Below are 204,313 nucleotides of genomic sequence, written 5' to 3' on the forward strand. Positions count from 1 at the left end.
TCCTTGCCCCATTATTATTTAGCTTCTATTTTAACTGTATTATTCAGGCTCTGTCAAATGATGTGTTTCATCCTCCAGAGTGGCACACAGACTTATCCTTATACTATATGCTGCTGTTGCTGTCTAGTGGTATCAGTTAGGCAGAAGAGCTTCCAAATAATTAGCTTCTGTCACCATGAAAAACTTACAATCAGTTATTTGAAACTAAAGGGAGTCCTGTTTTCTAAAAGCCTTCCAAATGCCTTCATAATTGGCAAATCAGTGGTACCCAAATAGAACTTTAGGTATCACCTTTCATTCATCTTCTACATGGAAGCAACAAACTGGCAAAATCTCATCATCTGCACAGTTACTCAAATGTAATAACCAAATATAATCAAACACAAAGGCAAAAATTCTGTCCCAGAAGCCATTAAGTGGTTTCTAGCTAACGTAATCTCACTTTTACTCTGTGGTGCACAATTTGGCGTTACAAAGTTATAACATCCCTAGAAATAATTCAATCTATATTTATGAGAACCATTATCCACACTTCCTGATTCATCTCTAATGCTTTATTAGGACTTAAACTACGATTTCCTATAGTCAACCACATGTGAATTTGCCTCCTGAAATACTGATTGAAAATTCAATTTGGGGAGCAATTATTTAGCTTATTCTTGTATAGAAATTCAGCCTGTATTTCCTGGAAGAAACCAATAGCAAATGATATTTCTTTTTGTGGCTTACCAACCCAAGCACTAAGAAGTGGGTCTGGAGCAAGTTATTTCTATGGTAAAGCAACACATTTTAGATCTTGATTTGCACATTGACAGATGCAAAGTCCTATACTATATTTTAGGGAATGTTTACCTCAACTCTTTTGCTATTCTCAACTGTTTTTAAGGTACTTTCCCCCTCACATAGAAAGACATTCTCATTAGCAAGATACGTACAGTATAATGCCATACCACTGAAAGTTAAAGAAGGGTGTTTAATAATTTTCCTTATTTAAGATTGCCACTGCATATGCTCAGAAGTATCAATAGAATTAATGGTTCACTTTCTGCCACACTCCCCATTAACTGTATCAGGGTTGGCTACCAGTTCTGATATATCCTCTTCTCACTAGGTGTGTGGGCTGACCCAAGACTAAGACAGTACACTTTTTATTAGCAGACGTCTCCACTGAAATTTCTAACGAAGTTGCTAAATTTTGCTCAACTGCAATTGCAGTCAGAAGCCAATGGGTTTTAATTTGTTTGGGCCTGGAGTGCCTGGATATCTGGGAGTCTATAGAAGTAGCTCTCAGATGTTATTTATTATTTACTGTTGCTGTATATATAAATATAAAAGCACATGCAGTGTTTACCTTCCTGTGTGTCATGTTTTACTCAAAGTGTCAGATTCAGTATGTCTTTCCACCTCTGAAAAGATGCCATCATGGATCCCTTTAGTCGGCCTGAGTGCATTCAGTTAAAAATTATCTTGCATGTGCTCTCCCTAAATTTCTTCCTTGGTGTGTCATACAAACATGCGCTACTGTTAAGCACAGTGTGTGAACCAGATTGTATACTTTGAAACCCATGGTGAAAAATATCTATAAGCCCTTCTGAATCTCTTTTTAAGTCATTTTAAAGACTTCTTCTTCTAACCTTTAATGCAATTATGTTGGGCTTTGTATTTTAGCCTTTGTTTTCCAAATATGTGTTAGGCTTTCCTTAATTTTCACTGTAGTTTAATGTCCACATATTGTTGTTTTCTTGTGGATTTTTTTTTAATCAGCCGCATAGATTCAATGTACTTATCAACTGTACATGCATCAAAAGGAATACCCCCACATTAGTTGGCACTTTTAGCAAGGCATGCCCCAGACCAGCCAAACGTGCACTTCTGCATGGAACTAATAATAGCATTTAAACCAAAAGTATATTAAAAAAAAAAAACCAACTTCCATGTAAATCAGATTAAAACCCAAATAGAGAATTCAGTGACAATATTTGCCTTTCAGTAAAGAGAGTGATTTGGTTTCTACTTTTTTTCTGCATTGGTTTGAAAAACTGCCATTCAGTTGAAGCAAATGGTGCCACTAAAGTTGCAGGAGTCCTTTTTTTCCCCTTCATGGCTGATGGTGGCATATATTACATTGGAGGATACAGGACAATGACACTCCACTTTCTCAGGCACTGGGTGGGAGGCCCATACTTGCATACAGACAACCTCCCAACCTGAAGCAGATTCTCACAAGCAGCAAAAGGACAATGATGCTGACATGGGAACCAGACCCTGCAACAAACCAAATGTCTACTTTGCTCCCACGTCTATAACAACAGCACCACCACAGGCCCCAACAAGTACACACACAAATCAAATCAAATCAAACCATTACAACCATAAGGCCAGAAATTAGCAATATAAAACCTACAAAGTACAGGTAGTCCTTCCTTACTGACTACTTGTTCAGTGACTGAAGTTTCAGCAACTGTTCAAAATTGCGAGGGTGCTGAATGAATGGTACTTATGACTGGTCCTCTAAGTTCTGGCTGTCCTGGCGTGTCTCCGTGGTCACGTGATCACGATTCGGGCTCTTGGCAACCAGTTCGCACTTAAAATAGTTGCAGTGTCCTGCGGTCATGTGATTGCCATCTGCAGCCTTCCCTGCTGGCTTCCCACAAGCAAAGTCAATGGGGAAGCCAGCAGGGAATGTCACTCTGATAAGTCCCCGCCCAGCCTCCCTGAACTCGGAAGTTCCCAGGCCCTCCTTCCCTTGGCCACCGCACCACAGCACCCCCTCTCCCAATTCACGTGTGGCCTGCACTGGGCCTCCCAGAGCCTCCCCAACTCACCTGTGGCACCCCTGTGCTGCTTAACTGGGACTCCTGCTGCTTCTGGCTTAACAACCCATGTGTCTTGGGGTTACGATGGCAACCAGGACTGCCTGGATGCTGTTGCGCTTTATGACTGCATCACTTAGTGCAGCAATCCCTGTCCCAATTGCCATTGTAACCCAAGGACTACGTGTGTGTGTGTGTGGGCGTGCGTGTGTGCTTTTAAACATGTGTAAATACAAATATAAGGTATATAATGAAGAATACAAATAATATAAAAAAATCAAGATAAGGAATACAATAATGGTAAAATAGAATAACATATAATACAAGTAAATAGATCCAAATCTTTAGCTACAGGTAAGGTGAATAGAACAAATAGAGGCACAGAACTGGGCGACTTGGGAGGATATACTTATGAGACAGGAGGAACAGCAAATAGAACTCATGCTTTCTGTCCAGAAACTTCTTCAAAGTGGGGTAGATGAGAGTCATCCGAGAGTCCCTGCAAAGGGAATAACAAAGCAGCATATGACTCAGAGACTCTACTCAACTGCCTCCACACAGGCATGGGTACTGGTGCATAGGGGCATCTTTATAGCATCCAAAGAGGACTGCTGAGTGCAGTATGTTGAGCCTGGCTATGGTCAAGGGTCTTCAAAAGTTCATTGTTGTCATGGTTGATAGATAGGAAGCTAGCGCAAAACCTTTTGAAAGAATCCCCCAAATTATAGGACTAGACTAAGGTTAGATTGGTTTGAAGGTCAATGTCCTAGATGTGTCACTTGACAGCACTTCTGACATTTTTGAAATCAGTGAGTTGTCAGTAGTACTAGGTAGATCAGATCAAGGTATCAACTCCACAGGGAGGCTAAAACTACTTGTATTGAGATTGGCTAAAATAACAAAATCTTGCATGACTGAGTATAAGATGGGGGTACCCACTTCCCCATCTTATACTCCAGCAAATTAGGAGGTATCTCTCTGAGTCACTTATCTGCATATTGTGGATTTAGAAAATGTTTTACCCCTTGTTGCCTTGGCAACAAACTTGCATATCTCCATCAAGGTCATCTTCCTTACTCTCTACATCAGCAGAGACTCTCCACTGAGAAATGCAGTGAATGGATTTTGTCAATAGCTTTCTTAAACCATGTTGATTTAATGTGGTCTTTAAGGACCAAGGGGGCCAAACCCATGGGAAGAAAATTAATTTTAACTAAAAATTGATGAGTGGGACCCAAGCATTAGCATCCACAGAAACCAAACTCATCTCCAAACATAAGATGGCATTCTTAATACTTTTTGGGACTGCAAGAATGGCTCTAATAAACTTAGTTTGAACTTTAAGAATATTGAACTTGGTAAGAGAACAGATTTGAGTACCATAAAGAAGGTGAGGGACAGCCTTGGCTAAGAAAACCTTACAGGCTACAGGGGTATAATGAGCTAATTTTTAAATGAAAAAAAATTCATAATAGCTGTGGAGCTACACTGAGCAACACTAGCCCAGTAGGAAAGATGTGCGCTCCAAGATAAAGAGGTGTGGAACAGCACACCAAGGCATTTATAGGTACACACCTGCTCAATAGGAGTCCTGTTAATTTGTCATTTCTGAATATTGCAACAGGGTTAAACAAATACTAGAACTTTGGTTTTCTGATAGTTTATTAATAATCTTTCTTCTAAACCAAAAAAGGCCAGTGCCCTTATTGTCCTTCTCATTTCTACCTGTGAAATAGACATGATAATTACATCATCTGCATATAAAAGTGCCGGAATCTCTTGTTTTGTTAGAACTGGAGGGTGGTGAGCAGGTGAGGGTGGTGCCTAAATTATTGGATTTACACAGAGATTAAAAAGTAAGGAAGCTAGTATACAATCTTGCCTTACTCCACTATAAGTTGAAAGAGCTTCAGAAAGATGAACCTGAGGGAACATCTAACTCTCCAAGAGGTGTTAGAGTAGAAAGATTGGATAAGTAGAAGCAGCCTTTTGTCAATGGTGGATCACCTTAATTTGTCCCACAGTCTCTCCTTTGGAATTAAGTCCAAAGTTGATTTAAAGTCAACAAAGTTTGCAAAAAGGGAGCCTTGGCGGGAGCAGAGTATTTTTCAGCCAAGTTTAGAGGTGCCTTCACATGCTGTACCTCTAATGTGATATTTGCCAACAACTTACATCCAGACAAATGGGACAAACTTTGAGCAAAGGAATAAGTGGACACAAGTTTGACATCAGGACCAAAAACAAGGACAAAGTTATATCAGCATTTCAGCCTTCCAGAATACTCTGTTGCAGATCCCAAAGTGACTATTTTGGAAAACTGAAACTCTAACAGCAACATTGGGCAAGAGATCGCTGAACCCACACCAAATCAAAAGGTTTCAGGCCATCTCAAAAGGTCTCAACAAACACAATGGGGTTTTAACTGATTACAATTGTTAATTGATAAGATATTTTAATCTGTTTCATTTGTAACCTGCATCTTCATAACCAAGCTATCTTTCCCTCCCTTACCCTCCCCCAACTTAATTTAAATCCTACATCAGTCCAGCCACTCTATGCCTCTGATGAAGTGAGCTGCAGCTCACAAGAGCTTCTGCCTTTTAATAAAATTTGTTAGCCAGAAAACGTGCTACCAGACCCATCCTAGTGTATTTTGTGTAATTAGTATTTTATTATCTCTTAAGGTAGTTTTAGCTTTCCTGTGGAGGTGATTTCATGGTCTGGTCTACCTGGTGGGGCTGATACTTCTGATATGATGCTGAACTAGATAAAAATTGTTTTCCTCTCCTTATTAACATCAATATTTTAAATCATAGTTAATACTGATATAATACCTTTTCTTTTTTTCTTTTCTATCTTTGAAGTCTAAGTTATCTAAACATTAGAGTGTTAATAATCTTTAGTCAACACTGTATAAATACCACTGTATAAAAATAATATCATGTATTACATATGTCTTATAACAATATAATTAAATAATTAAAAAATATTTTATTAGATATCATCCTGGAGTGATTGATTGAATGACTGCATGAAATAAGAGTGCTAATTAATTTCTTTCCTGCTGTAAAGATACTCTTTGGCAGCTGGATGTGATGATGCTGTTCTCCAGGAAATTACCTGAGATAACTGTTTTGTACATCAAAGATATTGTTATTTCAATCTCTCCGTACATTCGTGCTTAGAGTCCAGCTCACAATTTGGACAGTATTGCAAAAGTTGGACTTTGAAGAAGCAGGATAGAAAGAGCATTGACATTTTTGAACTTTGGTGTTGGAGAACACAAGCTAAGAAAACAAACAAATGGATCATTGAATAAATCAAAATAGTGATGTTAGAGGTACAGTATGTTGGTCAGGATGTGAATGTGCATATATTTTTATATGCAGAGAATCTGCAGCAAATGTTAGATAGATTATATGATACAGTGAGCATTATGGAACTGAAAAACAATCTGTTATAGAGGAAGGGAGAATGGAGTGACTGATAGGAAGTTATATGTATAAATGGTGAAAGACTAGAAAATGTAGATGAATTTGTGTACTTGGTGGAAAGTTTACTAATGATTTACTAATTTTTAGTAGCTAATCTATTTACTTAAGTGCACCAAGACATTTTAAGGTGTGCCACTGGTGGTACAAATGCAATGGATAGTAGCAGTAGTCGGTTGAGAAGAATTAATGTTTGTTGAAAGCAGTAAAAATATATTTAAGAACCTGCTACTGTCCATTTTGTTATATGGAAAGAGTTCAGTATATCAGAAAAAACACAGAAGCAAGTTGGACACTGTATAAATGGAATACTTAAGATTTATGTGTGAGTAATAGAAGAAATAATAAGGTCAAGAATGAATGGGTGCTGAATGAATTAGGATTGAATACAAATGTATGTTGAAAAGAGTGAATGAACAGGGACACATTGCAAAACAATTATAAGAAGGAAGAATGGATAGGTCAGGAGGAAGAGGAAGACAGGAGAGTTGTGGTTGGGTGGACTTGATGAAATCCTCAAAAAGAGAGAGGTGAGAAATGTAAACAAAAGGCAATGTACGTGGTGGTATACAGACATGGTGGAAGCAAGGCTGCAAGGTTAGAAAGATATGGAAAGGTATATAGAATGATGTTGTTATAAACTATATTTTCATCTTTTTCTTCCTTACCTTTCTATGGATTACTATTTCTTACTCCTTTTCTGCACTTTGCATAACATTGCTTACCCTGAAAATGGGTAGCATGATGAGTATGAATATATCTATGTATGTATGAATGTATACAGAAGCTACGTACACTTGCCATACAGAAGGTATTGAACTACAACTCCCATCAGCCCTACTCTGCATGGCCAATGATGAAGGATGATGGGAGTATGGTCCACAAACATCTGGAGGGCTTCATATTATCCACCCATGATTTAGTTTAAAAAAAAAACAATTTCCTCATGAACTTAATATTAAGCTAAAATACTTTTTGCTTATCTTTGAATTGGCATGATGTTTAACCCAACTATTCTAGTTTGTTCAATAGAATATTGTTTAAAGTATATCCTGGCTTAGTGTTATGCATGCATTCAGCCAGTGACTATATTGAAAAGTTCTCTCTGCTTAGTCAGCACTGCTCAAATATGTTGAGCCTAGTCTTTATATATTCTAGTATCTTTGGTGCCTTTCTGATCTTGGAACCAATTAATATATTGAGATTCTTCTGCATGGCCACAGAACAAAACATTTTGAATTTTTAAAATTTATTTTTAAAAACCCATACTGAAAACTCCTCAGTTTTGGCTGATAACTCAGGAGGTTCCCCCCCCAACTTTCTCAAATTTAATGATTTTTTTCTACTGCCCTGTGATCTTGGTAGAGATGAGGGGGTGATTGATTGATTTGATTGATTATGTGCTATCAAGTCATCGTCGACTCTTAGTGACCACATAGGTAGATTTTCTCCATGATGATCTGCCCCTAACCTGGTTCTTCAGATCTTCTAATAATGCACCCATTGCCACTGTAATCAAGTCCATCCACCTTTCTGTTGGTCGTTGTCTTTTTCTCTTTCTTTCCACCTTTCCCAGCATTATAGGCTTCTCTCAAGAGAACTTTGAATAATGTGTCCAAAATATGATAATTTGAGCCCGGTGATTTGTGCCTTCAGTGAAAATGGGTTGATTTGTTTGGTAGTTGATTTGTTTGTTTTCTTGGCTGTCTTTGGTATTCTCAAGAATCTTGTCCAACATCAATCTTCAGAAGTGTCAATACTCTTTCTATTTTGCTTCTTCAAAATTCAACTTTTGCTTCCATAAAATATTACAGGGAAAATCACTGCCTCCATGATTCTGATCTTCGTAGATATAGACACATAACAACATCTGAGTATCTTTTACAAGGCCTTCATTGCTACTCTACCAAGAGCTAGTCTGTGGCATATTTCTTGACTGTTGTCCCCTTTCTGGTTGATCCTAAAAGGCAGAAGCTATCTCCTGCTTCAGCCTCTTCATCATCGAGTCAAATGCTGATTGCTGTACTTGTTGTCATTAGTTTGTTCTTTACATTTAATCGTAGTCTCATTTTTTTCACTGTGCTCCTTAGCTTCCATTACTAATTTACAGATAATTTTCAGCTCTCAGAGTAGTATCCTCAGCATAGCACAGGTTATTAACATTTCTTCCTTAAATTTTAAATCTACACTTATCATTTTCTAATCCAACTTCCCTCAGAATATAGTCAACATATAGATTTTCTAAAATACTTGTTCCAGAATTCTCTTACTTCAGTTTGATTCCAAATCATTCCATCGCTTTTATTTTTAATTCCATTCACTCTGCTGGAAGTTCTTTATTTAGCATTTTTAACACTTTCTCCCCTCAAGCCTGCTTTGCATTTTCTCTGCCTCTTTCCTTGGAGCTTTTTCTCCCATTATATAATACCTTTCTCCCTAATTTTTTGCAGCAGCCATTCTCTTACATGTATTTTTTCTTATCCACAGCCTCTTTCACTTCATCATTCCTCCAAGCATATTTCTCTTCAACGTAACTCCATGTGCTTCTATGGCACTTAGTAACATTCTTTTCATTTTATTCCAAGCAGCTGCCATGTTTTCTTTCCTTATATCCAGTTTCTCTTTATTCTGTTAGGATTTTAAATTATATTCTAATATTATTTCCTATAGGACTTTCACTCTTGTATTCATTAATTGTCTCAAATTTCATCAGAAACAATAAACTCATTCATTCCTTTTCCATATGTATATATGAATACTCATGCTTTAATTATGTATTCAAAACAAACATATCTTTTTCTAAGCATATTCTCCTTAATCACCATTGTCTTTCATTCCTGGGCCTCCAAATGGTCCAATAACATTTTCTGTACTCACTTATCCTGTTTCCACCTATCCATTCCTTTTACCTAACAATTGTTTTTCCTGTGGATTGCATTCACTAAATTTTTTTTCCAGTATCCAACTCTGGTTCTTCCTTTTCACCACTCGTTGGAGCATAACATACAACTACCGTCAACTTGTAGATTCCTACGTATGCATCCACAACAACCTAGATGACACCAATCCATACTTCCCAACATACATTTTAGCTCATTCATTCATAATTAAACCTACATCTTCACTTCCATTTCATAACCTACTATATTTTGTATAAATGACTTTCATATTTCATTTTACTTGTCCATACAGAGTACACCTATAGGCAATCCACTCATAGGTGGCAAGCACGATCAGGTCTTTAATCTACTGAGTGAAGGGGCCATACATTTATATTTCCAATGCCACAATATCACTCTTTTGGCCATAATAAGGGCATGGAGAATCCACTTACATTGTCCAGTTGTCAATTTCCATGTAATAGGTGTGTAATTCAAAAGAATATTATCTTCTGAAAATTTTAGTTTTTGTCACACAGTCATATTTATGTAATCCAGTACTTTCTTTTTCAGATCTGAGTTATCTGTCCCACATTTAACCTGCATCTGCAAAACCACCCTGTCTTCTCCTCCTTGTGTTGGTGTTGTCCAGTTTTTCATAGATTATGCGTTCATGATTTTGATCAGGAAAATATTAAAGTGCAAACGCTAATATTGTGTGTTACTATGTTTTAATTTTTTGTATATGCATTTGTTTTTGTTTACTTTTCATACTATTAGCCACCCAGAGACATGTATTTGAGATGGGCGGCCATATAAATCCAATAAATAAATAAATAAGCAGAGAAGTAAACACTTTTATGCAATGATATTTATTTTGCTGCTGCCTTTTTTGTATAGCTTTTGTATATTGTTATTAGCTACTTAGGTACTATTTATGGAAAGATGGTAAATGTATCTTTGAATAAAAAATAAATAGTATTCTCCCTATATTGCTGAAAATGTAGATAGATCGATAGATCGATAGATAGATAGATAGTTGTTTGGTTTCAAAGAAGACATGCTGTTGTGCAGTTCATCTGTGGACACGGAGGTGACTCTGCATTCCCAGTCTGGAAGCACAGAGTCTATCACAATGGGGGCACTGGAACTCCTTTATTGTAATAACTGTGGGTGCTGTTCTGTGATGCCACTCATGGTTTTCTATCAGTTTTTGGCAGTGCCTGTCTTCAAAGCTGGTGGAAGCTTCATAGCACAGGGCTTGCCAGTGGGTTTTGTCAGCAGCCGCAGCTTCTAGTTCCCTTGGCTGGATGTCATAGTGGCATTGGGTTTCCTTCACAGTGCTTTGAGGTCTCTTCCCAGTCTCCAGTACACTGTAGAGCAACTGGCGAGGCATACGGTGGTTGTCCATTCTGATGATGTGTCCCACCCACCACATTTGGGCTCTGATAATCAGGGACTCAATGCTGGTGGACTTTTTGTGATCCAAGACCTCCAGGTTGGAGACATGGTTTTGCCAATGAATGCTGAGGATGGAGCGGAGAGTGTGTATGTGAAATTTCTCCAGTTCTTTGATGTGTCTTCGGTACAGAGTCCAGGACTCACATCCATATAGGAGAGAAGGGATAACCGCAGCTCTGTAGACTTTCAGCTTTGTGGAGATATGGATGTTGTGTTGATTGAACGCTCTAGTACACAGCCACCGCAGGGCCTGGCTGGCCTTGCTGATCCTGGAGTCAATTTCTTTGTCCAAAGACCCATCGCTCGAGATGGTGCTTCCCAAGTATTTGAAGCTGTTTACATTTGTCATCTGGGTGTCATCAACAGTGACATTTGGTTCTATGGGGTTGGTATTTGGCATGGGCTGGTAAAGTACTTCAGTCTTATTCAGGCTGACAGGCCAAAGAGCATAGCAGCATCTGAGAATTTGTTCAGCATCAACTGTAGATCACTGTCTTTGTGTGCCAGGAGTGCACAGTTATCAGCAAAGAGGATTTTTTGAATGACTGTATGGAAGCACTTCATCCCAGCGTTCAAGTGGTGAAAGTCAAGGAGACAGCGGTCCAATCAGTACTTGATATACACTCTCTCCTTTATACCCTGGACAGCAGATGACAACATGCAAGTGAAGAATAGATTGAACAGGACTGGGGCTAGCACACAATCCTGCTTCACCCCATTGGAAACGGCAAATGCAGCTGACATATCACCATAATGTCTCAGGATGGTTCAGAGAGCCTCCCTGTTTACAGTGTCAAATGCCTTTGTCAGGTCAATGAAGACAGAATAAAGAGGTTTGTTCTGCTTGATGCACTTTTCCTGGGCTTGCCTCATGGCAAATATCAAGTCTGCTGTACTCGGTTCTGGCTGAAAGCCACACTGCATCTCTGGGAGGTTCCTTTCTGAGACAGTAACAGGTCTGTTCAGGAGAATGTGGGCAAAAATCTTGCCTGTGATGGGTAGCAGTAAGATATCCCTGTAGTTTCCACAGTCTGATTTACTTCCCTTATTTTTGTAGGGATCTTAAATGAGGGCATCATGGAAGTCATCAGGCATCTCCTCTGTGGACCAAATGTCTTGCAAGATGTCTTGGAATGCCTGTAAGGCGTTTGGGTCTAGTGCTTTGTAGATCTCAGCAGGAATGCCATCCTGCCCTGTTGCTTTATTTGAGTTCATCTGCAGGATTGCTTTCTTGAACTCATCAGTAGAGTGAGGCAGTCTAAGGGATCCAAGACTGGCAGCTGAGGAATCTGCTGTAAGATATCAGGATCAACTGTAGATGGCCTATTGAGTAGGTATCCAGTATGCTTCAGACTGGAAGGATTATTCCTTCATGCAAATGAAAGGTATGCTATAGAGTTTGGGCTGCTGCGTGGCTTATACGTCCTTACTTTGATAATTTTCCCATCATATAAAATTAAAAAAAAACAACACTATCTCAGATTATTAACAATCTAAGTTGAATTAACTTCCAATTTGCATATGTAAATATTTACTATTTTCTCCAGTATTAAAATGTGATCTATTTGAAGCACTTTTCTTTACTCAGTATTAAATAGCCATGATTAATATTTATTTTGCACATTCAACTTTTATTCAACTGACATCTGAATCTAGAACCCTGAAGCATGGACTGTATGACTACTCAGACTGTATTTGGAATAAATATGTTAACAATCCATCATACAAATATGTTAGCAATGCATTTATTGATATTATCAAATATGATTGTATTTAAGAGGCAATTTAGCCAACAGTTGATAAGTTTAGGCATGTTGTTTATGGTGCCATTTTTTTTTTTTTTGATCACAGAAAGTAACTCTTCTACATGTGGACCAAAGAATGAATCATGCATGTCAGAACTTTGGGAAAGTAGACAGATATGGCCAGAGTTGGTAAGATGTAATGGCAATTGGGAGGTAAAAAAACAATGTATCCATAGTAGATGAATGTCTGAGTTCAAATATTAACCATGACTTGATTAACCATGATTTATTGAATTAACCACGACTGATAACCAAACAAACCACATTATAGTTTAGGATCAGCTCTGACTCCAGGGAGAAATAGTGGGGAGGAGTTACCTCTGAAAGATCAGGGTACTGATGGCCTTGGCACTGTCACTAAAGATATAAGCATTTTTGATTATGCTTCAGTTAATCACAATGTAGGTAGCCAATTGACTATTCTGCAATACATATACATATTGAATACTTTCTAACCAAATCTTTTTAAAAGATAGTATTAAATACCTCTGAACATGGAACAATCATTCCATGCTTTTAGTGATATTTAATGTAGCTTGTGCATGTTGTTTCTACAATGGAGCCTTCATTTTATTCTAATTTATTTATTATAGGATTTATATTCCATCTTTCTGCTTATTCCAACACTCAAGGCAGCTTACAATAAAAAATATAGACTATAAAACATAAAATTAATGCAATTAAAATCAAAGCTAAAATTCAAGTCAATAATTACAAGCTTGGCAAGAGAGGTATTTTTTCCATTCTCCTAAATACTGGGGATTGAGAGCCAAACGCACTTCCTTAGAGAGTACATTCCATAGCCAGATAGCTACAGAGAAGGCTCACTGTTGTGTAACTGACATTGAATGGTAAGAATCAATGAAGCAACTCTGTAACTGTAGCCATAATATTTTGTTCTGTCCCAACTTGATTGCTTAGAATGGTTTACCAGTATCATTGCCAGACTCCCCATCAATTCAATATTTTATTATGGTCACAGACCAGAATTAGACTCCCCATCTAGTAACATTACATTAAGCTCAGGAACCAGTGCCTGATTTCAGGGGATGAGCAAAGCAAAAGTTACTCAATAGCTTATGCATGCAATTTGGAAGTTGCAGATTGAATATAAATAGCTTATTCAAGTAAGATTGTAAAATATTCAATTCTGGCTTCTAAAAATCCTATTCCTCTCCTAATAGCACATGCAAGGCTCAGGCTGAGAAAGCAATGAGGATTATATTTTGCATTAACTCATAATGTGGTTTGTTTTTGACTTTGCACGTGAACCTAACATTTGGGGTATGTAGAAACCAATTCTTCCCCTAGCGTGTTGTTTGAACCTAGCCAGTTGCAGGTTATGTAACAGACTGTCTTTACAGTAGGGATAGGAAGCATCACTAATTCACACCAGCAAAATCTAGCAGAAAAGTAACCAATTTGTAGTAGTGCCATTTTGCCCCATTTTTCAGGTTTCAAGAGGTTCTGGAAGAAGATGATGACAAAGATATATCTGTGAAGTCATCAGGAGTTGAGCTGGCCTTTTTCTTCTTTTTCTTTTTTTGTGCCTTTGAGTCAGTGTTGACTCCTGGCAACTGCCTGGACAAGTCCCTCCAGTTTTCTTGGCAAGATATCAGAAGTGGGTTGCCCTTGCCTCCTTTCCAGGATTGAGAGAGAGGGACTGGCCCAAGGTTACCTAGCTGGCTTCGTGCCTCAGTTGGGGCTAGAACCGCCGGTCCCCTGGTTTCTAGCCTGGTGCCTTCGCCACTAAACCAGACTGGCTCTCAAGCTTGTCTTAAGATGATTTTATTATCTTCAATTTAACAGACATTCTGCTTTCATGAATAGAATTCCTTTGTATGTTACTTGAAGTGTGGATGGAATTGGCTGGTCCCAGAACATATCCTGGTATAGACCTTTTATTATTACTTATAGACAGTAACACTCCAGAATAGTTGAGACAGTCTGTTATTATACTGTTATATATTATATATTATACTGTTGATTAGTTGAACATCAGATGTGTATATGAGCCATAGGATCCACATTGCAGACTTGGAAATAATGTCTGAATCAGTATGTTCTATACTGTTGCACTATGCATCAGACTATACCAGTTCTCTTACAGAACAGATGGTAGTATCTTATTTGAATGTATTTGTGTAATCCGTATTTGGTTCACTGAAATAATTCACACACAGGCACGCACATCAATTAAAAACAGCTTAAAGAGATTTAATCCTAAGGGCTTAACTTTCCGGCAATACCATTTTCATATGGTGATGGATTCCAGGATAGAGGGGAGGGGAATCTGCTCTGCAACGAAAATAGGTTATTGTATTCTTTTGTACTTTCACCCCATTAGCAGAAAATATTGAATAACTGTTTTTCATTTTTTTCCCCATTCATTGTTGCTGTCCTTTGGCTTCTTTTTGTACTGAAGTTCCATACTTGAGGTCCAGGCATAAACTTGTCCTGCCTTGATTTGAATCCTTTAATTTTATCATATGATGATATCATTTGTCATTTTTTAAAATCAGCTTTGGATTCTTACTATCTAAAAATACATATTTTGACATAGACAATACTGTACACGCACATCTTTTCAGGGCATCACATATATCTATATAAATTCTAAAGTTTTTTTTCCCCAGAATATGGACTGATAAATGCAATCCAGATAGAAATGATCTGTTCAAAAAAACAGAGAGATACTGAAATCTATCTGTAAATATATTTATATTTCTGTGTGGTTCTTAGTTTTATAAAATACAGGTACAAGTACATTTAAAACTATGTTTCTGTCTTTCAGATATGCTCAGAAGTGCATTTAAATGGCACTTGAGAAAACTCCCCTCTTATATACTATATTCCTACTTGCCATACAACAATTCTTGCCATAAAAATAAACTGTGTGCTATATAGCATATAGGCTCAAGTGGTATCCACAGCAAACCATGATGATGTCAAAATAACATAAGCATGTCATCACATAAATGCTGTAATTATGTATTGTATCCCTTTGTCTGATGCAAGTAAGCTGTGGCATTTGCATGATGTCATCATCACACACATTTTGTCACTTGCCCTTTTTGCCACCCTCCCCAAAGCACCTTCATTTTCTGGGATTAAATGATGCAGTAATAAGGCAGAGAGTTTGAAAAGAAAGACAATTATATGGCTTGTTCTATGCTTCTGAATGTGGTTTTTACCCTACAAGTGGAATAAAATGTTCTGGAGGTCCTGACGTTGACTGGATTCATATATTGTACTAAGCCAGGGTGTGTTTGATCTTGATTTATGGAATATGCCCCTATTTAGTTAAGTTCAGCCAACATGCCACACTGTCAAAAGGACCCTCAATCTTTTTAGGCTGGTAGGCACATTTGGAAATGTTGAGAACATGGGCTGCTGGAAGAACTTGGCCATTAATAAAATGATTGCCGTGGGGGACAGAAGCTATTATATCGCAACTGAGTTTAGCAGAGCACTACTTGACACCCTCTCTAGTCACCCTCCCACCCTCCAGCATTTGCTCCTAGACACCTCTGCAAAACTCCCTGGTGAGCTGCAGCTACCTTATCTTATGAGAAAGTTATGGGGCTCATTTAGGCAAGAAGTCAAGATAATGTTGGAAGTTCATGCTTTGCTTGGCAGGATGCTAGCTAGGCAACACAGTGGGGCAGAGAGCTTGGTGGCCACCAGTGGAAGTGCCCATGGATACACTGGCGCTTTGCAATGCCACGTTCAGGACCCCAGCCATAACCCCCATTTTACAAATCACACCCCATGCTAAATTACAAACCACCAAACCACCTTTTGGCTCAAGGGGACTGATGAGCCCAGCGACTGTTGTCTTATATTGATGATGCTCAGCAGCAAAATAAGCGTTGAAGAGGGAAAGGGGAAATAGCTGCTCCACCAGGTCCATTCGCTGGCAGAGAAGCACCGAGGCCTGGGAAGGTTTTCCGGCGGCTGAAGGGGGCGCGGCTCGGCGCGTGCGAGGTTGGGCAGGGAGGGAGAGCCCCGCGGCCAGGGAGGCGCAGCTGGAATTACCCACAATTCTTTGTCCAGCCCCTGCAAAGAGGTGGAGGTTAGGGTTAGCTTTACACACACACGCACACAGCAAGGGGGGGGGGGCGGGCAGAAAGGTAAGAGAAAAAGGATGGAAAGGAGGCGCGGATGAAAGACGAACACGCTCTTTATCTTTGGCAGAAGGTGAACCGTGCCCTTTTCATTTTAACCCACATTTCTTGTAACGTCGGTCCGTTTGGCAGTAAATGACCCTCTGCTTGGCGCTGCAAAGCCCGCCCCTACTATTTCTTCCCCACCGCCCCCAAGAGCAAACGCCGCGCGCGCCGCCGCCGCCGCCTCCCTTGCCCCCGCCTCCTTTCCCGGGACTGGCTTGAGTGAACGATGGCAACTCGCCGCGTTTGCTTTTCGCTGTTGACTCAAGCCTGCGAGGGACCGGGGAGCAGGAGGCGAAGAGGAGGGTTGAAGGGACGCCGTCCCTCCGCCTCTTGAGCAGGCTCGCTTTCCCAGCTTCCTCTCTTTTTTGGAGGAAAAGGTGCCAGCGCCCAGCAGCCGGGGCAGGCAAAGGGGAAACCGAAGTGAGCGCTGTTAGGAGCGAGCGGGCAGGAGGAGAAGGCGCCGCTGGCCGAGGAGGGAGGGAAGCGCCCTGCGGGTTAAAGCGGAAGGGGGTCGCAGCGGATTAGCAGCCCCCGCCGCCAGGAGGAGCTGGATTCTGCAAGGACTTCGGGCAGCTGCGCCGCCTCTCTCTCGCCAACTCCGGTCCTCCTTCAGCATCCTCCAGAGACGCCGCTGAAGAGGGAGGGAGGCAGGGAGGCGCTGCAGCAGCGTGGTGCATGGAGGAGCGCGCGGGGGCCAGGAAGCCTCGCCCGCCGGAGCGCAGACCCGGAGGAAACCCCCTGCCGCACCTGTCCCTTGCCCGCCCTCTTTAGCCTCCCGGGGCCGGCTGCGGACTGCGTGGCTGCTGGTGAGTCCGAGGGGAGTCACCGCGTTTGGGGGGCGGGGGAGGCTCTTGTTATGCTGGTATTTTGGATCCTCTCTGCTGCTGCGCTGGTCGCGGGTGGGGGGGGGAGGGGAGGAGGGAGGGAGAAGCCGCTTTGTTTGCGTGGGCTGCCGGATGGTTGGAGTAGCTCTGGCAGTCGCCCCCATCCTTTCTCCCTACACCACAGCATCCTTGGGAGGGTAAGAACAAGAAGCGAATGAGTCAGTCGCATGTGTGCGTGCAGCTCTAATGGCTATGGGAACATTATTATGTCATTTCCTAGGCTTAGCATCCTTTTTGTATCCGAGGGGAAGAGGTGGATGAGGTGGTTCACGATCCGAAGTCAGCTAGAACTGCAGGCTTATCTGTTTACATTTTCCGTGTGAAGCGTAATGGCAGATGTGTCAGAAGGTGCCTTGATTCGTCTGTGGCTCTCCTCGCAAATTCATCTGAGGTGCTGATGTGTACATGTACGCACAGAGGGCATTACAAAAGGATTTCCGTATTAAAGACCAGTCATGTTCACTCTGCTGGGATTTATAATTACCATGTGAAAACAGCAACCAACTAATAAAATTGTTCTTTGGACATGAAGTTTGAGCAATCGGACTGAGTCAATGGAAACCTTGGCTTTAAAGATTTCCTTTGGCAAAGAATTAGATTCAGGGGTGGGGGTGGGGGGAATCGTAAGAAAAGCGAGAAACTGTTTAAGTGAATGTACGTAGTGCCAACAGTTCTCAGAAAGTATCTGAACACATTGTATTGGATATAAACTGTCTTATATAATCTTTTATTTATAGTTATTTAGTTCAGTGGTCATCTATCTGACATCAGGCTTTATTATTGATTATACTGATTATTTTATTCATTGCGAGGCCTAGATTTTTATACAGGAGCTTGTATTGTAAGCAGGGAAGGGTTCCCTTTTGGTTATTTTGAACTACTAATGAGAAATATTCATATTTTGGAGATTTTACTTGCTTTGTATGAGGGGTTTTTTTCCCAGCCTCTCTTTAAGAAATTGCACTGTTTAATTCTTTTAAGAAATTGCACTAAAATCAGGAGACATAGGACGCTGTTACAGGCTGTTATTAAAATATATAGACAAATTGATAATTCTTCCTATGCCTGAAAATGTAGGGATGCTGCTGCTTGTCTGGGCCACCCACACCCACACCCACACCCACACCCACACCCACACCCACACCCACAAATGCACATACACCCATACTGTACCATATGTATTGCTTTGGTTGATTTTTTAATCTGTTTTTACATGTATAAACTCTTTAACTATTCCCATGAACTAATTTCAGGGGATTTTTAGTGTTGTGAAGTTTTCATAGAAAAAAAAAATAAACAAATTGACTGTTGGCCTGAAATGCTTATAAAAATCTTTAATTAATGCTTTTGCTGTTTGTTTTTAAAAATGATAATTTACGACTTAAATTCTGAGAAAGAAAATGTTAACTGAAAAGCTTCAGTTGATCTGCTTTGTTCATCCAATGTTTTCATCTTTTCTTTTAAAACAGAAAGTGCAGCCTGCCCAATTTAGAGGTGATTCTTATATCCTATTAAACTCTTGACCTAAACAGAAGAACATGACTTAACTTTATGTTTCTTTAGAATTTTGTTATTCATTTTTTCATGGTAATTATGTTATAATTCACTTTTTTAAATTCAGTGCAATTTTGTCCCAGGTTGCCTTAAGTTTGCCTTACTTGTATTATTAATGGGAAAAAGTTTTTCCTTGCTATCATAACAATGTGATCTATATGATCTTGAGGCTTCTTAATATCAGTAAGAAAATTGCATACTATGTATGCTCCTCCCTAGAATGCAAGTACTTAAAACAAGTAATGATTTTGTCCTGAGAAAAGGAAGTCAATGTTGAGTCAATACTTTTATTAAGTTAACTCAAGCTTTTCAAAATAGAATACAGGCTTCTGAGTTTCTAAGAATGTTTTATCTGGCAAGTTGGTATGATATTGTAGATACTGAAATACTGAATTCTTAAATGTGGTTAAAAATGTCATGAAATAGTTTATGTAACATGTCTGCTTTCACCACTCTGTTGAGTCAAATATAGTTCAAGGTTGGCAGAGGTTGACAATTAAAAAGGAAGTTCTCAGATATACAATTGAATTGTATTATAAAAGCTTCATTTGTGAGGACAGATATGAAATACATGCAGTGGGTCATTTATCCTTAAACAGAAGAATAGTCCTTGAATATAATCATCACAGGAAAATTGAAGGAATGGCAGTGATGAGTAAAGAAGCAGCTGCATTCAAGAAACTACCATTACTGTTGAGAATAAGTTTCATACAGTGAAACAACAATACACTTTTTTCCAAATGGTATAGGTATGAGCAATTACAGGACAAAAGTAGTACCTCTTGTGATATAAACTGTTTAGTGTAAGTATTCAGAAATCAAGAGCTGAAATCCTCTGATAAGATATTCATGTTCAACCAATAGTTTGTTGCCCAATTTTGATACTATCATTTTGTGTGTGAACTTTGCTCAGCAAACTTTTTTTTAATGCATAGGACAAAATTACATCCTTGGATTGTACACGTACTAAAAAAAGATTGTAAACAACACCTCTTCAAAATGGTTAAATAACTTTTGCAATATAGCGAAACTCAAATACAGAAGAATTGAGCTTTATAATTGCCATGATGTATAGCATCTCACCTTGTAAAACATAAATTTCTATAAACTTGTTCAAAAATTATGGAAAAGAATTGAGCTCTGTTATTAAAAAATTAAAAAAATTAAACAGATTTGCTAAGGTACTGAACTTAACTATTAATTATTATTGCAACTCACCAACAATGAATTATATACGTACATTTGGAAACAAACCCTACTGAATTCAGTCAGATTTTTATCCAGGTATGTGTATATAAGACTCAAGCTTACTTTCTTTTCAGAACAGATGCTTTGAAAAACATTAGATTTACTAGCTTACATTAAATTCTGCAAATACAATAGAAGCATGTAGATATCACTTGGGTAGAATAATCAAATAATTTGCCTGAATGAGTGAACAGTGATGACTTTATAAAAAGCATTCGTTAACTTATTCTGTTTTTATGGAGATTAGTCAGGAGGCTAAGCATTGCAGATACATTTTCCCAGTATAATGACCTGCATGTAGCTAGAAAATCTTTTTGGACTGGGCTGTACAACATTTTTGCAGCTGAATGGTGCATTTAGCCTTTGAGTAGCATATCAGGGGCTTTACTCCAAAAAATAATTGAGCCCATTCTAAAGAAGTATATACTGTACCAAATTTAAACTTAATTTACATTTTGTCAGTCAGCTAAATACAATTAATATGACTACTCTCTGTGGATTTCATATTTTTTTTCCTTTGCATATTAAAAGTGATAATTTGGTAGCTAATTTTGAAAGGTTTCTGGAGGCTGAAATCAAACTTTTTGGGTGCTGTGTGTGCCCTTCATCCTTACTTTAGATACCATGCCTTTTCCAAATGGGCTTATGAAAATATGTAATAAGGCTGAGGTAGGTTTTGTAGGCAATTTAGGTCATTTCTGTGGTAATGACTTATGGCATTTTCATTGCATTGCCCAGGCATCGTTGTAGTGATATAAAACTTGTCTGCGCTGCTTTTATTTTGGCACAACGATGGTTGGGAGGACTCTAGAAGACACTATAAATTGCTAGTGTGGAAATAATGTTAGTGAAAGGGCTTGTCATTCCTAAAGAGACCTATGGGTGGCTTGGTTTTGGGGCCAGTTTGAAAGCAGCTTCAGGCCTCTATATTTCCATAATATCAGCAGTATTGAAGACTTGAATTCATATATTTCTGCCTCAGCTGAAACTGCTGTGAAACAGTTTCTGGGCTTTTTTGAGACGCTGTGGCTTCATTTCGCTTCGGAGGGAATTCTTCCCTCAACCCTTCCCAGAGCTTCAGATGCTTTAAGGGAAGTGCCAGCTTGATGGCTTTGTACTTAGGCCTTGTCAAAGTCCAGACAAAGCTAAGAGGCATGAAATTGACAAGTATTTTGTCACTTTCTCCTTTCTGTCAGCACTGGACCTTTTACTTTATTTCCCTTTCCTTGGAGTGGGAGATGAAGGTATTTTTGTCTCTGCAGCACACTCTGCAGGGGGTCAATGACTTTCAACTGTTGTCAGCATTTCAGATTGGCAGAAGTGAACGCTACAATGGGCTGATGTCCCCACTGGAGAAATTAGACAATTAAAACAGCTAAAACACACCCTTTTAGGGAGGTTATGTTAAAATATGGTGTCTTATGGATAACAAGATTTTACTGAGAAGTAAATCCCACTGAATTCAAAGGAGATTCTTCCAAAATCTGTTGCCACCATATCATTTTAAAAAATGCCTTTTGGTGCCTTTGAGTCAATGTTGACTCCTGGCGACTGCCTGGACAAGTCCCTGCAGTTTTCTTGACCAGATTTCAGAAGTGGTTTGCCCTTGCCTTCTGCCTAGGGCTGAGAGAGAAGGACTGGCCCAAGGTTATCCAGCTGGCTTCGTGCCTCAGGCAGGACTAGAACTCCTGGTCTCCTGCTTTTTAACCTGGTGCCTTCACCACTACACCACACTGGGTCTCTTCTCTCTAGATTACTGCTTAGAATATAAGTTGCAGCTGACCATTTCCCTAACAGGCAATCTATGGGTTCATATCTCACAGTAAGCCATAATTTAGGTTGTTTTGTTATATATCAGCAAAATGTATCAATCCAACCACTGGGGATTGGAAACAATGAATTATTGCTTAGCTTGCTGTATGATAAATTGTGATTTATTTAACAAGCTATGGTTAAGCAAACAGTGGCTTAGTGCAATATGTGAATTAAATTGATGGGGAGTGTAATAACTAATACATAAGAAAAATAACATAAGGATATAACTATTACTGGATATTGCTGTTTCCTTTGTGTACTCTGCTTATTGGGTGAAGAAGGAGGGTGGGCAGTACTTCATAGTAACCCTGACTATAGAATTTCTCTGCTGTTTGTGCTGAATGAAGGGCTATGTCTTTAAGTTAACCATTTTTGATCTGGTTATGGTTTGGAGCCTGCTAGATGGTTATACTGATTGTGATTTGCACTTGCCTGTTTTTTATGTTTTCTGGTTTTAATTAGGGTTTTTTTTTCATTTGGTTTTAAGGGTTATTGTGTTGTTCTTACAGTATTTTGCTGCATTTTGTTTATGGGTTGTGTTACTTGGTTGCTTTTAACCGTGTGAGCTGCGCAGAGTCGCAAAGGGGCCACTATACAAATCAAAGAACTAAATAAATGAATTTTTCAATAGGAATGTGTAAGAGAAAAAGTATGCATCAGAACATTTGTTTGTGTGCACAGAGTGCGTCCTTACTCATGGTGATGAATTCAGACGAACAGCTGTAGTAGTGTAACTGCTCAAGCATGTATACATGCATGTGATATTGGGGAAGCCCCATGTATACCCACCTCTGAATTACGTGGCTCTGCCTCTGCCTCTATCTCTCTATGGCTGAGCTCTTTTTGTGCCATAATGTACCTTCATAAGTAGTCAAGCAATACTATAATGTGCCTATGGTGTAGCTCTGAGCAATAATCCACAGTGAAATTGCAAACTCTGCGACTGTTATCTGAGATATCTTTTGCTTGGTTTCAGCATGTCTGAAACACTGTGGTTTAGCTGTTTGAGAAGTATAATCCATCTATAATATTCAATAGTATTGTTGCACTGTGGCTCTTTCCCAAGCTGCTTGATAATAACATTTCTTAGTGATACTATAGAAACCCTTTTTAGTTTCCTTGAGATGAGTTACTTACATACATACATACATATATATTTGAATCATAGTACTTTTGTGGCTTACTTATACAGTAATAGAATCATAGAACTTAAGAATTGGGTGGCATTTTGGAAATCATCTAATCTACCCCCTTGAGACTAGCCTTAAAATGGCATTAATTTTATGTTTTAATTTTGGCTGAGGTGGTTGAAAGATGTGGCAAAATTTGCAGAGTGTTAAGTTTCTGTAGGTGTGTGTGCAATGCAGTTGAATATTTTATATACTTTCTGTTAGAGTATTTACATCTCTTCAAATTGAGGCCCAACCCTTTCTTTTCATGAAACACCTGGATTACCTTCAAAGGTGAGAGCAGTTAAACTTTGCAAGGCGTTGATTATTAAGTTCATCTCTAGAAATTATAAACTGCCCTAGGAAAGCTTGAGTTTGAAAAGGCAATATACACAAAAACTAGAATGGCTCAGTTTATTTATCTATACCTGTAATTTTGCTTATTTTATTGGTTATTTTGTTGAACATGTAATATTTTAATTCTTTATTGAGTTACATTTTGCACTTGGCTTGAGTGGCCTACTATAATGAAACTCAGGCATTCACTATTCCCACACTCTTGAAAACTGCAGCACAACTGGTATAAAAACGTGGTGTACTCTTTCCAGTACAGCTATGAAGAAGCTGTGTTGTAGCAGTGCCTAAGGTGCTGAAAGTAACATGACAAATGTATATACGCTGATTTAAGAAGACAAAAAGAAGAAGACATTTAAAAGACTTTTAAAATGGGCATGGTTTACTTTTGACTATTCCTTCTAAGGACAGATGAAAATTAAAACAATTGCATGCTTCTTGCTTACCTGTTCAGTTTCATGGAGTACCCTTTAAGATTATTTGGTGCTTTCCGAAATTTAACATGTATACTGATTTCACACAAGAACATTATAATGTAAAACAAAATATTTCTAATTATAACTCGTATGATGAATATCTAATGAGGCCCAGAATTGGGATTGCTGTTGTGAAAGCACTTTGATTTAGAAACTCTCTTCTCTTGTTTTTCACAGTTTGGGGCATGCCATGGGGTAAACTTAAAGAGAGAGGAAAACCACATGTCTGGAAGAAAGGAAAAATAGTAGTTCACACTTTATTTGAAGAACCTAACACTATCTGGTTAATTTTATAGTAACTGTAGTTCAGCAACCACTGAAATTTTGAAGAATGGGTTGCTAATAATATGAAAGAGGTGTATCCTGATCAGTTTTTTTTATTCTGCTCAGAGCATTGCTAGTTTAATTTTAACCCCTGAGGAATCTTTTACTTTGTTTTTATATGTGTTTTTCATAATCCAAAGGGGGCAGAGATGTGTGTGTGTGAGAGAGACAGAAAAGCACAAATGGAAACTTTTTACTTGCCTAACCAGTCCAGATCTGGATATGGTGCTTTTCTGAATCCTCTATTCAGTGGGCCTTGGGGATGCAAAATTGGTTAGAACAATTCATACTTTATGTACCTGAATGTAGAGGAAGCACAGTGGGCTCATGGGCGTGCTGCAGAAGTCCTCCCTGCAGACATTGCTACTAAGTATTTGCACACAGTTTTCTACCTTTTATTTATCTCATTTGCTCCCAGTCTCAGAGTGACATGGATACATTCATTAACATTTCTTCAAAGTAGAAATGTCAGCAAGAGGAGACTGAAGGAATCAAGGAGAGTGATGAAAATGGTAACCATTCACGCTGATTCTCTTCATTCCATTGTGCCATTTCCTATTCAGATATAGAGTAGAGAAGTGTTAAAACTAATTATTGAGCCTCTGCTACCCCTGAGTAATAGATATTTGTGTGGAATAAATTAAACAAATTGAAAAAACTTGTCTCTGTCAATATTTTTTGGAAAAATCAAGTAATACTTGTTAAAAGTCAGTAGATACAACTGGCAGCTAATTAAACCCATATTTTTAGCATAGATAGTTCAGGTATGTGGTTACTGAGGATGTTATATAATTATTCCTTGTGTCTCTATTGGAAATAGCAAATTAATATGGGCATTAGATAGGACTGTGTACAGTGTAAGATTTGTGAGCTGATTCTATGGTCTTGTACCTGTTTGTAGATTTTCCCCCCTATCTCATAATAGAAATATCTGCAGCATACAGGGGGTGCAAATGATGGGGATTTATTGGCTTGGATTTAGAGGTTTGCAGCCATACTGTCTGGTGTATCTCTCCTGGTACTATGTCTATACATCAGTTGGTGGGGGGAACGAAAGCCGCCTTTGATGTTGCTTTCCACAAGAAACAAGATGATGCACTAGACAGTGAAGGATAGACAAGGAACAAAAGAAATCAGGGAAGCAAAAAGTCAGTGCAGACGTCTGTGATACAATGAACATTGCAATATGGGGACCTCGTATCTCAGTGCTCATAATGCGGGGAAAAAGAGGGAAAACTATATGATCGGCATCACAGGACTGAGCTGCTCAGATACCATAACATTATTGGAAAAAAGGCAAAGCCAAGCAGTCTGTCAGGAGTAGTAAAGGTACGGAACAATTAACAACATGGCAAATGATTTCCAGTGTTAAATAATTGTAAAATGTTATTGGAACAAAGTGTATGCAACTGTTTATCCTTGAAGAAGCAGGAATAAGATTTGAGGTTGAGATGAAATAATGTCCTGAAACATCAACTTGGGGCGTGTTAGTTATAGAAAGAAATACATTCCATGTTTGAAATGGTAAAAACGACATTTACAATGAAATAGTAGCATATTTCTCTAGTAGCTATAGAAGTTTATCTGCCGGCAGACTTGGGATACTGTATGTGATTCTAGTTATTGTAGCTCAGATGGGGAGAGAGGTAACATATATGCTGAAATTATGAATTGTGTATAAAAAGTGGATAGACATTTTTCTGCCTCCATTCCTAAAAGTGGGAGTTGCTCATTAAAAATGATTGGAAAAAGGTTAAAAAAAAGGGGGGGGGAGTGCTTCTTTGCTTGAGATGTAGTTATTGTGTGGGTAAATTGTACCACATTACAAGATGTGGTAATTGCTACGAGTTTAGCTGTACAGTATTTAAAATGGGGAGTAGGCATGTTGATGGAGAAAAAGAGCCCTATGAGTGGCAAGCTAAATTAAAACTCTGATGTACAGAGGCAGTTGATATCTGAACACTGAATGTTGGAGAATAGAGCAAGGACTAATTCTGCACCAATTTCTCAAAATCAGGACTCTCTCCTAGTGAAGACAGTCACAACATTATCGATCAGACCTCAACCCTTGATGTCTTTGCATGGGATTCAATGAAGCAAGGAAGTTTTTCTTTTAGACTTTTTTTTTAATCCCACCTTTATTATTTTTATAAATAATTCAAGGTGGCAAACATACCTAATACTCCTTCCTCCTCCTATTTTCCCCACAACAACCCTGTGAGGTGAGTTGGGCTGAGAGAGTGACTGGCCGAAAGTCACCCAGCTGGCTTTTTTTCTCAAGTTGAGACTACTGGAGAGATGGCTGCATAGTGAAAGATAGGGCATTCACACATGGTCCTTAGCCCCCCTCATAACCAAGTCCAAGAACATCATGCTATAAATATTTCTCTCAGTTTTTTGGAAAAAAATAATAATGAGAATTGGTAGGAAAAAAATCAGGACAATTCCTCTACTCAGCAGTAATCTCAGTGCTCTCAGATTATCTGAGTCTGATTTGTTGCTTCAAACACAGCCATTCTCACTGTATTGTTCTGGATTTGTACATTATCAGTCATTCGTTCAGCCTCTCTTGATTAGATGATTGAGACTGAGAGACTTCCCATCTAGACAGAGAGTGCAAATACTCCAAATGAGTTGTTTCCAAGGATCGTGCTACAATGCTGCTAAGCCATATACTGTACAGTGTTAGTTGAAATAGTTTTGCCACTGATTAGATGATTTTAAGAGGGGATCAGATTGGCTAAGGCCATTATGATTCTTACCCTGGAGAATAATGTTTAAACTAAAACAATGTGCATACAGGATTTGCAGTCTATGCTGACAACAAGCAACACTGTGCCCAGAAGAAGGGACAGTGCTAAAACAATGGCTGTAGGGAGTGCATCAACACCCATCATAAGAAAAGAAAATAATGGGAGTAGGGGGTTCCAGCAGAAAGAATCCATTGAGAATCCTAGATATTTGATTGAGCATTCTGTTGAAGCAAAAGTTGGACTTCAAAGAAGCAGGATAGGAAGAGTATTGACGCTTTTGAACTTTGGTGCTGGAGAAGACTCCTAAGAATACTGTGGATGGCCAAGAAAACAAACCAATGGATCATTGAACAAATCAACCCAGAGTTTTCACTTGATGCACAAATGACCAGATTCAAATTATCCTACTTTGGACACATTACGCGAAGACCTAACTCTTTGGAAAAGGCTCTAATGGTGGGAAAGGTGGAAGGAAAGAGAAGAAGAGGACAAGCAGCAGCAAGGTGGATGGACTCAGTTATAGTGGCGATGAGTGCACCATTGGAAGACCTGAAAGACCAAGTTGGGGATAGTTTGTCGTGGAGAAAATCTATCTTATGTGGTCACTGAGCATCAAAAACAACTTGATGGTACAAAATTAGCAATTACGTTTTTTTCTTTCTTTTTTTTAATGTCACAAAATCAGGAAATGCAGTAAGATTTTAAGCAATTCAATTTTAATTTCTAAAAGACAATTTTAAGCTTAGGAATTTGCAGTATTTATGTCTTGGTACTAAAATAAAATATTATAATTATGGTTGAGTTCTATTGCTATGGCAGCTTGACACTGTCATATTAGTTGCTCCTTCTTTCCCACACATTTGGTTTCATTCTTTGTATCTTGTGTACACAACTAAGAATTATGAGTTTGCCCTTTGTCTCTTGTAACCACAGAAAGGCTTTTATGATTTTTTTTTTTATTATTTAGGGCTCTGAAAATGGAAGGATCTCTGTGAAAAAAAGGAGGAAAAAGAGTATGAGAGAAAGGTATGGATAAGTAGTTGCTCAGGGCCACACAAATGAGGTGACATTCTTAGATTTGGCAATTTCATGAATGCATTTTAAAAAGCCAAATAACAGTTATAGGTTCCTTAATGTAGGATATAGGATGGGTTTCAGAGCTAGCCCTGCCATTAGGCAGAGAGAGGCAGCAGATTTGGATATCAGCAGATTGTTAATCATTTACTTCATTTTTTAAGTTTTCAACCTGGGTGAAGGAAAGATTCTTGTGGGTTTTTCCCCCCCTCTTCTGCTGCCAAATAATTTTACTAGCTTTGAGTTCTGTGTACCTTGATTTGGTTAGTAGGCGGTAACACTTGTTCTACTTTCTCAGGTGGCACATTTTTTTTTTAACACAACATGTAATTAAACTTTGGAATTTGCTGCTATGAGGTGTGGTGCTAGCTACCCATTTGCCTGGCTTCAAAAAAGGGTTGGACCCATTCACAGAAGTCATGGAGACTGATAGCTATGAGCCTTGATGATAGTCTGAAAGCCATCTGCTGGGAGACTAGCAGGCTTCCTTGAGCAGTTGGTTGGCTGCTGTGAGAACAGACTGCTGGACTAGATGGGCCGGGGATCCAACCCAGCAGGGCACAGCTTGTGTTCTTATGCTTATATTCGCACATAGTATGATAAGCTTGAACTCTGCTTCCTTCCTCAGCCACCACTGCACTTCTGATCTGGATAGCATCCTCTGGCCTGATCTGTATTTCTTAATGCCATTCATACAGTTTCTTAATAAACAAATGGTATCTATTCTGAATATGAATATAGATACAGATATAGAGAAAGCAATAGGAAATAAAAGAATAAAAAGTGAAAGATTAAAAGGGATGAAAAAAGATTTTTGGGGGAGTTTACGTTCAGACCTGCTGACCTGTCCCCATGTTGACTCCTCCCATATTCTGGTTTTATTCATAAATATTAAGGAATAAGATAGTGTTTGAAGCCAGGATGCAAATGAAGTGTCAAAGAACTTGTGTAAGAGACAGTAAATGCAAAAATGGGGGGTTGAATCTCCACTGATAGTTATTAGTAGCCTGATTTGATACTGACTGACTTTCTAACTTTTAGAGTGGTCTAAAGAGGAGAATGAAGTGATTCTTCTAAGTGTTCCAAGTGGTACTGAAGTTGGGTCTCCCAAGAAAAAAATATTTGAAACTGAAATACTGAGTAGAATCTCCAATTTGGGAGATATTCTATTAAAACTGTATCAAAACAAAATCAAATTGAAATGGAATTCTCAAAACTCTGATGCTATAGTAAGCTAACAACAGCCACCACTTGTAACAAAATAGAGTAAATAAATGCATATTCCTAATCCTATTCATTTAGCCACTGTTATTATTAACAAGAAGGATTTACTACCAGTATATGAGCTCATGCATCTTCCCCATGAAATAATTTGAGCTACATATTTTTTATTATAAGAAAGGCTATAATTTTAATTCAGATTTGGATACCAACTGGACCCTTTTTTGACCTTTCACATGATGAAAAATATTTCCATTGTTTGCTATTTCCCTGGCTAATTGAAGCTTCTGTACTTAATTAAAATGGCAAGTAGCCCTTTGCCACCTGCCACAACTTTTTTGCAGGGTGAGGTGGAAAAGGCTTTTAAATTATCAGCCACTTCTCTTTGAACAAAAATAAGTAGATAAAATATAAAATAATAAAAATAAAACAATACTGTAAGTTGCAAGGAATGCGGCAGCTTGTAAGTTTTATTATGAAAGGAACAAACTTAGTGTCCTTCCAGAATCTCAAACACTCTCTTCCTGAATTTACAAGATTACAATTTACAAGCTCCTGTCTTTTACTAATGCCATCTTATGTTATTCAAAGCTGAGAAGTGGTGGTAAATCTTAATTGGAATGTGTTTGGAGATTATTTCGAAGAAACTGTAGGTAAAATGAACTGTAGACTGACAGCTGTGATGACATGGCAAGCTGTGGTTAATAAAAAATTAAGCACAAGCTTGCAAGGTCCTTTTCACAAATTAGAGGAGGAAGGGGGAAGACAAGTAAGGAGCGGACTAGACTGATTCCCATCAGAATATCCATGACACGGTCTCTATGATTCGGGTTTTTAAAAGGGCTGTTTGGCACCTCTATAAATAGCATTTTTTTCACAGGCAAATAAGAGAAACAGTCTGGACTTTTGCCTACTTCTTACTGGAGTTTATCTATACCAGTGTGATCTTTGTAACTCCAGGATATTTTTATATTTGCAAAGATAAGTCATCCTAATTTTGTTTAGCATAGCAGAGGATGATTTTAAGCCACTTAAAATAGGTTTGGATGGACTGAGCTGTGAAGAATTTGCTGGAGAAGGGTGGCTCTTGAAAGAAATAGGGATTACAATTCTCAGATACCATCTAAGAGTGACATCCCCTATTAGTTCTCAATCCACTCAGTGTGATGGAGGAGCTTATCCATGCTGTCTGAAAGGATCCTTGGGGACAAGGAGATTAGTCTCCAAAGATGTTCGATTCCTCTTCAGCCCAGTGGCTTGTGCAGATCCAAGGCTAGCTCATTCACATTCTTTGTGTCAGCTGTCTACCATACGGTGTTCCTTGGTGGCAAGAGGGTGCATGTCCAACTCCCACCCAGGTCCACTTCACAGGGGGAGAAGCATTGTCCCAAGACTTGTTAACAAAAGCAGGATAGAATGGGAGCAAATTGGGTGTGGGGGCAGAAGCAATGAAAAACAAGATTGAGTTCAAAAATGGGGCAGATCCAGTGGCATCCTAGTAAAAGTTTAACCACAGGTTTTGCTGGCTGCATTTCCACCACTGCACCGTGCTGTTAGCCGCTGAACAGCTGATCAGCGCACTAGACATCATGGCTCAGCTGTGCTCTCCACTGACTCACAAAATTCCAGAAAATTTAACAATAGGCTCTCATGAGCCAGTATAAGCTGGCTGCAGGACACCACTGGGCAGATCCAATTGGCGGCTGTGGAGGAAAAAAAAGAATGAAAAATGTCCACAGTGCATCACTGTGGGAGAGGCAGGTGGCAGTGGCTTGAACTGATACCACCTATTCCATTCTAAGCACTTCCTTCCTGGTCACATGACCCAGACTGGAGAGTATGCAACCAGCCCTATACTTCCCAGTGCACGCATACACACAAACACAGACAGATGCAAGGCAGGGGAGAGCAGAGCCCAAACACACACACACACAAACTCAACACATACACATCTGTCCTGAATGAATGAATGGTTTATTATAGTCACAGGCCAGCATAAGCAAATTCCAAATAGAAATGCAATTCCTGAATCCAAACAGGTTAATAAAAATAAATAAAAATGCATATAAACATGATGCATAAACATAGATAGTCAGCTGGATAAACAACTACAATTAAGATGGGTAATCCACAAAACCAAATGAGAAATATCTAAGAGCTACTTATACAAAGATTGTGGCATATTGTACAGACAGTAGAGCAACATTTAGCGACATTCAGCAGAGTCAGATTGATCTGATAATAACAACTGGAGGTGAGAAGAATCAAAGTGACCAGGGTGCTTGACTAAAAATGGAGATAACAACTCCTGCCAAGTGTCAGGATAAAACGAGCAATATGATACAACATGATCCAGCATTTCAGTTCCTCCTACACCACCAGAACAGAGTCTCCACTCAAATGAGATGTTCCCATATCTCCCCTCAGTAACAGCTGTTGGGAAGGCATTAAATCTAGCCAGAAATAAAGCCCTTCTGAATTTGGGGATTTCTGTGCAGCTAAGGTACCTAGCAGGGTGGAATAGATGAATAGTTTCTGGGCAAGACTGACAGGTCCATTTGTATCTCCATGTCCATAGCACATTGCTTAAGAGTGGCTAACACATGTCCACAGTCCATCTGGGAGATTGCGGCCCATGAAAAGCCAAGAGATTTTAATTTCTCATGAAGTGCCTGGCTCTAGAAAGAATTAAAATTGTCAACCAAGATTAGAAGAGCCAGACCATCTTGGAGAAAAAGTAGCATAAGCCAGTAGGAAAATATGTGAGTCCAGGGAGATGCTTTGATTTTAAGTGACTGGACTTCATGGTGCAACACCACATTAGGAATGTGGTGGGGAGCTTGGAAGATGGATCTTAAAAATTGGGATTGTACCTTTTCAAGGGGAAGGAATTCATCCATAAAGTCCCAATTCAGTTCCAAAGAATAAGTGCTACAGTTACAAACTCTGCTCTTTTGGAGAAGTAGAAAAGTTGTAGAAATGAGACTGATTTCCATGTGTTTAGGATAGTTTAATCAGCATGGGCTTTATGATTACCACTGATGCGAAAAACAATACCTGATTACTTGACTCATTCTATCAGGTGATTATTTAGTTGCCACACATGTAATGTAGGATCCTTAGCAAGCACTATAACCTTGGTTTTGGAGTAGTTGATTTCAGGCATTTTTTTCTTGTAAAACATCCACCTCAGGACAATCTGAATCTGCAAAAGCAGTAAAGCTTCATCTGCATAGAGGAGGATAGAAAGGTCTGTTTACCAATTTGGTGGGGAGAGAGCTGGATTTTTCAGTTTGTCTACAAGAAGATTGATAAATAAATTGAAAAGAAGATGGGTGGGCAAAATATAAACTTGTCTAATGCTTCTTTTGACAGTAATTTCTATGATGTAATTTCTATGCACATTATACTGTAATTTCATTTGGGAATTCTCATAGAATTTATGGATAAGGAAAAATGACCTTCTATCCTTTGAAAAGTTCCTCAGTTTCTTCTGTAATTTGGGTCTGGAGACAAGATTGAAGGGACATTTAAGATCAATAATAGCTGCACAAAGTGCTGAACAAACTCTAGCAAAGTATTTCTCAACTAAATGTTGAAGAGTTAGAGAATGATCAAGAAGAGATTGACTTTCTCTGAAGCCCACCTGCTTCTCAGCCATGATGTTCTCCGTTATGATCCAGTCCAAAAGTTCATTATACAAATGTCTGGCATAAAGTTTATTGACTGTACTAAGAGAGGTGATGGGATGGTAATTGGTGGGTCTCTACTTCCTTTTTTATAAAGAGGGATCACTATGGCTAGACCCTGCCTTGAATATATCCTCATACTCATATGTGTGCATGAGTACACACAGGGTATGCACATGTACACACAAAGGGAACATATTTGTGCATACCCTGATTAATTCCTGGGGAGAAAGTATATGTGCACACACAGACACATTAGTTTGGTATACAGAAGACAATATAGATGCCTCCTGTAGTCAATGCTGGTAAAGGATTGGAAAGAATTCCAGAAGCCATGCTCCACATGCTTGCTTTATTTTCTTTTCCAACTCTTTCTCTCCATTTTATGGCTGCTGAGTGTGCCCAGTCCTCATTAGTCAATGTTTGTTTCTTTACATTTTTTTTAAAGCAGTGGGGAAATTTCTGTCAATGTTGGAGTTGCCCTAAGCATGCAATTGGCTACATTCCTACTAATATGTCAATAGGATTTGCTTTTAGAAAGGATTTGATGAAATTCTGTGCTTCAGAGACATCCATGGGGTGGGATGGAATGGTCAAGGGGGGCAAATTGTGCCATCTTCTTGCATGTATGAAAGGGGCAGAGCTTATGCACAACACTGCTTTTGTCATTTTTGATAAGAGTTCTGGATCCTGCAGACATTTCTGCTGCTCAGAACCAGAACCTTGACTAAACAATAGTCTCTCTTGTCTGATATGTGATGGAATAATGAGATTTGTCCTTTTTACCATGCCTTCTGGATATGTTGAGAATACCTAACATAACCTGAAGATGCAAGGTTTTAAATAAACATACGTGCATAAAATTTAACACGTATAGTTCTAGAGAGTGAAACTGCCATCCCATTAATGATCAGGAAATCAAATTATAATTTAGATCCTGAGGCACCAAGAATCATAACATATAGTCCTGAAACAGTGTTGCTGACTATTAATTTGTTTCTGGACATAATCCGGGTGGGGCATTTTTCATGGTATTTTGGTTAAAAATTAAAGGGTTGACTTATCTGTGGATGGGCTTATCCACAAATATATCTATTATGACATTTTTATTCTACCCTTCCTGTAAAAGCTCTTCTTATTTTATTCTTACAACATCATTCCTGTAAGGGAGGTTGGGCTGAGTGATACTGTTTCATGAGTGAATCTAGATTTTCCCAATCCCAGTTGACAGCTTTTCCACTATATCCCAATAGCTCTCACTGGTGACATCCCATGTCCTTGCTAGTTTCGGTTCTTAAATTATCTCTGTTTGTTGTTTCTTTCAATGACTAATTACCCATAATTATACTTTTTAATTGTACATAGTATTCCTGTGCTCTGGAAGAACAGAATTTAGGCAAGTAAGATGAAGAAATGTCTTGGCAATCAGTGAGGAGGGGGGGGGAGGGACTTTCAGGCTTTGCAAGCAGTGAGCTTGGCATGCCCGAGAGTCAAACGTAATGCATTTGCAGTCTCAATGAATATGTGGGTTGTGGATTTGAAAGCTGTCTCCAATACTATAGCAAAATGTAAAGGAGAAACTAAATAAGTATGCAAAGATCATTGATGGTTACAAATGGTGAAGCAAAATGAGGCTGTGTATTCTGAAATTGGCCCACAGTGCAACAGTATAAAATGCCAATGAGATTTTATAGGCTGAGGAGGAAAGGCAAATTTTCATGTCTATGAAGAATCTAATAGGGCCTGAAGGTGTATTGCAGAAGCAACCTGGCAGTGTTATAATTCTGAGTTTTTGGTTATCCACTTTCTGAGTTTCTTTAGGAGAAGATTGGCTTGTTTCCCAACAAGCCATATCTGGGGCACTGATGGCATCTGCTTGTAAAATGCCTTCCTTTTCTACAAGTTTTAGTTAGCTGCTGTCTCAGAAAAGAGGAGTTTAGCAAAGCAATTTTGTGCAAAGTGGTTGAAGCACCACAATGTTAACTTGGACCAGGTGTCTATTGTCTCTGCTTCTCTATAGCCAATAGTGGAGCTTTGCTGGTTCTCAGCTACATAGGTTTAACATCTGGCGGATGGGGAGAGAGGAAGAGGGAATTACAGAGAGTAGTACTGTAGTGTTTCTTCTTCACCTGTGTAATCTGCCATAATTTCTTGAGTCTTCCAAGATTTCTAGGGTGACTTGTCAAATTAACTCATCCTGTATTTCATTGGGTACTCCTTCTTTAAATTGGTCAATTAAGACATTCATTCCAGCCTGCATCTTGAACAAACAATTGAAAGTCAGCCAGATATGCCTGTATGTGATGCTCACTTAGTCATAAGCATGGATCTCATGGCTGGCTGTTGTTTATTTGGTGGGATCATGAAAGACTGGCAAGCAGTTGTCTATCTTTGAACCATTCTGTTGCCAAAAAGGGGTTGCCCATTTTGCAGCTCCTCTGATCAAATGACCTGGCATGCTGCTTGGTGAACACACATCAGGCAGGAGGCAGATTCTCAGAAGTCTACGCTGCAACAGCCCTGACACTATGGAACCAAATCCTGCCTTGCCAGAGCCTTCCGCTTCAGGATCTCCTCAGCCTGGACCAAGTGATCCAGATACTGATTTGGAAGTTAGAGCTCCCAGCCCTCGAGGAAGACATAGGGTACAAGGTCAGAAGCCTGCACAGCGCAGAAGTCCTAGGCTGGCTCAGAAGGTTATAAGTTCTGGCAGGAGAGCAGATGAACAGCTGCAGGTAGGCTGATGACTTTCTGCTGAATAGGTTCCTTGTGGAGTATTCAAACCTCCTTTACATGCACCAGATTCTTGGAAATAACTCTTTTGCCCTGGCTGCCTGCTTTGCCACAGCTTATGGTATTCCTGTAGACTCATGGCCTGTTGTTTGATTGTGTTTCTGGACTTCCCCACTAGTTTGGTGTTTTGGCTCAGCTTGCTGTGGCTTCTGCTGCAGCATATGATTGCCTAATGTATCTGAAAACTATCACAAGTGTTTCCCATTGCTTCCTGCTGCTTTTTCTCCACTTGCTATTGCTCTCCTCTTTATGTGCAGTTGAGGAGTTTTATAGCTTGTCTTGGCTAAGGAATTTATAGCTGGGTAAGTAGTCTCCACAGCCAGGCTATAGAAGAGCCAGGAAAAAGCCAATGATAAACTCTACTGGAGAGTGATCAAGGAGATGGGTTAGTCTAGGAAACTCAAAGTCATGTTTATGTCCTGTAAAAATTGGCCTAAGAACTGTTGGATTTGCCACCAGGTTTTTCTCCGTTTGATATTAGAACTACAAGGAGTTGACAACTGTGCATTGATATTGTCATGGACTAGTTTGGTCTTGGATTCTTGGCTTCTGACCTTGTGTAGTCTAGCCTTTACACAAGGGCAGATAGATGAGATGAGAAAATGGGATCTGCAGCTTTTCCCCATACTATTTGGGTAACTTGTTGACTTAATTTCTATTAGAATAATTCCAGCTCTTTTTCATGTACAGTAAATATGAATGGCATTATTTTCTTAATATTAAATAAAGTAGAGCCTTAATTTAACAGACCTCCCATTTATTGGACATCAGATACAATGGATCACATTTCTGTCTAGGCACTGCCCCCCCAAATCATGGGCAAAGCCATTGCATCTGAAATAGTCTGGTCAAGAAAGCTAATCTTACATTAATTTTACATAATTTACAGAAATTTACACCATTTACATAATATTAGATTAATAGCTCAAATTTCCACAAATGACTTAATTTGTGATTTAATGAAATAACAGAGATCCTAACTGTTGAATTAAATTGAAGTCTCACTATACTGCAGTTCATTTTCTTCCAGCTGCATAAGCATTTATACTTTTGCAGTCAATCTCTCTATTTTGTGGTCTGAAATACAAAAGTAATAGAATAAATGGACAATTCTGGCTAATTTTCATGGGAGGACAGTATATTTGCATATTTCCACAAATTAAATAACTCTAATAATGACGATTTGTGGATAGCTTGCCATTGCATAACACTTCAATAACTATTGCTCTCTTCACATGGCCCATTCTGTTATAGCTGCCACAGTGCTATGGAGAATATGTTGAGGATATGAAAAGGCAACGTCATGGTATTTCCCATGTACGGAATAACAGGCTTGACTCAATCGGAAGATGGTTTTTAAAGAGTGTTCATTACAGAGGCTAATTTTGGCTGAGTTGCTCTATGAATGAAATACAGACACTTAAATTGTCTCACGAACCAGGAAGTATTTGGGTTGGAGAATGCATAAAGAATACCCAATCATCTCCACTTTTTCCCACTGAAGCTAAAAATAAAAACACCATTTCATTGCTAACTTTAAAATATGCGTATCTAGTTTTTTACTTATTGAATGCATAAGCAATACTTAAATTCCCACCCGGTCCTAAATAAAGCTTGGGAGGCTGTTTCCATTGTAAAACTTAATGTTCTGTAAGAAACAAATTAAAAATATGCTGCCTGTGGTGGGGCTTATGCTGATGATGGTGACTAAGATAAGAATAGTTGGCACCCTTTTTCTGGTTGATCTAATAAGCACTTCATTTTGCTAGGAAGTAGAATATTAATCCTTGGATTTTATCCAAAAACGCATCCTTAAAAGATTTGATTTGTTCAGCTTGTTTACTGTTTATGCAGCTCAGTAAACATGAATGAGAAGCCTTTTTTCAATACCCTTTTCTTTTCAGTTACATTTTTCTTGGAAAAAAATAAAATATTGTGTAGCCTAGTGGTCATCTTCTCTACTCCTTCGTATGTTTCTAAAATATGATTTAGAATAGTTATAATTTTAGCCTGCTTAATGCATCCTTGAGCATGATTGTACAAATGTTTAATTTTAGATAAGCCTCATTGGTTTCTTTCTAAAGGTTTTAAACAATGACAGGTTTTCAACAGTGAAAAACTAGTTTTATTAGAAGACTTAATTATTAAGCAATAAATGACTAGACAATTATTTTAGGTGAATTCTATGGATGCATAGAAAATGCCAGTTTGGTGCAGTGGTTAAGGCGTCACACTAGAAATCAGGAGAGTGTGAGTTCTAGTCCTGCCTTAGGCACGAAACCAGCTGGGTGTCCTTAAGCCAGTTGTTTCTCTGTCAGCCCTAAGAAGGAGGCAAGGGCAAACCACATCCAAAAATCTTGCCAAGAAAACTGCAGGGACTAGTCCAGGCAGTTGCCAGGAGTCAACACTGACTGGAAGCCATGCATGCATAAATAAACAATAATATATAGAAGAATAACCTGTCACAATTTTTTGAGGAAAATAATGTTTACTTACTTTAAACAGTAAAACATTGCCTAATTCAATGATTCTAGAATAGGTATGTCTGAATTGCTATAGGCATTCTATCCTTAGTATTTCTTCTGAATTAAAATATTGCATCAGCAAAGCTTTGGAGCAAATTTTGGCGGGGGGAGCAGCAGCTTTCAAGAAACACAGCAGACCTGTGCAATAGTATTAAATTCTATGTACACAGTAATGTTACATATGTAACATTATCAGCCCAAATCAGTCCACTGAAGGATGATGGCTTCTTTGTGGAAGGTTATGCACTGTTATCTGCCATGCTGACCAAGAGAGATGCTTTTTGACTTTCCAGTGTAGGATTGAGAAAGCCTGACTGGCGCAAAGTCACCCAGCCAGCTTCTGTGCCTATGGGAGGATTGGAACCTGGGTCTCCCATCTTAACCACTACACTACGCTAGCTTCTACACACACACACACACACACACACACACACTATAAATGGTTGTAAGCAATTTTTTTTTGTACAGTGCATATTAAATGAAATCCTCCAAGGGCATGATTAAAAAATATAACAGAGGGCTGTAGCCAAAAATAAAATTCTATATTAGTCTTTTCCACATGGTTTTTAGGTATTCTTATAAGAGTTTTTCTTCTGTTCTCCTTATAGCAGTGATGGAAATAGGCAAATACATGCAGTGATATAACACTTTTACATATGGGATTATTCTTTTTTTCCCCCTTTTAAATGCAATTCCATTATGAGTATAAAGATTAGCTTCTTCCATACTTCGTTAACAGAAGAAAATATTAAACATTTGATATTAAAAATATTAGAGATTAGAAAATATTTTAATATCCGCAGCATTAACAGGTAATTTAAGACATCATAATAGAAAACAATATAGTTATTTCAAGATCCTTATTTTTTTCATTTTTTTCATTTTATCTTTTTAATTTCATTCTCTTATGTAACCAGTTCTCTGGTTGGGGCATAGATTGGTACAAGAGGCAATTATTACAATTTGGTCCTCTGAAACAAGGATGTTTATGCTAGTGGTGGGTAGGTATGAACACCAAAGAGCAGAAGAGTTTCTGGAAGCCTGGGGCACAAATAAAGGAGCCCGAATTGGATGTGATTTACTGTCTAGTCAGACACCAGATTCAAACCATACACAACAGACTGACAAGACAGACCAGTCAGACTAGAGCTAGCACCATTCCTAGCCACCAATCAATGGATACTTGTCTCCGATGACTTGGAAAACTTCAAAATCTTTCCAAAGGACTTCCAAAACAGCGTGAGAACGGGGCACGCCTGCCATTCTCCAAATAGCATGCTCCGTTCTTGTGCTGCTTTGGAAAGCCTTTGGAAAGATTCTGAGGTCTTCCAAGGCATCGGAGACAACTACTAGAACTGCTGTTGCTAAGCGGTGCGGTGACGTGATGTTTCGCCTAACAACCGCATCGCTTAACAATGGAAGTTCTGGTCCCAATTGTGGTCGTAAGTTGAGGGCTACCTGTATGCAGTTGTTCCTAAAATTATTTAAATTAGGGCTGCTTAGTTTTAAACCTTTTAATTGATACATCAAGCAGCTAAATCTTGGGTAACAATTTAATTGGTGTTACTATAAAGTGAGGCATGCTTTAATAGGCTATTTATGAATTTTGCTATGATAAGTATTACAGAAAATGAGACATAATACCAAACAGTCTGAAGCACATGAAAACTACAGTAGGGATCACCTGTCCTGCTGAAAGCCTTGAGTCCTTTTCTCCTCAGAGACCTTCCTGAGGTTGCTGCCAAATTATGTTTTTTAATTTGGCAGAGTAGGACAATTATTCAGTATAGGGGAGTTCCTATATTATCTGTATTTAATTAGATTAATTTAATGATATTTAAAATTCAATTCGATTTAGTTTTTTGTCCCAGCCCCACCTCATTTGGTGTTTAGCCCCAAATATGGCTCGTGACAAAAAAGTTTGTCAGTTGCTGCTCTACAGGGAAATAGACTATGCTCACTATTTCTATAATTTCAAATTTAAGACCATGAATAGAATTAAGAGTTAGAACTTTGTCCTAAATAATTTAATTGAATTTTTTAATGTGTGTGATGGATCTGTATTACAAAAACAAATGAACAAATCATGGCAGACCTCTGCTACGTGAGATCTTCACACACTCCAAAGGATTTTTATGCCTTAAAATCTGAAGTGCTGCACAATCCTAATATTTTGCACCTTTTGATGAATTTTGAGATAATTATATGGCCCCATCCTGAAAGCTAATGATCATGGAAGTTGATATATCCTCTCCTCTCCTTTCACACCTAGGGTTACCAGATATCCAGCCAAAGGAGGACATGCCCTCCTTTTTGTCCTTATGTCCTCTGCCTGGCAGGCAAAGCCTTACAATCAAATATTGTCCCTTTTTTTGAATATCTAACTGAGCAGGTTTTCTCTGGCCCAGTGCTTCCCTAACAAATGCTAACAGCAAGTTACAAGCTCTGCCTGAAATTGACAAGATCTTATCCAGTTACACGGTGAAGGCTTTTACCTCCTAACCTAACATGTGCATTCTAGGCAAACAGCCAGCACTAGCATATTCCTCTCAGTTGTGTGCCTGTTGGTAATCCCTTCCTTTCCAATGAGTGTAAATACAAATATTAAGCAATTAAGGGTAGCCCTCATTTAATGAAGATAATTGGAATCGGCAACTCCATCACTAAGCGACATGGTTGTAAAGTGCACCATCACGTGACCGTGCCAACTTACGATGGCAGTTGCGGCAGTCCCAGTTGCCATTGTTAGGTGATCACCACTTGTGACCTTCTACTGGCTTCTGCATTGTCTTTGCTTGTTGGAAGCCAGCAGTGAAGGTCATAAATGGTGATCACATGAGTGCAGGATGCTGTGATGTTGTAATTGCAAACCAGCTGCCAAGTGCCCAAATTGCAATCACGTGACTACAGGGATGCTGTGATGGCTGGAACTATGAGGACCCAGTGTAAGTCCCCTGTATCTGGTGCTGTTGTAACTTCAAACAGTTGCTGAATGAGTGGTCATTCAATAAGGACTACCTGTAGTGTGTCCTCCTTTTCCCCCATTTGTTCTCCTTTACAATTTTCTGTGTTCTTTTCCTGTTCAGATATCTGGTAACTCTACTCACCCCCCAAAGCAATGTACAGTAGACATCTCATAGCAGCGTGCAACAAATTCATGCAATTTGTTAAAGAGTTTAAAAGTTTAATAATATCAAATGCACAAATTTACACACATTTTCAAACAGGGACAGCCTTGCCATTAACAGGCACCACATTGGTACTTCCTAAATACTGGAGAGAGCATTCTAAAGGGTGAATACTTCCTTAGAGAAGATCTAGTTTTGTGCCATAGCCAGATCACAGTCTACAGATCACAGTCACAATGCAACGAACAAGGTTCCACCAACATTTTTAGTGACTGCTCAGTTCCTGAAATGGGAAAGGTGTCCTGACTGGCACCCCGATTCCACTTTTTCAGGGCTTTAGATGCCAAAAGGAAAAATTTAAATATGTCTTACTAGCTAATAGCAACCAATTCAATAGCTTCTATATACTTCTATATATACTTCTATACTTCTATTGAGTATTCCTTATTTTGGGGTAAGAAGGAATTTTAATTACTTAACTAATAATTTTCATGGCAGTCATCAGTTTCTAACAGTTGAGAAACAAAGAAATAACAGTCTACTAATCCAAGAGGGCACTATCACCTCTTAAAATAGAGTACAGTAACTTATTCTCTCTACAATAAAAAGAGAATGAGGCACTAAATAGATTATAAACGTAGTCAATCAGACCTAATATGTAATATGTTAAAATCCACAACTGGCCATGTTATTGTGCTCCTACTTTCCAGATCCAAAAAAACCTCTCTTGTCCAAACAAAAGCTTAATCCATCTTTCAACGTTGCACAGTTGTATATATACGGCTTGCTATCCTCACACTAATGATTACTGCCTGGGGATCTCTCCCTATGCAAACTGTAATTATAAGTCTATATTTGGTGATCATTTTGTTCTATTCTTAAACCAGAGATCAAATATTTTCCATAGAATAAATTTGGAAAGTAAGCATAACGGTTAAATTGATCATACTGAATGTTGCCTAAAAACCTATATCTGTCACTACAGGGAGGATGTTAACATTTACATAGGTATCATTAAGAATTTGTCACATCCTCAAACTCTCAAGAGAAATTTCTAAAGGTCAGACAACTCATGGATTCTTTTTGTGTTTGGTCATTTTTAAAGGATTTGTTACTTAAGATAAAGGAAGTTGACATTTTAATACAATCTCCCCATACCACACTGTGAAGTCTATTTGCTTTGTTCCAAGTTGTCACCTTGGGAGAATAATTAAACTGACCTCTCAACTAAATGTAATCTATATTTACTGAACAGTAAAAGGTAAGCAATCTAAGCAATATTTTTAAACTTAAGAAAAATCTATTCAACATTATGTTGATTAAACTATCGGTCTATTTTCAAGAAAAAGAGCTGGGCACATTCAAAATCACATGCCTTCGCTTTAATGTTCTCCCAGTTGTTTATATAAATTAATCCATATAGAAATTCATTTCCTAAGCCAACAAATGGGCTGCTCCAGATATTATGTTATTTTGTGTGCTGATACTGACTGCCAGTTTGGGGGGGGGGGTTGCAATCTTTTTCTTCTTTGTTCTTAAATTATGCAGCTTTCTCCTGCTATAGTAAATCATTCATAAGTCTGCATTACTGAATAAGAAATAAATTATTAGTAACAAAAGCTTCAGTGCAGTGGATATGAAACATTTTGCAGAACAGTGGTTAAGGTCATGTACCTTTTCAGATTTAATATATGTACACAGAGAATGATAAGAAACAAAACTATCTTAAAGAAGAATTTGTATTGATAACCAGTGGACAGACATAATTCTTCCTACTCATGACTTCTGAATTAAACATAGAATAAATGTACACACGAAATCTGATCTTGAAAGTTAAATTAAATGCAATTAAATCAAAGGACATTTAATTTTGTAATATCTATATTCTAAAATGTCTATAATTTTGTAAGATAAATACTTTTCATAGCTGATCTTGAACTTGGGACTTTGGTTCAGGCATAATAAGATTCAGACAAACAGCCTGAGCTACTTAGGAGGGGCAGTATAGAAATGAAATGAAATGAAGAAAATAAGAAAACATACATTAATGCTCTGTGTGCAAAGGCTAATTAAAGTTTGAGGTTCCTTCTCCATTCATCACCTAATTCAACTTTTTAAAAGCGTTCCCAGGCATGTCATTTGGGAACTACCTGTTGCTTTTGGGGTTCAGATAGGAAGTGCAGCTCTGGCTACACCAGTGTTAAAGTGCAGGTGTTGGAAGAAAAAACACTTTCTCTTTCAAACCGAGTGAATGCAAGTCACATCTGACATTGATTTTAAATTATGATGACTTCCCTTTTCGCAGAACATGCTTTAAGGCATTTTGTGCCAGCCTCCCTGACCGGGAAAGCAGTGCTACATGATTCTATTATTTCAATTAACTCTGGAAACAATTTTCTTTCTCTCTCTTTTTTTTCCAGGAGGGAAATAGTAGTTTGATACTCATGAATATGTATCTTTTGGATTTGCAAAAATGATGTTTTTTGTTTGCTCTGTCATAATAATTACAGTGAGACTTGGAAAGGGGGGGGGGGAATGAAAGGGGTAGATTCAAAGAGGTTAAGGCTATTTTAATTTTGTCTGTTATTTAGATGTTATTGTAAATACAACCAAGTAGTCCTTTCCTAATGCTTGTTTACATTTATAGTGCAATCCTATGCTTTCTTTTAGTAAATTAATTCAGAGGAGTTCTAAGGATGTGCATTTGGGAACATGGGCTATTTCATGGGTACCTAAGCACATTTTCTTATCCAAACATATACACAGTAGAAATGCTGCTTTCTGCTTCAGAGAGTATATTCACAATAGAAAAATGTGAAATAAGTCACTTGAATTCATGAAATAATGGAGCAGCAAAGAGGACCACTGGGATGGGTACATCATAGTTCAGAAATTGGGGAAGCATCTCCTTAACTCTTGAGGAGGTGATGAATACAGAAATGAATTAGTGCTCCATAATATGAAAATGTTTGGGGAAGAAACTAACTATAGCATAATACTAACCCTAACCCTAACTCTTTATAATTAATTCCAAAATCTTATTGTAAAAGTTTCTATATTCCAAATTTATCTGGACCTTTAGTCCATTTATAACTTTCTAAGATCAAAATCTTATTTAGCTTTTCCTCTTTATTTCAGATTCTTTAAATTCTTAAGCTTATGATGTTTGGTGTTTTCAGACTTGTTGTTCCGAAGGCCTCTAATAACTTAAAAGTAGTTAATAAGCAATTTCTGAAAGTGATTAGAAAGTGAGGTTAGTGAACTTAGTGTCTTTTAAAAGGGGCTGACTGTGGTTGTGAGCAAGATGGCTTTCCCCATCATCTCCCAGCATTCATACCCGTGGGAGTCCTGCAGTTTCCATGCAGAGAACAGCTGTCGAGAGCACATTTGGACAATCTCCCATCATCTCCTTATCAGGAGAGGTTCCAAGGAACCTGTCTACTCATTGGTTCCTTGGTCTTTGCCATAGTCATCGGTTACGCTTTTGCAGAGATGTCTTCAGTCTACCATTCCTCCCCCGGAAGGCGAAAATGCTTTTAATTAATATTGACAGAGAAAATGATGTAAAGTCATCTAAGATAGTGGATGCATTATGGGCTATTATAGAAGAGAAGTAAGTCAGATTTGGTGATCATTAATTAACATTAGTTGCAGGGACTATTACAGATTATATGTACTCTAGTATTATTCATAGTGTTTCATCTGAAAAAAAAATCCTTGAAAATATAATTGATTACCTTAAAAATAAATAGGACAATGAAGATTAACAAAGTTAAATGTAAAGTGCAAAAATTTTCTAAAGACATTACACAAACCTGGTTAAGATATTCAGAGGCCAATAGCATACTGAGTGGAAGAATTTTAGAAAACATTTATGAAGAGTTCATAGCCTCCTAAAATCTCACTTCAAATTACACATTTTCAAAGCCTGCTGATCCAGATTGTAGCCATTTGAATTTAAAACTTCCAACAGTTATTGCCTTTCAATGTCTATACATTTCTACTGCATCTGTGCTATGGATTGTTGTAGGCTGCCCCAGAATACTTCAGTAATTCATAGATCAGTTCTGGAAGATCTTACAAGTTCAGTGCTTTCAGTTTTGAGTGTATAGTAATGACCAGGCACAACTTGGACAATCAGAGATTCTCTAGTGGCAGGTCCCATTTGGATCATTGGTTTATACTTTTGCCTGGCTGCAGTGTACTTATATACATGTGAATGGTATGCATTTCAACTTGTATGCATGTCTGAGAGTGCACACATAATGTTTAATCATTCCTCTGCTTTGATCTTTCATGGGATTCTTGAGGATTCCTTGAAAGTCCTATGCTGTATATTTTCCTCTAATTTCCTGCTATGATACCTGACATTTTCTTCTTTGGGGAATCTAAACGAATCTAAACATCTCCCCATTTCTAATGTTATGAAGTTGGCCACCTTCATAATTGTGCTGAATTTAGCAGAAGACCATGTTTCATTTGAATGATAATTAAAAATAGTAGCAGGATCACATGATGGGGACCTAAGCTGGAATGAGGGTTTCATTTCCTCTCTTTATGTCACATTTCTGGTAAGACACTGACAAGAAAAAGATGCTGTCTTCTTCTGTCCTTGGTAATTTAACAGTGGCACTGCAACTAGCCAAAGACAAATGAGACGAGGTGCCCAAATGCTGTGCTCTTCCAGACCCCTGCAGTGTGCTTGCCTCCAGAGGATTGGAAGCCTTATTCTAAATGTGTTATCATAGACATAGTGCCCAGTTTTTATCATATGTTTTCAGCTTCTTAAATTAGATAAATCTGTAGCTTGAGGGTTTAAAGGAATTAGATACAATATTATTATGCAGGGCCATCTAATAAATAGCATTCATATAACTGGGTTGGGTAATCTATTTATAGACAAATGTGGATCAAAAACTTCAGGAAGTTGCATACTTTTGCAGCTGATTGATAAAGGTCTGGTGTGTGGGGACTTCATATTTTCAGGATATTTTTATTTGCTCTAACATATGTTTGTATTGTTATGAGGATTCTTGTTTTGTTTTGATTGGTGTACATAAACCATACATTATATATCACAGGCAATGGGGCATATTTTAAAATGAAAAAGTGAACTCTAATCATCAACTATTCTTTTAACAAAGCTTCAGGACGTTGTGTAGCATTGCAAGCTGGCGATTCACTGTGCTGCATAGCAGTCTTACAGTCAGCTAAATAAATAAATAAAGAACTTTTTTAAAAAAACTGCAGACATTGGTGAGGAAGAAGCTTGGTGGCTACCAAAAGGACTTTCTCTGGAGAGGTTGGTGCCCATAGGAACCACACTGGGGGTCAGTGCCTAAGAGAATGCAAAATAAAATTAGTCCAACATTACCTAAGTAGTGGAATTACATTTTGAGTCTGATTTCCATGGCATTGTCTTTAGTTCTATCTGTAAGGGTCATAATCCTCATCTGTGCTAAGAGAAGCCTCATATTTATTGACAGACAGGTCAGTTTTGTTGCCAAAATATAACTGCATTTGCTTTTAACCAGCCAGTTTTAAGAATGGATTGGATTTTCTTCCTTCTTCAGAATGGGCCTCAGCTTCATGAATTCTCTAGATAACAGACATTGCTACATAATAAGTGTCATGCTTTGTGAACTCATCTGGCTTTAACGCCCACTAGCTTGACCCTAGAACAGTGTTCCATCTCATTGGAAGGACCTCTAATTGACCCATTATCAGTGTTATCTACAGCTGCACCAGCTTAATTCTGTATCAACCTTCATGAGAAGGCCTAACTATCATCAAGATGCATAGGGCCAGGAGAAACTGTCTCCTAAAGAACACTGTAACTAGACTGTACATTTGGCTGGCTGGAGAAACTGTTAGCTGTGAATGACATGCATCTTGGCTGGAGGAAAAGCAGGAATTCATCATTGCAATCTGGAACAATGTGGGCCTAATTTAACCCATGACTATAGTCTAGCTTGACAAAGATGACACCAAGAATAACATTAGGTGTCATCTTTATTACTGTGTTGAAGCCCGCTAAAGAGAAACAATTTTGAAACCTGAATTTTACAATTTTCCTTACTTTGTGCTGCCACTTAGATAAACATGTACCGTGGTGCTTAAAAATTTGTGAACCCTTTGAATTTTCAATATTTCTGCATAAATATGACCTAAAATGTGATCTGTTCTCCACACAAGTCCTAAAACTAGATAAAGAGAACCCAGTTAAACAAATGAGTCAAAAACATTATACTTGTTCATTTATTCATTGAGGAAGATGATCCAAAGCTACATACTGGTGTGTGGCAAAAGTTTGTGAACCTCTAGGATTATCAGTTCATTTGAAGGGAACGTAGAGTCAGATGTTTCAATCAATAGGATGATAATCAGATATGAATGTGGGAGGTCCTGACTTATTTAAAGAACAGAATTCTGGATATTCATTATCAAAGCCTGATCTTCACAACACAAGTATGTGGAAGTGTATCATGGCTTGAGCAAAAGAGATTTCTGAGGACCTCCAAAAACAGTTGTTGATGCTCAACAGGCTGGAAAAGATTACGAAACTATTTCCAAAGAGTTTGCACTCCACCAGTCCACTGTCAGGCAATTCTAGTAAATCAGGGAGATGTCTGTTGCTTCAGAATATTACCTTGATTCTCAGAGCTTAAAAAACATTTCAGCCCTTTTGCCTAGGTAATGGTTCTTGCAAATTTCCATCAAGGTAATCTTCCTTACTCTCTATAATGGCTTCCATAGATGTGGGATGTCTTCTGAAGAAACCCTGTGCAATTTATCCATGTGTGGGCTTTTTCCCCATGATCTATAATTTGCATTTTTCAGGATTCAAAACCTATCCCTAATTTTGGATGCGTCTGACGTTTGTGGGGGGAAAAAAAAAGCCCCACCAGATCTGCAGTTCTCAAAGGCAAAACTAGTATGCTTGAGCAGTTGGTTATTGAGTTTCACATTATATCTCAAAAACAGTTAGCCAGAGCATTTTATCCTTCAGTGGGAACTAGGTGTGTCTGTGCAGACAGTACCAGATCTGTGGTCTGATAGATAAAGTGGATGATCAAGGAGTGCAAATACTGTTGTACTCACTACCTTAAATGAGACACAACAAAATTCACTGGATTGTTCAAGAAGGCAGTTCAGGCAGAGTAAGATAAAGCAAATGTATGAGCTATTACCCTGTCTTAATGGCAAATGTGATACTCATTCCAAAATAAAATTGGCTGAGGCTCCTTTCTGATGCTTACAGTGTTAAAGGTAAAATTACAGCTACCTTTGCAATCTTTCATGGATAGCTTAGAAGACAGCCAGTAAATCTTATTAGGAGACTCCTATTAGGTTGTGCTGGGAAACTTAAGCATGATCTCAAATTAAATGTACTTAAAAGAGTAGTTATCAGATATTATGTACTTTAGACTTTAAAATCTGTCATGATGCTTATAAATCACATTTTACCCGGCTTGTTTTTATTGTGTCACACTTCTTTATATAAAGGCTTTAAAATATTGTACCTAATCTTCTTGAAGAAAAAAGACATCAACCCAGACAATTTTTGCATGCATCTTCTTCTCATTATCTGATGTGTTGTTCCTGAGTTTAAATTAGGTTGCTGTGCATAGCAAGCTAATGCAAAACTTCTCAGAAGGAGGTCTGGAATGTATTATGTTAAAAATAGGGCTACTGTATCTGGGCTGCAAAAATCCAGATGATTGGCAAAGAGGTCCTGAAAATTAACTCTTTGCTTCCATCAGCTGGTTCTCTGGACTTTTGCAATTGTAATATAGTAGCCTTTGAGAAAAACAATTTTAATGTGCAGGAAAAGTAAAATATCCAAAATGCTAACACTGTAATATTAACTAGGCTTAATAATAGCAAACTGAAATATACTGGAAAACAGCAATTATTCCATCTGAGCAACATGTATTGTGTATGATATCTGTTTTGATCCCTTAACACTGAGGGAGGAAAGATAGGGACAGTATTTAATCACAAGTACTCAAACCCAGTTCTGCATGGCTATGTCATCTGATCTTAAGCTCTTGGTTTTTTTTTTCCTCCTTTGTTTTTATGAATGCTACTAACTACTGAAATGTGATCCTAAAACCAAATGCTCAGATAAAGACTCAAGTTGTTCTTCAGAAGTATATTTTATTGGCGTAAGGAGAATGTACTTTCAAGTAAAAAAAAAAAAGGTTGACCAACCCAACTTTGACTTTTTGTTTGATTTCATTTGTTTAATTTAAGCTGAAAGCACCTTCCCCTTGCTTTCAGACAACCCCTAGTTTTTTATGCTAGGCCAATATCATGCCATGACATTTGAAAGAAATTTGAGATGGGAAATGCTTTCCATTCCCAGCAACAAGTTGCATATATTGGATGAGTCAGAACTTCTGGGATGTTAAAACATTGATTATATCCAAAAAATGATTAAAGAAGGTTTTTCCATGTGAATCTTAAAAGGGCTTGTGCTTGAATCAGTTTATACTGTTACTGCAAACCTATCTTGTCTAGAATAAGCATTCAATTACTCTTCCACAATGTCACAATGGATTGATGACATTTACAAAGGGTACAAATTGATTCTTTTATTTGTCTTAGCTTTCTCCTGTTTTGCGTGTACGTGTTTCATGGGACTGCGGATGGTTTGGGCTTTATATATATATATATTTGTCTGGGATATCTGTTTTGGTTTTAAAGTCATATTTAAATAAGCCAAATAATAAGCCAGTCAGCTTTATATCCTGGGTTGTTCCGAAGTTGTTAGACATGACTTTCTAATATGAGCAAACCAGAAAAGTACCATTTATTTATTGTTTATTTTGCAGCATTTATATGCACCCCAATTAATAGACTCTGGGTGGTGTACAAAATATAAACTGAACAAAACTCTAACCACAACCACATTTAAAAACAGATCAGTAACATTACACTGGACAAAACATTTATAAGATAAAAGTCTCCTTTGAGCAGAGCTATACCTCCCGTTGACCACATCTAGACTCTCCATGTGGTGTTTTGGCAACAGTGTGGAATTAATCTGCCACTGCCTTCTTCTGGAGGTTCTTTCAATCTCCCAGTCTGGCCTACAGCCCTGGCCTTGCCAAGTGGTCTCACGATGAAGCTTAGCTTCTGAGCCCAAAGAAGGTTGGCCAGGGGCTGCACTGCTGAGATACTATGTTTGGTTGTATGAAATGAAAACTGAAGGGAACCAAGATGTGTGAGCTCATTGTTTGTCTAATAAAACTGAGGATGCAGTAATCTGAATATGGCCATTGCGTTGTGTGAAAGATGGGAAATAATGTGTGGAAAACTGTTGGTATTTCTGAGTATTTAAAACCCATCATATTTATGGTGACATTTATTACATAGTGAAAAAGCTCAGTTGCCTAATAAATAGAGCCAGTATGTTCAGATCACTGCTTGTGGGATCATTAAGTGGTTTTTAGTGAGTTGCTAAATTTGAGACACATTTTCAGAACTGTATCCTCAGTGTACAGCTTTTTAAATACTAAAATCACTGAACTTAATCCAAGTTTACCCATCTAGTCTAGTAAATGAAGTGGAATAATATAATTGTGCAGGCTCTGAGCTGTACGGCCCCATGGTGAATTTTCTAAGTATTTACAAGTTTTTAAAAGTAATCATGTAAAGTGAGTCACCCTCAACTTTTGGAGCTCATTTCTGAGTAAAAGATGCAAGTACTATTGGGGGAAAATAGAAGAGAAGGTGTTCCATAGCACCAAAAATCTCAGTTTTAATACATGTTTAATGAATTAAAACTTAATTAAGGTTTAAATATATGATAATTCTCTTATGTGGGAGAATGAACATCCATGAAAATATTAATAGCCAATTATCTGTGGTTTTCAGTTTTTATCTGTTAACGTATACCTACACACTGCTTATGTTGACAAACTTTTATTTTTTACCATCTGGATGGAACATGGAGAAACAGACCGGCTCCAGGTTTGCAAGGTTGTGGGACAAGGTTTTACACTTTCTCCTTATTTATTCAATCTGTATGCTGAATATATATTGAGGGAAGCTGGATTGGAAGATGATGAACGTGATTTTAAAATTAAAGAAAGAAATATCAATGATCTGTGCTATGCTGACACTACTCTGATTGATGAAAATGTACGTGATCTGCAAATTCTGTAGTAGTACTAATTTTCAATTACAGTGGTATCTCGGGTCACAAACTTAATTCGTTCCGCGACTCTGGTCGCAACCCGAATTGGTCGTGACCCGAATCAAATTTTCCCATAAGGTTCAATGTAAATACGGTTAATCCGTTCTGACCCCTCCGAATTTGGTTGCCAACCGATTTTGTTTGCGACCCGAATCAAATTTTCCCATAAGGTTCCATGTAAATATGGTTAATCCGTTCTGAACCATATGTATTTTTTTAAAAAATCACAAAAATATGACACAAAGTACAGTACAGTACAGTACGAAGAGAGAGAACACTAACCTTGCTTGAGGCGACTTCTGGCATGGAGGACAGGAAGGCGGGTGGGGAGGCGGTTATTGCTTGGGGGGAGAGTCCCCCTGCCTACAGGAAGCCACGGCCACGTGTCACGGCAGGGAAAATGGCCACGGATCCTGTTTGTCACCTGATGCGGAGTTCACAAACGGAAGCAAAATTTTGCAAACGGTGCTGTTCGTGACCCAAATTGTTCGTGAACAGAAGCGTTCGTGACCCGAGGTACCACTGTAGTAATAAAAATCAAGGAGCACCGTGAAAATACAGGACTACAATTAAATATAAAGACCAAACTAATGACAAGTACAGTAACTAGCCTTAGAACTGACAATGAAGATACTGAAGTGTAGATAGCTTCTGCCTTTTAAGAGTAATGATCAACAGCAAAGGAACAAGCGGTCAAGAAATACACCACAGATTAGCACTTAAAAGTAGCAATGAAGTCCTTGGAAAATAATGCAGGTGCTAGGATGTATCTATATCTACAAGGATCAGAATGGTGCAAGCCACGGTATTCCCTGTGACACTCCATGGAAGTGAAAGTTGGACTTTGAAGAAGCAGGATAGGAAGAGTATTGACACTGCTGAACTTTGTTATTGGAGGAGGCTTCTGAGAATAACATTGATAACCAAGAAAGCAAACAAATGGATCATCAAATAGAACAACCCAGAGTGTTCACTCGAGGCACAAATCACCTGGCTCAAATTATTGTGTTTTGGACACATCATGCAAAGATCTAGCTCTCTGGAGATGTCTATAATTCTGGGAAAGGTGGCAGGAAAGAGAAGAAAAGGACCACCAACACCAATGTGGATGGACTCAATTACAGCAGCAACGGATGCACTGTTGGAAGACCCGAGGGGCCACGTTGAGGATATATCATCCTGGAGAAGGTCTGTTTATGGGGTTGCTAAGAGTTGACAGGGAATTTATGGCACGTAGTCAGTCAAATTTGCTAATTAGAATTTGTTTATCAGGGATAATTTTACTTGATATCTGAATTGTGAAAATTTGGCTAAAGAAGTAAATAAAATAAAAGTGTACTTTAAAATGTATGTACAGTATATTAAAAGAAAATAAATTTGGAATGCATTATTAAGGATAAAATATGCTTTAGGGACATTTGAGTGTTTATGTAAATGTGAATATTCATGCAGATGTCTGTGTGGAAATTGGACCGAAAATATTATGGAATAACACATTCAAAAGTGGTGGACTGAAAATTGATTCATCCCCACTAAATTGAACTACATCATAGAATTAGTTAATAATGATCATTTTAACTAGTAATTTCTGTTTGTTTGATAGTTCTGTTGGCATTTTATTTTGAGCTGCCTTAAGAATCAGAATTTTGTAGAGTCATTTATAGTATCCATATAAATATAAATACAGGGAGGTGGAAGCAGATCCCACCCATTCTGTAATGGTCATAAAACATGTGCATTGTCCAATTGTCATGATCAGAGCAGCAGTAAATCTTATATTTTAATGTTTTATAACAGCAATGGGAATAATGAAATATTCTGAAATTTTTAGATGCAATATTCTTAAGCTGTATAAACTTGAGCTGTTTTCAATTGCTACTTTTTGGCACTTTTTAATTCATGCAGCAAAAGTTAAAAGAACTTTAACTTTTAAAAGTTAAAAGTAATGTTTTCTTTTAATTGTTGTATGCCACCCTGAATCAGTTTTATGTGAGATGAGCAGCTATATAAATACAATGAATAAATAAATATTTTCGAAAAAGCAATTCAAAATAATAGAATCTGCCTTTTTTACAGGTATGACTGTTAATTTGCAGTACTTGTAACTGAGGAAAACAAATGGGAGATATTGCATAATTGAGGGCAACTATAGTTGAAGAAGCAGTGAACATCAAGCAAAGTCAGGGTGGGGCAAGGGCAGAATTAACAATTTAAGTTTTTGCAAAATATTTGCTTCTTATTGATTATTATTTACCAAGTATCTGTGATGGAATGGAATTATGAAGGCCAGGCTCAGAGAAATAAACATTTTCTTAGCTCCCCAGAAGAGCGTGGGAGGAACAGGAGGATGAGACTGGCACCTCCCTGAGGAATTCACACTGTTGTTGCTGGCTGACTTTGGGATCTGGGGTTTCAGCCTGGGAAGATTCTTGCTAGAGATTGTAGCTAATAAACATAACTGGACTGAATTTGCACTGTCTCTTGGAGTTCCTTGGGCTAGGCCTGACATCAATCTTCCCAGACTCAAACCCCAGATCCCAAAGTCAGCCAGCCACAACAGTGTGAATTCCTCAGGGAGGTGACAGTCTCATCCTCTTGTTCCTCCCACGCTCTTCTGGGGAGCTAAGAAAATGTTTATCTTCCTGAGCCTGGGCTTCATAATTCCATTCCATCACAGTATCCTTGCCTTTTGGGGGTAAAATAATGTTGCATTTATATGTCTTCTGTGCTAAATTCATTCCTCTTACTGATAATACTTTAGAATATTTTATAGTTTCCATTGCATAATTCCATTTTGAAATGTTATATGGCAACAGTGGTGTTCCTGAATACGAACGTTGCATATTTATTCCTGATTTTATAAGAATCTAATTCAGCCAATTTTTTTTTTTTAGCTTGACCTAGTTCCTTTCTTGAAACAAGAAATAAAGTAATAAGCAAGAACTGTTACAGAATGGAGATGGGTGACTTTCCTCGTAGTCTCCTCTGTTCTCTAGAGTCTGAGCTGGTTTGACAGTCGTGACCAGTGGTGCTGGTAAGGTTGAGCAAGCCTAGCCTGTATGCCCTTCTGGCCGACATCACCATCTGTCCCGCTCACTGTTCTGTTTTAGAGATGTAAACATGACATCTGTGTTCTCTTCTCTCCTCAGCTGTTTCCCATCAGTTTCTGTCTCCCCTCAAGTGTGGAAACATAATCCTATTTTTTCTCCTTGTATTCATTCTTGTTTATTTTGTTTTCACTTGTCTGAATGCAAAACTGAGGCTGAAAAGTAAGATATGGGGTATGGGAGTACTGCATGGATTCACATGTTATCCCACGTTAAGCAATGAGACTTCAATTTGTTAGTATGTTTTTTTGTTCTCAAGTCAAACTTCTAAGCTCCAATTTGGAACATCATAAATGTATTTAAAAAATAAACATTTTCCTCATCATGACTCTTAAATTGTCAAGCATTTTTCTGGCTTGATGTATTTTAACTAGAACAGTTAGGGAGGTTACAATTCCTTAACTCTTGGATGAATTTATGGGGGAAGAATCCATGTCTTGCTCCGCTGGATTATTAACCAGTGTTTTCAAATAGATCGCTCTCCGTGGTCTGTGGGCTATCGCCCCTCGTGCGAGCGGTGGAAGACGGGGCTCCTCTGCCTGCACTGCCGCCCTACCTCCTCTGCTAGCTCCATCCCACTGCCTCTTCCCTGGCCAAGCCCAGTGAGCTTCCTTCGGCAGACGGGGGTCTGCTGCCCAGTGCCTGGATCTCGGGATCAGCAGGAGGAAGAAGACTGTGAAGGTCAGCTGGGGGTGGCAGCGAGGAATGGCAGGGGTAGGCAGTGGAGCGCAGGGCAGCCAAAAGGGCAGAGACAGGGGGAGATAGGCAAGTGGGGGGAGTTGAAGCACAGGTAGTTCACGCAGGGCAGGAGAACGTGTCTGGGGGATGCTGCAACAGTCATAAATGTGGGCCAGTCATCAAACGCCCAAATTTTGATCATGTGATCATGGGGTGCTGCAATGGCCAGAACATCTAGGACCAGTCGTAACTACCATTCATTCAACGCTGTCATAACTTTGAACAGTTGCTAAACAAATGGTAGTAACCTGAGGACTACCTGTAAAATGTAAACTGAATTCAGGGGAAATGAGGTTCTTAAGAAATATGGTTTAACAAGAAGGAATAGAGTCACAAATAAATGGACAATGTTTGAACATGGATAGAATTAAAAAATGAGTGATGAAGAAAGTATTTCAGATGGCTTGGTCATATACACAGAATGAATAAGAATTAAATCACAACACAAATAACATGAAGAAATAGTGAGTGGGATGGGAAGAACGGGAAGACTGAGAAAGTCATGGTTGCATGGAATTGATAACTCATTGAAAGAACCAAGAGTAGTATATGAAGAGGTGTAGGGATATGATGGGAAAGTATGCAGATACTTTCCTGTACCTACCTGGATGTTGCTGGACTGCATTTTCCACTTTCCTAGCATAGCTAGGTACAAATATAGTCAAATAACATCAGGGCTATCACAAAGGGGTAAGGTAAAAATAGTTTCAGATGATGAGTAGCTGTCCCCTACCCATCCAACAGGATGCCTCCTGTTACACAGATTACCTTCACTCTTGGTAGTCAGCTGGGAATACTTCCAAACCAAGCACTGTGTTGTAGCCACCTAGCACTTTTATTTTCCAAGGAAGCTTTTGTGGCCCAGAGGCAATTTCTGGAAATACAGACGATGAAGATTTGTACCTTGCTTCCTATTAAAATATCTTTTGACATCACAATTTAGACCTGATGAACCAGCAGATTCTGAAATCTTAAACGGAAGTTGTTTTGGAAAATTCCTAACCCAGTGTTTATTTTTACAAATAATTGAAGATATGATCAAGATAAATACTGTACTAGTAATTTGGAATAAAGAGTTAGAATATGCTGTTTAACAAGTCAATGGTCTCATGTTTTAAGAATGTTAAATAGGTTTCTTATGAATCTAAAATAAGACTAATTCATCAAAGGATTATTTTTCAAGTGTACTGGCTACTCAGTGCATTTTAAGAAGGGTTGAGTGTCAAGTTCTTTATGTTGCAAATATAATATATTTGAGGAAAGTTTGTCCTATATGATTTGGAGCTTTTCTATAGCTGTCCCTTTTTGGTTTAATATTCACATTATTATTAATTTGATTTTGGATAGAGAAATATGGTTTAAATATGTTATTGTTACATTGAATTACATACAAAAAACTTGTAATTAATTTTTATGAAGAAATTTGGACTTACCAAGCATGGAAAGTAGGTCAAAATTATTTGCTGGAAAGATACTGCTATTCCAGACTTAAAATCCTGGACTGAAGCTATGTGTTCAATTTCTGCCTTTGAATGAATATGTATGTACATATAATCTTCTACACTGTGGTAGCTCCTCCCTTTTTTATATCAATAAAAATAGAGCATGCCATTTTCAGCTTCTTAAATAAAACAATGTATTAAAAGTGTTAAATATCAAGTGGGAAAAAAATCCTGGTGGATAAAAGGGAGATTTTTATAGATGCATTTTATAGGTGCACCAAGTCCTTTTTTCATCTTGAGGTACAGCTCTTCATTTTAATCCTTAAAAGGATCTTTTCATACACTTCTCCAGCATTGTGCATTCACCATTGCAAATAACCCTGCCAGGCTGAACACAGAATTCCAGTGTACTAGTGGGAGGGCAAGGGTGAGTCAAATTTGAAACCTGGAAAAATTGTACCAAGTTATGTTACTACAGAAGACAAAAAAGATCTTCTCTGGCATTAAAAATAAAGTAATAACAAATTAAATATCTAACAATTAGATGCCTTTTAGGTCATCATAAATGAGCAGCATGAGACCTTGTTTTATCTAACAGCACGGCCGGTCCCGGCTGTTGATGACCTTAATTCACCTTATAGGAACCAGCGGACTTGCTGCTGTCCATAACAATAGAGTCTCATCATTTTTGTAGGATAACTGACCAGTTAAAGAAACTAAGGCTTCCCAATGAGAGTTTTTGTAAATTGGCTAGGTCTGTATTGTGAACAGTATTTATTTATTTAGAGAAGGTTTTGTGTATTTTAGGATGAAAATCTATTTTTAAGGGCTTTGGATTTTTTTTTTTTTTTTTAGCATTCTTAACCAAGTTTCATAATTTGGTCTGATGTGAGAATTTGTTCCTAATGTTTGTATTTTGTTCTTTACAGATTTGTAAGTGAAGCAGTTTCTCTAAGATAAAGAAAGATCAGGATGACCAGCTCTGCCCGAGAACATCTCCATTTTGCGCGACGGCGTAATCCGCAATTGCGTTACACTTTGAGTCCAGAGAACCTTCAAAGCCTTGCATCTCAGGGCACTGTTGCTGAGAACATGAACTTGCAGCGTGCCAACAGTGACACTGATCTAGTGACCTCTGAGAGCCGCTCTAGTTTGACTGCAAGCATGTATGAATATACCCTAGGACAATCTCAGAACCTCATCATTTTCTGGGATATTAAAGAAGAAGTGGATCCCACAGACTGGATTGGACTATACCATATTGGTAAGTAATAGATTTGTCTCCTCCCCATGTAGCTAATATTTATTTTCCTAATAAATAGAAAGTTCAGGTAAAAGACAGGAAATATTACTATGTTTCCTTTACCAAGGCAAGATGCAAAACAAAACAAAAATCCAGTAATTAAAATCAATCCAATAAAATTAGTTCAGTACCCAAGAAACAAATATTAATGCTAAAGGAATCAAAGGAACAATACATATGAAAGACATCCTGGGACAGAACTGAATGTATATACATTCATAATAATTTAAAACAGGTGTTAACTTGGAACCGGCAGTTAAATAAGGGCAGGATAAAATAACCAGACCCTACAGTAACTCACTAATCAAATAAAAAGGTCTTTAACCACCTTCCAAAGGCCATCCTATTAGCCCAAAGATGAAAGGAAGAAGGGAGCTACATCCTTGAAGGCCTGGAACTTGGAGACCCAAACAAGTCTCTGCTCAGAGGAATATTAAGAATGAGTAGGATTGGAGGGAGAAATAAGGGCAGAATGATACTGGGAAATTTATGACCAAAGAGTTTTAAACATATGTACCAGTAGTTTGAACTGGACTCTGGCTTGAATAGGGAACTGGCACTGAGACATGAGAATAGTGTGGAAGATCCTGAACAACCCAAATGGCACTTAGTTTCTGGACTAAGATCTGAGGATGCAGAACAGAATTGGGAATGTCTGTCAGGAGACAATTAGAATATTCTAGATGTGAGACAACCAGGGAACACATGCGGCAGTCTCCCTTGTCAGAAACTCCCAGATCCTATGAATATTCATCAAGTGAAAATCAGCATCTTAGCTGTAAAAACAGTAAATGGGCACAAAGTCAGCTGATCTACAATGAGGGAATGTAAGATTTTCTTGAACTGTTCTCTTCAGTAATTTTCATTAACAATGAATGAGGTTTGTCTTGATCTCCTTTCTCTTTTCATACTATATAAAACAAGATGCCCTGTTTTAACTTTCTTGCATAATCTTTAATTTGATACCATTTGTGGAAGGAGCACTGAATTAATTTCAAAACCACAGGAATGCTTTTTTGATCATCTTTGTTCATACTAGTATACTACATATGAAAGTCTGGCAATGTGCTTATATCCTTGTTTTGTAACTTATTTCTATGTTATACATAGACTTTTGCTTCTGGTTGCATACTAAAATGTACATAATTGAAGGTATAATTCTGAATTCAAAGATGCAGATGAAGATCCACTAAAATCAGTGGAAATTCTGCTATTAACCTAGGAATAACTGGCATTAGCTAAACAAACACTAATTCTCTGCAAAAGGTCTGTTCATTAATTAATTTACTTATTTGTTGATACAGTAGGACAAAGAGATAGGGTGATAACTTCTCTATATAAGCTATTTTTACCCTAGTTAATTGTATAATTTTGCATCAATGTGACGTTTTTCCTTGAGATTGTCTATTTTCCTTCCTATTGCAAGCTTGCTTAAAACTGGGTGTACTATTCTTGGGTCTTAGGAAATAAATCCCACAGCAGAGTGATCCTTTGATATAACTAATGTGGTTTGCAGTCTTGGTTATTTCTACCTTAACATAATAGGTAACGCATGTGAGTTGAGATGTTTCTTGTTTGAAATGGACTTGATATAATATATAGTCATCATGGCCAACAATTATATTTAGGTGGTGAAAAAGTACAATAAGAAACCACATTGCACAACACATGGAAATTCTTTAAAGAATTTGACCTGCCATCAAATTAAGTCATTCCTGTCCTTTTCTTTTTGCAAGTGGCATAGATTACATGCACTTTAGATTTTATGCAGTTAGTCTTATGCATAAGAAGGATCTTTGGTCTGCTGCCAGAGTAATGCAGCACTTCAGTTACAGTTTTCCCCTTCAAACACTGGAGAACTGTTTGACAGAGAAGCATTTCGATAAAGTATGACTTTGTAAAAGATGAGCATAAAGTCTGTTTTCCCCCCTTTTCTTGTCTTCCTGACTGGCTAGGCATTGATATCATTTCATGAAAGAGATTTATTTGAAGTGACTGGATTTGTTTTTAAAAAGTTGCTTCTCTCTGTAAGAAAGTGAAGAATTTAATTTCCTAGTTAACTGTATGAATATTAATATGTGTATCTTAAATGTGGCCAGTTAAGTACAATAAATTTGTTTCACTCTGACTTTTTAAAAAGTTTTTGTTACTGTATTACATTATTAATATAACTGGACTTATTTTTCACCAGTTCATCCAATCACTATGGGAATTATTGATTGATTGATTGATTATGTGCCATCTAGTTGGTGTCAACTTTTAGCAACTACATAGATAGATTTTCTCCCAGTACTAGAGCCTTCTCCAGAGAGTTAGGTCTTTGCATAATGTGTCCAAAATAGGATAATTTGAGCCTGGTCCCAATTTTTTTCATTAGGTATGCCAATTAAAATCCCAAGTAACTGATTGTTCATAGTAACGTAAGCTGGCTTATAGAATGGAAAGCTGTTCATATTAACAGTTTTACTGTATTTGTAATTAATATTAAATATTGAATTTGATTAGAAATGCAGAATATAAATGGACTAAAATAGTTGAAAAGGATAATCTAATAGTCTGTTTTTTGTTTATTTGTTTTTATGATAAACTTTGATGAATCCATCAGTATTTACTTTGCACAGACCAATTTAAAGTAGCCAAAAGGGGGAAAGTGTAATATGGGAAAAGCCTAGATAAATAGGAATGTTTGTGATCTGAGCAAACTGTTTCTATTATCTGGATTTACCTGCTCTGCATGTACAAACTTTCATAAATTTCACTTTATGCCATGCTTGTATCCCATAAGTTATTTAACTTACTTACATATTTCTATTCAGCTGTTTAAGGTGAGGATTCACAAAAAGTTTGTAATTATTGCTTTAAACAAGAACAATCTTTATAAAAGCAATCTAACTATATTGCAAAATATTTATGTAAAATTACAATATTACAAAAATAAAGCATCAATACTTACAATGAAAATAGCATACAACTTAAATAAACTAAAGCAATAAAAATAGAAAACTGTAAAAATCCAAAACAGAATTTTAATTAATATATTGGAACAGATAAATTTCAAAGCTTATTTAAAAGATACTAAACAATGAAAGATTTTCAAGAGTTTTCATTCTAGTAACTCTTAAAGTTTCATCAGGATCCATCTCCTGTCTTGCCAAGCTTGGACACATGGCAGTTGCCCCTGTTCTTTTTGAGGAAGGTGTGATACTGTCATCTGTGCTCAGAATACCTATATCCCCTTCTCTGCAATGAAATGTATCATATGATAGGAAGAACATTAATAAATCGCTGATGTCTTGGTTATTTAAATATTTTCTTTCAATGAAGAGTTACTAGAGATGGAGAAAGATCAAAAGATAATGATTTCACATGGTACTGTAGTTTAATGCTATGCACACGTTTCCCATGGAGGGAAATAAGAAGTGGTATCCCTTAAAGATTTGTTTTTGCTTTGGTGCCTTCTAAATTGTTTGTAAATTATTATGATTTCTTGTGATACATTCCCTTACCAACACTGGTGATATAACGTAGTGGTTAAGATCTTTAACACAGATAAGGTTTGGACATAAGTTTGTTCAGACCATTTTGAAGCTAGAAGTGAAAGCTTCTACCTCATGTGACTTATAAAATGGTAAAAACTCTAGGCTTATTTTTTAACAAAAATCTGGAAAATACTCAGGAAAAGAAATGTATGTATGTATGTACGCATGTATGTTTCTTTTGGATTTCAATCCAGCAACCTTCTCTATGTTAAGCGAAGATCTTAACCATGATGCTATTTCAGCAGTTCTGGTAAAGGAGTATGAAAACATGAGCGTACTTGCTGGAACATTAGAGGCAACATTGTTGTGCCTGGATGTACTGCATTTTGATAACCTCGTATATCTGCATTTAACACCTTTTTGCATATATAGATGTTTGTTTGTAATTTAACAACTTTTTGTGTATGTATAGATACATGTATTTTATATGCACTCCCATGCGTATAAAAGTATATATGTCCAGGAAGACCTGCCCACTGGAGGAAAAACAACTGCTGTCCTGGAACAGAAAGGTGGGAGGTATAATAGCTGAGCAATTCTTCAATGGAAGGACATAGTAACCTGTAGGCCAGACTGAATACCTTTAAACTCTTGTAAAAATGTCTCAGTCTGGACAGGATTTTCTTAAGCCATCTTAGAGTCAAGCTGCCATGAGCGTAGGACAAGAGCAGCTTAAATGGAAGTACAGATACACCTTTAGGGTAAGCAGGGAACTGGCATAATTTGTAAGTGATATTCAGGATAGTAATGTTCCAAAAAGATCCTGTTCAGCAGAATAAATGTTCAGTCAAGAAGCAAATGCAGTTCAGTTTAAATAAGTGTAAAGTGATGCATTTGGAGCAAGCAAGCAAACAACCTGACTTCACTTATGCAAAGAAAATGTTGTGGGCTTCTATTGAGCAGCTCAGTAGAGAAGAAGCAAGCATGCGGCAACTATGAAAAAAAATCTGTGCTGGGGAATCACTAAGAAAAAGACTGAAAATAAAATTGCCTTATACAAATCTGTGTATGTCTGGTACAGTGTACAGTTCTGGTCATCACATCTGAAAAAGGATAGAACAGAGATGAAAAAAGTGCATAGGGAAAAAATTAAAATGACCAGGAGACTTGAACATTTTTCTTATGAGAAAAGGCAACAAAGGGAGAAATAATCAAAGTGTATACAATCATGCTTGGAGAAAATGCTCTCTCTCAACATTGTGATGGCCAGTAAGTTTGGATGGCTTTAAAAAGGGATTGGGTAAATTCAGGGAGGACAGGTCAATTGAGGGCTGTTTGTTTTGAGATTCAGTGTAACTTCCAGGTTGGGAGTGGCATGCCTCCAAATACTAGTTGTAGGAGAATAACAGATATCTCTCTATCTCCTGCTTGTGAGGACATCAGAGGCATCTGTGAGAAACAAATCACTGGACTAACATGGACCTTGATCAGATCTGTCGGGGTTATTCCTATATTCTTATGTTCTTCTCAGGTTTATTTATGGATTAGTCAGTCTTGCTATATTGTTGTGGAATAAAATTGAGAAAGAACTGTAGGTTCAGCAGCACATCTTATCAGCAGTCAGCCTTATTTTTAAAAAATGCAGACATGATAGCACACTGGAAACTTGCAAAAAGGCCAGAAAGCAACTGGATGTTCAATACCAGTGCTGTCATGGTACATCTGATACCCTTCCAGAAACTCTTTCTGATTAAGCCAAGTTATTTCTAATCTTATATATCTTGATATTGGCAGGTGTGAGATAACTTTTTATGAAGTGATGCATTTAGTTTCTTTTCTTTCAGTGGGAACATTTCCTTAATTGAGTTCTGCTGAGAAATCGCCGAGATGGGGCAAAATTAATTTTTCTTCTTTCCCCAGCCTCCCTGTTCCTCCTTCCATGCTGGATTGAAGGAGTATAGAGGATTAGAAAGGTGGGGGGAGCAGGGAGCTGATGACTATTGCCCCTTGATAGCATAATCCAAACTTCTGGTATCTCATTTGGAATGGGAAGTAATCCTTGACATATATTGTCTACCATATTTAATGAATTTAGGAATTTTGAGGAGTAGTAGTAGTAGTAATTGTAAGGCTTTAAGAATGTGGCTCATCTGGCCATTTTATGAGACTGCTTAGCAGTATTATATTTTAATCTTTTTCTATGTTTTGCATTTCCCAATGTGGGGTTTTAATTTCATTTGTTCCCTTGTGGGTTTTTAAAAAATTATATATTTTGTGTGTTTGATTCAACCATTTGTATGCCATTTAACTTTCATTAGACAGACAGGCATACTTACAAAAAAAAGAGTGCAGCCACCCATTATTGTCAAAGAGTGCCCCATGGTCTGTGTAGGGGTCAGAGGTATTTATGGAACTACAGGTTATGTGTGAAGCTGGCTTTTCCTTCACAACATGCCACCTTCTCATTTGCCATTAAAAAAAAAAATTAAAAGGAGAAAGAGTCTAGCAGAAACTAAGGCATTTCATGGGTGTAATGCTAGACTTTCAGGACATGTCATAATGCTTCAAAATGTTGTGGGAATGATAGTTTTACAGTGCATTCGGAAAGTATTCAGACCCCCTTCACTTTTTTCAATTTTGTTATGTTGCAGCCCGATACTACAATCGTTCAAATTCATTTTTTTTCTCATTAATCTACACTCAGTACCCCATAATGACAAAGTGAAAACAGAATTTTAGAAATATCTGTAAATTTATTAAAAAGGAAAAAACTGAAATATCACATTGGCAGAAGTATTCAGACACTTTGCAACAACACCTGAAATTTAGCTCAGGTGCTTCTTGATCATTGCTGAGTTGTTTCTACGCCTTGACTGGAGTCCATCTGTGGTAAATTAAATTGATTGGACATGATTTGGAAAGGCACACACCTCTCTATAGAAGGCCTCACAGCTGACAATGCATACTGTATCAGAGCAAAAGCCATGAGGTTAAAGGAACTGCCTGCAGAGCTCAGAGACAGGATTATTGCAAGGCACAGATCTGGGGAAGGCTACAAAAAAAAATTTCTGCTGCACTGAAGGTTCCCAAGAGCACAGTGGTCTCCATAATTCTCAAATGGAAGATGTTTGGCACAACCAGGACTCTTCCAAGAGCTGGTCACTTGGCCAAACTGAGCAATCGGGGGAGAAGAGCCATAGTAAGAGAGGGGACCAAGAACCTGATGGTTACTCTGACTGAGCTCCAGAGATCCTGTGTGGAGATGGGACAAAGTTCCAGAAGGACAACCATCACTGCAGCCCTCCACCAATCTGGGTTTTATGGCAGAATAGCTAGACAGAAGCCTCTCCTCAGTGCAAAACACATGAAAGCCTGCTTGAAGTTTACCAAAAAGCACCCGAAGGACTCTCAGACTGTGAGGAACAAGATTCTCTGGTCTGATGAAACCAAGATTGAACTGTTTGGCCTCAATTCTAACCATTCTGTCTGGAGGAAACCAGGCACCTCTCATCACCTGCCCAATACCATCCCAACAGTGAAGCATGGTGGTGGCAGCATCATGCTATGGGGTGTTTTTCAGCAGCAGGGACTGGGAGACTGGTCAGGGTTGAGGGAAAGCTGAATGGAGCGAAGGACAGAGATATCCTCAATGAAAACCTGTTCCACAGCGCTCAGGACCTCAGACTGGGCCAAAGGTTCACCTTCCAACATGACAACGATCCTAAGCACGCAGCCAAGACAACACAGGAATGGCTTAGGTGTCAGGTTCGGTCAGCACGAGGTTTCAGGGAAGCACGGGGCTGCAGGGAAGCTCGCAACCAGACCACGCGGAATCCACCGGCGGTAGCTAGCGGGGAAAAGAGGAACCGAAAGCGCCGCTAATTAACGAGCCACCTGCGGCCAGCTAAACAGGAAAACCGCAGCGGAAGCTTTTAATTACGAACTGATAACGGCGCGAGCAAGCAAGGAACGGGGCCGCAGGGCAGCGAAACAAGATCGCAACGCAGCACAGAACCCGCGGGTCTGCACGTAGCAGGGAGGGGCCAACCCAGCCGGAGGGGGACTGGCAATCAAGGACAATGGACTCTGACCGACCCTGCCATCATGAACGATCAGGGGGACATTGGGGGGCCTAATAGCCCACAGCCGCAACGCGATCACGAGGCGGGAAAAAGCGCGGGAAGGGGGAATATAACAAGTGATGCAATTGTACCAAGCCAGTCCTGGCTTTGCTTGTGACTACTACGTTACGCATGAGTAAACCTTCTTTGTGAACCACACGTGTCACGAGAGTTTCTCTGTCGAACGGGGCAAATCTCACATAAAGCCAGGACTCACCGTCAGCGCTACCCGGTACCACCGAGGAGCGTTTTCTTTCTCAATACAGGCATGACCAGCGACGAGGAATCCGTGGGTCAGCTGGAGCGCGAGGGATCCAGGCTCGCGGAAGGGCGGTCGGAGCCGCCCGGGAGCGACGGGGCAGCGGCCAGGGCCGGGCGCACTCCATCCGAGCGGTGGTCGATGGGCGTGAATCAAGGACCAGACGATTCGGGCGTTACGATGACCCGGGGTTCGGGGTTCCGGGACCGTGAGTGGAGCGAGAAATTCGCCCGACTAGAGGAGAGAGTCGAGCGACGCCTAGACGCCGTGGAGGCGATGCTCCAGACCCTACTGCAGAGAGTGGGGCCACCGGCGGTGAACGAGGAGGCGAGTGACAGGGGGGGCGGTCCGACACCCCCGCCGGCACCACCCACGGCGCCCCGGTCGGAGGACCAACGGGCGGCAGACGCCCTGAGACTTCGAGGTATCACTGGGAAGTTCTCAGGGGACCCCGAACAGCTGCCGCACTTTCTGACGCACGTCAGGGGGTTCATGCAGAGGGGTGGTCACCTGTTCGCTAGAGACGAGGACAGGGTATCCTACGTGGCCGAGCTGCTAGATGGCCAAGCCGCCAGCTGGGTGATCGGGCTGTACGATGCCAACGCGGCGGAACTACGGAGTTTCCCGGACTTCATGCAGGCGCTCCGGGACAGATTCGAGGACACATTGAGCGCCAAGCGGGCGGAGGACGACATCCTACAATTCAGGCAGCGGGGCAAATCGGTATCGGAATATGCCCTGGAGTTCCGGAGGTTGGCCGAGAAGCTCGCGGACTGGCCGGAGTCCCTGAAGGTGAAGTATTTTAAGAGGGGACTCAACCCAGAGATCCTGGAACGGGCACTGGGGCGGGACGACCCGGCCACAGTGAAGGATTGGATCTGGCTGGCCGGAACGGCGGAATCGGCGTGGCGGCAGATCCAACAGAGCACAAGACGACGGGACCAGGCGAGGGACCGGCCGAGGGAGAGGACCCCGAGGAGAGACGGAGCGGTCGACGGCAGTCCACCGGGAGGCGAGAGGCGACCAGAGCCCCGAATCTGTGTTTCCGATGCGGAGGCAGAGGCCACCGAGCGGCGCAGTGCCCGACGGAGCGGGAAGGCGCCCCACCACGGCCCGAAGTCAAAACCCCGCGTGCGAACGGGAAAAGGACCGGTGACCGACCGCGGAAGGGGGCAGTGGCGGCGGTGACCGAGAAAGGACGCGGGGGTGGTCGACCCCGGAGACAGCATCCTCCGGAGAGGACTCGGAGCCGGCGGGAAACGAGGCGCGCTCGCACTGAACGGCGTCCCAGTGCGAGCAGGGGAGTCGAGGCGCGCGGACCCAATAGGAGACGAGGACTGCCCACCGTTCCGGGTGAGGATACACGTCCGGGGGTGAGATCCGGAGGGGAGGCGCAGCTACGGGCGCTACTGGACTCGGGCTGCACCCACTGCTTGATGCACCCAGCGGTGGTCTCGGGGCTCGGGCTACAGCTGAGGCGCCTCCGGGAGCCCATTTCATTCAGCCAGTTAGATGGCACGCTGGCAGGGGGGGGGCCAGCTCAGTATTACACCGAGCCGGTCCAGATGACGATCGGGAGTCACCGGGAAGAACTGAGGTTCGTGGTGGTCCCGGTGGCCGACTACGCGGTGGTACTCGGCTTGGCGTGGCTGCGGCGGCGGAACCCACGAGTCGACTGGACGGCGGAGGCAGTGCGGTTCGGGGTCGACAGACCGGCGAGGGGCGAGAGCAGAGGGGACCGAGCCGTGGAGACGGAGGCAGCCGCAACCACCGGCGGACAAGCGGAGGGTCCGGGACACCGGGAGACGGGGCGAGAGCAGATGGGGCCCGAGACCCGGGCGGCAACAGCAACAGCAGCAGCAGCAGCAGCAGCGCCGGGACCCCGGAGACCTGCCACGATCCCGAGGCGAGGGGAGGCAGCGGCGACTGGCGAGGCAACCGCAAAGCGAGGGGCCGGACCCGGGGAACCCCCGACGGGCGGCGGAATCCCGAGGCAGTATCGAGACCTGGCGGCAGCGTTCGGGGAGAAGGAGTCTGACCAGCTCCCACCACACCGGCCCAGTGATTGCGCCATCGAGCTAGAGCCGGGAGCGACCCTGCCTAAGCCAAAAATGTACTCCCTGTCGAGGAGGGAGATGGGAGCCCTGCGCGAGTTCATAGACAAGAACCTAGCACGGGGATTCATCCAACCCGCGAAGTCACCATTAGCGGCCCCGGTGTTATTCCGGGAGAAGAAGGACGGCTCGCTCCGTATGTGCGTAGACTACCGGGGGCTGAACGCAATCAGCACGGAGTACAAATACCCCCTCCCCCTGATGAAGGACTTGATGTCGCATCTGTCGAAGGGGAGGGTGTTCACAAAACTGGACTTGCGCGAAGCCTACTTCAGAGTTAGGATCCGCGCAAAAGATGAGTGGAAGACGGCGTTCAACACCCCGCTCGGAAGCTACCAGTTTTCCGTGATGCCGTTCGGATTAAAAGGGGCCCCGGGGTATTTATGCAGCTAATTAATGAGGTGCTGCACGACCTACTCTACCGGGGCGTCCTGGTCTACCTGGACGACATCCTCATCTACACCGAGACCCTGGCGGAGCACGTGAGCCTGGTGCGCACGGTGCTCCAGAGACTGCTGAAGGCACAGCTGTACGCAAAGCTCTCGAAATGCGAGTTCCATCGAGAGCAACTAGACTACCTCGGCTACCGAATATCCAGCCGGGGAATTGAGATGGACCCGGCGAAAGTAAGGGATGTCCTGGGCTGGGAAGCGCCGCGAACCCGGAGGCAACTCCAAAGCTTCCTAGGGTTTGCGAACTTCTATCGTCAGTTCATCCCGAACTTCGCCCAAATCGCCCTTCCCCTAACCGACCTGCTAAAAACCAAGGGCACTGGGAAACCCCCAAGCCCAGCATGGCACTCGCGTGGACTGCAGAATGCCAGGGGGCGTTTGAGGAACTAAAACAGCGGTTCACCGCGGAGCCGATCCTGCGCCATCCCGACCCAGACCGGCGGTTTATAATCCAAGTGGATGCATCAGACGTGGCAACGGGAGCAGTCCTGCTCCAACCCAGCCCGGAGGGGCCATCCACCCGTGCGCCTACGCCTCCCGCAAATTCACCGAGACGGAGAGGAGGTGGATGGTGTGGGAGAAAGAGGCGTACGCGGTCAAGTGGGCGCTGGCCACGTGGAGGCATCTACTGGAGGGGGCAACTGAACCGTTCGAGGTGTGGACGGACCATAAGAACCTCGAGGCCCTGAAGACCCCGCGTAAGCTATCCCCCAAACAGGCACGGTGGTCCCAATACTTCGGGAGGTTCAGGTTCACACTGAAACACATCCCCGGGAAGCGCAACTTCTTAGCGGATGGACTGTCTCGCATGCCCCAACACGCCAGCCTACGGGAGGAGATCGTGGACTCCGTCATCCCTGCCAGCAGGCTGGCTGCAAAGGCGGTGACCCGAAGCCAGACCAAGGGGGAGCGACGGGACGCGGCGTCTGAAGTAAGGCAAGGGTTCGCGGAGGCAGCGGAGCGGGACGGTTGGCTCAAGCAGAACCGAGAGGCGCTAACCGGCCAAGAGGGGTTGTGGTGGCACGAAGGAAAGCTGTACGTGCCCGAGGGTTGCCGACGGGAGGTCATGGAGAGAGCCCACGACAGCCGGAGCGCGGGGCATTACGGCTTCGTAAAGACACTCCACTTAATCCGGCGGCAGTTTTGGTGGCCCACGCTCCGGAAGGACGTGGAGGCGTACTCGGGGGGTTGCCCGGTGTGCGCAACGGCGAAAGGAGCCAAAGGCAAACCTAGAGGCCTACTCCAGCCGGTAGCGGAACCCGACGGCCCTTGGCAAGAGGTCGCCATGGACTTCATAGTGGAGCTCCCGGAGAGTAAGGGGAAGACCGCCATTTGGGTGGTCACGGACTTATTCTCCAAACAAGCGCACTTTGTAGCGTGCCGGCGAGTCCCCACGGCCGAGGGGCTGGCGAAACTGTTCGTGCAACATGTCTACCGACTCCACGGCGCACCTCGACGTATCGTCAGCGATCGGGGCGGCAACTTCATCGCACGGTTCTGGCGGGAGTTCCTGAAGCGGGTGGGGACGAAACAAGCCCTATCCTCCGCGGCGCACCCGCAGACGGACGGAGCCACGGAACGCCTGAACGGGGGCTCGAACAGTACCTGCGCTGCTACGTGGGGCACCAACAGGACGATTGGGCGGAGCTACTACCATTCGCGGAGGTGGCATACAACAACGCCGTCCACAAGAGCACCGGGTTCTCTCCGTTCAAAGTAGCCACCGGGAGAGAATTCGTCCCCATGCCGGAGCTGCCTCAGCCGGAATCCCAGATCAACTCCCTGGACGCCTGGTTCGCCCAAATCGACGAGACCCGGCGAGCGGCGCACGCGGCATTGCAAAGAGCCAAAGCCGACTACAAGAAGCACGCGGACCGCAAGAGGCTCCCCGAGGAAAAGTGGAAAGTGGGGGACCAGGTGTATCTGTCAACCAAAAACCTAAAGACGCACCAGGCATCGAAAACTCAGCCCGAGGTTTGTGGGGCCGTTCCCCATTTCGGAGATCATCAATCCGGTGACCGTCAGGCTGACGCTCCCGAAAAGCCTCGGGAAGATCCACCCGGTGTTCCATTGCAGCCTGCTAAAGTTGCACCAGCCGGGGAACGCCTGGCACAAGGCGGAGGGAGTACCACCACCCATCATGGTCGGGGGGGAGCAGCATTTCGAAATCAACCGGATACTGGACGCCCGGAGGCACAAGGGGCAGACCCAGCTCCTAGTGCAATGGAAACATTTCCCCAAGTCCCACAGCGAATGGGTGAGTAAAACCCACATAAGGGCGCCGGACCTAGTGCGGGACTTTTACAGTAAATACCCCGGGAAGCCGAAATAGGACCGAGGGGGAGTTGTCGTCAGGGGGGCGGCATGTCAGGTTCGGTCAGCACGAGGTTTCAGGGAAGCACGGGGCTGCAGGGAAGCTCGCAACCAGACCACGCGGAATCCACCGGCGGTAGCTAGCGGGGAAAAGAGGAACCGAAAGCGCCGCTAATTAACGAGCCACCTGCGGCCAGCTAAACAGGAAAACCGCAGCGGAAGCTTTTAATTACGAACTGATAACGGCGCGAGCAAGCAAGGAACGGGGCCGCAGGGCAGCGAAACAAGATCGCAACGCAGCACAGAACCCGCGGGTCTGCACGTAGCAGGGAGGGGCCAACCCAGCCGGAGGGGGACTGGCAATCAAGGACAATGGACTCTGACCGACCCTGCCATCATGAACGATCAGGGGGGACATTGGGGGGCCTAATAGCCCACAGCCGCAACGCGATCACGAGGCGGGAAAAAGCGCGGGAAGGGGGGAATATAACAAGTGATGCAATTGTACCAAGCCAGTCCTGGCTTTGCTTGTGACTACTACGTTACGCATGAGTAAACCTTCTTTGTGAACCACACGTGTCACGAGAGTTTCTCTGTCGAACGGGGCAAATCTCACATTAGGGACAACTCTGTGAATGTCCTAGAGTGGCCCAGTCAGAGCCCTGACTTGAATCCTATTGAGCATCTCTGGAGAGACCTGGAAATGGCTGTCTACCAATGGTCCCCATCCAACCTGATTTTGCTTGAGAGGATTTGCAAAGAAGAATGGCAAGAAAATCCCCCAATCCAGGTGTGCAAAGCTTGTTGCATCATACCGAAAAAGACTTGAGGCTGTAATTGCTGCCAAAGGTGCTTCAACAAAGTACGTACTCAGTAAAGGGTCGGAAAACTTAAGTACATGCGATATTTCAGTTTTTTTCTTTTTAATAAATTTACAGACATTTCTAAAATTCTGTTTTCACTTTGTCATTATGGGGTACTGAGTATAGATTAATGAGGAAAAAAAATGAATTTAAACGACTGTAGTCTCAGGCTGCAACATAACAAACTTGAAAAAAGTGAAGGGGGTCTGAATACCTTCCGAATGCACTGTATGTACTGGCTGAGCAGCTTTTGCTATTGATACTGTTTTGGGAAAGGCTGAGATGGAATCATTTATTATGTATTTTCCCTATAGGCACATAATTATTAGGCACTGCAGGTAAAAAGTAAGAAAAAAAGAAGATACTTTAGTATTTGGGTTGTCTGTACATTTTGTCGGCTAAACAGCAGTACATTTTTGTGGGTATTTTCTGTGAATTGAGAGTAGCAGAGAATGGGCCACTGATGTGAAATGGGTGGCACTGCATAGTGTTAATGGGTCGGACCTACATTGCTCAGGGTTTGGGAGGAGCTTTCTGAGGTTGAGGAAAGTGGCTTGTTATCCAGAATTCAGAGGGCTAAGTTATCCCCAAAGCGGGTGGCCTCCAAAGCCTTTTCTAGTGGCCACATGACCCCTTTAACTATATCATCAAAGGGCTGCAGCTTCCCAACATTCTGAAGGGGGAAATACAAAAATTATAGCATAATGCAACAATGGGAAACCCCCCGGATCTTTCCCCCTCACCCCTGAAATGGGGGGGGAGGATATTGCATGCAAGTCATGGTCCTGCTTGTTGCAGCCTCCCCATTTACACCCATTTTATACAGTGAGTTAAAGATTTGCCTGCTGTAGAGCTTGGCTGCATCCTGTGACATTTGTAGCATTTTTCTCCTGTGCCATATGTCAAAGTTAATTTGAAACTGAGTTTTCTATAACCCTTTTGCTAAGGGGGGAAAATATTTATTTTTACTGAGTGTCCCAGTACTTCTTTCTGGCTATCTTTTTTCTTTCCATGGGGAGAGGGCAACTACCATAGGAGAATATTCAGCAACCCGGTGGCTTCCAGATGTGTTGGGACTGTAATTCCCAGAACCTCTAGTCAGCATGGCAAAGCAAACCTAAAAAGTAAACATTTCAATCTTGGAGGAAAATAAAGTGTTTTGGAATTAGAATTTCGTTTGTGATGCTGGTGATTTCTTTTTTTAATTTGATGAGGCAATTAAACTCTAGAGAAGTAGATACACACTGTATTTCTTTGTTTAATGAAAAAAATACATCCACAGTAGCATATTTCATTTTGTACCTTTCTGTGTTGTAAACTATTTTTTTTATGGTTGGGGAAGGTTAAACATGAGAGTTTGGCAGTTTTGTTTTTCAAGCTTCCTTAATATCTGTAGTTTCAGATGTGTCTATTCTCCCCTGAATCTGACAAATGTTACCTTTGCAATGAGAGCTGCTGTAGAATTGCTTACTTTCCACTATGTATTGTGTCAGTATATTTCCAGGATAATTTTAGGGGAAAGTGCATTTTACTAAGACAAGGAAATGCCTCCCTCCACCTAAAAGAGAGAGAGAGAGAAAGAGAGAGAGATTGCAGTGCCATTAGCAGGAGGAAAACTAAATTTAGTCAAATGGTAAACCATGTTTGAGGATATTTATGGAAACTCCTTTTTCTGTAACTAGGTACCTATCTACTGTTCAGATCTTGCGAGTTTTGCTCACTGATGAGTCGTCTGTTAGAGCAGAACACACATTCTCTGCAGTTGCAGCCAAAATTCTTCTCTAGACCAGAGGGAGTTTACCAGCTTATTTAATTGTACTTTTTGTCTGCGATTGGATAACATATTGAAACAGGAAATCTCTAGTACTTAATATAGGAAGAGACCGTGCTTTGACATTGTTCCCTCTGAAACAAAGGGCATGCAATCCCATTGGGGTTTTCTTTGTAGAGTTTACTGTTTATATCTGTTTTGTAACTTTAACTATTTCCTTCTGAATTCCTATAATTGTCCATAATATTCCACAGTGCTTGGCTGCTGCCACTACTAGTTGAGTTTATTATTATTCTATTTAGGGCCTTCCTAGAAAAATGGTTAAATACTGTTTTTTTCCATTTTAAAGTGAATCCCATAAGACTCTTACAATTGCAGTTTGGGTGAAGAGGTGCCTGATTAATGGATAACGAAAATGTAAAATGAAACTGGAGATATGTTTTGGATAATTTTATAATATTTAGAATAATGAAGGTTTTATGAGATTGCCTAGTGGTGGGAAAGACTTACAGATAGATTGTATAGTAAAAGATTTCAGGTGTTGTATTAATGGGGTGCTTACTCTCTTGAGTGGAATCTAGAGCAGAGAAGGGATCGCACACATACATAGAGTCCTGGTTTGGTTCAAATTAGAGTTTTCAAACAAGGCCACGTCTAGGTTTTGAGCCCCATCCTCACTTTGTTGCTGCCCATTTTCATGCCTCATTCATTGGGCTCAATACTACTACCCAGGGCAATCAAAAATATAAAAGAAATGCTGCATTTTCTTGTTTCTTTCAGGGCTTGCTTTCTTAGAGAGGAAAGCAATAATAATGTAAGCATAGGGTTGGGAGGGTCCAGTAATTAGGAAGTGTCTCCCCACAGCTTTGGGGATCCCCAACATGTGCCTGTTGATACATAAATGCTCTGTCTTACTGGTTAAGTTACACACAGACAGCTTCTGATAACAATCTCAAGATACTTAATGCAGTCACAAGTCTTTTGCCACAGTAACACAAAGCCTGCTGCAGATTCAAAGCTTTCTGCACAGAAATCAGGCACAAACAGTTACCTTGGGCAAAAGAACCCAGAGAGACAAATACTAAGTTCTGGAAGATCCAAGAACAGTCAGTTTCCAGTTCAAGGTTCCAGGTAATCTAACAACAGAAAACCAGTCACAAAAGCCATTTCGTTTGTGTAGCCCTGACTGTCAGCTTGAGTAATTAATTGGCTGAATCACATTTCTTTCAGGTAGATGGCTTGACTTCCTTTGCTCTTCCCTTTGTAATTTGTGATATGTTGCTGGGCTTATCACCTTGCCTAGTTCAGGTACTGATTCAGTTACTCAGCCTGTACCTGTGTATCTTCAGGTGTGTTCTCTTCAGGTAATTCTTTTAGTGCAGGCTGAGGCTCAGACAGTAAGGAATTTTGACCACATGTTAATGCTGTTTTGCAAAATGGCTGCTAGCGGGATGTGATTGCCATTTACAGGATGGCTTCCACAGGAACATAGACAGATACAAACCACTGATTTGTCAGAATGTTGCATATTTCCTCTTGTTAGATCAATAATAACATTAAACTTTCCCACCCATCCCTGTCCCATTGGCTAAGAAAATGCTGTACTATTTCTCCTTACCTTTGTTAATACCATAAGCTTAATAAGTGTTAATAAAAATGTGTAGCCTTGTAACATTTGTAAAATGTTAATTTCAGAGATTTTTACACAGGAACTATTCCAGAAATAAATTGCAATAAGCAGGTTGCAGTTCAATGTTTAATCTGAATGCACACATTCTAATTGAATTGCAAATATTGTGACATATATATATGTGTGTGTGTGATTTTTCCATTGGTAGAACAAATCATTTTGGAGTCTAAATTAAATATATCATTTATTTTTGCTCATTATATTTTAATATATTTATGATACTTAGTGTTGTTTGAAGCAATGGTGAAAGACGAATCTCCTTACTTAGATGTCTGGATTTTAATGTGAATTACAAACGAAAGTGAACTTTGGATTTTGAACCTATGTGCAACTGACCATCTTAATCATTAATGTATAAGATGTTATTAAAGTATAAAATATTTAGCATTAAAGTGCCTTATAGGAAAAATACAATGAGAAAACCAATGATGTAGTTTTTGAGTACTTGAAGTTTTTTAAAAAAGGGCAAGTAATACAGCTCAGTGTATGGGATGGACTCTAGGTGAAGTAAACACATTTAACCCATTCAGATCAAAAGGGATTAGAGCTTGCACTTAAATATTTAAGAGCTGTTTAATATAAAGAGTGAGTGCTGAGTTCATCTCAAACGGTACCACCTCACCTATGCCTATGATGTTTGGAAACACTCCTACTATGAAATATTCCTGACGTGAAAGTGACGTGAAATATTCCTGACGTGCTCAGTCATCCAGAAGAGGATGGCACGGGTGTATAAGGAATCACAATTGTTATCCTAACCTCCATGTGTTGATGAAGCACTACTGTTGGAGTATTTTCAAGATTGATGTTTGATGCTGCTGCATTGTATAATGTTTCAGATTGTCTATAGTTTCAGATTTCTGTGCTATACTGAACTTCTGAGGGTTTGGAGATACAACCTAGCTTCCCAACTCTCTGGAGAGCCACCAGGGTGTAGCTGAATTTTTTTGTCCATTTTTTTGTGTGTGTGTGGTTTTGGTAGGTTTAAATGCAGGGTTGGAGTGAAGGTCAATGGGAGACTAATCACTTCCATTCTCATCCATAAAGGCCCCCAAACCAGCCAGTGTAAGGACTATTTGAGGCATCTATTGCATATAAACTACTCCAATCTGCTCTGAGCTGGACTCCGGCTGTGCAGATCTCATGCAGGTGACTGAGGCACAGTCTGACTTAGTTATGTGAGAAGAGGTTCAGCTGGTTGGTCCTGAAGAAGTGGATAGAGTCCCTGGGGATGTAAATGCAGCCACTTGTGGATTACAGCATGTTCCTCCTGCTGGTCAGGGCCTCCTGGGAAGCATTGTCTGGTTGAATCCAGGCTGTGATAAATTCATTCTTAGGGGGCAGGGGATTCTGCTGGCTTTTAAAGAACTGGTGATCTTCCTCCTCAAGGAACTTTTTGCCTGTTTTCAACCTTTCCTTTTGATGGGAGAGTTGTTGAGTCAGGTTGCCATTTCAGAGGACCCTATAAGAAATGGATGATCTGGATCCTTTTCAGTCCAGTTTCAAACTGGGATATAGTACTGAGTTGGTATTGATTGATTTGTTGATAATTTTTGGCAGGACTGGGATGAGTGTGGTGCATCCATCCTGGCCCATGATCTCTCCGCAACCTTCAATACCATCAATCATAGTAACCTTCTGGATCAGCTTAAAGGGTTAGGAGTTGGGGGCATGGGGTTGTAATGATTCTCCTCTTTCCTTCAGGGCTGATTCCAGTTGGTGATGGGGGGAGCGGGGAGAGGTCTAGCCTTAGCTTCCTGCTTTGTGGGGTTCTTCAGGGCTCTGCTTTCTCCCTACTCCTGTTAAACATCTACATGAATCCTCTGGGTAAGGTTGTCCATTGGCATGGTGTTATGTATCATGAATATGCTAATGATGGTCAGTTTACATCTCTATCCCTGGCTGACATGGTTTCTGGAAGCTGTAGGGTCTGGATGGGGAAGAACAGGCTTTGGCTTAACTCTAGCAAGACAAAATGACTATGGGCTCTAGGACTCCCAGATCTTGCATTTATTCTGGATGGGGTAGCAGTTCTCCAGACAGAACCAGTCACAGTTTGGGGGTTATCCTGAACTCAATTTGAGTTCAGAGCTGTGGCCATGAGGGCCTTTGGACAAATCCATCTTAGGTGCCAATTGTGCCCATTATTACATCGGGAGGCCCTGCTCATGGTCACTTATGCCTTGATCACCTCTCATCTGGGTGTTCTGAAATGCGGTCTACGTGGGGGTGTCCTTAAACACCATTTGGAAGCTGCAATTGGTCCAGAATGCAGTGGTGTGGGTAGTTACAAGTACATCATGGTACACCCACTTAACATTACTACTCTGAAAGTTGCAGAAGCTCCCAGCAGACTTCCAGGTACAATTCAAAGTGTTGGTTAAAGCCCTTTGTAGCATGGGGCTGGGTTGTTTGCAGGACCACCTATTTCTTTTTATTTCCATTCATTACACAAAATCCAACAGGGTTGGCAAGCTCCAGTTCCTTTCTTAAAAAAATACTGCCATCTGATGGGACCCAGGAGGCATGCCTTCTTTGTTGCAGCCCATGCCCTGGGAAACAAACATACCCTCCTGAGATTTAGACAGCCCCAACCCCACTGGCCTTCTGCAAGGTGTTGAAAACCTGACTTTTCCCCTTGGGCATTAGGCTAGGGTGCTAGATGAGCCTGTGCAGTAAGGGTGAAGAGAGTGATTGTGGTAGGCCTTGTATGTCTTTATTTCTCTCCTTATTTTTTAATTTTATAATATTTTGTTACTTGTTTTTCATTCAACGTTAGCTACCCAGAGTCCCAATTGCTAGTTGGGCAGCCATGTAAATCAGTCAAGCAAACAAAACTCCTTGTTCAAGGAGGCCAGAATGGTTAACTGAAAAGGATGCAAATATATTTTTAATATGGAAACAAGTGAAATAGCATCCCATTTTTTTCTGAATTATTACTAGCAAGACTTTCCTTCAATATACTTAGATGCTCTGGAATTACGATGTATTGCTTTAGCATACTTAGGACTTTTTGAGAAAGGACAATGGGAACTACTGCCTATTGAGATCTCTTGGCTGAGTCTTCAGGAAGTACTGCCTTCCACCAATCAGCTTCACTATTGAGTATACAAGGTTAGCCTAATGCTTAGAAAAAGCTCCATTCTATTTATTATGTGGGAAATTCAATGGGGGGAATGTCATGCTTATCTGCCAATATTGATTTTTTTCCATTATGGAGTTTTATATAATCCCCACATAATTCCAGAGCTCACCACAACAGTTTGAAAACTATCTCTATAAGCCAGTTTCTAATTGGTCAATGAGTACCACCTGATTTCATTTTTATTATTTTGTTTTATTTCTATAAGCAGAGAACTAATATGCTAAGGTAATGCTACAGTGTTTATATTCTGTCTGGGTTGATTTGTCTGAGCATTTCTGTAAACCAGAAAATTCTTTTTGAATCATTAAAATACGTAGGCTTTCTCAAAGACCTTTAGAGTTAGTCTTCCCACCATTCTATTGTCTCTCCACAAGATATCTGATAAACACAAGTTTCTGTTTATTGGCCATGTCTGGACTAAATCCTAGAAAGTCTTGATCACCTGCTGAGTCCTCTGTTTCTTGCTAATGTTTGATGTACCGTTCCATGTAGTAAAAAGAAACCACGGTTGACAGATAGCAGTTAGCTTGCTGCACGACAATCAATTTTTATTTCCAAGAAAATGCAAGAAGTAACCTTTTTATTTTTATATAACTCATAGGACAATTTTAAGGCTTAATTTGTGTATGAATCACATGCTAGGTAACATTCCCAAGGCTTGGTTTAGAAGTTCTGCTTATATTAGAAGTGGAGTATAGATTTTCTTTGGGACCTTTCTGATCTCTAATCAAACATTCTCTTGGTTAGGCAAGAGAAAATTCATATGGTTTGTATAGAAAATGTGTATTATATGTAATGTATATACATTTTTATATTTTATTGGTTTTGTAACATGAAACGATACGGTATTTCAGTTTCTTACAGATTGAAAATGTGAATAAAACAGTAGGGAAGTTCTTTATTTTATATGGAGTTAAATTCGGTATGTTCGCAGGGATCCAGGTAAAATTATCATCTGTGTCTGGCTCATGGATTACCAGCAGACTATACTGTTAATGCCTTTTTAATATGTCATTTTAGAGAAAAACAACTTTGTTAAGGAAATAACTGTTAAAGCAAAGTGACAGAGCTTATGTGCTGGTGATAATACTATAACTTGTTGACAGAAATACTTTATAGTAATAATGTAAGTGTAGTTGGGAAAGGCATAACTTAGTGGCAGAACATATGCTCCTTTGCCTCCTGTTAAAACTGCATTAGTCTGGCTGGAAAAGATATTGACCTAAGACATCTTCCCAATACAGTGCCTTCCAGATGTGTATTCTATTATTCCAATTATCCATGGTGGTCAATGGCCATCTTAGAGAAGCCTATCCATGGAGGTGCATTTGCTGGGCTAAGACTCTTGAAATACACCTCAAGTAAATAATGGATAAAAATACTCCTGTAATGTTATTGAAAAACAAAATAAAACACTGATTAGAACTAACCCAAATTCTAATTATTTAAAACAGTTAAGCGTGATCTGCAGGATGAAACTAACCCATGAATAATAAAAGGTACTTTTTACTTATATCTTTATTTCACTCCTTTCTTTTCTTAACATTTCTGTAGTAAATTCAGAAGAAAAAAGATAGTATTGCTGCCTTGTTAAACTTGGAAAAGCAGGAGAAATGGAGAGTATGAGCATGAGGGGGTTTTGTGTGTATTTTCTGCTTGGGGATTTCAGTTTTTGTACCGGTATATGTGTGGTGGACATCAGCAAGTGAGAGCAATCACTCTGATATTGTAGGTTCACATGAATAGTTTTGTGCTTAAGTTTTTTTTTTCTCCTAGAAGAGCTAGGACCAAGTTATCTTTCATGACCCCTGCCTGATTTTCCTCCAGGATGTGTTGAGTTATTTCCTTGAATACTTTGTTTTATATATACCCATGACAGATAACAAAGGAAGTAAGTTTTGAAATAAATCATGTGGCAGACTTTAGATTAGGTTAGGTTAAAGCAGAACATATTTTTGGATTGACCTCCTACAATTGAACCTTCTGATTTCTTAAAAAGACCTGGAGAATTACTGTATTTCAGAAGGTAAAATCACTTCTTAAAAAAAATATCCTATACAGTATTATAAATTCTGTTCCAAGTAATTCCATATCCTTCTTGAGATAATGAATCAAGCAGGAAGCAACTGCTAAAAAAGAATCCAGAATGTTAAGAATGAAGTGATTGTTGCATTGAATTTAGGATATTTGATTGCTATCATGCAAATTAATTCACTTGATCTCTGACATTTTTTGTTCTTATAATACATACAGTATGTAATACAAAATATTAAAGCTTCTTAATAACTTCATAGAATTAGAAAGCAAGGTACCAGTTCCGGTTTATCAAACAAATGTAATGTCCAAATTCTATTCTAAGGCAAGCAAGAACAGAATTTTAATATTTTGGTAATTCTTGGAACCTGCAAATTTACATAATATTAACTCTTGGTGGAGCTGCCTGGATTCTTGTTGCATAGAATATGGATGAATCAATTTATTTTTATTTTATTAAAACTTTACTTTTTCTCTATTAGGCTTTAGCTTTATTCAAGCTTTTCACACTTAATTGAACTTAAAAATATATTTTCCTAAATAAATTCAACTCTTAAACCCCCCCAAAAAAATCACAAAAGAACACCAATGTTTATTAATATATATCATGATATTTGCAAGTAAAGTGTTTATGCCTTGCTGGATGTTTAGACAAATTCTACATAATTTGTGAAACAGGATTTTGAATATTTTAAATTGTAAAACTAGAAATAGTGTACAAGAACCCCTATAAATGCAAATTACATTTGTTTGTTTTTATTCCTAAACCACCAAGTAACAAACAGCGTACTTCCAAATCAGCATTTTTCTTATTTTTTATAGTAATTTTATTAAAGATTACAATTTATAATAATAAAAACTAATACAAACAAAAAAAAGAGAAAAAAGAAAAAATGGAAGATGCAAAAAAGAAAAAAGAAAAGAAATAAAAAATAAGAATATAGTAAAGAAAAAGAAAAGAAATATATAAAGAAGTGAATTCCTCCTTCATCACAACAGGTATAAACAATTTTAGTAACTTATCACTTTCTTTTAAAATCCAATTAATGATCTCTTCTTCCCATATCCCATCTCTTATCTATAAACAAATCTGTAAAGGATCCTCATTTCAGTCCTGATGTCAGCAAAAGTCCATTAAGGGTTACCAGAGATAACAACATATCTATTTTAACTTTGATCAAATAAACCTTTATATTCCTTTTACTTCTAACAATCTTTATCCTTCAAATAATGTCCTAGAACTTAATTTCTTTTCATTTTTTCTTTGTCCTTTCTCACAAAATTCTTCAAAGCTTTAACAATCCTCATTTGTAAATCCAATATAGGAAAATTATCCAGATCACTCTCTTGGTTTGTTATTTGTATATTCCTTTTAGACATCAGCCATTTCTTTTGTATGTCCAATGTAACATCTTTTTCCATGTCATTCTTGTAGCCTGTAATTTTTAAATCCAGGTTTGAATCAGTCTCAATCATGTCAGGTAATACTTGTTCCTCTTCCATAGCATCTTTTAAACACAGTCTGTCTATAGAGGCAGGCAGTCTTAAAATTAATTTCCGGGTCCATTGTTCAAAAATATCCTTCAGTATATCCAATGTTAAAATATTTTGCTTCATTCATTCATTTATTCATTTGCTTCACATTAGTAAGTCGAGTTTAAGTGTTCTTTTCCTCTGATTGTAATCTTTAGGTCCTTCTAATTCCCTCCAGGTTCCAATGTTTAAATGTTTATTATGCTTTTTTTTAAAGAATTCAAAACAAAAGCATTTTCCCATGGGAAAGATTCTTTATAATTAATTCCAAAATTTTATTTCAAATTTATCTGGACCCTTAGTCCATTTATAGCTTTCTAAAATCAAAGTTTTAATCATGTTTTTGCTGTTTATTAATTTTTTTTAAGTCCTCAAACTTGTATTTAAAACTTCTTTCACTAAAAATTGACATAAACTCACTGATCTACTTACTGGTTCCTTGATATTTGTCACAGTCATCAGCTCTGCTTTTGCAGAGCTGTCTTCAGTTTACTATATCTCCCCGAGAAGTCTCCATGTAACCAAATGTGACCTGGTATCAATTTACAATTTGCACTGAATTGAATATTGCATTATTCGAACTTGCATTGCATCACAACTTACCTGTAGTCTTCAACTATATGAAAGGATACCGTAGAGCAGTGTTTCTCAACCTTGGCCATGTTAAACTCTGTGGACTTCAACTCCCAGAATTCCCTAGTCAGCATTTTCCTGGCTGGGGAATTCTGGGAGTTGAAGTCCATTCAGCTTAAAGTTGCCAAGGTTGAGAAACACTGCCGTAGAGAATAGTGCCAAGATCTGTTCTCTATTGTTCCAAGCGCAAGTTATGCTTTTCCCCCTAAAATATTAAGCATAGAAGTAATGTGGAAATTGTGTCTTTTAAATTGCCATTCTTCTTTATTGAAATATGCACAGAATAGTTCAAAAGATATTGAGAAGAACAACAACTATTTGAAACAATTATTTCTTTTAAGAGTTACATTTTAAAATTTCTGTTTATTACTCTAGTTTTCAGACTAAGCTTTTTTATATTGTAGGTATGCTGATCTATGATTGTAATAAAGATTGATTTAGATTTGGATTTGGTATTGTAAGTGTTTTCTAGGAGAAATGGAGTTCTACTGAAAGATTGCCTCCAAGCAGTGATTTCAAGGTGGGGAATAGGGGAAACTGTGGAGGAAGTCTGATTTGAGGAGCTTCCCAATGAGGGATAGTGGAAAGGAGCAGAAAGGACTCTTTTAAACCTTGCCTTGTGTACCATGTTTGGGCTATACAATTCTGGACAGCCACCTGAGCGTAACAGATACCGAACTCTAACCCTTCTGTTGCCATCTAGTGGTCATCCAGATATGCATAGTGCAGATCTGGTAGCTTATAACTGTTGCCTTGCAGGTAGATTTGAAAGCCCCTCAGGCTGAAGGTTCCCTACCCTTGAAATAGAATAAAATGAAACTGCTCTAAGTTAAAAATACTGACTTACCTTTGGGAATTGAATGCTTTCTCCTGGTTCATAAGTAATAGTGAGAAGGGCAAGCTTCCCTCTGGGAGGTTTGGCACTAGCACTTAGAATATACAAAATAAATTTAGGAATAAAAGATACAATTGTTATCAACCTAATAATTGGGATCTAATCTTAGTGTATATCTACTTATCTAATCTAAATTCAGCACATTTCATTGATCTCTGGCTTGGACCATTGCCATTGCAACACAACCACTTCAAGAATGACAGCTAATATTGATAGGAAGTTTTTCATGCCAGAATAATTTATGGCCACGGAGGTCTTAGTCATTCCAGGAAGGCTGTTTCCAGTATTCTCCTTTCTAGGTTCATAATAGGTATTTCAGCTCTCAGAGAGATCAGCATGATTCCTTTGAACATGTTTTCTGACTTATAATTGTGTGTTGTAGGACAATTTATGTGGATTCACATATAACTTCTACTGACAAATTTAGGATTACTGTATGATCTAATCTGATTTCATTTGGTATTTTTCTAATGCATATTATAAGTGAATCTATTGATGGAGTATAGTCAAACCTTCTTCTCTTAGTTTTGGCTACTACACAAATAAGTTTTATGTTTATTTTGGCTAGAGTTCACACATTGAAGCAACACTAAAGACGTGATGCTGCATTGTTAGTACAATACATTTTTTTTTAAATCTGAAAATCCATTAATTTCAGTAGAATTTATTTTGAAGCTGTGCTTATGTTTGAACCCAGCACCTCGGAAATCAGAGGCAGCCATTATCCTCTAAGTAAAAATGGCATTCTAAAAGAAGGCATATGTAGTAATGTCTCATTTAAAATAAGTATCTGGCAATAACAAAATCAATTAATCCATAAAAAACAAATTAATTGTCAGCTATTCTAGTTGTCAATTTTCAGCAGGTGGTTTAAAGCATAAGGAACCTAATTTTGTTAAAACCACCTCTGCTGATAATATTTCCCGATTTTTTAAAAAAAAAACTTTTGTGTGTGTGTGTGTGCTTTCAAGCCAGTTTTAACTCCTGGCAACTGCCTATAGTTTGCTTGGCAAGGTTTTTCAGAAGTGGTTTGCCCTTGCCTCCTTCCTAGGGCTGAGAGAGAGGGACTGGCCCAAGGTCACCCAGCTGGCTTTGTGCCTAAGACGGGACTAGAACTCCCAGTCCCCCAGTTTCTACTTTGGTACCTTTAAGCCATACATCAAACTTTCTGTCTGTCTCTTTTTTTAAACTATACCTCTCAGCTAATTACTGAAAGGAGGCGAGAGAAGCGAGAAGGAGGGAGGAAGAACACTGTCAACATCTTATGTCACAATCCAGACTGAAAACTGCATAGAGGCAGGAAATAGAATTGAATGTAGATCTGCCCTTGCTTTTTAGGCAGCTAAGAATGGTGTGAAATATAAACCCTGGAAATGCTGAGGAAGCTAGGGGGTATAATTACGGTGTGGTATCCAGTTACAGCATTTTAGTGAATTGGTGTAAAGAATGGTATATATTGTCTACCAGCATATTTTAAAATGTAATGTTAACACAGGTATAACATTTCAAAGAGTGCAGCTATTTAGTTGGAAGGAGGACAAAAATTGTCCTCAAAAATGCCAAGATTTGCTCATCTGTTGTGTGTCCAGGTTAAACAAAAAACAAAAACAGCAGAATAAGTTTTATAATTTCTGAAGTGAAATAATATTGTAAGCGTGTAATATAGCACAAGACCAATTTTGGTATAACTTAGGGCAGATCAGTTACACTTTGTCTTGCTGGAAGGCAAGATATGATAAGGGATAATTTATGTATTAAATTGCATACGTTAATGTATGTGTTATGTCTTTCTCCATCTTCCTTGAAGGAGGAAGTTTTGTCAGAAAGGTAGTGACAGCTTTGCTAAGTTCGTCATTTCTACAAAATAGATCCTAGTTAAATGATTTGTTCAGATCACTTCTGTTGAAAAGGATTAAACTTGGGAAACAAAATGATTAAAGTTAAGGACCAAAATGAAATCTGGTCGAGAATAATTTTTTCAAAGGTTGTGTAATCAGATCAACCAGCCTGCTGAAACTTTGTTAACATCAAATTCTATACTTTTTCCATCGCATATTGTATGTCCTTGTTCTGGATGACTCAGTTTGTTCTAAGGTGTAAATCTTTCTAGAAAAGAATTCCGTGAACTGTAATAGACAATAGCAATTTTGCATCTTAACTGATAATAGAACCTTACCTATAAAAGAGGGGAGTAGAGTCTTCTTTGATTTATTAATTATTACATCTGGATCTGCTTCTAAATCTGCAGAGCACTTTCTTCCAAAACACAATTGCAGACTTTTGTGAAGTGTGGAGTCAACGTCTCTTAAAAATGCTTATAAAATCCCCCCTTCCCCCCAGGTGTGTTTTTCTTTTAAAAGAGCTGTTCGGATTTCTGAATGATCTATTACCTCATTTAAAATCTATGTTGCGTAAGGGCTTTAGGTGAATTTTATTGAGATCTGATTGTATCTGATGAGGAGCAAGTATGTTTGTAGTATTTTAATGAAAAGTTTGATTAATGTTCGGAAAAGTGTTAACTGTTTAGGTTTTTTAAAGTTTTGTTTGTACAAAAAGAAAAAGGAAGAATTTACATAAATACTCCTCACATAGGTAATTCATTTAGTCTTACATATATATTTATCATATTATACAATTAATTTGTTAAAATCAATTGTCTGACATTAAAAGAAAAAAGATGAAAGATTAAATATAGAGAGTAATATAAGCCAACAAAAGTTCCAAATAGCCTTCAATCGAGACTCCTAATGATGGACTGAGAGCCACTTTGCTGTAATAGTTAAAAGCACCAATCTAAAAACCAGGAGACCGTGAGTTCTAGTCCTGCCTTTGGTGTAAAGCCCGCTGATTGACCTTGGACCAGTTACTCCTTCTCGGCCTTAGCAAGAAGTCAAGACCAAACCACTTCTATAAATGCTGCCAAGAAAACTACATGGACTCGTCCATGTGGTCAGCAGGAGTCAAGAGTGACTCAAACACAAAAGAGAAGAAAAAGGCGATTGCTTGTTTAAATACAGAAAGTGAAGTAAATTTTTCAGACTCTTATATAACTAACTCAGCGTCCACTTTCTTCTTTTGTTAGTCTTTACACCATTGGTATATAGCTCCAAAGAACATGAGCATCAACAACAATAACAAGAAATCTTCTCAAGTGAAAGTACAAAGAATAAAACAATCGTGATAATGTTACGTTAATTCTTAATACTAAAATGTGGATTGCATTGCCTTCTCTTTTTCAAAGCCAGTACCTGAATTTTGGATCCAGGTTACCAACTGAGAGCCAGGTTGGTGTAATGGTGAAGGCACCAGGCTAGAAAGCAGGAAACAGTGAGTTCTAGTCCCGCCTTAGGCATAAAAGCCGGCTGGGTGACTTTGGCCCAGTCACTCTCCCTCAATCCAACCCATCCCACAGGGTGGTTGTTATGGGGAAAATAGGAGGAGGAAGAAGGAGTATTAGGTATGTTTGCCGCCTTGAATTACTTATAAAAGTAATAAAGATGGGATAATTTTTTTTTAAAACCCCTCATAATATTAAGCATTAACATGTGTGGTGGAATTAGGAGTAGAAGTCATCTCCAGTGCCTGTAATCTTTTTGCTTAATTGCAGAGCTCACTGTATTATTGGAATTCATCATTGGTGTGTGTTGAGCCTCTAGTTATGCTATTTCTTATAGGATAGTAATTTTAGAGGTTTTCTAAAAAATCAACAAAATCAACAAATCAAAAAAAGCGGAATCACCGTCTCTTCCGTGCCTTTATTGTCATCCAAACTATAGGAAAGGGCATATGATTGGTAAGACTTATGTGGAAGAAAGAGACTGATTGCCACAAGAATAAAGATGGTTTTAATCTCTGAACTCGATTTGACAAGTCAAAGGTGATGCTGATTAGCGGGTGGTCTGATAGCATGCAAGTACGGTCTTACAACATTTTATCCAAACTCAGCACCTTTGACACTACTATACAATCTAGATAGAAGTAAGCAGGAGGAGTTCTTTAGAAAGAATAAAATATAATCCTTTATTGTGAAATGATACTTTCTCATTTAAAATTATAGGCACATAGCCTGCAGACCACAGACTGCATGTGGTTCATTGGGGAAGTATAGGTCCCAAAGACTGAACTGCTGAGGCCCATATTCCTCTGCTGCCATCCTAGCATTGTCCCTGCTTGTGCCTGCCACCACTTCCCAGTGCCCTAGTCTGCTGTTCCAGTGCTCCTTCTAAACTGTAGTGCAAGCCGCCTGCTGCCCAGTCTTTCACCATCCAGACCATTCAGACACCATCCATGCCTGCTCATTGGTGCCATTAATGCTTCCCTCATCTTGGAAGTCCTGTTCTCTTGCTTCTGCTGCTCAGTGATAAGAAAATGTTCTGGTGGATCTCTCAACACAGCCATTTCATGAAAAAGGCAGCCTTGGAGATTTTAGATGAACAATCCTCTAGAAGTAGAAGTCTTTGGAACACTGCTTCCCAAGCCATGTTTTTCTAAGAAAATTAGGAAGTTTTGGATTTTGAGGTGTTTCTGCAAAGTAATAGAATCAGAGAAATGCCTTTTTGTGCCCTTTTAGGTGGGAACCAGTATCAACAGTTAGAAGATCTGGATTCCAAATATAAATAACTAGGGTTTTGCTCTTACCTCAGAGCAAAGCTGGAATTTTGCTGAATCAAGACAGACTTTTACCATTAGTTGGTCTACCAAAGTTAGGCATAAGCAAAGTGACTGGAGGTTTCATCTTAACCCCTAAACCCTCTGGCTAGTAATGTACAAATTATATGACTATCACTTGTACCAACAGACCTGTGCAAAACAGCCACAAATAAAACAAAACAAGTCAACAATAGCATACTTGGAAGGCTGAATATGCCTAACCCTCTTGGATATATAAACCAAAGATAAAATATATTTTATTTACAATTTCAATTAAAGCTCTGGGATATTATTTAAATCAGAGTTACTCTAATTGAGTTATTTAGAGGCAAAGATGTAGAAATATGTCCTTCCACTTTTTAACGAGTAATATGACATAACCAATAGTGGTCCTTAAGCAATTGCCGATTCATATCCACCTGCCAGGCAAGCTACCAAGACTCAGCCTGCATGCAGTGTTATTTCTCTTGTTCTGATAAAGGCATTTTTTTTCCCTGGTGCTGAACAGTAGAACATTTTGTACTGGGGTTGCTGCGTCTCCATCCAGCTAGTCTTGTTCTATGCTAGGTTTTGGAGATGGAATTTCTTAAGAAGTTCCGTAGCTTCATCACTACTTGCTGCAACTCGGAATCTCCCACTAAATTTTACTGGAAGCTTAAAGAAGTAAGACACTGGATTCCTTCCTTCAAAATTGGTCTGAATATGGTTTAGAATTTGAAAAACTTTAATTTTGAGGCTTTGGAAAGAAATTATTAGTAGCATAGAATTTCAATATATGAAATACTTTTTCTTAGAACTGGAAGTTATAAAGACCAATATACCTAATTCTTGTGATGGGTTAAGGCGAGGAAATTTTTAACTAAATAGCAAGAATAAACATTTGCTAAAGTGAATGTTTATTAAAAGAAGCAAAAATGCATGTATATAACAGCATGTGTCCATCCACTTTGCTGCACGGAAGAGAGAATCAGGGATGTCAGGAAGAGTATAAAAACTGACTGCAGTGAAAGTGGGTTACTAAAGAAGTGTCTGTGGTAAAGCAAGGAGAGATTATGGTTAGCTGAAACGTTGGTTTGTCTAAATAAACTGATTTTATTTCACGGTTTTTGATCCTGCCTGGTTTCTAAAGATATGACTTTAGTCTTCTTTTCAGACAGAGACCAATTATGTTTTTTTTTTTTTTGGTAAACTAGAAGGCAGATGCTGTCAAACCCATGCTCTGGTGTCTGCACTTGAGGAGAAGAGAAGAAGAAGCAGGCTTTTGCAAATCATGCTAAGCAATTATTTATGATTAAATCAGAATTAGGGCTCATTATTGCATATGCACTGTACACGCGATGATCAGATTAAGACGTTATGTAACATTTTGAAATAAAATTTTAAAAATTGTGAGGAAGAAGCAAATATATGTCTTTAAAACATTTCCTGGAATTCTGTTGTAGTTCTCTAAAAAATTAGATTATTTTTCCTATGCAATTGTTAGATGTCAAAGTGGACTTGATATGAAAGATTCCTTTTTAAATAACTTTCAGGAAAGGAGATCATTTCATGAGGCCATTTCTTTCCTGTTAGCCTACACTTTAATAATAATAATTCTTAATTTTCTCCTTGAAAACCTTGAATACAGGGGATCCCTGAGAAGTGATACCCCTCTTGGTTTATTCTGCTGGTCAGTCCCCAGCTTTTCTAGGGAGAAATGCTTTTCTTCTTTCTTTGGCTGCCTAGAATTTAAGAGGAAAAAATAACAATAGTACCACCACCACCACCCCTCCCTTCAGCAGGTAAAATAATTAAGGAGCAAGTTGGGGCCTGATGTATGTTACAATTAGACATTTCTCGGTTTTAACAGTAAACAGAAATGATAATAACACGGTACGTTCTCTTTTAATAATACAGTTAAAAAAGATTATTTCCTCCAGAGTGCTTCCAGCAGAGAGCTTCCAATATTACCAATCCAAATGCATTATACAGTTCCTTTGGTTTATTTTATTTTTTTGGTCTCTGTGGTTAAAAAAAAAAAAAAGTAATAGGAAGACACATGAGGGTCATAAACGAAGGAGACAGTTTTGATTCACATAGCTTTCTCTGGATGATGCAGAATGAGTGCATGCTCTAAGTCACCCAAAATCAAATTTGAATTGCCAACTACGTTTTAATGTTATGATCTTACTCCCTATTAAGAGCTTTTTGGAACCCCAGGACAGTGGGTGTTATCTGTATCTCTGGGGGGACGTTGTTCCGGGGGGGGGAGCATGACAGAGAATGCATGCTTCCAAGGTCCCACAAGAAGCAACCTGGACAGTACCCACTCTGCCTGAATGTGCTGGGCAGGCAGAAACAAGAATGATTGAAAATCCTGATTGGTGGGCATCTGTATTAGCCCCCCGTTTACTGCCATTAAAAACTCTTTATTGGTCCCCAAAGAGTGGCTTAATTCTAGCACTCTTCCAATATACAAGAGAGGTGATGGGCAAAATCCTGACAAACTACCACCCAATTAGCTTATTGTCAATGATTACCAAAATCTATGCCCACTTTCTGTATCATTAATTTTTAGACTGGATGTATTACCTTGACTCCCAAACAAGCAAGTTTTAGATCACAGTATCCCACCATAGATCAACATGCAATTTTACACCATTTAATACTCTAGCCCTAGCAAGGGCACCCTTTATGTTGCCTTTATTGATTTAAGCCTTCAACTCAATTCCTCATGAGAGACTATGAGGAAATTAGTCGCAGTATCCATTGATCATTGCCGTCTCAGGTCAATCATTTTGTACATGCAGATTAGAGCCAATTTTAATGGTGATCTCACCACCCCCATCCTTATCCTCAAGCAGGATAGGGGCTGTATTCTTGCCTCATGATTGTTTAACTTTTATATAAATGACATCATTGTGGCTCTTTCTAAACCAGAATTTCTCCCTCCAACACTCGCCTATAGTCCTATTTCGATTGTCTCATATGTTGATGATGCAGCCATTTTATCTGTAACCAAGTGGACCTTCAAAGATGCCTAGATGTTTTACCTTGACTTGAATTGGCACATTACTTATTATGAAAACCATAGACAAAGATACTGGTCCCTAGCACAATAACTGAATGTGTGCCTGGTCACATACAGAGGTTGGGTCAGTAATCCATATACGACCCATGGTGTCTGGCAGTCATAAACCCAATTGTCAAAAAAAAATTAGCTGTCTGTTTGATCAAGAAATTACAATATTCCTTCTACAAGACCTAACTTGGACAACCTCTATAAAGTTTCTAGCAACAGCTATGGCTCGCAGAATCCAACTGATACCCTTTTCTCATCATTAATTGTTTCATGTTTGGTTTTTCCACACCTTAAATTTTGTAGTTGTGTTTTATTAGTCTGGGATTGTAAATAAATATGTTCAGTTTCAAAGACACTTGATCTGATTCTCAATGGCAATCTCTAGCCTGTCCTTTTCTCGTTATATTAAGAGCTTGTAGGATGCTAGGCAAGGACTGACAAACATATTCTGAGACAAAATGTAGCCCATAGTAAAATGTAGGCAGAGGAAAGCACCAAGATGATATGCACAATGTAAGTCAAAATCACACAGCACATGTTGTGTTTGGCAGACCACAATGCATTGGGTGATGAGTGCTGACTGCCAAAGTATCCCTGAACAACTTGTGAGCTGGTATTTTTTTTTAAGGAGCAAGGCTCAAGGCGCTGCAAGTTGACAGTTATTTATCAATTAAACATGCTTCTATGCCACCACAATCAAAAAGACTCTTGGCTTAACATAGAAAGTGTACTAATTAAAACATCTACAATACAGAGATAAAAACAACAATGCAAAGTGAAACCATACAAAATAAAAATAAGAATAAATGAGGATAAAGATGGCAACATTAAATCAGAGGAAGACTGTCTGGAACAGTCTTCAAAAGTTTCTGAATGACAAAGAGGGAGTCGGCCTGAACTTCACAGAGAGGCTGTTCCACAGTGTTGGCACTGCTGCAGAGAAGCAGCACCTCTTCATCTTAGCGCCCCCCCCGCAAACCTCCCAAAAATGTGGGATTTGTAACAGTTTCTCCCTGGTAGATCTAATTGGTCAGACTGATGAGTTTTGCCAACTGGCCTGCAGCTGTTAATCTCCCAATTGGTCTACAAGAAAAAAATCTGGGTCATTTTTTGGCTGGTGGGTTAGGGGAACAGAAGATTCACACTCTTTGCTTTCTTCTTTAAAACACTTCCAGTGAAATGACATTGATGGAACTTTTGAGTATTTTAGGGCCCTTAATGATCACCAGATGTTGCAGAAATTACAGATCCATTTCTCTTCTTTTCTACGGTAGCCAAAATGGATATCTTTGAAACAGAAAATGTGTGTGGCTCATAATGCCTTTTGCCTTGGCAGGACTTTACTTCAGTTAGTCAGTGTCAGCATGTATAGGCCAAGACCTTGGTAAAGTAAAGACATTCTATTTGCTAATCTGTTTCCATGCCTCTGCACTACAACTGTTGAGAAATTTTACAGCCAGCAAAATCAGAATTACATTACGTCTCTAACATCAAAGCAGTGATGCAATAAATATAAAAGATGGATGGCTCATTTGTTGCTTTCTGTGACTAATGCAGTTATCATTTCTGTTTGTTTTAAAAAAATCCTGTTTATTAATTGTTCTGAACTCTTCCATGGAAAACAGTAAAGGAAGGAAGTTGAGGGAGGATGGAGACTTTGCATCCTGTATCCTTCAAAGGGGAGTGGCTACAAATAATCTGAAGGACAAAATACTTCATCTATACTTTAGAGCACAAAAAGCAGTTAGCACTGTAGGTACGGCAGCTGCTAAAAGTAGCAATGACTCTTTAGTATGCCAAAAGGCTTCTTTAGGAGCTCCCAAGCTAACCACCAAAGGAAGATGACAAATGCAGAAGTGCTTCTCCAGTGAACTCCTCATGATGCCAGTGATGGCTCAGCACAGTAACAACGAGTTTCCTTTTTCAAGAAGTCAGCTGTATTTAAAATGGAGAAAAGAACTGTCCTATGGATAACAGAAACTCTAGAGAACTCTATCATCTCCAGATAATTAACCTGACATGAAACTGAACAAAGGTGTTGGCGTACAAAATCCCCAACACAGGTAAGACAGAAAAAAAGCAGTGAAGGATGCTTTAAAAGAAACTTAACAGCATAGTCCTACGCAAGCCTATTCAGAAGACTTTTGGAGTTTCTGGGACTTATTTATAGATAAGGATAAAGTAGGGCTGTGGAGCAGATTTGAAAGGGAAAGAAGTACTTCTGTTCATGTTTGAATAGTGCCTGTTGGCAGCTCCTTAAATCAAATGTGTCTTTTCTTAGGATTGCCCACCAGCTGTAGTAGAAGACAGGAGCCACTCAGGAAAACCAAATTCAGCTGCTTTAAGGCGCTGTCAGGCACTGCTGTGTGCATGCCTCCATGTACTCTGACCTTTGATCTCCGGAGTGATCAACTATTCACTTAAAATGGGTTTTCTTTAAAAAGCATAGGATAAATGAAAAAACCTTGCCAAGCAAACTATAGGGACTTGTCCAGGCAGTTGCCAGAAGTCAAGACTGGCTCGAAAGCACACAAACACACACAAAAGTTTAAACAAAAAAAATCCAGGGAAATATTAGCAGCAGAGGTGGTTTTAGCAAAATTAGGTTCCTTATACTTTAAACCAGCTGCTGAAAACTGACAACTAGAATAGCTGATAATTAATTTGTTTCTTATGGATTAATTGATTTTGTTATTGCCAGATACTTATTTTAAATGAGACATTACTACATATGCCTTCTTTTAGAATGCCATTTTTATCTAGAGGATAATGACTGCCTCTGATTTCCGAGGTGCTGGGTTCAAACATAAGCGCAACTTCAAAATAAATTCTACTGAAATTAATGGATTTTCAGATTAAAGAAAAATGTATTGTACCAACAATGCAGCATCGCTTGTCTTTCCATTAGAGCTATAGGAAGCCAATCAGTGTGTGCACACGTGTAAGAAGGTACTGATTAATGAGATTGAAATGGGTTTGTGTAGGTAGGTGCTGTGAAAGCGATGGCAACTTCTCTAGCTTTCTTTTATTACCCTTCATGACCTGTCCTGTGCTAGCTCACTTATCTAGTTCATTCCAATAAAGATTCTTGGAAAAGTGCTGGAAAAATACTTTATATGATAAAGGAACAAGTTCCTATGGTGATCCAAAAGAGTGTTGTTTATACATGATGTAGTTTATGTCTCAGTATAGTTTGCAAAGCCCAAAACTGAACCCTCTGGAAATATTGTATAGGTAATATAGAAAGGAGGATTTAAATGAAAAATAATAAATTTAAGGTATCAGTGGGGCAACTATAAAGAAACATTTTGCAAGACAGATATGGAACATAATTAAAATAATGCAATAATACTTGGCTTCCCTGTACTTTTTGTTATAAGTTACTCTAGAAGGAGAACATGCAAGCATGTGTGTATTCAGTTCAACTTATGTGTGTTATTTAACTGCTGTAGGTATGGCAATTGAATCTCAGAATTCTCTCTCTTATGGTATTTGCCATTTGAAGATCCCATTTAAAACTATATTTTAGTTGGCACTGAAATGCTTTTTTAATTGAAAGGCTGACATGACATCATAATAGCTAGACTTCCAATAATAACCTGATAATTCAATAATGCTAATTTTTAAAAAATGATTACAGTAGCGTTTGTGACATCAACATTTTAGCAACATGTTCAGCAGTAGTTACTAGACAGATTTGTTTTTCAAATTAATATTATTGCATTATGATTTTATAGTGGTATCTTTAAAATATGCACTACAAGATATGCTGAACTGTGATAAATTGATTTTGACAATTGTTTTAAGATATAAAAATCATACTATGGGTACTCTGCTGTTATGCTAAAATGCTTTTTCTGTAAACTGAAAAAAGATGAAAGAAATCCAGAAACAAATACAGGATAGCAATTATTGGATGATGGAGTCCTGGAGCTCCCCCATAAAAATTAAGAAATAAAATATCTCATGGTGAAAGTGAGCATCAGAATTCTAAAACCTCACAGCTCCATTCCAGGTCCAATTTCATTCATTTGTAATTATTATTTTTGTTTGTCTTGCCTACTTTGCTTTAACAGGGGCAGACATATATTTAATAAGGTTAGGCTATATTTCACTGGCTCTTACTTTGGTGTAAATTCTACCTTATTTCTGAATATGGAATGATGCTATGAAAATATTTTTAACTTTCATTTATAGATGTAATAAGAATGAATCCAAATGTAAAAATAATGTAATTTCACTTAATGAAATTATGATTCAATGAATGTGGTAGGTAGGTGATAGTATTTGCCTTGAAGAAGAAGTAAGAATCTGTATGGAGAATACTTTTCAAGAATAGTGGAACACTTTTCTCTTAGGAGTTGATTAATTATGCATTCATTCATCTTATAGCCATAACGTAGCAGCTGTATAGCTAAAAAGCAGAGTGGAACTGTGATATAAGACTGATTGTTTCCTTTTCCTGTCCCTTGATGCTTATGTGGGTTAAAGTTAAAAGAGTCTAATTCCTAATTATTTTTTTCTATAGCAAAATAAATGAAGTTTTCTCCCCCAGATTCATTATTCCATTGGGAACAGAAATGGTCCTTTGTCCTGTCCATCTTATTCACAGCATCAGTCTTAATAGCAGTGGAGATAATGACTGGAAGGAGGAAATCAAATTAATTAGTGTTTAATCCTAGTTTGAGACTACATAAATTGCAAGAGAGGTATAACTTCAAAAGGCTATTTATGCTGGAGCCAAAATGTTGTACAGAAGTTCTTACTGCTGTGAAAAATAATAGTCTGTATGGATTGAATCAAAATTTAATTCCTGGGGATGCTTGCTGGTCAACTGGCCTACCCAATTATAATTGCATATTGAACATGTTTTTTTCTTAATTTATTATGGTATATGGTGATTTCACAGATGCCACAAAACTATTGGCTGTAATTCAGAGGTTACACATGCTACAATTATATTCTCAAATTTCAAATAGCTTTATTTGATAGACAAACAATTCTTAGCCATTATAAGAAAAACCCAGCAATTAGATCTCTTATGATATGACATATTGTGTGCATCAGCTATTATTTTTCTTCATAGGAACATAAAAAGGAAACTACAGATTCATGTTTAAATTATGCAAAGTCAGCTTTTACTTATTCTTTACAACACAGATAATATGAGCCAAAGATCATCATTTAAAAGAAATGAGAGATTACCTACAGATTGCTTATTTGTTTAGTGCACATATACTCCATCTTTTCAGTTGACTGACTGATTATGTGCCATCAAGTTGGTGTCAACTCTTAGCACTACTTAGATAGATTTTTTTTCCCCAGGTAGATCTATTCGCAAACTGGCCCTTCAGGTCTTCCAATGATGCACCCACTGCTACTGTAATTGAGCCCATCCACCTTGCTGTTAGCTGCCTTCTTTTTCCTTCCACCTTTCCAGCATTATAGACTTCCCCAGAGAGCTAGGTTTTCACATAATGTGTCTGAAGTAGGATAATTTAAGCCTGGTTATTTGAGTTTCCAGTGAGAACTCTGGGCTGATTTGTTTGATGATCCATTGATTTGTTTCTTTGGCTGTCCATGATATTCTCAGGAGTCTTCTGCAACACAGAGTTCAAAAGCATCACTACCCTTTTTCCATCCTGCTTTTTCAAACTCCAACTTTTGTTTCCATATAGTAGGAACAACACAGGGAAAACCATTGCCTGTATGGTTCTGATCTTTGTAGGTATAGAGACATCACAGCATCTGACTATCTTCTCTGGTATTCTACCAAGTGCTAATCTGCAGTGTATTTATTGACTGTTGGTTCCTTTGGTGTTGATGGTTGATCCTACAGAGGCTACCCACCACTTCTATATCTTCTTGTCAGTTCTAAGTTAGTAGCTGTCATTAGCTTGCTCTTTGTACTTAATCTTAGTCCCATTTTTTCACTGTGCTCCTTGATTTTCATTACTAGAGTTTGCAGATCCTTTGCATTTCTAGAGCATGCAGATCCTTTGCATTTTCAACAGAGAAGTGTCATCAGCATAGCACAAGTTATTGATGTTTCTTCCAATTTTAAAACCATGCGCAACTTCCTCCAATCCAATATATATATATTGTACAGAGTATAAAAACTTGTCTTACTACCTTGCTAACCTGAAGCCAGTCTGTTTTGCCATGTCCCTTTCAGGCTGAGGCTTCTGATCTGTGCATAGGCTTTGCATGAGGACTTGAGAATTTAGAATTTAGAATTGAGAAGTTCGGAGAATCCCATTTTCCTAAGCATATTCCACAGGTTGACATGGTTAACACGCTCAAAAGCCTTTCTATAACCAATGAGGCACGTACTGATTTCTTTTTGGTATTCTTTGGCTTTCTTAATTATCCAACATGCACCAGCCATAATATTTAGAAAAGGCCCTTCCCTAAAATCAGCCATTTCCCCGGCTGCCATCTGCCATCTCCCTTTCCAATCTTTTCACTAGAGGTGATAAAATATAATAGAAGATTGTTCTAACTAAAAAAAAATGAAAAGATAATTAATGCATATCAGTAAAAGAAAACAAAGGCAGTCAAGCCATCTTAAAAGACAAATATTTCCTTGAGCAAGACAGTCTTTACAAGCCAGCACGAAGACAGCAAGGAGTAGATTAACCTAACTCCCCTGGCAGGGAATTCCAAAGTCTCACATGAGATTAGTTAATTTAACCTCAACTGCTGGGTTTGAGGATTACAGTATGTTATTCCGTTTTGCACCCCATTTGTAATGATCATAGATTTGTTTCTCTTTTATTTTTGATAGTCACTTGAAATGTGAACGCTTTTAGGGAATTTCTTTCCCATTAGCAAAATGAGCCTGCTAAGTTAATAAATTCTGCGGCTGTTTCCACCATGAGTAATTGCTAATAGATGGAATAGATCTAATGGTTCTTGTTACTGCATTTGATTTCATGACTTTAAGGCTCTTTTATTAAATTACTAGCTTTGGACAGTATTTAATGCTTTAAATGTTTGGGTGTCTGTTGTAATTGGCACAAGCTTCAAATTCAGATCCCAGTTTATCATTTCACTAGTTACAGGAAAAAAGAGCCAACCACGCTGCTGAAATGTACAGGTGCTTCTTGATAGACAGCATAGGTACTTTGAAAAGGGCTTCAGAAGAGCTCCCCCTTCATGGAAGGATGAAATCGTGGCTTTATAAAAGGCAGGAGAACTTTCGCTTTCACTTATTAGAAGCCAGCTATGGGAGGGCACCGTGGGAGGAAGGAGTATGTTCCTCACTCAGCCACCTGGCTTTAGAAATGACTGGCACAAAGCTATGTCTTTGGTCATGATAAATAATTTTGCCCTCCTATCATATACTGATTAGTGGCTAGTGTGAGTTAATTATTAAAATATCCAAAGAGCTAGCTGCTTGATTTACCAATGAATCATATTTTTATTTTATTTTTTTCTGGCCAAGTCACTCCAAAGCTAAAGGGAATGTTTCCATAACTGCCCTAATGGTGTGATTGTAACTTTTGAAGTGTAGGGACTCATTATAGTAACTACCATAGCGATCCATCTGCTTTGGTTTGCTTGATGCACATGTTGGTGCACATTCTAGGTAAGGCTTTCGTCATAAAGCTCAGTTATCTAAAATAAGGCAGGTATCCAGTGCAGTTTCTGGGAATAATCTCTGGTGAACTTTACTTCTGTCTGTATTAGGTGCAGATTTTAAAATTCAGTAAACGTTAATAAAACACCTTCAGAGAACCCAAATACAATGTTTAGTTTTTAAAATAAACATGTGCTAATATTTATACCCATCAAAGAGAAGGAAACACGTATAGAGCCTCTACTGTGTTATTTTCCCCATTCTCTGACTTCCTGAATGCCCGTCTGCCACAGTAAGAGAAAAACTTGAAAGGCTCATCTCATCCGCTTTCTGGAGATCGATCCATCATCAGGCATTTTGGCAGATAATGATATCGTTGTTCCTGCCTGATAAAGTCCGTGTATTAAAATCTTTGAACTTCAATACAGTTCATAAAAATAGTATGGCAGGTATGATGAAAATGCTGAAGATTGGGACAGACAGATATGGTTTCCAAGCGTACTCAGTAAACAATCTCTTCCTATCTTCCTTAGGGAAAAGCAGTAGAAAAGACTTTTTTTTCCAAAGTTTCAATGGTTGGGACAATTTAATCTTTTAATCAACACATTTATGATTATTAGGAAACACATATGTGGACTAGCAGGGAGTTCCCATCTTCAAAGGAACACATAGTCAGTTTTTAATGACTAAGTGTGCATTCTTCTGGAGTTTCAGCTAAGGAAACAGTTTAGGCAACCTAGTTGTATAGAAATTTGTATGTAAAAAACCCAAAGATTAAATCTGAGTATCTAAGAATTCTTAATTGTTTGATAAAAGTATGCTTTAGGTGGATGCCTTATTGGATTGCTTAAAATGTATAGTTACTGTTGCTGACGCTTATATATGTATGTTGGGGGAGAGGCATTTACAGTCTAATACTGAAGTGCAATTATGCCTTTAGTGAAACATTTCTCAAGCTAATGCTTTGCCATATCCAAGGAGCAGGTTTTCCTGCCCTGCTCAGAACCATTGTGACATTCAGGGGTCTTCTTGGACTCATGCCTCTTGTTGAGGAGCAGGTGGCAGCTGTGGCCAGGAAGGCCTTTGCACAACTTCAACTGGTGTGCTAATTGCACCTATTCCTGGACCAGAAGGTTTTGCTTGTGATCACCCACCTTATTCACCTCCCAGTTGGATCACAGCAATGTGTGCTCTAAGGGGTGCCCTTGAAGACCACTCAGAAGCTGTAATCGGTCCAGAAAGCATGTCATGGGTAGTTATGAGCATACTGTGGTATGGCCATGTAACATCACTGCTTTGCAAGCTGCACTAGCTTCTAATAGGCTTACAGGTATAATTCAGGGTTCTGGTTATTATCTATAAAGCCTTATGGCCCTACATGGCACAAGACTGGGTTATTTGCAGGATTGTCTATCTCCAATTATATAGTCCTGTCCCACAGGCTGGGCATGCTCCAGTCCGTTCATTGTGCCAATGTCATGTCTATATCTAAGAAGTCTAATTTGGAAAAGGCAGTACCTACCGTCTGAAATGATCCCCACCAAGATTTTATTGGCCCCAAAACCTGCTGGCCTTTCAGAAAGCATTAAAAACCTGGTTTTTAATTTGGGTTGGGATGCTAGGTGTGCCTTTCTTGGGGATGGATGATGTAGCTGGCCAGAATATATTTTGCTTTTTATTTTTAATTTTGTTGATTATTGTTTTTAAAGTGTTGTTAGTCACTCAGAGTCACTATGGTAAGTGAACAGCCAATAAACTAATTACATAAATTAAAAAATAAATATTTCCTTGGAGATCATCTCTCTCTGTCTACAAACTGAAGGAATTCCATTATATTTGTTACATTATTCATTCTGAGCTTTGTCAAAGGGAAATTCTGTGCAATGAATTTTGTCAGGTTAGAAACAGTGATTTCATTTGCCCAAATGCCTGATAATGAGCAGACGTGCTGTAGAAGAGGACTGAGGTGGTTAAATCTTAATTGTGACCTTACCTGTTGTCTCTTCAAGAGAGAGAGAAAAGCACTCAGTAACATCCTTGAAATGCAGAAACCTATATTTATCATGCGTGTATATCTAGATATTAATTTTGCTACTTTAATCCTTTAGGGAAGTTTCTATGGGAGGTGTTAATTTATCCATTGCAATCTGTGGCTAATATGACTGGAGTTTCAGACTATTAGTTGTGTTACATGAGTTAATTTCCCTAGCAATAAGATATAGATGTCATATTTTAATAGATTTTCCCCCCCTTTCAGATGAGAACTCACCAGCAAATTTCTGGGATTCCAAAAATCGTGGTGTGACTGGAACACAGAAAGGGCAGATCATATGGCGAATTGAACCTGGTCCCTATTTCATGGAACGTAAGTGTTCTAGTTAACACAAAATGTATATGTGAATAGCTCATTTCTAGAAGAATGCTTTGCATCTTTGCAATGAGTTTCTGAAATATTTTAGTCTACTATAGAATTTGAACCCTCTCAAAATCTTATCAGGAAGAAGACAATGGCACTATAAAATCTATTGATTCAGGAATATTAGTAAGTAAACAATGAATTCCTACATATATACATACTTATCACATTATTCACTTTTGAGGCAAGTAGCGTTATTCAAGCAGCAGGAAAAAAGTAAGAAGTAGTAAGCAGAAAGAACTGGATGTAGCCGATGAGAGAAGACAAGAGAAAAGGAAATAAAAGTAAGCCTAGTTTATGCCATGTGCTTCAACTCTCCAAACCTTGATATTCTTGCTAACTATCCTGCCTTCTGTCATGTCTACCAATTCATACGTTACCTTTTGTTCTTTAAACTGCTTACATTTCCTGTTTTAGGGTCTTATCAGCTGAATGTGAAAAAAGCAAGAAATCTGAAAACAAATGTTTGGAAACTTTTTTGTTCAGGTTTTTACGCTACTTGTTTTACAGATCTTGTTAACTTTCCTACAGCTTGAGCAAATGTGGACCGTCAGAGCAAATTATATTATTATTATGTGTGGGTAAATCTACAGTTATTCACAGTCTAAGACTGGTGGAAACTTAATAATTCAAGTCCTAACCAAGTACCTAAGAATGATTAAGGTAGCTTCTAAGAATATAGGCAGTTCCAAGCAGGGTGTTTTTTTTTGTAAAATTAGGGTGTTCAGGTCTGATAAATTCAGTATTTCCAGATATTGAGGGAGTCCTTTAGGTATTGCTCCGAGGGCTCCAATCAATATGGGTATAACAATGGATTTTTTTTCTGTAGGTATTCAACTTCGATATGCGAGTCCCGATATTTTGTAATTTTGTTCAATTGTTTTTCCTCCACCCTAGTATCACCTAGTATAGCAACATCAATGAACCAGACTTTCTTCTTTTCAATAACTGTTGTATCAGGCATGTTGTAAACAAGATGCCTGTCTGTCTGGATCTTAAAGTCCCATAAGATCTTAACCTGCTCATTTTCCAAAGCCTTTTCAACTTGATGGTCCCAGTAGTTTTTACTACCTTTGAATCTAAACCTCTGGCAAAGTTTCCAATGAATAATCTTGGCAACTCAGTCATGATGCTGTTTGTAGTCAGTTTGTGAAATGTTGCTGTAGCCACTGATCGAATGGTCAGTTGTTTCATCCTTTTTACTACAAAGGTGACATTACGGTTGGTCGCACAGTCAGCCAGATGTTTAGGCTGGATTTGGCATTTTTATCCACCTATCCTTCCCAAGGACCTGGGATAGGCAGATGTTGTGTTTGGTGGTGTTAAAGGTATTGTCACAGGATGTAAGCTGTTCCAAGTAAAGCTGCCTTTTGCAATTGACTGATGGTGATTTTGTCAATGCCGATGGTCTTCAAGTGGTGCTCCGGATGTTTTGGGATTGCACGCAAGTCACCTATTACTATTGGTACTGTCTTTCTTTTGCTTCTATTTCTACTTCTATTTGCAGGTCTTCATACTTTGTGATTTTCTCCAGTTCTTTCTCTTCTATTCTGCTGTCTCCAGGTATTGCAGTCTCCACTATCCAGACTTTTTTATCTTTCTTATCAACAATTGTTAAGTCTGGGGTGTTGTGTGGCAGGTGCTTGTCTGTTTGAATTCTAACATCCCAGAGCACTTAGCTTCTTCATTTTCTATTATTTTGTCTATTTTCTTTGTTCTTGCTTGCAGGCAAATGGTATTTCTTGCAGATATTCCAATGCACCATTGTTGCTACTTTGTCATGCCATTGTTTGTAGTCAGTCTATACGATCTTCTTGCAGCAGCTAACTAGGTGGTCCACTGTTTCTTCAGCTTCTCTGCAGAGGCAGTATTTGCTCTCTATTGGTGTCTTCTCAATTCTGGCTTTATATGCATTTTTTTTTAAGGCTTGGCCTTGTGCAGCCAGAATTAGCCCCTCTGACTCTTTCTTCAACTTCCTTGCTCTTAGCAAGGTCTTCTTGTTATCTGCTTTGCCTGCTAGTTTTTGTTTGTTTGTTTGTTTGTTTGTTTACTGGCCATGTAATACTTTGCCTTGCCAAGTCTCTTTTCTGTTCTTCATTTGGTCTTATAGGCCAGTTTAGTTTCTTTGGTATTCAGCAAGCCTTCATGGTATACTAGCTTCAGTGCATCTTCTTCACTGTCCTTCAGATATTCTTCTAATGCCCTTTTTTCTTCTTTGACTGTCTGATGTACTTGCAACATTCCACCCCCACCAATGCTCCTTGTTAAGTAGAGTCTGTCAACATCGCTGCATGGATGAAGGGCATGATTCTTTGGCATTATTTTTCAGGTCTTCCTATCCAGGGCTTCTAGTTCCGCTTGAGTCCAGTCCACTATTCCAGCTGTATATCTAATGACTGGAATTACCCAGGTGCTAATCTCCTTGATGGTATTTCCGCCACTGGGTTTGGACTTTAAGATCTTCTTCACTCTTCTGATGTATTCACTACTAACCTTCTTCTTGACTTCAGTGTGCTTGATGTTGTCAGCCTGAAGGATGCCCAGGTATTTGTAGTGAGCTTCTTCACCCGGACTCTTCATGTTCTTTCTCTTGGGCATTTTGATTCCTTCAGGTTTCACTATTTTTGCCCTGTTGATGGTCAGGGTGGCACATTTATCCGGTCTGAACTCCACTGCAATATCTTGGCTGTATATTTGGACACTACAAAGGCGACATTTGCTGTTGCTTGTTACATGTTGTAACAAAGGTGAATTATCATTATGGTTGGTCATACAGCCAGCCAGATGTTTAGACTGGATTTGGCATTTTTATCCACCTATCAAGTCCTTCCCAAGGACTTGGGATAGGCAAATGTTGTTTGATGGTGTTAAAGATATTGTTACAGGAATTATTATTATTATTATTATTATTATTATTATTATTATTATTATTATTTCTTATGTTCCCTTTATGGTAAGCCAGGCCTGTTGCATTTGGGCCCTTCTACTCATTCTGCTTGGTTGGACCCCGATGCTTTGTGTGCAAACTCAAGAACAGAGCTGCTTAGTTAAGATCAGCCCTACTAGGAAGCAAAATTTTACATGTACAAGTTCCCTTTTCCTTTAATTCGCATTATCTCTTTTGTCATAAGGATTTTAAAGGTCATCTGCCCCAATTCTTTAGTATTTTGTAATGGGAATTAAGAGGTGGGTTAGGAAGAAGTCTAATAATGCTGCAGATAAACAGCCTTCTTAAAAGTATTATTTCTTATCCAGAAACTAGTTATCATAGACTTTGCTCTCTGAGAATACACAGATGCTATCAGTGGCATGAGCAGTTGTGTACTAAAGGTATAAAGATTCCTACAGGCTTGACTGTGACTCAGAATGAGGCATGCATAGCATGGGGGAGAGATCTCCAGGGACAAGAATTCTTTAAGACTGCCTGTCTGCTCTAGCGTGTATTAGGATATGCATGACCTTAGAGTCAAAGTAGAAAAGCCACTCAGAATGTGCAGGGATGGATATACAGCATCTGTTGGAAACACGTCTTTTCTTGGGTCATGCAGCAAGTACAGAGCACAGCTGTGTGAGGCCAGGTAAAGATACAGCTGTCTTGTGGGCATATCTTCATATTCTCCAAGTTACATTTCTCCCTTTGAATCTGAAGTGCTACACGCATAGACCTAGTGGGTACTAGGATGAATCTCCTTTTTTTTACTTAATTTATCACCAGTGCATTTGACTTAATTTATCACCAGTGCATTTAAAATCTATTCATCAGCCTATCTGTCAGGTTCAATTTTTCCCACCTACTCCTTCAGCCTTACCCAGTCACAAATAATTGCCAGCCAAATCCTTTTGATCCTCTGATTTATGAAGTTACAGAAAATGGATATAATTCTAGGAGAAGGGTTAGGCATTTTTCCTTCCAAAGAACCAAGAAAGCAAAATGTTATAAGTTTGCCAGAACATTTAAATACAAATATAATATATTAAAAGCATCAGCAGTGGCTCTCTGTTTCCTGTAATGCAATGAAGTAAATGAAACATTTGCATCTTTTCTGAAAAATATTTTTAAAAGTATATATTGAGATGGCAGGAAAAAGACACCAGTGTAGAATCCAAACACAGGAATGTGGTGCTCACATTGTATAACTCAGGAGAGAACACGAAGAGGAGTAAGAGGAAGGAGGAATGATACAGCTGTCAAATGTGATGCTTTGATCATCATTGTAATAAGCTTTTGCTCTCAGGCTATCATCGGTTAAAAAGACAGGCTGAATTTGTATTGCAGCATTAATGCCATCAGAGGAGCTGAGAAGTGTGACCCTTCCCAGACTCTGGAGGAAAGAATAAAAAAAGGCAATATCCAGTTGAAATGCTTGTGGCTTGGCAGTGTCTGTTGAACAAAGAAGAACTCCTTTCCCCCACAGGAAAGCTGGAGGAGTTCCACTATTTGCTGCATGATAATAATGTGGCAAATTGCTCTTTTGGACTACCATTGCTCTTCCTATTATATTTTAGTAGGCAGCGGCCATCTTTTCTTCCTATCTTCTCTGGATGATAAGATGGTAATCTAAAGCTCAGTAATATGTCTTGCTTCCCAGTGTGATTAAAAGCGTTGTGCTCTGATTTTGTTTCATTTCTAGAACACCTTAAATAAATAAGTAAAACATCCAACTTCTATTCTAGCTACACTGTCTGTATTGGAATGAGTAGCCTGCCGTCCCAAGGCTACATGTACCCTCCCAAACTGTTTTGAAAGTCCTTGGAGGTCTCTTGAATGGTCTCCGGGGTATGATAATCAAAGAGCTGGTATTGTAATTAACAGTTCTATTGGGAAATATCACTAATGGCTCACCTCAAATGGGAGAAAAAAAATAAAAGGAAATTCCTGGTCCCACCACCTTGCATTGCACAGTCCACTCATTTTATAACACTCCATCCACTTTGGACAACATTTTCACAGACATATGGGTGCAGTATATAACTTCAAATGGCTATTTCATTGAATTGTCATGATATTATAACCCTGACCTGTAGTCTTCCTAAGATGTTCTTTTTGTAGAACAATACTACTGTTTGTCTCTCTTAAATACTTGCATACTCCTCCAGAAAGTCATCTCTTATTCAGATATCTGAGATAAAGCCCATCAAATTCCCCTAGCAACAATCAAGGCCCAGAGAAGAACAGCAAATGAACAACACCCTCTGACCTTAGGTTAATAAGGTTTATTATTAAAAAGGTGATAATACAAGAACTCCAGCAAATAACGTGGAACTTATTTATTGGCAACTCAAAGCCATTGGATTCTGGCTTTCTCCTGTACTTTTGGTTTAATGGAAAGAAAGCCAGTATAAGAAGGTAGGCCAGCTTGCCCTTGGGCTTTGTTTATATAATGATTGCTAGCCACAATATCAGTGTGAGAATCCTCTCCTACAGAGCCCGGTGAAGAAATGAATACTTACTGATAGTCATCAGGGAATTCACACAACCCATTCTTCCTCCCCCATATTAGCGCTATATGAGTGAAGGAATGGTTGGATGGCCGCACTTGAGGAGATAAGCATTCCCACGCTCCTGTTGAGGGCTAAGGGAATGCTTATCTCCTCGAACGTGGCCTTCATCCAACCATTCCTTCACAATACGCTAGGATTTGGTTTAATGCCTCTGTGCTGGCCTGGAGAGGAAAGAGCAGCTGTAGCACCTTAGTGAATGCATACTATTGATGGAGTGGGACTCCTGCGAAAAAATTTAGCTTCAGCCCAGGCGCTCAACTTGTATGAATAAATTTAGGTGACTGTTGAAGAACCTTACTTAGAAGGAACTGATAGCACTTCATTTCTTCTGTCATGTTTTAGCTTAGTCTGATAACAGTTGAGATACACAAAATGACCGTATATTTTTATATTCATATTGATTTAGTTAACATTTTCTGTTTGGAAGTCGAATCAAAGCCCAAAGTTTTCAAAGCACCATTAGTTTCAACTAAGGAAATATCCAAAGATGATTACAAGCCTAGACTTCTTAATTTTGTATTCTTCTGACTATAAGGCATAGTATAATAGTTGAGGTATAATAACATCTTGTGCCTGAGAAAGGAAAACAAATCTATTTTTATCTTGTGCTGCAATCCTGAATTAATATTTTGGCTAGATGCTTAAGTACATTTTTCAATTTCTGCATATCCCTTGCTGTGATTCATTAAAGTTATGAGTCAATAAAAATGGCAAGACTCTTGTCTTCCCTCTGAGGAAAATCAGTTGACAGAATTAATTCTTATAATGAAAGTAATAGTGGGAAACCTTGTGGGAACATGCTTTTAGTATTTTTATGGGAACTGGCCATAAAGTTGAATGGCCTCTGTCTCTGGTTCTAAGCCATAGATATGTATTTGCAGCAGCTCATCACCTGTATTGCTGTTTCCACAAGGAGAATTTGCATGAATGGAGCCAAAGAGAACATTTTGGTGCCTGTGTAATGTTGATACAGTTCCTTCTGCCTGCATGATGTTCTTCCCTATTCCCCTTTTCTGCCTTGTGCTCTCTTTGATCAATTTCTGTTCCAAACTATATTTGAGTGGTACAATCTCTTACACCAGTTGGGGTGAACATTTTGCTTTCTTGGTAGGAAGTGTAGAAGAACAAGTGAAGTGCTAAAAAAGTATCCTGTACAGATTCTTCATTCTCAAGTTCCAATTTTGGATACTGAATTGTAGACCTTAAATAACAAGCATAACAACAATAATAATACTAATTATATATTAAAGTTGTATGCCACCCGGCTCTTAACGGCTCTGGGAAGATATTACTGCTGATAATTGCTTAGTCTAGAACTGAGATTCTCTTAGTTTTTGGACTGGTGAGCACATCTGGAATTTTGAGAGCGTATTATGGGTGCTCACACAAAACAGGAGGGTTAACTATTCCTAAAATGCCTGTCACAAAGTGCCAATTTAACAGGGTGAATGGGTGGGAATGTGCCCTGCTACTCTCTAGCCCAGTGTTTCTCAACCTCAACAACTTTAAGATGTGTGGACTTCAACTCCCAGAATTCCCCAGCCCGCCAGTTCTGGGCATTGAAGTCCAAACATCTTAAAGGTGTAGAGGTTGAAAAACACTGGGCTAGCCCCTCAGGATCCTTATTATCAGCTTGCCAACTTTCCTTTGTCTTTTTGAATGGCAAGTATCATATTTACAAGTGGTTGGGCTGCAGCTTCCCACCATTTTCATTTGCTAGGAATGGCCTTCAGAGTTGTGACAGATGCTTCTGATTTACTGGCTCAGAAAGGGATAATGTATTACAGTAACACAGGTGCAATTTTGGATAACCCTAACCCTAAGGTCCAGGAAAAATGACAGGTGCAGGCTCCTGCAGTTCCTTAAAAAACAAACTTGGGGGAAAAAAATAGATGTAGAAGGCAAAGGAGGGAAAAGCTGAAATCATCTCCTCAGTTGGGCTGCTTAATTTGCAGTGGCATCTATATAGTTTCAACAGCTTAATAATATGTATGTTGTTGCCAAGGGTTTCAAGGGCATCTCTTTTGGAGAAACAATTATTAGACTAATGATCTCATTGTTTAATCAAACTGCTACATTTTAAGTAATATGGTCTCAGTGAACGGTGGCTTCTGTTACTACAAAAGCAGTTGTTCCATTGACTATCTCCACTCACTATGAATTGTGCATGAATTCTTATACTTCTTTCCCTTTTGTTTTTCTTTTTAAGCTGAAATAAAAATCTGCTTTAAATACTACCATGGCATAAGTGGAGCCCAGCGTGCAACAACTCCATGTATCACTGTGAAAAACCCTGCTGTGATGGTAAGTATACATATTGCTGACAATGGATCAATCTATTTAACACTAACATTAAACCTGTTAATTTAGGTTAACAAATAGTATTTTCCAGTAAATTATCTGATTTAATGAGGATGTCAACATAAAGATGTGATGAGTGATATCTTGCTGCTAAAGGGCATTTCGGTTACATTTCATTTATTCTTACTGTCTGATTTTAATGTATCTTGGATTTTATCATTTTATTTTATCTGTGAAAGTTGTTTGGGTTAGCTTAGTGGCTTCCCAAAACCTGGGCATGGTTTATCACATGCCATCTCTGCTGTCCTACTTGAATAGTCAGATGTCATAATTATGCCTCCTTGCCTTTTGCTAGCCTGCTTTTCTTTAGGCTGAGTAAAAGTAAATATGTCCCTGAATAGAACTTGATTCCAGCTGACAATCTGGAGTGAGCCCTGAATGCCCTTGTGGGATGTCCCATCCAAGTGCTAACCAGAAATAAATCCCCTTAACTTTGGGGCATAAACAAAGTTGGTCACCTTAGGCTGAGTAGATTACCATAAAACATGTTTTCCTCCTCTTTATTTCCCTCTCTCTGCCTGATTCACTTTTATTCATGAAAATAATACTGTGGTAGCTTAACAACCTTGTAGAGTCAGTGCGATGTGGTGGTTAAGGTGCCAGGCTAGAAACAGAAGATTGTGAGTTCTAGTCCTGCCTTAGTCATGAAGCCAGCTGGGTGACCTTGGGCCAGTTGCTCTCTCTCAGCCCTGGGAAGAAGCAGGCAAGGGCAAACCACTTCTGAAAAGCCTTGCCAAGGAAATTGCAGGAACATGTCCAGGCAGTCACCAGGAGTCAACACTGACTCAGGCACAAATATGTATTAACAACCTTGGTAATGAAAAAACAAAAGTATCTTCCAAGTATCTTACTGAATACTCCAGGCAAGTTAATTTCACGGTCGCATTTATTCCTTATTCTGTCCGATTCATAAAACAAACATACTATATATTATATATATTTGATCACAGTTTGTTGTAGGATGGAAAATGCAGGTGGAGCCCAACTGCAATTGTGTTCAATTTGGATAATTACAACATGAGTTTTAGAAATGTATGTTATCTCTTGTACCAGTCTTCCCTATGCTTGCTAGAGATGCAGTAGGCTTGCCCTATTATTTGGAGGCATTATTGTGTATTGTATACATTCAATTTAGACAAAGAAAATATTAAAAATTGACTTTTTTCTTAATGAATGATGAGAAAAAAATCTGTTGGTCCCTTGCTGATAACTCAGCCAGTGTTTGGTGGCAAACACAAAAAGAGCAGTGCAATTTGCTACTCTCTGCAAAATAGGTAAAATAGATGCATTAAGCCTCCACTAAACCTGAAACTCAAGATTCCAGCTCTGCTTTCTCGGGTGATGACATTACTGTCCCTGGCAGCCCTAGATCACTGAAAAAGTTGATTAAAAAAGTGCTGCCATTGGCCGGCAAATAATTGTGCACCCTTGAAATAAACAATGGCATAATAGTTAAGATGGGCCAGTCAGTATTATTCAGGTTAACGCCAGAGGGTTGTTATGAAATTAAGAGATATCCCTGCATAAATCACCTTCAGCTCCTGGAGGAAGGTGGGATAGACATCTGATAAGTAAAGGAAATGATAATATCAATTTATGATAGAACATATGAACATGAATATTGATGGTAAGAATAATTAATGGTAACAACAATAATGTAACCTATATGTGAGATTGTATACATAGTTCCATAGATAAAAAGATTCACCATCTTCTGTGTAAATTTGTCAGTAACCAGGAAGAGCAACAGTGTATTTTTCTGTGTGCAACAGCAATTTGGAGAAAATAAAACTTACCAGAATAAAGTATAACAATGACCCTGCACTCTTATTAGACCTTCAGATCCACTAAGGCAGATCTCTATAATTGTACTTTTAGCTGTCACTTCCTCAATAGTCTGCTCTTTCTAACCCCAGCCTTGAGGTTAAATAAAACAGGCTTATTTAAATAATAGTTAATCTCTAAATATCAGTATCCCAAAAATATAGACCATAAGTGGAATCTGGAACAAGATATAGTCCTATTCAGAACTGAACCAGGAAGAAGACTCGAGAAGGCCAATTCACCATTCCCAAGCCAAATTTTTCCTGTTCTGTTTTCAGTTTGATGATCAAAATTCCATAATTTGTAGAAACCAATGAGTATGCTTACCTGCTGTGATCTTTTTCATTTTAATACGTTTTTATTTTTTTATATTTCAAATTTAGCACATCTTGGATTTCATCCAACCATGCTGATAATTCCTCTTATTTTTCATGACCCTGTTTTGGTTCTTTACTCAACTGAGTTTGCTGTAAGAGGGAAAGACTGATTTTTCTCTCTCAAACTGTTCATTCCATGCTGGACCAGAACAATAACTAGAACTATATTCATGACGGACATGTTATTTATAATAGCAAATCAATAAGGGGGTTGCAAAAACCAAAATGGAATTTTGAAATAAAAAAGGCATACACTGATATTTGATAAAGCCCACCTCTTTTCTTATTAGCAATTCTGTCTTAATGGCTTGCACATGGAGGATATTTTACTGATCTTCCTATTGTGCACTTATGTTAGCTGATTCCTATGTAGAAAGTATTTTAAACATTTAATAGGTAAGTCACTTTCTTTAATATTTAGAGGGTTTTTTTTTCCAGAAATTTCTTATAATTCAAACTACAAAAATTAAGGTAAATATTCTCCATCTTTTAGATGGGGGCAGAAGGCACTGACGGTGCTTCTACAGGCCAGCACTGCCGAAAATTAGTTAGTTTTACACTCTCAGGTAAGTTTTGCTTATTTTTTCTCCCTTTGTTTTATTTTAAATCAGAGCATTATGACTTCTTTATAGGGAATTTTGCAGAGTGCGTACAAATCAAACAAATTTGATTGTACAATTTTAAATGGAAATTTAACTGAAATTTAAGTGGAAATTCTGTTGAAAACAATGGATTGGGTCCAGATTGCTTGGTAGAGTCAGGAGACTAGAACATGGAAATGCAAATAATGCCTTGTTGTGGCTGAGTACTTGAATGATTTGCCATGATTGTTAGGTACATTGTTTGTTGCATCAAGGAATAAAGATCTAAAATTAATATATCAAAGACCAAGGTAATTGTGTTTGACAAAGTGAACAATTGCAAATTATACATAAATGGTAAAAAAAAAAAACTAAAGGAAATAGATGAATTAATGTAGAATGTTATCTGAAGATGGGGATATAGATGGATAAAATTTAAGATATGCAAATAACAGTAGAAAGATCACGTGTAATATGTAGTCTTGTATGAGAAATGAAAGTTTGTTGAAAAAAGTGAAAATGCTGTGTATAAGTACATGCTTTTTTTACTTTGTTTTGTTCAAGTAAGAAATGTTTGTCAGCAGAAACAGGAGTGAGCTGAATGTAATGGGGAATCTGTTACTTATGAAATGTATATGGTAAAACAAGAAGAAATTGGGTCAAGAATGAATGAGTGATGAATGAACATGGATTGAATATAAAAATGAGCGACCAGTGTGAAAGAAATAATTTGAGGTAGCTCAGTTTTATAGAGAGAATGAATGAGGATCAAATTGTAAAACAGATATATGAAGGAAAAGTAAATGGATTGAGAGGAAGGAAGACTGAGTGTGCTGGCTGATAAGATTCATGAAAAAAAGAGGGATGAACAGTTTAAACAACAAAAAGTCAAGGTATGAACCAGTGTATGTCTATGTTGGAAACCAGGAGTGTTTGCAAGGACAGAAAAGTATGGAGAGATACAGTGAATAGTGTTGATGTAAACTAGATATACATTTTCTTTTTTTTTCCCTCTTAACATTTATCTTTAATTTATTTTGCTTACTGTGGTTGTTCTTCTGGGCTTTGCATAACATTGCTTACCACATGAGAGAATAGCATGATCTGTCTAATTTTTTAACACCACATTAAATGTCATTCACTTGACAGCAGGATGTGACCTAAATGAATCACAAGTGCCCTCTGTGCTGAAAAATAAGATATACATAAATAGCAATAGTAATACTTAGCAGATATAACGTAGCAGATAAAGGATACAGAAGGCATTGCCTAATTTTGCCACTTAATCATCGTTTCAAGACTGCAGTGTCGAAATAACCTTCTGCCCTCTGCATTAAAAAGTAAAATTCCAAATTGACATAAAAATCATTTTGTATACAAACCAAGCATATTTATGTCAAAGTTATATTTAGTTTTTCTTCAAATTAAGCTAATTGGTCACTCAGAAACATGGACTGGAATCTGTGGAATGCTACTAATATAAATGTAGGCCTTGTTGATATTTATTTTATTTTATTTATTAGTGAGATTTCTGTGCTGCTTCATTCTAGACTGGCTTTGAATAGTTAATTGACTCCTACGTCCCAACTTTGATGGGATTCAAACTTTGGAAACTGAACACTACAACAAATCTAGGTGTATGTGTGATTGGCTTAATAGTACAACCAATCTGCTCCTTTTTCATCTCTTTTAATATATAAAAATCTTTAATACATAAAGATTTTTAATTACAATAATAAAAACTAATGCAAACTAAATTCAGAAAGAGAAAGGAAAGTAAAAAGAGAATAAAAAGTGCAAAGAAAGAAAAAGAAAAGAAATATATAAAGAAGTGACTTCCAGTCTTCATCACAAGTACAAACAAGTTTGGTAGCTCTTCACTCCCTATAAGGTTAAAACTTTGTATTCCTTCCTTTTACTTCTGAAAATCTTCATCTTTAGTTCATTCAAATATTGTCATAGGATTTGATCTCTCTCCAATTCTTCTTTGTCCCATCGCATACGCTTCTTTGAGACTAACAAGCTTCTTTTGTAAATCCAATAAAAATACATTATACAAGTCATTCTCTTGATTTGTCATTTGCATTTCCCATTTAATTTCTAAAACTTCAGCCAGCTTCTTTTATATATCCAGTAAAGAGTCCTTATCCAGGTCATTTTCTTGGCCTGTCACTTGAATATCCACTTTAAATGCCTTTTCTGTCTTGTAATCCACACTTATTTAAAAATCCAATATTCCTGATTCCACTATTTCTGCATCAAGCAAGATTTGTTTCACATCTGTCGTTCCTTCATTAACATCCTTTAATCATTCATTCATTCATTCATTCATTCATTCATTCATTCATTCATTCATTCATTCATTCATTTAAGCAATTTACATGGCTGCCCAACTCATGGTGACTCTGGGCAGTTTACATAGGTTATCTATCCATAGAAGCAGACATCATTACTGATATTGTTGATATTGTGGCTACTAATTTCTGGCCCCATTTTTTGAAGATCTCCTTTAATATTTCAAATGTTATAGTATTTTGTGTCATTTTGTAAATCCCAGTCCTAATCAAAAACAAAGGCAGGTTTTTTTTCTTTTTGCTTGGAATCTTTAGTCCCATCTAGTGTCCAATTTAAATCATAAGATCTCTAATCTCTGTTATGACTTACAGTAGACAAAATAATTCTGGTTCCCATGAAAAGCTATTTATTTTATATAATTAGTTCCAAAATCTTAGAGTAAAAGTTTCAATATTCCAAATTTGTCTGGACCCTTAATTCATTTATAACTTTCTTGGTTAAAAATCCTATTTAGCTTTTTGCCACTTATTTCAAATTCTTTAAGTTCTTAAACTCATAGTTAATTTTTCTTTTGCTCAGAAATGAAGATAGACTCACAAGGTGGCTTTTCAAACTTGTCATTCTAAAGATCTCTATTAGCTTTAAGATGGTTAGATGAGCAATTTCTAAAAGTGATTAGAAGTGAGGCTAGCAAATTTAGTGTCCTTTAAAAAGTTCCACTGTGGCTGTGAGCCTGATGATTAATCCCTTCTGCTCCTGGCACTCAGACCCACAGGAGACCACTGTCCTGTGGTCAGCTTACAAGGAGCAGCCATCTGGTGCACATGTGGGCAATCTCCCATCCTCTCCGTATAAGGAGAGGTTCTGAAGGACTGGTCTACTGATTGGTTCTTCAGACTTTGCTATGGTGGTCATCTCTGTTCTCCACAGAGATGTGTTTAGTTCACCATGCCTCCACCAGAAGTCCTCTTTTACCTAATTTCTAATAAGTTCAAGCTGCTAACAGAAAAACTGCAAAAGCCTGCTGTTGTTAGATGTCTAATTTTAATTGTTCTTCTGGAATCATTCAAAATAGTTTTGGGGTTTGTGACAGCTTGGCTTAGAGTCTGAAACTTGATTGGGATTCATAGATCACCAAAGTTGATGTTTTTGAATTAAAACTGCTACTGTCTATCTTGTTATATTTAAAAGGCTTGTAAAAGTAAACATTAGCATGATCATGAAAAAGTAATTCTTGCAGTAAAATCTTGTGTAAAATCTATGTTATTTATGTATAATATGTGTGTGTCTGTGTGTATACAAATACTGCACTAATGGCAATGTGTCTGTGGATGACAATTAGTACAGATACTCCATGGGTAACATAAAACTTGAATTGCATAAATTCAACTTCATGAAAATGTTTCCATAAGCCACATCTAGAGTGTGTAACACTTTGCATTACATGTGGAATATAAAGTTGTGCAGCTCATGAATGGATACAGTGTACCCAACTTATGCAAAATTTGATTACACAAGGTTTCCCAAATAGAAAGGTCATATAAGTTGGGGAGGACCTGCATATGACATCTCCTGCACTTCTTTTGTCTCAAATCTCTAGTTCCAGCTGTTTTTTTTTTTCCTTAGAAGAGTTATTTTTGGTCTAAACGTTCCATTGAATAAACAGTTTTTGACAAATAACATTTTAGGAAAAAAGTGTTCTGGGAAAATATTTTTGGCCTTCAAAGCCCTGCCTCTTCTGTAATTAACTTTTCAGCTTCTCTTGCTATGATACTGGCCACAGCTTAGTTTTGCTTCACTGATCTGTTCCAATCACATCTAACAATCTTATTGAACAACTGTTAAAGTCACATCTAATATCCAAATGAATGCACAAGATATTTCTTTCCATAAATATGAAAGTGACTTACATGGTAAAATGTGATGCTATTTCAATTCTGTAGATTTCCTCAATATCTATATCTATATATCTATACCTTTTAAGGAAAGAATGTAATTATGGTTATGTATTTAAATTCAGAACACATCTATATTAAGTTCCAGATACATCTTTTAGGAGTTCAGTCTAGTGATCTGAAAAGTGAAAGGCAATTGCAAATTTAGAGACGCTAACATTATGCCACAGTTACTTTATACATGAAAAAAATAGGATGGATTTTAAACCTAAAGCTATTAACAAAATTCAAAATACCTCATGGTTCATTTTATGATATAGTAAGTCAAAGTTTATGTTGGTGTGGAAAGCTGATAAAAGGTAAGTTTACAAGTTAAATTGAGAAACCAGCTGTAAAAAGATATGGTCGGATATGTATATCTGCCTTCATTTTGAGAAATTATTTACTCAGAAACATTTGATTCAGATCTCAAGGAAGTAATTTTTGTCTAAAATACCTCTTTCTCAAAGCAGACTGGTGCCTTTAGCTTTGCATAAAATAGAGATGTCTTTGGACCCACAAATGAGGAGGCCCATATGTCAGTTTAGTTCACCAGCACCTGCACCTTCACTAAGACGAAGCAGAAAATCCTTGTCTATGTGTTTTGTAGAAGGGTGAATGCTTTGTATGTCACTGGAAAAATTGGAAGAAGGAAGCTTCCCTCTCCTTCTCATTTCATAGCAAGGTGTTTTAGAGAAGTTAAATTAAAGAAATTAAAGAAAAGAAAAAAGTAGTAACAGCTGGGAAGGAGAAACAATAGAGATGCCATTGCAAATTCTGACACATCTTTCCAGTGCCCACTATGAGCAGAGCTGAGGATCTCTCACCTACTTTTATCTGCCCTCCCCAGCCCCTCTTGTCCCCCAGATTCTGCTCTGAAGTTCCCTCCAATGAAGCAGCTGTTAAGGACATGTGAAAAGTTGCTGCAAAGGGAAGGAACTGCTCTTCCCTCCCTAGTACAAGGGAGCAATTTATCAGCAAGAAAACTTAGTTGGATATCACCCAAAGTTGTCTCGGCTGACTTTTTCACCCCATTCCTTTCCCCCCCCCCCCAGCATGGATAATGTTTTCCAAGGCCAGCAGCCTTATGCCACATTGATGTGATATTATATAATCAGACAACCCTGAAGGTATGAACCTCAGCAGCCTTTCTGAGATGGTGAGCCAGAATGCTGCTGTTGCTTAGGCTTTTGGACAAATGGCCACCTTGCTCCAAAACATTTCCACTATAGTAATTTGTTCAAAATAAAGATGGCAACTTTAAAATTAAGGACAGAACAAAACAAAACAAAACAAAAACTGGATACCTTAATACTGTACGATGTACAATGCACAGGTATAATGGCATAGCCCCACTCAGAACTTGAAAAACAGCCAGTGAAATGGTTGATTTGTATAGAGAATAGTGATTAAATCACAATGCTGCAGGCATTCTCAAATTGGAAATAGTGGGTATTTAAGTTAAATAAGTTAAATATTTTAAATTAACAAATGCCATATGTACATGGCACTTTTTGCTCCTCTTAATCATGTGTATCTGTTTCTATATTGCCTTTGCAAATAATACGTCGTTTTGAAAGTTTCAGCACAGGGGTGCATATACAATTAAAAAAAATTCTTCCCCCAGTTTTTAAACACGTTGAAAGATGAATGAGAAGATTAATGTTTCATATACATTTAAAATAATGCTGTAATTTTTTCTTTAAACTTGTTTTTTACATTTTTAACGGACAATTTGTTTCTCCTGGCAAGCGTCTCTAGAGAGAGGCTCCATTTATCCACTGTTAGATTCTCATTTCAGTGTAATGAATTACTTCTAGCCACCGCAGCACAGCTGGTATCAATATACATATAAACATCTTTTATAAACAGAAGTTAGGGCTGAAAATGTCATTGGCACTTCCCTGAGAAAACTGATTGGATGCATACTTTCTAAATTATTAATTCTGAATTACTGGTTTAACAGGAAATCTTTTGTATATGGCATTGCTTGATGAAGAAATAAATCTGCTATAGGATCTCCAAGATTTTACATCTCCATCTATGTTTTATTTCATAGTAATGCAGAATTATATCAACAGCGTACAGAGTTGGTGAGACGTAATACTGTCTTATACTAACAAGTTCTCAGTTTTATGTAGCTTCTGGCTATTACCTTACAAAATGATACAAACTTTCTAACAACAGAGATAGCTTTGCTGTTATGTTCTGAAAGAGATTGCCTTGCTACTTTGGGTTTATGAGTTCAGTTTATTAGAGCTAAAATCTCTCATGTAATTTTGGGTGGTCAAGATGGATTTCCATTCCTGCTTTAATCTCCGGCAAGATTTTTCATCCTGGACCAATAGATAGTTATGCTTTTCCCTAGTTTTCTTTTGTTAACATCTACAACCTGTTAACTATAACTTATTGAAGCTTCAAGGAACTATGGGTATTATCTAGAATTGTATTGCAAAACTCATGCACACAGCTCGTGCATAATGATTCCAATCATTTTTTAAAATACTTTAACACAGTCAAAGTTTATCTTTGACTGATAGCTCTCCTTATTCTTTTGCTGCTGTTCTGCAAATTTAGCTTCTTCCCCACTGTGGAAAATTATGTATCAACACACATTACTAAGAACTAATGAGCACAGCCCAGTTTGGGGCTTGTTTTCAAACTAGAGTGTCATAGAGGCTGGTTCATCATTTTGAATGGCTTTGGCATACATGTAGAACACTAGTATGTCCATGAAATGGTTCATTTTTTAATCACCACCTCACTAGTATAAACAAATTGAATGTGAGCTATGAATTTTATGTAGCAGCATTACCCAACATTATGTCCTCCAGCTATCTATTCAGCTTTCACAATTCCCTGCTAGTGTGACCAGTAAAGTCTATATAAAAGCAAAGTGTTATGTTGTTGGAACACTTAGTGGTAAATTGGAAAAATAATTTTTAACAAGTATGCTTGATGTATTTGTTTTATTATTGTTCTTTTTCCTCTTCTGTCCTTTAAAGATATTAGAGCCATTGGACTTAAAAAAGGAATGTTCTTCAATCCTGATCCTTACTTAAAGATGTCCATTCAGCCTGGAAAAAAGAAAACATTTCCTACATTTGCACACCATGGGCAGGAAAGGCGGTCCAATATTATCAGTAATACGACTAATCCTATTTGGCATAGAGAGGTAATAAATGGTTTTGAAGAAAACTTTAAAGTTATAGTGCTAATACTAGGGCTGCAGATCAGCATGTTCTTGCTTTTGGTTAAGAAGCAGGGTGCAAAAACCAATTTTTGGTGGTATTTACCTGGACATACAGTAGTAAGAGAAAGTTTGTGAACTCTTTAGAACTATCTGTAATCCTGCAGTATCGTGACCTACAATGTGATCAGAGCTTGCTAAGTCCTAATGTTGTTATTGAATACATTGAGCCAACATTAGCTGTCTTTGTTGGAGAAAATATGTGAAGCCCTACCGTTTAAGGGGGTTAATTGAGTGGGATATTCCACTCAATCACAAGACAATCAGGTGGGAGTTTGAGAGGCCCTTCTCTACTAAAAAAAATCCCTCGTGCCGGTTGGGTGCCACCACTGGAATCTGCTCTTCATGACACAGGTTTGTAGAAGTCAATCATGCCCTGATAAAAAGAGAGATCTGTAGACTTCAGAAAAAGTGTCAGTGTTTCTGAGGTTGAAACGGGCTATGAATCTATTGCCAAAGACTTTGGCCTCCTTCAATCCAAGGTAGGGAGATAATATACAAATAGAGAAAATGCAACATCATTGTCACTCTTCCCAAAAGTGTTCATCAGACAAAAATCACCACAAGAGCAAGGTGTACATTATGGGAGGTTGCAAAGAACTCCAGAGTTATGGCAAAAGATCTACAGGCCGCTCTTATATTATCTGATGTCAGGGTTCAAGAATCTACCATAAGTAAAACATTGAACAAGAGTAGTGTATGTAAGAGGATACTGAGCAAGAAACCACTGTTTTCCAGAAAACACACTGCCACTTGTCTGAAGTTCATCAGAGACTGCCTGGATGATCCAGCAGGCTATCGGAACAATGTTCTGTGAACCGATAAGACAAAAATGGAACTGTTTGTCATTTATGAAAAATGTTATGTTTGGAGAAAATGAAATGCTGCATTCCAACAAGAGAGCCTAATCCTAGTCATGAAGCATGGCTATAGGAGTATCATGGATTGGTACCACTTTTTAATCTTAGAATATGCATGGCTCACAATCACGAGGGGAACATTGGTGATAAAACATAGGATGTTCTAATATAATCATACTCTTCTAAGGAATGGCTAAATCCAAGCTTATGTGAAGTCTTTGTGGCTGAATGTTTTATACTTGTTCTGCTTCAAAAACACTCTCAAACAGTTGCCAATGAATATTGTGGAATCTGGATTATGGTAATTCATGTCTGTGTAGAAATAATGCTTTTAAAATGTTGCTGAGCAAATAATAGGTATAATATTTGATCTCCATTGCTTGTGTTATGAAATTATATCTCTATATATTTTATGTTTGCAGAAATATTCTTTTGTAGCACTTTTAACCGATGTCTTGGAAATTGAAATCAAAGATAAATTTGCCAAAAGCCGTCCTATCATCAAGCGTTTTCTTGGAAAGCTCACTATACCAGTCCAGAGACTATTGGAAAGACATGCAATAGGGTAAACAAATATATTTTCTTTGTTCATTTTAAGCCTATCTGAAGGAAAGGGAAGATTGTTTTCCCTTGAAAAGACTTAAATATTTGGTGTGAATTTATTTTATTTTAAATTCGTAAGTTTTTCTCTCATATATTGTCTCACTCTTTCTTCACAGTCCCCCATATACCATTTTAACAACTTTTTTTTAATTAATATGTGCTGATTGTAAGACACGGGTTCATACAGTAGTGTGCAAATTTATTTAAAACATTATTGTCTTGTTTCTTATACAGTTCAAATATTTTAAGTTATTATTTCATTGATGAAAAATGCAACTAAATTCAGTAAGTTTAGAACAACGCTAATGTAATCATAGATCCATTCTCTCTACAGCTATTTTGTAAGCTTTGAATTATTTTTTTCCAATCAACAGGTCAATACATTTATAAAGTTAATTTGCTTCTTAAACAACTGTCCATGTAGAGCAGTGTTTCTCAACCTTGGAAACTTTAAGCTGTGTGGACTTCAACTCCCAGAATTCCCCAGCCAGCAGTGCTGGCTGGGGAATTCTGGGAATTGAAGTCCACACAGCTTAAAGTTCCCAAGGTTGAGAAACACTGGTGTAGAGCAAGGCATTAATCAAACTTAGCTGATGTTAAAGTTTAATATACATTAAGAGTCTGAAGACATGCTACTGTATATGGTGAAAAACTATAATGTAAGTCAGATTGGAATGATCATATGTTGAAAATTACAGTAATGAGTCAGATATAATACTTACATAAAAATTCTGAAAAAGCAGCATACTAATTAGAAGAGGGCTTGTAACAGAGAACATGAAATGCAGTACTTATAGTACCTTAATGAATAGCAATGACAAAGATCATATATAGAAGATAAAAGGTCACAAAGCAATTACGGGCTATTGAGTACTTCCATAAATTGCTTAATAAATGTACTACAAAAATAGGAAGGTCCTCACACAGATCCTTTCAAGCATAGTAGGCTAGTCCTATTGTGACTTCCTCAGAATTGCTGTGGCTTTGCTGTTTCTGCTGCTTCTGCTTCTCTTTTTGGATGAACTGCAATCATTAGAGGGAGTGATACAATCCCCATAAGGCTTGTGGAATGCTGCTTCACCACGTTTGGCACACTCTGTTTTACTTGGGCACACATTTAATGTGCCTTAATTAATTGCTGAATTGCATTCTGTAAATTTACTACACCAAGAATGTTAACTTGTTATTTATGTAATACCACTTTTTATTTAGGCAAAAGAAAATTCCCAGTGAATGGGGCCAATGGGCATACAGTCCAGATCTGTGTCTTTCTAGTAAGAAATTGAAGAATCTGATTCAGAACATTCTGAAGTCTGTGGAACACTTCACTTGGTTGTCAGTAGGCATCTAATCAGACACACACTCCCTTGTATGCATACATGTATGTGCTTGTGTGTGATTTAACAAGCACTTTGCTGCTTAGTAAGTGAAATGCCACTCTGGATCTCCTCTCTGAAGCTGGGAAACAACTGCAGCCCCTCAAAGGCTTGGTGAGACTCCTTCATGATCCTCCTGAGGACTTCTGGGCATTGCCTGTCCTTGGGTCTGCAAAGTTTCTAGTTCATCACAGTGTTGTCATGCTATTGCATGACTATTAAGAATCAAACCAGCTTGTAAACAAATGGCTCCTTTTCCACAGATTTTCTCACCAATATAACACGTTGCATATATGGAGAAAGACAAATTCAGTTTGAAAACAATTATCAGCTTTTTCCAAGTGGTGTTGATACAGGTAAGAAAAATACATTGCAGATTTGAAAAGATAGAACAGGTTACTTTAGCTGTGTTGGCCTGTGAAATGAGTGTCCCACTGAGCCAATTAGATGTTATTGTCTTCTAAAATATTTAGGATTCTTCATTAAACTTGGATCAGAGCCTTAGGAAAAAAAAATACTATGCTGAAGCTTTAAAAAGTAATGTTTCTGAATTTTTAAACATTTTCATGTTATAATATCTTTTTTGCTTCAATGACTATTGCAGCCTGAAATTCAAAATTGTGCTATGCTAGTCAAATAGAAGTGTTTTTAATAAATTTGCACACTACTGAATGCTACAGTATCATCATTAATCTAGGCAAATTTTGGGATATTGCTTAATCATTCACATGGTGTTAAGATCCAGAATGTTTACCTCTGCACTCTTTTTCCTTAGTACTGTTCGCTAGAATATTATTATGATCTGTAAGCTGATGCTGGTGACTTCTTCCAGCACCGTATTTTTAATACTGAAATACTCATTAATAAGATGTGACTGGATTTAACTCTAAGGTTTATGTTTTTAAAAAGAGATCAGTGAGAGGAGATTCTTACACATCCACGAAATGCTTTTTTCAGATACTAGTGAGTTTGGTCTAGTTTACAGATTTTGACTGACATCTTGTGGTCACATGAAATTGCTCCATGAGGTAGTGGACATTTCACTTCAACAACATACACCCAAGCCACTACAAACAGCCCAAATCACATACCGTAGAAAGTTTACCTTGAAGGGCTGTTTGCAGTCAGTACAAGCCATCTCCTGGGAGAATTGGGAGCTGAATCATGATAATTATATATAAGCTGACCTTTACTCTGATCCCAGCATTTATGCAAGGCAAGGCGTATTAGTGGAATTCAAGAGCTTAAACCATTTGGTAAAATGTAGTAATGTCTTAGTCTGTCTCCCACAGTTTTCAGACTTGGTCACAGAGTTGTTACTTTTAGAAGCAGCTCCGATTCAAATTCCTTGGGAAGATTCCCTGTGGGGAAATTGGAAAAATTTCAGAATCAGTTGTTGTTAAATAGCTAGGTATCTTGTTAAATGCTGTGCTCCTCCCTAAGATTGAATTAAAGAAAATATTGTGTATTATTCTGCCAATCCATATCACTGGTGATCATATGCACAAGGAAAACATATGCATGTTAAATTCTACATCCAAAATAAAATTATGTGTGATGCTTAGATGAGGAAATGATAAATATCTTGATTAGAGTCATGGGGGGGATGTTTATACAAGATGGTGAAACTTTTAATTATGCAACCTTTTTGTTTCTGATTAATTTTTTTTTTTAAAATGCATAGTAGATTCAGTTATTCATTCATTTATTGTGATCTCCATGATTGTAGTTGCAGGCATTTTTCCCTCTCTGTGTTGTAAGAACCTGGAGAGTTTAAGCTAATGCTTCATGAAATTTTCAGTGGGTAAACCTGTTTCACATAAGAATGTATTTGGGGTGCTGGATACAAACACCAAATTATTTTAATCAGTTTTATCTTTTTATGTCTGTCACTCTCATTTACCTTTATTTTGCACTTGATCTTTCAACAAAGATTTTCCTACCAAATATGTATCTAACCAATCAAGTATCACAAAATATATGGTATGATCAGCAGGTACCAGCCTTTGGCCATACCTGTCTTTGCTCAAAAGCTAAGTAGGGTCAGACCTAATTAATAGTAGGATTTGACATCATTGGCAACTGTAGCCTAGATTGGGAAATTAAAAACAAGGATAACAACTGGAAGAAGGCAAGACGCTTCCAGAACTGATGCCAAGGGAAGTGCATGAATGTGTCTGTCTAATTATTGGAAGCTGGGTCTACATAAGGGCATGTTGTACTTTTTATCATAGCATTATACTATTAAGATAGCCAGTTTGGTGTAGTGGTTAAGGCATCAGGCAGGAAACTGGGAGACCAGGAGTTCTAGGCCCGCCTTAGGCATGAAAGCCGGCTGGGCGACTTTGGGCCAGCCCCTCTCTCTCAGCCTTAGGAAGGAGGCAGTGGGAAAACTGCAGAGAATATTTTATCTGATTTTGAGAAAATTTCTGTGAAATGTATAGATCAGTTTTCTTTTCCTGAGGTAGACATTATGAAAACAATATGATAATTGTTTCTGAGGGCAAATTCTGCAAATGCCACCAGCATTTCTAGTGATAAGTGCATATTAGTCTGCTTCGGTGACATTGCCCTCTATTTGATCAGAGTATCTTTTTTGCTGCACTGCACCAGGAATTTTAATCCTGAAAAATAAGAATATCATCTTAGTCATATAATATAGTCTCTTCGCTATCAGCTTTGTGTTCTTGTGTGCTCCTTTCCTCTCAAATCCAACAAATGCGATGATGGATTGTTGGCATATGACATGTATGGGAATGTCCCCATTTTGGCTCATCTCTAGTTACAACATACTGAAAGTTACAGAAAGCATAGTAGAAATATTCATACATGATTCCCTTTTGCAGAGACCAGGTTCTCAACTATAACCTTGGTAGAAGGCTACCAGCAGACCATGTGAGTGGCTGTCTTCAATTCAAGGTAGAGATTACTTCTTCTGTTCATGAAGGTAAGATTTTGAAATAACTACAGACATATTTGTTGTTAGAGTTTACAATTGGATAAATAGTTTCACAGAGTCTTAAGACAAACTTTTAATTAATTTGGATTTTTAGCTTTGGAGTTTAATGAATATGGCAGCGGTAGTACCAAAGAGATGCATCCTCATATCCAAATATTTAATTATTATTTAGTAAAGTTATGTTTTTTTTTTACTCAGTTCAATAGGGAGGACAGCTAAAATAAAAATACAATATATACAGTTTTGGAAAAAAATAATTCAAATGAACAGTAAAAAGCTTGGCAAAAAAAGATGTACTTTGCCTGCTCTTGTAAAGGCAGTGGGGTGGGAGAGGGGGATGCAGCACCGAAGGGTGTATATTCTATAGCTTGAGAGTGATTCATGAGATGGCCCTCTCTCAGAGGTAAAATAAATGAGCTCTGACAGGCCTCTTCATTTAATAGCTGGATAGATTTGTAATGAATTATTATTATTCTATATACACAACAATGTGAAATCACAGCTGCCAGTTCTTTAGCTGGTGTTGGCCTTCATTCTCATTGAGTTTCTTGTTAGATTTTTAAAAATCTTTCCTTTATTATTTTTTATAAATAACTCAATGTGGTAAACATACCTAATTCTCCTTCCTCCTCCTATTTTCCCCACAACAACAACCCTGTGAGGTGAATTAGGCTTAGAGAGAGTGACTGGCCCAAAGTCACCCAGTTGGCTTTCATGCTGCGGCGGCGGCGGCTGCTGCTGCTGCTGATTATTATTATTATTATTATTATTATTATTATTATTATTCCGCCCAACTCCTGACAGCTCAGCGGTAGTGGGAGAAATTGTTCCTTAATCAAGCTTTGGAGAAAGCCTTGGAGCTTTCTGGTGCCACTGCCCTCCTCAGGAAGGATTTATCTATTCATTGAACCACCCCAGGTGCCTGGTGGATTTGCTTGGTTTCCAGGGGGAGTTTTCTAAGTCTATGGTGGGCAATTCAACCAAAGTCTTAGCTGCCTCCTGGAATGAAGGGATGGTGGCAGTGGCCTCAGGTAGGATTGCACCTGAGTGGCCTCTCCCTATCTGCAGACCAGGACAGGCTGTGTTTTCTAAGAAGCTCTTGGGGATGAAGCAACAGAAAAGATGCTAGAGCACTGCTGGAGAAAGACAAGGAGTGGGCCCAAGCTCATATTAGAGCCTACATTATAGCGGTATGGGTGACAAAACATATTTTTCTGCTCTTAAGTCTATAGAATGCCAACTAGCAACTCCTTTATGGTAATTTGGACCTTCTTAAAGAAGGAGTGGGATGAATGGCTGCTGTGAGGAATCTAAGCATCTTAGATAAAGCTGCTCAGATTCACTCAGAGTTGGAGCTTAGCTGGGGAGATCCTGTGGAGTTGGCTGAAGCGGGGTCTTGCCATGTTATTTGTGAAGAGTTTGAACCTATGAAGCTTAAGGAAATAGACAGGGTCCTCTGTGGTGTTAGTGCTACCACCTGTACTGTATGTTAAATCCTTGTCCCTCCTCCTTGTATAGTTCCAATATATCCTTCTGGGTTGAGATGCCATGTCATCCCATTTCTTTTAATTAATTTCATAATCTTTCATTAACATTTCCTGTTTTGAAAGCTTATTTATATTATTTCACCTGTAGCTCTCATAACAAGCTTTTATACCTTCCGTACTTGCTGGTTGGTCTACCTAATTAAAAAATCATTCTGTTGTCTAATCATTTTTAATTTCCTTAGCAATTACTGTTAACTAAGTATATATATTGTCGAAGGCTTTCACGGCCGGCATACGATGGCTGGTGTAGGTCTTCCGGGCTGTGTGGCCGTGTTCTTGAAGTTTTGTTTCCTAACGTTTCGCCAGGACCTGTGACCGGCATCTTCAGAGGGCAGGAGCACAGACAGGAGCAGTTCTCTCTGTGCCCAGAGAGAACTGGGCACAGAGAGAACTGCTCCTGTCTGTGCTCCTGCCCTCTGAAGATGCCGGTCACAGGTGCTGGCGAAACGTTAGGAAACAAAACTTCAAGAACACGGCCACACAGCCCGGAAGACCCACACCAGCCATAAGTATATATAATCAATGTTCTGTACATTCCTTGTTTCCTATTGGAATTAATGCTCCCAAATCTTCTGATCCATTACTTGCAATGAATTAATAAAAATAATATTAAGATTATAAATTCTTATAGATGGAAGCTTGCTATCTTTCTATCTCTTCCTTAAATTATTCTTTTAAATATCATGCATTTTTATGGTTCTGTATGAAATACATGACATTATAAGAATTTGCTTTCTCTTACTGTTAATCTATGTGCATTCAAAGGATGTTCACCTGGTTTTTGTGTCTTGATATAAAACCGTCCTTTTTGTAATGAAAATGCAAGTTGATATGAAAGTTTGAGCTGTTTAATAGGTGCTGCTGTAGAAAATGTGCTCAGAGTTTTAGGATTCCATTTTTCCCCAGGAGTCTGTAGCTTATAATGATCCTAATTGTACATTCAAGACCTTGTTTTTTAGTTTTTTTCTTTCTTCCTCAGTCATTATTTAACTACTAGAAATTGTTGCCAGCATTCAAAACTGTATTTGGTTAAGGATGTGCAAGCTGATTTTTGTAGCTTAGTGAGATGAACCTTGAGTCCCTGTGAAGTGATCAAAACCAAACCAGGAAGCTTACTGTGGGATTCAGCGCTTCACAGTACTACAGAAAGGGATATTCTTTGCTTGCAAAAGCAATTGCATTGCTCCCACTTCTCCTTAAAATGTTAGAATTGGAGAAGGGGAGGCAGATCAAGTGACTGATAAATTTGCTTCGTAATCGTACTAGAACAGTTTGCTATCTGTGGCCTCTGCTGTCTTCTTTGGAACCATGGTTATGTGAATATGCTGGTACCCTGTGCAGCTAATTATATAATTGTCATGGATGAGAATATAACCAGTGCAACATCTCAGTATAAACACTTTCTCCATGCTTCAGTGGTACCCACCAGGTTACCTGGAGCCATGGTAACCTTCCTTACTCTTCACCATTCTCCCAAGCCTACTGCTCCCTCCCCATGGTAGTAAACATGATGCAGTTCCCAGGGGCTTTCTAATCATTGTGCTTTGTTTTTTTATATTCCTTAAATTTGGCAGCCTATAATGTTCCTATAAATACAATCCAATTCTGTTGAAAAAAGAGAAGTTACCATCGTGTTTCTCCAACATTAGTTGATGGGAGGCATGTCTCATTTTGGATTGGAGTCTGAGATGAAGCAGGATCTGTTCTGACTCACTGAATGGAGTTCCATATGAAATCTTGTGTTCAGTGTATAACTGTATCTCATAAAAGGAGATTTAGTGAAGCTTTAAATGAAATCCAGCAGTATAGTTCTGTACACAGAACTGTCTCCACTGCTTTTTCTCCCTCATACAACCCATATGGGCCCTCAACATCTGTTACAAAAAGTGTCACATTCTGGAGAATGCTCTGAAGATTTGTAGTAGCTGCAAGGAAAGGAAGAAATCTTACCATAAATAGGAGTACAAATCTATCATGTGATGTTAGATTTCACCCAATTGCTTCATGCATAACTTTTGTGCTATTTCCTCTCTTTAAATTCTTCATTCAAGACTGATAGCTTAATCAATCTTTGCTTTTCATTGTAGATGCTTCACCAGAAACAGTAGGAACCCTTCTTGGAGTAAACTCTGTTAATGGGGACTTAGGAAGCCCTTCCGATGATGAAGATGTACCTGCAGGGCATCATGATACACATCCACTTTGTTCAAATGGCCCAATTCTTGAAGAGTCATCTGGAGATGCCATCTTACGGCATTCCCTTAGGACTAGTACAACTTCAGAAACAGATCAAGAGGATTCAACCTCTACAATGTCAAGGTCCTCTGTTCCCAGAGGCCGCCAGGACTCCTTGAATGACTACCTAGATGCAATAGAACAAAGTAATCTTCCTAGATCTGGGACATCTGCTTGTAACGAACGTACTATTGGGGCATCCCCAAAATTGAGGAGCAGCTTCCCTACTGATACACGACTTAATGCTATGCTTCACATTGATTCTGATGAAGAGGAACATGAATTCCATCAAAGTTTGGGTTTCCAATCATCAGTGGATGATGATGGTGGTGGTTTAATTATGCTAAATGGTACTACTAGGAATGATGAAGCGGGTTTCTTAAATTGCTCCTCAAGCCAAGTAACCCAAAGCCAAGCCTCTGAAGAAATTGTGGGAGCACCAGATGTAGAAATACCTTTGCAATCTTCCTGTTGTCAGCAGGAGACCATCAATGGGCCTGCCGAATTGGAGATAGCAGGACAAGAAACCGAAACTCCTCAGAATTCTCAGGATAATTGTCTAAGAGATTTGGCAAGCAATACCATTTTTGTACCTCAGGAAGCAGAACAGCCTATCTCTGGTGTGGATGCTGGAACTTCCGAGTCAGTTTCTGGGAGCAAAAGGGAAATCAGGGAAGCTGAATCTATTGATCAAGGATCAGAACCTTCTCAGATTTCATCAGAGACTGAGCAAAGTGATGCTGCTCATACAGAGAGTGTTAGTGAATCAAGCACCAGGCCAGAGGGAGAAAGTGACGTAGAAGGGGCTGATGGCTCTTGCAACGAAGGCACAGTTGCCCAACTCTCCTCCGTTGACACTTGCTGCTCTTCCTTTGAAAGCACTCGTTTTCCTGAGACGCCAGCTTTTTCTTCTCAGGAGGAAGAAGAGGGTGCTTGTGCAGCAGAAGCTCCCAGCAGTGAGCCTCTTCCAGAAACTCAGGAACTGGTGTGCACTCAGGCCTCTTTACCTGCAGTGCACCTGCCAAGCACTCAAGAGGAGGGTCAGTTGTTTGAAGCTGATGGGCTACCAGATGGTGATGAGTCAGAAGAGATATGGCAGAGGAGGCAGAATCTGCAGGCTGCAGCTGTGCATAGCCAATCTCAAGAGGAAGACAGAGGGGCATCAGCATCCTGTGAGGGAGCTGTTTCACAGGTGGATGGAGCTAGTGGAGGTAATCAGCACAAAAGAGTGTCAGTAAGATGGCTGGTAGCTTACCTGTCTTCATTCTATGATTGATTCTATTTACCTTGGCAAGCTGGTTTAATTTTGATTTTAAAAAATATAATTCAAATATAAAATATTGAATTTTATAGCAGCATCAACATTTTTTCAAGCAATGTTTATCCTTAATCTCTATGCAGATACGGTAAAAATCTACTTACAAAAAGTGCATCAGTCTGACAGTCTAGGGAGGGTTTGGCTTGGTATGGTTTTGCTACAGATAACTTAACATTTAGACACGAAGGATTTTTCTTTTACATTGTTTAGTGTCATCCAGTCATTCAGACACTGGATGGTCTTGGTTCTCCACCAGAGATTGAAGAAGGCAGGCAGGGAAGCTGGTTGGTCAAGGGATTGGGCTAGACATTCCTCCCCTGCCTGCTGCCTCCAGGAGTGTTGGGATTAAAACTCCCAGGTTTCCAAACAAGTTGGTTGGGAATTCTGGGAATTGTATTGCCAACCTATTTGGAATCACCAGACCTCAGCTTAGGAGGTAACTCCCACTTCCTCTCTATGGTTGGTCATATTCTGTTTCCTTAAAAGTTGAATGCAGACTATGGCAGAACCAGGTTTAATTGGCCAGAAGTTCCATAATTTCTTCAAAGCTTATTCTGAGGATAAATAAATAAAAATTAAAATCTTGTCTCCCCTCTTCCCAAATGATGTACTTGAGTTCTTATACTGAGATTATACATTATTTTCTTGGCAGCATAATACTGTAGACATACTGGGGGGCAGTTATTATTTTTTCTCATTTACTCAGAGGACCATTTGATTATCCACAATTAATAAGGATATAGGATCTAAGTTGTTTCCGTTCAGAGATGCATCAGTAAAACTCTTCCTGGGTGCTTAATTACAGAATGATCATCACAAGGGTTACCAATGACATTCTTTGCCTTCTGTTGACTTTACCTTTCCACTAATCATTGCCGCCTCTTTTCTTCTTTGCCCCAACTCTCCTGTCCATTAAAAGAGCCTTAAAAACCAGGCTGTTTCCTCAGGTGCTGGGGCAGGACATCACAGGGACCCATTTCTAAATTTGAATCACTTTACTAATTTTTGTGTGCCCCCCCCCCCCAGTGTGGCTGCTTTTGTGTTGTTTAAAATTATTATTCTGTTATTTTAACCTTTGTAAGCTGCTCAGAGTCACGTACATAAATACAATAGTAAATACATGTTTTGATGGAAAGTTTACAAAGCAGTTCCTTTGGATTTTAGGTTCCCAGACTGATGGTCCTCAGCCTCTGAGAACACTTCCCTCAGTTCGTCAGGATGTTAGTCGTTATCAGAGAGTGGATGAAGCTTTGCCACCAAGTGAGGAACTTTTTCTGTTTTAATTAAAAGTATAAAGAATAAATACAGACTTCATGAAGGAGCACTATTCGTTTTCCATAGTAAGGCATCCCTAGAAGAATTTTAAATAGCAGTGATTGGGTCCTATATCAAGATTAAAGAAACAAATTGTTTGTTTTGCCTTTTTTCTTTTTTTCTTCCTGGAGATGGTGCTGCTGTGAGGTCCTTCTACTGGGAATGGAATTGTTTTACAAGTGACCTTGTTTAACTTGTGACGGTGCTGAACGAGTGATAGTTATGACTGGTCCCTGAAGTTCCAGCTGGTGCAGCGCCCCCTTCAGTCATGTGATTGCAATCCCAGTGCTCAGCAACCAGCCTGGATTTCTGACCATCGCAATGCCCTGCAATCACATGATTGCAATTTGCAATCTCCCCTGCTGGCTTCCCACAAGCAAGTCAATGGAGAAGCCAGCAGGAATTCAGAAGTTGTGATCACATGAGGTCCTCACTTAACGACTGTAACTGAGGACTGCCAGAACTGCCAATGTTAAGCAGTATGGTCACATGACATCACACTTTATGACTGTATCACTTAGTGATGGAAATTCCAGTTCCAGTTACCATCACTAACTGTGGACTACCTGTATAGGGACATAGTCTGATCTGGCATAAGCCATGTTCCTACCTAGCCCACAGTTATCTATTCTGACAGAGAGATAATCTCCAAAATTTCAGGCAGATCCTTTCAAGCTGAGATGCCGGGATTAAATCCAGGATATTCTACACACAAGATACATGCTTTGCAACTAGTAGTCCCAGCCTATATATTAAGGTGCAAGAGGACTACTGCTATGACAATATTCTTTAAATAATTGAAGACTCCTATGAGCCCAAAATACTGAAGAGGAAGCCCCTCACTTTATGCTTTGTTGCTGTGCCTCCACTCTGTGTTTGTGTGTGCATGTATATACACACACACACATGTACATACATACATACACATTCTCTCTCTACATTGGCCATGATATGCAGAAGGCTATCAACATGTATGCTTAAAAAAATTGAATGAATAGATAAACAAACAGGGATTTTGACTGTCAGATAGAACCCATTACTTTACAATATTAAAATCCTTATATTTTGCAATATATCATCTAATCTTAGATTGGGAGGCACGCATTGACAGTCATGGGAGAATATTCTATGTGGACCATATAAACAGAACAACAACATGGCAGAGGCCTACAGCTCCACCAGCCCAGCAAATCCTTCAGCGTTCCAACTCCATACAGCAGATGGAGCAATTGAATCGTCGGTGAGAAATGTTCAAATAGTGTTTGTATTACCTGCAATACAAATGAAACACTGTGCAAAACTTTGTCTGATCAAAGGCAAACTTCATCACTGCAAATGACACAATTCCCTTGAACTAAACCAATGTAGAAATATTTATCTTAATTTTTCGTAGCTCGTATCATACTGAATTATCAGTATTAGCTGAGAAACAACTTCATATTCTGTGGAAAAAAGCATGGAAGATACGGTGCAGATATAACTGCGTGCCAAATTAGAGCACTGATGGAGAATTTCATAGACCTTATAATATTATTGAAAAGTCATTATTATATGGGTGGGCACCCATGAAGGTGAAATGTTTCCAGAACTATTTTTAAAATGTAATATTTATGTATCTTACCACATCATGTTGTAAAGGAAAAAACACCACTGGGTTGAGCTCACCTCCTGGTTTGCTCCATTTACACATCCATGTAGTTTTCATAGCATTATATGGAAGTGATATGGATGCCTTCTTCCTGGAAATTTTTTTACTAGCCTACCATTCTGTTTTTTGGAGGTATCCTCCCATCCAAGTATTGACCTAGTTTAGTTTAGACAGATCATTCAAGTGTGCTTCGATATACTGCATGGAAGCAGAAGCAAAAAGAGGTATGGGGAGTGCAAATATATTTACTTTCAATTATGTGTCATAACTAAACAATATTTGGCTCCGTGATATTTGATTTAGGGCATGATTCCTGATCAGTTAGGATCATATCACAAATAAAAATAGAGATGAAGCAAAAAGGGGCAATATAAATTGGGGAACAATACATAAGGGAGATATAAGAGTGGAAAGTAAATAATTGTCCACTGTTCAGAATTACAATTTTCACAATGATTGTCAAAAATAATAAAAATTAGCCATGTCCCTTATAGGATTGGGTAGCTATATTATTTTCCATTATTGTTTCCAAATATTAGAGTCTGGAAAAATGCATATCTAAAATGATGAGAGAGATTATTGTATGGAAACAAACAAACCCCCCAGCTCATTTCCTAAGTATAATCTTAATGTTTTTGCGGTATTTTACTCAGAACAGCTTCAAAAAATCAATAGCAAGGCAATGTCTGCTGTAAGATTTAGAACAAATAGAAAATGAATTATGTAGGAGAAAGAGAAAAAAAAAGCATGGGCACGAGTTCTTAGTTAACAAGTTTCTTATAATGATATGCCTGAAACAGTTTAAGATGAGGAAGAGCAAGAAGTTCTTGAAGTGGACTGGCTATGGTTTAACATTTGATTATACAATCGCTTCAGGTTTTTTTAGGTGTACTAGAACAGAACGGTATGTATTGGGTGATATATATATATATAATGCCAGTCTTGGAACTTTAGGTATCAGAGTATTCGCCGAACAATGACTAACGACAGGCCTGAGGAGCACGCAGCTGCTGTCGATGGAGCCGGAGAAGATGCTGACTTCCATAACCCAACTGCAGGTAAGAAAGATAACCTCACTTTAAACTGCTTGGGTTTCCTTTGCGATTGGGGTTCACCCACATTTAAAAGCAAAGATCTGTTGCCATTGAAAAATGATTGAACACAACAAATGTTAGGGTTTTTTCTTTTTTAATGAACACTTGCAGAAATCTAGGTAAAAGTCTGAATTGTATTCCACAGTGGATTCTCTTGGCCAAATGGAGCCCATTTCTTCTGTTTAGGGAGCTGTCTGAGCAAATTTGGGAGAAAGGAATACAGTGGGCATGGGAGGATGAATACAAGTTGCTTGGATGTAGCCCCTGCATTTCATCCTTTCCTCAGTGGAGCTGCCCATATGGGATTCTACTGCCCGTAGGTGTGTTGATTTCCATGTACTCACACAATTTTGGTTTATTGAATTTATTGTCAAAGACCAAAAGAAATCACACCTCCTTAGATCCATGCACCATCACATTTAGATTTCTTGGGACTTCCAATATGTATCTTTTTGATTGTAAGCTGCTGCTGGTTGAATAATAAATCAATCTTGCAATCGCCCATATTGGATTCCCGATGGAGGCAAAAACTGTTGATTTGTATAATTTCCTCTTTTATAATTTCCCTTAATACCTAGTAAAATTTTTTGTATCTTCCACAATTAGGATTCAATCTCCTTTTTTCTCATTATCCCTACATTTCCCATATTTTTAAACTAAACTCAGCAGCATTCCAACCAGGTACCAATGGGTGGATTCTTCAAAAAATAATGAGCAATAATTTAGACATGATACTGTCAAATGTTAAAAGTAGACATTTGAAGTAGTCATGCAGCAATTGTTTTTCCTTACTTGGGTAATGATCTAAATGGCATTTTTTATTCATTTATTCACTTAGATAGTCTGTTTAATTCCAAAAAGTGTTTTAAATTCCATTTTTTAGTGGTAGCTAATATTAAGGAGAAATAAATGTTCCACGGCACATGTAAGATAAAAATAGTTTTTGCTTATTCTCATGATGGCACTGAAGTTCTTGTCCTACTCAATGACTCTGACCACATGTTTGTATTAGATTACCGAAGGGACAATGTGCTGCCTCATTCTACCTCCAGATCCAGGCTTACTCTGCTGCTCCAATCACCCCCAGTAAAATTCCTCATCAGCCCAGAATTCTTCACCGTGCTGCATTCAAACCCTGTGAGTAGCACCTTCAAATCAAGCTTGGTGTAGACCCTGGAGGAGTGGGATATACTTTCATTTTTAGTACTGCATTTTTTTGCATATTAGAATAATGACAAGTAGGACCTCCAACAAAATGTGTGTTTAAAAACTTACACAGCACCTTTTGGCTCTAAAAAGGCCACTCAGGATGGTTTACAAAATAAAATTCCATAGTTTGTTTGAAATGTGTGAGTTGCACTATCAGATAATGTTACAATTGTGGGAATCTGGATGAGGTTTTTTTCTGTGGCAGCCTTTTGCTTGTGGAACTGTCTTCACAGAATGATCAGAGTGGCTCTATCTGGCAAGCAGCTGAAAGAATTATCAATGATTTGTTGATGGTCTGAAGATTTAGTATGACAAATACAAATAGTAATTCAGTTGCTAGATCTGAAATCTTCAGTGTGGGAATCTGGGCTTTGGTGTGCCTGTAGAGACTTGACATACGTTCCTTCTTGCCCATCTACTTTTTTAATTAGTGGAAATAGTTCATTAAAACAAATGGGAAGCAGGCATTCTGCAAAGCAAAGCACCCAATGCCCACCATCATACTTTTTTTCAAGAAAGTCTCTGGGTTGCAATGTACCAATTTGACACTCTTAGAAAGTCAAAATGATGGCTGGCTGGAGCCCAATGCTTGGTTCGGAAGGGTGCCCATTTACCCCAAAAGGAGAAAGGTAAACAGGGTTAGGAGAAGTATCTTTTGAGACAGGAGCTAAAGAGATGGTGTACAGGAAAGCAGTGCTTTGTAACAACTGGCATGGGGCGAGAAAAGGGGCAACCAACTCTGGGGGTGGCTAGCACCTTGAAGATGCTCCCACATGTTCACATCTTTTCGATGACCAGCATCTTGGAAGATATTATTATTTATGTATGTGTTTGGTTTTTACTGTATATTTGTACTGTTTTTATTGTATTTTAATTAATATTTATTTATTGTTTTATTGCAAACCACCCAGAGTCACTTCCTCATGAGATGGGTGGTGTCTAAATTCAAAATATAAATAAAATAAATAAAACTTCGCCATCCACCATTTCCCAAGAACACTCAAAACCTGTTCTCAAGAGTCCAAAAGTCCTCACCAGCCCTAAAAGGTTAGAAACCTGTGTGCTCACATATATAGAATGTGAAATTATATATTATATAATTTCAAATTTGTCACTGCCCATCTCACTACAGAGTTATGGTGGCTAGGTAGTACCCCTTCCCTCCACATGTGTTCATCATTTTATTACTTTCTTTGCATCCAGACTAAACAAGGAGCTTAAAGCTCAGTAATGTTTTTACCAATGTAAAAGTTTAATTCAGCTCTGAAAACTGGTTCTCTCACCCTACTGTTAAAGCTCTGAAAACTGGTTCTCTCACCCTACTGTTAAAACTGAACCTCACCAAGAGTGTAGTGAGTAGGTATTACTGAAGGAATTGGAGTTTGCGTTAGGTGAATGGTGAATTTCCTTGGTTTACATTATATACTTTTCAAAACTTATGAAGACATTAAAATGTTAGTCCCAGAATCTGAAAATAACTAATTTGATTTCTTCTCCTTCTGCCAGAGTGCCTACAGAATGTTTACAAACAATACTTGTCTGAAGCACATGATCACCAAAGTTCGACGAGATACCCATCATTTTGAGCGCTACCAGCATAATCGCGATTTAGTTGGCTTTTTGAACATGTTTGCCAACAAACAGCTAGAGTTGCCACGGGGTTGGGAAATGAAGCACGATCATCAGGGCAAGGTAACAGATATAAAGAAGCACCTTTTAAAATAAATGTATTGGTTTATCTTAATCCAAATATTGATGAAATCAAAACATACATACATACTCATTACACTATTTATTTATAAATGAAATTTATAAAATGCATTATTTTGAAGGTCTCTAAGTGCTCTACAAAAGCAACAGTGACATAGTCAGTGAAACATACAACAAATGCAATAAAACCAAAACATAACTTTAAATAACAACAAAAATACCTGATAACAATAATGATAAAATCAGATTATACATTTATTTACAATGGAATGCTTAATTTCTACAAAAGGTGATGCTAGAGTAGTTTCTGGCAGGTTCCATGTCTACATATTCAACCTGATTCAGCGATAAAATTTATCCTTATACGTTATTTTTATTCAAATATAAGTTTAGCCTTAAGAACAGTTATAAACAATTTTATGGGCTATAAAAAGTTCTTGTATGTGCATCACTAGATGGTAATATTATTTATTTACTAGGCTTATTTTCTACTCCACTCTGAGTAATTCAGAGTTTGTGACTTATAAGCTTAAATACTGTACAGTGATCAACTACAGTATAAATAACAAAATATTACCACAAAGAAGTAAGGCCAAGCCCCAAGGAACGATCCAGGTAAAACACTCGTGCAGGATATGACAACTTCAACCTATCAGACCCTGAAGTCTTTTTGAAAGATCAAAATAATTGAAGCTGATCTTATCTTCACAGAAATGCTATTCCAGAGAAAGGGGGCAGGAACTGAGAAAAGTATATTAAATCTTTAACAGGTGCCTCATGATCTTCTCATTCATACGGCGCTGCCACTTAGACAAACAGGTACAGTGGTGCTTGAAAGTTTGTGAACCCTTTTGAATTTTCAATATTTCTGGATAAATATGTCCTAAAACATGATCTGTTCTCCACACAAATCCTAAAACCAGATAAAGAGAACCCAATTAAACAAATGAGTCAAAAACATCATACTTGTTCATTTATTCATTGAGGAAGATGATCCAAAGCTACATATTTGTGTGTGGCAAAAATATGTGAACCTTTGCTTTCAGTAACTGGTGTGCCCCCTCTTGGGCAGCAATAACTGCAACTAAACATTTCCAATAACTGTTGATCAGTCCTGAACATCAGCTTGGAGGAATTTTAGCCCATTCCTCCTTACAGAACTGCTTCAACTCAGGGATGTTGGTGCAGTTCTGTAAGGACGAATGGGCTAAAATTCCTCCAAGCTGATGTTCCTTGCACAAACTGCCTGCTTCAGGTCCTTCCATATCATTTCTATGGGATTAAGATCAGAACTTTGACTTGGCCATTCCAAAACTTTAACTTTCTTCTGCTTTAACCATTCTTTGGTTGTATGACTGGTGTATTTTGGGTCATTGTCTTGCTGCGTGACCCACTTTCCCTTGAGTTCAGTTCATGGACGGATACCCTGACATTTTCCTGTAGAATCTGCTGGTCCAATTCAGAATTCATAGTTCCATCAATGATGGCAAGCCATCCTGGTCCAGAAGCCACAAAGTAGGCCCAAACCATGATATTGCCACCACCATGTTTCACAGATGGGAAAAGGTTCTTATGCTAGAATGCAGTTGTATGCCTTTTGCCAAAGATAATGCTGTTCATTCAAGCCAGAAAGTTCTGTTTTGATCTCATCCATTCACAGAACATTCTTCTAATAGCCTTCTGGGTCATCCACACGGTCTTTCGCAAACTGTAAAATATTTCGCAAAATGTTCTTTTTAGAGAGTAGTGTTTTTTTCCTTGCAACCCTGCCATGCGCACCATTGTTGTTCAGTGTTCTCCTGATGGTGATCTCATGAATACTGACATTCACCAGTGCAAGAGTGCCTTTATTTCTTTAGATGTTACCCTGGGGTTCTCTGAGACCTCCCAGAGTATTACACACCTTGCTCTTGGTGTGATCTTGGTTGGTCGACCGCTCCTAGGGAGGATATCAATGGTGCTGAATTGCCTCCATTTGTATACAGTTTACCTGATGTCAGACTGGTAGAGTCCAAACTCTTTGGATATAGTTTCATAACCTTTTCCAGCTTGATAAGCATCAACCGTGGTTTTTTGGAGGTCCTCAGAAATTTCCTTTGTTCAAGCCATGACACACTGCCACACAGTTGTAAAGATCAGACTTTGATAGTGAATACCCAGAAGTCTGTTCTTTAAATAAGGCAGGACCTCCCACATGCACACCTGATTATCATCCCATTGATTGAAATACCTGACTCTAATTTCCCCTTCAAATGAATTAATCTAGAGGTTTGCATACTTGTGCCACACACAAATATGTAGCTTTGGATCATTTTCCTCAATAAATAAATGAACCAGTATAATGTTTTTGACTCATTTGTTTAATTGGGTTCTCTTTATCTGGTTTTAGGACTTGTGTGGAGAACAGGTCACATTTTAAATCATATTTATGCAGAAATATTGAACATTCAAAAGGGTTCACAATCCCTTTTAAGGTAAAAGTTGGGCCCACCCCTTTACTGTTCAACATTTTTATCAATGGTACAGATAAGTGAGTTTGGGAGATGCTTAACAAGTCTGCAGAGGGTACAAAGCTGGGATGTGTGGCTAATACTTTAGATGAAAGAGAGAAGATTCAAAAAGATCTAAACAGGCCGAAGCAGTGGGCTGAAATGAATAGAATTGAATTTAACAGGGAGACACATACAATTCTGCATCTGGATAGGAAAAATGTAAGGCACAAGTATAGGATGGGAGCGACCTGGCTTGCAAGTAATACATGCGAAAGGGATCAGGGTGTCTTTGTCAAATCACAAGATACACATGAGCCAGCAATGTGATGCAACTGCTAAAAAGCCAAATGCTCTCTTAGGATGCATTAGGGGCATATCATCCAGGTCATGGAAAATAATTATTCCACTCTCTTCTGTCCTAGTCAGACTCCTTTGGGAGTACTATGTCCAGTTCTGTGTACCACAGTTTAAAAAGTAATAGTGACTACTGGAGCAAGTGCAGAGGGCCACCGAGGGTCTGGAAACCAAGTGCTATGAGGAACAGTTAAAGGATCTGGGTATGTTTAGTCTACAGAAAAGATGACTGTGGTTGTAGCTTCCAGTACGTGAAGGATTAACACAGAGAAGAGAGCATGGACTTACTCTCTATTGCCCCAGAGGCAGGACCAGAAGCAATGGGATAAAACTCCAAGGAAGCAAGTTCAACTAGGCATCAGGAGGAGTTTTCTGACTGTACAGGTTGTCAGCCAGTGGAACATGATGTGTTTCTCCTTCACCAGAGGTCTTGAAACAGAGGCTGGATGGTGATCTGTCATTGATGCACTAGTGGATCCTGTACTGAGCGGATGGTTGGACTAGGCAACCTCTACAATTACTAATACTTCTACTGAACAGTCTGGTTTTATTTCATTAAGTATTACATTATTTGTTCTACTTGCACTCCAAGGTATTCTCAGTTTTCTCCAGCGTTACCATTCAGGGGCTTCCATTTTCCAGCCCTCCTGATGGCCACGGCAGTATGTTGCAGCTGAGAAAAGCATGGTCTTGACAATATGTACCTTCATTATCAGTTTAATGTCCCTGCACATTAGTATAGTGCCTATGATTTACTTGAAACAAGAACTTCAGTTTGCCAATCTGGGTAAAACTTGTAGTTTGTCCAAACCAAAATACCCTGTTTCTCTTCCCAGCCACAATAAATATCCAGACTACACCCTTTTTCTGGTGGCCAGTGGGAATTTTAAAATTAGTCTCTCTCTCTCTCATAGTGTTCAGCTTGGTCTCCAGCTGCAGTATCATTGCCCAGATTAGCACACAGCTTTGAAGTTCCATTGATTTTTCTTTTCTCTAATGAGGCTTCAAAGCAGGGATGCTGGATTTCATTATGTAAGAGACTGCTATCGCCTGGCCTCAAAGCACTTGCACATAACACAATTGTATTCATTTAGTATAATCCATAAGCATCTTTACTGTTTGCTTAAGTGTATGGTATAAATAAATGCTGCATATTTTATTAAATTGCTGTGGAAGAATCAGTATTATGCAGAGGCAACATTATTCCTTTGGAACTATTTGTTTCCCTACCTGACAAACACGCTCTCAAATTTTGAACATGCTTTCAAATTATGTGTTATCTTCATCTTATTAAGATTTTAGCCTTTGGGAGATTGCACTCACACAAGCTTATATTAGATAGAAAAGATATCAGGCAGAGGTTCATAAACCAGTTAGGCCAGAGTATTTGAAATACACTAAACTGAACAGGATTTGGAATGTTTTAAAATATCTAGCTTAATTGGGTTGATGACAACAAGAGCAAGAAAAGAAGTCCCAAGCTTCTAGCTAAAATAATGCACACAGTTCACTAAAGTTAGTATCTGAATTGCAAACCTTTTTTTAGACAGGGCTGGTTGCAGAGCACCAGTCTCTGGTGTAGTTTTCTGAGAGTTATTTTTTAAGCAGAAGCATCATTAAGATATCTGGTATCCTATATGGCAAAAACAAAAGAGCAAGGGCTGATAAGTAGTAGGTCAGGTGGGTCAAAGCAGTAATACAGAGAACTAGTGTCCCTCTGAGAGCCACTGTGGGGTAGTGGTGAAGGCAGCAGGCTAGAAACCAGGAGACTGTGAGTTCTAGTCCCACCTGACGCATGAAGCTGGCTGGGTGACCCTGAGCCAGTTGCTCTCTCTCAGCCCTAGGAAGCAGGCAATGGCAAACCACTTCCGAAAAACCTTGCCAAGAAAACTGCAGGGATAGTCCAGGCAGTTGCCAGGAGTAATCGCTGACTTAAAGGCACCAAAAAAAAGAAAAAGAAAAAAAAAGAGTGTGCTTCTAAGTTTGACTTTCAAACAGATGCCCGTGCCACTCTTGCAATGTTTGTCTGTTCTTAAACTTGTGTCATGCTACCATATTGCGTTTAGAGCAACTACAGTGTAGTAACCACGGCAGTACAAATAGCTGTGGTATTTTGTTGCATTCTATGGTGGTTTTTGCTCCACCTTCTTTGTTGTAATATGAAGACATTTGTCAGTCCTGTGCATGTAGTATTTCCTATTACTTCTTTCTTTACAGAAGCAGTTTATTTAATAAGCAGTTGTACTGTGGTATCTCTGCAGTCATATTCGTACTGGAATTGGGTGATAAGCATTTGGATAAGCTGTCTTTATATGTGTGTTATCTTTGATGAGTGCTAAGATTTTAAAGTTTTTCCCCCCAATCAGCATTTCTGTTTTCTTGTGACATTTCAAGGGGATCTGTGTGCCTATGCAGGACAGCTAATTTCCTTTATAAAATAGTATACATTTCACAAAAGTCCATGTGAGTTAATACTTAACAAATTGCCACTGATGCATTGGATCTTTCCTAGTCTCCTGTTCCCCTGCAGCCATATACACATTCCTCCTTTCCAAATTGCTTTAGAGCTTCTCCAGAGCAGAGGGGATGAAGGGAAAAATCTCTCTAATGATGGATGTCGTTCTGTGAATAGGTCATCATGGCAGAATTTAGCATCTTGGAAACAGACAGGAGGAAAAAAAACTGCAAACACAACAAATCAAGGAGAGCCTTTTTTTAAAAAAATGCCTCTTGAAAACCACAAGTAGTTTGGTCTTTCGGTGTAGAAAAATAACACATGGCTGGCAGAGCCTAGCCATATTTCAATCTTTCAGGCTGTAGAAGTTACACCTGAATTATTGGAGGAAAAACAGTGAAGAAGAATCAGCAGTTCCTTGAGAGCTGACTGTAGATAGATTAATGGGATATTCTCTCCTAAATACCGCAGTACATAATATGGAAAGTCATCCTACAGTATAAGAAACGGGAGGAAACTTGTCACACAACAAATTCACAATCAGTATAAGATGTAGTGATGACTAACTTGCGTGGTTTTAACAGACAATTGGATAAAGTAACGAAGGACAGGGTTCTCAAGGGCTATGTGTCTTGAAAATTCAGCCTTACTACCAGATTGGAAAAAAAGCTTTCTGGATGAGGTAGCTGAGGAATTACTGCTTCTTCTAAAGTTATTGACCACATATGGTATTTTTAAAATATGCCTTTGGAACCTGTTAATAATAAAGGGGGTTGGTGGAGCTGGCCTTCATAGGAATAGCCTTGCTTAAGTTATACCAGATATCCTTCAGTCTGTAATCAAAGCGTGCCATAGGAGTTAATTAGAAGCTTTGGGTTTGTATTCCTCTGTTCATGGTTGTAATCTTACTATGTGTAACAATTAAGAATCAGAATATAAGAAGAATGTATTAGAAACTATTTTTCTAGTAGTATTTAATTTTTTTTTTAAGATTGAGATAAAACTAAGTAAGCAACTTGTTTGTGAGCAGGAACCCTTTTGTAATTTTGAGACTATGTAGTAGGTGGCCTCACAAAATGGCTGCCATGGTGGTGATTGTTGCTCAAAAAATGCCCATGATTTCGAAAGCAATCTAACTTTGCTTTCAGAAAGCTCTGTATCTTTTCTCTAAAGCCATATGATACTAGAGGACAATGCACTGCTTTATAGCACTTCAGCTTCCTTTTTGCTTATATTTGTGAAATGAATCTTTTAAAAAAAAGGTGGGGCAGGGAGCCCAGGTGGGCACCACTGGAATTGTCTGAGATATAGCTACCCCATTATTCATCATTCTTAATGAAGCCTGTCAATACAACGTGTATTGCTTTTTTTAATCGATGCCTCTCTCTCTCTCCTTCTGCTTGAGTATAGTGAACTGTCACAGATAGGAGAATCTGTGTTCTCTCTGCCATATCTATCCTATGTTAAGAAAAATGACAAAAGTCTTTGTGCCATAGTTTGGTTCAAAACTTAGCTTTCATTAGACCAGTGATTTCCTGTGCCTGCATTCAGTGATCTAACTGAAACTTATGCTGAAAGATACGCAGCCTGAAATACCACACTGAGCAAAGAGTGGTGAATAATGCTATTTTTTTCCTTTGCTAGGCTTTTTTTGTTGACCACAATTCACGTACCACCACGTTCATTGACCCACGGCTTCCTTTGCAGAGCAGCAGACCAACTAGCGCTTTGGTTCACCGGCAGCATTTAACAAGGCAGCGCAGCCACAGTGCTGGTGAGGTAAGCTGGAACTGGCCCAAGTGTTTGTTTTAGGTGCATTAGATTTTCACCATTAATTCCCATCTTTCACGATTGGCATTTTTCATTATTTTAAAAGCATACTCTTCCCTGCCCCCCCCCCCTTCCCAGAATGAATGCCCTCTCATTATCAGAAACACATAAGGGGAATTTTTCAAATTGCCACAGTAATGTATAGATTATGAACATGAGAAATAGTTCAGTTTATGCATGAACTGGGACTTGAACCTGGGTTTCCTGTCATTTAACTTAAAGATATGAGCCACTGCACACCATTGGTTCTCAAAGAAAATGCCTCATTTATTTTATCAGACCAATTTTTAAAGTTGTCCTCATGTATCCCTTGCCACCCTACCTCTTGAGCTGATGATCAGCGGTGGCAAGCCGGTCAGACAAAGCAGCAGCCATAAGAGTATCAGCTGAATGACTGCACCTTAGGGATAGCGTATGGATGCATTAATCCATCAGTATTGTTTACACCTTGGCTTGAAGGCACCAGGTTTGGATCTCCACTTGGTTGGTTGTCTCTCTGCCTTTCACGGAGATGCTGGGAGTTGAATCTAGAACTTTGGAGGCAAAGCCAGATGCTGATCATGTATCTTATTTATTGTTTGGCCTCTGAAGTCTCCAAGCTCCTCCTTGGGCAGTTTGCTCTAGCTACCTCCAAGACATCAGCTGGGAAGTGATGAACTCTTATTCTGTCTGAGCCTGGTACTGAGAACAAACTTTACAAATGCCAGAATTGCAATTATTATCTATTGCACACAGCCCAAGATAAAAAAAGACAGATGCTCTCAGTTGCTCCTGGGTAGATAGCAGGTTGTGTCAGGTTGTGACCTGAGTCAGCTGAATTCAGGTTGTGCCAGCTTGGCAAAGGAGTTTGAACTTTGCAATCATCTTTTGCAAAACCTCCTTCTCATTTTCCTTTTATACCACTAGGGGGCCCTTGCCTGCAAATGCATTCATAGCAACATCAGCAATAGACTGTTTGGAGACTGTTACAGAGCACTTGTGTAAAACAGGTGATGGTGGAAAAGAGGCATATCTATAATCTGGGCAAAGGAATTTGACCCAAGCTCTTTTCCTTGCAATATCAAAAGATGGAATAATCTTAAATAAAAAGTAAAATCTCCTTCAAATTAAGCTTGGTGATTTTATGGTCACATCATATGAATTTACTGGGTAAACTTATGTGTACTGACTTTAACCGTCAGGTTGGTGTGCAAATGTTCTCCTCCCCCCCCCCCCGATATATTACAAACCACAATGCCAAGGAATTTCTTGTAAACTTAAAACAATAGCTGTGGTTAGAGAGGAATGTATGTAGGAACACAACATCAAACAAAAAGCCAGCAGAAATCTATAAGTTAATAGATATTTGCACTGTGTTCCTTTTTAAACCAAGGATGGTGACAACGGCTGTTTCTCCTCCTTTTAATGAAGTATGTTAATGGGTTTATGTCCTATTTTGCCAATATATCAACATAGCAATAGCTACTGAGAAAATGGATTCCTCTGCTTCTTTCTATCCTTGATATCTGTTGCATTGAGACAGATTTTATGGAAATAAAAGAGGCTGCACAGTTCATGTGTAGATATGGAAGTTCATGTGTAGATATGGAAGAAAAATGTGTTGCACAAGTGGAAATCTGTTTATGCAGTGTTGCATATAATCATTACATTCAGCCACAAGTTCTTCCTTTCCTGATAAGAATTCTTGGAATCAAAGCCTGCCGTGGGCTTATTTTTCAGCAATAGTGATAGAAATTAAGGAATTGGAGCTAACAATACTTGGATTTCTACTTCTTGGCATTAACTCCAGAAGGAGCTGTTCTTTTCCATTTCCAGGAATAAGAGGTCTCCACTGAAAAATGGGGAACTTAGCATAGTTCTCCAGTCAGTTATAAAACAGGATTAATTTGAATGTGATCTAATTCAGAGAAGCGAAGTTATAGAAATGCTATCTGTTTGGAAAAAAAATTGCTGGTATGTGTGATTCTCACGCTGGGAGCAAAGTGAGTGCTGTCAGCATAGAAAACAAATAGTAGTGTGGTAAAAAAGCTGAAGTACCTCCAGCAAAGAGACCGACTAATTGGAGCCAGGAAATTGCAGAAGTGAGGCTCGTGTTTAACAAGGGGAAATGTGGGGTTGTTCCTGGAAAGGGAAGTGACGTTCATAGTTGATTCGCTTAGGCTTTCCGCTTGTATCCCAATAATTTTGTTGCATTAACCTTCACTGCATTTAGTGAAGTTTATACTGGTGAACAATTGGCAATTCCTTATGCATACTGTAAACTGGGTTACCTGCAATGAAACACAGTTTGCTCAGTCTTTCATTAAAAACATCCCAAACCTTCAAACACAGCAGTGATGAGCAGAAGGAGTTTAGCTCCTTACTTAATGACAAGTTAATCTCAGAGCCAAGCCTGACTGAGATTTGGCAAATATAGTGACCTGCAGTCCAACTTCTGAAAAAGTTTTAAAATTGATATCGAGTCAAACTAATGCTAGAAGGGAGAGTATCCAGAATTAGTCAATCCCTATTTTAGATCCCAAATATTTATGCATATTCTTTTTTCTGCAACTAAAAATACTCTGGAGAGGTATAAATGAAAACATATGATTAGATTGAGGCTTATTCATACTTAGGTTGCATTTATTTAAACATATCTGCACTAACTTAGGACGACAAATGTAATTCAATTATTTTCCTTGGGTTTACTCAAGATGAATAGCTGTAGATTTTTTATTACTAAATCATTTGGGTGCCAATATCTTGAGTATGCATTTGCTCAATATCACTTTAATTTAGATAGAATTGAACCATTCACAGATGATGGTAATGATGAAAATAAATTAAAAAAACACACGGTGGGGGTGAAGACTGAAATGCTACTGAAATTGGTCAGCTGGTTTAATAAGTTGTTCCTTCGTGTCTCAGATGTTAAATAAGAGTATAAAAGAAGGCTTTCCAATATGCTTCTTTTGTAATCATTGTGCAGTGTAGTTGAAAGTTTGGGTTAATTTGGATATGATACTTAATTGCTTGTGCTATCAAAGTGCACGTCTTTGTTATGGAAATAGCACCCACAGAAAATTTGAGCAATCTTAGAACTCTTGGGAGGGCTGAAAGGGAATTCTAAATCTTTCTCTCCCTGCCCTGACAAAAAAATCTTCTCTCTGTTATGGGTTTATATTTACATCTCAAGGGAAACTCACACTGGTGCTTTTAGATACTTTCCTTTTAATGGAAACAGCAGGGAAAAGGAATGTTTCAAAGGACTTCTCCCCCACGCAGCACATGTATGCACTCCTACGACTGCTCAGACTTCATCAGGGCTTTAGCTTACATCATAAATAATGTATTTAAAAATACAGTTCTTCTTGCTGTCATTATGTCATAGGCCTACCTATTGGAAAATCTAAAATATACTTCCTGATTCATATTCATTGAATGAACTCATCAGTAATATCAGATAATGATGCTTATAGTAGTGTTGTAACATGGAAAAGCCATGTTGTCCTTCAGAATAGAAATACTGAGGCTGCAGATTTATCTCATTTCTTCAATATGTACATCCATTTTTCTCTGGCTTGCTTGTCTGAAAACTATTTGAATTTTGATAGATGCCTCCCAGTTTACATGGAAGTCTCTATCATCAGCTTTCTGCATGTGAAAAGCAGCCGAAGGGGTTTCCTCTCTCTTCTAGCTATGGTGGAAGCTCAACTGAGAAAAGAGAGAAGGTCTTCTGAGACTGAGGAACACTTTGCCTCATATAACTCGTTGGGATTCATTTTTAGTTTTCTGCCATTTAATAAAAACTTTTCTTTTGGCAAGCTTTCACACTGCTTGGCAGATAAAGGTTTCTGTGCTCAGTAGTGTTTTAAGGAAGGGCAGGACAAAAATTCTCAAACAGTAAAGAAAATAAATAGGATGGTAGGTAAGAAGACTTCTGTATATGTAACTAAAATATTTATGGTTTTATTTTTCAGGTAGGAGAAGACTCACGCCATTCAGGACCTCCAGTCTTGCCAAGGCCATCAAGTACCTTCAGTGCAGTCAGCAGGGCTCAGTACCAGGACATGGTTCCAGTGGGTATGTCTTCACTTAGGGCCTCTTGAAAAATAGACTTTTCTTTTTACATTATTGTGTTAAAGCATAAGGTTGCTTCTGCAAGTTACTTCTGTGCTGTTTAAAAAGAAAACATTTAGATGCTTCCTAACAATGAAAACAATAACTAAATATAAAATGTAACTAAAATATAAAATATAACTAAAAACTAGTTATAGTCCTAAATAAAGGTATATCAGATTTCAGATAAAACACTTCCTGGCTCATGTTTGCCTGGGGGAAACTCTCGGTATCAAATGTCATGATGGGATAACAACTCTGAAAAGGGCATTCTTGTAATGGAACTAAAACTTAAGAGTCTCTCACTGATGACTATAGTTGAAGCATTTTATTGTGTTTTTTTCATTGTTACTTCTTGGTTTGCCATGCAGACCCTCAACCCATGTGCTTCACGGTTGCCAAGTATCCAGCTTTTTGCAGACAACCAATTTTGCCATTAGCCTGACATTCTAAAATGAGATAACTGAAATTCCCACCTTTTAAGCTCAGCATAGAAGCCCTTAGACAAAGGGATGGAGGTTTGGTTAGTCAAGGTTAAAGTTTGGAGCCATACAATGGAGAAGAGATTTCTGAAAGGGGGAAGATCTTTCATCCTTATTTCTTTAATGTATGGAAGAGTTCACTGGATAGAGCTGCCTTAGAGGGAAAAATGAAATGAGACTCTGATAAGAACACACTTATTTTTCATACTAAAAAGCCTATTTTTTAAATCATACCATAGGAAGACAACCCAGGACACAGTTGCCTGATAAAGCAGGGCTTTTTAAAAATACTGTAGCTGGTTATTTCAAATACATTGAGTTACTGGTGATACGTCAATATGAAAATCAGTTTAGACTTTTGTTTTGAACCACTTCGAACCATTTAGTTGAACAACAAAGAATGCATCCTCTGAGGTGTAAGCTGATACAAATATGTATTAAGTAAACCTTAGCAAAAAGGTTCCCTGAAAAGTTTTTCTCCTGAATGATCAGAGGCTGATACTGTACTTCTTGTCTAACTCAAAAGGAAGCAAACCTTCTACCCTTCTCTTACATGTAACATTTAGCAAGGCAGGACATTGACTTCACATATGTGAGTGGTGAGTTTCTCCACCGCTATGCCACTTCTCTGGTTTTTGCTTGTGTTAATAGGGAAGCGTTCACTGTGATGATGTCACATAACACTATGTCTTTTTTCAATATTATAAAGAAAGGGGAAGAGGAAAGGAAGCCAGTGTTTTTGACCGTGATCTAGCAAGCAGTAATTACTGGTGGTTTCTATTTCTGTCCAGAGTTGTCCCATCCTAGCAGCATCTGAGCGTTATTTGTATGTCAGGATACCCACTGTGAAGAAGAGCCAGTTTGGGGTAGTGGTTAAGGCACCAGGCTAGAAATCAGGGGACCATGAGTTCTAGTCCTGCCTTAGGCTCAAAGCCAGCTGGGTGACTTTGGACCAATCACTCCATCTCAGCCCTAGGAAGGAGGCAAGGGCAAACCACTTCTGAAAAACCTTGCTAAGAAAACTGCAGGGACTAGTCCAGGCAGTTGCCAGGAGTCAACAATGACTTGAAGGCCAACCAAACCAAACCAAACAAAAACCCCACTGAAGTGATGAGTCACTGACACAGTTTTAGAATACTGGGCTGCTCCACAGAATCCTAGAAGGGCACAACTCTCTTCTCAGTGCAGTAATCCAAATTAAAGCATCTCCAACAAAAGTCTATCCAACTTCTTTGAAGACATCTGGTGGGGGAGAGCTCAGCACCTCCATAGATAATTGATTTCACTAACAGAATGCTTTTGGAGTAGATACCCTGGTTTGTACAAAGCTCCATATCTACCTCTTCATCCCACTGAGTTTTAGAGGGTGTCCCTTGTTTTAGAATGTGAATGTTCAGAAAAAAAGATCAGCATGCAAATACATTACAAACATTAACTGATATTTGCTTGACATGTTAATTAACAGATGGATATGCTTCATTTCTCAGTATTAGTTTAATTTAGCCATATTGCTAAATTGAAGAATTTTGCAGTGATAATGGAAAACATTTTAAACGTGTTATTTTATATAAAATGTTTAATTAGGGGGAAAAAATACTTAAAATAAGTTTCTTATTCTTCATACAGTCAGTACAATACCATTTATTTGATGATCACATTTATTTTCAGTGAGTTAAGTTACTTTGGCAACTGTTTGTATATTTGATGCTTACTTACACTTGACAAACCCCATTGGCTTCAGGGCTGGTGATTCATGGCTTTCAAGTACAGAAGTTAATTCATGGAGTTCAGCAGCTGTCACATTGTGGGAAGACACCCACAGCTAATTAATCTGATGGAATGGCTGGATGTTTGTTCAGCAGCACTGTTTCTTGACAGTCACTGCTGATTTAAACTTCTGTTGCTGCCCATTTCTTCAGTGCTGCATATGGTAATGCTTTGAATAGGCTACTCTGTTTAAAATTCAGCTATGCAACAGGGGCTGTGCCTTTTCATCAGAATAACTTTTAGAACTTGTAATCTAATTTGCAATATTTTTATTACTGGCTTCAACGATGAGGTGCAGAGAATTCATTTCAGATTCATAGATGATACAAAAGTGTAGTTGAATAGCTCCTATCCTAGAAGTTGTAAATAATTTCAGAATTACATTGACAGGTTAGCAAAAGGGGTGAAAAATAAGAATGAAATTTAAGAAGCTCAAATATAGGTTCTTCACTTAGGAAAAAGAAATCAAATGCACAGGAATAAATATATGACTTGGCAATAGCATCTATGAAAAGAGTAATATAGCTGTAGGTAGTACCGGTTAATTATGATTCAGCAGGATGAAAGGACTGCAAAAAACAAAAACAAAAAAACCCAAGCGTGGTTTTAACCAAGTTCAATAAAAGTATAGTTTCCAAATGATGAAAAGTATTAGTCCCACTCCATTCTGCATTGACTGGATTTGGACAAATTGGAATGGCTTCAGAGGTTGGCAGTGAAAATAACAAGACAGTTGGAAACAAAATGGAAGCTAATTCTACTGTGAATAGAGGGAATTGGGTATGTTTAGCTTTGAGAAGATAAGACTTATAGAGGATACAATAGCACTCTTCAAGTACCTAAAATATTGTCACACAGAAGAAAGTCACAATCTCTTCTCTGTCATTCCATCGTGCAGGATACAGAATAATGGTTTTTAAGTTACAGGGAAATATATTCCAGATAAAAGTAAACAACAACAGACCCAATTACTAAGTAAGATGATAGGTTCTTCTGTGCAAGAAATGACCAAGTCACATCTGGAAAAGTACTTGTTATGGATGTTTTAAACTAAATTCCTGCATCAAACTAGGTGTTGGATTCCATGCCCAAGTATTCCATTTTCTTCAAATTTTTCTTTTTTAATTAATTTGCAAGCTCTTATATTTTATTTATTTATTTGTTTGTTTATTTATATTTCAAATTTGTCCCCATGATCTGGGCAGCTGTTCTTATTTTCACATTGAATGTGTTCATTTTAATACTTTAAATTTAAAAAAAGGGGGGGGGTTGATATTTGTCTTACCACTTTTTTCTTTTAATATTAGAGTTTGATTTTATTTATCTTCTGTGAGATTAATTTATCTCCCAAGGGGTGGAAGGAGAGCTAAATTCTATAGCAATTGTGCTTCTATGCAGGCCAGGAGATGGCACTGTCAAAATTATTTCAGTTTTTGCATTTTGACTTTTTAATTGCCAGAAAGGCAGCCCCAGCTGTGAGAGGACTATTTCTCTCTTTCATACTGGGGTTAGGATATAGATGTCATATAAGGTACCTTTTAGAAGGGTAGTGGCAGAAAGAATACTGAGCAACTTCTCCAAACGGGGCTGGATCAGGGTGTGAAGACTTAGAGGGCATCTGGGATAGATTTGGGACCTCCAGTCTTTCATCCGGTGGTTCGCCGTATCACTGCAGCATAACAGGTGTACAAGCCCAAGAAAAAGCATATTACTTTAATGTGTTTTTGATAGGTATCTTATAAATAGCTATATACTTTTCAAATTTCTCCTTTCATCTTTAATAAAGATCCCTTCTGGAAAAACATCAGTTTTTGAAGGGTGGAACTTGAATCTAAGTTTCCTGATGAAAATTGACTATTGTTTTCAAGCAGATTTTTTTCAACATGGTGCTCTTTATTGAATTTTCAGCTTACAATGACAAGATTGTTGCATTTCTGAGGCAACCCAATATCTTTGAAATTCTCCAAGAGCGACAGCCAGATCTTACCAGAAATCATTCACTCAGGTGAGCAGAATAATGACATTTTTCTTATCAGAGATGTTTTTTACTGTGACTTGAAGGTACAAGTGAAATCTAACAAGTTCACATTCTCAAAAAAATTAATGCAGAGAAAAAAAAGAGAAGCTATAAGAATTTGTAAAAGTAATGAAGAGTCTTGTGGCATTCTCAAGATGAACAAACTTATGTAGAATGTATTTGTTATCTAGAGCCCACTCCAGTGAATTCTTCTCTACTCCAAATGTTTTGAAATCATACATTTGTTATTCTTTAAGGTGCTACAAAACTCTGTTGTAATAAACTGATTAATACTGTTCTATATCTGTATTATTATTTTTTTTTACTTTAAGGACTGCCGCAGCTCATAGACTAGGTAAAATATCCAAAAGGATATGTCCAAAGGTAGCTATTTTTATAGATGGAAACTAATGGCATTTGGTATACAAGGAAAGCTGAACGACTGAGATGATTTTGCAGAACATACCTTTGTTCTTTTTAGGACACATCCAGGACAGTCTGTTTAGGAAACTAATAGCATTCTCTTGCCATTTTTTCTCTGCCATTTTTCTCTTGCCATTTTCTCATTCTCTGTAGGATGAGGAGGTTCCATGTACATATTTTAAATGGTCCACTTTTAGAAGAGCAATATTCTTCTCTAGAGCTTGTGCTACTCCTTGGAATTCAATTATTCAGGGAATATCTAGCATTACCTTGAATGACTGATTTTCACTGATGAGGTACTTGAAGCAGTTTGAGTAGAGAAGCTAGCCAACAGAAAAAAACAGTATTCAGAAAGTATTCATGAGGGTCTTGGGGGTTAATGGAGGGGAGCTGGCTGAAGATGGTATGGTGGATAGAAAATGGTGCCTAAAATAATTTAGAGGCCTGTTTGATGTATCCCAGTGGTTTTCCTTGCTGCCTTTACATACATTAGTGCTTGATACAAACAGGGAGAAGATCCAGTTTATTCGGACTGAAGGAACACCAGGGCTAGTGCGGTTATCCAGTGATGCAGATCTTGTTATGTTATTAAGGTAATGGATACTTACTGCAATCTGAGTGTCTATGATACATTTACTTTAGCAATCTTTACACTTTGATAACTGTCATTGTTCCATTTATCTAATCTTAGTCAATATAAATTTAGTTCACACAGATTTTCCCTTCATCCTTTCCATAATTATGGGATTTTGTGGGTTTTCTTAAAAAGAGCATTTCTGTATTTGTGCAGTTCTCACCATGCATCTAAAGGTTCAAATAGAAATTATTCTCAAACCCCTAAGATGTTAGTACTGCAAGAAAGAATGAGGCCATGGCAAGGAAATGGGGAACCACTCAATTAGAAGACCATTCAGTGTTCCTTAATTGACCAATAAAGTTAGATTTGCATAACTGCAGACTTACACCTATATGTGAAGATGTGTATTTATAAAAAGGGCAAGGAAAGATGCTGGATTGTGGAAGAAGGAAGGGCATGATGCCGATTAGGAGGACACAGTTATATTTCTCTTTCAAAAGAGAACATGATTTGATAGGAAATAGGGGATGTTCCTCTGATATGAATTGTAAGCTGTCCTTATAGAAAGAGTTACTTACTTACATGTGACTCTGTTCCCCCATCATCCATCCCCTTATGCTGATTTATGCTGCTGTTTTTTACCTTATAAATCCTTGGTGTCGGGATCTTTCTGTATGCTTTAGAAAGGGCATCTTGGGTGTTATTTCATAATATTTCCAACCATAGATTGCAGGAACAAAACATGGATTGAACACTCATAGTACTTTCACTTTCTCCCTTTTCATTACATATGGAGATGTATAGGTTAATTTAGTAATATAAAGACATATTTATGCATATGTGCTATGGGGTAACAGCCTTAATGTTTTTCTTAGTCCCTTTATATATCCACGATCCACGTATTTGCTGTCATATCTATGTGAAGAACACTTAACCTTTAAACTGACTTATACATAGGCCACAAAATTAGAATGTTTAGATTACATGATTTATATTTACATTCCTATAGACATGATTTTTTATACAACCCTCTAACTCTGGATAACTGAATCATAATTTATTGAATGAACCCAACTGCCTAAGTCTGTGCAACATATTGAATGATAAATTAACCACACAGTTTGAATTTACTCAACACAATATGTCACAGACTAGACAACTACTTACTATAATCAAGTGTGGTCTGAATCCAGGTGCAACCTGTTCAGATGTTCAGTGAAGCCAAAGTTGGCAGGCACACCCTTGGGTCTTATCCACCTACGTGTAAGAAGTATCATCTACACAGGGTTTCTTTCCCCAGATTAATAGTTGTTCGGTCCTTTGCAAAAGATACTCTCAGAAAATATAGATTTATTGGAAGATGTATATCGAGATTGTATATCAGTTCTACAGTCCGTGCATCTTTCTCAGAAAGACACTTTACTAAAGACTCTCCCTCCTTCCCTCACTCTGTGTAGTATATACGTAGTATTATCAACTTGGAATATCACATCACTGCGCTGCAAGTTTTTCTGCCTTGCAGCTCTTGCATGGGTGTTTCAACTTGTAGCATGTTGTTATCATTTGTCCTTTGTATTCAGAGAAGGAGAAGAGTGATATGAAGATGCTGATTTGAGCAACAGGCAGACCCCACCTGGGACCTTTTCTGCCTTGCGTATTCATTGGAGCCGGGCTGGAGCATTCCCCGGCAGATTTGCTCATTCATAACTCTCAGGGACTTAGACTTGCTGTGCCATGAAAACACACCCACTGTGTAATGTTGCCTCTGATATATTGCGGGGGTGCACTTGCAGAAATTTCATGCCACAACACAGTGTGTTGTTTGTATTCAAGCTGTTGCATAATACTGTTCTTTAATTTTTTCCCCCTCCATTTGTTTCAAACAAGACATTTCCTTTGTTTTGAAAGTTATTCTTTTTATAGCAATTCTGGGAATAATCATCTGTCAGGAAATACATTCCTCAATGGACGTGTCATTTTTATGGCTCTGAAGGATGGTTATGTCAGCAGCATTAATTGTATTATTTTAACATATTACCTTGTGGGCTTATGAATAATATGTTTCCAAGATAAACCAAGACTGATTTCATAGACCACTCAATGTCTTTTACATTGTTAAAAATATATTATGATCGAAGTTTTTAAAAAGGCAATTCCTTTTGGACCAATGCTGTGTAATTCTTTACTTTTACGTTTACTTACAAGTGGAGAAAGGATATTCCTCCCTATTTCAGTAAATATTACCTGCAGCCTAAATTATAAAATAATTTGCCTCATGGAAAGAAGTCAGTACCTTTCAAAGTCATTGGTTTACATTCTGGCATAAGAGTCTATTGTTTTTATTAACATTAAACAAAGTGGCTTAATCTGGGAACCTATGAGAACACCATTCATGACACATTTCCACTGGTTAAAGAGAGCAGGTTGGTGGTTTTCACTGTTCCCCTTATTTTCTGCAGCCTTGTGCTCCCCCATCTACTCCGAAGTGTTTTGAAATCTCTACTGTAGGATCATAGCTCCAGTTCAGGGCACTCTAGGGTGGAATTGGACAAAATAGTTTTCTCCCAACAAATGCCTCAGCTGGATCAAAGGCTTTCCGTGAATGAGAAAGACCTTCCATTCAAGGCAGGGCACTTTAACATCCGAGCAACAAAGTCTGAATGCTATACTTCACATTATATATGCAACTGAAGTAAAATATCTGGAAAATCTTACAAGATAGAAACAGCTCCATTGGAACATTTAGCTCTGTCGGAAAATATTTGCAGTAAGCAGTCTAAAGAGCTGTGCCTTGCTCAGCAAAAAGAAAAACTTGTCCTAAATACAAAGTAAGAGAGAGACTTGCCTTTTAGGACTGGATGATTTCTTCCCCACTTCCACCCTCCCTTAAGAAGAAGACATATGGAAGACATTTACTAGGCTAAAAGCCACATGGATTTAGCACAGAAGAGGGAAGATACATAAAACATTGCTTGTGGGTTCCATATTAAAAAATGGCATAACGTAATATTTATTTACTTTCTAATAAATGAATATGTTGCTCATTTTAACAGCTCCCAAGTGGCTTATCAGTATATAAATGTAACATGTAAAATTCTACAGTCTTTTAAAATTCTAAAGCAACATTAAAACTAAACCTTCAAATAAATTCTAAAAAGGCCTAGATAAAAAGGTATGTTTAAAGAAGTCTCCTGAAAAATAATGAGAGGGCCTATCACAATGGCAACTTATTTTACAATTCTGCAGAAAAAGTAGAATTAGCCGTTGGTGTAACTTATTTGTGGTGGGACATGCAGAAGTATTCTTGGATTTTGTGCAGCGTGGCCTGAGGCGTAAAGCATGAATGTTTTAGGCCCATCATTCATGCTGCATGTAGATATGGACAGTGGTAGCCTGACCGCATTTTAGAACAAGTGACATTATTTCCAGTGGAAATGCTTGGAAACAGAGAACGTATGCTTAAACCTTTTACTTTTTCCACTTATGGCTTTTGACATCATAGGTTTCAGATGCAAGTGTGCAAGCCTTTCAAAGAGATTAACATGGTGTGGCTTGGTATATTTAGGAATATATGATATTTCTAGAAAATATCACATGTGGCGTATTCAAATCAGTTTGCATAAGTGCCTTATTTTTGCTTACTTTCTGCCTAGTTTATTCGAAGAGGAAATTATGTCATATGTACCACCACATGCCTTACTTCACCCCAGTTATTGCCAGTCACCACGTGGCTCCCCCGTGTCCTCTCCTCAGAACTCTCCAGGTAAGCTCTGTTGGTAAGGTTTGTTCTCGCCTAGTTTCACGGCTTTCCTTGTAAAATGCAGGAGATGAATGCCTTGATGTTAAGACTAAATGAATTCTATGCTGACAGACATTGAAATAGCATTTCTCAGAAGGATGATTTTGAAGAAGCGAAGAAAACAAATTCTACATTAAGGAGCTAGCAGTTTTCTGCCACTGATATTCAAAGATTTTTTTAAAAGGAAGGACCTACATTAATTATTTTTAGATCTCTTTTGTACATAGAGGAAAAATTTAAACAATGGCTGGAGTATCTTCTCACCTCTGTGGAAGATGATATTCTGGAATAAGAAACAATCCAAAAGACAGCCATTGTGGCATAAATTAATTCAATTATTAGGCTTTATAAACTGGATTTTGACATTCTGTCTGATTCATATGTATAATACAAATGTTGTCCCTTAAGCCTGATCTCTTAGGAATCTTTTCCTAAGGATGCTGTATTAGCAAATCTTTATACATTAAGAAAGCACTAAAAATAAGGAATAGAATTCATTTTTAAATATTATGTACCTATGCTTTTTAAGAAATATCAATAATGCTAATTTTAATAGGCAGTTTTCAGTCTGACATAATTTCTTAAATGAAATTATGTAATAACCTGATAAGGATCATTTTATTAAAAATTTGGTAATTTCTATTGGGGCTTTATACAGCTAAATGCAGTTGGTTTTGTTTTTCTGGGAAAAAAATCTCAGCACCTTCTGTTAATTACCTATGATTTATTACATAATTAAAATCCATTCGTGAGTTTTAATATGAATGATTCATTAATCACTCAACCTACTTCATAAAGGAAAGAAGTTCATCACAGACCTCTTTTCCCAGTCAAACAGCTTTATGCTCCAATTTAGATTACATGAATAGCCATAAAATCACTTGGTTATATATAAAATGCAAACTTATCAGCATGCAAAAGCATGTGCACGCAGTACATATAATGAGAGAAAAAGAGAGACATGTATAATGCGGATAATTTATTTTAATAACAGCTCCGTTCTTTTGTTATTCTTATGATGGGAATAATTGCTTTAATTGCCCAGGAAATTCTTGACACTGCCAGCTGATTTGTCGTAAGAACTTGTCATGTGCTGAAAAGATAATTTAGGAGCACTTCATCTAATGGGGAATGAATCTTCCCAAGTCAGTTCTCAGGCTAAGAGTTTAAACAGGTCCTGAATAATGTCAATAAAAGTAAACAAGTAGAAAAATAGTTGCAGCCATAGGCCTTCCACAGAATAGCAGAAAATATGTTGTAAATGTATTTCTCAAATGTATTTCAGTTTCACAGAGGCTGAGTTCAGGAGAAAAAGAAAAGGACGTATATTGAGAAGAAGGGGGGGAAGGAGTTACCTCTCCTTGTCTACTGGCTTGAATGAGCTGGGAGCTGGGTTCCTTTTGGACAGAAAGAAAGGGGTTGAGGAGCGGTGGGTTGCTCAGTGAGGCAGGAATCCTTATTCTTGGGCAAAAGCCATTTCCTTGGGGATATAGCAAATTAAAAGAAAACAAAATCATATTCTCACTTCAGGATTTGGGAAATCATCAGATGAGTGTAAGATGGAAAGAACGAAAGGAGAAATCTGCATTCTCTTTTCCTTTCTGGCTAAGGAGGAGACAGAAAAATAAGGAGATTCTTTAGCATAACAATAAAAAATAGACAGGATCCCTCAATTATTAACATAACCAAAAGGCTTTATTTTAAGTGATTGAATTTGGCAACATCAGCAGTAGCTGATAAGCTTTTATTATAGATTATTCTGATGTTGTTTAATAGAGTTACAAAGTAACTCATTTAGTTCAACCCCTTGCTCAGTGCACTCTGTTAAATTACTAACTCTGTCAGAAAAAGAAATCAAGTTAGCTTGGCACGACTTTTTGTGACAAATTCCTTGTCAAGCAAATAATGTCCCCAAATTAGTCTATTTCTTTCACATTCAACATCTGAAAAATAAGAAAAATATAGGAATTGTGTGTCTCTGTGTGTTTATGTATAGGTATATAATCTGGTGTTCTTACTTGGTAACTACTTCTATAGCTCGTGCTGTGCAATTTCACAGGTGTTACCTGAAGAATGGAAACAATAATAGAAATTATGAGGGACATTTGCCAAAACATTGCTTGGAATGTGTTTTGCTTGAGTTTCAGTAGTGAAGTTATAGATTCTCCTGTACTTTTACCAAGTTGGAGTGGGTTTTCTCCTTTCAACTTCAACCTATCTTTAAAAAATGTGTGGGTACTTTTTAACAATTCTCCTATTGTTGGGGTGCTACTTAAACATTACTCCATGTCTCTGTGTATGGAATTTTAGGCACTTTGTACTTCATCAGGGCAAAGCCATCCCATCTGATCACTTGAATGGCCAGTATTATCATAATGATAATACCACGGTTAAGTGCAAAAGAGAAAGTCAGTGGCCAATTTTGACTCCAGCCAAGTAATATCTTCCGAAATGGATCAATAGCTGTTTCTGTCATTCATATGTAACTTGATGAATGTGATCAACTTCTAATACTGCTGCAGTTCTGAATTCTTCTGTTTTAAGTAGCTCTTGCTATAAGGAAGAATGAGAAAGAAGCATAAATTGAATTTACATCCTTGAGGATATGCATTATAGAATTCCGTGGCTTGACTGGTTAATGGCCTTCCTTCTGGCTGGATTGGCAACCAAATGATATTTGCCCACTTCCCTCATTGTCAAAATGACATCACTGATGCAGATATTTTACTGCTAACTCTGCCACAGTTATCAGGATGCAGCAATTAACAGCACAAATGAGGAGGTGTGGAAAGGATGTTTGTGCACTTTTGATAGTTAGTAGCTTGCTTGGAAATGTCAGTCTTGGGTCACCTTAATATTGTTTTATTCTCTACTGCTGCCAAGGGGATCATGAAGGCAACCTGCTTTTCTACTAAACTGGGGTCCCTTGTCAGCCAACCAGACCTATCTGCTCACCTTCTAGTGCAAAAGGGTACCAGCTTCACTATAAGAATGAGCTGCCTGTTGCCAACAGCATGTTTGTCTTTCTGGCTTGAGTCCAGTTAGGGAGTACAATTTAGGGAGGTTGGTAGCAAATCAGGTAACCATACACATAACATCATTTGTAACACAATTATAACAGTGCAATAATCACGAGATGTAACTGACCAGAAATGCATTGTCTCTCACGGGCCTTACAGTCATTGCATGCGCACTATCACGTTTCATTAAGTAAGATAAGCGAGACAGAAAAAACAAGTCACATGGAATGCTTTACTGCCATAATTGTATATCATTTCATCAACCACAGGGATGGCACCTGTCATTCTCTTCAAATCAACAGTGCCAGGTCTTGTCTGTTTGGGGTTGTCCCTCTATGTTTAAGCAAGCTGTCTACAATCTAGGGACTGATACGTCTAGAAATGTGTATTGGGACCAGCCGGCCATGGAAAATTCGGGGAGTTACAGCCCCAACCTATCTAGAGAAGTCTTATTAAGATCTTTAGGGATGTTTACACCCTTATGGGGTGCTTAAATAGACAATACCAGTTCTATTTGGGGAAACATAATTGTCTATTTATTTTTGTATTTACTGAATGCTACCCATAGAATTGTCTGTTGTGGGGCATCATGCATGTGTTTTAGTTAATGCATTCAAAAGTGCACATGGAATTAATCTCTTTATGCATATCTTTCATCATAAAGAATGATTGCAAATTTGAATGTGCTGCCTGTAATTTTGCACCTTATTCTATCATTTAATGAATGTAGATAACAGCTTTCTTTTCTTTAGGCAAGATAAGATAATACTTTTTTTTAAAGCGTCATTGCTTGTAGTATGCAGGTTTTTCCATAACTATGCCGGCAGAACATTTTGTTCCTATAGTTTACAAATCTTCCCAGCCTTGAACATAAGATCTTGCTAATTAGCTCAACAGCCCTTGTCCGGCATTCTGTTTCACACTTTTCCCAAGCAGATGCTTTAAGGAAGTTCACAAATATGGGTAGGGCAGGAGGGCTTCTTCACTATTGCTCCATAGCAGCAGCTGTGTTTGGGCATGCTGCCTGGGATTTCAGAATTAGCAACCTGTCCTCAGGACCTGTAGTCCTTGTTAACCCAAGCCTCTATGCATTTATCCAGTCCCTCTTTGGATTGATGGCCATCACCAGATATAACAGCAGTGAGTTTCATAGTAAGAAGAAGAACTTCCTTTTATCAGTCCTGAATTTCCTTGAATTTAGTTTTAGCAAATGATCCCAAGTCTTAACAATATAACAGAGGGGAAAAACCTCTCTCTATCCATATTTTTCATCCATTGTATGTTTTTATATATCTCTATCAAGTTTCCCCTTAACCTGGCTTTGCTTCAAGCTAATATAAATCCAGATCTATAGTCTTTCCTCCTAGGAGAGCTGCTCCCTATTGTTTTGCACATGTGTGAACCAGAACTGTACAGAGTATTCCATGAATACTCCCATTAAAATTTTATAGTAGGACATAACAGCAGCCACATAATGGGTTGACCTCAATCAATCATCAGATCCCATTAAATATAAGTGAAGCTTTTTTTCCCCTGCCAATGTATATCACTTTGCATTGGCTTACACTGAACTGCTTTGGCTACTTTGAGAACATCTTTTGGGATGTTTCTTTTGGGTTCACAATTTTGGTTTGATTTTAATAAGTGAACAGTGTCATATCATGAACAAAATTAGCCAAGTTACTAGTTATTCCTAATTTTATAAACAAATTAAAAACTACCAGTTCCAGTATCGATGCCTTGGGAACCTTGCTTTGAACATACCACCAATTTGAAAATTGTGTCTGTGACAGTTTCCAGTCCAGGAGAACACCTGCCTTCTAATCCTAGGGCTGCTGTTCAAGAGCCCTTGGTGGTATAAATTAGAAATACTACCAAGGTAAAAGAAATATATGTCTTGTGAAAAGTGGTATCTCTTCAAAACCACTTTAATCTCTCTGAAGATCTATTGTCTAAATTTTTACAGTACTGTCATATGGATATCTACTGAGAAGTAAGTCTCACTGATTTCATTGCAACTTATCCCTTAAAATAGCCTTCCAGTTTGGTACAGGTCGGCTTAGATAATAGGAGTTGTGGTTCAACTTTACACCAAGGGTGTCAGACTGGAAAAGGCTTAGTAAGTGTGCATAAATGTGTAGCCTGAGTTCTGCTTCTGCTTGTTAATATACCTGTTTCTCCACTCCTCCACACCCAATGTTATAAGAAGTCTGAAATCACTAATGCTCTTTCCCTTACAGCCTTCCTATGCCATTTTGGAAGTGGTGTGTCTTTTCTTTTTAACAAATGAGAAATAGCAAGGGTTGTTTAATACCAATAGAATTACAGAGTTAACCTGTGGAGGCACTGCTGCAAAGTCAGATTTCATGATATAGCATCTCTCTCCCCCCTCCTGGTGTGACCTGTTAAAAAGAACTGTATGACTATTCTCTCTTTCTCTGTGTGGTGGTGAAGGAGAAGCCGTAGGAAAACAAGTGTGGACATAAAGGGATGACAGCATTGTCTGAATACTCTTCCCAATAAATGTCTGTGAATGAAGCATAATCAACCTGCTTTTGAAGTGCTTTCCCATTATGACCTTATACATAATAAATGTTTCTTCCCAAAATTTGAGTTTTCCATTTTGGGTTATAAACAGGGGAGCTTGTTAGCTGTGATATTTCACTTTGGTTATGGAGCTATTTCAGCTTCTGAGGTGTGGTAGCATGTTTCAAAATCTTAGAAATCCAAGAGGCAAAGGAATTATACAAAGAAGCTGAAATGAAGACATCCAGGAGACTGTTTTAAAAGTAAAATGTATTTGATTTATTCAGATCAGCTTCTTCATCATGTCAGTCATTTCTGTGCTTTTAATCTTTAAACTGCCTTAGGACTGAAATAGGAAGTGGGTTTACTAAAGTTTCCTCTAAAAATACCATTTGTGGATTTATTTACCTGCTTTGCTTACAAGTTTCAGTAACTGCAAATGCGGTTGTATACGGTAAATGTAGGAGTTCTTTTGCATGACATCTCATTTGAGAAACACGAGATTTGAACGTTAGCTTTCAAAGCTAAACATGAGTTTTGCTAGGTACCACTTATACCGGAAGCTAAAAGCAGATTTCTGAGAGCAGAAGCAATTAAGCCATGTTTTGCTGGTGTTAACTATTTCTACAGTTGACTAGAAATAAATCCAGGTTTGAATTTTTGAAAAAGCAGCCATGCCATTTTTCAAACAATGAATTCAAAAGTAAGTTCCTTTGACTTCAGCTTAGGGTGTATGGCATTGCAGCATAAATATTTCCTAGCAGTTTTGTGCATGTAAGAGGTGCAGATCCTGTGCTGATTTGTCTGGGAATCTGGGACTTTTTTCTGAATAGACCTCTTTCAGATTGCACAGCAAGAGTGTGAAAGTTTCTGGTGTTTGTATGCTTTTCTTTTTCATTTAGAGATCTGTGTTCTAGGCTAAACAGAGATTTTGCCTGTGAATAACAGTTGAATTATGGTAAAATTCAAGACACATGGCTTTCATTTTTCCTCCTGTTGGTTAAGGAAAAACTTGTACTTTGTCATCTTGTTTCAGCTAAATTAAAATTGTTGATAGATTTATGGAAAACAAAAACACTCCCTTCATGTTCTTTGTCATTCTGGTCCTTTTAGTAGCTCATAAATATTTAAAACCACCCACACACTATAATTGCACTAAGTTGAATTCAGTTTTCTGGGGTTTGTTTTCTAGAATTAATTGATATTAAGTGTGCAGTAAAGAGAAGTTCTACCTAAACATAACATCGTCCCCCCACAACAAAATACATTTTTAAAAATGAGACTTAAAAAAAAAAAAGTAACTATCTGGCTTACCTCTATGCCGTGATTTATCTTTCCTCCTTGTATATGAGGCAACATGAGATCATGTTATACAGCTAACATTTGTCTACTTTTGTGATAATGTTTTAATACAATCTTGTTTTCCTGGCTGTGGTGCAGGCACCCAGCGTGCTAATGCTCGTGCTCCTGCTCCTTACAAAAGAGACTTTGAAGCCAAGCTGAGGAATTTCTACAGGAAGCTGGAGACTAAAGGATATGGACAAGGCCCAGGGAAATTGAAGTACGTAGAGATACTAGATAATTTGTTTTGCTATTTGAAAGAAAAAGAGCTTTGTGGGTCTTGAGGAAAAGGAATTAAGGTAGCAAAATGGGGCATATTTAAATCCCTAACCCCATCCCATTTCTACCTGCCAAGTGACCTCTGATAAAGTGATATCAGGATTCTGTTATATGTATTTGCATACGAGTTGTAATTATGCTCTGACAATTCATAAATGCTAGTAAATACAGTGTGAACTGACCTGGTCAATGCCAGTCAGACCCAACCTGTAAATGATGGTCAACAGGGCTGTGTGCAGGGATCCAGATTCAATGGGCAAAATGTGATTTTAAATGTACGTGGGCACTCGTTCAGCACCTGTCGGAAAGACTTTTAGGCAGCTGGTGTTTTCCTGAACTTGCATGGCTGGTTTAAGTTGTTCCTGACAAGTGCTGGACGTGCTGTGTGTGCTGCCCATCACAATTTGCCTTTGAATCCAGATCCCTGCATAGCCCTGGTGGCCAACATAAGCAGAAGTGTTACTTGTTGCCATCTAGAACAAAGGGATTCCAGAATGTATCTAATACAAGCAAAAATTTGGAAGGCAGCACACAAATGAAACCAATATGCTACAATGGTTAGCATTTGGGACAGGATGTAGGAAGACTATATGCAGCTCCCTGTTTGGGATGAAATGAGCTGCCATCTCGCAGGCATACTGCAGGTCTTTTGATATATCTTCTTTAAAACGGAGATGCACTATGGGAAACTGAACTTGGGTAGAGAAATAGCAGTGACTCAGGATTGCGCAACTTTTCTTCCTTCAACTGTTTTATAACCAGAATAATGTTCCATTTCAAGCTGTTCCCCATGCACCCATATTTACTCTTCTCCTGGTTCTCCCTCACAAGTATGTGCTTTAGCTAAAATGCTTCTTTCAGGAGAAAAGGTGAGACAAATGCAACAAACCTATAAAAACTTGGCACAATCTACTTTCTCACTTTCTGAGTTTAATCCACATTATGTATTATATAAGCATTGCTACTGTACATTGCCCAACTATGTCTAAATATGTCAGAAGGGAATTCCTAAGCAACATGAATAATATTGAGGAGAAATTGCAATTGCACTAGTGTGTAAATCAGATGATTTGATGAATTATTTTTGCTCAAGAAATGGCTTTCCAAGTATTTAATCATCTTTATTCCATCCCTCTTTATTATAGTAATTTACTTTTGCTTTGTCCATTTGGTAATATTCTATTGATGCATTAGAACGTGCATATCAAGGATACTTTCAGACACTGAAATTTGAAATTTAGTGAATCTTTGTCTGTGGTCCAGTAGTTCTGCCTCTATTTTGCTGGTGCATATGGCTGAAGGAAGGGTCATTATTAGCTGAATATAAATATATAACCAACCAGGAAAGATAAACATCATCATGAATTCATGTGATTCAGTTTGTTTCATTGCACAGATTAATTATCAGGAGAGACCACTTGCTGGAAGATGCCTTCAATCAAATTATGGGTTATTCAAGAAAGGACCTACAAAGGAATAAACTGTATGTCACATTTGTTGGAGAGGAAGGGTGAGTAGAAGGAAGTGACTACCAACGTAGTCTGTACTTAATACGTTTTGTTTTGCAGCTGTGTGCAGATATTTTATTGTGTTCTTTGTGGTCTAGAGCAGAAATGAGGAAGGATTACTGCCAGGAAATGCCTTTTATAAGCATAGAACCTACAGCTGTTCAGATATTGTTCTGATTTTCTGACATATGAGTTCTTTAGAAAGCATCCGTTAATATTGGCACATAATGAGCTTCTTCTAAATCTGATCTGATAAGATCTTAGTCCTGCATGCTGCACTGGCAGCTTTCCCTGCAATTTAAAAAAAAAGCGAGAGAGAAGATGATAGTGTTGAAAGACTGGACTGGATTTACTAGCTATTTTAGAGACATGATTGATGAAGAGTGATATTAAGTCCTTGAATTTGAAGCTGTTCGGTATTCAGTCTCACATAATTGCAATTATGTAAGGGAAGAGAGCTCCCTCCGTCACACATCTACATTTATTGGCACTGGTACCTTTCATGCATTTACTGTTTTAAGTCATGAAACTTCTAAAGTACATGGGCAGCATCACTTCACAGATCTCACCTCTTTACTTGCCACCCCCCATCATGCAGTGTAAAAGTTTAAGTGAAGGCCTGTTCGTGCTTCATCATCCTTCTAGATTTAGAAGTGTCAGCCTTCTAACTTTGGCAATAACTTTGCTTTTATGATTTTATTTGGATGATCTTTTATGATTCTGTAGATATGATGTTTTGACAACTCTTACTTTGTGAGCTGCCTGGAGTCTTACAAAGTGGGAAACATACAGATAATGACAAATAAATAAAACCACTTTGTATATCACTTTACTATGTTGATCCCAGGTTGTTTTAAACAAATTCTACTAGTTCCGTCCAAAATCCTGTTCTTTACAGGAGATTAGAATCCTACCATATGGATATTATTTGATAAAAAGCTTTTCCAACTGAATGTTATTTTAGAGTGTACCAATTAGTTCAGGTGTTTATGTAGAAAGTAACACTTAAAAGAAAGTGTTCTCGGAAACACAAAGTAGAGGCTACTGTGACTCATACTGCAGGGCTCTATGGACAAGAAAGGCAAGATGAATCCAAGAATACTTTAAAAATATAAAAACGTTAGGATAAATCCAGAAACGGCACGAAACTGCTTGAGTAAAATGTCAAATAGCATATTAACAATCCCCAGTGAATGTGATGATTGTAGGAGGGGAGCCATATGAAAGAATCTGGGAGCACCTTTTCCAACTGACACATTTTATTAAAAAGCTTAAGCTTTCATGAACTGCAGCTCACTTCATCAGATGCATGGAGTAGCTAGACTGATGTAGAATTAAAACCAGAATGAGATGATGGGGGAAGGGAGGAGAAGACAGGCTGGTCTAACCCCTCCCTTCCACCCCCCCATCCCAAATTTGTTACTTAGAAAAGGTGCTACCAGACCCTTCCTGATTTCAGTAACTGTACCCCAGCAGTTACAGAATTTTCTAGAGGAAACAATTAGGGCAACAAAAGTTAATTTTTCCATCAGCATTTATATCATTTAACTGAAAAAATGTATACATTGTTTCTTCCTATCCCTACATTTACTGCTTTTCAGAAGAGGTGTTAATGATAAAGCATCTAAACATAAAATAACTCAATGTGCTTCAAAAAAAATCTGTCACACAAATCATAGAACTTTAAAATATTTCCACCGCACTTGAACTGATATCCAAATAGTGATCACTAATTCCTTCATGACTGAATTTTTAGAAATAATGTGGATTCAAAACATGCAGAAACATCTCTTTGTTACGGTGAGATGTTTAGGTGACATCTTTATTTTTAGGTGACGTGTATATGTTTTAAAAATCAAACTGCATGTTCAAGAAGTAATTTGCGAGCCATGGCATTGGTGTGTTTGAACAGTAAGCATATGTTCTTGCAGCTATTGTTGCAAACGTTGGCTTGTTGGGCCTGTAATAATTGTTAACACAAAGCCGGCTGTCACAATCTATTGAAACACATAAACAATACAACAGGCAACCAATTAAGCAGCTGTATGAAGGGAGCTAGGTGCTAGAATTAAGATGTACTGTATGTGTTGGGGGCCATGGTGGTGAGGAATATATGTAACCTCCAATGGCTATAGCTGATTCAGGATTTTTTCCCTTTGGTACAGGTTATTTCATACACCAGCTAAGGTTCCTGCTCACCCAAGACATTTTTTGTGTGGTCTTTGGGTACTGGGGCACCAGAGAGTGCAGGCATGTCCAGTTGAATTTAACTCTGTCCCTACCTGCACTGTCAATTGGAGCCAGACTGAAAAGGAATTTTACTTTAATCCACTCTTAGACCAAACAGGTTGAAGAGGTTTTACCTTCTCTATACAATGTGGTTCCTTTTTGTGGGGGGGCAGTCTGTGTCACAACCAAATATTGGGCAGGGTTCATTTCAGGTGTAGGCAGGTGTTCCACTCCACTAAAAAGGAGGAGGGGTCTTATGGTGGGCCATAAAGATATCAGTCCAGCTTCACAGCCTGAGAGACAGGATAGTCTGTAACACCATCTCAAGTTGAAAAGTTCAAGATCTATGTCACGTCCTCAGGGCATGAGCCAAAGAGGATGTTGGGCAGCAGGCAAGCTGCACAATAATTGGATGTGATGCTTAGGTCCTTGGTATAAGTTGTCATCAATAAAGATAATGGCCAATTTAACTCTAATTATGGTTGCGTGATGTTCATGTTTCTTCATTGCTCTGCTTCATGATAAGTAGTATAAGCATAGTGTGAAGTTCAGGAAGGGAGATATTTCTGTGTGGTGCACACTAAAAAAAAAATGGTACCAAAGCAACCAATGCTTCCCCCATAAAAAATGTGATTGTTTATATGTAGTGTTTCTGCCCCAATACTCTTGTATTTGAGGCAGTTAATAACAAGATATATACTCTTAAACATTGTTTTTCTTCCTAGCATTTTTCCCACAGGTGCAGGGTCCACTTTTTCAAGTTCCCAAGATAGGCAACCTACTAGCAACAATTTTCATAGGAGGAAATAAAAAATAAGATGGCCAAAAAATTGTTTAACAAAAAGTTTCTGAAGGGAAATATCTCTACATTCTTGTTTTACTAATAATTTTACTACAGTGATAAAATTTAAATGATAGTCGAGCGTGGCAAACTCCTTATGGATCAGATTTCATTTAAATGCTATTGTGATAATATTGAAATATAATATTTTGCCATTTGTAATTCAGATAGTAGAAGCACTAATGAGCCATCTAATCCAGAAGGCTAACTAATCCATATGCTAATATTCTTATTATAAGAATAATCTTGAATTCTGGCAGTAGGCTTCACATTCATCCTTGAAGATAGATTGGTTTTTTTTGACTCACTGAAATAGTTAATTTCAGTGGCATGTCATCTTACCCAAACACAGAAAGCATTACAGTGGCATTAATATGCTGCTGTTGATTAATTCATTATCATTATTTTGAATGTTCAGGTACTGTTACATAAAAGCTCAGTAAAAGTTACTTTCTTCCAAGGGTGAATTTGTAGTATAAACTACCTTTATTCACTATCAAAACTACGGAAAGAATCAGTATGGTTCAACCTGCAAGGAATGAAGTTGGCAAGGCTGGAATTACAGTTCTCAGGCTGGAGAGGAGCATTATGTCAAAACCGATCAGGTGCCTCCAAGGCCATAAGAGAACAATGGAGTTTCCACATTTTTATGAAAACTTGGCAAAGTAAGATCATAAAGTCATTCTGCACTGAAATCATTTATAGCATTTTGTTGCTATAATAGGAGTACAGAAAGGAGTAGTCTGACAGCATCCTTTTTGTGGCCTTTTGACCTCTGCATTTTTTATTTGCATTTTTTGAGGTTTTGCATCATCATGTGGCAGAATAGATACTTTAAGGCACCCATGTTACTCCTCAGAACTCCCAAAAATTCTCCTCAAAAGTCAGTCCTGGCCCTGCCATCTTTTGGGATGCAACCTTCAGTATGTTTCACAAAGCATGATGCTGATAGTTGTTACCTCTGTATTAAGATTTACCACTTGAGATCTAAAGCCCTGATGGATCATTTACTTTCACTGGAATTTAGCTGGCCATTTTTAAAATCAAGCTATGATTGACTGGGGAAAGGACCCTTTTGGTTATGGCCCAATCTGTGAAATGTCCTTACTTCCTGTTATGGCTAGTCATTTGGAAAGAACTTTTTGTTTCCTGTTTTTTTTTTAATTTCTTGTGCTATTAGAGTTTTTATGTCATCATATTTTCCTAATGTTTTGACCTTTTATGTGATACCTAATTTATATAAAACCTGCGATGCAAGTAATTAAAAAAAATAAATATTTGGCTGTTCTCTGGCAACTTTTCCAAAGGAAAAAAATTACCCTGGTTAAAGGGCTGGGATAGGTAAAACTAATATTAAAACTAGTTCTAAATCATCCTAGGTTAATTAAATTCAGTTAGAATGCTGGCTGGGGAATTCTGGGAGTTGAAGTTCATACATCTTAAAGTTGCCAAGTTTGAAAAACACTGTTCTAAAGAATCAAGTGCAATTGTCTGTTAACATCCTTATCAGAGTTGTCGTTTCTGTGAAACTAGTGCAACATAAATTTTGTGAGTTTCCATCTTAAATAAATTGCAGGCTCATATTACAAAAGAAACACTCTGCATTAAATTGAGATTTTCATAAGGCATATAAATTGAGGTCCAAAGATAGCTGTGTACTTTTCATTCATTTCCCCCCCCTTGAGTTACAGCCACTCTGTACATCTAGATTCATCTCAGGCTTTGGAGTTCTGGAGACTATACTGTTGCAGAGTTCCAAAGGGAATGTCCTATTTGAATATTACTTCTCAAAACACACACACACACACACACACACACACAATCTTAAAAAACTGTTAATGCTAGGAGTTAGTTCTGGCCTATTCTTATGTTTCATATGGTTAGATATTTACATGAAGCAATGTCTTGGTTTGGATTGTTTTTCAAAAAGCCTTCACATTCAAATTCATTTAACAATATAACTGAATGGGGCAAAGTATGGTTAATCAGAGTGTATAATGGTGTTATTTAATGGAAAATTTTGCCCAGTCGGTTCTTTTTTAAAGGTGGGCGGGAGAGGGGTATGTGGAAGAGAATCTCCTTGAAAAAAATTGCAGGCCCCTGTGCTGCCTTCTTTCCCTCCCATTTGAGCCTTTCTTTCCCCAGCGTCAGCTCAGCAGATTTCCCAATAAAGCAGCAACCTTGACATAGGTGTGGGAGGGGAAGGGAAGGGAAGGGAAGGGAAGGGAAGGGAAGGGAAGGGAAGGGAAGGGAAGGGAGAGGTGTGTTTTGGGGGCTCTGGAGCCCCCAGCAAAGAGAAGCGCAGCAGCCAAAAGAAAGGTGGTGTTTTCCCATTCACAGTGGATGGTCCAGAGGCAGAAGAAGAACAGAGGCCCAGCGAGGCAAAGCACAATGTGGAAGAAATCCCAGAGAGAAGAGAAAAGAAGTCCATATACTAGTATATGCTATATATACTGGTCCATATACTACTATATGCTACTATATACTGATGTATACTAGTAATAGTATAGAGCAAAGTATATAGGTAATTGTAATAGTAATAGAGTATAGGATAGAGGTAATAGGAACCATGTGTGTGTGTGTGTGTAATACAAAGCAAGGGTCTCCAAATACTTCAGCTGATTGAGCCCTTCATGAAGTATGTATGTATATGTGTAAATATAATAATATAATATAAAATAAAATAAAATAAAGCAGGAGTCCCCAAACTCTTCACCTGATAGACCCCTTCATGAAATGTCAGATTGTTCATCGACTCCCAAACATTTATTATATGAAAATAATTTAATAATTGAATAAATACTACTTTAACAGTACTACAAATAATAACAACATCGACACCTTGGATAGTCCCATCGGCCCTTGGGGGTCAGTACTGGCTACTTTGGGAAGCCATGATATAAAGGAACCACCTGGTCCAGTGCTTTTGTTGTCTCTCTTGAGTCTGGGTCATTCTAATTAGACATGGTATAAAAAGAACTGCTGACAGGGGGGAAATAAGAAAATAATCATTCTTTACTGAGATAATGTCCTCTTTACTGAGTAGTTTTAATCAACAATAAACATTAAATTAGTAAGATAATTGTTGCAAGAGTAAATTAGCTATACCCATATATAGAAGAATATTAATAAATAAAAAATTAAAAGTATTTTGTTAAATATGTTGGTTTTGGGGGGGGGGTGTGACATTCTGTGTTGTGTAGGAACCATCTTAATAAAATTTGAACTTTAAATATTATTGTATGCTTTCCTTTGTTACCCTAACTAGTAATGCAATGGATGTAAATCAGAGGTATTATGAACTGTTAGTTTTTGTGGATGCAGTAATTCCTGGTGTCGCAGCCTTCTTGTTACTAATAGAATTGCTGTGTAGGATTTCTGTTTTTCAGCTTCTCTAGGCCAGCAATTCTGTTTTGACATGGGAAAAAAATAGCATCATATTTACATGAATTGGGACTCTTCTTGATGGTTGCAGTAAAAAACAGAGCAAGGATCAAACTATCTGCAGAGTATGACTTATTGCAAAGTATTCACTGTATCCATAAAGAATGGCAAGATCATTGGCTTCATTCCATGCTACTTAAACAATGACAGATACTTTCTTCAATATATATCCATTTAACTCTCATCTGGGAAATGAGTTTCATTTCACTTCTAACCACAATGATTGGCCATTATAAGCAAAAGTACTAAATGAATTATAATTCTTTTAATAAAAATACAGCACTCTGAAGAAAGAAAAATATAAAACAGAAAAATAAGAGCCTCAAAGTAATTTTAGATTCTTCCTAATGAAAAAGATTTCATGATAAAATATTGGTTTGTAAAATACCAAAAAATACATAGCATTTAGATGGGGTGTGCTTCCCCTAACCCTGAATAAAGTATTTTTAGGGCAGGGTGCATCACTCTTTCTACTTAAGAGAGGATCAAACTTCTTTTAAAATTAAAAAGTGCTTAGGAGATATTACTAAAAAGCTATGCCTAAAGCATTACTGTATTCCCAAAGCATCCTCTCACGAAAAAATGTTCCTGTGATAAGAGCAGGACAGATCAAATATGCTTTCATACATACCTGTCCGTCACTTGCTGTCTGTGGTAATGGCTTGCTTATAGATATGCACAGGGCAAGAACAAATCCAGAAAGAGAGTGAACAGCTAAATATCTTAACAGATAGATGGAGAAAGTTCTGCTTTTATTACAATGAATTTGCTATCTGACTGGGAGGGTAGATTTGGCTTTTATAGAAGATCTCCTGTATTACGTAATGATTTAAACAGTTGTTGAGGGGGTGGGGGGGGTGAGAAAGCTGAGGCAAAACAGAGAAATATTTTCTTATCTGGAGAAACAATGTGCTAATTTGCTCACTTGTTTTGCCTGGACTTACTATACTGAGCATATTAGTTTGTATCCTACAACAGCATGTGAAACTAAAGAAAAGTCAGCTTCTATGGAGATTGCTTTTTGTTTCCAGAAAACAGCAGGCCGCAGAATCTGTGGCAGAATCTGTGGCAGATTACATAGCTGCTCTCAGAAATTTAACACTGTCCTGTGACTTGCAGCTTCATAGTTAAAAGAACAGTAGCCTTGTGATGTTTCCACTGAGGTCTCATCTTCAGAGCTGCAGGCAGTAAATGATAGAACTGATCTGGTTTGCCCCCAAGTTGTGGAGATTGTGAAGCTGTTTGAAGCCCCTAATTCAAGTTTGCAAGGTTTGGATTGTACTGAAATATATGAATCTGCAGAAAATTATGTGTGCTACTAAATTGCCAATGCAATTGAATGCCACTTGGTATGCATCAACTGTTCTTTGTAAAGCATATACCTGTAGTCATTTTTTTTTGGTTAATCAGCCAGCAATGACCATTGGCAAGGCAGCATGAATATCCCATAACGTCTTGACAGAAAGTGGCAAGGAAAGTGGCAACTTTTCTTTTAAGAGCTTTGTGGAAGGAGAATTTCAGCAACTCTCAGTTATTTCCAGTATTAAAACTGGCAAAACCTAATCTATAAAACCCTAGTCCAGAACAGGACTTTAACAGAGCTGGGGCCATACAAATGGAATTTAGGAATAAAGGTTCACTCACTTCTGGACTGGAATGAAGTGCAATTAACCCAAGCCTATGCGTTGCAAGCCATTTAGTAGGGAATTTTCCATAACCTGTGCCTTTAAATCAGAGACACAATTATGTTTGGGTGGGTACAAAATAATAAGTCAGCAATTTAATAAATTCCAAAACAGAAATCAGGAACACCAACTAGCTTAGCAACATTCAAAGCACTATAAATGGTCATTAAATTAAATGTTCAGAATGTACACAGAGATGATCCAGGGATCAGAAACTATTGAGTGTGTGGGGGAGGGGGGTGAATCATTAACCCTATGGGGAAAAACATTTTGTTCTTTTTAATTTTCTTTTTTCAATCCATTTGTATAGTATCCATTTATGTGTTGTTGTTTTTTAAGACTGGACTACAGTGGACCTTCAAGGGAGTTTTTTTTCCTGGTATCAAGAGAACTCTTCAACCCATATTATGGTTTATTTGAATATTCAGCCAACGACACATACACTGTACAAATTAGTCCAATGTCTGCTTTTGTCGACAATCACCATGAATGGTAAGAATGCTGAATCACAGAACTACTGTTATTTTTGTAGAGCATATGTTGTGCTCTCCTTACTCATTTACTATGAAAGATCCAAGTAAGGTAAATCAGATCCATTTCTCTCTTCAAATAATAGATGGGATGGTGTTAGAATATGATTCTTTCTTGAATCTTCCATGGTGTATCCAATTATCTGCCAACCTAAGCAGCCAACACTGGAGTTAGGCATGAGTGAACCCCTTCAGAGCTCTGCTGCCTCCTAAATATCAAAAGTTCAGCTTGTCAAGGCATAAACCCAATTATAGGACTTGGCTAGTCTAGCCTCTCTGTTTTGGAGTCTGATTTTTTTTTAAAAAAATCTGTCTAATTCAGTAAGATGTGCAATAACTTTTCTCCCACTTCTCTCATGTTAAATGCAGCTCTTCTCACATAGTAAAGCTAGTTTGTGGCTCTGTGGCTTTTACCATCTCTCAGGGAATCTTTGTTTCTATAAGGAAGCAAAACGGTTACCTAGTTTGTCAACTCTTGGACGATAACATGCAAAATAACATTAAATGCAGAGTCAAGTCAGCCAGAAAGAGATTGAAAACAGTGTTTACTGCATCTCATTAGTCTGAGTTCTTTATATGAATACAAAAAAGTGAATGAAAGGGGGCACAAAACGGTGGCCCAATTTCTTATTTAGATGAAACATCGCTGTTCTTAAGGACTGCACAACATAATATATATCAAGAAAATGTATTATTGATGTTATTTTTCAGCATATAGCTCATGTCTGTAGGTTGTTGTCTATATGGAGCCATTGGAGGCAATTAAGATTTTGGTTGGGTTTCATCAGTTCACAATAATACTCAACTCTAGCTCTCTGAATCAGGAGAGATGATGAATCCTTTGTTTGGATGTTGTAATGAGCTGGATGAGAGCCAGTAAACCGAAGCTGAATCCTAATACTATGGAGGGACTACAAATAGACAATTTCCTTGTCTGGGAATTAGGCAGGTTGCCGGTTCTGAAGAACAGTGTTGCATACCCTCTGAAGAAGCATCTGGTTAATTTGGGCATGTTCTTCCTGTCATATTATGAATGGAGACACAGGTGGCCTCTGTGACAAGGATTTCTTTTTTCTAGCTTTGACTGGTTCTCCAATAAGACTATTCTTGATGGGGATAGCCTAGTCATAATGATATACACCCTGGTAAATTCAGCTTCAACTATTGTATATATTTTACATGGAGGTGTCCTTGAGATTCACTCCCAAGCTGCATCTGGTGCAAAATGCTGCTACTAGGTTGTTAATGGGGGCAGCCCATTAACAAACATATTATACGTAAATTTTCCTCAACCTAGTGTTCGCTAAATAAGTTGGGACCGCATCTGCCTTGTGCCCTAGGAATTCTGGGAGTTGCAGTCCCAACACACAGGTTGTCCATGTTCTGAAGGAACTGCATTGATTCCCAATTTGCCTGTGTTATGCTGCCTATATTAATGTATTACTGTACAAGTTTTGTATTGTCTCACAGAAATTAAGGAAACAAGAGTTCTACCAGAAAAAAATATAGTATTTGCTTTCCATATGGAATGCTAACCATAGTATTTACACTGTATTTATACCTCAAAGGACAAATATTTTGTGATAATTTTATTTAATGGTAAATGTTTTGAATAGGAACTAATGACATTTTCTTGTCTAAATGATGATCTCATGGAAATGTTATTTCCATGCTAAATAGCAAAAGATCATGCTAAATAGTTATATGTAACAACTGAATGTTATTTTTTCATTTAAGGGTTATATATGGATAACAGTGTCAAGGCTACTTACTGAACTAGCATATATATAAAGCACATTTAAATAAATAAATAAATAAATAAATAAACAAACAATAAATCTATTGTTTCCATATGGAATGCTAACCATAGTATCTACATTGTATTTATACCTCAAAGGACAAATAAACTGTTCCCTTAATTTCTTTATAGGTTCAGATTTAGTGGTCGAATTCTTGGTCTTGCTCTGATCCATCAATATTTGTTAGATGCCTTCTTTACCCGACCATTTTATAAAGCCCTTCTCAGAATGTGAGTAGAGGAATTCAACAGGATTGTTCTTACATGGGAAGAAATGTATTTTTATTCAAAGAAGATGTAACTGGACCCAAGTCATATCCATAATAGACTACTGAAATTATGCCTGCCTTTTTAAAATTGTATTATATAAGTAGTTTAATGACAGATTGGATTTATATTTAATGTACTGACCAAGCAAAGTAGTTTGGAGGCAGAAAGAAAATAACTTTCTAATGTTTGTCTAATACTTTCTTAATTTTGATTAGAATACTTTGTCCTTTTTTCTTCAGGAATTATTTATTAGGATGTGAACTATATTAAAAGATACATGTTATTCTGATATAATAATATTGGATAGATAATTTACAAGACATACACATTTGGCATCATGACTTCTGTAGTTGTAGGGTATTCCAGTTGCTGACTAATTATTGGTTTGAAAGGTACTTTCTCTTTAATCAGCAATGGTGCTGAAAGGTGAAAAAAAACTGAAACAACACTTTCTTAGCAAAATCAAAATGAAGATTTTATTGATAAGTTTAGGATTTTTATTTAGGATGTTAAGATATGCATTAGAAAAATATACATATATGTTGGAAAGAACACTTAGCATAAAGAATTCCAGCAGTAATAGTTGTACAGATTTCTTTTTTTGTTCTCATTATTGTATGAATAACTTATCTACCCTCCTCTAGTCCTGCTGTGCTGCCTTAAGGTGGTGCAAGGGTTCTCCTGGGAGGGATGAGTAAACAATGCTGGACTGTATGCAAAGAGGATATAGTCCTAGCAGAGTCATCCAAGGCATGAATGTCATCATCCCAGCTGCCTAGCCAAAGCAAGAAGGCCTCAAAGCAGTAATATAAGATGTTGGAGGCAGAAGATCACTTTAGAGGTATAGGCAAAGGCATCATTTCATATTACACAGGAGAAAGCAATGGTAAATCACTCCTGTATTTTACCAAAAAACCACCATGGATAGACCATCCTGAAGAAAATCTATGTGGTTGCTAAGAGTTGATACCAACTTGATAGCACATAATCATCTACACTTCTCTTCATTTGTACAAGTCACCATAATCTTGGTCATTTTTAATCCTCTAATTACTTATTTATTATAGATTGTGTGACCTAAGTGATCTGGAATATCTTGATGAAGAATTTCACCAAAGTCTGCAGTGGATGAAAGACAATGATATACATGATATCCTAGATCTCACATTCACTGTAAATGAAGAAGTCTTTGGACAGGTGTGGACAATCTTTTTTTCTTACAAGGGCAGCCTTGTGGCACTTATTTTTACAATGCTTTCTAATTCTCTTCCTGGATCATCTTGTTTCTGAGATATGATAATGTTCCAATAGAAGAGAATATATGTAACTCAGAGTTGAACTGTAGAGTTCTTGGTACCCTGAACTCCAAATATGATGTCATTTACATATTGCTTTGGTACATTGCTTATGTTGCCTAAAAATCACTGTTTAAAACTATAGAATATTATTCTGTCATCATTTTAAAAGGCTGCCTCCAACATTACACTGCATGCACAATTATTAGGCAAGTTGTATTTTTGAGGATGAATTTTATTATTGAACAACTACAGTGCTCTCGGTCAATCCAAAATGTTAATAAACTTCAACCCTGAATATTTAAGAAAGCAAAAGTGAGGTTTTGGCTTTTTTAGGAGCATATCTATGTGTGCACAATTATTGGGCAACTATTAGTGTGCAGAATTATTATGCAACTAAATGAAAAATGAAAATTCCCCCATCTCACTTGTTTATTTTAATCTGTTAAGGTGAGAATAATAAACAAACTCAAAATTTACAAATAAACATTTCTGACATTTCAAACAAAAAATCAGTAACCAATATAGCCACCCTTCTTTGCAATAACAGTCATAAGCCTTCCTTCCATTCATGGAGTCTGTCAGTTTCTTGATCTGTTGACGATCAACTCTTTCTGCAGCAGCAACCACAGCCTCCCAGGCACTGTTCAGAGAGGTATACTGTTTTCCTTCACCGTAAATCTCCCATTTGAGAAGGGCCCACAAGTTCTCAATAGGGTTTAGGTCAGTTGAGGAAGGGGGCCATGTCATTATTTTTTCATCTTTGAGGCCTTTACTGGCTAGCCACACAGTGGAGTACTTCGATGCATGCGATGGAGCATTGTCCTGCATAAACATCATGGTCTTCTTAAAATATGCAGAGTTTTTCCTGCACCACTGCTTGAAGAAAGTGTCTTCTAAAAACTGACAGTAGGTTTGGGAGTTGATTTTGAGTCCATCTTCAACCCGAAAAGGTCCAACTAGCTCATCTATAATAATACCAGCCCATACCAGTACCCCACCTCCACCTTGCTGGTGTCTGAGTCGAAGTGGAGCTCTGTGCCTGTTACTGATCCAGACATGGGCCCATCCATCTGGTCCGTCAAGAGTCACTCTCATCTCATCAGTCCATAAAACCTTTGAAAAATCTGTCTTCAGATATTTCTTGGCCCAGTCTTGCCGTTTCAACTTATGTGTCTTGTTCAGTGGTGGTCGAGTTTCAGCTTTCCTTACCTTGGCCATGTCTCTGAGCACTGAACACCTTGTACTTCTGGGTACTCCAGGTAGGTTGCAGTTCTGGAATATGACAGCACTGGAGGATAATGGGCTCCTGGTAGCTTCACGTTTGATTCTTCTCAAATCTTTGGCAGTTAATTTGCGTCTTTTTTTCCCAACACGTTTCTTGCTACCCTGTTGACTATTTGCAACAAAACGTTTGATGGTTCTGTGGTCACGCCCCAACATCTTAGCAATTTCAGGAGTGCTGCATCCCTCTGAAAGACTTGTTACAATTTATGACTTTTCAGAGTCAGTTAAATCTCTTTTTTGGCCCATTTTGCCTGAGGAAAAGAAGCTGCCTAATAATTATGCACACCTTGATATAGGGTGTTGATCTCCTTAGGCCACACCCTCCCTCATTACACAAATACACATCACCTGATATGCTTATATCCAATAAGCATTCAGGTTTATACAGCTTGGAGGTGGAAAATATACATAAAGATGATATGGTCAAAATACTCACTTGCCTAATAATTGTGCACACAGTGTAAGTACAAAGTAATGAACATTTTAGATTTCTAGCTGGTTGTTCCTCTGGTTCTTCCTCTGTGAAAAGTGGTGATTTAATCTTTGTGAAAATTATCTGGTTACCAGGATTGCCACACAAATTTAATCAAGGAAGTTTTTGTCAGATTTGTTTTCTTTTTTAATTTTTATTTATTTATTTATTTGAATTTATTAGCTACCCAACTCCAATGGAATCTGGGTGGTGTACAAAACAAGAGAGAACATTAAAAAAACAAGAACAGATAGAACATCAAATCAGACAGACAGCTCAGACTAAAATAATCTTACGAACAGCAAAATCAAAACAGAACAGGGGGCCTAGCATGGCTCCTGCATCTGATAATGGCTCCAACATCTGCTAAATTTTATTTTGATTGTTCCTTGTTTAAATTAATTACAATTTTAGCATTTTAAGGGTAGCAGTTACAAGAATGTCTTAGTGAGAACATTCCAAAACTCTAAAGGATTAACCATTAACTTAAATTATGAATAGTAATATCTGGCAATCAGTGCAGATATTTCAGTATAGGGTGCCTAGCTGCCATGTTTTGCATCAGAGAAGCCTCACTAGGATGTGTTGTAATAATAATCAAAACAGGATGTAACCAAGGCATGCATAACCTTAACCAAAGTTGATTAGTTCAGAAAGGGTCCCAGCTGGTACTCCAAGCATAATAGTGCAATAATGTTTCTTGCCACAGCTGCCATCTGCAAATGCTGTGATCAAGGAACACTTCTAGATGGCCAACCTGCCCTTTCAGTGAAAGTGGAACCCAATCAAAAACAGGCTATTTCTCAGTCCTGAGTCTAGCTTCCTATTTATCAATAGGATTTCTTTGTTCTCTGAATTTAATCTCTGCTTATTCTCTCTCATCTGATCCATTATTGAATTTAGGCCATATTCAAACATATTGCTTCCTTGGAATTGGACAATAAGAGACAGCAGAGGAATAGATCTGGGTGTCAGTATACTTATGGTAGCCCACTGAAAATACTATACTAGATTATTTCCCCCAGTAATTTCATTTTTATGCTGAACAAGATGGAGGACAAGATAGAACCCTGAGATACAACATTGGTCTTGCAGCAGCATCTTCTAATCATCATCTGCTAAATATAGCCCAAGGCCCTTAAATCTCAATTCTGGCAGGTAGTCAGGAAGATAGCACTGTCAACAGTATAAAAAGTTGCCAAGACATACAGAAGATTAGCAGGGGTGCAATTCCCCTATCCAATTTGCAATGTGTATCATCCACCATGGCAACTAAAGTAGTTTGAATACCATATCTCATCCAAAAGACTGATTGAAATGAGTTCTGATAATCAGAATTATTCAGATGCATCTGGAGTTGTGAGGCTTCTATCTTCCCAATTACAAGAAACTGAATATTTGAGACTGGTTTATAATTGTACAAATCATAGGTTATGAGAAGATTTCTTCAGTGAAGATCATATTACTGCCTCCTTTTAGAGAGGAAGGAATACAAAAGTCACCATCAAGACACTGTTCGCCTCCTTCAACCACTGGGTCAGTCCCATCCTGGCTGATTTAACTGGCCAGGAGAGGCAAGAATTAAATAAGCCAGTGGCAGTCTCATCTCTTCACATCCTGTTTCTACAATTTTAGAGAGCTACAGGCCAACTAACCCCTGGCCTGCAAAATAACAGGACAAATTATAGATGGTCACATTCCTGTGAGCTGTTTTAAGATTAGCATCCAGATTGAGATGATCCAATTGTCTTTATCCACAGAGAATAATACAAATTACTCATAGCAAACCCCTGACAATTCCACCTTCCCTCGCTCCACCCATCTTGGTGGAGGAGAAAAGCAATGTGGGTCTGTTTTGTGTGGAAGCAGTGGGGGCAGAAAGTAAGCACTCTTCACTGCTTCCACCACAGCAAAGTAGCACTTCAAATGGGCTTCCCTCTGAGCATGATTTGATGTATCTTAAGAATTCTTCCAGTTATGCTCTATCTGACATCCTATATGTTTAATCCCTCTCAATTCCCTAATAAACTGAGGTTGGTTTCACACTGAGAGAGGGAAAAGTAAACTTTGAAGGGATAGCATCAGCAACCTGGGCTGTCTCTGTATTCAGGAAACCATCCATTAAATACCTGAAATCAGTGTAATTGATCCTCCACCCTGGAGTGATTTGTGTCAGTGTAAAACTGACCATGAAGTGATCTTTTGATAACAATCAAAAGATCACTCTGGCTAAAGCCTGAAGAACTCCATTTTCAGGTCATCAGCTCCATCTAAAAAACCCCCCAAATCTAATGTGTCCTACTGTATGTATGGAATCAAACAGTAATTGGGATAAAGAATTCTGAACTGCTCCTTACTGGGCAACGAGAAGCCTCCAATGCTATAGCTGAAGTAGCTCAGGAGAAGGGACAGTTCAGAGCGTGGGGGGAGGCTGTTTCCTACAGATAGCAATGCTGGCAAGCATCCAGTATCCAGATGGCATATTATGTTTTAAATTTCCTGGGAGAAGAATTCTTCATTGTACATGTTCTTGTTGTAAATGTACATTAGGAAGCGCTGCTAAAATCCCTTTCATAAAATACCTTCTTTGTATTTCCCCTTTTGATGCTTTCATGCTTTGTACTTGATGCCATTAATTCAAAAGATAAAGATTTTAGTTCTTTTTATGTTGACCAAATATCACCACTTCAGAAGGATTTTTATCAGCCATTTGGGGAATTAGCACCACTTTGATACATTAAAATTTCTCTTTGCAATAGATCCTGCTTTATAATGTATTGGTGGTAATTTGCTTTTAAGATTACTGAACGGGAATTAAAACCTGGAGGTGCCAACATCCCAGTCACAGAAAAGAACAAGAAGGAATATATAGAAAGGATGGTGAAATGGAGAATTGAGAGAGGTGTTGTACAGCAAACAGAAAGTTTAGTACGTGGTTTCTATGAGGTAAAAAATAAATCTGTTTTCATATATTGCATGCACTAAGTGCCCACAGCATTTAGCATGTATTAGAATTATATATGACTCATAATTATTTCCTATCCTGCAACTGTTTAAATTGCGTTGGGAACCACTGTATTGTCTCTGAAGCTGTTCCACTCAGGATTTATCATTAATGTCACCAAAGTCAGGCAATTAGAAAATGTAATGATTTCTACACATGAAGATGGTAGCCAGTTATGGGTTGAGGGACCATAATTATGCTACATTTTGAAGTTGCACATTTGTCTTATTGCAGTTACTTAGACTTTCAGTTGTTCTCAAGTTCAACCTCCCCACAAGTCATTCAGAAGGGACACCAGCTGCAAGATGGGAGGGCCTATTGCTCACGGGCAGAGCAGATGCTTTTCACCCAAAGGGTTCCCTTGTTTCAGTCCGGCATTTCCAAACAGGGTTTGAAAAACATCTGGCTAAAGCCTGAAGAACTGCAGCCAGTCATTATCAACAGTACTGGACTAATTAGACCGTTGGTCTGACTCTCTAGATGGCTGTCAAATAGGGGGAATAATACTACAGTGGTACCTCAGGATACGAACTTAATCCGTTCCGTGACTCTGGTTGCAACTCGAGTTGGTCTCAAGTCGAGGTAAAGTTTCCCATAGGGTTCAATGTAAATCTGGTTAATCCGTTCCGCCCTCCGAATTTGGTCGCAACCCGAGGCAAATTTCCCCATAGGGTTCAATGTAAATCCGGTTAATCCGTTCCACCCTCCGCCCGAATTTGGTCGCAACCCGAGGCAATTTCCTCTTCAGAGCCTGACTCCCGCCAAGCCTGCTCTGCATTTTCTTTGGAGCCATGCTAACATGCACACCAAAAACCTTCACAAAACACTGCAAAACACACCACGAGCCTCACCGAACATCTCCTTGCTACCGCGACCTCGGCCACAGGAAGCCGCGACTGCGTGACAGCAGGGAAAATGGCCGCGGATCCGGTTCGTAAGTAGAGGCAAGTTCATAACCCGAGGTAAAATTTTCCTGCCGAAGCTGGTCGTAACCCGAAATGTTCGTTAGTAGAGGCGTTCGTATCCCGAGGTACCACTGTATAAGAAAGAGCTACAGAATATTCCTGGCAGTAAATCAGCCTTAGGTTCAAGAGTCACCATTCCCTTTAGTATACAGTATACCCATAGTGATTTCTGGGTCTGTCTAATTTCAGTGGAACAAATTCTGCTGGAGCATCTAAAATTTGATGTTAAGAATGCACTGCTTGGAGATGCTTGCACATGTTATTTGTGGTGTGATTATGCCTTCAAATGCTGTGATTATATTTTAAAAACCTACAAGAAAATGAGGAAAATGTTTTTCTTTAAAATTTAGTGGCTTTATTCAAATGTTACCCCAAAAATTACAGTATTATGAATTGTGGAACCTATATAACAATACATACTGAATATATTTTCTCTCGTAGGTGGTGGATGCTAGACTGGTGTCTGTATTTGATGCAAGAGAACTAGAACTGGTTATTGCTGGCACTGCAGAAATTGACTTAAGTGACTGGAGAAATAACACTGAGTATAGAGGAGGTGACATCTTCTAAAATATACATACACACACACACACACGCACATATATATTGTTGGTTGCAGTTAACCTGGGTGATCATAATTTGAATTAAATAAAAGTATGGTTGGTTAGTGTTTTTTTAAATTTAATTTTGCAGTATAATTTCAGAAACATATGCTCTTATTTTAAGCTTTATTTCAGAAGGCTTGCTGTTTTTGGAATGGGCAAGCATTTCATTTGATAAAAGAGGTAAAATCCAAAACAGCATAGCTAGCAATATGTGAGACCAAGTTAGTCAGTCTGAGATATGAAGGTATACTTGTGCTAAATTTATTACAGATAGTAAAGATGGCAAGAGTTGGGAAAAAAGAGGCTTTTCAATGAAATTAGACTCTTTCATCTTCACAGAGGTTTCTGTGACAGTTATAATTGAATTAATTCATACTTGGACTTCATTTCTGGAAGTGATTTGAAACATGGTTATACAAAGTATTGGGATCTTTGAGAAAAAGTATCTGTTGCTGGTGCATGCACACATTAATTTAAAGAAAAATAAATGGAAATAAAGTAATTAAAACATAGGTGCATTCTTATTTTTAAGTAAATATAAATACATTTGGGATTCAAATAAGTTGTTTAGGTTCAGTAGGATTTTAAATATATTTTCTTTAAAAAAATGATTCCATATGGTATAACGCTTTGTTTTATTTTAGATATTCCCTTGCACCACTATTTCAGAAACGCCTTCTTATGCAGCAGCATTTATATGTGTGTGTGATTTGGACTGCTATTCAAAAGACATAGGTCCAAAATATCTTTTTGTGGGGGAGGAGGGGTATGTTGTACAGTTCTTGGAATCTTCACCTATATATTTAGTATATATTTTTATACAGTTTGGGAAGACTAAATCATAGAATCATAGAGTTTGAATGTACTGTAGAGGTCATTTAGACAAAGCTAGGGGATCCCCTAGAGCATCCCTGATAGATAACCATCCAGCCTCTATTTGAAGACCTCTAGCAGAGGAGAATTCATCCTTTCATGTGACAGTCTGTTCTACTAGCTGATAGCTCATATAGTCAAGAGGTTCCTTCTGATGTGAGGGTTCTTTCAGTAATCCTCCATGTTCTGCTCCATTTAACATTTCAGTAATTTATATTGAAATGGATTTTCCAGTATCTTGGTTAATAAAAATAGATTTGGCATACACTGCGATAGAAATTACCCCAAACTACTTTGCCATACTATTCTCTTAGGTTGTTTAGACCTCATCACTATTTCTTGGTACTATTTTTCTGTCTCTTTGTCTCATTCTCCTTAGATAGCATATCCATCATCCCTCTAACTTTTCCATAATCAGTCATTTTTAACCCATGTTTCTGAATATAGAAAGTACATTTTTGTCAGTTTTCATGTCCAAACATGACACTATATCCTCAAAGTCTACCAAGGGAAGGGGAACTAAGTCCAATCCCATATACATGACATACAAGATTCTACAGGTTAATTTAGGAAAAGTTAAGGCCTATAACCGTAATAATTATGAGTTCTTAACATTTTCACATTATTTTTTAAAGCAAAATTGCCCTGAATAATATGCTCTTCATTGTGATTAAACAGGATACCATGATAATCATATCGTAATTCGATGGTTTTGGGCTGCTGTGGAAAGATTCAACAATGAACAGCGGTTACGGCTCTTACAAGTAAGATTGCAGTTGGCATCGATGTAGTTAGCATCCATTTAATAAAAAACTGGTAAAATTATGAAAAGTTGGAATCTCAAAATCATTGAATGGCTTGATAAATAATTCTCACTCCTTTCCTGATTCATTCAGATGAAAGCAACAATAATAGGTTTGCGGGGAGCAGGGATTCATGACTTAAATATTTAATAACAGGTTGCAGCAGTAGGAGTAAGTCAGTGGTATATTCATTGTTGTATTTCTTCCATTTATAATTCCTGAGTGAAATGAATCTCTATGCTGTATCTGGCTGCCCTTTTTCATAAAAATTAAGGAAAATTATTTCAGTATTTCAGGGCCTACCCAAAAGAGTTTAGGTTATTGCAAAACATTTTCTGCTTAATTATAGATTCTTTAAATTAATAAATTAATTTAAATTTTGAATTTAAAGAATTTAAATTAATAAGAAAAGTATAAAACAAAGGAAGAAATGTCTGCATACAGAGCTCCAAGCAGAATACCCCACTATCACAAAAAAGGGAATGAAAGAAGAAATATAGATCTGTTTTTCTGTATTTTATGCTGTGACTGGAAATCCATCTCTCCAATCTCTTTAATTCACAAAGAAAAACTCAGATGGATTTGTGCCAAATTGGGGCCAGAAGGGGAGGATCAAACCTGATTTTATTTTATTTTCCTCCCATCTTCCTATTCCATTTTTCTAGCATTTTTCTAGTCTGAAAAAATAGGGAGTGATACATTAAGATATCTTTTAAGAAAGCTTTGTATTTAATACAGCTTATTCCACTAATATTGTAACTTCAAAGTCTAATATGTGATCTGTAGTCAGTTGCAAAAAACCTATAAAGTATATTATAGTATAATATTTAATTGTATTCTTCCCCTACTCATTCAGTTGCTTAAATTTGCACATTATCCCTCTAGAGAATCACCAGTCATGTGGATTGAACTGGCAACAAACGTTTACCATTACTGCTGATACACATGTAGGAGATACTTATGAAACCAGGGCAACCCCATGTGTCAGTGATTTTATACATTATGAACATAACATAAGCAGTTTTGTATAGAAAATAATGTAGTAGCTAGATTTTGTCCTTTAATGGAGGGCTACTGTTAGAAGAGCAAGAAGCAGAGAAGGGGAATGGGATTCTTCTCTTTCACTGCTGCCTGCCTGTCTCCCCCCACTTGCCCCCTAGCCCATCCCACCAGCCAAGAGCAGATACTCCACTTTCCTTGTTCCTCTCCCTTCACAAGGAAGTCAAAGGATCTGTGCTTGGTGGGACAGGGGAGAGAGACCGGCAGGAAGGTAAGGAATGAGACAGAGATTGCAAGGGAGGTTACCAGTGGGAAAATCATCATATATGGAGGCAGTGGGCTATACAGGGTTACCAGTGGGAATACTGACCTTGTGGAAGTTGGCTTATTAGGGTGATATTCCCCTGATCCTGCAAGAAGAAAAACAAATCTTGAATTGCCAGGAAGGCTCTGGGTTCTCCAGCAGCCAAATGAGGGGAGGCAGTCCTACAGTAGACCAGCTGGGGCCCTGCTGGTCACCAATCTCCCCTAGGCTCCTCCTTCACGTGACATCAAATGTTTGCATGGCAGAGAACTAATTCCATGTTCTAGTGGAAAAGACTAGTTTCTTACTGCATCACCTTGATCTGCCTTCATCTTGCCTCACTGACATAGTCTCAGAAAGCGGTAAGCAGGCTATCTCTGCACCAGGACAAGTAAGGTGTGTGGATAATCCCAAAAGCTACCTCCAGAAACTCTCATAGCCAGATCCATACAGCATAGTCAGTATGCTTGTTCAAAAGTATATTCCACACCAGGTTCAATAAAGTCTTGAGAGGACTGCAGCTTGAGGCACCTAGCACATTATATCTCCCTTCAAGGGGTGATTCCCAGTTGGCTTCCTGTATACATTGTCTTGACTGCCCTTTCTACAGACTAACACAGTTGTAAAACAAATTTTACCTTTTCCCAGATAAATGCATGTAAGAGCTCATCTATGTATTTAAAAATAGAAGATGAAAAACAGAACTAATGTAGCAATTTTCTACATTAAATACTAACTATGTGTTAGATTGTACTTTTCAATAATAAATAGTTACAGTGTTTTCTGTTACTTTCCAGTTTGTTACAGGCACATCTAGTATACCTTATGAAGGTTTTGCTTCTCTGAGAGGAAGCAATGGGCCAAGAAGATTCTGTGTAGAAAAATGGGGGAAAATCACTGCTCTGCCCAGGTAAAGTAACTCTAAGAATGTTTAAAATAAATCCACTGGATAGTTAAGAATTTGGGTTTTTATAAACAAAAGAGAATCAAAGGATTCAGCATAATTTGTTTCCTGTTCCTTAGATTTGCTTACTGTAGAGCTAAAACCACTCTTATTTTATTTTTGTCTCCAAAAACACTCTCCCTTTTCAGCAATTTTTTACATTAAATATAAACACACAATAACATTATTTTGAAACTGTTCTTTTCTGCCCCATTTTCTTTTCTATCTTTGTCTTTTGCCATTGGTGCATAATATCTGATTGTGGTCTCAGCTGCTTGTCCTGATTATGGCCTTGGGTAGGATATGATATTATATGTCTGTTGCAAGGAATGAATGTTTGTTAAAAGAAGTGGAAAGCAGACTCTTTGAGCAAGTAGTGAAAGCCTAATTATGTGGAAAAAAAACAAAAGACTAGTGCTAACAGAAGATGCTACTTTTGGCTGATAGATCTGGTAAGAGCTAGAAACAGCAAGGTCGGAAGCAGAGGGCCTGGGACCACATGTTAAAAAGGGGCAGAGCTTCAATTGCCTGGTCATACCCACCATTTTGATGGCCTTATATTACAATATGACTGCATGCCAGTCAACCACTCCTTCCTCAGAGAAGCAACTGACTCTCTGTCAGGATGCACAGGCAGGAGGAGGAGAGAGAAGACTTGGAAGAGAGAGATGGCTGGAGTCTTACCATTTATAGTTGTTGGTTTTCTGCTATCTGTAATAAAACTAGTTTATCAAGAGTTGTGTCCTTGAATCTCTGCTGCCTGAAAGTTATTAATTTGAGTATCTGTCAGGGTATAGCCTGAAAGAACCTATTGTTCTGTGCTGCAAAATAATGTGTTTGAGCAGAAGGGAGCAGTGAGCTCATGAGGCAGCACTGGATTTTTTTTCTTTTTACCAAGCAGCAGCAAGCCACGGGCTGCTTCTCTCTCTCATCTCCTTTCCTATGGCATACCTGTAAGCAGTTGGAAAGCTTTTGCTTCTATTTTTGTTAACAGCAGCTTGTCATATTCTAGTTGATAAATGGTGGTTAATTTAAATACAGTTTGCTGGAAAACCTACCCTCTTGTGCTTATGCCCATTACCTCTCAGGTTGAGCTCTCTGGTGGTAAATAATAGTAGCTATGAGAATGAATGAGATAAAGCAGTCTGATTTTTTTCCATGCAGATCACAATAAATGTTAACACTTTCTTGAATGCCTGAAAATCAACTTACCTAATTTTTAATTCTGAATTGTCCTTGCTTTGCTGCTGATATGGGCTTATAACTTTAGCATGATGTAACAATATTTATAAATATGTAAGCACGTTTAAATGGATGGATGGATGTAAACATGTTTAAATAAAACATAAGATTAATCATAAACTTTTAAGAAATGGCTGATTTCTCAATCTCAGCTCTGGGTGAAAAGAAAGTGGGTTGTTTTCTGAAATTTCGTAGCACTTGTGTACAGAATTTGTTGAGGCCTCAATAGCAAGTTTCAGATCCTGCCAGGTACTGACTGAGGCTACTCATATTTTCGAGGCAAAGAGCCTTAGTGAGGTCTCAGCAGGCTCTTTCAAGAGTCCATGAAGAATCTGCCTCTGTGTTACTGGAGACTGACTTAAAATATGATCTAACTTGTTCCAGTTTTCTGTTGCAAATGTATTATTTTACAATCTGCTGAGACCCATTAGGATTATAATCTTCCTTGAATATTTCTGAGGTCAGTAGAGATCAAGCTTTACTGTTATGGGGAACCAGGTTTGCTCATAAGTGCGCTATTCACCTCTAAAATAGTACTGGGACCCTAGTTCTTACAGCTGAAGAATAAGGGAAAACAGAATTGAGATAGACCTCTCTCCTTATCTTCTTGCACTCTGAGTTCATTGTAGCCATGATGGTAAAAATGCCTGCCATGATGAAATGCGTAGGGTGATAAAATGGGGGACATGTATGGGTGAATTAGCATTACTCATATGGATGTGGATGGGCAGGTTTGAGACCAAACAATGAGGCTGCTTTATCACATGTAGTTTGTTCCCTTGTTGTTTGTATGTACTTAGTCTGAACTTTCATGCATGAAACTTATACTGTGGATTTTGGATCCACAGTAATTTCACTTGCATGCTGAAACTAAGTATGAAGTATTTTGAAGGGGAAAGTTAATGGAGACTGTCATAAAAGTTCCCATTATCTAAGGAAGTATGTTACCATATTGGAAAATGAGAATTATGAACAAATATAACGTAACCCAGGAGAATTCTTAACTATAGACTTCCTTCCTGAACACAAAAGTACTTTATCAAAGTTGTAATAGAGCTAATTTATTTGTGGACTTGGTATTCTGAAATACCATAAATAGAAGAGTAATGAATTGCCTAGAATAATATTGCCTCAATTTTAAGATCCACTAAAGTGAACATTTACAATGTATTTTAATATAGTAATAGCAACTGTATTTAATTAAATCTAATTTCTTTTTCATTCTGATTACATCCACTGTTTGGAAGAGACTTTTTGGCATGCTTCTGAAAAGCTATTAATCTTAAAAATACTGCAAGGTCCTATTTTGACTTCTTTACAGATATCTGCCTTCTTTTTTCCCCTTTCATCCCAGTAATTTTGAAAAGCAGAAATATTGTAAGAGAGTTTTAAAAATATAAGTTTAAATTTAAAAAATACTCTATATCCTGGCCACTACTTTGGAGCAGAGAACTAGAAATTAAAGTATTTATTGCTTTTAAGCAGAGGCATAGAAAAAAATAATAAATTGAGTTTACAGTTCATCTTTTAGTCTAGGAATAAATTAATTTTAAATCAGAGTATGTTTGGGGAGAAGTTCTTATTCTTAGTTTTTCTGCACTTGATTTTTGATGTCATAAAAACTTTTTCTCCATTTTTCCCCAGAGCTCACACTTGTTTCAATCGTCTTGACCTTCCTCCTTACCCATCGTTCTCCATGCTCTACGAGAAGCTGTTGACAGCTGTCGAAGAGACAAGCACATTTGGTCTTGAATAAGACACGAATTGTCCAACCCAGTATCTGGGACTTTTGTGGATCACTCCCCCAAAAAACACAAATGCTTATAGCAAGTTGCAAAGATAAAAACTATTGTACAGTGCAGATGGAAGAATGGGACTTTATGAATGAGAAAAACTAGATTTGAGAACTCTGAAACAGCTGTATGAGTACTCCAGAGCAAAGGTTGTAGCCTTACTCTCGTGAGCACCAAATCTTTAAAATTTAGTAGGATTTTAAAAAACGACAAGTGATCAGCAACAATCAGACCACTGCAAAATCTAATGCATCTCAAAAATGGATTTCATCAAAATATTTGAACAGAATTAAGATGAAATACAAAGTTTGTTAGCTTGCTGCTAAATTGTAAGAGGACAAGTAAAAATACTTTTTAAAGATCAAGTAGAAGTTATTTCCCAATGATACACTATTATATGTCATACACATACAAGAATATGCTATATATGCTATACCTAAAACAATGTGTGCCTGCATGACATCTATTGCATTTCAAAGATACAGCACAAAGAGCAATTTTTTTCTGCAGCTTAACAAGAGTATGAAGAAAAGTTGGCAACAAGAGATGGCTGAACAGGACTTTTAATTAGGAGAATCTGTACAATTGTATATGCAAATAATGTTTAGCAGAAGCAGAGATATTGTAAGAGAATAATGATTAACTTTATTCTTTATACTGCATGAAGGCTTTTTTAAAAATAACATGACTTTATCACAGCATATCAGGAAAAAGAAAGCCTCTTACACAGCGACTTTTGTTTATTTTTGTAAGTTCATAATATTGATTTTCTTAGGGTGTAAATAAGAAAATAGCAAATAGACCTTTTTGTTCTTTTCACTTTTCCATGCTTAAATAGATACCGTTCTTGTGTTCAATTCTTTACATGCTTAAGGGGTGTGTGTGTGTGTGTATACACACACACACATACACACACCCCTTTATTTTTATAAAGGTAAGATATTCCTGAAACTATTTTTTGCACTGAATGTACCAAAGTCAAAGGGATATTGTGATTTAACTAACAAAAACTATATATCACTTCATACAAAATCTATAGTTAGGTAGCTAACAGAATTTTTCCCCCCAGTAACATTCTAGTTAATATCAGGACTCTGCACAGTTAAATAATAATTTTGTAAGGCTCGCTACATGTGTAATATGCATTTTATTTCAAATGCATTTATTTTTCATCCATTAACTAATTTCATTAGAGCTGAATACAGATAGAGCTGAGTACAGATATTTCATATTTTGCTGCTTTTTTACTTTTGTACAGCACTATTATAAGCATTACAATGGATCTGGAAAAGCAAGAAGACTAGCACCTAAATGGATGAACCACTTTGTGTCACTCTCACATTTAGCAGCAAACCGTCTCCAAGATGTAAACTGTTTGTAGTGTCTTTCTAAACCCACATTTTCACTGATTAGTTTTCTTATAAATGTTTCTTAAAATGAAATACTTTTCTATGGTTTATCTGAAAGCATGAATTCGCCATGTCAAATAAGCTTTTAATTTTAGAAACATTAAAAAGGATTGAACTTCTTCCTTATAAAGATCTCCTGTGCTGAAAGACCAGTTTCATATACGGCAGAGGAGAAAGGGGTGCCCAGTCTTCTACTCTGATTCTCGTGATCACCAAGAATGAATACACTGCGCGTAATCTACTTTTTACTCTTGATGAACCTGGGTGATGTTCATGGCATTGCCAGCCCTGTCTCTGAGAAACAGACTGGTATCCATGCTCTTCAAATTAGTCACTGCTATAAAAAATTAATAATATATATTATTATTATTATTATTATTATTATTATTATTATTATTTAAATTTGTATGCCGCCCATAGTCACCCATTGGGGAGAGATGGGCGGCATACAAATTTAATAATAAAAAAATTTAAAAATTTAAAAAGCTAGATTTCATTCACCTGAAATGTGGCTTAGCTGCAGTGATGGCCTAAAGGGGAGACTGCTTCTACACATTCCCGAGGTAGGATGCTGGTTCTGTTTGAGCCAAGGCAGTAACAAACTGAAACAATATATCCTCTTTCTTAAATAGAGTTCTATCTCACCTCCTCAGCTTCTGCTGTTTCTGATCTGGTGAAAAACATGCAAAGAATTCTGTATTTCCACATCCAAATAGGCACGTTCTCTAAAACTGACAAACAGTTGAATAAATCTCCTCAGAATGATTCAGGTTTTAAACGTTTAGTTGCATCATTTGAGATGAAAAAAGTATAAAAAATGCTCAGAGTTTAGATTTTGCATTACTGTTATGTTACAGTTGCTAACAAAATGAAAAGTGAAAACTGAACCTATAATCCAGAAGACTATATGCGCAAGGGATCCCATTGTTCTGTGAGTAGGATAATTCTGTCCTTATACAGGGGAACCTTTCTTTTCTAAGCTGGAATCCTAGTTCTATTCACAGGCTCACTTCGTGTACTCACAATCTATATCCTTTTAGGTATTACTCCAGAAAATCAAAGCATTTAAACGAGTTACTTATTTGACATGGGAAAAAAGGTATGTTCAAAATCTGGTTTTGTTAAGATTAAAAATAAATTGTCTTATATTAATTAAAACAGGCACTGAACACACCATTTCTTCCGTGTCAAATATGTAATTGTACTAACTGTATAGTCACACTCAGTCTTAATCCTGGAGGCTGCCTAGACTAGTCCCTGCAGTTTTCTAGGCAACATTTTTCATAAGTGGTTTGCTCTTGCCTGCTTCCTAGGGCTGAGAGAGGGGGACTGGCCCAGAGTCACCCAGCCGGCTTTGTGCCTAAGGCAGGACTAGAACTCCCAGTCTCTAGCCTGTTGTCTTAACCACTACGCAAAATTGGATGATGTAAGTTATTTACCAACTCCATTATTTTGAACAAAGTGATTCTATTACACACAAATCCAGGGTATAAAATGAACAATCCCATCACTCCTGATTAGATTAGGAGAACATTTAAAATGAAACTCAATTCTGATCAAAAGGCCAACCTATGTACAGCTTAAGATAAAGTCTTTGTTCACTAAATACATGAACAAGCACAACATATTATCTCCAAGGGAAGTTGGAAATCCAGGCAATAGCATCTGGCAGAGCTTCTGAAGAAAAGTTTCTGGCAGGTCATAAAACTGGCAGGGAACAGTAGGATGGCATTTCGCTTGCTTTTTTAAGCTATGGGAATAAATTCTGTGGTTCCTTTCGTGCTTCCAGAAATCCACTGTTCAACATTGAGAATTGTATCTTTTTGTTTATGCTCTGACATCTACAAACTGTAGCTGTTTGTAAAGCTGTAGGTTATTTATTGCAGATGTCTTCCAAGTCATCTTAATGTTGCAACAGATGTTACCATGGTTTTGAGATTCTCTTTTTGGACATAGGGAAGTCAAATGGAAATGTGTTGATTTCCTGAAACTTTTTACTACTATTAGAGCTACTGTGATTTATTATGAAGAAATACTAGCTTTTTGAAAACTTAGTTTTACTGAATTATCCAGTAATACCTTAACCACTACACCAAACTGTACTTTGCAATGACAAAGTAATTGATTTGGAGTAGCAAGAGTAGATTCAGGTAAATACCATCTCTATTTACTGTCCAAGAGCTTTTCTAGACATGAGGCTGAATCTTCACCAATGTCCCAAGGCAGCAAATTATCTACTTGCCTACATTCTTTTTTTATAAGAATATCTCAGTTTGGTCTAGTAGTTAAGGCTCCAGGCTAGAAACTAGGAGACTGGGAGTTATAGTCCTGCCTTAGGCATGAAAACTGGCTGGGTGACTTTGGGCTAGTCAGTCTCTCTCAGCCCATAACATCAGGCTTGGGAGACAAGCCAGTTGGTCAATTCCTGTTGCAACCAATGGATCAACAGTCAGTTGATCAGAAAAAAGCAGACCCTGCACCTGCGGGAAAAACGCCAGGAAGGAAAAAAAAAAAAAGGATTGACACTGGAGGTGGGGACTAACAGCTATCTTATAGCATCAGCTGTATAGTGAATAGTGTGGAATACTTGGAATCATAATATTTTTATGTTTTACATAGTTTACATCCTACTCCCCTACATTTTGATGCAGTTAAAGACAGACAAACATGCAAATTAAGATTTAAAACCTATTTATGGCTTCTTCCCAAATGTGCCAGTTTCCAAGCAAAGTTGTGGCACTGCTTCGTTGTAGAGGTGGTCATATAAGTACTATACTAAATTTTTATGTTTTTTTTGTATGGTGAACCTGGACCTAGTGTCCAAAGATAGCTTCAGACTTGCAGCTCACCAATTCTGGGTTCCTCCAGAGGTCATAGTTCAGTAAAGTCATATCAGTTTGTTTTCCATCCTTGTCTGGGGAAGGAAAAATGCTGTTTTAAATTATTTCTGCTGGGAGAGAGAGAGTAGTATGGTACTCTTGAATTGTTTGGGGGTTTTCAGTGCCAGTGACTATGTATCTTTGGTTGCTTGGCTGGGGAAGGAATGTAGTGTTAGTACCCAGTCTTTCCCTGAAGTTAGAACCCTGAAAGGTGATGCGGAACACTCTTTATTTAGTTCACTCTTTGGCTTATGAAATTTATTATGGTTTTATTTTGTCAATTATTTCCAACCCAATAGAACAGAATAACTTTCCAAAACCAGAACAGAAAAGGACTGTATTTGGTGTAGTGGAAGAAACCACCAAAATAAGATTGAATTAAAAATGGGCTACATCTAGCTGAGGGCTGCAGAGAACACCATTCCTGTGGTGATGTTTCTTTCTTTAAGAATCCAGTGCATGAATAATGGTAGTGCTCTGTAACTCTACTATGTAGTGAATTTGTTCTTGGGAAAGGGGGTGGTCCTGCCACTGCTTAAAGAAGTTGTGGTTTACCTCCTCAAGAAACCATTACAGGAGCTGATCATTTTGGATAATTTTTGTTCCATCTCCAATCTTCCCTTCTTGGGGAAGATTATCTGAACCCTTTCAGTCGGGTTTTAGACCTGGGTATGGGACTGAAATGGCATCAATTACACTTCTGAGTGACCTCTAGCAGAAGCAGGAGGGTGTGCTAGATCCATCCTGACTCTCCTTGATCTCTTGGTGGCTTTCAATACCATCAATCATGGTATCTTTCTAGACCAGCTCTGGGGACTAGGAATAGGAGACACACTTCTGCATTGGTTCTCCTTTCTCCAAGGCCAATGGAGAAATCTCGTTCATGGCCCCTTCTCTGTGGAATCCCTCAGGGCTCAATGTTGTTCCCATTCTTAACACCGACATGAAGTTGATGGGTGAGGTCATCAACTGGCACAGGTTTAGATATCATCAGTATGCTGATAACACCAAGCTCTACAACTCCACCTCAGGCCAACCAAGGATGCCATGGAGATTCTGTCTCAATGTCTGGAGGCTGTGAGGGTCTGAATGGGGAAGAACAGGCTTCAGCTTAACCCTGGCAAGACTGGTTCTGAGTTTTAAGGCCTCCTGTATCTAGTGTTTTTCCTCATTTGGTTCTGGATAGGGTTGCACTACTCAAAACAGAACCAGTGTGCAATCTGAGGGTCTTCCTGGATTCATGGCTCTTCTTCAAGGACCAGCTGGCAACTGTGGCCAGGAGGGCTTTTACATATTTTCATTTTGTGTGCCAGTTGCACCCCTTCCTGGACTGGGAAGTACTGCTCATTGTTACTCATGCTTTAGTCACCACCTCAGTGGATTACTGCAATATGCTCTATGTGCAGCTATTCTTGAAGACCATTTGGAAGTAGCAACTGTGCAGAATGTGGTGGTATGGATAGTTATGGGTGCATCTTGCTATGCACGTGTCACACTTCTGCTCTGTGAAGTGTGCACTGGCTCCTAGTGTGATTCCAGGTAGAATTCAAGGTGCTGGTTGTCACCTATAAAGCCTTTCATGTCATGAGGCTGGGCTGTTTCTACCTAGATCTCACAGGAGAAGAATGCTCTGGATTCCGTCAATTAAAGAAGGCTACCTAATGGGACCTAGGAAGGGAGTGCTTTCTATTATGAGTCTGCTGTCTGGAACAAGATTAGATCCTGACCCTGCTGGCTTTTCCAAAGCACTAAAGACTTGGATGTGCTCCAGGGCATGGGGATCAGGAGGTTAGATGGCTTGTGAGATGAGACATCATTGTACTGCTGAGTGTTTAAAGTGTTTGTTTGTGGCAACCACTGTAAGTTTTTATGTTTTGTTGGTATTGTTTTTAATGTGGTGTTAGTTGCCCAAAGTCATATCTGTAAAATGGACAGCTATATACATCCATTTAATAAATAAATAAATTTCCCAGTGCATCCTTAAGAGAGGTACAAATGGGTAGCAGCTGAGCATGCTGATGACATCTCCATCCTAAATCCCCCTCCTTCCTCCCTCCTGGTCATGCAACCCATAGGGAAGGGGCTGGAAAGTTGGACTTTCCCTAAGTTGTTTAACAACTGATGGCACTTTAAAGTTAATACTAAAATGGCATAAATATGCTAAGGACTTATGGCTTGACTTTCTTATTTCTACCAATAAATTCTAGGGAAGATGTGGAGTTCTGGAACAGATATTTGCAGATAATTCTAGTCTGAAAGAGGGCTAAAACACTAAGGAAAGGTAGAGATTTTAATCTCAGGGTTATTAATGAAGTAACCTATAGCGCTAATGTCCAGCTTAAGCTGATGTTACAAGAGAGCAGATACATGTAGAGAAAGTAGTCCTTGCTAATTTTGGCTGTCAGTATATACTTGGCCATTAACATTTGCAGGGCTAGCTTGTGCAGCCATAGAGACTGGTTTTTAAAGTGCAGCTTTCTGACCTCTTGTACAAGACAGTGCCATTACTGTACTGCCAATATCCTTACTAGAGGAAATGTGTGGCAACAATGTTTTTTTTTTTTAGATCAAGATTCAAAATTACTTATTTGTATAAATTCATTTGAAATGTCTTCATCTTTTAATATGTATATTTAAGTTGTTGCTTTTGGTGTCATGTTTAGTTTTAGGTGATTTTTACATTGATTTTATATAGTTTCATTGTGAATAGCATCACTACTGAGAGAGCTTTATAACCCTTAAATACAGTATATTAAATATTTAAAATAAATATACAGGAACCCCCATTTGGAGAGAAAGGGGTTATTTCAGAGGCCTAGTTCCTGAAAAGTTCATTAATGAGTATGTCATGAGGGAATGAAGGAATCTGAAAGCCCGATTGATCATTTTTATACCACATGGGTAAAATTCTAAATTACTGGAATGTGAATGCACTGTCTTTCTTTGTTAAGGGCACAAAGCAAAAGAAGTGTTGAATCATGTTAAAAATAATTATTATACATTTGAGGCTAATGTATTTTCTTCTAAAGAGAACTCAATTTGTCTACACAATGCTTACAAGGACGGGTTGGAATTCTCTCACTCCACCCCACTTCCGGCTTTGGAGGCTTGATTGCTTGTTAGTGCCGTCTGACTCAGATACTAAGCTCTTAACTTTGCATATGGAATATGCATCACTTCCACTGTTAGGTCTACAATGCTGTCCTCTGCAGCTACCTTCATATAACTGGCACTGTGTGGAGATTGTTACCTTAGCCTTATTTGCTATAGCTATTTTTTTTTTGTGGGGAAGTAAAAACAGCTATTCTAAAGGTAAATGATTCTAAGCAAATTCTGTAGGGTACTGCGGATCCGGTAAAATAAGTGGAGTGACTGTTTTTGAAAATGGTAGATGCACCGAGTGATGATGGCAAGGAAAACTGCAGAATAGCCTGAGCTCTTATTATTAGTAATAATGCTCCAGCTACAGAGAAGCCAGCTGAAAGCAGTACCTGAAAGAAGGAGAGGTGTAATACTGTACTTGAGTTATTGCCGAGTAATCAGTTGCATCAGGTCATTCTGTCCATCCAAACAATTCATGACAGATTATCCAAATGTAGCACATTATAACAAAATGCTTCAACAGTTACCAAAAGGGATCATCTGATAAATGCCTCTTTCCTAAACTAGATGTGACCATGACAGCTTTCCCCACTGCTTCCTCAGCACCCTTTATACTGCTACTCTAAATAGAGGATCCATTTAATTATTTAAGACACTTTGGGGATTAGTGTTAAAATACTTAATGATCTGAATTTTGCCAGAAATAGGGAAGCTGAAGTTTTTTCTGAACAGTTCTCTTGATCAAATTACAATGGCTTTGCAAATAAATGGAGAAAAGTTTTTTTTTTTTTAAATCTGTCAAAGTATGGGCCCTGTTACAGTTAGTGGAGAACTTTTCTGAAGAAACAGTTCTATAAAAAATCATTTTTCTACATCTAAATGTATTTATAAGCTCATACAATTCTGCTGCAATAAACTTATACTTAAATACAGGATCATTTGTGGGAGAGGCTTGTGAGTTGCTCTAAATGGGTAAGAAGTAATAAATACAGTATTTTTTACACACGATAATCCTCTACCTGATAGGTTTAATAAGATAACCTTCTGTTTGAGGCAGCCCTCTCTTTGAAGGGTTCTTCAGTCTAGTCCAAGTCTGGCTTAAAGAGAAAAGAAGTGTCAATAGGGAGAGCAGGAGGTTTTGAGTTCCCAATCAACAATTAGCTCCTGGATGGCAGACTGATTGCCTATCATCTTTTTATCAATGGTACAGTGGTACCTCTAGTTACGAACACCCCTTACGAATTTTTCGAGATACGACCAGCTCCGGCCCCAAAAATTTACCTCGACTTGAGAACTCACCTCGACTTACGAACCGGATCCGCGGCCATTTTCTGCCTGTTCCACGTGGTCCGTGGCCATTTTCCGCCCGTTCCACGTGGTCCGCGGCCATTTTTCCGCCCGTGCCACGTAGTCCGCGGCCATTTTCTGCCCGTGCCACGTGGTCCGCGGCCGTTTTTCCGCCCTGCCGCATGGTCCGCGGACGCCGGAACGGATTAACGGTAATTACGTTGAACCTTATGGGAAAATTTGCCTCGTGTTGCGACCAATTCGAGTTGCAACCAGAGTCATGGAACGGATTAAATTCGTAACTCGAGGTTCCACTGTATTTTGTGTGTGTGTGTGTGTGTGTGTGTGTGTAATATAATTTTTCTTTTGGCAAGACATAAGTGGCCATTGTAACTGAGAATCTTAAAAGGGCCAAAAACTAGAGTAGAGAAATATCCCAATGATCCAGGCAGCTTTAAATTAGGTTCTCAATATTTGTATCTATTTGAAGATACCAATAGATGGAGTACTATCTATTCTAACGACAACATAAATAAGAAATACATAGAGGATGTATTTGATCATTAACCTATAGCAATAATAATATAACAATACATTTTATAATAATGTACAATGATCTGATAGCACTTAGATGAAAATTAACTATTACAATCCCCTGGTTTTCAAATTCTGATAGTTTTGTAGTGCAAGTGTTAGCAAATAAGAGGTTTGATTCTGGTACTTTGCCAAATGACAGATGATGTCCCAGAACAAAACACTGAACTCCCAAGTGTAGAAACCAACTATAAATTAGCATGTGTGACTCACCAATCTTAAGGAGGTTCATATTGCACAGGGGTTTGGTAAACTGATGGATTATGTCTAATTTGATAGATCACAAGTTACATAGATTTATTTGTAGTATTTTTATAAATGTTATAAACAGTAAGTGATTAATCTAAGCCTTAGCAAAACACAGACCTTCAAACATGCAGGAAACAGCCATTGTAAAAAATGCAAGACACAAAGCTAATAAAGTAATTTAACCACATAGGCAAGGGCAATTTTTTCCTTTGTTGGGGAGATGTGGGGAGAAAGAACCTGATCTGGGATAATAACATGTTGGACCTATCAGATTAGAGTTGAGTCTTCTTGCATCTGTTATGCATGATGGCAGGAAAGCACCCATTGGTGCCAATGGGAAATATTTTAAAAGCAATGGGAGGAACTGCAGAAAGGGGCTAACTAGGACCCAAGCTAGCTATTAAAGGAAAAATTAACAGTGGATGCAGTTATTACTTACTATGTATTCCTCAGTGTGTTTGGGCTGTCTCCATTAGGAAAACAGATCATAGATGAGAATCTGGTTTTTCAGATGCTGCTGATTAAATCTCCCAGTATTCCTCAACATTGCTCATGCTGGCCAATAATTCCCAAGTAATTCTTGGGAATGTAGTTTAGCAATATCTGGAGGGCCATAGGTTCCCCATCCCTGCATGCTACTCAAAAGTCCTTATGCAGTGCAAAAGCTATCTTTTCTATTTCTAGCAGCTGCTATATACAAAAGGAATAATGCCTCTCTGAACCCTGTTACTAAAAGCTTTGTTGATAGATGTATCCTCCATTAATTTATCTAATTTCCATTTAACATCACTACAGTTTGTGCTTCACCTGATTGTTTTTTCATAATATTTAAAATATTATGAATATTTATTTATAATATTCATAATATTTACAAAATGGAAATGAAGCGGATAAAGTGTTTTCAGCACAGTTGCATGAAGATTATGACAAATACATCACACACAGATATATCATCTGCACACTCATAATGCCAAGCAGGTAATGGAATGTATGATTGATTTCCAAAAGTGACACTGGAGCAAAGGAATGCATTACTGGCTGTTCACACACTCTTACCATTCTAGTCAATTTGCTCAATGGTGCTGAAGTGAAACATTTAATTTACTGCACTGTGGAAGAGCAGGCTGCTTGAAAAAAATTGCAGGCCCCTGTGCTGCCTTCTTTCCCTCCCATTTAAGCCTTTCAGCAGGCAGAGTTGCCAATAAAGCAGCAACCTTGACACAGGTATGGGAGGACAAGGGAAGGGAGAGGTGTGTTTTGGGGGCTCTGCAGCCACCAGCAAAGAGAGAAGCACAGCAGCCAAAAGAAAGGTGGTGTTTTTCCTTCAGAAGGAGTGGACAGTCCAGAGGAAAAAGAAGTATAAAGGCCCAGTCAGGCAAAGTACAACATAAAAAAGGTGCAAGAACTCTACATGCTGGCCATTAACAGAAAAAGAAGAAATCTCAGAGAGAGGGGACTTAAGGCAGAACAGGCTTAAGAAAGAAACATTGATGCATACTAGTAATAGTGTAGAGCACAGTACATAGGTAATTATAATAGAGTAATAGGTAATAGAGTATGGTATATTGAATAATAATAGTATATATAGTATAAACATTGTCGTAATAATAATTGAAGAGTAATGTATATAGTAATTATAGTAATATAGAGATAGCAATAGAACACAATACAGGAAGCACTCACATGAGACTTTTATATGTTTGTTGTTACAAAATAAAACATCTCCCCAACCCTTATAGGGGGATATAAAGAAACCACCTGTCCAGGGTTCAGTGCTTTTGTGTCTGAGTCTGGGTCAATCCAATTGGGCATGGTTTAAAAAAAGAACCCGCGACAGTTTTATTTGCTTGCTTTGTTATAAGTATACTACATCATTAAATGCATCTTCTTGGTTAAATCAGTCTCAAACACACCCTACTAGGAACTCCAGGGCAACAATCTGAAGGCCAAAGGAGAAAGCTTATGCCTGCAAGAGATCCAGAGAAGAAGCTTAGCATGTAACTGCCTGGGTAAAGTGCTCTTTATTCTATGGGACATAATCAACAGTATTCTACCTACCAAGGACACTCCTATTATTGGCCAAACTGTAGAAGAAAGGATGTAAGGAAACTTTAGCTAAAGCTTTTCCAAAGGACCTGCCCAGCCAGAGTCCAACTCTGTGAAAAGTCGAGGGACTTTGTCTAACAGATGCTAAGAATATTCTTCACAGCGGTCTTGCAAGTGCTCTCCCAGCTCCTCCATACCCAGAAGAGACTTGGTCACCAGACACAATACGGGCAGAGAAGCAGGTTCACTTCTTGCCAAAAGTAAGTCTTAATGAGGGCTTTTACCTGTGCTCGGCCAACTTTACTTTTTTTCTTCCTCTGGTGGCACTTTTGTTTCACTTCCTCTGTCGTAGCTCCTTAGTAAACCATGATGCACTAGGACAGTGTTTCTTAAAGTGTGGTCCAAGAACCTCTGGGGGTTCCCCAAGACCCTCCCAGGGGTCCGCAAAATCAAAATTATTTGCCAGATACTGAAGATATTTGCCAAAATTTAAAACAATGTCACTCTTCTCATTATTATTTATTTGTTAAAAATATACATTTTTTCATGAAAAATATTTTATGTTAATATCTAATAAGTTTAATATTATTACTACATGATTCAGTAAATATTCTATGAATGCATCAATTTTAATTGTTAATACAGTAAATATTAATAAATATAACCCATACAAACAAAAGCTCTTTTGGGGTTCTCCATAATTTTTACAAGTGGGGAGAGGTCCTGTGAGCAAAAAGTTTAAGAAACAGTGCTCAAGGAGATCTGAGTATAGAGTCTGCACAGGCATGATCTGGTCCAGGCCCCTTCCACATGTTCATTCCAAGCCATGACAAGGACCTCAGCCAAACTGCACACCAGAGTTTCAGGAAAATCCCCAAGTTTCTTCCGAAACTATAGTGGGTCCATCAGGCCCCTGAGATGGGTGGATCAAATACAGTGGGGCAAAAAAGTATTTAGTCAGCCACCA

The 204,313-nt window shown here is 38.4% G+C and overlaps 1 protein-coding gene across 4 annotated transcripts; it reads left to right on the plus strand.

The window, feature by feature from the left end:
- Positions 1–16,609: 16,609 nt before the first annotated feature.
- Positions 16,610–193,531, plus strand: HECW2 (HECT, C2 and WW domain containing E3 ubiquitin protein ligase 2). Of its 4 annotated transcripts, XM_088135691.1 has the most exons (30): positions 16,611–17,427; positions 55,414–55,620; positions 58,049–58,383; positions 101,275–101,382; positions 109,145–109,239; positions 111,991–112,063; positions 119,313–119,482; positions 120,840–120,982; positions 125,243–125,343; positions 128,990–130,348; positions 131,620–131,715; positions 132,859–133,009; positions 134,372–134,475; positions 135,524–135,648; positions 137,227–137,412; positions 144,376–144,510; positions 148,521–148,623; positions 152,817–152,913; positions 153,858–153,941; positions 157,579–157,688; positions 164,711–164,831; positions 166,287–166,400; positions 174,937–175,089; positions 177,058–177,156; positions 178,263–178,392; positions 183,049–183,195; positions 184,660–184,774; positions 186,375–186,460; positions 188,600–188,712; positions 191,632–193,531. In XM_088135691.1, exons 3-30 carry the CDS (start codon positions 58,092–58,094, stop codon positions 191,741–191,743), a joined length of 4,722 nt encoding a protein of 1,573 aa, XP_087991817.1. In that variant the 5' UTR covers positions 16,611–17,427; positions 55,414–55,620; positions 58,049–58,091; the 3' UTR covers positions 191,744–193,531. The 4 variants fall into 4 exon arrangements, with proteins under 4 accessions (XP_087991818.1, XP_087991817.1, XP_087991816.1 ...); XM_088135692.1 differs by lacking the exon at positions 55,414–55,620 and having other exon boundaries at positions 16,610–17,427; positions 144,439–144,510; XM_088135690.1 differs by lacking the exon at positions 55,414–55,620.
- Positions 193,532–204,313: the final 10,782 nt, after the last annotated feature.

Source organism: Python bivittatus, unplaced genomic scaffold, assembly GCF_059951505.1.
Source record: "Python bivittatus isolate LINGU-HERP-01145 unplaced genomic scaffold, Pbiv_v1 ctg000200_np1212, whole genome shotgun sequence".
Taxonomy (NCBI): domain Eukaryota; kingdom Metazoa; phylum Chordata; class Lepidosauria; order Squamata; family Pythonidae; genus Python; species Python bivittatus.

Coding starts and splice junctions, on each gene's coding strand:
- HECW2 (XM_088135691.1), top strand. CDS start 58,092: ATGACCAGCTCTGCCCGAGAACATCTCCATTTTGCGCGACGGCGTAAT. Junction 101,383..109,144: donor TGGTCCCTATTTCATGGAAC/GTAAGTGTTCTA, acceptor TTTCTTTTTAAG/CTGAAATAAAAATCTGCTTT. Junction 119,483..120,839: donor ATCCTATTTGGCATAGAGAG/GTAATAAATGGT, acceptor TTATGTTTGCAG/AAATATTCTTTTGTAGCACT.